The sequence below is a fragment of the Eurosta solidaginis genome, chromosome 2 (assembly GCF_040869045.1).
Source record: "Eurosta solidaginis isolate ZX-2024a chromosome 2, ASM4086904v1, whole genome shotgun sequence".
NCBI classification, from domain to species: Eukaryota; Metazoa; Arthropoda; class Insecta; order Diptera; family Tephritidae; genus Eurosta; species Eurosta solidaginis.
Window position 1 is genome coordinate 167,803,169 of NC_090320.1, and position 288,358 is coordinate 168,091,526.

General features: G+C 39.5%; 1 protein-coding gene and 1 pseudogene across 2 annotated transcripts; both read right to left on the minus strand.

Moving 5' to 3' along the window:
* Positions 1-1,803: 1,803 nt before the first annotated feature.
* Ncoa6 (Nuclear receptor coactivator 6) lies at positions 1,804-228,230 on the minus strand. Of its 2 annotated transcripts, none has more exons than XM_067766382.1 (6): positions 227,301-228,230; positions 137,163-137,343; positions 130,568-137,101; positions 106,016-106,144; positions 105,577-105,948; positions 1,804-3,091 (listed from the first exon to the last, which is right to left on the minus strand). In XM_067766382.1, exons 1-6 carry the CDS (start codon positions 227,313-227,315, stop codon positions 3,030-3,032), a joined length of 7,293 nt encoding a protein of 2,430 aa, XP_067622483.1. In that variant the 5' UTR covers positions 227,316-228,230; the 3' UTR covers positions 1,804-3,029. The 2 variants fall into 2 exon arrangements, with proteins under 2 accessions (XP_067622483.1, XP_067622482.1); XM_067766381.1 differs by having other exon boundaries at positions 137,163-137,346.
* A 27,406-nt stretch (positions 228,231-255,636) lies between these two features.
* Positions 255,637-256,922, minus strand: LOC137241748 (kelch-like protein diablo; annotated as a pseudogene).
* Between the last annotated feature and the right edge of the window lie 31,436 nt (positions 256,923-288,358).

Genomic DNA, 288,358 nt, shown 5'->3' on the forward strand with positions numbered 1-288,358 from the left:
AGTGATGTATAGAACTGCTAATATTCGCCACAACATTGAATTGAATCATAAAAGCAGTATATCGGTTCATTTAAAATACAAATCAACACAAAAAAAGAATATGGATGTGGTAATGCTATCAATATTTACCTACCGCCAGTGATTTTTTCTAGTTTTCGAGGTAAGGGCCGAATCTGAATCCTTAACGACAATCATGATATTTGAATGCGAATAGCCTATATACTTTACTTTCTCCTTGTGAACGGGGCCGCGGGTAAAGGCTAGTTAAAAATATTGCTGGAAAGACTGATTTACCGCTTAACCAATGGGGACATTTTTAAATCTCAAAATCCAAGTTGGTTTTGCCCTAGTTGACAACACTTTTCGGAGATTTAAACATAATAGGAACATTTGAATGACTCCGATTTCCAGAACCGATAGAAAACCCGATTTTCAAAACTGTAAACCCGAAAATATCAACCAAAAAGAATTTTCTGCAAGTCTGATAATGTCGATAATACATTTATTTCAGCCGAATGAATCGTCCGACTTCACTATTCAAATATGAGAAAATCGTTTCAAATTAATTTAAAAAATTACAATTCTACACAGTTCTAAATATACTCCCAATTTTTCTGTTCAGGTTAAACCAAACTCTGCGAGATTAAACTATAGTTGAAGTCGTCTTAAGTGTTCCCCTGTAATTGTATGCTTAGGACCGGTTTTCAGTGTGAGTCTGCAGCAAACACTGTTGGGCTCAGTTTAGCCTTGCCATTTCGACCGTTTACATAAAACTTTACTGCACATCTCCTTATAAACTCACACTGAAAACCCAGGACATTCAATCTTGAATATTTTCTTCTCGAAAAATAAAACAAATTATGGGGTTGGTGTCGAAATTCTGTGTGTACAAAATTCTAAAAACAAAATTTTGCTTTTTTAAAATTCTGCTTTCAAAATTCTGTATTACAAAATTCTTTATTAAAATATAATGTTAGCAATGTTAAAGAGGCCATGTAATTATTTTGAAAAAGTGCGCCATGCACAGTAATTCTGCGTAGAACACCTTTCTGCATAGGCGGCCTTCGGCCGCGCTTATAAAAAATAACCCTGTACGCCATGCCAAGTCCGGGTGTGTGGTATAACCGTGGCTACCGCCACGGTGATGTCCTTCTGCGTAGGCGGCCTTTGGCCGCACTTTAAAAAAATAACCCTTAGCCGATCCAACACCGGCTACGCCAAGCCATGATTCCGGAATTTTGACTTCCAGAGTTAAACATGCAGAATTTTAGACAGCAGAATTTTAAAAAGCAGAATTTTAAAAAAGCAGAATTTTGTTCAAGCAGAATTTTTTTGCAATTTACAGAATTTTGTCACCCAGAATTTTGTAATACAGAATAATGACACGCTCCCCAAATTATGCTATCATGACTGTACCTTAAAATGCCTATACATCACTGCTAGGCTCTTTTTTAAACATGAAATATGAAGCATTTTAAGCTTTAATAAGCATTTTTTTATGCCGTGTTTTACTATTGGTTAGTCAGAATATAGTGTGTGATGAACAAATGTATCGAAAATTGTATTCATAGCTGTGTTCCAATCTTAAGGACTATTGGTTGAAGCCAATCAGCCACCAAAAAATTTTCAAGAAATTATTTATTCTTGATTAACCGTTAACTAATTAGGCCAATGATTGACATCTATTCAATTGTTGTAAGCAAAACTTTACTGTTTTGCTCTTGGTTGACGTTGTTTCGTAATTACCTAATAAAATGAGAAGCATTTACAATTTCTAGATATGTACATTTACAAAAATAAAGGTACTAATGAAAACCCTCTTCGTTTATTACGTTATAGTTATATTACATTAAACCTCTTGACTAGAAATATAGATAAGGCCTAAAAGGGGCTTAAATCTTCCCATTTTAAATATTTAGAAATGAAACCACTTTTAAAATTAATCGACATTAATGAAATTCATCACGCACATATTATATGCAGCTCGGCTCTTTTTTCTTGCCCTATTTGTTCTTAAATTGATAAAAAAAAGTTATACATTTTTCATTACCTTAGTAAATTTAATAAATTTACAAATAAGCATTTTTGCTTCAAAAATGATTAAAAGGTAAAAAAAATAATACATATTTTAAAACATTACTAATATTTACATGAATCATTACAATAAATACGAACTTATTGCCACTATGATGTATTTTAAATAACTATAAACATTTCCTTTAAGGCTAATAAAATACTCCTTTTGATGCTGGATAAATACTCGTACAAGACATCATGTTATTTGTCTTTCTTGAGTTCCACTTATTTCATAATTTATCAATCCTGATGTTGGCACCATGTGCGTTTCACTCTCATTAGTTATGCTTTCATTTGTGCGCTCGTTGGAAAAGACTGAACATCTATGCCTTCACTTAAGAGAACGATGTCAAACATTTTGTGAAGCTAATTATCACTTTTTGGCATGAGGTCATTGATCCAATTACCCATACGATCTTGTACGAATGCATCTTGTTTGTTTCTCAATATCTTTTTGCTATTTAACTTTGGCCGTCTACGTAGACATTATTATCAGTAGAAATTATACTATTAGGTGATAAAGCCTCAACAATAGTGTCCTTTTCATCATAACTGAGTATGCTATTCAAGCACAAATTTAATTCATTGATTTCTGCATTTGCAAAATTTGTATGTGAGATCTCTGGAAGTAAAACGCTTTCGCTGTCCGATTCTATAGTGATGTTGTAACCTAATAATGGTTCATCTGACTTCCATGCCTTATGCGAACTAGAAGTTGCAGTACTACTAGTACTTTTATTTAGTGTGACCACTGATGTTTTGCGTGCAACTCCATCATCGCAATCGAAACTGTTCATACTGGCACTCAATCTATCAACAAAACCAACCATTGAGAGCTCATCCTGCGTCTCGGCCAATAAAAAGATATTTTTGCCATTGATAACTTCAAATGCGCCTAAATCTCTTCCATTATCGCATACACTTGAACTAACAGCCGAGGCGCAATATAATGGTCACTTGCAATCGCGTGAACTTCTTCTTCTACGTCCTTCAGTCAACTGTGCTTCGCCTATAACTATAAAGCATACATAAATTACAATCAGATATAAACATCTCAAATATATTTAAGAATTCATGAGCTTAGCACAGGTTTATATTAATATTCAATTATTATATTTTTTTATTAGGAGAACTGAAAAGCACAGAAACATTTACCGCCACTTAGTCATCGTCAGACACTTTCGTATTGTTATCAAAGGTTTTAATGAGATTCGAGCCACGGTTGCTTAAATATCTGTCCTGCCTGTAGTTATTTTATTGTTTAAATCAGTTTAACCAAATATTTAAGTTAACAACAAAATTTGAGACATTCTGTCTCTTATAATTTGTGTGAGACATACTAGATTTGTATGCTCAGTTTTATATATTTATGTTTTTATGTTTAATGGTGTGTTTATTTCGACTTATTATTTAAGAATTCAACAGTTTAACGCCCGTTTATAATAATTGAATATTCTGTTATTATGTTTGGTACTTAGAAAAACTGAAAAGTAAATAAACATGAAAGCTTATGAATTCTTAGATATTAAGTAAAAATTGAGCACACCATTACACATTCTAACATTAATATGCAAAACTGAACACGAGTATGCAAAAAACCCTCTTCTACAATTATGTCTAAATGTCTCAAATTCTGTTGCTGGCGTAAATATGTTTAAACTAAATTAAGCAAGAAAACAACTACAACTAGTGGTTTAGACAAGTGCAGTTTCACCCGAGGTTCGAATATCGGTGAATGATTTGATAACATGACGAAATCGCCTGACGATGATAACGTAGTCGTTTGCGAAGCAGAACCATCGCAATATGCTAGTCAATGTTTTTTTACTAACATGAGCAGAGCTCACAGAGTATATTAATTTTGTTCGCATAACGGTACCCCGTAACGGCATAAACTAATCGAGATAGATATAGATTTCTATATATCAAAATGATCTGGGCAAAAAAAAGAAATTCATTTAGCCATGTCCGTCCGTTTATCCGTAAACACGATTACTTGAGTAAATTTTGAGGTATCTTAATGAAATTTGGCATGTATGTAAGTCCCTCGCTATTTAAAATGAACGAAATCAAACTATAACCCTGCCCACTTTTTCGATATCGAAAATTTCGAAAAACCCAAAAAGTGCGATAATTCATTACCAAAGACGGATAAAGCGATGAAACTTGGTAGGTGGGTTGAACTTATGACGCAGAATAGGAAATTAGTAAAATTTTGGACAATGGGGGCGGCACCGCCCACTTTTAAAAGAAGGCAATTTAAAAGTTTTGCAAGCTGTAATTTAGCAGTAATGTTCGTTTACACCCGAACTTATCCTTCCTTACTTGTTTTGGAATAACTTTTTAACAAAAGTTGGACAAACCAAAAATTTTCCTGGATAAACGTTTCTTAATTAACCGCACATGTAGGGGCCAACTACACAGAGGTGATCACTTTACTAATAAACTTCTGGAAAGATTGTGCTGAGTTCCTCAGCCATACTCAAAAACTCAATTATAGCAATAGCTGTGGTTATTGCCGTTTTGTAAATATCTTCATCGGTCATCAACTGTTCTTGTTTTATCTGCCTATTGATAAAGGATTCCAGGCTCGATTCAAGCTCAAGGCCAGAACAATAATTCTTATAATTTTTTTTTTGTTATATTTTTTCTATCGTTGAAAAATACTTTGTATTTCTTTTTTATAATCTTATAATTTTTTTTTTTTGTTATATTTTTTCTATCGTTGAAAAATACTTTGTATTTCTTTTTTATTCTTGGAATAGTAGATAGAAAAATTTTCAGACACCTGTCATAACTGAACAAATAGATCCATTTCGAAGGTTGCTTAGCCTTCATCATCAGTACGCTTTTGGGCACGCTGCGCTAATCATTTAGCTAAAAAGCGGCGTTGGTTTGCTCATAAATTGCTTCTTCTATTCTCTTTACTTTCAATTATTTTTTGACATTTTCCATGTGGTTTTGGTTTATTAACAATTGTTTCTGTTTTATCGGCCTCTTGATAAATAATTCCAAGATTCCAGATTCGAGCTCAAGGCCAAAACAGAAACTCTAAGATAATTGTTTTTTTTTTTCTATAATTGGGGGTATGATCTTACTAAATAAATTTTGGAATATATATTTTTGTTTCGAAGATTCAATTGAAATTGTGGATGTGAGGTAAAGGGTAAGATCGGGTATTGTTAAAATATATAGCCTTCGGAAATGACCACAAGGACGCCAATCGTTCACGTAATTTTTTGATAATAAATATAGTGGAGATGCCACAAAGGAATTCAAAGGTCTAAGAATTCCAGTTTTTTACAAAAAAGCAAACTTGATTTTGGCCACTTTGAACCTAAGCACATGGGCTGGAGGGTTTCTTCCAGTAACAAGTCTGTAAAAGACTTGTCAGTCAACGGATCAACTAAACGTTTGTTTTAAATATCGATAATTAGGCTATATTTACGCAACACCTCAGAACCCATAATTGGCTTAGCTATATCAGCTATTGAAAAAGTCAACGGATCAACTAAACGTTTGTTTTAAATATCGATAACTAGGCTATATTTACGCAACACCTGAGAACCTATAATTGGCTTAGCTATATCAGCTATTGAAAAAGTAAATGAAAACTCGCGCCTCAATTCTAAATTTATATTCAAAAGTATGCAGAATACATACATTTGTCACACAAATGAAAGTTGCTTTGCTGCGACAAGTAGACTTTTGCCAATATTCATTTGAAATTTTTTCATATTCACTTACTTGAAATTTTGCGCTCCTGATATGTACATACCTACTCTGCCACAGTATGCAGTATATTGTATTTCCCTTTTTGGCATAGTTGAATTTTTTTTCTAGAAATTTAACTTGTTATGTACAATATTACATTTATGTATATGTATGTATCAGGAGCACAAAATTTCTAGTAAGTGAATATGAAAATTGGTTTAAAGCATATTTGGTTACTGTTAACATTTGGATTTTCCTTCATCATAAATGGTTAAATATAAATATTTTTTTCAACGAATCAAAAAATATAAAGAAAAACGAAACATCGATTGAGCATTTGCAAGTAGCACAATAGTTATATACATTTCGGTTTCAGGAAGCTGTTGAAAGATATATGCCTTCTTACGCTTCTCTCAGTGAGACAAAAAATTGTCAAATGCATTTTGAAATACTTTTCTTTTGTGGTTTATTACGTGTAGATAAAAATTAAATATGTCCCATAAGATCTGGAGCAGAAGCTCGACCTTCGAGAAATATTCGAATAAACGTAATTCGAGTAAACGAATAAAATTATTCATATCAAATAATTCGAATAATGTTGTAACGAATTTGCTGCAAATCCTCTTATTTGCAATCCTCTGCTAAGTTCGAATCACTAAACTGTTGAATAAATAACTCCAATATTGAATAATGGAAAAATGGCCTTTATTAAAGTACTTTACAATAACACTTATACTTTCCTACTCGCTGGCTTAATAACCAAACTGATTGATAACTCAAATGAAACTCTACTATTGGCCGCCAGATCTCGTGCTTAATCAAACTGATTGATAGCTCAACTCAAACTGAATTACATTTTACTCGCTTGTGCCGCTTTTATAGTTTACGCTGCATACATCTAGGCTCTTCTATTTCCAGAACTTACCAACTATTTGGAGTGTTTATAGTACTCATATAGTTTCTACTTGTTTACAATTTTCTACTTTTCAGCGTCTCTCAGATGTATGTGAGTTTGTAGTTTACAGTCTCTCGCACACACATAGGCGTATAAGTAAATGCATCTGTGTGTGATATCTGTCGGCTGCCTTATATATGCGTATACATGATTTGATTATTGACGTAAACATCGCTTAGCATCGCCTTAGTGATGGTATAGCTTAGTGATGCTAATATCCGTGACACTGCCCTCCACCTAAGTCTGATCGTCCCGATCAGACAAATCTCTCGATCTAAACGCCGCTAGCATCGCCAAATGTACCACTCTTCTACTCCGTGGTTTCTCAATGCTTTGTATGGGGTAGATGGTATCACTGATCTTCTTCACAACCTTGTACGGGCCTTCCCAACTGCACCGAAATTTGGATGGAACACCTTTCCGCCGGTGAGGGTTGTATAACAGTACCAAATCTCCCGCCAAGAAACCTTTCGAATTATTTTCCTTGTCGTACCTGTGTTTCATCTTACTACTCATTATCGCACTCTGTTGCTTGACCAATGAAGAACTACTTCGCAGAGCTTGCGCTGAACGGATTTCCTTTGCATAATCAGTATCGTTCCGACGCTTCACAACAGTAGTGTGCCTTGGCTTGAAACCACCCTTGCATTCTTTCTTCGTTTCAGTACGTCCGTTAGGGCTTTTCAATGCCAGTGTTTCTCTCACAGGTACCTTCGATTTTGATTTGTTTGGCCCATTTGTTCCATCAACCTTTACGTTTGAATTTCGTGGCCTTCGTCGAGTCTTCTCCACCAGTACCCGATTACTGCTGAACTCTTTTTCCAAACTAAAGTTAAGTGGCACATCTTGGTTCTCATAACGCATCACCCTTCTCTGCATATCGATCCTGATGTCATGGTCAACCAAGAAATCCACTCCCAATATAACTTCATCAACAATCTCCGCCACAACAAATTTGTGTAGAACCATGACCTTCCCAATCAATACTTCACATATCACTTCTCCCTGAAATTGGTTATACTCGCCAGTGACCGTACGCAACTTTGCTCCAGGTAACGGTTTTACTCTCCTGTTGACCAAGTCAGATCGGATCAAGGAATGAGATGCGCCCGTATCTACAGTCAGTACTCGTTCTTTGCCATCCACATTCCCTCTGACGGTAACACTGCTTGATTTCCTTCCAATTTGCGACACAGATATCACAGGGCATTCAATAGCTGGGTCTAGCTCTCTACCTCTTACTCGCTCTTGCTCATCTCCTCCAGCTTTGCGTTTACGGCCACCCACATTGTTGGAACTATTAAGACCAAGATCGCAATGACGTGCTATGTGACCGGAATTCCCGCATTTGAAGCATTTGATAACTTTTTCACTTCGCTTTTGCGATCCTTTCAGTGCCTCCAATATTGCGTCTACCCACTCTGGCCTTTCTACTTTCACACGGCGTGCTTTGAAAACTGGCTTACACAGAAGCGACGCTGTTTCCTGAATCAGAGCTTGTGACACCGTTCCTGCGAATGTTGGCTTTGGGTTTGCGTATGTAGCTCGCTTTGTTTCGACGTCCCGTATGCCATTTATAAAGCTCTGAATCTTTACCCTTTCAGTGTATTCCACGGGTGCATCCGCATTTGCAGGATGAGCCAATCTTTCAATGTCCGAAGCAAACTCCTGCAAAGTCTCGTTAGCTTTTTGGTAGCGGTTTTGCAATTCTATTTGAAATATCTGTTTCCTGTGCTCGCTTCCGTATCGCCGTTCTACAGCAGCCATCAATGCGTCATAACTGTTCCGTTCGTACTCTGGAATAGTCTGTAAGATTTCGGCAGCTGGTCCTTTCAATGCCACGAAGAGTGCGGCAACTTTATCTTCCACATTCCAGTTGTTCACTGCTGCGGTCTTCTCAAACTGTAGCTTAAAGACCTGGAAAGGAACAGAACCGTCAAAGGATGGTGTTTTTACCTTTGGATTACTCGCTGAAACTGCTGGACGATTTAATTGTAACTGCTCCATACGACCCTTCAAATCATCGACTTCTGCCTGAAATTGAGCGATTTTTGCATCCTGCGCTTCCAGCTTTGATTTTACCCTTGCTTCCTGTGCTTCTAACTGTGAAGACATTTGTGCCACCTGCAATGATAAGCGCTCCTTTTGTTCTTCCATCTTTGATGTTATCTGTGTCGACTGCGATTCCAGCTGAGATGACATTTGAGATGTTATTTCTGTCTTTTGCGATTCCAGTTGGGATGCCAATTGTGACGACATGTTGTTAGATATTTGTGATGACATTTCGGACATTTGTGCCGATATTGCAGCCAACATCATGTTCAGGTCTGTGTTCGCCATTGTCTGCGGTGTTTCATTTTTCTCTTCAATTTTTGCTGTTGTCTCGTCCTCATCAGGATAAAAGACATAGTCGCCCACATCAATTCCTTCTGCTTCCATTGCCTCTCGTAGCCGTGCCTGAAGTTCGAGTTTAATGCCGCTTGTATTCAATCCACGGCTCTCCAACTCCTTCTTTAGTTGTTGGATCTTCAATTCACTGAACTTTGCCATGTCCTTGTTGTCCTCTGGAATTTATTCAACAATTCCTCTTCTGACACCAATTGTAACGAATTTGCTGCAAATCCTCTTATTTGCTATCCTCTGCTAAGTTCGAATCACTAAACTGTTGAATAAATAACTCCAATATTGAATAATGGAAAAATGGCCTTTATTAAAGTACTTCACAATAACACTTATACTTTGCTACTCGCTGGCTTAATAACCAAACTGATTGATAACTCAAATGAAACTCCACTATTGGCCGCCAGATCGCGTGCTTAATCAAACTGATTGATAGCTCAACTCAAACTGAATTACATTTTACTCGCTTGTGCCGCTTTTATAGTTTACGCTGCATACATCTAGGCTCTTCTATTTCCAGAACTTACCAACTATTTCGAGTGTTTATAGTTCTCATATAGTTTCTACTTGTTTACAATTTTCTACTTTTCAGCGTCTCTCAGATGTATGTGAGTTTGTAGTTTACAGTCTCTCCCACACACATAGGCGTATAAGTAAATGCATCTGTGTGTGACATCTCTCGGCTGCCTTATATATGTGTATACATGATTTGATTATTGACGTAAACATCGCTTAGCATCGCCTTAGTGATGGTATAGCTTAGTGATGCTAATATCCGTGACAATATTTATATTAATTTTTTATTCGTTTATTCGTGTTTAGTATGAATATCGGGATCGAAAATCACTATACTGTTCAGAGAATATTGTTTATTACCCTGCAGTCACAAGCCGTATTTAGTGTTCAGTTAAATCTAAAAAGATTAAAGAAGCCATTAAAAAGGCCAAGCCTTCCATATCAATAGGCATAGACGGAATACCTATGCCGATACCAAAACATCTTGTCCATAAAGGCATCAGTAGACTAACACATGTTTTCTATTTGCTTTTGTCATTCCCGAATAACGGAGGATTGCAAGGATAATCCCACTACCAAAGCCCGGGAACTCAGTCAGCGATGGTGAGTCGTTGGAAACTGTTCTGCTTCCCGCATTTAAACGCAACTCTTCGGTAATCCAGCCATCGGCATGACTTCCGTAAAGTGCATATCACTATCAGCGTGCTAAACTCCATTGACACTCATCATAGGACGGTGTTTATGCAGTTTGGCCTGTTAAAAGCTTCTTATGACCCCTGAACACCACCTACATAGTGAGGCGAAAGAGGAGTTTTGCTGAATTGTTATAAGGCAAATAAATGCTTGATCTAGCAACGCCGCCCAGAGGAATAAGGAAACATCTCCGTTAGCACTACGATGTGTTTCGCCACCTACCAACACAGCCGGTTGACCCAGATAAACATAAGGAGGCGGTAAATACCTTCGCTTGGCCGCACCCGGTGAACGCTGTATATCATCATACACCCAGAGAAATACGCCGTTCTCAAATCCAGCACCACCGCACTCAATTCAAGCTTTTCATGTTCTTACTTTTTTGTTCTAGAAAAACGAACGACCTGTTCTTAAAATAACAACCTTGTTCTTGAACTGACACCATTTTCTTGAAAAGAGAATGACTGGTCTTAAAATATGAACAAATGTTCTATTAATGAGAACGATGTTCTTAAATTAAGAGCAATGTTCTTAAATAAAGTTCAAGAAAAAAGAAAAGGTACAATTCGTGTGCACTACAATGTTAAATACAACATTTGGCACAAGCTATCAAGCAGTTGTAGTGGCCCAGCAGCTATGATGTTGCGGTTGCGATCGTGTGGTGCGAGTTCGATCAACTTCACACCGAAGTTTTTTAAAACAATTTTTTTATGTTCTATTTTTTTTTTTTAATCTTATTTTACATTATTTTACAAGCCATCCATTGACACCATTATTTTATATAATGAGTGTAATAATGCACATGTATATATACTTACCGGAGAATATGTTTAGATCAACGCTCATATACCATTCGCCCTATATGTTGCACGTATATATTTGCCTCGATAAGCGGTTACGATTTAATATTGCATCCTAAAATGTACTTGTGTGTAGAAATTATTCCGTGCATGCAACAAACAAGAACTTTTCTTTCAACAAGGTGGAAAATGGTCAAAAGTAATTAAAAAATCAAAAATAATCGAAAAAATCATTGATTACTTTTGATCATTATTTTTATTTTTTTCAATAATCGGAAAAAATCATGATGTATATTGGAACGATTTTCCGTCATCCCTTGTCAAATTTGATTTTGAGACAAACCGGTTTCGGCGTTGTGCCATCATCAGTGTCGATTTTCGTTCTGATCTGCTGTTGTCGTTTGTCCCGTATTTATAGTTCGTAGGTATATAAGCAGGTATTGTCAAATTGATGCTTGTGTATATTTAGTTATATGTATGTGCTGTCTGTTCATTCAGAACCGAGGGTGGTTTACTAATCGATTTGTGTGGCTGACTGGGGTAGGTAAAAATCTGTGATTTTAGTCGATTGACCTTGTTTGTCGGTTTTTTGTTTTGGTGTGTTAATTCTTTTGTGTTTATTTGTCTGTTGTACCTGTGTGATTACTTTGTTTTCTGTAAACAAGATTTAAAGGCTCGAATATTGTGTCAGAAATTGTGTTTATCTGTTCGTTTATTATTCTACCGTCGAATGTTTTCTGTTTGTAGATTTCTATGTTTTCGAGTACGTTGAGACGTCGGCCCTTTTCTTGTATGTGAACAACTCTAACTGTTTTATTGATGTTTGCTGGGGAACATTCATTCTCGACCATGTGATTCGCGAAGTTAGATTCGGGTATAATGTTTGGATTCCCTATTTTTTTGTTGTAATCTCTAATATGTTCTCTGAACCTCGTTCTTATTTGCCGTCGTGTTTGTCCTATGTAACTATGATGGCATCCGCAGGTAAGCTTGTATACGCCGTGGCTGCTAAACGGATCCTCTGAGTTAGTGTTAGTTCTTAGTTTTCGCCCTAGATTGTTCGATGTTTTGAATGCTGTGTTAATGTTGTATTTTGTAAAGAAGTTTGCCAATTTATATGTTGCTTTTCCAGTATATGTAATAGTCGTCCAGCTATTATCTTCCTTTTCATTATTTCTTTTTGGTTCTCCATTTGTCCTTCTGAGCTTATCTACTAGTGCTTTTTTATATCCGTTGTTTGCAGCGATATTATATATGACCTCAAGTTCTCTCTTATATGCCTCTTGTGTAAGAGGTGTTCTTTCAAGTCTATGTAGCAAGTGCCTTAATGCTGCATTTTTATGCTGTTGGGGGTGATATGAGGTATTGTGTATTATTGTGTCGGTGGCCGTTGACTTTCTATATATGTCATAGTTAAATCTAGAGGTCTAGATAGTTGATTCCTCCGTCTTTTTCGGTTTCCATTGTAAATTTTATATTTCCGTGTTGCTTGTTGAGGTACTCCAGTACAAGCTCTTCGTTATTAGTAGTTAAAACGCATATTATGTCATCCACGTATCTAGCATAAAATGACACGCCTAATTTGGACTTCAGCTCCTGTATGTACTTTTCTTCCAGATTTTGCATGAACACTTCCATAAGAATTGCTGATGTGGGGATTCCCATTCCAAGACCGTTTGTTTGTCTATATATTTTATTGTTGAATTGAAAATAGTTTTGACGTAAAGTGGTTCTTAGCGTATTTGTGATTTGCATACTTTTCACTTTGTTTTTTGTGTTATGAACTATTGTTGAGCTAACTATGTCCAAAGTCTCCGATAGTGGTATAGATGGTTATAAATCTTTTATTTATTTATTTATTTATTTATTTATTTAAAGTCGACACAAACACAAAGCGGTCGACTAATTATTGTAATAGACAGATATATATGTAAAATACAGAGCCATTCTTAAAATTAAAAAATTCAAAAAAGGTACATAGAAAATTTGTATGTTATAAACATTTGACATCGCATTGTATAAGAAAAAATAAAATTAAAATATCAGGCTAAACATAAGAGTATAGCAGTATGTAAAGCAGCAAACGAACATTCAAAGCCAATGCAGTTATACAAATCATTGTACCGCGAGCACCAATGGCGCAGGGGACTGTTTCTAGCAAAATTTTGCCGGCATAGAGGTAAATGAAAAGGCACAAAATGCCTGGACGCCCTAGCAGGAACCGCAAAATTTAGTTGACTGATTAGGTCAGGGGAGTCAATCACACCAATGATGAGCTTGTGAATGAACATAACGCCAAGTAATACTCTACGATTCTCTAGAGATGGCAAATTAATTAGAAGAAGTCTATTCCTGTATGGTGGAAGATGAGTACTTGATTCCCAGTTGAGACCTCGTAATGCAAAAATTAAAAACCGTCTCTGGACCGACTCAATCCGATCAACATGGATTTGATAGATCGGAGACCAGACACATGAACAGTACTCGAGAATAGGACGTACCAGCGAGGTATAAAGGATCTTTGTGAAATAAGGGTCATCAAACTCTTTAGCCCAACGTTTGATAAAACCTAATACACCAGTTGCTTTGTTTATAGCGGTTGAAATATGTGTGGTAAAACTTAATTTCGGATCAAAAATAACTCCTAGATCAGTAACAATAGATATCCGCTCCAAGGGGTCGCCGTTAAGTGTATAAGATGATAGGACCGGCTTCACACGGTGAAAAGTCATTTGCTTACATTTAGAGTAATTCAAAAAAAGTAAATTTGCAGTACACCAGCTTTGAAATGAGTCCAGATCGGCCTGAAGCTGATTAAAACAGAACAAGTTCGAAGGCAGATATGTGTAACAAAGTTTTACATCATCTGCATACATAAAAACTCTAGAATGTAATATAACCTTTGGTAAGTCGTTAATGAACAGGTTAAAGAGTAATGGACCCAAATGGCTACCCTAGGGCACGCCAGAAGTTACATCAAACGACTTTGAAAGATTGTTGTTAAAGAAAACTCGCTGAGTCCTATTTTCAAGATAACTTGAAATCCAACTTAATAAAGGCGCTGGAAAACCCAGAAGATCAAGTTTGGTAACTAAGAGCTCGTGATTAACAGAGTCAAATGCTTTACTAAAGTCGGTGTAAATTACATCTGTTTGTTTGCAAACTAAAAAACCATTCATAACAAAAGACGTAAATTCAAGCAAGTTGGTAGTAGTTGATCTCCGATGAACAAAACCATGTTGACAAGGTGATATTAAAGAGCTACACAAGTATTGAAGCTGGTATGTAATTATCTGCTCAAAAGTTTTAGGGATAGCTGAGAGCTTAGCTATGCCTCTGTAGTTCTCAATATTAGACCTACTACCTTTTTTATGCAAAGGTATAATAAACGATTGTTTCCAAATAGATGGGAATGATGCGGATTCCAGAGACAGTTTAAATAATTTAAAGATAGGCTCTGATAAGCTGACAGCACAGTACTTAAGTACACAACTAGGAACACCATCCGGACCCGGCGAAGATATCGGTTTCAATGGAAGAAGTTTATTAAGAACAGTATCTTTATCAATAAATGGGTTTAAAATATTATTAGAACTTTCCAAGCAATATGGGTAAGGATTAGACTGGACACATTGGGATGAATAGGTTGATTTAAAGAATTCAGCAAATAAATCAGCGATTTCGTGATCAGAATTTGCGTTTTTGCACCCATAAATAAAAGTAGATGGGAAACCAGAAATTTTCCTTTTGGAATTAACAAATCTGTACAACATATATCTGAAGGGGGACACAGCTTTCAAACAAAGCATCAAGAGAACTATAAAACAAGGAAGTCGCTGTTTCAACGTCTGTACACGCATAAAGACTCGACCAGTCATGGGCAGAGATCAAATTATTGAGCTCACTAAAATTCGTCTTTGAAAAACATCTCGACCGGGGTCGGGAATTGGGCTTAGAAACATCGAGCATCACAGGTTGAACAACATCCAGTACTATCTCAAGCGTAGGATGAAGAGGGTCTTCAGGAAGGGATAATGGGGGAGTTCGGGTTAGAGTAATACCCGCAGAGTCATCTGTAAAAACTAAGTCTAAGATTTTCCTTTTGGAATTTAAAACATTATTAATTTGGAGAAGAGATGTATCTAGCAGGCTGTTTAAAAACTCGTGCTGAGTAGTGGGAGTCATGAAATTTGAGTCGATGGTATTGATCCAATTTACTGATGATAAATTGAAATCACCAAGAACTACTAGGCGGTCTTTGTCTCGCAATTGCGAGTACAAACTGCAAATAACAGTGCTATGACATGTATAAACGTGTATATCCGATCGTGGCGGTATATACGAGCAGCAGATAAACAAACTAAAATTGTGCAAGGCAAGCTTTACTGCTATAAATTCAATGTCATTTGTGGTGTCCAATAGCAGCAACTCAGATGGAAGCGTCGAGTCAACAGCAATAAGGACACCACCTGCTCTAGATTCACGATCACGCCGATAAACTACATATTTACGTGAAAAGAGTTCAGAGTTAAAATTGTCAGCTTTTAACCAGGTTTCAGTAAAAGCTATAACTTGAGAAGTAAAAATAAAAATATTCAGATAAAAGGTACTTAATTTCGATCTTAGGCCACGAACATTTTGGTACGTGATGGTTATTTTTTCACTGTTTCCGCAGGGATTTTTGAGTTTTTTGAAGCTCCTGCGGCGTTAGGTTTTTTTGTAAACAAATGCACAACTGAATGTTCCGGCCAGAATGTATGTTCAAGAACTCTATCAAAATAAGCGTCTGGCACTGATATTTTAAATGATGAAATATCCCTATCATATCTAAAATTAAATTTATAAACGCCTATTTTAATAGGTTGTGAAAGGTCTAGCTTATCTTCTATATACTTAATAATATCATTTTCCATAAGCGAAGAATGAAGTCAAAAGATACCAATTTGCTGTTCCTTGTTAGCTCTACGGTCTCAAGTCTCTCTATTAGTTCTGTTGTGTTAGCTATTGCATATTCGTTCCTTAGCTCCAAAGTATTTTCAATATCGTTTTTAAATATTTGGACAGTTTGTAACATGGTGCCGATTTAAAATTAATGACGGGCCTCATTGGCGTGTCCGGCTTGTGGATTTTTGGTAGCGCAATCAGTGGAGGAGGGTTCATTCGGATCAATCTATGTGCTAGAATCTACTATATTTGTTGCATTTTTTATAGAAACTTTGATTTGTTTTTGGTATTCATTTGTGGGATCCTCTCTCATTCTACGACATTTCATTTCCTCTATGAGATCCTCGGTTTTGGATATATATTGCTCTTTTTCGATTAGTACAGTGGTGTTTCCTTTGTCCGCTTTCGTTGTGACAATATTGTTTTTCCTTAGTTTATGCCGTAGATTCTTTATTGTTTTCTCCTCTGTATTCGATTTTTGTCCTTCCTGTACTTTCACCTCCTTTTTTATGATTTCCCTGCACATGTGTCTTGCGTGCTCCTGTTCTTCCTGTGTTATCAATGATATTGCGATCCCCGCATCCACAATCGCTTGCTCCGTTTTTCTTACTGTCTTCTGGTCCATCATATTGTGCTTCAGGCCCTTTTCGACAAGTTGTGCCTCTTCCTTGGTAATGGCCACTGTTGTGAGGTTAACGGACTTGTCATGAAACTGGTGAGTGTTTTGGTTTTGGTTACCCTCTCGTCGTCCTGCCAGCTTGTCCAATTTTCGGTTCAGCGACCTGTATTTTTGTTGTAGTTCCTGATCGACCTCTGTCTCAATGCGGTCGAAACATTCCATTAATGCTGTCGAAGTAGTTGTTCTGCCAATCTTAAATGGATAGATAATAACTCGGCATTTATCTCATCCTTCTTCGGGTATAAGCTTTCCAACTCATATTTTAAAAAATCCTTTTCCGCTTTTCTAACTGTTTTCATGCTAGATTTGGTATTTGCCTTTATTGTTATTTTAGCGAATTTCGGAGTAACATTCAACTCCAGGCATTGTTTGTTGAACCAAATGCTCGCCTTTGTTTTATATATTTTCAGTAGGCGTCGCTTGTAAATTGTTAGTAGTCCGTTCGCGTTCAAGTTAAAAGCCTGACAAGCAATAACTGACTTATCTTGTTTGGTTGATTTTCCGACAGGGTGGATAAATGATGTATATTGGAACGATTTTCCGTCATCCCTTGTCAAATTTGGTTTTGAGACAAACCGGTTTCGGCGTTGTGCCATCATCAGTGTCGATTTTCGTTCTGATCTGTTGTTGTCGTTTTTCCTGTATATATAGTTCGTAGGTATATGAGCGGGTATTGTCAAATTGATGCTTGTGTATATTTAGTTATGTGTATGTGCTGTGTGTTCATTCAGAACCTAGTTTGGTTTACTAATCGATTTGTGTGGCTGACTGGGGTAGGTAAAAATCTGTGATTTTAGTCGTTTGATCTTCTTTGTCGGTTTTTTGTTTTGGTGTGTTAATTGTTTTGTGTTTATTTTTTGTTGTGTGTTTGTCAGTTGTACCTGTGTGATTACTTTGTTTCCTGTAAACAAGATTTAAAGGCTCGAATATTGTGTCAGAAATTGTGTTTATCTGTTCGTTTATTATTCTACCGTCGAATGTTTTCTGTTTGTAGATTTCCATGTTTTCGAGTACGTTGAGACGTCGGCCATTTTCTTGTATGTGAAGAACTCTAACTGTTTTATTGATGTTTGCTGGGGAACATTCATTCTCGACCATGTGATTCGCGAAGTTAAACTCGGGTATAATGTTTGGATTCCGTATTTTTTTGTTGTAATCTCTAATATGTTCTCTGAACCTAGTTCTTATTTGCCGTCCTGTTTGTCCTATGTAACTATGCTGGCATCTGCAGGTAAGCTTGTATACGCCGTGGCTGCTAAATGGATCCTCTGTGTTAGTGTTAGTTCTTAGTTTTCGCCCTAGATTGTTCGATGTTTTGAATGCTGTGTTAATGTTGTATTTTTTAAAGAAGTTTGCCAATTTATATGTTCCTTTTCCAGTATATGTCATAGTCGTTCAGCTATTATTTTCCTTTTCATTATTTCTTTTTGGTTCTCCATTTGTCTTTCTGAGCTTATCTACTAGTGCTTTTTTATATCCGTTGTTTGCATCGATATTATATATGACCTCAAGTTCTCTCTTATATGCCTCTTGTGTAAGAGGTGTTCTTTCAAGTCTATGTACCAAGTGCCTTAATGCTGCATTTTTATGCTGTTGGGGCTGATTTGAGGTATTGTGTATTATTGTGTCGGTTGCGGTTGACTTTCTATATATGTCATAGTTAAATCTTTTGGCTTCTTTATCAATATATATCGTGAGGTCTAGATAGTTGATTCCTCCGTCTTTTTCGGTTTCCATTGTAAATTTTATATTTCCGTGCTGCTTGTTGAGGTACTCCAGTACAAGCTCTTCGTTATTAGTAGTTAAAACGCATATTATGTCATCCACGTATCTAGCATAAAATGACACGCCTAATTTGGACTTCAGCTCCTGTATGTACTTTTCTTCCAGATTTTGCATGAACACTTCCATAAGAATTGCTGATGTGGGGCTTCCCATTCCAAGACCGTTTGTTTGTCTATATATTTTATTGTTGAATTGAAAATAGTTTTGACGTAAAGTGGTTCTAAAGGTGAAAAGTCAGAAATCAGAGTCTGACTGTATTCAGAAGTCAGAGTCTGACTTTTCACCTCGTATAACAGCTGTTGTACTAAATGTCTCAAAAAAAGAATCCAGCTCTTCTAATAAGGAAAAAGGGCGGACCACGCCCACATTTTTACTTCTTCAATTTGCGGAACGCGTTAACAAAAAATAAAATAAAATTTCGAAATGTAGAATTTCGAACATCAAACAAAACAAAAACGAACATCGTAAGTCGATATCTATTTTTTGGAGGCTAAATTCGAAAAACGGAGATAGTACTTTGTTTACTTAAGCGTCAATCTCTACGAAAAAGTGGATTTGTCCAATACTCAGAAAAAAAGTTGATTTTGTCCCATAGTGTTATTATTATAAATACGAAACAACAGGTTTGACTCACTTATTTACTTTGACTTCCCCTATTCATGATATTTGGCATATCTTTATTAACTTTTCAATTTAAACCCTGCAATTTTTCCTCCAAAAATATCATGACTTTCAGGTCTAGGTATAATAAGAATCAGGTAAAATAAGAGTTGCAATAAATACTGAAAGTGCTATAACTTCTTTGTTTATTATTTTAGTAATATGGTTTCAAAGCAACATTTTCTTGAATTTTCAAGTACTTTCGTTTGGTAAGGAAAAGAACATACACTAGAGAGGGGTAAAATTTTGTTAGCTGACCTAATCATAAACGACTTCATAGCTTAAAAGGGCATTAAGCGGAAATGTGAAGCTTCTCAAGGCCAAAATAAAAATCGGACGTCAAATAACCAAGTTACAACGAAAAAACCTTTTTGGCTGTATTTCGAAGGATCAAAAAAATTAAAAAAAAAAATTTTCCGAAACCCTCTCAACATAATCTTCAAATTTAGGGGCGGACATTAGCAACATTTTTTTTTGTATGGGGACCAACCCAGTCTACCTAACACCACTAAGAAATAAAATAATAAAAAAAAAATTTTTAAGTTAAACGGTTTTATTGAAAACAATACTTACATGAAGTAATAATAATACGAAAAGCTAGAAAATAATTAGGTAGGTCCTAGGTACTAGTCATCACACTCCTTATCAATCTAGGGCGTTGATCAGACAATTAAATAAAAGCGTTGGGCGCGTGAAATTTCTAAATATGTGAGGCGTAGCATAACCTGATTAAGGTTCAGTTGGTTTTACTTATGACTATCAACAGAAATTTACGCGTCCAACGCTTTTATTTAATTGTATGATCAACGCCCTAGATTGATAGGAGTGTGATGACTAGTACCTAGGACCTACCTAATTATTTTCTAGCTTTTCGTATTTTTATTACTTCATGTAAGTATTGTTTTCAATAAAACCGTTTAACTTAAACATTTTTTTTAATTATTTTATTTTCAAGTTTTTAGTCTTTATTTAATTGCCTATTATTTCTCATTCTATTTAGTTAATTTAGTGACTCATTATTACAAGGAGTCTTTCCTGACAATTTGTTACAACCTAAGTCCTCAATACATAATCCTTCCAAAGACTTTACTCGACTCTGCGCCACGTATGCTTGTCCCTCCTCCAACTCCAAAATATTTTGATGTCACTTCTACCGGACTGTATATAACATTTGTTCCAAATATGAGCCAAATCGGGCATCATAGGTCGCTTTCTATTAATGTATGTATTATGTGTTCCAAATATGGACCAAATCAAATCGGACCACAAATACGATTTTTGTGAATATCTCGATCCTTGCGCCACCTAGCGGCTATTTTTTTGATAGGTCGCTTTCTATTCTTGTATGTATAATGTGTTCCAAATATGAGCCAAATCGGACCACAAATGCGAATTTTGCGAATATCTCGATCCTTGCGCCACCTAGTGGCGATTTTTGTTCTTATTATTGCATTGTCATCGGGTTCTGAACTATATTCCAAGTTTCAAGCTTGTAGCTTATCGGGAAGTTACTTAAATTTCAATTACAAGATTCGTTCACAACGGCCGTGCGGCCTGCCTGTTAACTCAAGCTAAATAAAACCGTTTAAAAAGGGGTGAGTGAGAAGGGGCGTGGCACCTCCCATACAAATGGAATATTTCATACTGCATATCTCTGGATTTAGTAATGATAGGATAATGAAAACTAGTATGGAGCTATATGACGTTAAGTCCTAACAGCACCAGGATATATGGAATTGAGAAAATGATAAATGGGATTTTTCAAAACTATGGCCGCCTCTTGAGGGGTTGGTATTTTTGAATGCGCCTGGAGGAACATTAATTGAAGTAAGAGCAAAAAGAGAAATCACTATGGCAGTTGTTTCCCAGGTGCCGCGGATACCCTTTTTGTCGTGCACGTACAGCTCACTCCGCATTTAAATTACCACTGTCTACAAACATCTGATACACCGATGTGCAACATAAGCAAACGGTCAGGCCAAAGTGAGTGTGTGGAATGAGTGCACCATGACTCATAAACAATCGCTGCAAGTTTTAGACCGAACCCTTAAGGTGCAATGATCATCCCACGGGTGGTGCTTTCCTCTTACTTGCTGGAACAGCTGCAGATGAAGTAAATGCGTGCTTCTTCTTATATTTAAGAATTCATGAGTTTAACACCGGCTTATAATAATTGAATTTCAATTATTATGTTTTCTAAGAGACACTGAAAAGAAAGAAACATTTACTGGCATATTGCGATGGACCCATTTCTAAAACCGCCAACGTGATCATCATCAGGCAATTTTGTAATGTTGTCAAAGGTTTCACCGGGATTCGAACCATGAATCACATGGTGAAACTGCAGTGGCCTTTAACCACTAGGCCATCCTGCTGGTATTTGTTTTCATGCTTAATTCAGTTTTTCACATTTCTACACTAACAACACAATTGAGACATTTTGTCTCTATACTGATTTGTGTGCCATGTAGATTTGTTACAAAAACAACCAATTGTCTCAATTGTGTTGTTAGTGTAGAAATGAGAAAAACTGAATTAAGCATGAAAACAAATACCAGCAGGGTGGCCTAGTGGTTAAAGGCTACTGCAGTTTCACCATGTGATTCATGGTTCGAATGCCGGTGAAACCTTTGACAACATTACAAAATTGCCTGATGATGATTACGTTGGCGGTTTTCGAAATGGGTCCATCGCAATATACCAGTAAATGTTTCTTTCTTTTCAGTTTCTCTTAGAAAACATAATAATTGAAATTCAATTATTATAAGCCGGTGTTAAGCTCATGAATTCTTAAATATAAGTATAAACTGAACACACCATTAAACAAACATACGTGCTTTTTCGTCTATCGATGGCTTTACGTACAAAAATTTACTCTCTTTAGAAATATGAGAGCGCATTTTGGCGGAAACACTTCAACAGCAGCTTTTGTTAAACTACTTCTTGAAATTGATTATGGCAAAATTCTTATTTCTTTACTTTCAGATTTGATTTCTTTTCCTGGAAGTTTTTGCGAAATTATGAAATCATCTGAAGCTTTAATAGCTAATGTTTTTTCCAAATATTGAATCTATCTTTTCCAAAATTTCCACCGCCTAGGACATCGCCACGTTAAATTCGCAAGCTGAAAGCATGTAAAAGAGATAGATGGCGAGCTAGTAGTGGCTCAAAATGCACTAGAAGCGCACTAGTTTTGAAGGTTTGATTTCAGATATTTTCCCTACAGGTTAGATATGGGAATAAGGTAAATACCCAAATTGTTAATACTCGGTAAATTGGTTCAATATGTTAAAAATGGGTTAATACTAAAATGTTTACCCAAAAGATGGATATAAATTATTTTTTAGAAAATATGGCAAATAAACACACAAAACAAATCGAAAATAAATCCAATGTATACTATACCGCTTGCATTCAAAAGTAGTTATCCATTGCGCCATCGGTTGACTTAGATTTAAATTGTAATCCAGTGTTTTTCAGAAATATTCACTCTGAAATGCATACCGATCTAAAAATTGCAATTTACCCAGCAAAGATTTGAAGTCAAAAATTAGTCAGAAAAAGTATCTAACTCGGAGGGTTAACACTCGTTATGAGCACATTTTGAAATCCGGAATAAATGTATTTCACTTGTTACGATGATCGTCCTATATGAGCATATTTTCATCTATCTTATGAGCCTAAATAAGAGTCTGATATAACTTCTAAAACACTCATACGCAGAAGATATTTCGATCTCATTAGGTCGTAATTTATGACTAATGAGCAGTTATTGTATGACACCTATTTTGCCTATTTATTTTCATTTTGAATGCATGTAGGAGAATTATTAGGGAAATGTCAAAAAGTAATGGTAAAAAACACATTTTTTGCACTGGAGTTGAGAAAGTATACCTTGAAGGCATGTTTAGAAAATGGATGGTTAGGACGAAACCCTTAAAATTAGGGTACACCGACGTCAGCGATTATTGGAGGCATATACAGGAACAAAGCGCGATAGTTTTGGGGTACATTAAAAAATGTTCAAAAAACTTACATTGTTAAAATGTAGTCGACTAAAGAGAAGCGTCCATGAGCGAAAAAACGCCGATGTCAATACAAACAAGTAAGGAAGGCCATGTTCGGGTGTAACCGAACATTACATACTCAGCTGAGAGCTTTGGAGACAAAATAAGGGAAATTACCATGTAGGAAAATGAACCTAGAATAACGCTGAAATGTGTTTGTATGACATGGGTATCAAATGGAAGGTATTAAAGAGTATTTTAAAAGTGAGTGGGCCATAGATCTATAGGTGGACGCCATTTCGGGTTGTCGCCATAAAGGTGGACCAGGGTTGCCTCTAGAATGTGTTTGTACGATATGGGTGTCAAATGAAAGGTGTTAATGAGTATTTTAAAAGGGAGTGGGCCTTAGTTCTATAGGTGGACGCCTTTTCGAGATATCGATAAAGGTGGACCAGGGGTGACTCTAGAATTTGTTTGATGATATGGGTATCAAATGAAAGGTGTTAATGAGTATTTTAAAAGGGAATAGGCCTTAGTTCTATAGGTGGACGCCTTTTCGAGATATCACCATAAAGGTGGACCAGGAGTGACTCCAGAATGTGTTTGTACGATATGGGTATCAAATGAAAGGTGTTAATAAGTATTTTAAAAGGGAGTGTGCCTTAAGTCTATAGGTGGACGCCTTTTCGAGATATCGCAATAAAGTTGGACCAGGGGTGACTATAATGTGTTTGTACGATATGGGTATCAAATTAAAGGTATTAATGAGGGTTTTAGAAGGGAGTCGTGGTAGTTGTATATGTGAAGGCGTTTTCGAGATATCGACCAAAATGTGGACCAAGGTGTCCCAGAACATCATCTGTCGGGTACCGCTAATTTATTTATATATGTAATACCACAAACAGTATTCCTGCAAAGCTTCCAAGGGCTTTTGATTTCGCCCTGCAGAACTTTTTCATTTTCTTCTACTTAATATGGTGGCTGTCACACACATTTTACAAAGTTTTTTCTAAATTTATATTTTGCGTCAATAAACCAATCCAATTACCATGTTTCATTCCTTTTTTCGTATTTGGTATAGAATTATGGCATTTTTTTTCAATTTTCGTAATTTTCGATATCGAAAAAGTGGTCGCATTTCGGCCATTATTTATACCAATACAAAGTGAGATCAGATAAGTACGTGAACTGAGTTTAGTAAAGATATATCGATTTTTGCTCAAGTTATCGTGTTAACGGCCGAGTGGAAGGACAGACGGTCGACTGTGTTTAAAAACTGGGCGTGGCTTTAACCGATTTCGCCCTTTTTCACAGAAAACAGTTATCGTTCTAGAATCTAAGCCCCTACTAAATTTCACAAGGACTGGTAAATTTTTGTTCGACCTATGGCATTAAAAGTATCCTAGACAAATTAAATGAAAAAGGGCGGAGCCACGCCCATTTTGAAATTTTCTTTTATTTTTGTATTTTGTTGCACCATATCATTACTGGAATTGAATGTTGAAATAATTTACTTATTTACCGTAAAGATATTACATTTTTTGTTAAAATTTGACTTAAAAAAATTTTTTTTTTAAAAATGGGCGTCGTCGTTCTCCTATTTTGCTTATTTTTATTAAGCATACATATACTAATAGGAGTAACGTTCCTGCCAAATTTCATCATGATATCTTCAACGACTGCCAAATTACAGATGCAAAACTTTTAAATTACCTTCTTTTAAAAGTGGGCGGTGCCACGCCCATTGTCCAAAGTTTTACTAATTTTCTATTCTGCGTCATAAGTTCAACTCACCTACCAAGTTTCATCGCTTTGTCCGTCCTTGGTAATGAATTATCGCACATTTTCGGTTTTTCGAAATTTTCGATATCGAAAAAGTGGGCGTGGTTATAGTCCGACATCGTTCATTTTAAATAGCGATCTGAGATGAGTGCCCAGGAACCTACATACCAAATTTCATCAAGATACCTCAAAATTTACTTAAGTTATCGTGTTAACGGACGGACGGACGGCTCAATCAAATTTTTTTCGATACTGATGATTTTGATATATGGAAGTCTATATCTATCTCGATTCCTTTATACCTGTACAACCAACCGTTATGCAATCAAAGTTATTATACTCTGTGAGCTCTGCTCAACTGAGTATAAAAAAAATAACAAGGGCAGCAAAAATGTGTTTAATCTAATATATAAAATTCTTCTGTCACGGCTTTAGAGGCTGAACTCCTCCGAAATGGCTGATCCAATTCTCATGCAATTTTGTGAGCATATTGGGTAGATCTGAGAATCGGCCAACGTCTACCTTCTTTTGCGCTACGTGCGTAGGGTTTTGAGATCAAAACGTGGACCCGGGTACCCCTAGAATGTGTTTATACAATATGGATATCAAATTAAATCTGTTGATGAGTGCTATAGTACAGAATAGTTTTCATACCCATGGGTGACTATGGTCTCGAGATATAGGCCAAAACGTGGACCCGGGTACCCCTAGAATGTGTTTATACAATATGGATATCAAATGAAAGCTGTTGATGAGTGCTATAGTACAGGATAATTTTCATACAACTGGGAGGCTAAGGTCTCGAGATATAGCCCAAAACGTGGACCCGGGTACCCCTAGAATGTGTTTATACAAAATGGATATCAAATGAAAACTGTTGATGAGTGCTATAGTACAGGATAATTTTCATACAATTGGGAGGCTAGGGTCTCGAGATATAGCCCAAAACGTGGACCCGGGTACCCCTAGAATGTGTTTATACAATATGGATATCAAATGAAAGCTGTTGATGAGTGCTATAGTACAGGATAATTTTTTTACAACTGGGAGGCTAGGGTCTCGAGATTTAGCCCAAAACGTGGACCCGGGTACCCCTAGAATGTGTTTATACAATATGGATATCAAATGAAAACTGTTGATGAGTGCTATAGTACAGGATAATTTTCATACAATTGGGAGGCTAGGGTTTCGAGATATAGCCCAAAACGTGGACCCGGGTACCCCTAGAATGTGTTTATACAATATGGATATCAAATGAAAACTGTTGATGAGTGCTATAGTACAGGATAATTTTCATACAACTGGGAGGCTAGGGTCCCGAGATATTGTCCAAAACGTAGACCCGGGTACCCTTAGAATGTGTTTATACAATATGGATATCAAATAAAAGCTGTTGATGAGTGCTATAGTATAGGATATTTTTCATACAACTGGGAGGCTAGGGTCTCGACATATAGCCCAAAACGTGGAAAAGGGTACCCCTAGAATGTGTTTATACAATATGGATATCAAATGAAAGCTGTTGATGAGTGCTATAGTACAGGATAATTTTCTTACAACTGGGAGGCTAGGGGCTCGAGATATAGCCCAAAACGTGGACCCGGATACACCTAGCATGTGTTTTTACATTATGGGTATCAAATTGAAGCTGTTGATGTATGTATGCTTTAGTACAGAGTAATTTTTACACCGCTGGGTGACTATGGTCTCGAGATATAGGCCAAAACATGGACCCGGATACACCTAGAATATGTTTTTATATTATGGGTATCAAATTGAAGCTGCTGATGTGTGCTATAATACAGAGTAAGTTTTACACCGCTGAGTGACTAGGGTCTCGAGATATAGGCCAAAACATGGACCCGGATACCCCTAGAGTGTGTGTGTATTATGGATATCAAATGAAAGATGTTGCTGAGAGCTCTAAAGTTCATTGTGATATTCGATTTAATCGCATCAGCCTGGCAAAACTGATAAATATGCATGCGAAGCCGAAATAAAGACAATAATTAATAATACCCACATACCTATTTACATACGTCTTATTCGATTTGCCTGAAATTTCGTATATAAATTTGCCTATATTAGTATTTACGATGCTTGTTTCCGGGAAGTATACCAGAGACGGGCTGGGACTGGGATTAGGACTAGGACTGGGACTGAGACTGAGACTCGGAGTGGGACTGGGACTGAGACTCGGAATGGGACTGGAACAAAATACATACCACCCTCTGTGACTGGCAATAAGAGATCAATAAGAAGGAGAAAAACTTGAGAGAAGAGAAAAGAGAGAAGGAGACTGAGAACGAGATAGAATGAGACGAAGATGGAGATGAAGCGAAAAAGACGGAGGGAGGAGTGAATAAAAAGATTAGGAAAATTGTATTTTGTTTTTGGAATAGTAAGTAGAAAATTTTTCAGACAACCTGCCATAGCTGCGCAGATAGATCCATTTCGAAGGGTGCTAAGCCTTCATCATCAGTACGCTTTAGGCATGCTGTGCTAACCATTTAGCTATACAGCGGTGGTTTGTTTGACTGGCAAATTTGCTACTTCTATTCCTTTTTACCAACTATATTTATTCAGTGTTGCGCCATCTGGTGCAAATCACTGATAATGCTGGATTTTTGTTTATTGTCAATTACTTTGTTTGACATTCCCAAGTGCTCATGGTTTATTAACAATTGTTTTTGTTTTTATCGGCCTATTGATAAATCATTCAAGGTTCGAATCGAGCTCAAGGCCAGAACAATAATTTTTCTCTAATGATAATTATTGTTATTTTTTAATTTTTCTAAATTTGAAAAATTTTAATTTGTTTTTGGAATAGTAGGTAGAAAATTTTTCAGACAACCTGCCATAGCTGCGCAGATAGATCCATTTCGAAGGGTGCTAAGCCTTCATCATCAGTACGCTTTAGGCATGCTGTGCTAACCATTTAGCTATACAGCGGTGGTTTGTTTGACTGGCAAATTTGCTACTTCTATTCCTTTTTACCAACTATATTTATTCAGTGTTGCGCCATCTGGTGCAAATCACTGATAATGCTGGATTTTTGTTTATTGTCAATTACTTTGTTTGACATTCCCAAGTGCTCATGGTTTATTAACAATTGTTTTTGTTTTTATCGGCCTATTGATAAATCATTCAAAGTTCGAATCGAGCTCAAGGCCAGAACAATAATTTTTCTCTAATGATAATTATTGTTATTTTTTAATTTTTCTAAATTTGAAAACTTGTATTTTGTTTTTGGAATAGTAAGTAGAAAATTTTTCAGACAACCTGCCATAGCTGCGCAGATAGATCCATTTCGAAGGGTGCTAAGCCTTCATCATCAGTACGCTTTAGGCATGCTGTGCTAACCATTTAGCTATACAGCGGTGGTTTGTTTGACTGGCAAATTTGCTACTTCTATTCCTTTTTACCAACTATATTTATTCAGTGTTGCGCCATCTGGTGCAAATCACTGATAATGCTGGATTTTTGTTTATTGTCAATTACTTTGTTTGACATTCCCAAGTGCTCATGGTTTATTAACAATTGTTTTTGTTTTTATCGGCCTATTGATAAATCATTCAAGGTTCGAATCGAGCTCAAGGCCAGAACAATAATTTTTCCCTAATGATAATTATTGTTATTTTTTAATTTTTCTAAATTTGAAAAATTGTATTTTGTTTTTGGAATAGTAAGTATAAAAATTTTCAGACAACCTGCCAGCAAATTAACCAGTCAAACAAACCACCGCTGTATAGCTAAATGGTTAGCACAGCATGCCTAAAGCGTACTGATGATGAAGCCTTAGCACCCTTCGAAATGGATCTATCTGCGCAGCTATGGCAGGTTGTCTGAAAAATTTTCTACTTACTATTCCAAAAACAAAATACAATTTTTCAAATTTAGAAAAATTAAAAATAACATTAATTATCATTAGAGAAAAATTATTGTTCTGGCCTTGAGCTCGATTCGAACCTTGAATGATTTATCAATAGGCCGATAAAAACAAAAACAATTGTTAAAAAGATTAGGAAAAAGTGTAGAGGGATAGGGCAGAATTCGACAGAAAAAGCTTATTAAAATGTATGCAGATAGGCCAAATTTAGGGCAGAACAACGTCTATATTAATAATTTTTCTGATTCTTACATATCCCACTTATTTCGGACTCATTTCGGATTCTTAAATTATGAGCGCCCTTAGAATGTTGGAGAGGCGACTTTATTTGCGTAAATATGTGTACTACACAAATATTCCCGAAACGCTTACAGTTCTTAGATCCGATATGAGTCCGAATTGAGTGATAAATATGAACCACAGAAATGTGATGTGACCTATAAGACTTTCATGGCTCGTAATTTGATAAAATAATACAGTAGTCGCTCACAAATTAGAACCTTCAGTAATTAGAATGTCCAGAAATTAGAATCAACTTTTTCAATACATTACACTTTCTGAAATTAGAATCGAAAATTGTAATATCTGAGCGTATGTTTTTTTTTTGTTACAAAATAGATATAAAAAAGGAATCCCCAATTTATTCATACTTCGCTCGGTAGTGGTTGGATTGTCGTCGCGGTTCTGTACAGTTTTGGTAAGTTTTGTGTGAAATTCTATGTGTGCACGTGTTTTGGCATTGTTTGTTTACAAGTAAAAGTAATTCGCTGAAATGACAAATAAGTGTAAGAAAAATACTTTGACCTTGGAAACCAAAGTTCAGATCTTGGAAAAGCTTGACAAAGGTGTTCAAGGGAAGCGGTTAGCCCTAGAATTTGATGTGGCGCTCGCTTTCTGCAATCAGCTAGATCAAATCGAATAAATCCCCAGTTTTAAACGTTGATTCTAATACCTATCATCATTGCACATCGCTGAATATTAGTTATGAAGTTTTTGATTCATTTTTGGCCTTTTGATGTATTTCTATCGGTCTTTTATGTATTTTTAATTTTAAAAAAATATATATATGTAGATTAAACGTTGTTTTAATTTAAAATAAGATATAATTTATTGAATTAAATTAGTAGGTTATATAAACATTCAAATATTTTAATATTAAAGTATTTTAATATTTTAATATTAAAGTATTTTAAAATTTATTTATAATTATTTTGTAAATGTGATCATTTCTCTCGATGTATGTACGATCAGTTTTTTAATATTCGTTACAACTGAACAAATTCTACAAGTATTCCAAAAACTAACGTGACGATTTTATAAAATCAAACACATAGATATAACAGTAGTTTTAAAGTAAAGTAAAGAGTATGAATAAATCCGCAGCCCTTCAGAACCATTCCTACATTCGGCCATCCTGCGTTCATTCGGCCTCGAATGATGGCGGCCATGATTTAAGATATTCAGAAACAGTTGTAGTTTTTCTCGGACCCTCAGTATCTCCAACTCGTTCTACCTCGTATCTCCCATAATTAAAGCATTTTGTAACTTTATAAGGACGTACAAATTTTGGTCTTAACTTCATTCCCACTCCATATTGGGTTCTCAATATCGCTACTAAATCATTTACTTTAAAATTAGAATCTGGTTTTCTTTTCTTATCAAAATGTCTACGATTTTTATTGAATTAATTGAATTACATACTTAGATTGAATTTTCTTTATAATATAATTGAAAATTTTCAAATAAAATATTTTAAAATCAAAATGAATAGAGGCGCAGAATCGGAACGTTTTTAAAAGCTTGTGGGATCAGAGAATTGGCTGACATGGAGTTTTGCGATCTAATCGCAATTACGTCTTGAAGGTTTGTGGGAGTTCATTGTTGGATCTGATCCGGCCGCTGATGCAGCAAAGGAAGATAAAGCAAGATGTCGGTTGGTACTTTCAGTAGACAAAACATTGTATGTCTACATAAGAAATTGTACGACGGCAAAAGCAGTTTGGAAGGCGTTAAAGGACCTTTTTGAAGATTCAGGGTTAGACAGAAAAGTTGGTTTACTGCAAAAGCTTTGTTCTGTTCAACTAGAGGATTGCAGCTCAATTGAGGATTATGTGTCACAGATTGTGACGACTTCGCACAAGTTGGGGTCAATTGGTTTTGAGGTAAATGATGAATGGCTAGGTTGTTTGCTATTGAAGGGATTACCTGAGATATATCGTCCAATGATAATGTCGCTTGTGAGCTGTGGGAAGAAATTGAGTGCAGATTAAATAAAAATGAAATTATTGCAAGATGTTAGAATGGAGTCTTCACAACAAGCATTGGTTAGCAAGAAGTCTTTCGTAAAAAAGGGTGTGAAAAATACAAATAAAAAGTGTTATGGCTGCGATGGCGTTGGCCATTTTATAGCTGATTGCCCAAGTCGGAAAAAGGTTGGTAATAAGAAATTGGGGTCACAAAAATCCTCACTATATGCTGCTTATTCTGTTCAAGATACTTCAAAAAATATTTGGTATGTAGACAGTGGAGCTTCAGCTCATTTGACGAAGGATGAATCTTGGATTATGAATCCAAAATCATACGCTGGAAGTGTAAAGGTGGCTGATGACAGTGTTTTGAATGTCAAGTCGAAAGGTGACGTTTATCTCAATTTAACGGTTGGCAAGGATAATCCATTCATAACAGTGAGAGATGTTTTATATGTTCCTGGAGTTGCAGAAAATTTGCTGTCGGTTAGTCAGATGGTAAGAAAAGGAAATCGAGTAATTTTTGAAGAAAAATGCTGTAAAATTTGGAACTGTGATAACAATATTATTGCTACAGCAACTTTGGTTGACAGTATGTATGTTTTGGATACTTCGGTAAGAGATATATTTTTTGCGAACAAGTTTGCAGAATCATTAGAGATGTGGCACAAGCGATTTGGTCACTTGAATATTAATTCTCTAAAAGTACTAAAACATGGTTTGGTGTCAGGTGTCAAATTTAATGAGGGAAAATTGCCAGACAATTTTTGTGAGGGTTGTGCGCAAGGAAGACATACTCGATGTAGTTTCCCATCTGACGGTTATCGTGCTAGAAAGAAATTGGAAATTGTGCATTCTGATCTGTGTGGACCCATGGAAGTAAAATCTATGGGTGGTAGTAAATACTACGTTGTTTTTATAGATGACTTAACACGTAAAGTATTTGTATATTTTATTAAAAGCAAAAGTGAAGTCAAAGATAAGTTTCTAGAGTTCAAATAAATGGCTGAGACTCAATCTGGTGAAAAGATCAAAATCTTGCGAAGCGATAATGGCACAGAATATTGTAACAATACCTTTAGTAAGTGTTTGAGAGAATCCGGAATAGTTCACCAGAAGTCTGTTCCATATAATCCGGAACAAAATGGTATGGCAGAACGCGTAAATAGAACTATAACTGAAAAAGCCAGGTGTTTATTGTACGACTCAAAACTCCCAAAGCGTTTTTGGGCTGAAGCAGTCAATACTTCTGTATATGTTACAAATAGAAGTTCCCACAATTCATTAGATTTGACACCAGAGGAAATGTGGAGTCAGCGTAAACCAGATGTCAGAAACATGCGAATTTTTGGATGCGCTGCAATGACTTTTATACCTAAACAGAAACGATTAAAATGGGATGCAAAATCTCAGCATGGAATTTTTGTCGGTTATGGTATAAATTGTAAAGGGTATCGTGTATATGATGTAAAGAAGAGACAAGTTTTTACATATAGGGATGTTCAGTTCAATGAGAATATTATTGGATATTCATGGTTGAAAGAAAAAGATGATAATTTTTATTTCTTTAAATATTCTGAAAGTAATGACAAAAATCAAAATTATACCGACGAAATTGATTGTAGTTCGAATTCATCGTCATTTGATTCTTTGCCAGAAAATGACGATGAAGTGGGGGAAATTCTAACTGATGAAGAAAATGATACGAAGGAGGCAGTTGGGATAGTAGAAATTCCAGGACAAAGTGAAAGAATCGCAAAGAGGCAAGAGCTTAACTATTGTAGTCTTACAACAATTGATGATCCAAACACAATTGAAGAAGCTCTATCCAGTGAAGATGCTGATCAATGGAATCTTGCTGTGGAGAGTGAACTTAATTCTTTAAAGGAGAACCAGACATGGGAAGTAGTCCCGAAACCTGAAAATCACAATTTAATAAAAACAAAGTGGATTTTCAAGAAGAAGAAGGAACCTGATGAAAGCATCCGATACAAAGCTCGACTTGTTGTGAAGGGTTTTACTCAGCGAAAGGGTATAGACTATGAAGAAGTTTTTTCTCCAGTCGTTCGTCATACATCCATTCGTTATTTGTTGGCGTTATCAGTACGGCATGGTTTGAAAATAGAGCAAATGGATGCAGTAACTGCTTTTCTGCAAAGTGAGTTGTCAGGAGATATCTACGTAGAATCGCCATCGGTAATAGAAGTTCCAAAAGGACATGTACTTAAGCTTAAAAAGGCTTTTTATGGCCTGAAGCAGGCTAGTCATGTTTGGAATCTCAAACTTGATACAGCTTTAAAAAAATATGGCCTAAATCAGTCTCAGTATGACCCTTGTATTTATTTTAACACATCTAATGATAAAATGACATTTCTTGCATTATATGTTGATGACATGTTGTTATTTAGTAATGATTTTTTTTACTTAAATGAGTTGAAAGAGAGGTTAATGAAAAACTTGAAGATGAAATTTTTAGGAGAAGCAAAACAATGTTTGGGTATGAGAATTACGCAGAGAGATAACAAAATATATATTGATCAAGAGGAGTATATAAATTCCATGCTTCGAAGATATAACATGGACAATTGCAACCCTATTTCTACTCCATTCGATATGAACCAGAAACTAATGAAGTCAGATGCAATTGATGAAACAATGAGGGAGGTTCCTTATCAGCAAGCTATTGGCAGTCTTTTGCTTGCTGCCCAATGTACAAGACCGGATATTTGTCAAGCAGTGAATTTTCTAAGCCGCTTCAACAATAATCCAAATCGTGTTCATTGGAATGCTGTGAAACGTATTTTTAGATATCTAAAGGGTACTCTTCAAATGAAATTAGTTTATTCTGCATCGGGAAATCAAGAGATAGTTGCTTATTCGGATGCAGATTGGGCCAATGATAAAAGTGAACGACGTTCTGTCACAGGATATGTCAACATTTTACAAAATGGAGCAATATCATGGAACAGTAAGCGGCAACCAACCGTAGCTTTATCCACTAGTGAAGCTGAATATATGGCGCTGTCAGCTACCACACAAGAGGTCATATGGTTAAGAGGTCTTGAAAAGGAACTTAATTCAAAGTTCGAATCGAAATCTCCAACAAAAATATTTTGTGATAATCAAAGCGCTATTCATATTGCTAATAACGATGCATATCATCCAAGAACTAAACATATAGACATACGACATCATTTTATTAGAGAAAAAAAGAACATGAACGAAGTTTTCTTTTGCAGTATTTCAACAGATAAAATGATAGCAGATTTTTTGACTAAACCAGTTTGTATTGATAAACATAAATTATTTTGTAAACAAATAGGACTGCAAATTATATAAGTATATTTCGAGTGGGGGTATTGAATTAATTGAATCACATACTTAGATTTAATACACTTTACGAAATTGTACTTCATATAATTAAGTATTCTTTGTTTGTAGTTTATCAATTGTCATGAAATAAAATTTATTCTGCCAACAATTCTATTAATTTTCTGCTTGTATTTTTGCTGTATTTTCCTTAGCCAATTCTCTAGTTTCCACCGGCCACCGTGGTGTGATGGTAGCGTGCTCCGCCTACCACGCCGCATGCCCTGGGTCCACACCCCGGACAAAGCAACATCTAAATTTTAGAAATAAGGTTTTTCAATTAGAAGAAAATTTTTCTAAGCGGGGTCGCCCCTCGGAAGTGTTTGGAAAGCGCTCCGAGTGTATTTCTGCTATGAAAAGCTCTCAGTGAAAACTCATCTGCATTGCAGATGCCGTTCGGAGTCGGCATAAAACATGTAGGTCCCGTCCGGCCAATTTGTAGGGAAAAACAAGAGGAGCACGACGCAAATTGGAAGATAAGCTCGGTATTAGATCTCTCGGAGGTTATCGCGCCTTACATTTATTTTATTTATAATTCTTTAGTTTCATCCCTTTCAAAATTAAAATCTGCTAAATCCGATTCCTCAACTAAACCCCCCTGTGAGTAATTTAAATGGAGATATTTTTGTACTGCGAGGTGGCGTGCTATTCATAAATTGTTGAACTTTATCTGTATATTTGTACCACATTGAAGGATTTTTATAACTAAGCTTAGCTAGCATTGGAACTACTATTCGATGCACCCTTTCCACTTGCCCATTACCACACCCGTTGCAATTAACAAGTGCTGAATATCAGATTCTACACAGTATTTTTTAAACGCATCACTAGTGAATGCTGTTCCTCTGTCGGTTATAATCCGCTTTGGATTACCAAACACAGCTGATTGTTTTTTTATCCTATCGCTAACAGTCTCAGAACCACAGTTCGTCGTTGGATAGAGCCAAGTAAACTTCGTGAATCCATCAACAATTACTAAAATATATGCATAATTTGTCGTCTGCATTGAACCTACGTGATCAAAATGAAATGTTACCAGAGGCCTATCATCTTTATCTATCGGGTTTACATAACCTTCCTTACGCCCCGTTTTAGCATTTGCCACTATACATTCAATGCAACTTTGTACAACTGTATGCACTTTTCTATTGAATTTTGGTATATAAAACGTCTTTTCAATATCATCCTGTGTCTTTTTCACAGAAAAATGTCCTTTCTGATGTGCATCTCTTATTATTTCCTCCTCCATTGCTTCTGGTACTACCACCAACTCCTTATTTGGGTCTTTAAATAAAATATCATGTTTCAAATAATAATCTTCATAATTCTCCTTTTCAACTATCTGCCGTACTGCTTTAACCCATTTATGAATTTTTTGTGCTTGTTTCAATTTATGCTTTAGTGAATCTTCTATAAACGAACAATACATACGACTGAGAGCATCTACATGCCTCATTTTAGATCCAGAACGATGCTCCAACACGTAATCAAAACCCTGCAAAAATAAAGCCCATCTAGAAACCTGAACTGGTACATCCTTCTTTTTCACAGTCATGGTAAATGCATTTCAATCAGTGACTATTTTAAAATTTCTACCCATAACATATATTTTCCATTTCTTCAGTAGGTTAATAATAGCCAAAACCTCCAATTCATAAGAATGATAATTCTCTTCCACCGGTGTAGTTTTGCGACTCATAAATTGTACTGGATGTAAAATCTGGTCATCAATATCTTTTTGTAGAAGCACGGCTCCATACCCATACTTACAAGCGTCTGTATGAATTTCGCAATATGCCGTAGGATCGTACAATTTTAAAACAGGCGCTTTCCCAAGAGCATCATTCAATTGTTTAAATGCTGTTATCCCTTTTTCTCTAATTTAAATTGTACATTCTTCTTTAAGAGATCTGTCAGCGGCTTAGCAATAATAGCATAGTTTTCTATGAATCTCCGAAAGTAAGAAGTAAGACCTATGAATCGCTGTAATGCCTTCCTATCTTTCGGGAAAGGAAAATCTGATACTGCTTTCGTTTTATTCTCCGATGGAGTAATTGTACTATTTTCAATTACATATCCTAAAAATTCTACTCTCCTTTTCAGAAATTGACACTTTGACCATTTCATCTTTAACCCATTTTCAGCTGCCACCTTAAGAACCGTGCGTAACTTATTTAATCATTCAAGCTCATCTTTAGCTGGTATAATAACATCGTCCATGTAGACAATCACATGTCCACTTTGGATTAACGGTCTAAGGACAACGTTAACGTATCTACAAAACACTGATGGAGCATTTGAAAGACCAAACGGTACACAGTTAAATTCAAACTGACCATTGTGTGTTATGAAAGCTGTGTACTTCTTCGACTCCTCGTGAATGGGCACATGGAAATATCCATTTTTAAATCAAGAGTAGTATAAACTTTAGCTTCTTGTAATCTATCAACAATATCATCAATTAATGCCATTGGAAAATTCTCTCTAATAATTTTTTGGTTTATAAGATCGCGAGTTTGAATCGAGCTCAAGGCCTAACAATAATTATTTTATCATTATTATTGTTATAATATATTTTTTCTTAATTGAAAAAATTTTAAATTAGAATAGAAGAAAGAAAAAATTTAGACAACTGCCAAAGCTCGTTGTATAGATCCATTTCGGGAACTGCTAAATTCCTTCATCGGCAACGTTTAGGAATCACGTTTGGGAATCACTTCCACATTTGAAACATCTTTTATCTTTACTACTCATTGTTCCATTTGAAAATAGTCTGCTTTGTCGAACTTGACTACCACGAATTCTTTCATACACACGCATTTGAAGTTTTAATTCTGCAATATCCTTTGCCTGATATAAATAATACAGCCTTGTTTGCTCGTGAATCAGCTATACCTTCAATAAAATATTCAATTATACTTAGCTCTTCTAGATTAATTCGGCCACCTATTTCCATCAAAGAGTAAAGATATTCTAAAAAACTTTCATTAGAATGTTTTTTACGATTTCTCAATAATCTATGGATATCAGCCGAAGATTCCGTGCTCTCCACACTCATTTATTAAGGCACTTTTCAAAGCTGACCATGTTTGAATATCAAACTGACTTCGAATAAAAAGCTTTGCAGCCCCTGACAGCAATTGTTTTGCATAAATGAATTTCTGAAGATCACTCCATCCTACAATTTGAGCATTTTGTTCAAACTCCTTTAAAAATTGATGAACATCTGGTCTACCTACTCCCTTAAACTGCGTAAGAATATCAATTAAATCCTTTGGATTGAACTGAGGTTGATGAACTACAACATTTGGCAACACTCGTTCATTAGCAATTTCTTCATACACCAATTGAACCGATTCATCATCATTATCATCATTCGCAGAATGGCCAAAATGTTGGAACAATCTTTCTTGAAGTTCTTTTTTACGACCCGTGGTCAAAAAATTCTCCTCTCTTAATTTCTCTTTCAACTGTTCAATTGTCATACATTCTATCTGTGCCTTATCCATTCTCAAAATTGTAAAAACTTCACAACACCAATCTGAAAATCTATGCTTTATGTAAAAAAAAAAAAATTCACAAAATAACGTTCGTGCCTTTTTTTTAGTGTTCAAATTCAACAGCTTAGTTTCATTCAATATTTCGTCTTCTTTTTTTTTACCAGAAATCTTCATAAAATCATAATTCCAAAATTTCTTCGTTGTTTTCATTCTCTACTTAGCCTATTATGCGGACTTGAACAAATAACTTACTTAATTGTCTGGACCTCTCACCCGATGATGCAGGTTTCGATAGCTTTGAATGATTTCTTCGCTTCAATATTATAAACTCCCTTATTTTCTCTTTATTCGCCCAATGATTCGTTCCTATATGATTTCATTGCTTTCTGACCTTTTCTGTTTTCATCCAATCAATCATTCCTTCTATGATTTCATTGCTTTCTGACCTTTTCCCGTCTTCATCCAACCAATGATTCGTTCCTCTATGATTGCATTGCTGTCTGACCTTTTTCTGCCTTTACCCGACGATTCACGATTATAACTTCTTTCTTCTTTAATTATATTTCTTCATATAAGTATTAAGTAATATTCTTTCTAATTAGTTTTTTTAAATTAATCTTATTCACATAAATAGTTCATTTTAATGACTCATTCACGACTGACTCTACGACTGAGATCCCAATTTGTAGATTAAACGTTGTTTTAATTTAAAATGAGATATAATTTATTGAATTAAATTAGTAGGTTATATAAACATTCAAATATTTTATTAGTATATAAGTACAGTGGACCCTCGGTTAATGAACGCCCCGCATAACGAACATTTCGCATAACGAATACATTTTTTTGGGAAAAAAGTTTCGCTTTACGAACGAAGTCTCGCATAACAACCTAAACAGGGGAAACCCCGAATTCACATTATTGGGCTGTCTGCGTTTAGCTTTTGCTTCATAGTTCAGAATTTTGTTTTATTTTAGTGCAGAATTGTTCGTAAAATTAACAAGACGTGTTGAAACATACAAATTTTTTATTTTTAATTTTGCTTTTATAAAAATTGCAAAATAACTAACATAAAATGCCCTCAAAAAAAAAATTCGGAAAAGGAGAAAAATACAAGGACCAAAATAACTATTGAAATGAAACTCAAGATCATTCAAAAACATAAAGGAGGTTTGGGTGTGGCTGATTTAGGACGTGCGTTCAACTTGTCGAAATCAACGATTTCTACTATCCTCAAGAATCAGGACAAGCTTGAGGTGCTAAACGCTTCAAAGGGAGTATCAAGAGTTTCTTCGCAACGACCACAAATTCTCGATGATGTTGAAAGATTGCTTTTGATATGGATTAACGAAAAGCAAATGCAAGCTGACACAATTTCGTAGAATATAATTTGTGAGAAGGCTAAAACGATATTCACTACTCTGATTGAAAAGTCGCCAGGAACATCAACAGCAAGAAGGGAAGACTTCAAAGCAAGTAAGGGGTGGTTCGAGAATTTCAAAAAACGTACTGGTATTCATAGCGTTATAAGGCATGGTGAAGCAGCAAGCTCAGACGCTAAGGCTGCCGAGAGTTATGTAGGCGAATTCAAGAAGCTTGTGGATACTGAGGGTTACTTGCCCCAGCAGGTGTTTAATTGCGACGAAACGGGTCTTTTTTGGAAAAAGATGCCCAAGCGAACTTACATAACAGTAGAGGAGAAAGCAATGCCCGGCCATAAGCCAATGAAAGACCGCCTTACTCTGCTTTTTTGTTCCAATGCAAGTGGCGACTTGAAAATAAAACCGCTACTTGTCTATCATTCAGAGAATCCACGTGCCTTCAAAAAGCATAATGTTGACAAGAGTAAGCTAAATGTCATGTGGAAGTCGAACAGTAAAGCTTGGGTGACACGTGTTCTTTTTACTGAGTGGATCAATAATGTTTTTGGCCCCTCTGTGCTGAAATATTTGATTGAGATGGATTTGCCTCTTCGTGTCCTGCTTATTATGGATAACGCTCCTTCACATCCACCAAGTTTACAAGATGAACTCATTGAAGAGTTTAAATTCATCAAAATTCACTTTTTGCCACCTAATACAACCCCATTGCTTCAGCCCATGGATCAGCAAGTGATTTCTAACTTCAAGAAGCTTTACACAAAAGAACTTTTCCAGCATTGCTTTGACGTGACTGAAAAAACAAATCTTACTCTAAAAGAGTTTTGGAAAGATCACTTCCACATTGTTGCCTGTCTCAAAATTATTGATAAGGCATGGAAAGGCGTTACTAAGAGAACACTCGAATCTTCCTGGAAAAATCTTTGGCCCGACCGCTTTGCCGAATGCACATTTGAAGGACTCGACGCAGTATCTACGGATCCAATAACCAACGAAATAATATTTTTGGCTGACCGTATTGGGCTAGAGGTGGATGGAAATGACATCGCTGAACTTGTGGCAGAGCACAGTGAAGATCTGACTACCGACGAGCTTATAGAATTGCAATGTGATTTACAACAAGATGTTAAGAAGCAAACTTTATCAGACGAGGAGATAACCGAAGAACAGCAACCGTCTAGTGCAATCAGAGAAATGCTCAAAGCATGGGAGTTTGTGGCATCATACGTTAAAAAGCATCACCCCAGTCAGACAGCGGCAGTACGTGCAACAGAATTATTCAACGATAATGCTGTGTCCCATTTTGAACAAATTTTGAAGGGACGTCAGAAACAAACGACTCTAGACAGTTTTTTGCTTAATGTAGATTAATAATGCTAGGTACTAGGTTTCTTTCAATAAAAATTCAAATTGAAACATATAAGACTGTATTTTTTTTCGACCTGGAACGCATTATTTTAGTTTACATTGATTCTTATAGGAATAATGGTTTTGCTTAACGAACGTTTTGCATAACGAGCAAGATGCTAGAACCAATTGTGTACGTTAACCGAGGGTCCACTGTATTTTAAAATTTATTTAAAATTATTTTGTAAATGTGATAATTTCTCTCGATGTACATACTATCAGTTTTTTAATATTCGTTACAACTGAAAAAATTCTACAAGTATTCCAAAAACTAACGTTACGATTTTATAAAATCAAACACATAGATACAACAGTAGTTTTAAAGTAAAGTAAAGAGTATGAATAAATCCGCAGCCCTTCAGAACCATTCCTACATATATATATTGGGCTGGGTCGATTTGTGGGGAGGCAGAAAAATCGCCCATTGCTCTGTGAAAATCATATTCTAGGGATCAAAATAAGAAACTTTGCCGAAGGAACCATACCTCTAAAACGAATTCTGATGTCCCCCCTTTGGGTAGTAGGGGCAAATTTTGAAAAATCCCACTTTGAAATGCCTATGTTTTTTCTTTTTGGTGTTTATTTTTCTCTTTAGAAATTTATTTAGTCAAAACATATGTAAATGAAAAAATGAATTTAACTTAGTAATAGAAAAGAAATTAAAAAAAATTATTAGAAATTAGCGTTTTTACAACCCCCTTTTAAAACCAAGGCACCACTGTGATGCATTTGCTTGTCGTAAACATAGTTGTGTGGGTTTTTTATTCAAACGTTTTAAAAAATGAAGGTATCACTGTGACACAATTGCAGATCGTAAAATTGCTTGTGTTGTTTTTTTTAAGCCACCACAAGACACAGCAGGTAGAATTGAAATTGCCCCTACCCAAAAGTTCGACCCGAACGGGGGGACATCAGAATTCGTTTTAGAGGTATGGTTCCTTCGGCAAAGTTTTTTACTTTGATCCCTAGAATACGATTTTCATAGAGCAATGAGCGATTTTTAAATCGATCCGCCCTAATATATATATATATATATATATATATATATATATATATATATATATATATATATATATATATATATATTGTAATTGGAGTTTTTATTTTTTAGATCTTTTTTGATTTAACGTATGTATATATTAGGGCTGGGACTATCCGCATATTCGAATATCCGGATATCCATACGGATATCCGTTGACACGGATAAAATCCGGACGGCATTGATATCCGGTATATATTCGTTTGTGAAACTATCCGGATATATGAAGATCCGATTAATAACCGTATTTTTGGATATCCAGTGAAAGCAACAAATTGATGTTCCATATATGTTTATTTAACATTAACAACAAACAATTCGTGGGGCATTTAAATCAATTAACAGTGAATATAAAAAAGGCTTGTATTGAGAAATATGTAATATGAGGTTAAAATATTTTTATAAGCTTTTATTTAGTTTCACTTGGCTGTTGTCTGTAATCAAATCTTGCAAGTTAAATTTGATACACTTCCCGGTGTCCGATTGAGCTGAAATTTTACACGCATGTATAACTCCGATGACAATTCAATATTACCTTGCGATAATTCGATAAATTAATCGATAACAGTGCTCACAAGCAATAAAAGCCTAAGTCCCAGGCAAACCCGGCCTAGCTCGGTACTTATCCGTGGAGTCTGAGACTTAGGCGATTGTTGCTTGTAACCATAGATATTTATATTGCATATTAACGAACTGCGAGAACCACGGACACGAACCGCTGTAGCAATTCCATGCCATTACTACGTGGGTATGGGATTCACCATGCCATTTTATATGACACAATTTTCTTACCACGTGGTGAATCCCACGCTTCCATGTTCTTTGTTTAGAGGGATGGTGAATAACCTACAGCGGCTCAAGAACGCAGGTAACTTAGCTTTGTTTGTGTATACAACGAACGTAGAAGTTATGCTGTAATCGCCAAATGTTGCATACTTTTCTGCGCACTTGATTTTGTTTTAACAGATTTTTGGCGATGGAATTTTAGCTAAGTGTAAGATCATAAATGCAACCATGTCAACTAATTAATAGAATAAGCAAAAATACATCACTGTAAAGGAAATAAATGGAAGAAAGAGAAGATGGTGGACTTCCGGTTCATTATTGGATTGAAGACTGAAAAATAAAGTATTAAGTTAATTAATCCGGACGTTTCTGCTGTTTTATTAACCATCGAAGGTAGAAATTACATCTCAGGTGTGTTAACGAACCTCGCGCACTATTATAAACAACAATTTTGTAAAATGGATGCTCGAGAAGGCATTATCAAAGTTTTAACTGAAAATAATGCGGATTTCCCTCTTACTGCCAACATTATACAATTACGCAGATTACTGCAAAATGTGGTTGGCGTGGGAGATAATAGCTCCGCAAGTGCGATGAATGCCGCTCCGAACACGGATACATTGGAGAATATTCCATACGAAATGATTGAGATAAACGCTGCCGTTTCTATTGATTCCTATGCCGCCACTGCCGTTACCGCCGTTCATACTGCCGCCACTGTCGTCTATTCTACTGCCGCTTTCACCTGTTCTGCCGCCACTTCCATCACCGCCGTTCATACTGCCATTCCAAATGCGTCTACTACCGATGTTTTGGTTGAATTCAATTCAACACCTGCCGTTCACGATGTTTTTGCTGCCGCCACTGCCGTCTATTCTACTGCCGCTACTGCCCTCACCGCCGTTCATGCTGCCGCCACTGCCGTTCCAACTGCCTGAACTACCGATGTTTTGGTTGAATTCTATTCAACACCTGCCGTTCACGATGTTTTTGCTGCTGCCACTGCCGTCTATTCTGCCGCCGCTACTGTCTGCTCTGCCGCCACTGCCGTTCCAACTGCCTCTACTACCGATGTTTTGGTTGAATTCAATTCAACACCTGCCGTTCACGATGTTTTTGCTGCTGCCCCATCAAACTCTGTCCCAATTGACGTAAGAGCTACGACCATAAGTGTGGATGACGAACTGGTGGCGCTACGAAAACGTATGGAGATGTTAAAATTAATGAAGGAAATCGACGAGCTAAGAGCTAGTACTGAGGTACAACAGCAACGTAGACTGAATTTTGCCGATATAGAGCATGCTATCTTCAAGTTCAGTGGTGATGATATATCAGTGACGGTGGGACATTTTCTTCAAGACTTCGAAGAAGTAATGGAGTCGTCAAGAGTAGACGAACGATTTAAATTGCTGGCTCTTCGTCGCTGCCTGGTGGGAACAGCCAAAGTTTTCCTTACCACCACCAAAGCGTTAAGCTATGCAGAGTTAAAAAGGGCCCTTACGATGGAATTTGATGTACCGATACAGAGGAACGAAGTTTATAAAATGTTGGCAAGACGCAAGTGGGATAAAAAGAGGAGTCATTACATTGCTACGTTCTATTGATGCAGGCAACAGGAAAACGGGCAAACATATGCGAAACAGAAATCATCGATTTCATTATAGACGGCATAAGCAATGTAGAGCCAAATGCATATCTACTGTTACCGGCCAAAAAACTTGATGAGTTGAAGGCATTAGTGAGCCGTTTTCAAAGAAAATATTTCACAGAAGAAACAGACTAATATTTGTTAGAAATTAAGTTATACTGTATCGAGGTCGATTACAGTGTCAGATTGGCCAAGCTGTAACTCTGAACACAAAGAGCGAATTGTATTAAATTAGGTATTAGATTTAGATTAGGTATTAGATTAAGAAATGTACGATAGTGAAGATAGAAATTAAGTTATAATGTATCAAGGTCAATACAGTGCGACTGTAACTCTTTTTAACACAAATAGCGAATTGTATCAGATTAAGAAATGTACGACAGTGAAAATAGAAATTAAGATAATGTATCGAGGTCGATACAGTTTCAGGTTGGCCGAGTTGTAAGATCATAAATGCAACCATGTCAACTAATTAATAGAATAAGCAAAAATACATCACTGTAAAGGAAAGAAATGGAAGAAAGAGAAGATGGTGGACTTCCGGTTCATTATTGGATTGAAGACTGAAAAATAAAGTATTAAGTTAATTAATCCGGACCTTTCTGCTGTTTTATTAACCCTCGAAGGTAGAAATTGCATAAGCGAAAGTTGGAATTTTATTTTAAAACAGATTTAACCCACAGAGCAGAGATCTGCAATGAGTACTTGTAAACTGAACGCGCCATAGGCAAAGTCACAATAAAATATGATTTTAAGTAAGTTAACACTGTTTGCCACAATTTTATATGTGCTCTCTGTCAAAAACGCTTCAACTAACTTAGTCACATTTTATTTGGATCATGAATACGCCCCAATGTATTCGGATCATGATATAAAAAATCGTGTACTCATACTCAGTCAGGGGTATTTAAACGTAGCGATTCGTATCAGTAATTTGGTTGAGAGTCTTTTTCATCCTGACACCGCGTTAGCGTTGAACGCGAAAGATCTGACAACCGGAGATGCTGATATCCGAAGTGAAGCCACTTTTGGCAAACACATACGATATGTTTTCTCGAAAATCTGTATATTCATATGTATGTATGTAGGGCTGGGACTATCCGTATATTCAAATATCCGGATAACCAAACGGATATCCGTTGACACGGATAAAATCCGGACGGCATGGATATCCGGTTAATATTCGTTTGTGAAACTATCCGGATATCCGGATTTATTAAGATCCGGTTAACAACGGTATTTTTGGATATCCAGTGAAAGCAACAAATGATGTACCATATATGTTTATTTAAAATTCATAACAATAAATTCGTGGGACATTTAAATCAATTAACTATGAATACAAAAAAGGCTCGTATTGAGAAATATGTAATATGATGTTAAACTATTTTCTTCTTGTTCTGGTGTAAGAAAACAAGTGCCGATATCATTTCCCGACTCAAACAATTTCGTGTGGGACGAACTACATTTCCAGCAATTAAAAATACCCTTTCAGAAGCTGTTGAAGTGGCAGGTACCGCATGATATCTTTTGGCGATTTTCGACAGATTGGGATATATTTTTTCATGGTCTTGCAACCAATTGCTGGCACTGAGACTGTGGTTTATTTGTTTTTCGAATAAGTAGCGCTGAAACTCGTCATCCTCCCTTGTGTCACTGCCATTATCATTTAGGAGTATATCCTCGTATCAATGTTTTTAAATTTCAGATGCTTATTAATAATTTTATGAATGACGGGTTTCACTTTAGAAATTGTTATCTCTCTGTCACTGCTAAGCACGTTTGTCGCAATTTCGGAAGGGGTGAGTAACAGCCCTATTCTGTGCACTTGACAAATTCACCATCTTGCTTATTTGTCAAGTTTGACAATTTATCAAGTAATTGCTATTCTATGTAAAAAATAAAAAGCTTTTTCGCTGACAAATTGTCAATAAGTCAAACGCTCTTGATAATTTAATTTATACGGATAAATTTAAATTAGAATTCTGTTATTGTGCGATCGAGGGAAAATGGAAGAACATTTATTACTTTTGCTATTATTGTGGGAAGATCCTCCTGGTTTTGTTGGGGGTAATTTCGGGATGGTGTTTGAGACTCCCTCGGGGTCCTCCCGAGGTTATTTAGGGGTCGTTCTTGGATCTTTTTGAGGACTCTCTCGGGGTCATTTGGTGGACATTCCGGGATGGTTTTGGGGACTCCATCGGGTCCTCCCGGAGTCATTTGGAGGACATTCTGGGATGGTTTTGGGTACTTTCTCGGGGTCATTTGGGGGTCGTTCTTGGATATTTTTGGGGACTCTCTCGGGGGATATTCCGGGATGGTTTTGTGGACTACATCGGGTCCTCCCGGGGTCATTTGGGGGACATTCTGGTATGGTTTTGCGGACTCCCTCTGGGTCATTTTAAGGGTCATTGGGAGATGGTTTTGGGGACTCCCTCGGGGTAATTTGAGGTATATTCCGGATCCAACCATCCAATGACCGCCAAAATACCCCGAGGTAGTCCCCAAAACCATCCCAGAATGTCCCCCAAATTATCCCGAGGGAGTCCCCAAAACCATCCCGGAATATCCCCCAAATTACCTCGAGGGAGTCCCAAAAAGATCCAAGAGCTACCCCCAAATGACCCCGAGGGAGTCCCCAAAATCATCCCAGAATGACCCCAATGGAGTCCCCAAAACCATCCCAGAATGACCCCGGGAGGTCCCGAGGGAGTCCCCAAAGACATCCCGGAATGACCCCGATGGAGTCCCCAAAACCATCCCACAATGTCCCCCAAATGACCCCGAGGGAGCCCTCAAAACATCCCGGAACGACCACTAAATGACGCTGGGACGACCCGATAGAGTCCCCAAAACCATCCCAGAATGTCCCCCAAATTATCACGAGGGAGTCCCCAAAATCACCAAGAGGAAGTCCCAAAAACCATCCTAGAATGTCCCCCAAAGGGAGTCTCCAAAGCCATGCCGAAATGATCCTGAAAAAACCCCGCGGATTATTTTTTCCTATTCCCATTTCGGGGTTAGCAGCATAAAATGAGACATATCGCTCCAATTGCTCATGAGTAGCACGTTCCACTCTTGATTTCCTTGAAAAAACCATGATTTGATTTGTTACAAAAATAATGAACAATATTTAATTCTTCCGTTTATTCCATTTCGCGATTGTTGCACTAAACAGCTGATTTCGGTTTACTTTATTTAGGTCACCACAGTATGGTGAAAAGCACAGGTCGTAGAGCTTTTTAGAGTTGTCAAGTCATGCACAGAATAAAAATATTTGTCAACTTGATAAAAATCTTGATTACCTGTCAACTTATTGACAATTTGTCAAGTGCACAGAATCGGGCCATAAATCTATTAGAACATCAACTGCATTCCAGTCACTGTCCGAAATTGCGATATTTTGAGCGGCCTTGTTGTTGAAAATTGAACGATCAGCAATTACTGCAACAATAGAAGATCTAAGCTCTTTAACTCTTTCGAACATAAAAAAGAACTGAATTCCATCTATATGGACAACTTTGGATTAGTTTTTTAACTGTCTTTTCAGTTTGTATTAAATGTTTCTCGGGATCATATGTTCGTTTATTCGAATGATTGAAACTCGTCACCAGTTTCGAAACCTTTTGGATGACTCCCAACATTCCGGTAGTTTCATTACTAAATTAACACTCAGTTGAAGTGTATGCGCACTGCACTGATGACTGGTTATGTGAGGAACAGCATGTTATTTTTTCGCGTGTCGTGTACAATAGTTGTGACTTTTTCTTTGATATCCCATTCTTCCATGCCATCTCGAAGCGAGTCTTCTAAATTCTCAGCTGTGGCTTGAATTCTACCGGAAATTGTTTTGCAACAAGGAAAATTACATACTCTGGTTCGAGGACATTAACAAACTTCTTGAATCCATCACATTTCACCAATGAAATAGGCAATAAGTCAACAGCAATCATATTAGCCAAGGCTTGTGTTATTATCTCTTGACGTTATTTGTACAGTTTGAGCTACGCGTGATGTTCGAACTTTCTTCATTGGGGGTTCTGAACATTCCGAATTGTGATCAAAATTACTTTGTGATGAACTGCTACTTGGCTTATATTCTGGCGCAGATTCAGAGAGAAAAGCTGCGTCCATACCGTTCCCTTGAAGATGGAAAACCGATAGTGGCTCCATAGACTTGATGTCGATCCTTTGTTTTGTAGCGCTTTTTCACAATATAAACAAATGGCACTGTTCTTATTTTCACTTTTTCGTAAATGATCCCAAATTTTGCTGACCATTTTAGCACTCATTATTAGTTTAAATTGACGCTTTGTGAAATTGTTGATGTTTGTAAAATTGTAGTTCTTTAATTTTTGACGTTAATTTAATAATCTACAAACATATTTTGTGAATAATTTTTCGATACTTGCTTCGCTCAATTCTCATATCGTTAGTTTAATGTGAAAATGTGCAAAGTCACTTTTTACGAATTTTACATGAGACGAAAAAAATGAATAATTTTTGAAATAACCTTTTTTTCAAAACTGTGAATCAGGATACCTTAGTTGCAATACTTTTGAGTGTAGGAGCTTTGAAAAAGATAAATAAAAATCATGTATGCTAACCCAGCAGCGATTTTATGACTTAGCACAATTTCCTCAAAACAAATTTTTTCTCCTGATTTAGCACTTTTTACTCAATCAGCCCAATTCTAAACGAAAATTCCGTGCGAGCTTTTTCCCTTCTCCCATTCCTCGTATTCTAAATAAAAATTCCTTGTGAGTTTTTTCACTTCTCCCTTTCCTCCTATTCTAAACAATGTTCGAAAAAGCGGAAACCGGTTATGGGAGAAAAGTAGGTATTATGAATGTGAGGGAGAGGGAGATTTCTCTGCCAGGATTTTTTTCACTTGTTAAATTAAAGGGAATGTATAAAAATAGTTAAAGGAAATTGGTTCTTTTAAGAAAGAACACTTATTTGTACAAATTTGTGCTAAAATATGTATTTACATTCTACCACAATATTCTCACTCTTAATACAACAACAACAACAACCGCAATATTCTTTATTTTAAGTCGAAAAGTATATCATAAGCAACGGAAGAGCTCTTCGTATATTTGATGCAGCCATCCAGAAATTGCGCAAGGATTTTTAAGAAGGATTAAATAGATTTTGGCATATGATGAAAGACTAATTCAACTCGACTTGGCCGCCAGAAAATAGTTTTGCTGAATGAAAGCAGGCAACTCCGGCGGATTTGTGTTATCCCGCCGTCTTCTTTCAGTGAATACCACATGAAATGCAATAATGTGCATTGTTTATACCTTATTTCTTAATTTCAAACAAATTCGCAACAATAATTAAACTATTCAAATTTTTAAACAAAATAAGAAATGCGCAATGAAATTGACAAAACAGCTGACTTCGAAAATTCGAAATTCCTATTCCCCAATTATTCTTCTCATTGGGAGAAAAGAATTGGAGGAATTTTTCCGCGGGAATAAAAAATCCGCGAGAACAAAATTCCGCGAGAATATTTAGAATTGGTCTGAATATGTTTCCCCATCTCTCCTCCCCTTTAATGATTGAAATATAACACTAAAACTATATACATATTTCACAAAAAATACTGTTTATTTGTCAAACAATTTCTAACTACTGGCGATCACCGTGGTGTGATAGTAGCGTGCTCCGCCTACCACATCGAATGCCCTGGGTTCACACCACGGGCAAAGCAACATCAAAATTTTAGAAATAAGGTTTTTCAATTAGAAGACAATTTTTCTAAGCGGGGTCGCCCCTCGGCAGTGTTTGGCAAACACTCCGAGTATATTTCTGCCATGAAAAGCTCTCAGTCAAAACTCATCTGCCTTGCAGACGCCGTTCGGAGTCGGCATAAAACAAGTGGGTCTCGTCCCGCCAATTTGTAGGAAAAATTAAAAAAAAAGGAGCACGACGTAAATTGGAAGAGAAGCTAGGCCTAAAATCTATTCGGAGGTTATCGCGCCTTACATTTATTTATTTACTTTATTTCTAACGGTTCTGACCTGGACTCTTTTGCCGGATGGTGCGAAGACAATAACTTATTTTTAAATTCAAACAAATGCTTTGTTGTGTCTTATTCCATAAAGACAACTGCCACATACTTTATCTACAAACTAAATGCTAAATCTTTAATCGTTGTCAAGAGAGTAGAGACTTGGTTGTAATTTTTGACTCCAAACTCTCTTTTTCTAGTCACATTGATTTCGTTGTTTCAAAAATTGTTGCAATGGTTGGGTTCAGTAGATGTAATACCAGTGACTTTAAAGACCCTATGACGTTGAAGGCACTTTATATATCTTTGGTCAGAAGTGGTATTGAATATTGCTCTATAATATGTAATCCTTACTATGAATCTAACTCCTATAAAATTGAGAAAGTTCTAAAATTTTTTACAAAATTGCTTTATGTATGCTTCACTGGCCAGACGGCCTCCCATCATATACCAGCAGTCACAAATTGGTTGGTCTTCAGGCTTTGCATGACAGAAGAACTTTTATCTCATTCATGCTTGCCTATAATGTAATAAACTTGAGCTTAAATTGCCCTGATTTATCTACTTTGTTCATTCCATATATTCCACTGCGTGAAGATCGGTATACATTTATCGAAATAACTCATAAAACGAATTATGCTATAAATGAACCTATATATAGGACTATACATCTAGCAACTCAAGTCAGTAGTGTTATTAATTTTAATAACAGCTTATATAAGTTTAAGCTTGAATTGTTTTCTATTTTTACTAGTCTGTAAGAAAGCATGTACTTATCGACATGTAATAATTGAAGTAGATTATAGTCAGCGCAAAGCATTTATCATACACCAAAGGCATGTCTCAATTGGGTAAATCCAATTTCAAGGGTTTGCCAGCACAATATATAGCTTCTCCAACCCAATTGTCAACTCACCTAACCGTGGCGAATGCTGTTTCATTGACTGTCGAGGCTCTGGCGACCCCAAGCTCCTCATGGAACTAGGGGGTGGGGAGGGCGGTATGGCCTAGAAGGTTTAATGTGGTCATATAAATCGTTCCCGAGATGGTCGAGCTAGTAGTACCTTAATAGTGCTTTGTTACCGGAACGTACGGGATCCATATCCGGCAAAGGGCCATCAAAGGGCCAAAGCCTTCGGGGAGTGTCTTTATAGTTAATACAACACCAACAACAAAGCATGTACTTTTAGACTGAATGAATTGAAAAATAAATAAAATGCGCGCACCAAGAAATGACTAGTAATTCAGATTGATATTATTGACAGGTTGACTTAGCACATTTTTTTAACAGCTGACGACTTAGCACATTTACACATCATTGCCCACAGCACGTAAAAATGAAAAATTTAAATATTTTTTTTTTTGTGATCGATGTGTTTTAAATTCAGTTTTAAAACTGCATTAAAATGTAATTTTTCAAAAAAAGTGACTAAGCACATTTTCACATTAAGCTAACGATATGCATATGTACATACGGATATCCGGATTTTCCATTTACGAATTCGGATATCCGGATAGCCAGATTTTTTGCAGAAAAATCCGGATGCAGTTCACAGCCCTAGTATGTATATATTTAACGTTTTGTTGTTACAAGAACACGTGAACATGTGTATGCACATATGTACAAATTCATTTGAATGAGTTGAAAAAAGCATGGGGCGCATTCCAAAAGCACACCTGCTGGCGAAGTTGATTAGTGATAACTTCTTGGAACGCACAGTGGCAACTTTACGACAAATTAGTGAGCATAAAAATGTTCCGCTCCATTCACTCAACGTTTTTATCGATTGGTTGTTGTCAGTTGGCTCAACGCAGGCATGCTTAACCAACGAACCGATATCATTTCGTTACGATAATTAACGTTAATAAACGAAACAAAGTCATTTCGTTTCGTTTATTAACGTTAAGAACGTCAAATTAACGAAATAATTTTGTTTCGTTTTCTGCCATATCAAAACGAAATCAAATCGTTTATGTTGATTATTAATTTCAAACTATGCTGGCAAAGCTGATTGATTGCGGAGTCATTAAACGTGAAAGCATTAGCCAAGCTGATTGCAACTTTTCTCATGAATTTTGACAGTACGAATATTTCTCAGAGTATTTTTGACATTACCACCAACGAATTACACAAACAAATTACATGGAGTTTTTGTGTGTCTGTGTGCGCTCGCTTTTCCCACCTTACGGCTTGACCATGGCTATAATATTGCCAGCACAATTCAAACATAAAGTATCACGTTTTTGTTAACGTTTTTAACGATAACGAAAGCTTTTCGTTTCGGTTAAAAACGAGATACAATTTATCTTGATAATTTCTTTATCGATAATATTTCGAAGTGTTTCAACCAACGGAAACGGTGGAAATTTTTTGATAAACGATTAGCTTAACGTTAAGGTGCATCCCTGGCTCAACGTATCGTTTCAAAAGCACAATTTCTTTCACTCAGCTGATAACTGATTAGCTGAGCTAGCAGTTGCGCTTTGAAATTCACCCTACGAAGCAAACTTTTGCCTCGTATTTCAATAAAATTTCATACGAAAGCAGACCAAACACGAGAATAGTTCGTGAGAGACCGTTGTCGCTTTTATCCATATGCATCATAGCTTATACTTACACATCAATTTTTGTATGTAAACGAATAGATGGCTATCTGCGCTTGGTTACCTTATACGTACTCATACTCAAATTGCTGCTCTGCCACATAGAAAATTGTTTGGTTATGAATGTGGATTTTTTCTGATTTATTATTAGTACTAGCAGGGTACCCGACGTTGTTCGGGATGCGTATTTATATTAAAGTGGCCCTTATTTTTTTTTAAATATCGATATCTTGGGTCTTTAACTTAACAAATTTTAAAACATTTCTGCTAACCTAAATCACGAAACCATGTGCAGGCTCCGTTTATATGAAACAATTTTTATTTTCCCACATTATCCCTCCTCCCCTTTTATTGCTTGGTCCATCCCACTTACTTTACTCTGTGCCTTTTTCTGGCGATCCCATTCTTCTTATCTCGCGCTCAGCCTCGTTTGGGTATTTTCTTCACTCTTCCCCCACATTCCTATTACCATATCTTATTTTCAGTTCTTTTGTCTAGGCTTACCGCTAAAGCATGCAATAAAATCAGTAAATATTGCTTCAATCGGTTAAAAGTTATAAGCCGTAACTTAAATACATATATGGATATATGTACATACACATTCAAAATATAAAACAGAAAATACTTACAGATCCTGTTGATATACCAGAGAATAAAAGAAAGTTTTTTTTTTATATATGGGTACATACATGTTTATTTCGCTTGCAAAATCGTTGAGTTTGACAAAAAAAACTACGTACACATTTTTAAAATTGTTAGTTTTTACAAATTAGGTTGGAAAAAATAATACTTTTTTGTTGAGTGAATAATTTTAAAAGAATTCATTTTGATAGCTTTTACGACTTTCTAATTTTTAATTGTTGCATACATTAAGGCGAATTATATAAAACTGTTATAGAATAACGTATGCGCATACATAGACATATATAGCATTATGATTGTTATAAAAGTGAATGCTTTTACATACTTAGCACAGATAAAACAAAATTATTCCAAGCTCTTCAGTGTGAATGTATGTGTATGTGTGGAGAGTTAACTTGTAATACAAAATTTAACATTTTTAATGCGTATTTAAAAAAAAGAATTGTTGTTTTATAATGCTTCCTTATAAACAATGTTTGATGTGGAAGTGTTAGGAACATAGACGATTAATTTGTCTGCTTCACTAACACGTGAGAGCGCCACGTAAAGCTGGCCATGAGAAAAGCAACTCACAGTCAGATCAACGCCCACAACACTCATCGTCTAGACTTGTGCTTTGTTGATTGTCATAGCATAGCAAAGGCTCACCGGGAATTGAATACGTTTAAATCTAAAGGGAAAGTTGTTTGGTATAAGGGGGATACGTGGTATAAACTCTCTCTCCTCTGCCACTGCCTGCCAAAATTTCTGCTTCAATTATATTTTGTTTTAGAGAAACAACTTTGAGCCTCGTTCCATTGCACAATTTTGGTGGGCTTAGGTTACGCAACAGAATAATTGGTGCGCCGATTTTCAAAATAATTTTATGGGATGGAAGTCCAGGTGCACTACGGCTATTTAAAAACTCCACAGGGAAATTTGTTGAGTCATCTTGCTCCAAAACTCTGTTGATTGAAAAGTATTCGATCTCCTCTCCCTGAATATCGTTGAGTATATACGAATTGATTTTCAAAACCTGGTCATTTCGTGGCGTCAAGATAGCCCTCTCGCAAAGCCAAAAGTTATCATGACAGACTCCTAGATCATTATAAACAGTAGAAATTAGTTCTTGCAAAGAATGTACGGTACGGCACAAATTATCGGGCAGTGTAATTTTGCCCTCTTCTTCGGGGTATGTACCATTTCCAATTTTTAGCAAAGTTTCGGAGAAGTTCTGCGCATTTATGTTGCCTCCGATTCGAGCGCGCATATTTTCTGTTAAATGCATTCTTTTAATGTTACACCATAAATATGAGCTCTTCAAACACGCTCGTATTTCATCTGCTCTTGTACCGCGTGGTATGACCGGTAGTATCTGCCGAAAATTTCCACAAAAGAGAACAGTAACACCACCCATAACTTGGTCATTTTGGCGTATATCCCTCAGCGTTCTGTCCACAGCTTCTACGGCTGTCCGGTTCGGCATGGTGCATTCATCCCATATTACCAACACACAGTCACGAATAACGCTGGCTTTTTCGCAATTTCTTGCTATGTTGTACATTGGATATTCATTGATATCTAAGTGTATGGGGATTTTGAACATGGAATGGGCAGTTTTACCTTACCACCAGGTAATAAAGTTGCAGCTATACCAGATGAAGCCACTGCCAGAGCTATTTTGCCTTGAGCTCGCACCTTTGGCAAAACAATTTTAGTTAGGAAAGTTTTTCCTGTCCCACCAGGGGCATCTAAAAACAAAATCTCACCTACTTCATTATCGACACTATGACAAACGCGTTCGAATACTCCTCTTTGCTCATCCGTTAAACGTTGAATGCCATTATGTAGAGTGTCCGCAAGTTCTGTAGGATTATACGAAATTTCGCTTGCGTATTCCCCGTTCACGCGTTCACCGTCTATAGATGGTTCGGGTAAGCCGTATTGGGATAGTAATAGCATCATCCCAATGCTTGCCATCGTTAAGCAAGTGGCGTTCTCGGCAAGCATCGCGGAAAGTGGGATATTCAACTCCCAAAAAAGTGCGAAGGTCCGAAAAGGAAGTAGGTCCTCGTACTGTATGCAACAACAACCGCAAGTAAAAACACTCGGCATTGCTCGGATGAACCGTATATACTCCTTAAAAATGCCGGGCTCCCCATCTACAGATCTGCCCCGTTTCCCGCGTTTAAAAACACCTCTTTGCTTATCATACGTGAAATAAGAGGGAACCTCCTAATACATTAATGTCCTCGCAAACCTGTCTCTTTCGCAAAGCCGAAAGTATGCCAGTAAAGTGCTTTGCCTCGGGTTTTCTACTCGATTTGTCACGTTTTCGCAATTGAAGTATATCCTTTGCCCTCCTTCTAGATGAACCTCCAAATGCCCAACAGGGGGATATCGCTCATGAATGGGAAATCTTAATTTTCTCCAAACGGCCTCTGAACAGCTTATATAACGCCCTGATTGAAATCTAGTTATTTCGTCTTTCTCATTCCTTAACGCAATCGTTGCCTGGTCACTGCCCTTATTTATATACTTGCATATATATGTAATGGATGATACACTACTGCACACTTCCACGTTGATGTGGGCCTGAAACGGTTTGGAGAGTACAGGTGAATATGGTACGACCCATCTATTGTCCAAAATTATATCTTCACCACGTAATCTTAAAGTGACAGTAAACCCACCGTTTTCTGGGGATCGTCGCCGCTAAGAGGGATATCCATCCTCTCCCGTTATGGTGTGTTCTATAAGTGCCCGTGGATAATCTTTCGAGCATCGGCCATCCTGCATGCATGGAGAGTTGCTATTTAATATCCCGCAAGGACCATCACCATGTGTGTTCTTACTATGTCAAATAGTGTGGCATATGTGTTGCTGTCTGGAAATTCGGCACTTATCACATTAGCAATATCGTTAGGGCGTATTTTGTCTTCCAACCAGAGAAGTACATGTGCATGTGGTAGACCTCGTTTTTGCCACTCACGCTGTACATAAAGCACAAAGCTGACCCAAACAGATTCCCATGTAATTCAAAGTTATATCCATCTTCCCCGTGACAAAAAATTAATGGGTATTGAAGCGCATCGTATGATCGATGTGTCTCGTATATACGATGAAGACGATCGTCATGAGTGCGCAAAACAATATCGCGCCTTTCACACTCTTGGTCAACTAAAACAACTGCAACTTCATTTGTAGTAGGAGGATTGTACCTTCTTGGATGTTCTGTTGCGGCCCTTTTAGTTTGCTCTTCGGGAACGAGATCAAGGGCATTTTTAAAATCGCGAACGTATGGATTTACATCATGTAGCATATTTTGCAGAATAGATATCAGACTACGATTAAGTTGTGGAAAGTTTTCGTTTCTAATAGCCGCCTTATCTTCATAATTCGCTACGAAATATATTTGCAGGAACTTTGGCTCATTCTCGGGTAACAATGAACCAATAAGGTGATAAACCTACCCTTGGACTTTGAAGGTAGGCATAAAAGGTCCTTCCGTCACTTGTTTTGCTCCAAAAGATGTCATTTGAAATGCACTGTTATACGCACGAATGTTTTCTAAAAAGTGCTTTGACTGCGAGTGATCACCGTTGAGCAGAGCTTTCAAAACTTCAGGCGGATTTAGGAAAATTTCGTAACTGACCTTTCATTGGACCAACACATTCCAACCGTTTCTTTTTGGAATTTAAGGGCTTCACAAAATCTGCATTTCAAATTCATTTCGCCAATTAATGAGTATTTAGCATAATCTACTAAGGGTTATATGCAAAAGCACTTTTTGTCTTAGTAATCCAGGAGAGTAAGCCGTTACCTACATCAATATTTTGGGGAAGCTCTTCAGTCATTTTGTTCCCTATTTAGCGTATGTCGCACGCGGTCAACATGCAGGCGAACTTGGCGATTTTCCTCTGCCTCCAACTGCCGTATTCTGCGTATTCTTTCCCTCTCGTTGGCCCTGTATGTTTCTTGATCTTCACGTAGGCGTTCGTAATTTTCTGCAGTCATAACTATACTGCTGCGTTGTTGGTTGCTACTTTCCAGCATTCTAGTAATGTTATGGCGATGTCGATCATTTATCAAACGTTCCTCACGATGCGAAAACGTTTCGGATGTCCTATGCTCACAATCGGCGTTCAACATATCGACCCTTTCATTACTTGTTTGGCATAACCTTGGACATGCTGAGCGGATGAGCTGCTCATTTAACCGGGACTCCCTTTCGACAACAGGTTCAGAACCTCGAGACAATATGTGGCGCTCTCGGTCATTGCTGAGTCGTATATGTTCTTCATTTTCACAGAAGCGATTTAAATTTGTCCTAATTTGCTGCGTACTTAAACGAATTTCTCTCTCAGGGGAGGTTTCTAATTCGCGCGACAGCGCGTGACGTTCACGATCAGCCAATTGCCTATTGGCGCTTTGGTCACTTGTTCCCTGTGACCTTAAGTTTGCTGAGCGGATGCGTTGATCATTTAAATGGCATTCTCTTTCGACAACAGGTTCAGAACCTTGAGACAATATGTGGCGCTCTCGGTCATTGCTGAGTCGTATAAGTTGTTCTTCATTTTCAAAGAAGCGATTTAAATTTGTCCTAACTTGCTGCGTACTTAAACGAATTTTTCTCTCAGGGGAGGTTTCTAATTCGCGAGACATGGGGTGACTTTCGCGATCAGCCATCTGCCTATTGGCTCTTTGGTCACTTGTTTCCTGTGACCTTAAGTTTGCTGAGCGGATGCGTTGATCATTTAAACGGCATTCCTTTTCGACAACAGGTTCAGAACCTCGAGACAATCACCCTTATCGCGAAGTTCACGCGGAAAAGTGTTCGCCTTCACATTTTTTTGTTCGGGTGAACTTTTTCCGCCTATCGGCAATTTCGGGCGAACAAAAGTTTACTTCGAAACAGCTGATGCTGTATTGCGAATTGGCAGTGAACAAATAATTTACTTACAATTGTATACATTTTGTAACCAAACATATATTTCCTTAAAATACAACAACAATATAAATAAAAAATTAAGAAAATAATGTTTAGTCTTGCACTTAGGTTGGTATTGATTGAGCGCGAGGCGAATATATATGTGAAAGCGATTCGGAGGCAATTAAGGGACAGTTCTAACCCTTTGGAGCTAAATGATTCACTGTAAGCTAAAAATTACTATTTTCAGCACTTTTGAATAACAAGTTAATTTTTTTCAATTAGCTTTCGCCAATATTACAGGCTAAACAAGCTGGTATTCTAATAATTGCTAGTTATTCTTACAAACTCGTTGCCACCATTGAAGCAAAAATTTGGAGTTCCACCAATTGTAAAGTTGAATAAATGTCTTTGTTTTTTTCGCATAGGGAAAAAGCGTTGGAAAGGACCATGGGTTGTGGTTGTTGTTGTAGCGATAAGGTTGCTCCCCGAAGGCTTTGGGGAGTGTTATCGATGTAATGGTCCTTTGCCGGATACAGATCCGGTACTCTCCGGTACCACAGCACCATTAAGGTGCTCGCCCGACCATTTCGGAAACGATTTATGTGGCCACATTAAACCTTCAGGCCATTCCCTCCCTCCCCACCCCCAAGTTCCATGAGGAGCTTGGGGTCGCCAGAGCCTCGTCTGTTAGTGAAACAGGATTCGACGCGGATAGGTGAGGTTGACAATTGGGTTTGGAGAAGCGTATATGTATTGCGTATGTATTGCGCTGGCAACCTGAAAGGTTGCGCTACACATCCCCTTGAATCTGGTATTTTAGTCGCCTCTTACGACAGGCATACCTAACGCGGGAATATTCTGACCCCCTAACCCGCTGGGGTACCATGAAGTGGGTGTTAGGTAATCTTGTTTCAGTGAGGTGATCAACATTTTGCTTTGTCCACAATGGATAACTTGGCCGACTGATACGTTGTCATAAAAAATAGAATATACATACTTAGCAATACGGGAATTTCACTTTTTTCCACTCAGCTTCCGATTGTGCATTATTTATTGATTTATTTCTAATAATAAAAGTACATATAATTATAAGAGTATCAAATTTCAAAACAAAAAATTATTTACATTTTGTTTTCTTTTCGTTTGCCTGTAAAATATAAGTGAACAAATTCGGGTTCCCCGCTGTTTATTTCGCCCGAACAAAGAGTTGCCGATAAGGTGAAATCTTTTTCGAACACGAAAAATTGTTTCGCCACCCTCTGCGATAGGGTGAACGAAAACTGTGAATATTTTCGGGTGAAAATAAAACTCGCGATAAGGGTGAATATGTGGCGCTCTCGGTCATTGCTGAGTCGTATAAGTTGTTCTTCTTCATTTTCAAAGAAGCGATTTAAATTTGTCCTCACTTGCTGCGTACTTAAACGAATTTCTCTCTCAGGGGAGGTTTCTAATTCGCGAGACAGCGCGTGACTTTCACGATCAGCCATCTACCTATTGTCCCTTTGGTCACTTGTTTCCTGTGACCTTAAGTTTGCGGAGCGGATACGCTGATCATTTAGCCGGGACTCTCTCTCGACAACAGGTTCAGAATTTCGAGGCAATACATGGTGCTTTCGGTCAGTGCTGAGTCTTGTATGTCGACCTTCACTGCTTTCAAAAAATTGATTTAAATTAGTCCTAACTTGCTGCAAACTAAGACGAATTTCTCTTTCGTGCGGTGCTTCCAATTCGCGCGACAAAGCATGGCGTTCCCTATCAATATGTCGGCGCGCATCACTTTCGGAAGGAGTTTCCATAGACCTGATAAATGCTATACGTTCTCTATTTGCCGAAAGCCTCTTTTCATAATTTTCACTCGATTCTTGTGATCGCATTAGCCTTAACCTCTTAGCAGCTTTAGTGCGTTTAGATAAATTTGAACGCTTTTTGGGCCTAGTGTTTCTAAAAATAACGCAATGAAAATTAAATGGGCACATAACAATTAACCTTTCCGACATTTGGCATTACAGCATTTACGAAAATTTTATTTAGTGTATGTGTACGGCAACCAATCGCACACCTACCAAAGCATCGCAGTACACACGAAAACTTTGCGCCACCTATCAGCGAATAGATAAATCGAATTGCACCAAAAGGTAATTGCCTGGTTGTTTTGTTTAAAAGATATAAGCAAAATACAGGGTGCAATTTTTTGCTAACAGATGTTCACACATCAAACCTCATGAGTACTTGCTACTCACGTCTGTTTTTTCAGTTTGCTGAGCTCTCACTAAAACAAAGTAAAAAAAAAAAATAACTGGCAAAACCTAAAAGAAATTTTGGGCAATTTTTTACGACAGAACGTCACTGGAAATACCCGTTCATATATAACGGGAGAATTATCAAAAGACGCGTTTAGACCTCGGTATCAGATCTTAAAAAAGCAAGCCGATTTATATATCGCTACCTTAATTCACAAAGGCCCTATCTACAATGCAATTCCTATGTAGAGAGGTCCTTGTGAATTAAGTTTCTCTTTAGTAAACACTCAAATTTAATTTTATGAAAAACAATTTTTCGATTTTACTGTAATGCTGTTATGTCGGAAAGCATTGGCAAACTCGCCCGAATACCAGCTGATAATGTCAATACCTTACAGCCCAATTACATAAAACTTTGAGAACTTTGACAGAAGTTGCGTTCCCACGGCTATCACACGGTCCTGTCAAAAAAAGTTTGTGGAACGTAAGGTTGAGAAAAATTTTGAGCCATGAGCAAAAAACGAAGCGCTCAACTGTCAAAGTTGCACAAAGTTGTATGTATTTCGGCCATAACACGTAAAACTTCGAAGGATCCACTTTCATACAAAGTTGCTTTACGTTTCACGAACTTTGTATGGAAATGACAACTCCAAAGTTTTATGTAATTGAGCCATTAGTTACTGGTAAAATTGCTTGGGGTTCAAAAATACGTTTCTTCAGATGAGGCTACCAAAATTGAACTACATCATCCGAATGCACCTCCCAAATAGCAATAGGTTGAGTTTACCAATATGTAATTAAAAATATTCAGGGTATTCGTTTAAAGTCGTATATGCTTCGAAAAGCTCGTATAATAGTGTAAACCTCGCATTTATTTCTGTGGCGACAAATCATAACAACTTAAGTCGAGTTAAGAAATTATACCAGTTGAAATTTCCTCCAGCGATTTTTTAAAAGAAAACTGCTTCATAACTTAGCCAAACGTATTAGATTTAATGGTCTAGAAACCAAATAATATAAAACCGATAAAAGTTCTACAAAACTAAACTTTTTTTTAAAAACCGGCAGAAGAAATTCTGATTGGTCTAATTTCTTAACTCGACTTAAGTTGTTATGATTTGTTGCCACAGATTTATTTATTTAAACGAATACATTAATTGATTAACAATAAAAATTAAAGGAAAAACAATTTGTACTCACCAGTTTAAAATTCACTTACAACAATACAACTGCACAACACAAAATACAACTGCACAACTGAACTTCTTCAAACAACTAAAATTTACGTCCAGCTAAAATTTATAAAACCTCAAAAAATCAAAGAAGAAAATCACAGCTACTTTGATGAAATTTGTTTCATGAAAACTGGTAATAACGCTTGTCAACAGAGCTTTGCGCCACCTGTCAGCGAATAGATAAATCGAATTGCACCAAAAGGTTTGAGTCCCTGATTAACGCGTGTAAAAGGTTTAAAATCTTAGCTAAAAGTATTTCATATTGTAGGTAAATTTATAGATTTTGGAGCAAATACATTTTGACCGAAAACTCAGTTATCGATTAATTTTTCGAAATATCACAAAATTCAAATGAAATCTGTGTCCTTCCTCTATTGTTTGATGCCCATATTGTACGCATATTTAGAGGTTTTAGGTAACCTCATTTTAACCGATTATCGTAATATGGCAGCGTGAAATAATTTTTTTTGGTACGCCACTGTATCTATTCATGAATTTGATTTTTAATTTATATGAAATTGAAAAAAACTTTGCAAAGGCATTCTTTGATATTTGTTTGGAAACTAAGTGCATTTTCCTTCGTTTTTCAAAACAAAAAAAAATCCTTAAAAGTAGCTTAATTATAGCTGAAACAACTATATCTTTTTTGTTTCTCACGCGATTTTAATGAAATAAGTTCTAGATTCCCTTCTGGATTACAGGCTATTCATCTGTGAAAGTCTCATTAAAATCCATTCGTTAGTTTCCGAGATTACCGATATCATACAGACAAACCGACAAACAGACAAACAGAAAAAAGTCATGCCGATGGATTCTACGACATTCAAAACGTCAAGTACACTCATTTTTTTTTGGAAACCTTTGATGTACAGACACGATTTTCTAGAGATTTATTATAGTATAGATTTATGACCCAATACCAAGGTGAGCACGTACCGAGGGTTGAATGATATGAGGGTTATAAAAATTTATTATCGCTAACGTTGCGCCTCAGGGTACAAGGGCGAACCCTGTTGTACTGAAGCACTTATCGCACTACTATGGACCTCTGGGGGATGGACCGTTTTTGTCCTATTCTCGTGGGAACCAAATGAACAAAAATAAAATTAAAGAAAAAAAAACTTTTTTAAAAATGAGCTTTTATTATTGGTTAATAAAATTAACTAAAAAGTAAAAAATAAAATAAAAAAAAAACTTTTTTAAAAATAAGCTTTTATTATTGGTTAATAAAATTAACTAAAAAGTAAAAAATAAATTGACTGTAAAGAAATATAACACTTTATAAGTTCATTGTAACTTTTAAAGTTAATTAGGCTTCTTCGTCTGTGACAAAAAAATTCCATATTGTACATAATTATATATTTTTAACATTAAAACTTTACACCTAAATTATTAAATCTTACAGTTTATATCACAGTCCTAATGATTCTAATAAACGCGTGTTACATTGTGATAGCAAGAAAAGGAGGCCCTAAATGTTCTTAATTATACTATCAAAATTTAACACGCTTTTATTAGAACAATTAGGACTGTGATATAAACTGTAAGATTTAATAATTTAGGTGTAAAGTTTTAATGTTAAAAATATATAATTATGTACAATATGGAATTTTTTTGTCACAGACGAAGAAGCCTAATTAACTTTAAAAGTTACAATGAACTTATAAAGTGTTATATTTCTTTAAAGTCAATTTATTTTTTACTTTTTAGTTAATTTTATTAACCAATAATAAAAGCTTATTTTTAGAAAAGTTATTTTTTCTTCTTGTTCTGGTGTAAGAAAACAAGTGCCGATATAATTTCACGACTCAACCAATTTCGGTTTGGACGAACTACATTTAATTTTTTTTTGTGAATAATTTTTCGATGTTTGGTTCTTTCAATTCTGATATGCAGATATTCAACTTTTATATTCCAGTATTCCGTTTACGTATCCGGATATCCGAACACCGAGGGAATACCTACCCAAGATAGGGAGGCAACTACGCGGCGAGGCATACACATTAAGGAAGGAAAAAAGCTCAATTCTTAAAAAGCTTATATTTGATAGTATATTAAAACTGAGCCCAGTAAGGTCTTAATTGAAGTACTAGTATCGCCTGTGGTCGAAATTCGACCAACGTGTATTTTTTTCAACTCAGTATATGCATCAAGTGTTGGAAATATAGCAAACTGGTCTAACTTACTTAACTTTTTCCTTAAAATTTTGAATTTGATCTAAGACCTTGTACTTTTTGATTGTATTTTCTTAAATTTTCTACAAACTTTTCGCGTGTAATTATAACGTTTTGGTATGGAGTTCCTTAATCAAAAATATAAAAATTATGTAAAATCAAATGAAATTGACATAGAATTATGGTGAAATTACTTGAAATTGAATTGAAAAATAGGTTTTTCCACACCACCCGGAAGTTCCCCGTTGGCGCGCTACCGAAGTTAGTTTTGGGAGCTCGGTTCCCCAGTAGGCCTATATAACCCATATACATATATCGCCCATTTACTTCAATTGTGTCATAATTCAAAAAAAAAACAAACTTTTAGTTAAAAACGAAGAAATTTTCTAAAGGAATTTAGCCTATTTCACGCCACCCGTTTAATTTTGTATAAATACAAATATAATATGTAAGTGTGACACAAAAAAAAATTTCGAGTAGAATAGCGGATACCTTCATAAAAAATAAAATTAAAATATAAAAAAATTATGAAATGAGAAAGAAAGCAGAGTTTACTAAAAAATGTTTAATCAAAGAAAAAAATAAAGTACTTAAATTGCGAAAAAATTAAGTGAAGTGAACAAACAGTTCCATATAAAAACGCAATAAGTACACTTAGACTTTTTCCGGGGTTTAATGTGATCATTGTGGAAATATGAAGATTCTAATGTTCGGATATTTAATGTTGGGATTCCCGATGAGATCTATGTACGTAATTAATTTGTATTAAATTTGTAAACACTCCATTTCATGAACATATATCACCATATCTACGATAAAATATCGTCTGTGAACAATACAATATTAAGATATAACAAAGCAGAATAAATTAGAAAGAAAAGAAAAACAAACAAAAACATTAAAGTTATTCACGCAAACATATTTACTAAAATAAAATTGATTTCATAACTTTAAGCGACATAAAAAAATTAGGGTTATGGGATCTAAGCATCCGATTAATGGATATATAATCCAACAAAATTAGCCTAATAATAAATATAGTGGGTAATATACTGACTATGCACGCTATGATGCCGGTTGCCGTACGCTAAAAATAATTTGGAACAATTTTTTAGGATTTTGGTAGAGACTTTTATAGGTAAGCGGCAATAATGGGGAACCATATTTGAATGTAGGTGAAACATTTGTGCTTTCGAATTTAGCGAGCATACATAAAATTTGAAATTCACATTAGAAAACTTAGACAATTGTTCCCAAAGACGGCGCGCTTGTGCATAAAGGTTTAGGTCTTTGAAATTCGCATTAGAACACTTAGATCCTTGTTCCCAAAGATGGCGCGCTTGTGCACGAAAATGACTTACGATATTTGTATGAATTGTTCGAATTTACAAAAAAACTTTTTCTATTAATTATAAACAAATAGAGTAATATTTGTTACCAAAAATAGGCCTATGCACTGCGGCTGATCAAAACGAATCGATTCATATAACTTTTATATGATTTTACGTATGCTAAGTATGCGAAACAGCCTGTCAATTGATTGTATGGAAATTTTGTTAGCGTATTAATATATTGATAGTGGGTAATATACTGACTATGCACGCTATGATGCCGGTTGCCGTTTTGACCTAAAATCAAAGACGTTTTTGGGACGTTTTTTTGTTTCGTTTAATATACAATGTGAAATTTTCCGATTCAGTCAAGTTGCATTTAAATAATAATAAACCAATTTTAAAAAAGAGAATATAAAATAAAATAAAATAAGAAGTAAAATAAATTAGCATAAAAGGCAATATAAAAAATTTAATGTTATATTTTTGTAACTTTTTTTTTCGTTCAGTATAAGACGTACTTTATCTAAAATTAGGATTAAATCTGCAAATGCAAAAACATTTTCGGGCAAATTTGCCATTAATTGTTATAAATAAATTAGTTAGTTTCAACTAAAGTTAACTCATTATTTGCGATTTCATGTTTTTTTGAAAACAACTAAAATAAAAACAAAGAATCTGTTAAATAAAGACTTATGTATTTACGTGTAAGTGAAATTTGCCACAAAAAATGGGCCGGTCAAAAATAAATTCTATTTAAGCTTTTTAGTACGCTACAAATTAATTTGGAACAATTTTTTAGGATTTTGGTAGAGGCTATTATAGGTAAGTGGCAACAATGGGAAACCATATTTTAATCTTTCACCGAGTAGCGCGTACGCTTATGTAGGTTTGTGTCTTAGAGCACTTACATAATTTGTCCAAAGATGGCGCGCTTTTGTGCAAGAAAGTAAATATCCATATTTGGAGAGATTGTTGGATTTACGAAAAAGTTTTTCTATTAATTATAAACAAATAGAGTAATATTTGTTAACAAAAATAGGCCTATGCACTGCGGCTGACCTATACGAATCGATTCATATCACCTTTATATGATTTTACGTATGCTAACTATGCGAAACCGCCTGTCAATTGTTTATATGAAAATTTTGTTAGCGAATTAATATATAGATAGTGGGTAATATACTGCCTATGCAATAAGGCCGCTATGATGCCGGTTGCCGTTTTGGCCTAAAATCAAAGACGTTTTTGAGACGTTTTTTTGTTTCGTTTAATATACAATGTGAAATTTTCCGATTCAGTCAAGTTGCAGTTAAATAATAATAAACCAATTTGAAAAAATAGAATATATAATAAAATAAAATAAGAAGTAAAATAAATTAGCATAAAAGGCAATATAAAAAATTTTATGTTATATTTTTGTAACTTTTTTTTTCGTTCAGTATAAGACGTACTTTATCTAAAATGAGGATTAAATCTGCAAATGCAAAAACATTTTCGGGCAAATTTGCCATTAATTGTTATAAATAAATAAGTTAGTTTCAACTAAAGTTAACTCATTATTTGCGATTTCATGTTTTTTTGAAAACAACTAAAATAAAAACAAAGAATCTGTTAAATAAAGACTTATGTATTTACGTGTAAGTGAAATTTGCCACAAAAAATGGGCCGGTCAAAAATAAATTCTATTTAAGCTTTTTAGTACGCTACAAATTAATTTGGAACAATTTTTTAGGATTTTGGTAGAGGCTATTATAGGTAAGTGGCAACAATGGGAAACCATATTTTAATCTTTCACCGTGTAGCGCGTACGCTTATGTAGGTTTGTGTCTTAGAGCACTTACATAATTTGTTCAAAGATGGCGCGCTTTTGTGCAAGAAAGTAAATATCCATATTTGGAGAGATTGTTGGAATTACGAAAAAGTTTTTCTATTAATTATAAACAAATAGAGTAATATTTGTTAACAAAAATAGGCCTATGCACTGCGGCTGATCTATACGAATCGATTCATATCACTTTTATGTGATTTTACGTATGCTAACTATGCGAAACCGCCTGTCAATTGTTTTTTGTTTCGTTTAATATACAACGTGAAATTTTCCGATTCAGTCAAGTTGCATTTAAATAATAACAAACCAATTTGAAATAAGAGAATATATAATAAAATAAAATAAGAACTAAAATAAATTAGCATAAAAGGCAATATAAAAAATGTAATGTTATATTTTTGTAACTTTTTTTTTTGTTCAGTATACGACGTACTTTATCTAAAATAAGGATTAAATCTGCAAATGCAAAATGGGCCGGTCAAAAATTAATTCTATTTAAAATTTTTTGGTACGCTAAAAATAATTTGGAACAATTTTTTAGGATTTTGGTAGAGACTATTATAGAAAAGCGGCAACAATGGGGAACCATATTTGAATGTAGGTGAAACATTTGTGCTTTCGAATTTAGCAAGTATACATAAAATTTGAAATTCACATTAGAAAACTTAGATAATTGTTCCCAAAGACGGCGCGCTTGTGCATAAAGGTGTAGGCCTTTGAAATTCGCATTAGAACACTTAGATACTTGTTCCCAAAGATGGCGCGCTTGTGCACGAAAATGACTTACGATATTTGTATGAATTGTTCGAATTTACAAACAACTTTTTCTATTAATTATACACAAATAGAGTAATATTTGTTAACAAAAATAGGCCTATGCACTGCGGCTGATCAATACGAATCGATTCATATAACTTTTATATGATATTACGTATGCTAAGTATGCGAAACAGCCTGTCAATGATTGTATGGAAATTTTGTTAGCGTATTAATATATAGATACTGAAATAACGATTTGGATATGTTTGCTAAGGGCTGGCGAGTATGAAATTCGGAAATCGGCTTGAAACCCCGCCAAAACGACTTTCCGGCTAATGTGACATTCGTCTCCGTCCCGTTAAAACCTGTGCAGGCCTTGGGGTACGTTCGAAGTCCGTCACCATTAAGTTGGTGGTGCAGGTTAGGTTGAGATTCTCCATATTAACGCTGTTCTGGCTCTGAACGCAGTTTTCATAAGGGACTGCGTCAACCTTCACGTGGCCTCCCTGTCTTCGTATAGATAACCACGGGATCATTCAAGGTAGTCACCGGACATCCGGACTAAGATAGCGGCCCTAAGTGGGGACCCAATCACATAAATGAGTAACAAAAATAAAAATCAGGATAGGGAAGGTACGTTCAAAACATTTATGGGACGAAAGCTACCTCATTCTCCAGAAGGACCTGGTCTATCGTATGTCAAAATGTTTCGTCGCCCACGGGGACAAAACCAAAACGTGCGGAAGCCAACGGCAGGCAAGAAGCTTCTCCGGCTGTTACTCCAAGGGCAAGACAGGAGAAGGCTAAAATAGAAACTACTTCATTAAGTGACCTCATTAAGAAGGCTGCAGAAGATCTTCAAAATCCTCAGGCCTCAGGAGGGATCGAAAACAAGATGACCAAGCTAGGGAGATCAATTGATATGTTTGAGTTTTTTAAAGAGCGTAATAATATACACGCTGAAATCAAGCGCTTAGCCTCCATAATCAAGGCATTGTACATAGAATCCGCGCTGGACGTAAAAGACCCAAAGAAGAAAATAACTTTCAATGATACGGCCGAGGATGGAAGCTCGTCACCCCCAGCAAAGAGACTGAGGAAGAATTCGACAAGGGAAAATCAAGTAGCCAATACCACGACATTACGCCAAGACATTAATAGAGTCACAATCGAGTTAAATCGCAAGCGTCACTGAACCAGAAAAAGGTCGAAAGGAAAGAAGACGCCACAGGTCAAAAGACGGGAGAGTGGGTAGCCAAACCCAAAAAGGCGAATAGGAAGAAAATGATTAAAGCCGGCCTGGCATGGATGCAATTATAAATTCCTGGAGATGCTACGTATGCGGATATACTGCGAAAAGTGAGGAGTTGCCCTAGGGGGTGACGTCGAAACTATTAGAAGAACGGCAAAAGATTTGTTTTTGCAGCTTAAAAGAGCTCAAGAGGGGAAAAAACACGTACCAAGCAGAGATTGAAGCAGTGCTAAAGGAGTCAGTGAAGGTCACAGCAAAGTCTCAAATGATCACGCTACAGCTCAGAGACCTCGATGAGATTACTACACCCGATGAGATTTGTGATGCGACCATCAGCAATGTAGGATAGAACGACCTGATTCAACTGCCATAAAAAGTATACGTACAGGGTACAGCGGTACAAAATTGGCACTTGTAAGCTTTACAAGGGATGATACCAAAGTTGTTCTGAAGGTTCAAATAGAGTAGGATGGGTATTTTGTCGAATTAGAGAGGTAAAACAGGAGATATACTGTTATAGGTGTTGGGCCTATGGGCATATAGCCCAGAAAAGTAATGAGACTACAGATAGGTCAAAACTTTGCAGGAAATGCGGTCAGGAGGGACATTAGGCCGTGAACTGCTCCAACGTACCGAAATGTGCGTTCAAGAGAGTGTGCTTCAAGAAACTGATGGATAGTGACGATCTTGATCTTTGGGTATTGGCTTACAGGACGGTGATTGCGAAAATTAAAGGGCGGAAATTAGAGCAGCCTACATACCCGATACTAATGAGAAGAATCGTAGAAACTCTTTCCGACACAAGATTACTGGACCTATCAAAGTGAGGACCTCGAAGGTATGGAAATCCCAGAAATAACAGAGCAGGAGGTACTAGATGCAACACAAAGAGTTGCGTACAGTAAGTCTCTAGGACCGGATAGGGGGCCAAATATAAAGTCTAGAACATCGGTATTTACGGATCTCTTCAACGCCTGTTTCCAAGAAGGCATCTTCCCCCGCTCATGGAAACGTCAAAGACTGGTTCTTTTGCTGAAACCTGGTAAGATGCCCGACCAGCCATCTTCATACAGGCAACTTTGTATGTTGGATTCAATAGGAAAGATTCTCGAACGTATTATCAGTGAGCGTCTGCAGCAGACCCCTGAAAGCCCAGGTGACTTGTCAAATAGTCAGTTTGGATTTCGAAAATCGAGATCCACGATAGATGCAATACAAACAGTTGTCAATATAGCCCGCGGAGCCACAACCGGAGGCTAAAGTAAAAAGAAGCTCTGTGCACTGATAACTCTGGATATTAGAAATGCTTTTAACACCGCGAACTGGATGCAGATAATGACAGCGCTACGAAATTTTGGCTCACCTGTTTACCTGCTCCGAATAATTGGTAGCTATCTAAGCGACAGAGTACTCCTTTTTGAAGGACCAAGAAAGCACCACATTACGGGCGGTGTCCCTCAGGGATCTGTTCTAGGTCCAACTCTTTGGAATGCTATGTATGACGGTGTACTACAAATCGACCTTCCCGGAGACGCGGAAATTGTCGGCTATGCAGATGATATGATGTTGTAGTAGCAGTGGCCAAGAAACTTCATCTGCTCCAAGCATTATGTAATGACGAGTGGGAAGAATAAAGGATTGGACGAACATGGTCCGGAGATGGCTATAATAAGAAGTTTTGGTAAGCTCAAAGCGGACTGTGGATGAGTTAGTCAAAGCCTTTCTCGAAATATCTAGGAGTAATCATTGACTCAAAACTAACTGCTCCTTAAGCACTTCAGGGCGGTGGGGAGAAAATTTCTTGGGCTAATGGAGCCCTAACGCGAATAATGCCCAACATTGGCGGCCCAGGCGAAGCTACCCGTCAACTATTATCCAACGTAACCAGCTCTATACTATTATATGCAGCACCAGTATGTCTTTACGATCACCATACAAATTAGCATAAAAAATATATTGGAGAATTAAGTATTCGTACTGCACAGACATAAGCATATACATACAAATCTAATATATATTATAAACTAGGGTCTACCCTTCCCCATGTCTTAAAAGGTGGACCGCAAATTATCTGGGTGGTCGGCAGGCATCGGTGCAATTTAGAAACGAAACATCAAAACCAAGGAGAATTAAACAAGGGGTGCCACAGGGTGGTGTCCTATCCCCACTTTTGTTTAATTTCTACATATCTAAGCTACCTTCACCACCGGAAGGAGTCACAATCGTTTCCTACGCCGATGACTGCACAATAATGGCCACAGGCCCAGGCCCAAAAATCGATGAGCTATGCAATAAAATAAACGGCTACCTCCCTGATCTCTCCAGTTTTTTCGCCTCGCGAAACTTAGCATTATCACCGACTAAATCTTCCGCGACCTTATTTACAACATGGACGTCCCAAATGTCGACCATTCTGGACATCCACGTCGATGGCACTGATCTACCGACTGTCCTAAACCCCAAAATCTTGGGTGTGACGTTTGATCAGGATCTACATTTTGGTGAGCACGCAGCCGCAATTGTTCCGAGAATTCAGAGCCGTAACAAAATCCTCAATCAGTACCTGGGGAAAAGATAAAGAAACGCTCATGACTACATACAAAGCAATTAGCCAGCCGATTACGTGCTACGCGTCACCCATATGGTCGCCAAGCCTAAAAATTACCCACTGGAAGAAGCTACAGGCCTGCCAAAATACTGCTCTCAGAATTGCCACGGGCTGTCTTCTTATGTCCCCAGAACACCATCTGCATAATGAGGCGAGAATACTCCCCATCAGGGAGAGAAATGAGATGCGGACCAAACAGTTCCTGTTGAATACCCAGAAACCTGAGCATCCCAACAGACATCTGATTGATGAACCAGCACCGCCTAGGGGCTTAAGGAGTCATCTCCGTAAGCATTTTGAGGAAATACGGCACCTGAGAACCCAGCCGTATGAAGCGAAAAAACACAAGCAGGTCCTTGGTGAACTCCATAAACAGGCGTCGGACCTTTATGCCGGGAATTGCCCGGTGAATCCAGTACTCAAAGAAAAGTATCCAAAACTCGCGCAAGAGGAACGCATTCTCCCCAGGGAAACGCGAGTCACTCTTGCTCAACTTCGTTCTGGATACTGTAGCAGGTTAAACTCTTACCTATTCAGAATCAACCCCGACATACAAAATGTATGCCCCGCTTGCAATGTGTCCCCACATGACACCAACCATCTCTTTAATTGTAATGTGGAACCAACGCCTCTAACACCCTTTTCCTTATGGTCCACCCCTGTTGAAACAGCAAGTTTCCTTGGACTCTCGTTAGAGGATATTGATGACAATTTGTGATCGGTCGCGGCTGTTAGGTGGGGCGAAGCATTGCTACAACAACAACAACAACAACAACAGCAGACCCGGCAGACGTTGTTCTGCCCTAAATTTGGCCTACCTGCATACATTTTAAAAAGCTTTTTCCGTCTAACTCTACCCTCCCCCTCTTCAGTTTTTCCTAATCCTTTTATTCACTCCTCCCTCCGTCTTTTTCGCTTTATCTATCTCCATCTTCGTCTCATTCTATCTCTCTCTCAGTCTATCTCTTTTGTTCCAGTCCCAGTCCAGTCCCGCTCCGAGTCTCAGTCCCAGTCCTAGTCCTAATCCCAGTCCCAGTCCGTCTCTGGTCGGAAAAAAGGATCGTAAACACTAATATAGGCAAATCTAACCAAATTTCAGGCAAATCGAATAGGATGTATGTAAATAGGTATGTGGGTATTATTAATTCATGTCTCTATTTCGGCTACGCATGCATATTTATCAGTTTTACCAGGTTGATGCGACTTAATCGAATATCACAATAAAAATTACTTTAGAGCTCTCAGCAGCGGCTTTCATTTGATATCCGTATTATCCACACATTCTAGGGGTATCGGGGTCCACGTTTTGGCCTATATCTCGAGACCCTAGTCACCCAGCGGTATATATATTACTCTGTACTAAAGCACTCATCAACAGCTTTCTTTTGATATCCATATTGTATAAACACTGTCTAGGCATTCACGGGTCCACGTTTTGGCCTATATTTCAAGACCCTAGTCACCAAGGGGTATGGAAATTACCCTCTACTAAGGCACTCATCAACAGCTTTCATTTGTTATCCATATTCTATAAACACATTCTAGGGGTACCCTGGTCCACGTTTGAACAAAATCGACTGACGCATCTCTTCAAACACCGGCGACCAACTAACACACATTTTAGCCTTTCCTTTTATATACATATATGTATATAGATTTTTATTTTTCACACTTCACTATAATATTAAAACGAAATGCAGATTTTCGTTGCTTTTGAAATTCGGCTTAAAAATTGCACATGGAACTAAAGACTCTCCTGAATTAAAAAAAAAATGTCATAGTACCTCTAAATCGCGTGCCCCCTCAGAACCCCGGGGGCCCGGGGCACGCTTTTATTAGCTTTACCTATATGTTTCTTTGTAACTCTTCATTCGCTCCAACGCGCCTGCTGCCTTATTAACATGGTTTTATAATTAGCTTCACGTTATTTGTAATCCCGTTAGGGTCATGTCGAGACCTTCCGGGATCATTTCTGGATGGTTTTCGGGATCCGTCCGGGATCCCGTCGGGGTATATTTTGGAACAATTTCGGGACTATCTCGCGATCATTTGGGGACCCTTCCGGCATCATTTCTGGATGGTTTTCGGGATCCGTCCGGGATCCCGTCGGGGTAATTTCGGGACTTTTTCGCGACTAATACGGGATCATTTGGGGACCATTTCGCCATCATTTCTGGATGGTTTTCGGGATTCGTTCGGGATCCCGTCGGGGTCATTTCAGGACTTTTTCGGGATCATTTGGGGTCCATTCCGGCATTATTTCTGGATGGTTTTCGGTGTCCGTCCGGGATCCCGTCAGGGTCATTTCGGGACTATTGGGGGTCATTTGAAGACCTTTCCGGCACCATACCTGGATGGTTTTCGGTATCCGTCCGAGATCCCGTCGGGATCATTTCGGGACTATTAGGGGATAATTTGAGGACCTTTCCGGCATCATATCTGGATGGATTTCGGTATCTGTCCGAGATCCCGTCGGAATCATTTCGGGACTTTTGGGGTCCCTTCCGGCATCATTTCTAGATGGCTTTCGGGATCCGTCCGGGATTCCGTCGGGGTCATTTCGGGACTATTAGGGGATCATTTGGGGACCTTTCCGGCATCATTTCTGGATAGTTTTCAGGATCCGTCCGGGATCCCGACGGGGTAATTTCGGGAATATTTCCGGATTATTGGGTTATTTTCCGGCATCATTTCTAGATGGTTTTTGGGATCCGTCCGGGATCCCGTCGGAGTCATTTCAGGACTTTTCTCGACTAATACGGGATTATTTCAGGACCCCTTTCGGCATCATTTATGGATGGTTTTCGGGATCCGTCCGGGATCCCATCAGGGTCATTTCGGGACTATGAGGGGATCATTTCCGGCATCATTTCTGGATAGTTTTCGGGATACGTCCGGGATCCCGTCGGGGTCATTTCGGGATCATTTGGGGTACCTTCCAGCATCATTTCTAGATGGTTTTCGGGATCCGTCCGCGATCCCGTCAGGGTCATTTCGGGACTATTAGGGTATCATTTGGGGACCTTTCCGGCATCATTTCTGGATAGTTTTCAGGATCCGTCCGGGATTCCGACGGGGTAATTTCGGGACTATTTCGGGATCATTTGGGGTATTTTCCGGCATCATTTCTAGATGGTTTTCGGGATCCGTCCGGGATCCCGTCGTGGTCACTTCAGGACTTTTCTCGACTAATACGGGATCATTTCAGGACCCCTCGGCATCGTTTATGGATGGTTTTCGGGATCCGTCCGGGATCCCATCAGGGTCATTTCGGGACTATGAGGGGATCATTTCCGGCATCATTTCTGGATAGTTTTCGGGATACGTCCGGGATCCCGTCGGGGTCATTTCGGGATCATTTGGGGTACCTTCCAGCATCATTTCTAGATGGTTTTCGGGATCCGTCCGCGATCCCGTCAGGGTCATTTCGGGACTATTAGGGTATCATTTGGGGACCTTTCCGGCATCATTTCTGGATAGTTTTCAGGATCCGTCCGGGATTCCGACGGGGTAATTTCGGGACTATTTCGGGATCATTTGGGGTATTTTCCGGCATCATTTCTAGATGGTTTTCGGGATCCGTCCGGGATCCCGTCGTGGTCACTTCAGGACTTTTCTCGACTAATACGGGATCATTTCAGGACCCCTCGGCATCGTTTATGATGGTCATTTATAAATGGTTTTCGGGATCCGTCCGGGATCCCATCAGGGTCATTTCGGGACTATGAGGGGATCATTTCCGGCATCATTTCTGGATAGTTTTCGGGATACGTCCGGGATCCCGTCGGGGTCATTTCGGGACTATGTCGGGATAATTTAGGAACCCTTCCTGGATATTTTCTGGATGGTTTCTAAGATCCATCCAGGAATCCATCAGGATCAATTCGGAACTTTTTCGGGACTATTTCGGGATCATTTTGGTCCCCTTAGGGATCATTTCTGTGTGGTTCTCTGGATAAGTCTAGAATCGTGTCGTTGTCATATCGGTTTTTTTTGGGACTATTCCGGGAACTTTTTGAGCCCTTCCGGGGCATTTCTGGATGGTTTTCGGGATCATTTCGTGGCTTTTTCTAGATAGTTTCGGGATCATTTGGGGATCCTGTCAGGTTATTAGCTCATTTAGATCTTTTTTACTCAATTACAAAAATAAAATGCATTAGACAGAAAAAAATGTTAGACAGATAACTTGATAAGCAGGCTAACGTGAATAGCCCATATATTTCATTTTCTCCTTGCGGACGGGGCCGCGGTAAAGGCTAGTATACCAATAAATAAAACTTTTGTTTAGAATTTGTAAAGAAAGAGTATTTTTCAATAGATTTATGGATCTTAACCGTTTATGTTGCATTAAATTGGCAACACGCATAAATATGTGCATACAAATGTATGTCAAGCTAATATGAAACGAAATTACATACATATGTATATCCATACATACCTATAAACCAGGGATGCACCTTAACGTTAAGCTAATCGTTTATCAAATAATTTCCACCGTTTCCGCTGAAACACTTCGAAATATTATCGATAAAGGAATTATCAAGATAAATTGTATCTCGTTTTTAACCGAAACGAAAAGCTTTCGTTAACGTTAAAAACGTTAACAAAAACGTGATACTTTATGTTTGAATTGTGCTGGCAATGCCATAGCCATGGCGAAGCCGTAAGGTGGTAACAGCGAGCGGACATACACACACAAACTCCATGTAATTTGTTTGTGTAATTCGTTGGCGGTAATGTCAAAAATACTCTGAGAAATGTTCGTACTGTCAAAATTCATGAGAAAAGTTGCAATCAGCTTGGCTAATGCTTTCACCTTTAGTGACTCCGCCATCAATCAGCTTTGCCAGCATAGTTTGAAATTAATAATCAACATAAACGATTTGATTTCGTTTTGATATGGCAGAAAACGAAACAAATCATTTCGTTAATTTCACGTTCTTAACGTTAATAAACGAAACAAAGTCATCGTAACGAAATGATATCGGTTCGTTGGTTAAGCATGTCTGCTATAAACCTACGCCCGAAGTTAAATACACCAAAATTAATCGAAAAAGGACCAAATCTCCAAAAAAAGGACCAAATTTTAGTTTTATTTTATTGGTATACAAAGAATTCGGCAATTTACTAGAGTGTCCTATTTGTTGTCAAAGGTTAAAATTTTAGGATGCTTGCATTGTTTCCTATATAAAGTCTTAATAAACAGAGCGAAAGGTGTGGGACATTTGGCAGTAATTCAAACTACACAAACAAGAATTATGTGTACCATTAGGTGTTACACTTTCACGTTTCTAGGATAACTCTATGTCTTTCACCAACCAAAAATAAGAACTTAGTTTTGCTTGATTGCAATGAGATAAATTGTATAGCGCTGTAAGGTTTTAGGGACGGTTAAAAAATTTGCGTTGTGGCAAATTCAGTAAATCGTACGAAATAATTTTAATGCTATTTTTTAGATACTAACTTTTTCTCTTAACTTTTAAACTTCATAACAGAGCCTAGATTCAGTAAGTGTTAGTTTTGAACTCACATTTGCTGAATCTAGCCCGAGGCCTCAAATTTAAAATCAAGCGTCTTAAAAGTTCCAACTGTACAACAACGTACAACTCAGCAAACATTGGGCGGACACCACCTCTTGCAGGGTAGCAAGAACTTTCTGACCAAAAGAGGATTGCAGGAGGTCTGTCGTAGTAATTGGATTCACTAAGGCTCACCTATCGATGGTCATAGGGGTTTTGACAGGGCACTGTCTCATGGGTATCCATGCGGTACGTCCCAATATACTGGAAACTCCATCCTGCTGCAGCTGTATGGAGGATGATGAGGTGTTATGTATGTATAACTATATATTCACGTTTTGGCAATACATATTTTTACTTATCCATGTATACGACTGCTAGTCGCTCTAATTCGAACAAGCTAAAAGAAGCGTGTACTACGCAGAAGGACAACGCCGTGGCGGTAGCCACGGTTATACCACACAACCGGACTTGGCATGGCGTAGCCCAGGGTTATTTTTTATAAGCGCGGCCGAAGGCCGCCTATGCAGAAAGTTGGTATGGATTATTAGCCTTTTTTGGTCGCGGCGATTTTAAATTTGAATTTATTTCACACATAAAATGGGGATTTTGTGTTGGGGATTATGAGTTTGGGGATTTTGATTTGGGGATTTTGTTTTGCGGATTTTGATTTTGGGGATAATGTGGTAGACCCTTTCATAGAAATACATCCAGCCTTAACTGCTTAAACTTCACCCGAGTCAAATTTTAGAAATATATACGAAAGTAAAAAAAAAAGAAACACATAACAGCAACAAAATTCACCAAATAGACCACTTACTCATACATTGAACAAATAATATAACATTGCATTATGACAACGTAAAGTTGTGTGGTGTTGTGGCTATGGCGCCACTCCCGTTTCTGCATAGAGAAGCCCAAAATGCGTAGGTTCCAATCTCATCGGCCCCACATTGAGTTCGATTTTTTTCAAAGGCGTAGAGCCTTGCGGCTGCAAGTGACTAACGAGGTTCCTTTTCTCACTAAAATTATGGGTATTTTGACTGGTGCCTCATAGCAGAGGAAGACAGTATTGCGAGAGAGAACGATCGAGTACGTTCTATGCTTGAAAATTTGGAATAAAAAACCGCAGCGCTTTTTTATTAAATATAGTTATTTTCCAGAAATATTTTAGTTTTCAAAAGGGATAAGACGAGAAAAGGAAATAACCTCCTATGTTGCTACTACAGGCTAGGTACACTCACAAACATCAGAGTGTCGACATATTCCTGTTTAAATGTTTTTCTTTTTGTATGCAATAATCGAATGTACCTAAATTTAATTTTTTTCTTGTCACACTTGTGCTGCTACAATCACAAAAATTTTGTAGGCTGTCTTGTTTTGATTTCGAATCCAAAACTGATTGCGAGCTTGTTGTATGGCATATATATGTATGTATACATATGTAGCATCTTGCGAAATTTCAAGCTTCAAGCCTATTAAAATGGGGGAAAATGGCGAAAATCCTTTTCTCTGAATAATCGGCTGCCGGTTAGCGTACGCAGAATATGATGCAGTTGCCATAAGTTAATAGTGCCTTCCAACAATTAGCGCATCTAATGCCTGGAGAGCGCCATACCGAGAAGACGCATATGGTGAGGTGTACGTTCTCTCTCTCATTTGATATTTACAGCGATAGTAACGTCCATCCTATACTTTGGTGTTCTTGTTAGATGGACGGCCACTAAAAAATCAACGTACCTCAAAAAACTTGAGGAGATATGTAGGCTGCCATTACCCAGCATAATGGGAGCCCCGAAAACAACCCCGACGCACAGTGGCGCCTTTTGAGTTTTTTCTTAAAAATTTAAAATGCAAATGAAATCTAATTATTTGAAGTTTTATTGTGTGAAAGCTCAGAATGTCACAGATACAGGGTGCTTCACAAAAATTCGTTAAATTCGAAAATTTTTAGAAAAATGCAAAAACAAAATGTTTTTAGTAAAACATAAAAAAAAAAATGAGATTTGTCTTATAATGACGTATTTAAGCATTAAATACTATAAACTAATGATTTTGATAACGTAGCGTGGCACTGCCCACTTATGATAAAAAGTTGTATCTAACTAATCACGTAATCAATAACTACCAAAATCGATAGACGTATTGTTTCTTTTAAATGGCAATACTCTTATAAAACTCAAATGTCCGTTTTTGGTGCCACAATAACAAGGTGCTTCAAAATTCATTATAAAATTTTACATGTTTTTTTTTTTTAATTTACAAGCCAAATATGTATTTTATTAATAACTAAAAGTTATTGAAAGTTATTTTTTTTTTTTATTGAAAGTGGTTCAATGAAGTTTTATTTGAGCTAAAGATTAAACAGCCAACGAATTTTGGAAAAAGGGAGTGAAAAAACAGTTGTATATTCTTGATCCCTGGAAAATTCTCTATTAGAAACATGTATTAGATTTGGCGAACGCTTTCATGATTTGCCATGCTTTAACGGCAGAGGCGTCACTGTGCGACGGTTGAACTGTCAGAACACTTCACCTGTGGTTTCCAAGAACACAGAATTAACAGTTGCCAACGGGACTCTATGTCTAGGGGCAGCTTGAGCGCAGACCATACGATTATAGTAATATAGCGTCATCAAATATTGGCCAGATTACCTAAGGAATGTTCCGAAAAGAAAGTGCATTTTTTTATTAATTATTTCTCGCAGTATGTGTGCCGGATCATTATGGGTAAAACACTATTCGCGAGTGTGGTCTATTCTTTTTTTTTATTATCTTCTTCACCAATAAAGCTTTCATGATTTTCGGTGTATCGCGGATTGAAGAACAAGAGCATGAAAACAAGGTGTCCAGTTACCTAAGAAAAATAGATATTTGTGTATAAAAGCCGCTAAAATTGCGCAAGATAATTGTAGAAGTGGTCCGGAAGACTTGTCAACGCAAAGTTTATCAAAACAAGGAAAAATGTGTTTCGAGGATGACGGACGTAACGAAGATAGGAACCTAAATGCATATAAATTAATCCACATCAGTACGAGATTTAGCGAAAAGGTCGAGAACCATTGGCACCATAATAAAATTAGCTAATCAATAATGGCGGCCGCCGTGGTGTGATGGTAGCGGAGGTTATCGTGCCTAATATTTAATCAATAAAATCGTTTGGAATCCTTAAAAAGCAAAGAGTATCAAAGAAAAGAAAAAAGCATTTGATATTAGCAACACAGGGATCACTAAAAGTTCCAGTGTCATCAGTTTGAATTACAAAGTTTGGCTAAAATCTACATTTATGGTAAACTATTTGTACCAGAGGCTTAGGGCAAATCTGTAATTCTCATATAAGGGCAAAATATCCAAGAAAAAAATAAGAGTAGGGTTTTTGACCCAATTTGGTTCAAAAACGCTTGAAAAGAGGAGAATCTACCACTTAAGTTTTCCATACCTATAAAGAACTTGAACAAAATACACGAAACTTGTTGCGAAAGATGTGCTACGACCTTTTGTGGTCAATCAAAAGAAAACTTTTGATCTATGGTGCAACCCTGCGGCAGTTGTCAAATTTAGAGCAAATGGCTGCCGCGACCAACTTGACTCGTTTCCTTCCGGTCTTTTTAACACCAACCACCGAGCACCAAGCACACGTCCTGAAATAAAACTTGGTAAGTTTCGCAAACATAATAGGTAATGGGAAATAAATTCTCATAAAGTGTTTCATCCATTAGAATCATTTCATCATCCTATTCAAATAGCAGTTTGAAGGGAGTGCATCAAGCGGCTAGTAATACGCAGCGAGAAACCAAAACGCCAACACATAATACGTCAGCAGCAGCGCCGACAGAGATAATCCTCCAAAGAAGAGGGAAGCTTCAATTTCAAACGAACAGAGCATCGCTGGCGCTATAACGTACGGAGTATTCCACAGCAAGGTTTATTAACATCAGTTTCGCCAACGCAAAGGGGAAATCGCCGAACAACTCCAAACAATATAACGACGTCATGCAGATACTGCGCACTGTCTTAGCAGCTCAGTTGGTTTTCACAGCCGTTCGGCGATAAATATACACGTATAAGGCATATTTCGGTAGGATTGTTCATAAGAATTAGACACACAAGTACAAGGTACATATTTCATATTTAAATTCTATTTGAGAGACGAGCGTGTTGGGCAGCGCGAACACGCATCTGCCATAAGCAGCAAACGCTAGCGCAGGCAAAGGCATATAGCTGAGCGCGCAACACGGGTGCTCGCAAATGGGCGCTGCTCGCTGCTCGAATAAATGTTAGCAATAGACATACAATAATACATACAGTAATAATAGTAATAATGTGTGTGGCTGTGCATTGGAAATAGCGAGGGTGTGTATTATTAAAGCGAGCCGACGTAAATCTCTTCAGCAAGCAGCACAACCTTTTGGCAAGTTAGAATGCTTATTACCAGCGCACGGAAACTGGACATCCAAATCGAGGGATAAACACTAAGAATTGAGAGCCAACGAATAGCTTTAAGAGCGTAGACACAATAGGGAGAATGTTATCATCTGCTGTAGTTATTGTTAGTGCACTCATTCAAGAGATATCGTTATTGCGCGTGTAGGACAGAAAGGGAATGGTGCGTTTGTGTAAAGTATAGTAGCCAAGCGCAATAAGCGCTATATACCCCTTTGCTGCTTTCCAAGGCGCCTTAGAAAAATCAGCTTGTGAGGTTTGTTTTGGTTGTCAATACAAAGAGATTGTGTCTCGCAATTGTCGCTCCATTCCATCCCTGTCTGTTGCCCTTGTTCATGTTGAGACTGCTGTTTTTAGACATTTGCAGTCTATTATAATTTACATTTGTATATTTCACACTTTCAGTTTTTTTGTAGGAAAGTGCGTGGGTCAACGCGCATTCATTTAGTTTGTTTAGAGGTATGCAAATCGGACGGTCGCAATTTCCGTTTGCTCACAATAAAAGGCCAAGTGCAGGGCGTTCGAGGATGGAGTTGTAAAAGCATTTCATCGTATGTAAATATGTATGCACATTTGTGTTGATAGTTCTTTTGAGATGCCAATCGACGTGATGAATGCTAATAAACGATTCCGTGCTCAAACGCTTTCACTTAGGACCTGATTTAGATCAAATTAAGTTTGACTCAATTTTATAATTTTGATTATTGATATTACACTACACACATATACATATATGAATTCATACACTTTTGAGTTGATACAGGGTGAAAAATCATCGTGGGCATAATTGTAATTGAACAAGTCGAAGCATTCAATACCTATGTGTAGTTTAGCTAGGTGATAATAAGGCTGGTATAAGCCACTAGATATTCGTAAGAAATTGAACGATTAGGTGCGATGACACCTGTAAATATAGATGTGATCTTGTTACATATATAAGCATTATTACTAATTAAATGATGAATTGCTAAATAGAAAAGCGTAGTGTGTGGTGAATGGGGGTTATTGGAGTGATCTGTTGGTGATGGACGGACGGATGTGAGGACGGGTATCGTTGATGGGGCCAGCCAACAAGGGCCATGGCGGGCAATGGTAGGGGGGTGTTTTGAAAGCAGATAGGCCAGCCTTGGTTTCATGGAGGCGAACTGCGTGGACGATGGCGACGAGGTATCATGGCTGAGGTCAGGTGAGTAAGGGGGTTGTGTTTCTGGCAGCAAAGGGGTACGATTTTTTTTATTGTTTCTGCGGTTTACCTAAGCGGTTTTTGACACCTATGATGATTGTAACACCCACCCCATCCGGCGAGCTAAGTCGATAACGCAAGCGTACCCAGCTGACCATCGTGCCCTATTTTCCTTTCGGGGGAACTTGATTGCGGCAACCGGGGGTAACAATAGAAAATGGCGCCCAACGTGGGGCCACGTGAAGTGCCTTCCACATATTTCGAAGTTAGATGAGTTGACCAATACTGTGATACATCGCTCGTCTAGACAGTGACGTAAATAGACAGGGGGGAGCAACGTTGACAGCTTACTAGGCTGTGGTTGGTGCCTTATAAATGTGTGAACGCTGTTACATAATTTTTCTTATTATTTTTCTTGAGGGAGGATCGGCTACTAACTATCGGGTCATTGTTCGATTTTTATGAGGTAGATCCTCTGGCAGAGTGGGTGTTTAGATGGAGAGGTGGCTTCTACCTACGGGCTTAGTAAGAGCGCGTTCGTATGAGGGAGCTTCCCATGGACACGCACTAAGGGGACCTCGTGTCCAGCCCATTAGGATGAGGCTCAAGTCCTTTTGGTTGTGGACACTGGTTCTGGGGAGACGATGTTTATAAAATTGGGGGGGGGGGGGGGGGGGGGGTAACGCGACGGGACAGGACTGAGTGGTAGAGACAGGTCACCCTAAGCTAAGTTCATCACACACACACTATTAAGCGTAAATACATACTATTCAGTGGATATACATATCAGGGAATTAACAGAATTCAAAATTTTTATATAACACTACTGCGCTAAAGCGTACATAAACACAAACAAACGTTTAATTTGCATTTAACAAAATTTAATTATGCCTAAAAAGGGTAGAAAGAAAAGGGCCGTCACGAGAAGCCAGGTTGATGCTTCGAAGTCGGCGGTGGAGATTGAGTCAGAAGAGGAGGAGCACTTATCCTCGAACGAGATCGGTTCAGGGGCATCGGGCTCAGGGCATTCAAGACAACGAGTGATTACCGTGGGGGATGTTGCTACTCCAGAAGCGACTGTGCTAGATAAAATGGGGGGCGAACTTTTACAAAAGTTCGAATCATTATTTTCCCAATACCAAACGGAACTAAATCGCACAACGGCGGAAGCTATAGGCGAAGCTGTGAGTGGGATGCGAAAGAGCTCAGATATCTGTGGTAGCGAGTCTCGAAAGTCGAAAAAACCTCGCGAGGGCCCTCGGGCAGACGCGAATTGTGATCTAAGGGATCCCGCATCGGCGGAATGCGAAGGTACAACGAGAGAAGAAGAGAGAGACAGTGGATCAGGATGAGCTCACCGGCCATCGGCTCTTCACTCCATCTCCACAGAAAAGACATTCTTACTCGGCTAGTAACAAAAACAAATTCAAAACTATTAGAGACTGGGGGTTGAAGTACGACGGTAGCGCCAAGTCAATCCCTATGGAGCGGTTTCTGTTTAGAGTGGAGACTCTAAAAAGACAACACGCAGTCTCGTCTGAGGGTTTACATGCCAACTTTCACCTGCTGTTGAGCGGAGCAGCCCAGGAGTGGTTCTGGCTGTATATGGAGGAACACGCTGGTCTGGAAGGGGATGCCTTTGCCCACCTGCGTGAGGCGCTCGTTGAACAGTTCCGAAAGTCGGACTGTGACGAGGAAATTCGTCAAGCGATGAATGAAAGGAAGCAGGATCATCGCGAATCGTTTGACGAGTTTTATGCGTGCGTGAGGGGCATGGCGTTAACCATGAAAACCCAGATGCCAGAACGGAGTTTGGTAAATCTTATGCGCAAAAACCTGAAGGCGAAGATAAAGAATATCGTGTTTGGTTGTCACATAACAACGCTGGCGGAGTTGAGATCGGAGTGCAGACGTGCAGAGAAACATTTCGCTGACCATGAGCGTAGGTTTGAAAAGAGAAGGGACGTCGACGAGATTGACTTACTCCGGGAAGAGGACTACAAGGACGAGGAGCTACCAGTAGTAGAGGCATTGGAAAACCGAGGACGCGCGATGAATGTAAGGCAGAGCTCGGGAAGACCATCAGACGGGACGAGGCGGAAGTACGGTGAGCAGAAATGTGACTCGCAGTTCCATGAACTGCGGTGTTACAAATGCGACAATACGGGTGCGAGACTAGTACTGTGCGAGAAGTGCGGGGAGGAAAACCGTCGTCCTGGCGGAAACACCGGGGAGCCTCGCCAGGAAAAGGAAATCCCGGACACCCAGCATCAGACAAGACAATTTTGAAGGCAGTTACATCAACATCAAAGGCGGAACGCAAACCGGAGGTGATACCATTCAAGACACTGTAGGAAAGAGAGAAACAGTACCGAGAAGCAAGGAAGAGAATATTTGGGACTGTGGGACATAGCGAGAACACGTGGAGTGCCGGAGCCGTAGGGAGGAATGCCGAGAAGATCAAGGCATTGCGCAAGAAGAACGAAGGCGGCTGAGAAGAGCGATGACAGCGACCATAATCAAAGACGAGGTGGACCGAAGACCATATGCAGAAGTCGTAATAGGAGATACTCGGATACGCGGACTGTTAGACAGCGGGGCTTCAGTCAGTTGTCTGGGAGGACCTGCTATCGGAAGATTGGACATAGATGGCGTCGTTGCCATGGATGAGCAGCTAAGGACAGCGGACGGAAAGGGAGAGGCAGTTGTGGGAAAAGTAAGGCTTGAGATAAGGTGGCGTGGCAAGACAAAGTGTCTGGATGTGTACTTGGTGCCCAGCTTGAAACAGGAATTATACCTAGGGATAGATTTTTGGGAGGCTTTTGGATTATGGACGTCGGAAATAGCAGAAATTGACATTGATAGTTCAGGTATGGTGGAATTGACCCCAAAACAGAAGGTGGAATTAGAGCGGGTAAAATTATTGTTTCCGTCATCGGCCGAACTAGGGTTGGGGAAAACCCACTTAATGGAACACTCTATCGAGGTATATGACGAGACCACACCAGTCAAGCAACGCTATTACCCGATGTCTCCGGTAAGGCAAAAGCTGGCCTATCAGGAGATAGACCGAATGCTGGAGCTCGGAGTAATAGAGGAGAGCAATAGTGCTTGGAGTTCGCCAATAGTACTTGTCCAAAAACCCGGGAAAAACCGACTCTGTGTAGATATGCGTAAGTTGAATGAATGCACGAAGAAGGACGCTTACCCGACCCAGCATGTTGAGGGCATCCTTAGTCGGCTGCAGGACACGTATTTCATAACGGGGATCGATCTGAAAGATGCCTTTTGGCAAATCCCGTTAGCGAAGGAGGCGCGTGAGAAGACGGCGTTCACAGTCCCCGGGCGTCCATTATATCACTTTAAGGTGATGCCATTCGGGCTGTGTAACGCCAGTCAGCGACTTTGCCGACTAATGGATCGCGACATTCCCTCAAGGTTACGAGAAAACGTCTTTGTATAAAATAATAATTTTATTAAAAAAATTTTATGGAGATCTTTTGTTGTTCAGTAACAATTTTATTCTACCAGGAAATTTCAAAAATTTTCATTTTACATTTTCAAACTCATCAAAAATCTCAAAGAAAACTCTTTCACACCAAAGCCATACAGTTGAATACCTTAACTACTCCCCCTTTTTAATATGAAACGTCCTCGTTTTAGTTAATAGGATTAATTCTACTATATGACTACAGCGTTTGAAATATCATAAGATATAATAACTTAAAATTCACAATTTAACAGCAAACATCCATTAAACAACATAATTAAATACATGTAAATATTCAAAATTGATATTACAATCAAAAATAATATGAAAATTTAATAAAAAAAAAAAAAAAAAAATTTAATATGTTTTTTCTCATCTTAGATTGCTTTTATGAATCTTTTTTCCTTCGATTAAAACTGATGTACCAAGGTCCCTTTCAATTACTTTTTCCACAAATATTTTATCAAATTTATTTCCTAGTCGCCTATTTCTCCTTACGAAAACTTTTTCCCCAGGTTCATATGATTTCATTGTTTTATCTTTATTGCATCTTTCTAAAGTCTCTTCCTGAACCTTAAATAATCTCTCCCGAACTTTACTTAATTCACTAGCCGAACTATTTTGAAAAATTTCAATTGGTTTAGAGTTTATTGTTGAATGAATGCTATTATTATATTTATTTGTTGCCAACAAAACAAGGTCCACTGTCTCATTTAACTGCTGTTGCTCTTTAATACAGCGAGATATTTCCATTAATGTTGAGTGAAACCTCTCCACCTGACCATTGGTTTCACTGTGTAGTGTGGGAATGAAAAATTGCTCTATTGAAAAATTATCCCTTAACAAAGTTTTTATAACATTTGACTGAAAAGCCCTTTCATTGTCTGAAACAATTATTTTCGTGTTTTTGAAAACTAATAAAATTTCAAGTAAAGCATCTTTTATATCCAAAGTAGATCGAGACGCAATTGGTTTAACAACAGCAAATTTTGAAAATTTATCTACGCAAGTTAAGAAAAACTGTTTATCTGTTATGAAAATATCAAGATGTAGGATTTCGCCAGGGTAATTTGGTATTGGAGTCCTCCCAATTACTAGGTTAGAGGGCTTTCGCTGATATTTATTCTCCAAACATATTTTACAGTTTGTAATAATTGATTTTAAAGTTTTTTTAATATCAGGAAAATAATACTCACTAATAATTTGCTTAAAATTCTCAAGTAAACAACGGTGGGCTCGATTATATTCAGCAGTTATAACTTCAAGCTGATCATTTTTATTTGTCAAATCTATTACAAGCAATTCAGTATGTCTAAATTTTATACCTGGAAATGAAGAAACTATACGATTTTGAACTTCCGCCAAAGTCTGTAGATCGCAGTGAATAGCATTAGTCCTACTAGGATTAACGACTTCTTTTAAACACAATAACAAATTTTCAATAGAATCAAAAACAATAGTATGGCGTATAAATTTGTTAAAAACAACCTTAGAAGTTTTAATAAAAGATGGTCCTTTTGTTAAGACAATTTGATTTCTAAATTGGTTAACAGGGCACTTAACAGTTTCAATTACATCTGTTGAAGATTCTTCACTATGCACTGTTTCCAAAGTAATAGTATGGTTATTAATATACTGTCTTGAAAGAGCATCAGCTACTTTGTTCTCTTTTCCAGGCTTATAATGAAATGTTGGAGAAAATTCTTCGATAAATGCACGCCATCTTTTCATTTTTGTATTTGGGTTTTTTTCCGAAATAGAGAATATAAGTGGCTGATGGTCAGTAAATATCCTTACATTTTTTGTACCATACAAATAATGTCTCAACGCTTTCAATGCCCAAACAATAGCTAACATCTCACGTTCGTTTGTTGCATAGTTTTGCTCAGTGGAAGAAAGCGTTCGAGAAATCATTGTGATTGGTTTACTATTTTGAGATAATACCGCTCCTAATGCATTTGACGAAGCATCAGTTGTTAGCTCAAATGGACAATTAAAATCTGGATACTGTAAAAGTACATCTTCCGAAGCAAGTATGTTCTTAATTTTTGTAAATGCCAACTCTGCTTCACGATCAAAATTAATTTTCACATGTTTCGATTTATTTGCGTCAATATGGCCATTCTCACCACGCAAAAATTTTGTTAGTGGTTTCACTATTGAAGCATAATTTTTAACAAACCTGCGATAATAGCCAGCTAGCCCAAGAAAAGATCGCAACCCCCGTAATGTCTCCGGCATTTTATAGTTAACTATATCCCGAACTTTATCAGGACAGGTTCGAATACCATTTTGTGAAACCATGAATCCTAAAAACTCAACATATGTCTTAAAAAATTTCGACTTATCTAACGATACCCTCATTCCTGATTGCTCCAACATTTTTAAAATTTTATCTACATCTCTTATGTGTGTATCTTCGTCGCGTGAAAAAATAATAATGTCATCGATGTAAACGTGACATGTCTTACCTATTTCGTCGCGTAGAACATCATCAATTGCACGCTGAAAAATGCTTGGGGCGTTTTTCAATCCAAACGGCAAACGACAAAACTCGTATTTTCCATTATTAATGCTGAAAGCAGTTTTTTGCCTGTCCTTTTCGTATAAATTTATCTGGTGGAAACCAGATTTCAAATCAAGAGTAGTGAAAAACCGTGATTTTCCTAAATTTGACAAAATTACAGAAATATCGGGTATTGGGTATTTATCTGATATAGTTTTTTCATTGATTTTTCGGAAATCAATTACCATTCGCAACTTTTGCTTTCCATTTTCATCCAACCCCTTTTTTGTTACAACGTGTATTGGAGAATTATATGGAGAACACGATTTTCTAATTATGCCATCTTTCAGAAGACTTAGTATTTCATTATTAATGAAATCTGCAGCAGACATAGGATAAGGATAACCTCTACTATAAATAGGATCATCTGTTACTGTACGTATTTTAGCTACTACATTTGTATTAAAAGGCAAGGCTCGGTTTGGATTCGCGAACGCATTAATATTATTATTTATCATTTCTCTGAAATGATCACGTACATGTTCCGGAACTGAATCTTCTGTTATCGTAATCAGGTTAACTTGATTACAATTAAGCTGTTCAATTGCAACTCTACCATTTCGATAACACAAATATCCACTTTCTGTATACATTTTCGCATCAATTTCTCTTAAAAAGTCATATCCTATAATACCGTCAAACGTGTTTAATGTTTCAAGCAAGTAAAACGTTGAAGTATGATCAAGTAAATTAACTAGACACTTTTGATTTATTAAATTGACTCAATTTATTGATTTTAATCTAAACGGATGTTTTATTAATTTAACTCCACGAAGAAATGAAAAATTTTTAATATAGTTTTTCGATGTACCAGTATCAATTAAGAAACGAAGCTCCTGTCCATTCACCATTTTTTTAGTAATGTATGGCAGGTGCGAATTTAGTTTAAAAAAATTTATCTCATCACTAAAATCTGAAACTTGAATTTGGGACTCATTATCATCTAATTCAATCCCACCAATATTATTTTCATTATAATTTATACGTTGAGTTTTTTCCAAAGGCCTCTCAAAAGAGCCAGATAGTTCCCTAGGGCGTTTAAATGGTACTAATCGATTCGGCAATTGCTCAGGATGAGCGGTATTTGACGGGTGAGCAGAATTAACATTCCGACTTGGAGTTAGAAAACCATTTCCTGGTGTCCTTTGCTTATAAAATGATGACCCTGGGTCCACTTCCATTTGCTGCGGTTGATTTTTAAAATTTGAGCCTGATAACGGACTACGTTTACTCAGAGTTACAGATGGACGGAAATTGTTAGGTTTTATCATATTACCTATAGCAAAAGTGTTTGCAAAGTCGTACCGTTTATGATTCGATTCTAATTCCTTAGCAATGGCTAATGCAGTAGGGAGGTCCTTTGGCCTTGTTGAAAAAAGGATATCACATAAAGGACGACGGAGCCCAGAGATGAAAACACGTAGAGCATTTTCTCTGGCTTTCTCATTTAGCGCATCTATTACTTCATTATTGTTACTGTAAGTCATTATATGCTTGTTAATTATCAAAATTAAATGCTCCTCAACCTTACCATAATACTCTGCAATAGATAGACTACCCTGCCTAAGGATACTCAGCTCATTTTCAAGAACATATATGTGTCCTTTATCTGCGTACGTCTGATCCAGCCTTTCAATGATCGCTTCAAAATTTAAAACAGTATTGAAAGATGACAACGTCATGTTGGCGGAACCGGTAATTTTATTTCTAAGTATACCTAGAGCTACGTAATATTTTTCTGATCCCTTAGGGTAATATTTGATTCCGAAATTCGCAGCAGAACGCCATGCTGGATAACATGAAGCATCACCAGCAAACTCCGGTAAAGATTTAACTAAATCTAAACTACAGTTCCCTGAATCAATTGTAGAAATTATTTCCACTGGCTTGTAAGCCTCTACATTTGGTACCTCTAATCGCCCAAGAGCCAAAGTAAGCGAATCTAGTTTAGCCGCTAATTCTCGCCTAGCATTTTCACTTGCCTCTATTTTATTATCTAACTCCTGTCTAGTATTATCACTTGCTACCTTAATTATTTCCAATACCTGTTCCCGTGTTATACTCATTTTATTAACCCAAACTATCCTAAATTATTACACAAATAATTTAAATTACAAATTGTATGTAATTTAAGTATTCTATTTTTTTTATAAGTAAAGTCGAAAAGGATCCTTTGTAAAAAAAAAATTTATAAAAACAATCTTAATATTTGCGCAGTACCCTAGAATGGTTTTCACAAAAAAAAAACATTCAAAATCGCATATAAATCAAATGATAATATTTTCTTTTAACAATAGGACTTTTTATGCCCTCATAATAAATTTAAATATTTAAACCAAATAGCCACATCAATTTTGATATCTACTTACAGTTTATATTTTATTTTTAGATATAGGTACTTGATCGATTAAAAGATTATTTGATTGAAGAATATAAATTGATTAAATGATGTTAGTTGATTGTATTATTTTCTTATCCTTCCGTTAAAGACTAACCCGTCTGGAATATATTTTCCTTTGCCTATAAGAATCGGCAATTGTGTTTCAGGATATGCTTACTTTTGCCTATAGGAATTGGCAATTGTTTTTCAGGATTCGAGCGCTGCCTTACTTTTTTTCTCCGTTAAAAATTGCTTGTTCTTTAGGGATTATGAATTTATGCGGCGTATAGGATTTTATGAACCTTTTTTGCACGTTCAAAATTTATGGAGTTACTTTATTTTACTTTTTAAAAAAAGTTTCAATAGAAATATTTAGGATTTTATGATCCTTTTAATAGTCACTATTTTATTTTTCACAAAGCGAATTCAACGGAGCTTCATATCTAGGATTTTATAATCCTTTGAAAAGAAAACTTTAAGACAGCCCCACGTTGGGCGCCAAATAATAATTTTATTAAAAAAATTTTATGGAGATCTTTTGTTGTTCAGTAACAATTTTATTCTACCAGGAAATTTCAAAAATTTTCATTTTACATTTTCAAACTCATCAAAAATCTCAAAGAAAACTCTTTCACACCAAAGCCATACAGTAGAATACCTTAACTTATATATTGACGATTTGCTGATTTGCTCGCCGGATTTCGCGACGCATCTGCAACATCTCGCGGAAGTTGCAGAGTGTCTTTCGAAGGCAGGGCTCACCATCAATCTGCTAAAATCGCATTTCTGCCAAAAGGAAGTAAGGTACCTAGATTTCATAGTAGGGCAAGAGAAGGTAAAGACGGAAAAAGAAGAAGGAGTTCGTGATGACATCCGAGGCCGTGGACGCTTTCGAACAGCTCAAGTTGGAGTTGACTTCGCCAAAGGTGCTCGTCAATCCAGACTTCGGGAAATGGCTCATGGGCCAAAAGGATCTTGCGGGTCGTCTGGCGCGCTGGAGCCTCAAGCTGCAGGCATACGATTTTGACATCGTGCATCGCAAAGGGCGCCAAGAATGTGGTGCCGGACGTGCTAAGCAGAATGCACATGGATGAAATCGACTGCGGAAGCAGTCAGACAGCTACCAGAATTTGATAAGAGTCACGAATGCCAATGCGGACAGATTGCCGGACGTGAAGGTTGTACGTGGGATCATCTACAAGAGAGACGGGTTCAGGAGAGAAGAGGATGATGAGGAGGCCCTCTGGAAGATATGGGTACCGGAAGGTCTTCGGGAGACATTGCTGAAGAAGATGCATGATGGACCAGCGGCTGGCCATGGAGGCATAGCCAAGACGCTCAGGCGCTTGAGGGCCAGATACTATTGGCCAGGAATGGTGACCTCGGTCAAAAACTTAGTGGGAAACTGCGACGTGTGTAAACGCTGTAAGGCCTCGAATACCACAAGCCGACCTCTCATGGGCGGACGGACAGTGACGGAGAGAGCGTTCCAGCGTTTGTACGTGGATTTTTGCGGATCATATCCTCGGTCTCGAGACGGAAACAGCTGCGTTTTTGTGGTGCTGGATCACTTCTCCAAGTTTCTGTTCCTGAAGCCCATGAGGAGTGCCACGGCGAAGGAGATGGTTCGATACCTTGAGGCGGATGTCTTTCAAATATTCGGAGTGCCAGAGGTTATCCATTCCAACAACGGGCGTCAATTCGTGTCGGAAGTGTTTTCAAACTTCCTGAATAGCTATGGCGTGAGACATGTGAAGATGGGAGTGTACTCCCCACAGGCGAATGCCTCAGAGAGGGTGAACCGGTCGCTTTTGGCGATCATCCGATCGTACATCGAGGAGGATGATCAGAGGTCTTGGGACAGGCAGGTATCAAGGGCAGCTTTTGCGCTGCGCAGCGCGGTGCATGAGGCGATTGGAGCGGAGCCATACAGGGTTGTTTTCGGGCAGACTATGGTCCAACATGCGGAAACCTATCCGATACTGCGAGCTTTGGGCGAGCCCACCGACTCGGAGACGGTGATACATCCGAGGGATGTGAGGCTCAAGCTACTAAGAGAAAAGGTGACCAGAAACCTGAGGCTGGCATACGAGAAGGGTCAAAGAGCCTACAACACACGAGCCAAGCCGAGATCGTTCCAAGTGGGTCAACTGGTCTACCGAAGGAGCTTCCGCCAAAGTGACGCAGCGCAGGGGTTCAACGCCAAACTAGCATCGAAGTTCACCAGAGCGGTGGTGACAAAGCGTGTGGGCCAATGTCTGTACCAGCTGGCTGACTTGCAGGGAAGATCCATAGGGGTCTTCCATGCCAAGGACCTCAAGATCTGACATAGGGACGTGGGTTCGGGCCCCACACTTGCGGGCATGCAGCAAAACATCTTCCAGCCTTTCGAGCTCATCGAATCCCCGTAGTTTCTCCAATGAACTCGTCCTGTTGCGAAAGATGTGCTACGACCTTTAGTGGTCAATCAAAAGAAAACTTTTGATCTATGGTGCAACCCTGCGGCAGTTGTCAAATTTAGAGCAAATGGCTGCCGCGACCAACTTGACTCGTTTCCTTCCGGTATTTTTAACACCAACCACCGAGCACCAAGCACACGTCCTGAAATAAAACTTGGTAAGTTTCGCAAACATAATAGGTAATGGGAAATAAATTCTCATAAACAGTGTTTCATCCATTAGAATCATTTCATCACCCTATTCAAATAGCAGTTTGAAGGGAGTGCATCAAGCGGCTAGTAATACGCAGCGAGAAACCAAAACGCCAACACATAATACGTCAGCAGCAGCGCCGACAGAGAGAATCCTCCAAAGAAGAGGGAAGCTTCAATTTCAAACGAACAGAGCATCGCTGGCGCTATAACGTACGGAGTATTCCACAGCAAGGTTTATTCACATCAGTTTCGCCAACGCAAAGGGGAAATCGCCGAACATCTCCAAACAATATAACGACGTCATGCAGATACTGCGCACTGTCATAGCAGCTCAGTTGGTTGTCACAGCCGTTCGGCGATAAATATACACGTATAAGGCATATTTCGGTAGGATTGTTCATAAGAATTAGACACACAAGTACAAGGTACATATTTCATATTTAAATTCTATTTGAGAGACGAGCGTGTTGGGCAGCGCGAACACGCATCTGCCATAAGCAGCAAACGCTAGCGCAGGCAAAGGCATATAGCTGAGCGCGCAACACGGGTGCTCGCAAATGGGCGCTGCTCGAATAAATGTTAGCAATAGACATACAATAATACATACAGTAATAATAGTAATGATGTGTGTGGCTGTGCATTGGAAATAGCGAGGGTGTGTATTATTAAAGCGAGCCGACGTAAATCTCTTCAGCAAGCAGCACAACCTTTTGGCAAGTTAGAATGCTTATTACCAGCGCACGGAAACTGGACATCCAAATCGAGGGATAAACACTAAGAATTGAGAGCCAACGAATAGCTTTAAGGGCGTAGACACAATAGGGAGAATGTTATCATCTGCTGTAGTTATTGTTAGTGCACTCATTCAAGATATATCGTTATTGCGCGTGTAGGACAGAAAGGGAATGGTGTGTTTGTGTAAAGTATAGTAGCCAAGCGCAATAAGCGCTATATACCCCTTTGCTGCTTTCCAAGGCGCCCTAGAAAAATCAGCTGGTGAGGTTTGGTTATTAGTTTTGTTTTGGTTGTCAATACAAAGAGATTGTGTCTCGCAATTGTCGCTCCATTCCATCCCTGTCTGTTGCCCTTGTTCATGTTGAGACTGCTGTTTTTAGACATTTGCAGTTTATTATAATTTACATTTGTATATTTCACACTTTCAGTTTTTTTGTAGGAAAGTGCGTGGGTCAACGCGCAATCATTTAGTTTGTTTAGAGGTATGCAAATCGGACGGTCGCAATTTTCGTTTGCTCACAATAAAAGGCCAAGTGCAGGGCGTTCGAGGATGGAGTTGTAAAAGCATTTCATCGTATGTAAATATGTATGCACATTTGTGTTGATAGTTCTTTTGAGATGCCAATCGACGTGATGAATGATAATAAACGATTCCGTGCTCAAACGCTTTCACTTAGGACCTGATTTAGATCAAATTAAGTTTGACTCAATTTTATAATTTTGATTATTGATATTACACTACACACATATACATATATGAATTCATACACTTTTGAGTTGATACACGGTGAAAAATCATCGTGGGCATAATTGTAATTGAACAAGTCGAAGCATTCAATACCTATGTGTAGTTTAGCTAGGTGATAATAAGGCTGGTATAAGCCACTAGATATTCGTAAGAAATTGAACGATTAGGTGCGATGACACCTGTAAATATAGATGTGATCTTGTTACATATATAAGCATTATTACTAATTAAATGATGAATTGCTAAATAGAAAAGTGTAGTGTGTGGTGAATGGGGGTTATTGGAGTGATCTGTTGGTGATGGACAGACGGATGTGAGGACGGGTATCCTTGATGGGGCCAGCCAACAAGGGCCATGGCGGGCAATGGTAGGGGGGTGTTTTGAAAGCAGATAGGCCAGCCTTGGTTTCATGGAGGCGAACTGCGAGGACGATGGCGACGAGGTATCATGGCTGAGGTCAGGTGAGTAAGGGGGTTGTGTTTGTGGCAGCAAAGGGGTACGATTTTTTTTTATTGTTTCTGCGGTTTACCTAAGCGGTTTTTGACACCTATGATGATTGTAACACCCACCCCATCCGGCGAGCTAAGACGATAACGCAAGCGTACCCAGCTGATCATCGTGCCCTATTTTCCTTTCGGGGGAACTTGATTGTGGCAACCGGGGGTAACAAACTATTACTTCTCTCGAAAAAGGTGTTCAAAATTGAATCAAGGGTGGTAAAAATAAAGCTTTGTGAAACCTAAGAGATCATCAACTAGCTAAATTTGCGTGTTTACGTTAGAAGAAAATTGAAGGACAAATTGTCATCAATATCCTCTATCGGTAGTCAAAGGAAACTTGTAGTTTCAACATGGACCATAGTGAGAGAGGTGTTAGAGAGGTTGGTTCCACATTGCAATTGAAGAGATGGTTGGTGCCATGCGGGGACACATTACAAGCAGGACATATATTCTGGAGAAGTAAGAGTTTAACCAGTTACAATACCCAGATCGAAGTTGAGCTAGAGTGACGCCCGTCTCCCAAGGGAGAGTGCGTTCCTCTTCTGCGAGTTCTGGGTATTTTTCCTTAAGAACTTGATTCGCCGGGAAATTCCTGGCATAAAGGTCCGACGCCTATTTGTGGATATCACTGAGGACCTATTTGTGTTTTTTTGCTTCATACGGCTGTGTTCTCCGGTGCCGTATTTCCTCATAATGCTTACGGAGATGACCTCTTAAGCCCCTAGAAGGTGTGGCCTCTTCAATCAGATGTCTATTGGGATGTCAAGGTTTCTTGGTATTCAACAAACTATTTGTTCATCATTCCATTTCTCTCCCTAATGGGGACTACTCTCGCCTCATTGTGTAGGTGGTTCTGGGGACATAAAAACACAGTCCGTACCGGTACTGAGAGCAGTGTTTTCGCAGGCCTGAATTTTCTTCCAGTGCGTAACTGGACGGTAACGGTGGAAGTGCTATGTAGTTTTCGAAAATCAAGCTGGTGATTGGCAAGACGCAAATTTGCAGTGAAATAGCGGTTCGATGAGTCCCTTGAAAAGAAACTGAAGGCTTACGATGGGTATTCTTACTGGGCCATCATGCTTTTAAATTAGGCTTTGTCAGTGATACCAGATGTAGGAAGTGCGGGTTGGGGGAGGAAACAATCGAGAACGTTTTGTGCTCGTTCCCTGCGCTCGCAAGACTAAGAGTGAGGCAGCTTTCATATCTAGAAGCTGCAAGTAGCATAGGCTCCAGAAAACTTCTAGTATTTGCCAAGAGGACGAAGTTATTTTATAACATAGGTCCTGGTTTCTGATAGGGTTTTTTAGTTTAGTCGGTAAATAAACTTCTGATAACGCTATGGACTCAGGTCGTTACGGACAGGCAGTTCAAGCTAACCTTGCCATGAGAGTGACCATGGATATTGCATGAAATTCGTCGGTAGCAATAGCAAAAGCGACAAGGTAGCCATGGTATTTTCCTCAGTATGAAAAAGTTGAAAGTTACTTTGTTTTATAAAACTTTTCTAGCAGTACGTTACTGGTTCGTACTAAAAATATATGTAAATGTTCTTATGGAATCATGGCCAAGTTATTTTTATACTCAGTTGAGCAGAGCTCACAGTGTATAATAACTTTGGTTGGATAACGGTTGGTTGTACAGGTATAAAGGAATCGAGATAGATATAGACTTCCATATATCAAAATCATCAGTATCGAAAAAAAATTTGATTGAGCCATATCCGTCCGTCCGTTCGTCCGTTAACACGATAACTTGAGTAAATTTTGAGGTATCTTGATGAAATTTGGTACGTAGTTCCTGGGAACTCATCTCAGATCGCTATTTAAAATAAACGAAATCGGACTATAACCACGCTCACTTTTACCAATTCGAAAATTTCGAAAAACACAAAAAGTGCGATAATTCATTACCAAAGACGGACAAAGCGATGAAACTTGGTAGGTGAGTTGAACTTATGACGCAGAATAGAAAATTAGTAAAATTTTGAACAATGGGCAAGGCACCGCACACTTTTAAAAGAAGGTAATTTAAAAGTTTTGCAAGCTGTAATTTGGCAGTCGTTTAAGATAAAAATAAAAAAAAAAAAGTCGTTTAAGATATCATGATGAAATTTGGTAGGAACGTTACTCCTATTACTGTATGTATGCTTAATAAAAATTAGCAAAATCGGAGAACGACCACGCCCACTTAAAAATTTTTTTTTTTTAAAAGTCGAGTTTTAACAAAAAATTTAATACCTTTACAGTATATAAGGAAATTATGTCAACATTCAACTCCAGTAATGATATGGTGCAACAAAATACAAAAATAAAAGAAAATTTCAAAATGGGCGTGGTTCCGCCCTTTTTCATTTAATTTGTCTAGGATACCATGCCATAAGTCGAACAAAAATTTACCATTCCTTGTGAAATTTGGTAGGGGCTTAGATTCTAGGACGACAACCGTTTTCTGTGAAAAAGGGCGGAATCGGTTGAAGCCACGCCTAGTTTTTATACAAGTCGGCCGTCTGTCCTTCCGCTCGGCCGTTAACACGATAACTTGAGCAAAAATCAATCACCCTTATCGCGAGTTTAATTTTCACCCGAAAATATTCACAGTTTTTGTTCACCCTATCGCATAGGGTGGCGAAACAATTTTTCATGTTCGAAAAAGATTTCACCTTATCGGCAACTCTTTGTTCGGGCGAAATGAACAGCGGGGAAACCAAAATTTGTTCACTTATATTTTACAGGCGAACGAGAGGAAAACAAAATGTAAATAATTTTTTGTTTTGAAATTTGATACTCTTATAATTATATGTACTTCTATTATTAGAAATAAATCAATAAATAATGCAGAATCGTAAGCTGAGCGGAAAAAAGTGAAATTCCTGTATTGCTAAGTATGTAAATTCTATTTTTTCACAATGAATCAGTCGGCCAAGTTATCCATTGTGGACAAAGCAACGGTTCCAAAATGTTAATCACCTCACAGAAACAAGATTACCTAAGACCCACTTCATGGTACCCCAGCGGGTTAGGGGGTCATAGTATTCCCGCGGTAGGTATGCCTGTCGTAAGAGGCGACCAAAATACCAGATTCAAGGGGCTGTGTAGCGCAGCCTTTCAGGTTGCCAGCGCAATATATAGCTTCTACAAACCCAATTGTCAACCTCACCTATCCGCGGCGAATATGTTTCACTAACAGACTAGGCTCTGGCGACCCCAAGCTCCTCATGGAATTTGGGGGTGGGGAGGGAGGGAATGGCCTGAAGGTTTAATGTGGCCACATAAATCGTTCCCGAAATGGTCGGGCTAGCACCTTAATGGTGCTGTGGTACCGGAGCGTGCCGGATCTGTATCCGGCAAAGGACCATTACATCGATAACACTCCCCAAAGCCTTCGGGGAGCAACCTTATCGCTACAACAACAATCACAACCCACTTCATGGTTCTTTCCAACGCTTTTTCCCTATGCGAAAAAAACGAAGTCATTTACTCAACTTTACAATTGGTAGAACTCCAAATTTTTGTTTCAATGGTGGCAACTAGTTGGTAAGAATAACTAGCAAATATTAGAATGCCAGCTTGTTTAGCCTGTAATATTGGCGAAAGCTAATTGCAAAAATTAACTTGTTATTCAAAAGTGCTGAAAATAGTAATTTTTAGCTTACAGTGAATCATTTAGCTCCAAAGGGTTAGAACTGTCCCTTAATTGCCTCCGAATCGCTTTCACATATATATTCGCCTCGCGCTCAATCAATACCAACCTAAGTGCAAGACTAAACATTATTTTCTTAATTTTTTATTTATATTTTTGTTGTATTTTAAGGAAATATATGCTTGGTTACAAAATTTACACAATTGTAAGTAAATCATTTGTTCACTGCCAATTCGCAATACAGCATCAGCTGTTTCGAATTGAACTTTTGTTCGCCCGAAATTGCCGATAGGCGGAAAAAGTTCACCCGAACAAAAGAAGTGAAGGCGAACACTTTTCCGCGTGAACTTCGCGTTAAGGGTGAATATATCTTTACTAAACTCAGTTCACGTACATATCTGAGCTCACTTTGTATTGGTATAAAAAATGCCCGAAATCCGACTACGACCACGCCCACTTTTTCGATTTCGAAAATTACGAAAAATGCCATAATTCTATACCAAATGCGAAAAAGCGATGAAACATGGTAATTGGTTTAGCTTATTGACGCAAAATATAACTTTAGAAAAAAACTTTGTAAAATGGGTGTGACACCTACCATATTAAGTAGAAGAATGAAAAAGTTCTGCAGGGCGAAATCAAAAGCCCTTGGAATCATGGCAGGAATACTGTTCGTGGTATTACATATATAAATTAGCGGTACCCGACAGATGATGTTCTGGGTCACCCTGGTCCACATTTTTGTCGATATCTTTAAAACGCCATACACAACTACCACTACACATATACAACTACCACGACTCCCGTTTAAAACCCTCATTATACCTTTAATTTGATACCCATATCGTACAAACACATTATAGTCACCCCTGGTCCACCCTTATGGCGATATCTGGAAAAGGCGTCCACCTATAGAACTAAGGCCCACTCCCTTTTAAAATACTCATTATCACATTTCGTTTGATTCCCATATTGTACACACGCATTCTAGAGTCAACCCTCGTCCACCTTTATAACGATATCTCGAAAAGGCGTCCACCTATGGAACTAAGGCCCACTCTCTTTTAAAATACTCATTAACACCTTTCATTTGATACCAATATCGTACAAACAAATTCTAGAGTCACCCCTGGTCCACCTTTATGGCGATATCTCGAAAAGGCGTCCACCCATAGAACTAAGGCCCACTCCCTTTTAAAATACTCATTATCACCTTTCGTTTGATACCCATATCGTACAAACGCATTCTAGAGTCACCCCTGGTCCACCTTTATGGCGATATCTCGAAAAGGCGTCCACCTATGGAACTAAGGCCCAATCCCTTTTAAAATACTCATTAACACCTTTCATTTGATACTCATATCGTACAAACAAATTCTATAGTCACCCCTGGTCCACCTTTATGGCGATATCTCGAAAATGCGTCCACCCATAGAACTAAGGCCCACTCCCTTTTAAAATACTCATTATCACCTTTTGTTTGATATCCATATTGTACAAACGCATTCTAAAGTCACCCCTGGTCCACCTTTATGGCGATATCTCGAAAATGCGTCCACCTATGGAACTAAGGCCCATTTCCTTTTAAAATACTCATTAACACCTTTTATTTGATACCCATATCGTACAAACAAATTCTATAGTTAGCCCTGGTCCACCTTTATGGCGATATATCGAAAAGGCGTCCACCCATAGAACTAAGGCCCACTCCCTTTTAAAATACTCATTATCACCTTTCATTTGATACACATATTGTACAAACGCATTCTAGAGTCACCCCTGGTCCACCTTTATGGCGATATCTCGAAAAGGCGTCCGCCCATAGAACTAAGGCCCACTCCCTTTTAAAATACTCATTATCACCTTTCATTTGATACACATATTGTACAAACGCATTCAAGAGTCACCCCTGGTCCACCTTTATGGCGATATCTCGAAAAGGCGTCCACCCATAGAACTAAGGCTCACTCCCTTTTAAAATACTCATTAGCACCTTTCATTTGATACCCATATTTTACAAACGCATTCTAGAGTCACCCCTGGTCCACCTTTATGGAGATATCTCGAAAAGGCGTCCAACTATAGAAATAAGGCCCTTTTAAAATACTCATTAACATCTTTCATATGATACCCATATCGTACAAACAAATTCTAGAGTCAGCCCTGGTTCACCTTTATGGCGATATCACTAAATGGCGGCCACCTATAGAACTATGGCCCACTCCCTCTTAAAATACTCTTTAATATCATTTTATTGCATCCTCAGGAGTACCCCAAGGCAGCATTTTGGGGCCACTGCTTTTTGTAATTTTTATTAATGACATTTCAGCCTGCATTCAGCATTCCCATTTTTTGCTGTACGCTGATGATCTGAAGGTGTTTACAACTGTTTTTACTCCTTCTGATTCAGAAAATATTCAGTCTGATCTGAACAACGTTGCTGATTGGTGCCGTAATAATAATCTGCCTTTAAATATTGGTGAGTGCTTTCCGTAACCTTCTCTAAGTCTCGTGGCACAATTCCCACTTCATATTATATTGACGGCACTCGTCCGTCCACGCGTACTGAGATTTCAGACTTAGGCGTAGTTTTCGACTCGCAGTTTTCGTTTACCACTCACATAACCTCATTAATTGCTAAATCCTACTCGGTTTTGGCTTTTATTCGGCGATTTAGCTCTGACTTAACAGATCCTTATACTCTTAAGTTGCTGTTTACGTCTCTCGTACACTCTAAGTTGGAATATGCTTGCTTTATCTGGAGGCCTTATCATGACTGCCATATCAAAAGGCTGGAGCGAGTCCAAAAAGTCTTTTTATGGTTTGGCCTGCGGTCTCTGAACTTTTCTGAGCCGATTGCCTCTTATAATGCCAGATGTGCACTCATTAGCCTTCAATAACTTCAAAGTAGGAGGACCATTCTTTCTCTTACTTTTGTCTATGATATTATTAATGCTGTGATTGATTCACCACGTTTACTCGAGAGTATTTGTCTCCATATACCCCCTAGATCACTTCGAAATTGGGATATGTTTTATATTGATTGCGCCCGGACCCTCTATGCCTCTAACGCTCCCATTTTTGGAGCACTGAGGGAGTTCAATACTATCTCAAATTCTTTGGCCATTGACTTTTCTTTGCCAAAGACCACCTTCAAATCTTTGTTGAGTGTAATAATTTTTTGATTGTATTGCTAAGGTCTGTATTTTTAAGTACAAACTCAAGTAGTCTGTAAGAACATTAGACTATTTTTGAAATTAAATTAAATAAATAAATAAATAAATAATACCTTCCATTTGATACACATGTCATACAAACACATTCCAGGGTTACCCTAGGTTCATTTTCCTACATGGTGATTTTCCCTTATTTTGTCTCCATAGCTCTCAGCTGAGTATGTAATGTTCGGTTACACCCGAATTTATCCTTCCTTACTTGTATCAATTGAAAAATAGTGTGTCATGGTCCATAGGTGGGATATGATATTTTCCAGAAGCAAAATATCTTTCGTGGAAAAAATAATGTATATTATAATTACAATGAAATCATTGCAAATTGGTTCCGAAATAATCTGGAACAATTCAACAAATAATCTCGAATAGGATAGGTAAGCGTTTAATTGTTACAGTATCCAGATCGAAGCTGAGCTAGAGTGACGCGCGCCTCCCTAGGGAGAATGCTTTCCTCTTCTGTTAGTTCGGGGTATTTATCTTTAAGAACTGGGTTTGCCGAGCAACTCCTGCCATAGAAATCCTACTCTTTTTTGTGGATGTCACAGAGAACATGTTCGTGTTTGTTTCTACATACGGCAGTGTTCTCATTTGCCGTGGGGGCTACACCCCCGTATTTCCTCATGGTGCTTTTGGATATGACTTCTTGAGTATCTTGAAGGTGGGCCCTCTTCACTCACATGTCTGTTGGGACACCCAGGCTTATGGGTATGCAAAATAACTGTTGTTCAGCATTTCATTTCTCTCCCTAACGGAGAGTACTCTCGCCACACTGTGTAGGTGGTGTTCCGGGGACATAGGAAGACAGCCCGTGGGAGAGCAATTTCACACCCAGGGAAAGCAAAACGTCACACCCAGTATTTTTGGGTGTAAGACCATCGGCAGCGTAATGCCATCGACGTGGATGTGCAATACGGTCATTTGCCATGTCCATGTTGTAAACAAGGTCGCCGCTGATTGGTCGGTAACAGTGTCAGGTTTTGCGAGGCGAAAAATCTGCGTGGGTCGGGACCTGTAGCCCTTATCGAGCAGTCATCGACATAGGATGCAATGGTGACTCCTTCTGCTGGCGAAGGGATAGGACCCTACCCTGTGGTACCCCTTGTTTAACTCTTCTGGGTTTAGATGTTACGTTGCTGAATTGCATCGATGCCTCCCGACCAGACAGATAATTTGCGGTCCACCTTTTGAGACTTGGGAGGAATGGTTGAATGTTTAACTCTTCTGGGTTTAGATGTTACGTTGCTGAATTGCATCGATGCCTCCCGACCAGACAGATAATTTGCGGTCCACCTTTTGAGACTTGGGAGGAATGGTTGAAGTCTTTGACTGCATTAAAAGCTTTAAATAAATTTGTTGAAGTTGTTCCAAAGTGATACCTAAAATAATAAATTGACCCCGAAATTGTTCCAAATCGGACCTGAAATAGTTTCGAAAATAATCCAGAAGTAAACCAGGTGGCCGCCGTGGTGTGATGGTAGCGTGCTCCGCACACCGAAGATACTGGGTTCACGCTCCGGCCAAGCAACATCCAAATTAAAAAAATAAAAGTGTTTTCCATTAGAACAAAATGTTTCTAACGGGGTCGCCCCTCGGCAGTGTTTGACAAGCACTCTGAAAAGCTCTCAGTGAAAACTCATCTGCAGATGCCGGTCTAAGTCGACATAAAAGAAGTAGGTCCCGTTGTTGTTGTTGTAGCGATAAGGACACTCCCCGAAGGCTTTGGGGAGTGTTATCGAGTTGATGGTCCTTTGCCGGATGCAGATCCGGTACCAAGCCCGACCATCTCGGGAACGATATGTTATGACCACATGCGACCTTCTAGGCCATCCCGCCCTCCCACCCCTAGATCCATGAGGAGTTTGGGGTCGCCAGAGCCTCGGCTGTTAATGAAACAGGATTCGCCACGGATAGGTGAGGTTGGCAATTGGGTTTGGAGAAGCTATATATTGCGCTGGCAACCTGAAAAGGTTGCACTGGTCCTGTCCCGTCAATTTGTAAGAAAAATTTAAAGGAGCATGACGCAAATGGGAAGAGAAGCTCGGCCTAAAATATCTGCGGAGGTTATCGCGCCTTACATTTATTTTTTTTTTAACCTGGCATTGCTCCTAAATAGTTTCGAAATGATTATAAATCATCCCGAAGTGTTCACGAAATAGTCGCAAAGTGGTCTTAGAATATACGATACATCCCCTTTAATATTTGATCGAAGTCCGTCAATTCGTTACAGATGGGCAATTGTGACACCTAGCTCCATATTAGTTGATATGCACACGAACGCCCCCTATACTGAATGTCAAGATGTGTCCAACTTTTAATTGAATGATTTTGTGTCCTCTTCTTATGGAAAAAAATATTGTCGATGCATCATACTTTGAATGGGAAAAAACTATAGCTCTCGCCTTTACTGCCTTTTTTCTTTTACCGCACTTTTAGGGGTATCACTTTTATTCACTTAGCATAAATGTCCTTTTTCCTGCCGACCGCACAAAAAAAATTGATATACAAAATTTTGCCCGAAACACTTTATAAATTTTTACTTAAGGTAGATTGAAGGATATCTGAATATAATAACTGACATGACAAGTATTTTTGATCTATAAATCTTACCTGCACTTCTGGTTTTTCGTCGAGCTTCAACCACTGCAATGTGTTCACTTCCATGTAAACCAACGGATTTTGTCACTAGGGCTGATTTCGTTGCATCTACATTGTTATTTCCAGCCGATAGAAGTGTGATTGTAGCAGGAGTAATTGAACGCCCATATACATTTTTGTGCATACCTGCATTTGACCGTACGCTTCGGCGCGTGCCAATCTTTTCGTCACTTATGGTACTGTTATTTATTCCTAGACAACCCGTTAATCCTGAAACAACATTTGGGTTCCCCCGTGTAGAGTGCGCGTGTGTAGAAGTAGTGATCGAGGAAATATTGTGATCATTTGTATTTTGATCCACCACTACGCTGCTATTAGACATTCCTAGAAATGCAACAAGTCGTTACTATTGTAGTGATTACATTAATATTACCATATTGTTAATATTTACCACAACTAGATTCCGTAGTAACAATTTTTAACATCGCTATAGTAGAGCTAGGTACAGCTGTATTCATTGGATTTGCCGAGGATGTGGCAGTTGATACATTAGCAGTGGCATTGCCAATTTTAGATGATTCTGATAAAAAAAAAACATTAGGGGTATTCTCTCTGTCTAGAAAACATATAAAACGTAAACAGTTTTCGTGAATTTTTTGTTGTTGGGCCAATACTTTAAATCAGGCATGCTTAACCAACAAAATTAAATTTTATTTGTAGCTATTTGTTAAGCTTTACGGCTGGTTTCAAACTTAAGGCAAACACAAATTTTTCCTTATTCTCCTATGCATTTCGGTGCTATTCTGCACCTTCTTCAGGGAGTCTAATATATTTCAAAAAAAAACAAAACAAATACAATAATAAGTAACAATTTCAGCAATAAAACGTCACTTACATCTAACACATTTCAATATTACATGAGAAACAACATTGAAAACAATTTAAATTTAATGAATGTAAACATCCGACTTTTTACGTCCGCATACATGTTTTTCGTTTGACATCGCTGTTGATTAGGCTCAATTTATTTTATCCACGTCTTCTTTAAATCTGACATCTTTTATTTTTTGTTGTATCTTCAGTCCTTCCAGTGTTAGTCGGGTTTTTGTTCTTTCTATACCTAGTATTCGTACATAAATAAAGTCCGCTGTATGTTTGTTGTTGGTAAGGTGGTCTGCTAAAGCTTTATTCCTTTTTTCATTTCTCGCATCTGCTTTGTATTCATTGGCTCCAATTCCCAATGCTCGCTTTGTTGTGTCAATGTATATTTTCTTGCAATTTTCGCCAACTTTACCACTGCACTTTATCTCGTATATAACAGTGTTGTTGTTCTTTGTCTATTTTGTCTTTTTTTGTGTAAATATTTTGTTCATGGTACAATGTAGTTAGTGTTCAAAGCTTGTGTTGTTGTTGTTCATAATTTTGTTTAATGTTTTGTTGCCCGTTAAGCCGGGTATATACATATGTGATTCCTCTGTACATTTTAATTCCCCGTACTATGGAAAAAAAACACGAACGAATTGTTGATATTCATCCCTATTCTGCATTTCGATTACGTTCCCGTTCTACGCTCCGCTTTAATCGAAGTTGGGAATTCTGCATTACGACGGAATCGTAACGAGAAGAGGAAGAGCAAATGATTTTTCGAAATCAGCTGTTTGTACGGAAGGTGTGAACATTGGAACAAAATAAATTAAAGAAAATTTGTAAAAAACACTGAAAAACGTTTATATTTTATTATCCACGACATTTTGTAAAAAAAAAGCAATAGAATATATTGCTGCAGTGTTATATTTTTTTCAGTGAAGTGCTTTCATAATTGTATGTGTGTTTTTGTCGTTCTTTTGGCCAATTCCCTGCCGTGGTCACCAAGTTTTGTTAAAACGGATTTTTGCACGAATATAGATGACATTTTCTGAATTTTATGGATGCTAATTTCATTGTACTGGCCTAAAATACTTTATGAAGGTTTATTTATTCTTTCCACAAGGACTGTTTACGTTTTCGCTTCACCTTCCTTTACTCCGGCAGCTTGCTTTGGCATATAACTGGACCCAATGAACAGACACAAAATATAGCTGTCTATTATACTGGAATCAATAGCCGCGGCATTATTTGTGGCAAATATTGCGAGATTTGTGTAATCCATTTGAGATGAGTGACGAATTGTAAGAAATTGAACTTAAAAGTGGTAAAGTTTAATGACTTATTTTCTTATTTAGGTTCAAAAAAAACTTTTAAAATTCTGTTATAAATTAATAAAAAAATAAAAAAAAATATTTTTCCGCCAACAAATTTGCAACTTAGAAAAACGGAACTACGATCGAAATGCAGAATACACAAAATCGAACGATTCGAAGTTGTATCGAAAGAGATTGGAACACAGAATACCAAAATTGCCAAATCGAAAAAATTCCAATCCAAGTCGAAATGCAGAATAGGGCTGATTGTTAATTATTATTGTAACTGTTTTATCAATTTTTGTTTATATCAGCCTACTGCTTTGTAAGATCACGGGTTCGAATCGAGCTCAAGGCCTAACATAATTATTTTATCATTATTGTTGTTATGATACATTGAAAAATTTTTAAATTAGAATAGAAGAAAAAATTTAGACAGTTGTCAAAGCTCTTTGTGTACATAGACCTATTTCGGGAACTACTAAATTCCTTCATTGAAGAAGGTGCAAAATAGCACCGAAATGCATAGGAGAATAAGGAAAAATCTGTGTTTGCCTTAAGTTTTATATTATACTGTAAATAGTTTTCTACGCGCAGCAACATATTACATTCGTGGAAATCTTTGTACGGTTTCTAAATGTTTTATGCACAAACCCATGTATGTATATTTTAATAGAAAATTTATAAATGTGACACGAATTTTAAACTGAAATTTTAATTTAAAAAAACAAAAAATTTCGGTGAGCGTTGGTTTTGTAAACTTTTTTAATTCGTAAAAGACACAATTTACATTAAATTTTTGGCGATAGATGCATAATCAGATAAAAAGGATGCCACTAGTGTAAGTGGTGCATTCTATGACTGTTGTATATTTGGCCTAGAACACGTGGAATATTTTCTACGTTTCCTAGTCTGGGAGAATTGCCCTATTATTGCATACTAAAAGTATACGCCACTGATTTTTAGTCGTTTTCTCGTCGCCGACGCCGAATGTCATAAATATCGGCCAGTCGGCGGCATTCAGTTCGTTTCTACATTTTGTACGTGTTAAAGAAAGCCTAGGCCGTTTATCAAGTAAGTTCCATCTAAACCTATTATATACCCAACGTCGCTCGCTTATGTATATATTTTAACTATTTCGGCAAATCTGTTTTGCTAGTTACTTTAAAATTACATTGTAACGAATTTTATGAATTCTTAATAATTGTGCACCTATAACAAAGAGTTTTTATTTGTTAAAAGCCGTCACTCGATACTTTGGCAATTTACTCGATGTTATCTCAAGGTAGTCGCTGTTTTTTTTGTCAGATATGTTTATAAAAATGCCTTCTACATATTTTTGTGGCGTATTTGTGTTCATTTTAATGACGCATTGAATTAATTAATTAATTCTCTTTCCAAAAATCGCAATTATGCAAGGTCACTTCACCGCATAAATATATAGCATGCAGTTAAAGACAACTAACCAAAACTTCCTTGAGAAAACATTCGGCATGAATTCGGAGGGTGGAGCCGTGTGTAGAAGTCCACGAAGGTGGGGAAAGCTTCTGACCGCCATTCATCTGCGGGCGTCTGTCTTGGATCAAGCGGCTCGCTATATAAACGTGCAAGTAATATTTTCACCCCCGCTGAGCGGGTTGCGCGCTGGGCTAGGGACCCGCCACGTCAAACCACACTCCAATGAAAAGCAACAACAAGCCTCGGATAAAAGGATCACTCTCTATTGATAATGACCATGGCAAACGTTTGAAAGACAATGAATTGAGGGCATGCACCTGGAACATCCGCTCCCTGAATGGGATTGGTGCAGATGGCAGCCAGGTTGATGTCCTCGTAAAGCAAAATCTGACATCACCGCCATTCAAGAAATGCTTTGGACGAAGCAACCAAGAAAGAAGATTAAAAATTGTGATATGTGGGAGAGAGACTTTGTCGCGAAGTATTGGCGTTCACGCCTGTGGACGAACGTCTCGCCGCTATCAATAGATCATCCATCTGCGCCCATGCACCGACAGAGCAGAAAGACGATGAGGTGAAAGATGCTTTTTATGAATTAGAACGCGCATACGAGCGCTGCCCCCGCCATGATATACAAGTTGTGATTGGCGACTTTAACGCCAGGGTGGGCAAAGAAGGTGTTTTTGGCTCTACAGTCGGAAAGTTCAGCCTACACAATGAAACTTCTCATAATGGACTGAGGCTGATTGACTTTGCCGGTGCTCCAAACATGGTCATATCCAGCACGACGTTCATGCAAAAAAGATACATCAAGCTACATGGCTGTCCCCTGATCGAAATACTCGCAATCAGATCGATCACGTTGTGATAGACGGACGGCGTGCCTCTAGTGTTTTAGATGTGCGCACGCTCCGAGGACCTAACATCTACTCGGACCATTATCTCGTCGCAGCCAAAATACGCACCTGCCTCAGCGCGGCTAAAACCAGGGAACAGAAAACACAAGGAAAGGTAGACGTCGAAAGGCTGCAATCGAAACAGACTGCCAATTATTTCGCAACTCGACTCTCACACCTGCTCCGTACTGCCGCCGAGAAAAAAATTGGTTACCGGCGGCCACGGAAAAACAACTGGTACGATGAAGAATGCCGCGTTGCAACCGAAAGAAAAGACGCTCCTACAGGGCACGTTAAAAGCGAGCGCAACAAGAGGAGTGTGTGAACGCTACCGCGAGTTAATAAGGGAAGCGAGACGCCTTTTCAGGAAGAAAAAAGCAGAGGCAGAAAGGCGTGAATGCGGAGAGCTTGAGCTGCTAGCCATAAGGAATAACGCCCGAAAATTCGGCGACAAACGGAAGGTTTTAGGTCCGGGAAAACTACTGTAAGAACGAAAACGGCGACCTTGTAACTGATGTCCTTAGATTATGGAGGGCACACTTCTCTGCTCTCCTAAATGGAGACAACGATTTACAGCACACAGATGACGAACCCGATCCCGCAATCGATGATGATGGAATAAATGTCCCCCACCCGATTATGACGAAGTCAGAATAGCAATAACCAGATTGAAAATCAACAAAGCCGCGGGTGCTGATGGATTGCCTGCGGAGCTATTCAAATACGGCGGCGAGGAGCTGGTAAGGCTTCTTCGCAAAATATGGGCGGACAAGTGCATGCCCGACGATTGGTATCTAAGTGTTATTTGCTCAGTCCACAAGAAATATTGCGGAATCCGCCTTCTTAATATCGTAATATCGCATATAAGGTCCTGTCAAGTGTATTGTGTGAAAGATTGAAGACCACCGTGAATCGGCTGATTTGACCTTATCAAAGCGGCTTCAGACCTGGTAAATCTACCATCGAGCAGATTTTCACAATACGCCACATCTTGGAAAAAACCGGTGGAAAAAGAATCGAAACATCACCTCTTCGTCGATTTTAAAGCCGCCTTCGACAGCACGAAAAAGAGCTGCATATATGCCGCTATTCTGAATTTGGTTTCCCCGCAAAACTTATACGGCTGTGCAAAATGACGTTGAGCAACACCATCAGCTCAGTCAGAATTGGGAAGGACCTCTCCGAGCCGTTCGAAACTAAACGAGGTTTCGGACAGGGTGACCCCCTATCGTGCGATTTCTTCAATTTGATGCTGCAGAAAATTATACTAGCTGCAGAACTTAACGGTTGTGGAACAATATTCTATAGGAGAGTGCAATTACTGGCATATGCTGATGAAAAAGAAGAGGTAAAGATGGGTTTGATGGTGAATGAGGACAACCGGAAGTACCTGCTGTCATAGAGCAAAGAGTCAACGCATATGCGCTGTAACGAGACTTTTCCTTGCCCCGGTGCTTCTACAATAGTTGCTGGGGTATACTCGCCGTGTCCAAGGTTCGTTTACAATAAATTTGTATTTCGGGGCACCTTGCAAATCGTTTTCATGTAATAATTCACTTTATTAATTAACTCCTTGAACTATAACATAAAATGTAGAAAAAATTTATACGTATTCTTCACTTAATTTGCTGCTTGCTATATATTAGTGGTGGGCTAATACTAGGTTCAAACAGACACCAAATTGGCAATTTATACTATTTGGGCAATTTATTACGCAATTTGTCATATAATAAATTGTAATAATAAATTGCCAATTTAAAAAAAATTGCTTAATAAATTGTTTCAAACTGCAAATGCAACATTGTAAAGTGTGTTTATTGAGTATATTTTAACGTCAGTTACGCATGGTTGAACTATGTGGTTGGCTCATCTTATCAGCTGATTTTATGTCTTTCATTTCACTGGAGTAGGGATTGTCAAAAGAAGATGGCAAACTCAAAATGAAACCAAAACATTGAAAACATTTTCTTACAACACACAAAAATTTCAAAGTTTTGTGTTTTCATACCATTTCATTCGCCTAATAATGTGCGTGTTAATTTTGACAGTCTGAACAAAGGTATGTTCTTGCTGTAGAGATGAGCCAACCAGCTATCAAATTACTACTGTGTAAGCTAAATCGAGTTGTATGAACAGCACTCAATTCAAATCGAAATTTCCTCAATTTGTTTTTCTGTTTGAACATAGTATAACGGTCCCTCGTGTCCCGTTAGGGCGCCTTACTGACGCCTGCCTAGGTATGCGTGAATGTATCTCAGTAACGCCTTGCGTCGGCGTGTTTCTACTACGGTTAACGACTGCGCTGTCTCTGCTGGTGCTTATGTCGGTGCATCTGCGTAAGTGTAACTCTGATATGGTTGACGTCGTATGTTTGCGTAACTCTGCTGTGGCCAATGTCGTGTGTTTGCGTAACTTTGCTGCAGTCAATGTCGTATGCTTGCGTAATTCTGCTGTGACCAACGTCGTATGCTTGCGTAACTCTGTTGCGGCCAACGTCGTATGCTTGTGTGACTCTGCTGTGGCCAACGTCGTACGTTTGCGTGATTCTGCTGCGGCCAATGGTAGCGGCGTATATTATTTCTGCCGAGGCTTACGGCGGTTATGCGCGGATTCGTGACGCTATGGGTCCAAAGCGTTGTAGAGCGGTTAAAACCAGCTTACCAACAATCGTCAGCCCACGCTCTCTCCTATGAAACGCACTGTCTGGCGATGGTTAAAACCGATACGCCTTTCAGATGCCCTTCAATTGCTGCTCAGGTGACGATCGCACTTCGCGTCCCGTTAGGTGAGATCCGTTAGCCTCGGTACAGACACGTTTGACGTTTCACTTCTACTGCGGATGCCGACGTACTTCTGCCGCGGTTGGCGTTTGGCTGAGCGCGGGATCACGATGCGGTGGAGGACGTGTGCTTACGAGGGAGCGAGCGTTGTCTAAAGCTTAAACCCAGCTTACCCACCATTCTCAGCCCACGACTTTCTCCTATGAAACGCACTGGCTTGCAATGGTTAAAACCGATAACCATAACCGCGTGCTGACTGCCTGCTGTCTTGTTGTGTTGCCCTTTTCATAGCCAATGCTCTTGATGTTGCTAGCTTAGTTCGTTGCGTTGCCATGGTTACGGTGTTGCAGTGGAGTGTTGCGGCAACTTGTTGCGCTAGTGATATTTCAGAGACTTGTTTGTGTTTCGTGTTGTGTCGGCTATGTTGCTGATCGAGTTCGGCGATTTAACCGTCTGTGTCTGCTACTTGTATTGATGCTTTCCTTCTGATCATCGTGACCTTGTATCTGTCCGTTCGGAATTTAACCCGGGGTTGCGCTTCCCTTCGGCCATGGCGATAAACACTTCCCGTACTTTGGTTGCTATCTCTGTGAACTGGTCTAGCGCTGGGCGCTCTGCATCTTCGGCGATTATTGTTGTTCCCTGCCCGTGTTCAGGTCCCTTTGCTGGATCCGACTCAGGTTCTGCTTGCAGTGACTTACTGCTGAGCTGGGTGCGTACTGTTTTAGCGAGTGGTTGTGGTGTTGAGTATGGCTGGTCGACGGTGATGGTGGTGTTTGGCCGTTTCCTGTTAGGGATATGACTGCGGCGAATCGTGGCTAGAATTTCTGCGCGCTTCCGGGTTGCCGATCCTCCCTCTCGCCGTCCCGTATAGCGCAGTATTATTTCGATACTTTATAGCACGTATATGCTACAGTCGTTGTTGTTACTTTACTGTGGTACTCAAATATGTAATTCCTGGGCCATGAAGTCTGCGCTCCCGTACCTCTGTTCATACTCCCACCGCAGGAACTTCAGCCACGCCTCAGTCGCGTATGGGACCTTGCCCCTGACCCTGGAATCCGCTACCCATATGTAGTGCTCCTGCACTCCAAGTCGGCCACGTGATGGGTCACCTCCCGATTCCCCAACGCCAGTAGGTTCCAGTGGTTCGCTACATTGTGGGGTGCCAGTATGACGCCCTTTCCAAACAAGTCCGTATTTCTCAGCCATCGGTGTATGCGCCGGTGGTTTTCTTCCTCATTTCCCTTTTGGGTGAGCTGCCAGATTACAAATGGACTTAATGTGGTGCCTTGTCGCCCGTACTCGATCTCTAGGCCCTTCGCCCATGCGTCGATGACCGTGTCTGTAAGCCAGCGGCTCCCCTCGAGGGAACGAAGATCGGGCGCGTAGTGTGATGCCGCGTGGTCCCGGTGGGAAAATCGTACACGGCCCTTCCGTCTCCTGTACCACTGACTCATCGTCTGATGATAGTTCGATTGTATCGGGCTGCTGTATTAAGCTGTGTGGCCGGTTGATATTGGCTACGTTTGCCGCAGCTTTGCATTGCCTTGGGGTCGTTGGCGGCGTCCTGAGCGGTTGCGCGTGCGGTGGGGCCCTTGCCGTCTGCGGTGGCTTGCCGTGCGGCTGCGTGGGCACGCATACCGTCGGCACTGGAGTTGGCAGCGATTGCTGCGCGTTGTCGCATGTCGTTGGCGTCAGCGATTGCGACGAGGGCGCGTGTGTAGTTAGCGTCAGCGTTCGCAACTGCATCCGTCTCCAGCAGCAGAGAATGGGGCGTTTTGCTTCCTCCTCCTCATAGCGTAGGCGCAACCGTTTGGCGCTTTTGGCGAACTTTTCATCAAAATTTTCAATTTTGTTCATGTTGAGTTTGTTTAAACGTGGTTTTGACTTGGCTGGAATATTCTTTGCACTTGCCGTGTTATCACCTCGGTGGTTTGCGATCGAATGGCTGGTGTCAGTCCGGTGTCCTCTGATCTCTGCATGTTTGTTTTTTTTTTCTTTTCTCGAGTTTATTTCATTTTGATTATTTTTATTATTTCCTGATTTCGTGGTTTCGCCGGCTTCCGATGAGTGGTATGCCTTCAGCTTGGCGATGCTTTCCGGCTTCTCCTTCCCGCCATCGATTTTCCTTAATTTGACAATTACTGGGGAGACTTATCCCAGGATTTGGTAGGGGCTGTCATAGTTGGGGCCAATTTCGCTCCAATACCCCCCGGTTCCTTGGACAAGTGGTGCTCCTTGCCAAGGATTAATTCGCCGACTACGGGGATCCATTTTCTCCGCCGTAGGTTATAATGACGTGCTTGATCTACTGCAGCTCGCTCCATATCCTGCCTCACTATTCTAAAGGCTTCCTGCATTCTGTTGGACTTCTCTCCGGCCGTGGAGAGAGTTGCACCTGTCCCAACGTTGACTTCATCGAATAGGGCTCCTGGCAGTCCTGGCTCCCGTCCTTGCACGAGGAAAGCTGGGATGTAGCCTGTAGAGGCGTTGACACTTGTATTTATCGCTAGCTCAATTTCCGGAAGAAGGTCCTCCATCGCTTATGTTTTGAGTTGGTAAGCTGCGCAATGATCCGCTTAATGGTTCTGTTTGCTCGTTCGGGTAAGTTTCTTGGGGAGTATAGGGTGCGGTGTATTGTTGTCGTACCCCGACTTCCTTGAAGTAGCGCTGCCAGAGCGTGCTACAGAACTGCGCCGTTGTCGGATATGAGTACTTTGAGTACGCCAAACTTTGCGAGGATCCGTTCCCTGAAAGCCCGGCGAAGGACGTCTGCGGAAGCACGCCTCATGGGGATCAATTCCATCCACTTGCTGAATCGGTCGAAGAATACCAGTAACATAGTATTTCCGTGTGTAGACCGCGGTAGGGGTCCAACGAAGTCGACGCATACCGTCGCAAATGGTTCCTGGGCTACCTGTGAAAGCATCTTTCCGGCTGGCTTTTGTTGTGTTTCTTTGTATTTCTGGCAGGATTCGCATTGACGTACATACCGGCTGATATCACGGAACATACCGGGCCAATAATATCGGTTGGCGATTCGTGTTACTGTCCGGCGGATACCCATGTGTCCCACGCTTGGTATGCCATGATTTTCCTCTAATACTCGCTGTCTGAGTGGTGTGGGCACACACAATTTCCATGGTGTCGCCTCTTCGTCGTGTGACCGGCAGGGAATATGGCGGTATAACTGTCCATCCTGTATTTCATAGTCGGCGTATTTCTCCGGGTTGGTGCGTACTTCGCCGACACGCTTGTGCCACTACTTGGATTGTGGCTCCGTCGTCGTTGTAAGTCGTAGTGTCTCCAGCGGCTGTCGAGAAAGAGCGTCCGCCACCATGCTAAGCTTTCCCTTGCGATACTCATTGTCGAAGGTGTGCAGCTGTAGTTCCAAAGCCCATCGCTCTATGCGTCCAGAAGGGCTTTCAATGGTATTTAGCCGCTTCAGTGACATGTGGTCGTTTATTACTTTAAACCTGTAGCCTTACAAGTATGGCCTCATTTTACGGATTCCCCAAACGATTGCCAGACACTCCTTTTCGGTGGACGAATAGTTGGCGTCCGCCTTGTTGAGCTTCCGGCTGGCGTAAGCGATCACCCGCTTGCCCTCTTCTAATTCCTGTGTCAGCACTGCCCCCAGGCCGTAGTTACTCGCGTCCGTCTGTATGGTGAACGTTTTCGTGAAATCCCGACATGCAAGTATGGGTGCTTCGGTGAGTTTCCGTTTGATGATGTCGAAGGCTTCTTGTTGTTCGGTTCCCCATTTCCAATGCTTGCCTTTCTTTAGCAGGGCGGTGATCGGCTCGCTTATAGTGGCGAAATCGGGCACGAAACGGTGGTACCACGAGGCTATGGTATTGGCGTACCTCTTTCACGCTGGTCGGTGGCTTTAGTTCTTGGATAGCGGCAACCTGGGTCCGTGTGAATCCCTTTATTGCTGACCACGTGACCTAGATACTTGAGTTCTGACTTAAAGAAATCACACTTCTCTGGATTGATCTTGAGGTTGGCGCGCTGCAGTCGGTCAGATCACCTCTCGTAAATTTTGGATGTGTCGATGATATCATCGAGATACGCAAAAGCGTGGGGCTCCATTTCTGGCCCAATGATCTGATCGAGCGCCCTCTGAAACGTTGCGGGTGCCGAGTGCAAGCCAAAGGGCATGACACGCCACTGGAATAGACCGCGTCCTGGTACTGCGAAAGCCGTGTAGGGGCGACTGTTCGATTCCAGTGGTATTTGCCAGTAGCCACTTTTCAGGTCAAGGCTGTTTATGTATTTTGTTTGTCGTAGTTTGTCGAATATGTGTTGGATCCTCGGCAACGGGTATGCGTCGGGAACTGACCTAGCATTGAGCTGCCGATAATCCACGCACATCCTCCACTTACCATTCTTTTTCCTAGCTAACACGATCGGGGCGCTGTGTGGGCTGCAGGATGGCTCGATGCATCTCTTCGCGAGTTCGTCGATCTCGTTGTTGATTATGCTATGCATCGCTGGATTGCGTGGGAAATACTGTTGCTTGATTGGACGGTCGTCAGGAAGGATGATCTTGTGTTCAGCTACCGTCGTCACTCCGCTTATGGCCTCGAACTTTTGGAGTTCTCCTGCCAGGAATTCTCGTATGCGATCCGCCTCGCCTTCTATACCATTGTGTTCATTGCTGCGTCTCCCGTCATTAATTCGGTTAGTGATGTCGCACCTGGCGTTACTCGGTGGTGTTATACTCCGAATGGTCTCTGACGTGCCTCCAATGATATCGTACCTGTCGTTACTCGCAATCGGTGGTGTTATACTCTGAGTGGTGTCTGACGTGGCTCTAGGAGGCCGTGTATGCTGAGCCAGGGGTCTGGTTAGCACGGGGTGGCCTCCTCCACATGATATGGCTGCTCCTATGCTCCCTAGCGTGTCTAGGCCAAGTATAATGTCGTCAATTGCCCCGGGCATCACAGGTAGGACTGTGTGAAGTGACGAGTCTCCGAGGCGTACCTCTGTCCTTACGGCGTCGAAGATCGTAGTGCTAACTCCGTTGGCCATTGTTGTTTCGATAGCCACTCTTTCCCTCTCTCCGCTTCCAGAAATCACCACGTGATTCGCTAGGGTGGCTGAAACGAAACTCCTTTGAGGCCCCTGTGCCGATAACTGCCTCCGATGATACTGCTCCAAGCTGAGCTAGGGCGTAAAGGCGACCGTGTTCCTTGTACATAACTTCTGCTGAAGCGCTCTGTCGTTTCCCCGACGTCGACGGCAGCATTCAATTGTGCGTATATCGTTCCGAACGCACTCCCAACAAAAAATTTTTCGTGGGTTACGACTTCTTGCAAAGTGTCCTTCTTGGCACACCTCCAACACACGTTGTTCGGATCGGAAACCCAAGTCTCTGGTGGTGAGTGGCGCTGTACACTAGGTGGCTGCTGATGGGATGATCGTTCTTACTGCGGTGATGAACCTGTAGTTTTGTCACCAACGACGTGCCTCGATACTTCGCGACATGATCCGGCTGCTGTCCGTCGGTAACCTTCGTGAATACCTTCGTATTCCTCGGCGAGAGGAGTTTTCCCAGGGTGCTGAAATCCCTTCGGCGAATATAGAGTAAATAATAGGGATGGATATTGCGGAAGATTATTTCCAGGCGTTGCTCGTTGCTGTATCCGGCGTGTCTCATCAAGCTCTGTATCGCTAGTACATAGTCTTTATATCTTTCGCGGGCGTGCTGCCTTCGTTGCCGTATTTCATCCTCGAGACGCTCGAAGTACCTGGCTGGTAGAAAGAAGTTTAAAAAGTCGCGCTTGAAGGTCGTCCAGTTGCTCCAGTGTACGTTGTTATTGCGATACCATTGAAGGGCGGTGCCACCCATCAATTCGGGCATCGTTTTTTGGAGGAGGTCCACGTTTAGCGTGTGAACTTCGGCTAATTCTTCTAGTCGTTCGATGAAAGCTAAAGGGTCCCGTCCACCTTCATATTTCACTGACCACTTTCTTACCTGGTCGATGATGGGTGCGAATATAACGGTCGGTGCCTGACCGTTGGATGGTACCGGAACTCCTGATGATGACCACTGTTGTAGGGTGCTGTGTTCCTGGAAGGAAACGCGAACTGGGTTTGCTCTGATAGTCTATCGGCGATTTTCTTGGTTTCGCCTCCGTTCGACGGAATCGGTGTCTTAACGTCATTTACCTAACTCGTGTCTGTAGTTTCCTTATAAGCGGCTTCCAGGGATAAAAATTTTGCGTGTATTTCCGAGTCAACATTTGCTTTCGAAGCCAGCGCTGCTATGCGCTTTCGGATTTCTCGGGTGGTGCCTGTCTGCTCAATGCCAAATTCCTTTATGATGGATATTAGCTGCTCCTTTGAAATGTTGTCTACCCACGTGGTGTCAATCTGGTCGGCAATTTTACGGTTAGGTTTCTAGTCAGGAATGTTCCTTCTGACGTTGTACGATTTGCGGGGTCCCTACTCGGGCGCCAATTGTAACGAAGCTTTTCCTTGCTCCGGTGCTTCTACAATAATTGCTGGGATATACTCGCCGTGTCCAAGGTTCGTTTACAATAAATTTGTATTTCGGGGCACCTTTCAAACCGTTTTCATGTAATAATTCACTTTATTAATTAACTCCTTAAACTATAATATAAAATGTAGAAAAAATTTATACGTATTCTGCACTTAATTTATTTATTTATTTAGTCTAGAAACAAATGTTTAGTACAGACACTTATGACTAAATTACAGAACCCAGCTTAAATTAAACTATGGAACACATTAGCAAAAAGGGCTTATATTATTACAGATTAAGTAATTTTTTAGTTTAAGTTGAAACCCGTATTTTGAGTCCGAGAAATCAATATCCAAAAGATTTGAGAAGCAATTAATTTCTGATAGGGCTCTGTTAATAGGCACTTTTAGTTATAAACAGTTCTACTCAACCCTATGAAAAAGATTTCGAAGCGGCGGGGTTTCTACAGGGAGTATTTAAGCATAGTCTTTCAAGAAGCAACGCGCAGTAAATTTTGCCCGTGAAAAGATCGAATATGAACAACGAGGCCAAAAGAATTTTCCGGTTGTTTAGAGATAGTAAGGATAATAGTTGGCAATGAGACTCATAAGACGGGATCGGTTCAGACAATCGTAATGAAGTAAGCGCGAAGCGCATACAGATTTTTTTAACCCGCCCCAGGCGGTTGATGTGAACTGCGTGGTAAGGCCACCAAATGAAAGCTGCATACTTAAGTTTGGACCGCACAAAGGACGTATATAAAATTTTGAGTGTGTAGGGGTCAGAGAAATTTGCCGAATGGCGTCTGACAAATGCAAGCATGGAAAGCGCATTAGAAATTGTGAAGCTGACGTGAGTGTTAAAATTAATCTTTCGAGTCGAAGTATACACCCAAGTCTTTGACTTCAAGAGTCGTTCGAAGAAAAGTGTCTGCAATATGATAGGAGGTATGAAGTGGCCTCAGCAGTTTACCATACGTCACAGTGTGGCACTTACTTATATTAAGGAAAAGACGGTTTTTGACGCACCAGCTAGAAAACGTATTAATCTCAGATTGAAGAACAACGACATCGTTATAACAACTGATCGCAGAATAGATCTTGAGATCATCAGCATAAAGCAGAAATTTGGTAGATGAGAAGCAAGAACTTATGTCATTAATGAAAAAGATTTTGATGCTTACTATATAATTAGTGGTGGGCTAAGGGTCCCTCGTGTCCCGTTAGGAGCGTTCCGTTAGGGCGCCTTACCTACCTAGGTATGCGTGAATGTATCTCAGTAGCGCTTTACGTCGCGTGTTTCTATTACGGTTAGCGGCTGCGCTGTCTCTGCTGCGGCTTATGTCGGTGCGTCTGCGTAAGTGTAACTCTGATATGGTTGACGTCGTATGTTTGCGTAACTCTGATGTGGCCAACGTCGTGTGTTTGCGTTACTCTGCTGCGGTCAACGTCATATGCCTGCGTAATTCTGCTGTGACGAACGTCGTATGTTTGCGTAACTCTGCTGCGGCCACCTCTCTGAAGTTAGCAAGACAACTTTTACGTGGAAAAAGTTTCCTATTGGGAAAATTGCTGTGAATTTGCCGTAATTAATCCGTGAAACAAAAAAATTTGCCGCGGCCATATTTTAGAAAATATAGGGTGGCACGCCAACTTCACGTGAAGTTAGCGTGCCACCCTCAGAAAACCCCCTTAGAGACCAGCTAGGAAAATAATTCTTGCATATGAATTTGCCGTAAATTTACCGTAGATAAGTGGTATATTTTATAAATTCGAAAAAAACATTAAAATTTTTTTTAATGGTGCACCGCCATCTTCATGTGAACTTAGCGTGCCACCTTTCGAAACCACCTTAGATACCAGTTAGGAAAATAATTCTAGCACGTGAATTTGATTTCAACACGCTATAAGTGAAGTACGCGATTAAATTAGTTGTGAAGTACTACTAACAAAATAGTATTTTCAATAAAGAATATTTTGCTACACTGAATATTTGATTTATACATTCGACAGTTCAGCGATTCGAACACTATTATAATTGCAGAATTATTAAGAATTCATCAAATTCGTTAAAATATATTTTTAAAGTCATTAATAAAACAGATTTGCCGAAATAGTTGCTGAAGTTGGGTATGTAATAGGTTTATACTTGTTAAACGGCCTAGGCTTTCTAAGGCTTACTTAGGCTCTTTTGACCATTAGCGTTTGGTGCAAATAAAAACAACTTATCTCACTAATCCAACCCGACGTTTCGCTTGTCTCTCTAGCTTTTCCAAGGGTGACCTGTGTGTTTTAATAATAAAAAGCAGTACATTATATTAATGTATATTAATATTAGTATTATATTAATGTATTAGCTCTAATAGCTAGAGACTAGCGAAACGTCGGGTTGGAATGGTGAAATAAGTTGTTTTTATTTGCACCAAACGCTAATGGTCAACATAGCCTAAGTAAGCCTTAGTAAATGTTATAAATAAATTGACCGAAAAACCACAAAATCTAGGCTTTATTTAACATGTACAAAATGTAGAAACGAACCGAATGCCACCGCCGCTTCGCCGATATTTATGACATTCGACGTCGGCGACCGGAAAAAAGCAATAATAGGGCAATGCTCACAGTCTAGGAAACGTAGAAAACATTCCACGTGTTCCAGGCCACATATCCAACACTCAGAGAGAAAAAATTTGACAACTACCAAAGCTCGTTGTATAGATCCATTTCGAGAACTGCTAAATTCCTTCATCGGCAACGTTTAGGCGCCGCTGCTATAGTTTGAGAAGACCCAACAGTGAACAACTGGAATGCTTAAGATAAAGGATCGGATGCTGAAATCCTACAGACGATTCGCGAGGGAGAGCGGAACAACTACGAAACATGGATGGGCGCTCTACAGACGCGATACGGAAACGAACACAGGAAGCAGATATACCAAATAGAGTTGCAAAACCTCTACCAAAAAGGTAATGAGACTTTGCAGGAATTTGCGTCAGATGTCCAACGGCTTGCATATTTGGCGAATGTCGACGCACCCGTGGAATACACCGAAAGGTTATAAATTCACAGCTTTATTAATGGAATACGGATTGTCCAAACTAAGCGAGCTACATACGCAAACCCAAAGCCAACATTTGCGGAAACTATATCACATGCACTGATTCAGGAAACAGCATCGCTTCTGTGCAAGTCAGCTTTCAAAGCACGCCATGTGGAAGTAAAAAGACAAGATTGGTTGAACACAATATTCGAGGCACGCAAAGGAGTAATCAAATGCTTCAATGCTTGAATGTACCTGCGGGGAGAACACTGCCATTGACAAACCAAGATGGACGCACTAAAATGAAGGAAAGAATGCAAGGTAGGTTTTAAGCCAGGGCGCATTACTGCTGTGAAACGTCAAAACGATACTGATTATGCAAAGCCAATCCGTCAATTATAAGCTGTGCGAAGCAGTTCATTGGCCAAACAATAGAGTATGAGGGACGAACCAAGATAATGAGTAGTAAGATGAAGCACAGGTACGAAAGAACAACAATTCGGAAGGATTCCTGGAGGGAGATTTGGTGCTGTTATACAACCCTCACCGGCGGAAAGGTGTTCCATCAAACTTTCAGTGCAGCTGGGAAGGTCTGTACAAAGTTGTGAAGCGGATCAGTGATGTCGTCTACCACATACAAAGAATTGAGAAACCACGAAGAGAAGGCTGGTTCATTTGGAGAGGCGGTTGGATCGAGAAGTTAGGTGCAGGTCAGTGTGGCGAATATTAGCATTTCGGTTCATCACTATGCTACTACTAAATAAATGCACAACAGCAATAAAGCAAGCGGCCACAAATTTGTACATGTAAACATCAAAGCTGACAGTGAAGAGAATATTTCACACGCATATATGTAGCCAGGAGCTAAGAGCAGAAGTTGTTGTTCACACATAAACACACATACAACTACCAGAGAAACGTAAATATCAGATACATAAAGGAGGCATAAATAAGCACCTGTTCGTGAAAAGTCTGGACCTTATTATATTATTTATTTAAGTGGGCTGTATATTATATTATTTAGAGAGAGGTCGCTATGCGCCTGTTACACCTTGTATGTATTCATTGGGGCTCCAAGGTATTGGCTTCGGGTTGAGCCACCTTGTTTTGCTTTGAAAAACCCCGCTTTGGGATAAAAAATTTAAACTATGTCTTTAGAATATTTCACTAACCAGTTGAGAATTGCAAGCACACTCAATGGCTAATGAAACAAACAAACGAAAAATGTTCATAGTTTAAGTCACTTAAACACTGTGGAATAATGAATCAGTCTGATTTTAACACGCTATTAGTGAAGTACACGATAATTGTAATTGTGAAGTACTACTGCCACAGTAAAGTTGTACAAAAAGACCATTTTGCAATACTGAATATTGGAGTTATTTATTCGACAGTTCAGCGATTCGAACGTTAACAGAAGGTGCATAATAATCAGGAATTTCCACAAATTCGTTACAATATTTTACATCTCTGTTTATGAGAACTATTATTGCAATGCTAAATCCTAAGCATTTATAGCACCTTCTTACCGTTTGGCCATCGTAAACATCGATTCCACACGACACTAAATTTCTTACACTTTAAAACTTCGTCCAAATACTCGTGCCCTATTTTAATGATATTTGAAATTCTGTTGTCTTTCTTAAAGTTAATGACTTTTACACATTTAAACTTAGTATCTCATTATCATTTCAAGCAACTATCCTACCAAAGGAAGAAGCGCTTTCTTGTCTTCGCATAAAAAGGCCCTCAGAGACATCCAAAAAAATTCATCGGATTCTATGTGAACCTCGTTTAGAGGATACTCAGTACAGTTTGTGAACGCTCTCACCCAAAAGGTTAGGCGAAAATCCTTGGGCTGAACCCTCCTAGAAGGTACCGGCTGGTAATAGTCACTACAGTAACCCCGCTAGAGGAGTGCTAGCTAAGTTCAGGAATCAGTGCCATTGCTGCCTTAGCTCCTTAATATCTTTGGCATATGGTAGTGGCTCTTGAGCGTGGTCTCAAGGTGGGGGCCGGACCGGTGGTGTTGTGCTGGCTGGGGGCCCCCTCAAATAGTCTATTCGCTAATGAAGCCCTCTGGGAACCAGGTCACACCCAGTTGTAATCTTGGCCTTAACCCAGGTATAGCGGATCTCTGCCTGGGGTGGATGACCCCGTTCTCCGCAAATCATGGGATTCTACCAGCCGCGGTGCGGCTATTGCGGGTGGTGCACAAAGACTTCAGGCGACGCCGGAGTCTTTCACACCGCCCATCACTTCCCCTTGGGGAGCTTTGGGGGCGGCGACTGGACCCGCTGCCTCTGCTAGTAACCCTCTCGGTAGGTAGTTTGCTACCGAAGGAGCTGCTAGCATGGGCAGAGGGAACCCTTGAGGTCTTAACGACCTTCAACCCAGACCTGCCTTGCTCTGGTTGGGGAGTCTTGAAGCTGGCGCATATCACCAGGGCGACGCGTCTGGCGATACTGCTTCTCAAAAAGGAGTCACTCCCTTTTTTGGAGCGTGCGGATGGCGCTATTAAATTCGTTTTTCACACCGTGAAGTAAGGTGTATTCCAACGATTTGAAGGCGGCCTATGATCCGGAGCTGGTGATAGAGCCTGAGAAAGCGGAGAGCGAGGAGGAAGAGGACGCAGAACCTAACAGGGTCAGTCCGACGAATGACACGCTGGGCGGGGACGCGTCTTCGATCTCCTCGCTAACGCTGGGAAGTGCTTACACTGGAGAGGAGCCAATGTCTGATGAAGACGGCGATTCGACAGTGGTGGAGGTGGTCGGTGCTGGGCTTAGTGCGAGTCCTACAAATAAACCTCCACCATTGTAAAGAAGCATCTGCTGCTCTGCTATTCCAGTTTTCTAGTGGGCGGCTGACATAGCCCTTATCCAGGAGCCTTGGGTAGTAGGGCTTAAGATATGCAAACTGAATACGGCAGGATTGACCTTGGTGAGTGGTGCCACACATGGGAAACCGAGGTCCCTTAAGCTAGCCCAACCTTTCCAGCCCAATCAAAAAAGGAGACCGTACTAAATTGCACAATATTTAATGCTAATTTAACCTAACCTAATACGGGTTAATTAAATTTATTACATTTGTTTTTTAAAAAATAATAATAAAAGTTAAGCTTAAACTTAAGCTAGCCCAACCCATATGCCCAACCAAAAACTGAAAACGTATTTAATTACAGAATATTTAATGCTAATTTAATACGGGTTAATTAAATTTATTACACTTGTTTTTTTTTAAATATCGAGGGTTGGGCTAGCTTAAGTTTAAGCTTAAACTTTTATTATTATTTTTTAAAAAAACAAGTGTAATAAATTTAATTAACCCGTATTAAATAAGCATTAAATATGGTCTAATTAAATACGTTTTCGTTTTTTGATTGGGCATACGATATTTTTTAAAAAACAAGTGTAATAAATTTAATTCACCCGTATTAAATTGGCATTAAATATTCTGTAATTAAATACGTTTTCAGTTTTTGGTTGGGCATATGGGTTGGGCTAGCTTAAGTTTAAGTCGATATTTTTTAAAAAACATATATGCTGTAATTAAAAAGGTTTTCAGTTTTTGGTTGGGCATATGGGTTGGGCTACCTTAAGCTTAAGCTAGCCCAACCCTCGATATTTTTTAAAAAACAAGTGTAATAAATTTAAATAACCCGTATTAAATTAGCATTAAATATGCTCTAATTAAAAACGTTTTCAGTTTTTGATTGGGCATATAGGTTGGGCTAGCTTAAGCTATTTTTTAAAAAACAAGTGTAATCAATTTAATTAACCCGTCTTAAATTAGCATTAAATATGCTCTAATTAAATACGTTTTCCTTTTTTGATTGGGCATATGGGTTGGGCTAGCTTAAGTTAAAGTCGATATTTTTTAAAAAGCAAGTGTAATAAGTTTAAATAACCCGTATTAAATCAGCTTTAAATATGCTGTAATTAATACGTTTTCAGTTTTTGGTTGGGCATATTTTTTAAAAAAACAAGTGTAATAAATTTAATTAGCCCGTATTAAATTAGCATTAAACATTGTGCAATTTAGTACGGTCTCGTTTTTTGATTGGGCGGGAAAGGTTGGGCTAGCTTAAGGGACCTGGGAAGCCGAGAGCTTGTATCTTGGTAAGATCTGATATAAACTTTCTTTATCCCCCCCATTTTAGCGAGGAGGATGCTACAACTTTGATGTTGACGGTCGGTGGTACGAATGTTACACTGACGTCCTTTTACTTCCGGAGCCCACGTTTGTTACTAGGAACAGACAGGAGGTTCTGGACGTCACCCTGATCTCGGGCAGCGGGGAATCCATGATAAAAAATTGGATGGTGCTTGAAGACCATTCTTTTTCGGATCATAGATTTGTCCGCTTCGACCTTGGCGGGGTTGCGCTCAGAACTGTCTGGCATATCAACCTAAAAAACGCCAATTGGCGTTTCTATAGTGAGGAGTTTCAAAAGAGGCTCTCAGGATCTAGTGTTCATATTCCCCAGAACTCTGCAGAGCTGGAAAAGATGGTTCACTTCTATACGAAGGCATGCGGGGAGGCTCTTGATAAGGCCTGCCCTAGGAAGAAATCTAGTAGTAAGACCAAACCACCATGGTGGAACGCGGACCTAGACAATCTACGCAGGGCTTGTCGGAAAGCATTCAATCTTGCTAAAGCCTCCAGGGTGGCTGAAAAATGGGATGCATACAAAATGATGCTCGAGGATTATAAGAAATTGCTAAGGTCGTCGAAGAGGACCTCCTGGCGGAATGTACCGAAATGGAGGGGGTGTCTGAGGGTTCTAGGCTCAGATAGGTGCTCCAAAAAGTGTTCCTGGATGCCTGCTAGGAACTGATGGGACATGGATGGATTCGGCAGAGAGCACCCTTCGCATGCTCCTGAGTACGCACTTTCCGGGCGCTAGTGGTGAAAAAATGAACTGGAGGAAACTCATACTGGCGAACCGTTTGAGGGGAAGTTCATTACTGTGAGTAAAGTTAAATGTGCTATAATGTCGTTCAAGCCCTTCAAAGCACCAGGGTCGGATGGATTGGCTTCTGCACAACTCCAGCAAACAATCGACCTGAGTTCTTTGTGGTTGTATAACATCTTCAAAGGAGTTTGTGCTCTTAACCATATTCCACGGGGTTGGAACGATTCAAGGGTCACCTTTTATACCAAGAGCTGCAAGGACTGGTCATGTGACCCATAAAAACTTCAGACCCATTTGTCTTACATCCTTCCAGCTAAAGACACTCGTTGTACTTTCTCCACTTCTATGGGTTGCCACACTTAATGAGCTTTTGGTTCTTCTTGAGAAGGATAGATGCAGCAAGGTAATCGCATATGCAGATGACCTCGCGCTGCTAGTTAGCGGGAAGTTTCCGCAGATACTATGCGATCTAATGCAAACTAAGCTGAGACTGGTGGAGAATTGGGCCAGGAGTAAAGGTCTATCGGTCAATTCAGCCAAAACTGAACTGGTTCTGTTTACTAAGAAATATAAAATACCTGTGTTGCAGCTGCCGGTGCTAGCGGGCACGACCCTGACGTTGAGGGACTCTGCCAAATAAGGAGTAATTTTGGATAAAAAAATAACCTGCAGGAAAAACGTTCAGGAGCGTGTGATGAAATCAACAGTGGCACTGTACAGCTGAAGGGGAGTTGTTGCGCGAAGATGGGACTATCGCCGGATATTACCGTGTGGTACTACACTGCCGTCTTTAGACCAATTCTTCTATACGGGCATTGGTCTGGTGGATGAGCTTGGATACTAATCGAACCTACGAGTTTTTCAAAAGATACAAAGAAGTGCTCTAGTCTGCGTGGAGGTGCTCCGCGCACCACCCCGCGGAGACGCGGGATACTCTTTTTAATGTATTGCCAATAGATTTAATGGCCAAGCAATGTGCGGCCTTTTCTGCTCTACGGCTGTGAGAGTTATTCGGCTGGAGTGACAACGTGGTTGGCCATGCAACCATCCTTAAGAATCTTGCGCTTTGTTACCGGAGCGTACCGGATCTATATCCGATAACGCTCCCCAAAGCCTACGGGGAGTAACCTTATCGCTACGACAACAACAACCTCAACTAGGATGGAATCTATCCCTTAGCCTACCCGATCATTGCAGCGTCTTTCAGGCGGCAGTGGCTGCTATAAATGAGGCCGTTGATCATTTGAGAAATGCTGTTCACAGCTATAATAAAATTTGTATTTACTGACAGCCAGGCTGCAGTAAATGTACTTGGGTCGGTCACATGAAAGTCCAGGACAGTAGAGAAGTGCCGTAAATCTCTTAACGAGATCGCTGAGCAAACTTTCCTCAGCCTGGTATAGACGCCTGGACACTCGGATATTCCTGGCAATGGATGGCTGACGAACTTGCAAGAGGCGGCACATCCGTTCCGCTTTCGTCGTCCTTGAAAGGATTGAACATGCCGCTCGCTACCTGTAAGGTCACTTTGAAAGGAATTTTCCTTAGGGAAGCGGGTGTGAGATGGAGCAATATCGAATCCTGCTACCACACTAAGCTCGTGTGGCCTGAATGGGACGCGATACGTACAAGAAGTCTCCTTCTTGCAAGGGAGGACATATCTCTTCTACGACAGCAACAGTAGTTGTATATTTCAGCTTTCATATAATTTAATATTCGCGATATTGCTCTTGAAATATATCACTAATATACTATATGTATATGAGAGCACACAGGTGGGTTTATAATTATTATTATTTATTTACCTCAAAGTACACTAAAAGTTGGAGTCTTTTCATTGCACATATTCAAGAGGATAATTACAATAATTTCTCAAATTTAAGCTTAAGCTAAGATTAGTTTTAGACAATACGACACAGGCGTGGTAGGTAGGTAGGTTGTACAGGAGGAATTAGTTAGCGTTTGAAGAGATCTGTTACTGCCGTTTTGAAGTATCCATACGACTTAAAGCATTTTATTGGAATAGGTAGAGAACTCCACAATTTTACAGCACTAACCTAGAATAATCTAGAAGCCGATGTTGTGAGTTTGCGAAGATTGTACAAACTTTAGTTTACCATACAGATATCTAGGTTGTTGAAAATTAATTGTTTTATATAAACACAAAACATTTCGGACATTGAGAAAATACTTTTATGCTAAACCCAAGTATATTTTTTGAGTGTGGCGACATGTGGTCAAACTTTCTTTTACAATAAATGAATCTTGCCAAGTTGTTGCTAGTCAAACTTAGTTTATTTTTATAATATTCGGATTCGACCGAACTTAGACTTTCTAAAATATAAAATTTTAATGCATTACCATTATGCGTATCTTTGAGTTCCCCTTCCTCTCCCCATTTAATAAATTTTAAGCAAACAACGTTTCGTTTTAAGAATGTGTGTATAATTTTAAACAGGGTGGGCAGGCTATACCGTCCCGTGACACTGAGCTTCGAGAGATGTCTTGGAGCCACAAAGTAGGGAATGGTAGCCGTGACGAAAGCAGCAGAAATACTGGAGGAAGCGTACAAAACATGCAGTCGCGCAAATATATACATTTATAACCAGGCTGTCATTGTGGCAATAATCGTACACATCTTCAAGTCGTGCATGTATGGTAGACGCCCAAATCCGTTTAGAAGAAATAAATATGAGACATAAGTTGCATATAATCATAGAGGCAGGAAATGCATGCAATCAAGCGAGAGTCTGAAACACCTTTAAGGCAATATTAGCTAAAACCTGCCTTTGCGGGATCAAGCCTCCAACTATGAATTGCGACAAGGGTACGATCAGCAATTAAACTGGGCCCTAGAAAGGTTTTAGTCATATATGTAATACTTCTACATTGCTACTATAGGCTAGGTACACTCACAAACATCAGAGTGATATTGCTGTTTAAATGTTTTTGATTTTGTATTCAATAATAGAATGTATCTAAATTTAAAATTTTTCTTGTCACATTTATGCTGCTAAAATTACAAAAATTTGTAGGCTGTCTTGTTTTGATTTCGAATTCAAAACTCATTGCCAGCATTTTTTATTAGCAACATAGGAGTATTACATATATGGCTTTAGTATTTGCTAAGATAACAGAGGTATTTTTTAAGGTAAGTCTTGGTACATCCTCTCAACTTAACTCAATTTTATTCAAGATTCCAATTCCATATCCGTTAAGAACACAATTTTAGTACTCACTATTTTGGTGTACTATTGTCCGACTGTTTCGAGTATTCTTTTCCAGACTGGATACCTGACAGAACTCGCTCTTTGCCGTTGGTGTATTGGACAATGTTGCATGAGCAGCAGGTTCGCTATTGTTAACAGTTGCATTAACAACTTTGGAATTACGAACTTTTTCGGCCACCTCAATTAAGGGCTCATCAGAATCAGAAGATTCATCACATTTTTTTACATCGCTACACATTGCAGTATTTTGCGATTCGCTTTCCTTTTCGGTGTCATTTAGTACGGTTTCACTACTACGTAATCTTTTTTCCTCTACGCAATCATTGCTACTGCTATTTGCTGCTGTATCACATTCATGACGTTTACGCTTATTGCCTGCTATATGTGGAGACCAATGCCCCGTATATGTGCCAGTGTCATTTTCTCCGGTGTTTAATATGTGTTGATGAATATTAACGCGATCATGGACAGACGTTCGTGTTGCAATGCTAGGTTTATTATTAGTCACTTGCATATCGGAGTTCGCATTTAGTTCGGCTGAGGCCATCAACATCATTGGACTTAATTTATTTATATCCAGGGGACTACCCAATCGATTACTAGCACGTGTTCTAATACGATTAATTTCCGATTCGCTGTGAACTGGAATATCAATAGATATAAGCGGGAAAACAGAATCTGAATCCTGCGATTGAGGGTATTCGTGCTGCTTTTTGTTGGCTTCCTCCAACTCTATTTTAATGTTTTTATTCTTCGGTACAAAGCACTTGTCTTCAATAGCTTGAGTCTCATCTAGACTTAATATTCTCTCAACATTATTATCGCCGTCAAATCTGTTTCCTTCTTCTAAATTGTTTTTATTTTTGTCCTCAGTCCCAGTACTTATAGCTTCAACTGTCTTGTCATTCTTCGGTAGATCAATTTTTCCTTGTATTTTTTTAACAGCGTCGCTTTCTGTTATTGGTTTAACAAAACTCTGTGATTGTGGACTATCAATGGCTTTTTCCGTGTAAGGAAGTATCGCCCTATTTCCTGTTTTCTCCATTACTAAGGAATCTTCATGTGAGTCTTTTTTAACAGTTGTTAATGCTTCTGATGTTGCATCCATACAGTTTTCAATAAAGCCTTCCATTTTGGCTAAAGCCTTTCCAATTTCATCATCTGCATAATCGATTAATGTACTTTTTCCTTTCTTTGTTACCGTGACATCCTTTATATCAGAAGATTGTGATGGTACCTTAGTATTCGCATTAACAATATTTAGATTCTTTACAATTACTTCACATGTTAAATCTTTCTTTACAACTAATGCTGAAGTTGATTTTTCAATACTACTACTTCCACTTCGACTAATAATCTGCTGTTGAGTTGGACTGCTGGATGATTGCTGATTGGGACTTTTTTCAGATAATGCATCCATTGAATCAATACCGCTATCTTCACCAGTACCATTTCCATTATTATGCCCAGGGGTTCCGCTTCCGTTGCTTGCTGGGGAGTTGCGCAAAATTACATTTGATACAGCAGTTGAACAGGTACCAACAGTTATTCCTTGGCTACTAGAAACAACATTCGTATTTATACTTGGACAGCCATTTGTTACAGGTATGGAAACAGTGGATGCAGGTTCACTTGCCATAATTTCATGAGCATGTTTTATGTATACAGGGATTGGCATGCTAACAGCCAAAGTTTTTGCATTTATAGGTACATTAACGCCAGCCTGTGAAGTCATTTTTTCCGCATTGGCAGTAAGATCAACATGGCCTGTTGCTGTGTTTGGCACGGTAACACGTTTCAGTGTTGTCGCACTTGGCAGCATAGTGGTTACTGAAACTACCGTATGCTGAGTTGAATTTTCAAAGTGTTGTTTTTGCTTTTGCTTTTGAAGTTGAAGCTGTTGTACAGCTGTTAAATAGGATGGGGGTTTTAGGTTTTTTGTCAATGGTTTACCTCCTCCGGTGCCAACAGATGTCAACATCGAACCTGCTTTCACATTTAAACTATTGATAACGCGATTTGTTATATTTAATGAGCTATCACTGGAACATGTAACTATACTATTGTGCGGTATTGAATTAAGAGTTGCGCAGTTAGATAAACTTGTCAAAACTTTAGACGATTGCGCTTTCTGTTGAGATAGTGATACGGATTGCTCATTTGTTTGGTATTGGGACTGCGCTATCACTTGCGATGACAACGTTCCCACATTTGTTGAGCCAATTATACTTTTATTGTCATATGAATTAATATCGTTTTGGGAATCAATAGATTTAATTGCACTTATTGTTAGTCCATTTTTGCTACCCACGAATGCAGACGAAGTGGATACAGGCGTGGTAGTTATCGATGGTGATACTAATATATTCGGTAGTGTTGGCACACAAATTGACCCCAAAACTGGAACCGAATTATTGCAGTTTTCAGCAATGGTGGTAAAAACTGTTGGTGTGGAGATTGTAGAAACGCTGCAGGAAAATGGTAATATTTTTTCTTGCGTAATAGTTTCTGTATTAACATCTGGCACTTGCAATGTCTGCATTTTTGACTTCTGTTTCGAATCACCTTCACCTTCACAACTAGATCCAACCACTGAGCTTAATATACTTTGCGCCTTTTTCCGATCTTTGCGGCTACTTTTAATGACAATTGAGTTTTTTCCTCCACGCAGACTAATGTGTAAGGGTGGTACGCGTGGTTCATCATTTGACGAAGAAGTCGCAATATTTAATATTTCCGCCGGTGCAAAGCTACTGAAAGTAATTGGTTGTTGTTGTACAAGTTTGGCTTGTTCGATTTGTTTTTGTTGTTGATTTAAGGAGTTTGATGGAAGAGGTGTATTATGATTTATGTTTGCCTTTTGCTGTGGTATTATACTTAAATTACTCGATGTCGATTCGGATGTAGTGAGTTTTGGTGCAGGAACAAATGAAACATCTACTTTATAAGCCGGATAAACTGGCTCTTTCTTTTCTAACTTTAAGCGTAACTTTATTTTTTCATTCGAATTACCCACCTCCGTCGGATGAGATTTCAAAGTGCCAATTGCTGGTATGGACTCCATTGTAGAAACTGAATTTGTACATAAGGGGGCAGCAACTACTTTCGCTTTTCCGTTACCTTTTGTTCTTTTAGACTTAGTAGAACCGGGATTAGAGTTCACATCTTGCATTTTATCTCTAACGTTGTTTTGTGGTTTTTCGCGAATTGAATTGCACTTAGATTTTTTTTGTGAAACATTTGTTTTGGTCATAAATGTAGTTGTTATTGAAGTCGATTCTGCTGTAACAAGATTCGAACCATGTGATTTAGTAGTAGCCATTTCGCCACTGCTTTTAATCAAAGTAAAAGATTTATTAGATACTTGAAAACAATCTAGTTTACAATGCTTAGCACTACGATTTGATTTATTTGAAATTAAGGAATCGCGTGAACGTTCGGTGTCGCTTCCGGGTCCTGGTGTGATGGCGTTATTTCGTTCGTTTGATGAAGGTCTTGACATTGGATTACTACTAGCATTTGAGTCTTCTTCTAAGAAAAATGATTGGGGGAGCTTGTCATTAAAACTCTCAATGAGGGACGACATTGAACGGGATTTTGGTGATATTGAGCTCGATTTATGAGATACTTGTACATCTGTTTCTGTTTCACTATCATCACTCTCTATTGGTTCCATATCACCGGTTAAGGGATTTATAAGAAATTGTTTCTGGTTATTTGAAGAATACACCGATGTCGTTTCTTTTAAATTTATTTGATTTTCATTCACTATAGAAGAATCTTCCTTTTCAAGCAGATACGTATGTTGTTGCAAGTTATGATTCGACTGATGCTGAAGGGCTTGTACTGAATGAGATGAGAATGAGTTATTTTCTGTAAATAAAATATCATTTTCCTTATATTCATGTTGAACTCTACCGTGTTGGGGCAAGTGATTCTTTTCATTTGGTAGTACGATACTGTTTACCATGAAGGCAGATTTTTGTGGAATATTTTGTGGCATTTGAGAGTTTTGTTCACCGAATTGTATTGGATTCAGACCTAAAGCAATGTTTGGGGGCACTTGTGTGGATTCTGCATTTAATAGGGACGATGCTGCAGCTGCTGTTTCGTCAATATCAACACCTACAGCAGATAGATTTTCCTCAATTAGGTCTAAGTCCAAATCTTTCGCATCCTGCAAAAGCGATTCCAACTCATTTTTATCATCAAAAGTTAGAGTAGAGTCTAAATCACAGTTCAATGTTGGCAACAAAGCATCAAGATCATTTGTTGTTAAAGATTCAAAATCAGATAGTGTTATTAAAGGATCTGTAGTAACACCATCTAACGAGGACACTTCCATCGCCTGGATTGTATTTGCTTGGGGACTTACTATATGCTCATTTAATTGCTGTTGATGAAGATCTTGTTTTTGCGGCTGTGTCTGATGATTATTATCCATCCGCTGCTGCTGCAAATTGTACTGCATTTGATAGCGAGCAAACTCTTGGAAACTGCTTTTTGTAACTGAATCCATTGGTTTGTTTAATGAAGGCCATCGCATTGCCGGTGCTGTGTTTAAGGCGGGATCATAACTAGACAGTGGTACTAAAACATTGGTGACTGACCTATTACCACCATTATTTGATCCTGTTGCAGATAACTGGGCTGCCAAAGGTACTTGTAAGTTATGAAGAATGGTAGTACCATGAGATGATGGTGATGTTGTTGGCGGTGCAGTATTGGATGTTTGCTGTTGTTGTAATTGACGATGCTGTTGACGTAACTTCACCTGTTGTTGCTGGCCAAGATGTTTTTGTGCATGACCCGAATGAGAGTGTGGGGATTGAACTGGAGTGGTAGAAGGAGACATTAATTGTTGCTGGTGAGATCCCATTAATGGACTATGTAGAGAATGATGGCTAGACGTAGGCGAATGTGAAGCAGTAGGTGACATGCCACCTGAAGAAAGAAATTTATGTGCTTGTTGTTGCTGTTGATTCTGCTGCGGCTCCCCCTGTCCTTGCATTCCACTACCCTGCTGAAGTTGTCTGACTTGAGCTTGTTGCTGTTGATGTATGTTAGATAACATAATTCCTCCAACGGCACCTTGTGGAAGCTGTTGTGTTTGCATTATCTGGGATTGTTGGGAGAGTTGTTGTTGCAGCTGCTTTTGTTGTTGTTGAATAAAATGCTGCGAGGGAGAACTTCCGCCCGAAACAATAGATGTCTGCATCTCTTGTTGGCGTTGTTGCCGGAGAAAATGGCTTTGCTGAGACGTCACATTAGGTTGAAAGTTCGACTGAACATGTTGATGGCCATATAGATTATTTCTAGGAATTGTCAAAGGTTGTTGTTGCTGCAAGTTTCTTATGCTTGCATTAGCAGCACTGGGAGATACAGATAAACCTATCGACGACGATGATCCAACCATAGTGTGTTCAGATACTGAATGTAACAGTTGTGTCGCCGGTTGCGTTTGCTGTTGTTGTTGTTCAGATTGTTTTTTATCAATAAAATTATCATCAGATAGAGCTTGCACGCGTATGGGTGAGCTCATTAACTGTTGATGCTGGTTTTGAGATTGGTGCGACGTGTGCTGCTGATTTAATGTTTGTGGGGACAATTTCACTTGACTCGCAAGTAAATTTCCATCATTTTGCAACAAATTTACAAGTAATGGGGAGGAAATAGCAATATTATTATTGCTTGGGGGTGTGGATGTAGTAGACTGAAGTGCACCAACCGGTAGTCCGCTAACTTCCTTTTGTATGTAATTTTGCACAGGCTTATTTATCTGGGAGGCATGTTTATTTATAACGTTTGACGAGGTGCTTCCCATGCCTGGATATGGAGGAGGTGGAGGTGGCAAGAATTTATTAGCAGCTAAAACTGAAGTACTCGACAAAAGCTCGACATTAGGCGAGTTTTTTACAACTTTAAGCGAAACATTAGGAGACAAAATGAAACCGGAGGCCCTTGAAATATCCTGTTGCCCATTTTGCGACGCTGATAATATTTGTGAACCGCTTGAAGGGATCTCTTTATTGTTGTTTAAAAAATTATTATTCAATGCGTTTTCGCGACCCTGTAGAACGCGAGCTTGTCTCATACTAACAAATGGGAAGTCCCGAGTATTCGGTCCGCTATTTAAGTTGGAAATTGGTGGAACTGGAACTTTTCCATCCATAGGGCATACAGTATTCGGCGGCTTAAAAAGTGGTTGAACAGATTGGCCTTGTGGAATTTGATGGCGTAGAGCTTGGTCTTGCTGTTGCTGTTGTTTTTGAAAAAGGACTTGAGCTGCGCTGCTTGTACTGGGACCGCCCAATAACATGTTACGCTTATCTTGTATAAGTTGATGTTGCTGCATATGTGATGGTGATACTAGATTGCTATTGGGCATACCTATGGTTTTGCTGGGGGTACGATAAAGTATTTGTGAATGTAATAATGAACCAGTTGTAGATTGATCCATCGAATCTCCTCTAGTTTCCAATAACTGCGCAAAATGTCCCAAATCTTCACTTGTTTTTGCTGCCAAAACATCGGAATCATTTTCTACACGAAAAAGGTATGTATCATTATTGAAAGTATATAGAAATATATTTGTCAGGCATACCTGAAGTTTTAAGATTGATTTCTTGTCCAGGTAATTTTATGGATATCACAGAATCGCCATCCAACTGCACAGATATAATGCCGATGGCGCGTAGGGCTGGATTGCCCTCCACTGCCATCTGGCGTAACCGTTGGGCCGCATCCTTGGGAATTTGGACTGTTATCCGCACACACGAGTCAATCTGCTACAAATAAATAATATATATATTAAACAATGCGTTTAAATATTGAAATTTGTATGACAAAATCCTCCAAAATATGATAGACGACTTTCAATGATAATCTTGCAACAGGAAGGAAAAACCTCTGAACTTGTTTCTATAACCAGAATCGATTTAGAAAGGTCCACTTGTATATTTAAACTTTTTGTTTTTGTTTATTTTTGAGCGTTTCTTTAGTATCGTTTGTCGTGGAGCTGTGAAACTTTACAATATTTTGGTAACTTGTGATTACGACTACTGTAACTGTAATCCTCAAAATTCCACGATAACAATTGGGTAAGGCTTTTTCAACTGATCCCCGTTTTCACCAAAGTCAATATTTTGCGATATTTGGTCAGCGCCGAGTTTTGTGGTCGAGAAGAACACTGTGAAAATTTAGTTGCAAAATTCTGCATAGTTTTATTTTAATTAGCAATTGTTTTGGGAAATGAATTGTTTATCCGAAAGTAAACGGCCGAACGGGAACATTTTTTAGATATAGATTCAAAAGACATTCAAGTACAAAGTAAAATTATTTTTTTGCAAAAATTGTTTTTGTTGTTGGTTTGCAATAAATTTTCTGCTAACAATTGAATAGTTAAACAATGTAAAAACCATTTCTGGGATAATCTGCGAAAAAAAATGCTTGAGATCTGACATAGCTTGAAAAATTGCTTTGTTTTACGAAACCTTGAGTACTAAAAAATTTGTTTTCAATAAGGAAAAAAATAAAAATAGTTATTAATAATTTTTTTGTTTGCATTGATATTAAATACGACCATACTGGTAAATAAAATGCCGAATCCAAATCACTGCTGAACCCTTTTCACAAAAATAACCATAATAAAATGTACACAAATTTAGTTCGAATAAGTGATGATAATGTTAAATTTAGCGAACTTGTCGGACAATACTTGTGTCCAACGTGTATAAAATATTTATACAACGGAAAATTACATTCGTCTAATAATGTAAATACTGGTCATACCCTGTGCAAAGGTTATAATTATTTTTTATGTCACGTAAATAAATTCCACGGTTCGCAAAATATTGTGGAAAATCCTACTGACGACAGTGAAAAAAGCGATCCTTATTTTATATGCAGGGCAGCTGATAGTGCCATTAAAATTGGAAACGTCAGTTATTTTCGTCGAAAATGCGGCGTAAGCCCGTTGAAAATTCGGCGGATCTCCACACCATCGAGAGCAGATCCAGAAAAAAATGCATCAAGTGTCAATAACATTAAGAGGTCCGAGCCTTGATGCAGGACTGGAGATCCGCAAACATTGCTTTAAAGGCAGCACATTCCAAAGTTCCGGTGAAAGGGCGATAGGATGCCTCCTTAAAATACATGGGGTATCCACAGGATCGAGACCAGTAAGATCCTGTTGACCAGAACTGGAAATATGATTTTGAAATGTTTGCTACGGGCCGGAAGAACCGAGTCGCCTCACCTCGGTCCAACACAGAGGGGCGCTGCGAATAGCTTTGGCTTACCGCACGGTCTCGGCTGAAGCTGTCCTGGTGGTCGGGAGCCATACCAATATATCTTCTCGCTGAGGAAAGAAAAGCAATATACGACAATGGATCGCAAGCGAGTAGAGGTGCTGTTGCCACACAGGCGCGAAAAGAATCGATTCTATGCTGACAAGAACAGTGGAGCAACATCATTGTAGGAAATCCTAATCTAATCCCTGAAATGAATCCATGGTTGCAGCGACCACACGGTACATGGTATATCTACTAAGTGCTGTACAAACTGGATAAATCAGCGATTAAATAATAAAAGAAGTTTACGTCACCAAAAGAGTTATTTATATTATCGGCTAAGGTGTTGGAACCCAAGTTGATGGCGTTGTTCGTAACTGTATATAAGAAAAACATTTATTAATATGCAGTTCTTTGGTGACTGAAAACAACTGTATGACCAGTTTACTGTTGGTCGATTTACGTTCTGATTTATTTTACTTTTTAGTGTATACAAAGTACCTATCTTACTCTCTCTAAGGTTAATTGGTATGCGTTGAACATTTGCGCTAATATGTATCTATATACATATCATAGAAAGAGAAACTTGCTCTTTAGTTGGTTACGCAGAGATCTGTAGCTGTGAACGCAGCCTTTTCGTGATGTGATGTAGCCAAGTTCTTCACCTTAGAAACTGTCAAATGCGAAAGCGGTGGTGACACCGGTAGACGTAATCAAAGCAAACTAGAGCAATTAAAAATTGGAAGTTCATCAGGAATTGAGTGGTTGCAAATTCGTCCATGCTCCTCCCAATACTGCGTTTGTGCTGTGTTGTATTCATTGTGATTGTTGTAAATTCTTGTATTGTGGCTACTTTCGGTAAATTAAATGCGAAATCGTGTGTTGATTCAAATGCTTTCTGCGGTGGTGTTGTGCTGCCGGATTGGCAGAAGGCACAGTTTGCTTACCGGTCGTTTCAATGTGCCACCCTTAGTTTTCAATGTAACAACGCGAACTAGTGCATCCGACCCGGGATGAACTTCGATTACTCTACCTCTTGCTCAGTCATTTGGTGCTAAGCGATCATCTTTTATGAGCACCAAGTCGTTCACTTCTAGGTTATGTTGCTCTTCCTGCCATTTCGGACGATTTTGTAGATGCGACAGTCAGTCAGATGACCAACGTGACCAAAACTGTTGAATCATTCGTTGCAAGGCAATATAACTGCTGCCAAGCGATAGTGTGGATATTGCTCTCTCTGGAGGTGGGCTAGTAGCGCATCGCCGCAAGTTTAGGTACTATGTTCCTCTCGATGGAGTCTTGGTACGCCCTTGTGTTTAAAATATTGTCGGGGCCTATGAAATTTGTGCCGTTGTCGCTGAAAATATCACGACATAAGCCACGACGGCCGATGAATCTATGCAATGCCATGAGAAAAAGTTCAGTTGGCATTCCGGTAACGACCTCCAAATGAACAGCTTTAGTTGCCAGGCAGATAAAGATGACAATATACCCTTTGTACGCAGTGTTACCTCGGAATTTTGAGGATTTTAGATCAAATGCGCCAGTATAATCCGTGCCAGTAGCTTCAAATGGTTTTGTTGGTTGGTTGATTCGGTGAAAACGTAAGTTTCCCATCATTTGATTGGATATTTCAGGTTTGTTTAGAAAGCATGTTATGCACTTTCGAATTCTTGCAGCTACACGTTGTCGACCTCGAACAATACAATATTCTTGTCGTAGATTCGTCAGAGTTAGTTGCACTCCTCCATGCAACGTGTTGTTATGTGCATTGTCAATCACTAAATTGATGAAGTGATGATGACTTGGAACGATTATATAGGGTGCTTCTGACGGTAGGGTAAAGTTGATCGGTGTAGTCTTCCTCCTAACCGAAGCAATCCGGTTGAAGTCTCGACGAAAGGTGCTAAACCCCTTATTGTCGATTTTGCTGGCAACGGATCATTGGAATTAATACAGGACAGATCACTGGCAAAAGAGTCCTGTTGCACTAACTTAATTAGCTTAATTAAACTATTGTGTAACTCGTTCACTTGAAGCGGCCCATTTTTGCGCTGTGCTCTGTTGTCTTTAAGTGAGATGTAAAAAATCAATAAATCCAGGCGGATATGCGAGTTAGTTTGGTTAGCGATGAATAATGATACAGAATTGAATATCCTTGTATGCAGACGTGAACACGGACCTTAGCAGACTTGGCTTCCAATTCCTCTTCATTAACTTTGTGAACGTGTTTATGAAACTTTGCCCAGGTATCACTAGGTTGCAGGAGCCAGGTTGGCCCGTTCCACCATAAATCGAATGTTGATAACTGTTTTGGCATTAAACCGCGAGTTGTACAATCAGCCGGATTGTTCTTTGTATCAACGTGGCTCCAATTTTCTATGGCTGACTTTGACTGTATTTTGCTGACGCGATTCGATACAAATACTTTCCATCGTGTTGTGTCGCCATGAATCCAGTGCAATACAAACATTGCGTCACTCCAAAAATACATTGGAATCTCATCGACGTGCTCCTTCAAGATTTTCTTCGCCCATGAAGCTATGCGTGTGGCTAATTCTGCGGCACACAATTCTACTCGAGGAATTGTTAATGTTGGCTTCGTTGGTGTTGTATTCGATTTGGCAGTCGTGTGTACACGTTACCATTTTCTTCTGTGATGCGAATGTACAAGCAGCGAATGCAACGCTGGAGCTATCGCAAAACGTATGCAATTCTGCAGACTGTATTCTTGGTGAGTATTTGATCCATCGTGGAACGGATATTTCGTTTATAGATGTCAGTTCGGTAGTGAATTCGGCCCAAGCCTCGTTCAGCTTTCCGGAAACCTTATCGTCCCACCCCAAGGGAATATGCTCTCGGCCATGGTTGCATGCCCAAACTTCTTTTAAAATAATTTTTGCGATCACGATGATTGGCGCGATGAGTCCCAATGGGTCGAATAAACGAACCGTGGTTGACAAAATAGTACGTCTTGTAGCAATAGTTGGCACGTCGAATCTTAATTGAAACTTCAACAGATCTTCGATTGGCTGCCAATTCATGCCCAACGTCTTAACTCTATCCTCGCTTTCCAGTTGACGTGACGAGCTCGTGTATCGGTGTTCAAGTGGAATTGATTCCACTAGTGGGGGATGATTGGAAGACCATTTTCTCAACTCCATGCCGGCTGACTGTAGTGCCGATTTCACTTGCTTTAGTTTATTTAAAGCAGATTCAACAGAATGGTCTCCTGATTGTACGTCCTCTACGTATATTTCTCTCTTCAATATATTTTCTGCCAGTGGGTGGCATTCCTTTTCGTCGTCCGCGATTCTGTTTATGACACTGATAGCAGTACATGGTGCCGAAGCAGTACCAAATGTGACAGTTGTAAGGCAATATTCCTCTATGTGACCTTGATTGTTGCGCCATATCATCTTTTGATATGGTTGTCATCCGGGTGCATTTCGATGCACCTATACACTTTTTGCACATCGGCGTTGAAAGCGAACTCATATAATCTCCAATTGAACAATACTGCTGGGAGCTCGGTTTGGAGTGCTGGCCCGATGCACAAATGTCATTCTCCATGCGCCACCTAGCGGCGATTTTTTTCATAGGTCGCTTTCTATTCTTTATGTATTATGTGTTTCAGATATGAGCCAAATCGGACCACAAATACGATTTTTGTGAATATCTCGATCCTTGCGCCACCTAGCGACGATTTTCAAGCTTGTAGCTTATCGGGAAGTTACTTAAATTTTAATTAAAAAATTCGTTCACAACGGCCGGGCGTGCAGCCTTGACGGACTAACCGTAAAACTAGCAACCAAATCTGCTGTTAAAGCAATGTGTAAGAATTGCAAAAGTTAGAACAATTATGCAAGCCGTAACGTTCACATCTATGAACGATCTAATTTCTAAATAGTTGTACCGAAAAAGTGAGCAGCCAAATTCAATTTTGAGCATACGGCAACAAAGCAAAAACCTCGATAGTTTCTTAATTTACACCTTAATTTCAATTTCAATTTATTCGAAACAATGCATTTGTGCAATAAGATCGCCAGATGATCTTTTATAGCACACCAATTTTTTATAATAAGAAATATATCAATTATTCAAGCTTAAGATTAACTTGTGTCATATAATAGTACGGAAATTAAAATTTAACATAATAAGACCAAATGAATAAATGACTGAACGTTTATATAAAGACGTACATATATTGTAAATATCAGTGTTTGTACATACAAAGTAGTTGGTTGGAACAGAGTTCCCAATTCGAACAACATTGACAAAAAATAGTATTGCAGAGAAGAGAGAATAGTTAGGAACGCATAAACAAATGAGTCCATATCACGCCATCCGGAATTGTTGTATTTGTAATCGAATTTGAAAAAAGTTTGATGACGTAGGGCTTTTGAAAATTTTCGATTTATTACATATCTCTCATATTTCGCTAGCTACCAGTGTTCGGAGTATTTAAAATTTTTACCTAAGTAAACGACTACGTCGAAGTTGAGCTATATTTTCAGAGTATATTTTTTCTTCCTTTTTAGAAAGCGGGCCAACAACTAACATCAAATTGATTTGGTGGCTTGGCAAACCCACCCATTGTGTTTCTGCCATGAAATGTTTCTCAGCAAAAAAGTTATCTGCCTTATCAGATGCACTTGTAGTCTACCAAAACCTGTGGGCTGACCAATTCTAGAAGAAAGGTGTGCTCTATCTCACCGGTTATTTATCGAACCATGGACGGTGTCGAGAGAAGATGAGATGACTATTAGCTTAACTCACCTCGCTTGGTGCTCCCAGTTGGCGACTGTAATCGCGAAACAGGGATAGATGCCCTCGCTTGTTACGAAACGGCCAAAATCGCTAAGACGGTTAAGCTCCAATTAATAATGATGAAAATGTAAATTTGTATGTGATTTAAGGGCTGGATTAAGTTTTTCCTTTGAGAAAAATCAAGCATTTTTGTTTTATTAAAAATCGTTTAGTTTTATAAAAACAAAAACCACCACGACTGACTCAACGTACTTAATTTTTATATAAAACTTCTAGAAGTGCTGTATGTTGAATTTGGGAAGGTCCTACAGATCGCGTCCGGACACATTTTTTGCTTACATTTTACTCCTATTCTCATTCCGTACGCAAAAACTGTAATATAAACAAACATGTCTTAAGACACGAACAATGAATTCACGTCAAAAAAATGTCATCCAATCGTCGCTTTTCATACATATGCAATGAAAATTTCAAGCAAAAGATATTTTCACTGGCCTTTAGGCGTGTTTATTGCTTGAATAATATAAACTGAATTCGTGAATACACAAAACAAAGATATTCTATTCTGATGCGTTACATTGAATAAGGGTGTGAAATTGAGTCATGTACATATACAGACTAAAATAATAGACAATTAGTAATAAATAAAATTGAAGAGTGACAGCTTGGCCTCTCCTGCAGATCAAGCTCGTCCCGAGTTGGTAATGTTTCAATGTCATCTTCGGAGTCATCGCAATCATCGTCAACCTCATGGAATAAGGCACACCATGGCTTCATATTATAGGTTGTTGCAACTGTCGAATACTTGCGATGTGTCAGCTGATGACCTTCGATATCTTCGACAACGTAGCGATCGAAACGCAGTTCCTTGGTTATGATATATGGACCTTTGTACTGTGGTTGGAGTTTTCGTCATTAGCCGGTGGCAGGAAGACGGACTGCTAACAAGATTAAATCGCCTATCTCGTATTGTTCAGGCTTAGCATGTTTAGCATCAAACTTAGCTTTCCCTTTAGATGTAGCAGCTTCGATGTTGTGAACTGCGCCGCTTCGCCGACCGTTCATGACAAGATGTGCTTCGTCGTCATGCATTGCAGCCAATACTTTATTACCGCTTATGTCGCGTAGAGGGAAAGCGTATAGTAAACCTAACGCAGCATACTTCGTTGTGGCATTCACTTTCGTATTGAGTGTCCACTGCAATGAACGCAAATGTACGTCCCAATCTTTTGGACCACCGGTGGACGGTTTCAAATATGCCAACACTGCCTGGTTAACTCGCTCGGCCAACCCATTTGACCTCGGTGTGCGCACTGCCACCTTGATATGTTGAACACTGTTTTATTTGCAAAACGATGTGAAAGTTTATGAGGTATAGGCCGTACCTCGATCTGTCAACACTTTCTGTGTCAAGCCGAAGGATAACGTGAGTTGATTCAGTGCATCAATCACTGGCTTCGATTTTGTCGACCTGGTCGGAACAACTACTACGTACCTGGTCGGGGCATCGACTATAACCAACACGTACTCGTATACGCGTTTGCTCTTAACTAATGGGTTCAGTTGGTCCAAGTGTAAGATCTGGAATGACAATTTCGGAATATCCACTCCGTAAAGTTGACATTGTGTACGATGTGGGTTGCGGTGGTAACAGCACTCTATGCACGATTTAATGTACCCCTTTAAAAAATTTCGCAGACGGGAAAACCAAAAATTCTTCAACACTTTGCCAACTGTTCCATCTAGCCCTGGATGACCGCAATCGTCGTGGTACAACTTTACTATTCGCCACCCAGTGGCGTAGTGAGGTTTTCTTGCGCCCGCGGCGAAATATTTAAAATATTTTGTTTTCATCTTTTCATCTTGTTGTTGCATCACCGACTCCCAATCTTCAACATCGACGTGTCCCATGGATGTACCAGCCCGATGCACAATATCATAGTCGTATTCGAGAAGCTTGAGCAGCCACCGTGCAACTCGCGGCAACATCGGCTTGGTAATTTTAGCACTAGATATCGCTTTACAATCGGTCATGATAACGAAATGCTTCCCAACCAAAAACATTCGGAATCGCTGGCATGCCTCAACGACTGCCAAAACTTCTAGCTCTTATGCATGGTAATTCGGTTCAATTCGGTACGCAGGCCTTGCTAAAATATGTTCTCATATTACCATCATCATCACGCTGCAAAAGGATTGCTGCGAGACCCAAACTCGAAGCATCTGTGTGCAAGTATTGTAAGTACCGGTGAACTTGCGATTAGCCCAATACGTTTCCGAAACGCATTTTCGCACAGGAAACTCCATTCAAAATTGATATTTTGTCTTGTCAATTCAGTTAGAAGTTTCGCAATAATTGCATCCCCGCTGACAAACTAACGAAAGAAGCCAGTAAGCCCCAAGAACATACGGACCTATAACAGAGTGCTAGGTACAGGAAAATTAATGTCGGCCTCTGTCTTCTTTACGCCTGGTCCAACGCCGTCTTTGTCTACTTCGTGACCCAGGAATGACACTTCTTGAACGAACACTTTGATAATCGAAGAGTTAGTCCTTCTGTTCAATAATTTCGAGAAATTATTTTAAATACAGTAAGTTCTCTTCTTCGGTTTGGCTGGCGATGATCACTTCGTCGACGTAACTTATCACCCTTTGGCCAAGTGGGAACACCAAGTTTGCCATCATCCGTTGAAACGAACATGGTGCGTTCCGCAGCCCAAACAGCATCCTCGTAAACTCATAGTGGCCATTGTGAGTTACGAATGCTGTGAAGTGTCTCGACATTTCCTCAACTCTATCTGATAAGAACCTGACATTAAGTCGAGTGTAGTGAAAAACCTTTTATTAGCTAGTGATGCGAGTACCCCATCTACAGCTGGCATGTTCCTCAGTGACAGCATTCAATTCACGGAAATCGATGCAAAACCTATCCTCTCCGTTTGACGTTCGCACCAAAACAATAGGAGATGCATACAGCGGTTTCGAATCACGAACTATTCCTATGCTAGTTAATTCCTGTACTATCTTTTTGACAACCCTCTGCTTTGGAATAGGTATACTATACACCTTCTTTGAAATTGACTTAGGTGTTGCTAGCTTAATTTTCATTTTGAAATTTCGAGATTTTCCTAACTCACATAGCTTCTCACCAAAACAATGCCCAAAGTAATTTAATAAATTTATTAATTGCTGTTCAGTGCCCGCTTGCAAGGCGGATAAGGATAAGATATCGATTCCTACAAGTGCATCGTATTTCATTATCGAATCGTCGATTACCAATAACTCGACCGCGTACACCACTTCATTTTCGTTAGCATTTTCTCTTTGCAAATTAATTCGCCGCCGGTAAAACCGTTAATTTTTCTTCGTACGGTATGAAGCATTCGTTACATTTCTTAGCAATCGATTTCTTAACAAGCGACTTTACACTCCCTGAATCGGTTAGTGCATTGCAAGAAATTTTCTTCTTGCCCCAGATACTCACATTCTTACACAGTTCTTTCAACGGCTTTGCAATTTCAATTTTGTTACCGACTACTTCCTCTTCTATGCTTGTATCTATCTCCTTACTATCTTGAACTTCTACATTGTTCACGCGCTTACTCTCTTTTTTCGTTGCTCTTTTTTTTCTTTACACAATTCTTTGCAATGTGTCCCAAGTAGGACCTAACTCACTAACACCAATACCAGACGACTCGTTGGAACGTGCAGAACGCTGCGGCGAAACTTTTTTTCTACACTAGCTGTGGTCCTTTTTTACATCTATAGACGTTTAAGCGTCAAAATTTATCTTCTCTTCTAGAATTGCCGCGCATAAAATTAGTACTACTAAATTTCAATACGCATTTCAGATTCAACTGAAATATGTGTCTATGTTTCACCTCTACCCTAATTCACCTCAACTGATTCAGCTATATGTTATACACTATGGCCATCAGAGGGTTGTGTCTCCGCTTTTCGGTACATCCTGTGATGTAGCTAGTTGTTTAACCACTGCCGCTAGATGGGTCTCCTAAGCATTATCTAAGCGAGGATAAGCGTTATTTTACGCTCAAACGTAAACATATACGCGTGTAAAAAAAAACACGGCTACTATTTACTCTCTTTTTAAAATGATTTTAATGATTGCAGTAGGTCTGCGCTTCGTGTTAAGCAGGAGTCCACAAAATTCAAACTGTGGCTGTGTGACTAAAACCAAAATCATCTTATTGGTATTAGTTTAGTTGTTGATGAAAAATCAATGAGGTAGGACGTATGCACGCATGTTTGTTAACACACAAAAAGTAATTCGTAAATATGCCATATAAATACTGCTTTATTGCTTGAGCCTAAGGAAAAATGTTAACAAAATAAATTGATAACATGAAACCATTAAAGCATTCTGCGCATGAGCAATAGCCTCACCCGATGTTACTACTATGCTTGTTCAGGGACAACTAAATACGAATAGAGACGAAGGAGAATAATAATACGTGTGAAGTGACTCCAATAATTATTGAACTAATGCTTGAAACACATTGCCGAGCGACGACGATATACGCCGCGTCGGGCGATGACATTTTTCAAATTACGCCCAGACATTTCGTCTATTTAAAACACAATGACGGGAGAAATTGACACTGTTTATTCAGAGTGGCCATTATTTAGAAATAAAGATGAAAAAAATTAAAACTTATTTAATTCTCTGCTTTAGCACTTGACTGCTAAAACACGCCCAAAATGTTGAGAAAAAACAAAACAAAACAAAAATGTTAAGAAATTAAATTAAAAATTATATGTAAAGAAAAACAAATATGTTTTTGGATATTATGTTTTTTTTTTTTTATACTTAAAAAATTGAACAGCAGCAACCCTTGGGATGTTTGTCGCCATTGCCCGGCGACGACGATAGAAATAAATCTATCGCCGCAAAATGACGTCGCGAAAAATTTCGCTCTTTGCGTTCATTGTGTTCACCTTCATGTAATTACGGGGATTCTATTTTTGACGAGGCGATGTTCGTCGCGTTTATTTCGCGGCGTCATGGCATTTTGTTTCAAGCTTAAATGGTGACCGCTGGTGTAAAGCTCATTGCGCTTAACGTGCGTTTCAAATTATCATCAAAGATACCATTTATTATGTATCTATTAATTGAAACGTAGTCAGGTTCCTCACGACGACCTAATGCAAGCATTCTATATATATTGCTTCGTTTTTAGCAATTTTCGTATTCATCATACGCATGTATGCATCAGCAGCATTATGCACATATGGAAAATCTATTAAAAACCTATTCACAAACTCACCCCATTCCCTAAAAACTGCCTGTGCATCTGCCCATCTCTTGGCATCACCTTTAAGCAATACAGCGAATATAAGCAGAGCGTCGCACTATGGAAAATAAAGGCCAGTTTCTGATTAAAAATCAATAACTTTTTTATTTCTGAATATTATGTTCTAAAATTTTGCACATATACAGAATAGGGTATATGGCTTGAAATGGAATGTAATTTATTATGCCTTAATATAAAACCATACCTTAAAAAATAAAAGAAATTCAAAATTATTCAAAATATCCAATATTTATTTTTTAACAATGAATACTATTATTTTATGCCTACCAAAACCAAATATCAAATATCACATCAAAATACAAGTCAATTTAAATAACAAAAACATAAAAAAATGGTGATTGAAATTGAACACAGGTTAATTAATTAGTTGTAATAGCTGTGTTTTTTTCACGTCTATATACGTTTACGCTTAAGCTTTATATGCACTACTAAGCGACAAACTTTAAATACACCTCTGAAATTGCTACGCATTAAATTTGTACTACTAAATTTCAATACGCATTATACTCAGGTGTAACTGAAATATGTGTCTATGTTTCACCCTCTGCACTAATTCCATGTATTCTATGCGCGTCCACTATCTATCACAACTGATTCAGCTATATGTTATACACAGAAATACAACAGAGGGTTGTGTCTCCACTTTTCGGTACACTCTGTAGCTGTAGCTAGTTGTTTAACCACTGCCGCTAGATGGGTCTCCTAAGCATTATCTAAGCGAGGATAAACGTTTTTTTCACGCGCAAACGAAACGTATACGCGTGTAAAAAAAACACGGCTAATGTTTACTATTGTTATTGTAAATATACATATGCTTATTATGTTATTTATATTTGTTGAACTTCGGGATCTAAAATTAATTTGTTCACTTTCAAAAGATCTAAGGTGTCTTCAAGTTCCTTCTTGTTTTTAGTATACAGTTTTCTAATGCTGGTTATGTAAGGATCTGAAGTATAAAGAAGAGTATGAAATACGTCCTCGTTTGTAGCGGATTTTGATCATTTTCTAGCATGATGTAAATGAAAATTTTTATAATCCTTATAACGGGATTCTTGTGCATCTTCCGAAAGTTGAGCAATAGGAAGTACTGCAAAATGCTTTATGACACTTTCTCCATGAATCAAAATTTTGTGATCTGAAGATTGCATGTAGTGTTATTCATAATTGCTCACATAGATCCTGGCAGTCTACATAGCATAACTGCCAAATTTTTCAGCATTTATCATTGAAAGAATTATGTGAAGTCGTTTAATCAAATTTATATCCACTCCTGTAATTGCAGCAGTGCAGCATGCATGGTGAAAAATTCTTCTGGAAGTATTACCGTCATTAGTATTAACCACTTGCTTGTCTTGGTTTATCGATGATCAATCCTAGCTCTTCACGGAAATGCCTTTATACCAGGGTTTTCTTCTCTTGCTATAGTCGTTTCTTTTCTTCGCTTGATGCTCACCATGTTTGGAAAGATAGATTATAGGAAATATGTAAAATCATTTCCATGCAACGAATCCAGGCGTGTAAAGTAGACAGTCAATATTAATAAGAATGTTCATTTTCAGGCCTAGCAGTCACTTTAGTCAAATCGTTCATTTGTCCCGTAGTACAAATATTGTGCTTTCGTTAAACCCAATTCATTAACTACGCTCAATGCTCCTTCATCCGTAAATATTTTTGTCTGCCTTGCGTCTTCTATGAGACTCGAGAATAAGGTCTTATTTTCACTGTCAGCAAACCTTAATATTTCCACAAGTTTAGATTCTGTTCCTTCTCCTATCGAACGTAACCCTTGAAGATATGCATTATAGACGTGTTCAAATCCATATTAATTAAGTAGCATTGTATTTTTTCTTCTTTTACTGGATTCTGACAAAGCTGGATAAGATACGCACGGTATCCTACGTTTTCCAGAAGAAGTAGATGGTATGGAGTCGGTTGTAACGTCTTCAGATTTCGGTAAAGTTACTGAATATTCTGATTCTAACCAATTACTGTTTTTCATTAAAAATTTATCCTTTTTCCGTGAAGCTTCTGCCCATCGTTTATTAAAAGTATGAATAATATGTCTTTAAAAATCACTGAGGATGAAACATAAGTTGTCTTCAGATACATGATAATTTTCTTTTAAAACTGTTGATAATGCCTCCAATGATTTCCCTCCTTCGATATACGAAAGTATTATTTCACGTTTAAAACACTTGAAAGTAGACATTTTGAAGGGACAACAAAACACATAGTTATTTGTATTCGTAACAATTACACTTCTGTTAATTCACTAATATTTTATTCTGTTTATATGAAATAGGGTAGTGCTTTGAAACAAAGGGTATTTTGGAAATTCCGTTATAATCGCTTTTAACCTGGTTAATTTCCTACCTAAGGTGTACATTCATAAGTACCCCGTCAACAAAGTTTCGAATTGTAGGTATATTATGCAAAACTTTGCTTTACTTTTTTATTGTTTAAAATAGGATTCAACGCTCAATGTCACAGGGGAGAACTTGAATTTTTATTGATAAAAAATATACATAGTAATAATATATTTCCGCCCATTGAAATTTAAAAATTTAGGTAAAACTGCATTTAGTGTTTTTGTTATGATGTTTAAAAAGATAATGCTTTATTTTTTTTTTTATTTAAAGCTGTATTCAACCCTCACGGTCACTCGAGAAAACTGGGATTTTTACTGAGAAGAAAGAAGAATCATTCAGCGCTGTTCTCTGGTGTGCAACTTGTTTATTAATATTTTCACACGCAACATGAGTGCAAAAGAGATAAACTTCCTAATATCAATGAAAAATTACAAAACTTACCGCACACTATTGATGTAAACAGCAACATTTAAAAGCCCGCTGAGTGAGCGCTTTTCCGTTTTCTGACTTATCACATTTTTAATAGTTACTCCGAAAATCGCAAATTTCCGCAGCTTTTTTTATTTGATTATGTTTATGGATAGCTAGGCTATAAATCAACATAAAATGTAAAGCGTGGGTAAACGTGGGCAACTGTCAAAAGTCTCAATGAACTTTAAAAAAACTTTTTTTCACCATATTTTATTTTACAATTATTTTAAGGTAAACAAACATAATATTAAAAACATATTAGTTGTTTCGTATTCTTCAAAAAACGAGGTTTAAATAAATATATAATACATCATACCTTTTCCTGTAACGTATAATATTAAAATCAATATGAAAGTGATGAAGGGAATGGGCTTAAAATGGACGTCCGTCAAAACTTAAAGTTTGTTATATTGTAAAAAAATCATTTCATATAATATGTATAATTTTTCGATATTATAGTCTAGTTTGGTCTTTAAACTATTGATTGAAATAAAAAAAGCATGTCCGTAGCGACATCGAAAAAACCATTTTTAATCAGCAGTTGTTCTACGATTTTCCATAGGGCGTCGTCCCAATTGTATGTGTCTTTCAGCTGCTCAATTCCTTGCACGAATTGTATCGATGTATACTCATCCTCGCATTGATCGTATACGGGCAGAATTGGTGTGATTTCTTGTAACTAGTGTGTGTGACTGTCTCTCTCTCGAATTTTAAGTCGAAGACTGATGAGTTGCGTACCCATGACGCTGTTTATGTGCCACTTGCTCTGTTGGCACTTGTTGTGATTGTATATATCTAAACTCTCTCGGTATATAATTCTGCTGCATTGGTATATAATTCGGCTGCGTTATCATATAATACGGTTGTGAAGTTTCGAGAAATGGGACTGATGTACTTCGTTGAATTTCGTTTTGTTGTGGACATTGCGTTGTTGTTGTTGCGTGAACCGCTGGGATTGCTTGTGACGTCGACAAAAATGACTGCGTGCTACTGTGTAAGTGTGCGTCACTATACGGCTGTACGTTGTTATACGGCTGTGCGTTACTATATGGATTTGCATACGAATATGCAGCTTGCATAGACACCTCTTTATGTAGACTAGTTGGTGCTTGAGGATTCTTAAGCACTTTCAACTGCGCTGTGAGGGATTCCACTACCCCTTGTAGCTCCCTTACCTGCGCTTCCAGTTGTTTTCCGCTTCCAGCACCATCCGATGCCTCCTCTTCCACCGGTCCCTCTTCACCTCCACCCATAATGGGACCTAACACATCCTCTTCAGCTTCGTGTAGTCGTCGTATTAGTTCAACCTTGTTACCTGTATGTTTCATGTCTAGATTACGCAGGCCGTCTTTTAGCTGAATTACACTTAACTTATTCAGTTCCATGTTTAATTGAATTTATTTAAATTTTTTTCTTTTATTTATATTTGGTGCATCCCACTTCTGAATTTGTCACTGGCCTTTAGGCGTATTTATTGCTTGAATAATATAAGTAAACTGAATTCATGAATACAAAAACAAAGATATTCCATTCTGATGCGTTACATTGAATAAGAGTGTGAAATAGAGTCATATACATATACAGAGTAAAATAAGAGATTATTAAAAATAAATAAAATTTAAGAGTAACAATATAGGTTAGGTTGAACCGGCCGGCCCATGAGGACCTCACATAGACAGAATGAGTCCGTAGTGTTACAAGAAGTTTGTTTTAACGACCAATCTGAAAAACCCTATCAAAAACCAGAACCTATGTTATAAAATAACTCTGTCCTCATGGCAAATACTAGAAGCTTCCCAGGAATTAAGTCACTTGCTGCTTCTAGATCTGACAGCTGTATCACTCCTAATAGCTGGAGTCTTAGTCTGGCAAGCGCAGGACATGAGCACAGAACGTGCTCGATCGTTTCCTCCTCCAGCCCGCACTTCCTACATCTGCTATCACTGACCAAGCCTAATTTAAAGGCATGTGACGCCAGAAGGCAGTGTCCAGTCAGAATACCCGTCATGAGTCTACAGTACTCTCTTTTTAATGATAGAAGCAACTTTGTTAGTCTAAGGTTGTTAGATCTACACATAATCTTCGACACTTTACATCCACGTGCTTGAACCCGCGCCTTTCCTGCTTGGTCGATCATGTGTACCTCTCGTTTTCGCTTAATCTCGCCCAGTCGGGACGAGCAAGCGTCTACAGAGCAAGCTTCAAGGGATGCGCTCTTTTTAGCCAGTTCATCCTCTTTTTCATTCCCATCTATTCACATAGCCCTGGGACCCAATATAGATGTATGCTTATCCCTGTCCGGATTCTCTCCAGGGACTGCTTACACTCTAACACGCATTTAGATGCTGTGCTATGCGAGATTATTGCCTTAATTGCTGCTTGACTGTCAATATAAAAGTTAACACGGTAGCAGCTTAAGCTATACTACTATGGCCGTATGGTTGGCGCTCAAGCTGCCCCGAGGCACTGAGCCTGGTTGCAGTTGTTAACCCTAGTTCTTTTCTACCAGGTCTACAGGTGGAATGTGCAGAATGGCATACAGTGCAGCCGTCGGGGTTGTTTTCAAGGCTCCCGTAATGCTAAGCATTGATAGTCTGCATACCCCTAATTTCTGAGATAGGTTGTTTTTTGTGTGGCTTTCCACCAAACAAGAACTCCATAGTATAGAATAGGGCTTACAATCGATGTAAAACCCCACGAACACCCCAGCATGACTTTACATGCATAAAGTGCCATTGAAGCCTTCTTCACCCTCTCCTTCAGGTTGACCTTCCAATTGGGGTCCTTGTAGCTCTTTGTAAATAAGACCATATCCGTCTTCTCCGCTTTGACTTTCAACCCGACATTTGATGCCCAGGTATGAATATCCCGAACCGTCCGATCTATCAAAGAGCTAATCGTTGGAAGGCACTTTCCACTTATGACAATTGCAACGTCATCTGCGTAACCCGTAAGTTTTACGGGTCCCTCATCGAATCACCTGAGCAGTTGGTTGATGACCAGCGTCCACAGCAAAGGTGATAGCACCCCTGTGACAATATAAGGTAGTAATATTATTCGGCAGTGTTTGGCAAGCACTTCGAGTGTATTTCTGCCATGAAAAGCTCTCAGTGAAGACTCATCTGCCTAGCAGATCCCGTTCGGAGACGGCATAAAGGAAGTAGGTCCTGCCCCGTCAATTTGTAGGAAAAATTAAAAGGAGCACGACGCGAATTGGAAGAGAAGCTCGGCGTTAAATCTCTTCGGAGGTTATCGCGCCTTACATTCATTTTATTATTCAGTTTTCAACTCGACCTAAATAAACATTTGAGAAAAAAATGTAGGGGAAAATTTTAGAATAGCACCCCCCGAGTTCGGGGTAAAACTTGGTATCAAATGAAAGAGGGAGTTGTCCCGATCACAAATATATATATTTTAAAGTGCGCAAACTTATAATTTAAAAGTTATTTGTTGTTAAAGTTTGCAAATTTAGCAAATTTCTACAGCACTTTAAATTAAAATTTACATATCTTTCAAAACCTTAATCCACATAAATATCTATATAAATTGGCAACGATAAACTTAAATTGCATTTTTGTATATTTCACATTTAATTTTTGCATTGTATTTACTTATTATAAATGTTTTTATTAAATCAATCGCGCTTTTGTAGCAACATGCACATTCATATATATATATATATTTTATTGATGACATTACAAAGCTGTGCTGCCACATAAACAAAAAAAAAAAAATATATAAATATTACCTTACCACTTTTCAGTTAATAAAGAAAAAGGAAAATATATATTTTTACTACTCATTTTGAGAAGTTGAAACACCTTTCCGCGTAGGCGGCCTTCGGCCGCGCTTATAAAAAATAACCCTGGGCTACGCCATGCCAAGTCCGGATGAGTGGTATAACCGTGGCTACCGCCACGGTGATGTCCTTATGCATAGTACAACCTTCTGCGCAGAAGGGTGTACTACGCAGAAGGACATCGCCGTGGCGGTAGCCACGGTTATACCACACACCCGAACTTGGCATGGCGTAGCCCAGTGTTATTTTTTATAAACGCGGCCGAAGGCCGCCTATGCAAAAAGGTGTTTTACGCAGAATTACTGTGCATGGCGCAGCCGGTGTTGGATCGGCTAACATAACAATAAACAAATTTTCGGTAAATAAAGACTAGAAAAGTTAAAGATATATATACATCAGATGAAAGGTATTTTTATAAGTTATTTTTAGATTCTGCACTTGTTCCGTTTTATAGATGTGGCAGCACAGATATGTAATGTTATAAAATATATATACGTATACACATATAAAAGTTGTATAGAAATTTGCAAACTTTAACAACAAATAACTTTTAAATTATAAGTTTGCGCACTTTAAAATATATATATTTGTGATCGGGAGAACTCCCTCTTTCATTTGATACCAAGTTAAACCCCGAACTCGGGGGGTGCTAAACTAAATCGCTGTCAAATGTAGTAGGAGATAAGATACTCCGATTGCAATAAAGTCTGAACACTGCGTCAGCAATGAAACGTGCTGTCAAAAACGTGACGTCACGCCGAGTACATTTATTTCGAAGCTAACTATGTTTTATAAGCTCTCTAATTTTTTAATGCGTGATCTGTTTATTAGTTTATGATTTATTTTATTTATTAATTTGTTACTGCTTGTGCAAAATAAATCTGTGGCTGATCGATTTCTATCAGCTAAAGAGCGTCATATTCTTTGCAAAGTGAAATGCAGTCTCCATGACACATTGAACTTAACGAAAGTCACCATATATGCTCGTTATCTAAACAAAGTCTCTGAAGAGGAAAATGTCAAAGATTTACGTGCACAAGTTCTGGTCTCGGCCTATAAATTCCCGAAATTCATCGAAGGTAAGCCTCACCCCAGTGGAGTAGTCCTCCTGTCTTTTGACCGCTAAATCCCCCCGAAAAACTAGATCAGTAAAAGGAAGGGTATATATTCCAAATCCCATGCGCTGCAAGAATTGCCAATTATTGGGATATATGGCGAAACGATGAAATAATGAAGCTGCTTGCGTTAACTGCAACTTAGCACCACACTCCCCAAAAGACTTTACTCGTACATACAGCAAACTGTGCTGCATCCAGCATTATCAAAAGAATGCACAAAATTTATTCAACAAAAAGAATTCTAAAAATAAAAACAACAAACAAGTGTTCAAAGCGTTAAGCAAAGGAAATTCATAAACCACAAACAGGGTTTTCGGCCCCCTTCAATCCTATGCGTCCGCCTTAGCAGGCCCAACAACAAAAATAATCAAAGGCAACCCACCTTCGGAAAGCACACAAGCCACAAACAATAATTTGACATTCGCCAACAAAGCACCACAAACGCTTCTCTCTCAAACTCCACAAATGCTCAACTATCGAACACAACCACCTACAAAGAACATAGCTTACATACAATACAACAACCATCAGAACCCAAAACTACCATCGAACACACATCTCTTACTCAGTCAAATTTCTCTTCTAGCCCTCTCTTTTCTTGGCTAAAAACAAATACTATTCCTAACAACACATCTAATTATGATTTCAACACAATCACTTCTCCAAGTGAAAACACAGATCTAAGATGAAACGACCAAGTCGAACTCCACATGTATGTCGACGACATATAAACTCTTTCGTCCCACTCTTAAATTTTTGTATTGCTCTGTTCCTTTTAACCCACCTAGTATGAAGATATTACAGTAGAATATTAAAGGTTACATCAATAACTACATCGAACTTCAACTGCTTATAAAAGAATTAAATCCCGATATAATATATCGACTTGTTCTCGATTTCTCAAAACTTAACTTCACCAGTCCTGCTTGTCGGAGACTTCAATGCATGGAGCCTTTTATGGTGCTCGGTTGCTGTAAATGAAAGAGTTAAGGCAGTCGAAAACTATATCCTAAGTGAAGATCTTATAGTCTTGAACGATGGGTCTGCGACCCATTTTTCCACACATAAATCGTTCACACACGTGGATATATCACTGTGTTCCCCTGCTCTAGTTCCAAAGCTATCCTGGAACATACTTGAAGATTTGCACGGAAGTGACCACTTCCCAATAACTATCCGCATATAAATATCTCTTAGAACTAACATAACCAAAACCAAGATCAAGTTTAAAACAGACTTAGCGAACTGGTCTTTCTTTCAGCAGAACTGCAATGTTTTCTCAAACCGATCTGACAGATCCAATAATGTGAACAAAGAAGCTGCTAACTTGCAGAAAATCATTCGATCGGGCGCCAATATTTCTATCCCGCAAACAAATCCCGGATATGTCAAATCCACATTACCGTGTATAACAAAGCAAAAGCGAAATTCAAAAAAGCTGCTCTAAACGCTCTTGCTTAGGAGAGCTGACCCAAAAAATAAACCCAAAGTCTTCCGCACAAAAAATTTGGGCAGATATCAGAACGTTTACAGGTAAGCAAAATCCAATCTATTACACTCAAAAAAAAAATGGTTCCGATAATCAGAGCTGTAAAATGATTCAATCAATACAGTTATAAATCAAGATAGATTCATTTTAGAAACATGATTGGGTGATTTCAAATATATAAGCCAAGTTTGAATGCGATTTCATTTTTTCCATTAAAAAATTCCGTTAGTGATTTCATGACTGTAAAAAAGCATTCAGCGTGATTGTGAATGCATCGAGAGCACTCCCACTCACGAGTGATTGCAAAATTTGTTGACTGCAATCACTTTTTCATCCACTTCCATTGAAATATCCGCTTTCAGGGTTGATACTTTCGTACTTTTGATGGCTAACATACCTGCGATTAGTTTGAAGGTGTCAAAATAGTTATAAATAACCGGGCTGCCATATTTCATTTAAAATATTTTGTTTGATTCTAAAAAGTTTTATTCGGGGAATTTTGCCCCAAATCAATGAAATTAAATTTTAAATGCTTCAGTTCTGATTGAAATAAATAAGAAACACGAATAAATGAGTTAATACATTTATAAAACATAATTGGAATAAAATATTATTGTCAAAAATATAATTTCCAATCATAAATCCAAAATGTGGTTCTCCCATTCAATAGCGCCGGTAACTATGACTCAATGTTTTGTCATTTTATATTGTAAAACTGTATTTTGGTATTTTCTACAAAAATAAGCATAATTTTTTTAAAAGTTAAGTAGAAATCAATTGCCACATAAATAAGAAATATAATGAAGTGCTTCTTGTAGATTATAGTGCTGTGAATGTGGAGAAAAATACGTTTAAAAACCTGAAACGGTAGACGTCAAATAGTTGTGCACAGTGTTCCTCTTTATATCAAAAACACATAAAATGTGGTTGTATTATTCAAAGGCCCGGCATTTCTTGATCTTCCCCAAATATATATATTTTCAGACTGCGAGACTATTTCACTTGCAGATTTAAGCTTGCCTTTGCAATACATTTATTTCGGCATATCTTGATATGGTTAACTATGCTAATCAGTGATTTAATATTTTGTAATTTTGGACCTCTGTCTACTTCACCATGCACAAGTATCTTGAATTCGTTTATTAGAGCATGTTAATGATATCTTTATGAAGTAAGTCACATCTCGGACAGTCTTGAATACTGTTACTAGCAAATACCTATGTATCGAAATTCAACAACATCTGTAAAGCATGTTTCAATGTACATATATAAGTATAAGTCAAAAGTAAAAGTCATTATAACAAGCTACTCTGAAATTTAAAAAAACCACGATTTGCAAAGTCTTCGGCATTGTGTGCATAACTTAAAATAAACCAAGATTTGATAGTTCCTTTCCACTAGATCTAGGGGTGTGATGTCTCTGTGCATTGACTAAGATTCCCGTTGCGTTTGGTACAAATGGCATAAAGGCATCAGGGCAGCGGTCGTCACCCCATAAGCGCTTTCACGCAATTGTTTTTGTAAAACGCGTAGGCAAGCGCATCGCGCAGGAATGTATTCTGCTGTGCCCATTAGGAACTCAACTGCGATAATTTCGTGTAAAATGACTTTTGAAGTAATATTTTTGGTTATATTTTTGGGTCACCTGCACGAAAACAATGAAGCTTTGTTTGATTTGTTTAATTGAAGGCATGTAGTATTTTTAAATGCATTCAAGAAAACAATGCGATACGTTAATTTTGAAAGCTACCAAGTCCGACTGGGTTTGTTTACATGCCAGCGCTATTTCTGCTCGCTGGTTGGTTGGCGCTATTTTTTTAGAAAACAAAATGAAGAATAGACATCCACTGACAAAAATTTATTTCTTAAATTAAAAGATAGCCGGTCAATTGTGTGAATTACGGCAGTATAAATAGGCTTTTTGACCATTATTTGTTTATTGCAAAGTTAAATTAAACTTCACTATTTCGGCTCAACGTTTCGCTAAGCACCTTAGCTTCTTCAGGAGCGAATATATATAAATGTATGTATCCCCAGATTACAATACATACATTTATATATTTCGGCTCAACGTTTCGCTAAGCACCTTAGCTTCTTCAGGAGCGAAGATATATAAATGTATGTATTGTAATCTGGGGATACGTTGAGCCGAAATATATAAATGTATGTATTGTAATCTGGGGATACATACATTTATATATCTTCGAAGATACAGATTACAATACATACATTTATATATTTTCGCTCCTGAAGAAGCTAAGGTGCTTAGCGAAACGTTGAGCCGAAATATTGGAGTTTAATTTAACTTTGCACTAAGCAAATAATGGTCAAAAAGCCTATTTATACTGCCGTAAAAATTTATTTTGTCTCACTTGAACTTAAAAATTGAATATGGAATATACATATTAGTGAAAAGTTTGAAGTAAAAAAATAATTTAAGATTATCACTCATTTATCTAATAGAATATAATAAATAATAGCTGTTATTTTTAAAGGGTTTTATTTAGCTTAACTCTGTGTAGCGAACAGAATTTTGTAATCGAAATTTAAGTAACTTCCCGATAAGCTACAAGCTTGAAACTTGGAATATGGTTCAGAACTCGATGAAAATGCAATAAAAAGACGAAAAATTTCAGATAAGTGGCGCATGGATCGAAATATTTCAAAAAATTGTGTTTGTGCTCCGATTAGGTTAATATTTGGAACATATATTACATACATGAATAGAAAGCATATGAAAAAAATCGCCGCCAGGTGGCGCAAGGATCGAGATTTTAAAAACTGTTATTTCATGAATTTTCGAAGTTTTTACAGTGTACTAGCTTTGTCGCCATTTTTATTTTTTTTTATCTTTGGATTTCAAAGTAGGTGTGGTCATGCTTCCATATGAAGCTTTTGGCGATCCCTGCATCAAGGGGATCAAAACCAAGGAGAAAGGGGGATTTTATACAGATTATTATTTATAAAAACGTTTTTTTTTTTTTTTGTTTTCTTGGAGCCCCTGCAATACTTTGGAAATTTAGAAAGCTTTGGCAGCGAATGGTATCGAAATTGACCACTTTTTTTAATGAAAAATAGGACCTCTTTCGTTTCAAGACTAGAAAGTTTGTTCATATAAAAAGATGAAATGACATCAACTTAATTTTTTATTAATATTCAATAGTGTAGCTATATTACTATTAATTACGTTAGCTGGCTATAAGCTTTTTTCTTTATATCTCATGTTTGTTGAAAATGCTACACTCTTTCTGGATGCGATGTTTTTTCTCATTTTTGTCATTAGCAAAAAAATACATAAAAATAAAAAAAATTCATTAAATTACATAAGTACAATATTGGACTACCTACCCAATTGAAAACTTTATTGCTCATACAACATATATCGCCGTGTCTTTTCCAAGAATATGTTAGCAAGAAAATTTTGGATTTCGCCCAAATAAATAAATTAATAATAACAATTAGTTTTTCTCTCGCAAACGAAGATGTAAATTTTTTGTATCCTATGCGTCAAGCGAAGAAAGGTCTATTTTACAATCAGATTTGGACACATTGCTCAATTGGTGCACCATCAACTATATGCCACTTAATCTTAAAAAATGCAAATTTATGTAGAATACTTCAGCCAGCTTCCTACACTCTTAACAATTAAAATCTTGAACAGGTGTGTATACAGTTTTATAGTCCTTGGGGTTGATATTGACAGTAAACTTAACTTCAACCTTCATATTAATACAACTGTTAATAAGGCTAGAGGTATTCTGGCGTTTGTAAGGCGATGGTATAAAGAATTCAGCGACACGTATGTTACTAAAGCTCATTTTACAACATTAGTAAGGCCGATATTACAATATGGTGCAATAATTTGGAACCCGAGCTACAAGGTTCATATTGATCGGCTAGAATCAGTCCAAAAACAATTCTTACCTTTATCCTTAAGGGATTTCCTTGCTAGTCGTAGGGAAATGCTTGGAATTGTATTTGTGATTAAACTGCTAAATGGTTCGGTCTCTAACTCATTCCTGTTGAGCGAAGTAAACAACTTTAATGTCCCTTGCCGGCCTTCAAGATATCTTAAACCTCTCTACCTAAAATATTGTACATCAAATTTTGAACTAAATGAGCCCTTCCGCTGTTCGTGTCAGAATTACATCTCCCACTCTAGCACTTTTTTTTTCAAAAGAAAATTTTTCTAAAATACTCCATTTACTTGATGGGATGATTTAAAAAGAAGTAATAAAAAACTTACACTAAGAATCATAACTTTCTACTTTGGTTTATATCATGAAAGCAATTTCTTAGTACTGAGAATAAGTACGTATATTTTTCTGCAAAAAAAAAAACTGTTGTGGAAACGGTTGAGCAGAATTAATGTGTACGGTGGGGGCCGTCAGTATGCAAAAATATTGTAAAAGTAATACTGCGGAAGTGCCTAGACTTCAATTGTTCGATTTAAGGGTGAAGTTTGTGAAACAAACAAAAATTATTTGAATACATTTTTTATTTTTATTTGACAATTGCCTAAACATACATGCTAACGATGTAAATTTAGAGACTTCACCTTTAATACAAATTCTAGGAATTCGGGACTCCAAATTTCTTAAGAAACATTATTTGCCGTCAGAAAAGCGCTAAGGCTTACCTAATTCAATATTAATTTCGCATTTGCACATACATATACATACAAATACATACCAACCTATTTGAATGTAGGAATGATTTTTGAAGTTTTTGAATGTTGCTTAGTATTAAAAGCGGAACATACACATAAGTAGGATGTTATGAAATTTCTTTGACTCATCAGATCACTATAGATTAAATGGTTCTCAAGAAATTATGGTCTTAATATACAATGTATATTATTATTTTTTTAATATGTGATTGTTAGTTTGAATTGAAAATATTATGCAACGATGTTTGCAACTTATTTATTTCTGAATTAATTTTAACCCTTATGATTTGATGCATAAAAGGTTATCCCAAATAATATTGTGCACTTTCGTAGGTTAGGTTTTTGACATCTAAAGAGTATCTAATCCCGGTATTAATTACAATACAAGATCCTGAAATTCCCGGGGTTCCGAAATTATAAAATATTGACATCCCTAATATAAGGTGGAGTTTTAGAATTTGTTGGCATATTCATTAACCCATTTGGGGGCACATGTTGCTATTATTCGGAAACTAAAAAAAATTTAAAACGCAGTTTTCGAGACCTCAGAAACTTGTACGGTGAGTACGTATATATATATTTTTACTAATAACATAAAAAACATTAAAAGTGCAAGACATTTTTTTTTATGAAAAAAGCACAAAAAAACTACGTAAATAAAGCGAGTAGGTACAGTTTAGAAATTTTGCAGTAAAATAGTTTACACCCACTTAAAGAGATTGTTCGATATCACGCCGATTTTCACAGATTTTTATATAAATGTGCCATATGTTGTTATATGGTGCGCAAGTGATGTGAAATTTTGGATATATCCATTTTACTTTATTCTACCCAAGATAATAAGGTTATTGGTTTCATCTGTCACTCTGCATCGTAATGGCACAAACTAATCGAGATATATAAAGATTTACATCTATCAAAATGATCACGGGGAAAAAAGAAATTGATTGAAACCGATGATGCAAACTTTACAGTTAGGTAGAAAACTTAGTGTAGACAACTTTTTCTCTTCCAATTTTTACCATGAGAAGGTAAGTAATCATTTTTCTAAATTAAAAAATGTTTCTGCTTACTGAAAGAGTCTATTGCATTTTATTCAACCGTTATTTTGCAAAATTAAGGTTCAAATAAAAAATTTATGATTTTTATGTATAGAGTGTCTGGGGTTCAGAGCTGTAAAATCATACGTTTGCGATTTGTGTTATTTGGGTGGTTTTGCGCTTTGTCTATGACAATTTCCAAAAAAAAAATTTGATAAGCATTTATTTTCCGTTTAGCTTTATTTTTTTAAAGCTGTGAGAGCGAATTTCAAGGGCTCCTTCGAAAAAAGCGAGCAAAATTTGTTTTTTAACAACAAAATGAATCACCAAATATGCTCCGAGGGTTAATTAAATATGCCCAAGTAAAATAATCACTATATCAGCAGCTCCAAAAAAAATTAAATATGTGAATGAAATGCTTATTTCTTTGCATGATTGCAGAATTAAAAAAATGAAAGCACAATTTTCGTATGAAGAAAAAATTGTGAAATACTGATAGAAAAGCTCTAATTTCAAAAAGCAAATGATTTCATTCTTCATCAGCTCTGCCGATAATATTCTACTGCCCCTAGAAATAGCAAATCATTTCGGTACTATTTGGTCCAGTCTATCCGAAGACTGCAATTTCCACCGTGACTTCTTTACAGGAAACATCATTTCAGCAGTTATGTCTACATCCCAAACAATATTTCATACGCCGCAATTCAAATAGATTCAAAGATAACAAGTCTGGAGCTAGATAACTCGCTACATGGGCTCAAGGGTAAATCCCCAGCTAACGATCGCATAAACTACCACATGCTTTGCAATTTGCCTCCAACCGTAAAAGAGAGATTACTCGCTCTATACATTTTTAACAAAGGAGTATACCCCCAAAGCTGGCGTACAGCAATGGTACTACCCATCCCCAAGCCCAATAACCTATCAACCGACATATCGGGATATAGACCAATCTCCCTTTTGCCCTGTATAGAAAACTTTCTAAAAAAAACATAGCAAGTAGGCTATGTCGCGAAAGATAAACTTATTAGCGCTAACCAAGTGGCATTCCAAAAAATTTAAGCACAACTGATATCCTGCTGCACCTTCAACACTATGTATCAAACGCTCTTTCGTCCCGAAATCACATTACCATCTTGGCAACTGATTTCGAAAGAGCCTTTGGCCGCATCCGTGCACATGTGGTTTTGGAACAACTCGCAACTTGGGGAGTAGGTCAAAAGACTTTTAACATGGTAAAAGCCTTTTTGATTTCTCGCAAGTTTCGAGTCACAGTAAACTCAGAACGCTCTAACGCCTTTCCTTTACACAACGGTATACCCCAGGGATCTACTCTCTTGGTGATGTTTTTCATCTTTTCAATTGAACAACTAAGCAAAACACTATCCATGTATAGTAGCATAGAGCATTCCATCTTTGCTGACGATGCCATAAACGTATTAAACGACGTAAAAAACTGGGGAAAATCCTCGGGAGAAAAATGTAAATTGTTGCATATATGTAGAAAGAAAAATTGTAAAATGTTTACATTGTACCCAATGTGCCCAATGTAAATACAAATAATAAAAAGGAGGGAGGGAAACGAAGCCTTCTGGGAACGCTCTCTGAAGACGATCTTCGGGCGACGCCAACAAACTCCTGGGGGAACTCAACCTGGCGGAGCTGGGTGAGGATGGGTCGTCAATCCTTGGAAGGCGAGCAGGCGAGTCACAACCCAATGCTCAGGGTGGCTGAAGTTAACCTGCAGCACTCAAAAGTCGCCTCGGATAACCTGCTGGTCCTTCTCAGGGAGGAGGACATTGATGTTTGCCTAGTGCAGGCACCATGGGTCTGGCGGTCACAGGTTATGGGCTTAAAGACCCGAAACTAACCTCTTTTACACACATGGAGAAGGCAAACCGAGGGCTTGTATCCTCGTTAGAAATACTATTAATGCTTTCTTTTTACCTAATTTCAGTAGTTACGACGTTGCTGTGGTCAGGGTCGAGTAAAGAAGCGGCCGAAGCATGACGGTCGCCTCGACTTATATGGCCCACGATCGACCCGCTCCTCCAGAGGAGGTCGCGCAAATGATAGCACAAACAACCAAGAAGGAGACGGTCGTGATGGGTTGCGACGCCAACGCAAGGCACGCGGTTTGGGGGAGCAGCGAGATTAACGAACGGGGTGAGTCTCTGTTTGAAATTATATTAGATAACAATCTTTACGTATGTAACAAGGGCAGCCCTCCCACCTTTAGTTTTCCGAGTACGGCGAACTACCCCGGGTTGGAGGAAGTCCTTGATATAACACTAACACCTGACTCCCGGGAGCTTACGGTAAGAAACTGGGAGGTGTCGAAAAAACTTTCCCTGTCGGATCACCGGTTGATCCTTTTCAACATAGACTGGGAAAAAGAAATAAGTCAGCCGCACAGAAACCCTAAACGGACGTCCTTGAGCCTATTTGACAAAATAGTCAGCGATAGATTCCATAGAAGTAGGACGCCTATACAATCTACAGACAGTCTTGACGACCGAGTTCGGTCTCTGGAGAAAAGGTGGCCTTTAAAGTTGCCTGTCCAATTTCGAGGAGAAAAAAGACTTTCCCACCGTGGTGGGACAAAAATCTCAGCGACCTGAGGTCAAAGCTGAGGAGGGTCTTCAACGACTGTCACTTCAGGAACGATTTCCAGGAGTGCCGGACGGCTCTGAGGGAATATAAGAAAAACATATGGACAGCAAAATCAAGCTCCTGGCGAGAACACTGCGAGTCCATTGAGTCCACGAAGGACTCAGCCAGGCTGGGAAAGATTCTTGCCAAGAGTAATTCAAACAAGACATTTGTCAAGCGCGCTAATGGAACATGGGCAGGATCGGCGGCTTAGACTCTAAACATCCTTGTAGATGCTCACTTCCCGGATGGATCGGGGGAGGGAGTACGCGATACAAAGACGGCACGTCAGGAAGTACCTGTTGGCCTCATAAATAACCTTTTAGAGGAGAAGAAAACTGCCTGGGCCATAGATAGATTCTCTCCATATAAACCACCGGGCGTGGATGGTATTCTACCTATTATGCTGCAGAAGACTCAGAAATCTTTGGTTAGGGAACTAAAGGAGATCTTCGAGGCATGCATTCGTCTCAACCACATTCCGGTCTCGTGGACGAAAACAAGGGTGGTTTTCATCCCTAAGGCCGGTAGAAGGGGGCATGAAGTAGCCAAAGACTTTCGGCCAATAAGTCTCGCGTCCTTTGTTCTGAAAACGTTCGAAAGGCTACTAGATATACATATACGGGAGTTTCTAGGCGAGGCTCTACTTTCCACGGCACAGCACGCGTACCTGAGAGGGAAATCCACAGAAACCGCGCTATATGAGGTAGTTCGAACGGTGGAGCAAGCAGTTCACTCTGGCTGCGTTTGTTGATGTGGAAGGCGCGTTTAACAATGTAAGAGCTGAAGCGATTCAGGCTGCCCTCGGTAGGGCAGGGGTTGAAGAACCACTACGATTTTGGATTTCAACCCTGCTTCGCAACCGCGAAATAACAGCAGAGCTAGGCGGAGCTAGTGTTGGCAAGCAGGTATGCAGATGCAAACCACAGGGTGGGGTGCTTTCACCTCTGCTTTGGTTGATCACCATAAATGAAATCCTAGGAAAACTTAACGCATGGAGGGTTAAGATCGTGGCGTATGCCGACGACGTGGCGATCTTGGTTTCTGGTCCTTTCCCCTCCGTAATGAGCGAAATCATGGAAAGGGCCTTGGCTGAACTTAGCAGGTGGGCACAGGGATGTGGCCTTAGGTTAAATCCCGACAAGACGGACGCTTCTCTTCACGAGGAAGTACAAGCCACCTGCCTTCAGACTAACATTCTTAAACGGCCAGCAACTAACCCTGTCATCGAGTACCATGTATCTGGGACTAACAATTGACTGCAAGTTGAACTGGAAAGTATGCATCGAAGAGCAGGTACGGAAGGCCTGCATCGCCTTCTATGCCTGCAAATCAATGTTTGGTAAGAAATGGGGACTCAAGCCAAGCATGGTACTTTGGATGTACGAGGCGGTGGTGCGACCGATGCTTACCCATGGTTTCATAGTCTGGTGGGAAGCCCTAAGTAAGAGGAACGAGTGGAAGAGAAACCCGGGCATAAGGGTCGACGACATCCAAATCAACACTGACGGCTCCAAGATGGAATCGGGAGTGGGGCCGGAGTCTCCTCTGAGTCCCTAGATTTGTCTGCATCATTCAGACTCCCATCGCACTGCAGTGTGTTTCAAGCAGAAGTCCTCGCGATTTGGCAAGCCTGCAATTCACTGGAGGGCTTGAATGTAGCTGGTAAAGTTTGCATCCTGTCGGATAGCCAAGCAGCGATAAAAGCGCTTTCCTCGCCACACATTAACTCAAAATTAGTGTGGGCTTGTAAGCGACTCATATCCCAGTTATCAACCAATCTAGAACTACGCGTTATCTGGGTCCCGGGTCATAGGGGGATAGAGGGTAGCAAACAAATCAACACCGAACATACTTGTAGGAAAACCCTGGCTATGACAAAACAGGATGGACGTATTCCGGTAAGAGTACTCAATGAGTTCAAGTCACCACTCAAATTGACAAAAGAAGCTATATTGGGAAGATGCCAAGAGGCTGAAATACTACCGCAAGTTGAACGAAGTTACGAAAAAAGATAGCTACCCATTGGCAAGAATTAACGATACTCTGGACTCGCTATTTGGTACGAAATGGTTTTCCACACTGGACATGAAAAGCGGCTACTGGCAAGTTGAGGTGAAGGAGGAAGATAAAGAGAAAACAGCCTTCAGTGTCGGTGATGGTCTTTGGCAATTTACAGTGATGCCTTTTGGACTTTGTAATGCACCAGCTACTTTTGAGAGACTCATGGACCAGGTACTGAAAGGACTACATTGGAAAACATGCTTGGTGTACCTGCACGACAACATCGTATTGGGCAAGAACTTTGATGAACATCTTAAGAACTTGGAGGAAGTTTTCCAGAGAATAGCTGGAGCTGGTCTGATAATAAATCCTAAAAAGTGTTCGCTGTTTAAAAAGGAAGTAAATTATTTGGGTCACAAGGTAATAGAAGGAATCTGTACAGCGAATGAAAAGATAGAGGCAGTAAAGGATTGGCCAAGACCACAGAACTTGCATGAATTAGGAAGTTTCCTTGGGCTGTGCACATATTACCGAAGATTTGTATCAAACTTTTCCAGCGTAGCCCATAGCCTCCATGAGCTTATAAGAAAAAATAAAGCTTTTGAATGGAAGAAGGAGCAAGAAGTGGCTTTCCAAACATTGAATGAGCGTTTGTGCACTGCCCCAATGTTGGCATATCCGATTCCAGGAGCAACATTTATTCTAGATACAGATGCGAGTGAATATGCTATAGGTGGCGTTTTATCACAACTTGTCGATGGACAGGAGAAGGTAGTTGCATATTACAGCCGTTCGATTGGAAAAGCAGAGAGGACCTATTGCGTTACACGGAGATAGCTGTTAGCATTGGTAAAATGCATTTAACATTTTCACAAATACCTCTACGGCCAGCGATTCGACGTCAGGACAGACCGCGCAGCGTTGAAATGGCTTCTGCACTTCCGTAATCCTGAAGGACAATTGGCACGATGGATCGAGCGACTACAAAGCTATGACTTTTCCATTGAGCATCGAAAAGCTGTTGTTGTTGTTGTTGTTGTAGCAGTGCTTCGCCCCACCTAACAGACGCGACCGATCACAAACTGTCATCAATATCCTCTAACGGGAGTCCAAGGAAACTTGCTAGTACCCTGTAGTTTGGAATGCAAGCACTGTTCAAAGGCCGAGGCTAAAGAAGACATTATAGATGTCCGGGTAATGACTATAACGTGTACGGATGAATGGGACAAGGAACAACTAAGGAAGTGTCAGCTAGAAGATACTGGTCTGTCACATGTTATGCAAGGGCTCGAACGAAACGAAAGACCCAATAGACAGGATATGTCAGCAGAGAGTACCATTGCGAAGTCATATTGGGCTCAGTGGAACAGTTTAGAATTGATATCCGGTTGCTTGCATCGAGTATGGGAGAGTGAGGATGGTCAATGCAAGAAAAAACTGAGTTTTTCCCAGAAAGAGGATTCCCGGCGTGCTCAGTGAGCTGCACAATGGTCCAAGCTGAGGTCATCTTGGAATCACGAATACGCTCGAGATGATTAAACAGAGATTCTATTGGGTTGGTTGCCGTCAGTCGGTCACTGAGTGGATTGCCATCTGCGAGGTTTGCAGCAGAGCCAAAGGGCCCAAAACACGAAGTCATGGCCAGATGAAGCAGCATATTTCAGGTGCACCATTTGAAAGGATCGCCATGGATGTCGCAGGCCCATTTCCTACTAGTAACCGCGGAAACAAATACGTATTGGTGATTATTGATGATTTCGGTAAATGGCCAGAGGTATATCCAATCCCAAACCAAGAAGCGGAAACAGTAGCAGAAGTGGTTACAAACGATTTGGTTGCAAGGTATGGTGTACCAATGGAGTTACATTCTGACCAAGGCAGGAATTTTGAATCAGCTGTGTTCCAAGAAATGTGTAAGAAGTTGGGCATTCGAAAACACGGACAACTGCATTGCATCCTCAGTCCGATGGTATGGTGGAACGTTTCAATATAACCTTGGAGGAGCTTTTAAGGAAAGTAGTAGACAAGTACCATAAGGAGTGGGATACACACATATCATTATTCTTGATGGCTCACCGATCGGTAGTGCATGAGACAACGGGCCAAACTCCCGCAAAGGTAATTTTTGGCAATGACCTTCGACTGCCAGCTGATCTGAAGTTTGGGATAGATGCCGATGCGGAGAGAAATGTCAAGAAATACACTGATGTCTTGGAAGAAGAGCTGAGAGAGATACACGATCTTGTAAGGCAACGAGCAAAGATTATGAGTGACAATATGAAAGCAAGATACGGTAAAGCAATTAATTCGGAAGGAGATTTGGTGCTGTTATACAACCCACAACGAAAAAAAGGTTTGTCCCCGAAATTGCAGTGTAATTGGGAAGGCCCATACAAACCACGAACCAAAATGAAAGTGGTTCATTTGGAAAGGCTGGCAGCGTTTAGATCGAGAGCCTTGTCTGATCGGGACGATCAGACTTAGGTGGAGGGCAGTATGACGAATATCAGCAACACTAAGGGATACTATCATCTCTAAGCCGATACTGAGCAGTGGCTTGTATGCATATCAACAAATCAATCATTATGTCTACCCATATGTCCAGAGGAGCAGCGGAGAGTAACGCACAAACACATGCATATATCTGAGATACTCCCAAAAGTATGCAATCAATTGTGCAATTACCACTCACATATACATGCGCATGGGCTATGAGAGAAGCTATAAAATCGTGCATCTGTAGTTATAGCTGAGAAATTTATGCCTGCTAACTAACTAGTAAATTCTAGAAATAGATGCACCTAGAAATATGTCAAGGAGGAAACCAAACAGTATAAAAGGTAGCAACAGTTGAGGCACGACAATCAGTTTGATTTAAGCAAGCTATCAGTTGCGCAGTATAAGTGTTATTGTGAAGTACTTTAATAAAGGCCATTTTGCATTATTGAATAGTGGAGTTATTTATTCAACAGTTTAGTGATTCGAACGTTAGTAGAAGGTTGCAAATAAGCGGAATTTCAGTAAATTCGTTACAATATGTTGGTTGAAGTTGTCTAGTCTTACAAATTTTTGTGGCATTACCGTTTACAACATTGTGTTGATGTAGTTGTCAAAGACATCAAAATCTGAAATGATTACTAGTAGTTGTCTCATACAATTTTGCAGTTGTTTGGAAAAAAGGTAACGTTTTGCAAGATGGTTCAAAACCTAATTTACAACAAAAATTTTCAAAGTTGGTATCAAAAGACACGTGTCGACCTCCGTTTTTAGAGTCCGAAAGCAAAAATTAAAAATTTCATTTCTGTCATATCATTTCGTTTCAAATTTTCATGTGGTTGTTGTATTTTGCCAGATTTTTTGTACACACCAATGCAGAAATGGCGGCCACCGTGGTGTGATGGTAGCGTGCTCCGCCTATCACACCGTATGCCCTGGGTTCAACTCCCGGGCAAAGCAACATCAAAATTTTAGAAATAAGATTTTTCAATTAGAAGAAAATTTTTCTATGCGGGGTCGCCCCTCGGCAGTGTCTGGCAAGCGCTCCGATTGTATTTCTGCCATGAAAAGCTCTCAGTGAAAACTCATCTGCCTTGCAGATGCCGTTCGGAGTCGGCATAAAACATGTAGGTCCCGTCCGGCCAATTTGTAGGGAAAAATCAAGAGGAGCACGACGCAAATTGGAAGAGAAGCTCGGCCTTAGATCTCTTCGGAGGTTATCGCGCCTTACATTTATTCAATGCAAAAAGGTGTTGGACCTAACCAGGATTATTTTTACAATCGCGCCAACGCAGAAAGGTGTCCTGTGCAAAAAAAAATATGGATCCGGCCCCATATTTCGGACCTTATCGGGGCCATTTTATGGGTTTTTGTAAATTTCTTTCGATAGAAATAAAAAGTTTAATTTCCGCTTTCGGATTCTTAAAACGGATGCCGAAACGTGTCTTTTGATACCACCGTTGATACTTTTTGAAAAAAAATTAGATGAGGCACCTTCTTGTAAAACGTGAATTCATTAAACAATCTTTATAATCAGTTATTTTGTACACATTTATAGAAAAAACAAGTTTTCAACCAAAGATTACATTGAGCATCTTTTTGATCTTCTGGAGCGACATCCCGAAGTTGGACGAGGCAAGGCGTAGTTCGGATGCAGCCAAAATAGGTGAAACTATGCGAACGTGAGTCCCATCGATACTACCCACTACTCCTGGGAATCCTGTTTTAGAGTAAAATGCGGTTTTTGTAGCGCTTTGCTCTGGAGTCATATGGGTTTCATTCCACTTAGCACAAATATGCTCCTCAATATCTAAAACCTCTTTATTAACCGTAGATGTTGTCCAGTCCAACACAAAAATCATTTCCACAGCATTTTTGATAGCTGCCGTCAGCAAGGAGTGTAGTTTTAAATTAGAGGTACAGCCGCCCCTCCAGCAATATTCTTCCTTACTTAACAGAAAATAACTTACAAATCTGCAAAATCTGTATTAGAAGCTCATCATTTGTCACTTAAACGTTTTCTTACTTGGTGCTTGGTAGTTCCAAGGCATTGGAGTGATCATGCGAATTATTTCCGTTTTCGCGACATGTCATTTTGTCACCAAAATTTTCGTCGTTATAAAAAAATTTAATATTATTTAATTGATATCCATTTTGCTATTAATAAAAAAAATCACTTTTGCAAAGGCTTGAATTTCCGCCACAAATTGATCAGCTGTTCATTTATCTGTCAAATAATCCTTTTTTTAAGTTGGAAACATCAATTCAACTTCAACTGAAATAAGTTGTAATTCGTAATACCAAACAGGAGTTGAGTTGCCTTAAAGTTTAGTTGTTGTTAGTTGTTTTAAGTTGAGTTGTAAACGGTAATAGGGGCTTTAGTTTCAATACTTAACATTATTAAGTACTTAAGTTGGAGGCACAGCCTCATTCATTGTAATACTCTAGTTCAAGTTACCAGAGCTTTAATTATATCTAAAATTGAATACCCGTTACCGATCTATGGATGCTGTGCTGCTAGCAACATGAAACTTCTGAATAAACCATATCATAATGCCATCAGAAGGAGTATATATGCATTTCCAACTTCACCTACCGACTTCATCCTCACCGAAGCAGGCCCACCATCGATAGCTGTCTTAGTTACATCAGCAAAATACAAACTAATTCTAAACTATTTAACACAAGCAACGCGAATTTCCACAAAGAAGTTATTTCCACCTTGAAACATGGAAGAAGTATAATCTAGAATCCACAATATGCCGATGAGTATGATTTTCTAAAACCTTGGATATCGACCTTCGACCCCGTCTTGTCAAACCTGGAAACGTGCCACCTTGGTCAATTAAAAAGTCGACATTTATCTTGGATCTACAATCCTTTTCCAAAAGTACCACAAATAACATGGTATATCAGCAAGCATTTCAACACATTGAGGAGCCTATGATAAGAAATGGTTGAACCTTTCTTTACACATCTTTCGCTGTGGTTCATCATGATGGAACTATAATAGCCCAAGGTACCTTTCAACAACACTGTTCCATATTAACTGCTAAAGCTTTAGCTATAAAGCTAGCTTCTGATTATGAAATAAATAACAAAGGCAATTTTGTAATCTGCTCCGACAGTAAATCAACTTTAAACGCAGTCCACAATATAAATAACTCCAGCAGTATTATTTCGTATATTAGGATTTTTATGCATACAAAAATGCAACAAAATTAAGTTTATGTGGGTCCCCGGACACCGACGTATAAAAGGGAATGAACTTGCTGACAGCACCGCTTTTGACATCCACTCAACACCTGTTATAACTTATCACACGGCAAACAATAAAGACATCCTTAGGGAAGTGAAAATACATTTAAATACCCAAAGAGAAATAGCCTGACATAATCACAATCATAGATATTCGCTGTTAAATCAACAAGGTAGAAAATCAGTCTATCCAACCACGTTAACACGCCAACAAATAACATTATTCACCCGCGCGGCTTAAGACCACCGAGCTGTCCTTTTTGCAACAACATACACACTGTCCATAGATCATATACTAGATAGTTGTAGCGAATTAGATAATTTAAAAAAAAAAAATGTTTTGGCAGCACTGCACCTAGCTCCCTCTTAAATATATATAGCTATGAGAATATCTCAAATTTTGTAAATTACTTTAAGTCTTGTAACAAACTTCACAGCATTATATACTAAGTCGCAATGTAATCATAATATTATAATCTTACTTACTTACTTAATTGGCGCTTAACCGTCTAAACGGTTATGGCCGTCCAACAAGGCGCGCCAGTCGCTCCTTCGCTCCGCCAACCGGCGCCAATTGGTCACACCAAGGGAGTTTAAATCGTTTTCCACCTGGTCCTTCCAACGGAGTGGGGGCCGCCCTCTACCTCTGCTTCCATAGGCGGGTTCCGATAGAAACACTTTCTTGGCCGGAGCATCATCTTTCATTCGCATAACATGGCCTAGCCAGCGCAGCCGCTGCGTTTTAATTCGCTGGACTATGTTGATGTCTGCGTATAGCTCGTACAGCTCATCATTAAATCTTCTTCGGTACTCGCCATCGCCAACGCGTAGAGGTCCATAAATCTTTCGAAGAACTTTTCTCTCGAACACTCCCAAAGCCGCTTCATCTGCTGTTGTCATGGTCCATGCTTCTGCCCCATATAGCAGGACGGGTACGATAAGTGACTTGTAGAGTATGATTTTCGTTCGCCGAGAGAGGACTTTACTTTTCAATTGCCTACCTAGTCCAAAGTAGCATTTATTGGCAAGATTGATTCTTCGCTGGATTTCAGTGCTGATGTTGTTGCTAGTGTTGATGCTGGTTCCCAAATAAACGAAGTCTTTTACTATTTCGAAATTATGGCTGCCAACAGTAGCGTGGTTGCCAAGGCGCATATGCGCTGACTCTTTGCTCGATGACAGCAGGTACTTCGTTTTGTCCTCATTCACCATCAAACCCATCTTTACCGCTTCTTTTTCCAGCTTGGAGTAAGCAGAACTAACAGCGCGGGTGTTTAGACCGATGATATCAATGTCATCAGCATATGCCAGTAATTGCACGCTTTTATAGTATATTGTTCCAGTGCGGTTAAGTTCTGCAGCTAGTATAATTTTCTCCAGCATCAAATTAAAGAAATCGCACGATAGGGGGTCACCCTGTCTGAAACCTCGTTTAGTTTCGAACGGCTCGGAGAGGTCCTTCCCAATTCTGACTGAGCTGATGGTGTTGCTCAACGTCATTTTGCACAGCCGTATAAGTTTTGCGGGGAAACCAAATTCAGACATAGCGGCATATAGGCAGCTCCTTTTCGTGCTGTCGAAGGCGGCTTTAAAGTCGACGAAGAGGTGATGTGTGTCGATTCTCTTTTCACGGGTTTTTTCCAAGATTTGGCGCATTGTGAAAATCTGGTCGATGGTAGATTTACCAGGTCTGAAGCCGCACTGATAAGGTCCAATCAGCCGGTTCACGGTGGGCTTCAATCTTTCGCACAATACACTTGAAAGGACCTTATATGCGATATTAAGAAGGCTGATTCCACGATAGTTGGTGCATTTTGCAGTATCCCCCTTCTTGTGGACTGGGCAAAGAACACTTAGATTCCAACCGTCGGGCATGCTTTCGTCCGCCCATATTTTGCTCAGAAGCTGCTGCATGCGCCTTACCAACTCCTCGCCGCCGAACTTGAATAGCTCCGCAGGCAATCCATCAGCGCCCACGGCCTTGTTGTTTTTCAATCTGGTTATTGCTATTCTAACTTCGTCATAATCGGGCGGGGGGACATATATTCCATCATCATCGATTGCGGGATCGGGTTCTTCATCTCTGCGCGGTGAATTGCTGCCTCCATGTAGGAGAGCAGAGAAGTGTTCCCTCCATAATCTAAGCACTCTCTGGACATCAGTTACAAGGTCGCCGTTTTCATTCCTACAGGAGTTTGCCCCGGTCTTGAAACCTTCCGTCTGTCGCCGTATTTTTTGGTAGAATTTTCGGGCGTTATTCCTGGTGGCTAGCAGCTCAAGCTCCTCGCACTCACGCCTTTCTGCTTCTGCTTTTTTCTTCCTGAAAAGGCGTCTCGCTTCCCTTTTCAACTCACGATAGCGTTCACACACTCCTCTTGTCGCGCTCGCTTTTAACGTAGCCCTGTAGGCAGCGTCTTTTCTTTCGGTTGCAACGCGGCATTCTTCATCATACCAGTTGTTTTTTCGTGGCCGCCGGTAACCAATTTTTTCCTCGGCGGCAGTATGAAGTGCTTTGGAGATATGCTCCCACTGCTCCTGTATTCCTTCAGGATGAGTTGTGCCCTCAGAGAGCAGGTGTGAGAGTCGAGTTGCGAAATCATTGGCAGTCTGTTGTGATTGAAGCTTTTCGACGTCTAGCTTTCCTTGTGTTTTTTGTTTCTTGTTTTTAGCCGCGTTGAGGCGGGTCCGTATTTTGGCTGCAACGAGATAATGGTCCGAATCGATGTTAGGTCCTCGGATCGTTCGCACATCTAAAACACTGGAGGCATGCCGTCCGTCTATCACAACGTGATCGATCTGATTGCGAGTATTTCGATCAGGAGACAGCCATGTAGCTTGATGTATCTTTTTATGCATGAACCTCGTGCTTGATATGACCATGTTTCGAGCACCGGCAAAGTCAATCAGCCTCAGTCCGTTAGGAGAAGTTTCATTGTGTAGGCTGAACTTTCCGACTGTAGGGCCAAAAACACCTTCTTTGCCCACCCTGGCGTTAAAGTCACCAAGCACGACTTTTATATCATGACGGGGGCAGCGCTCGTATGTGCGTTCTAATTGTTCATAAAAAGTGTCTTTCACCTCATCGTCTTTCTCCTCTGTCGGCGCATGGGCGCAGATGAATGATATATTAAAAAATTTTGCTTTTATTCGAATAGCGGCGAGACGCTCGTCCACAGGCGTGAACGCCAACACTTGGCGACAAAGTCTCTCTCCCACCACGAATCCGACGCCGAAACTGCGCTTATTCGCATGGCCACTCCAATATATGTCACAATTTTTTATCTTCTTTCTTCCTTGCTTCGTCCAACGCATTTCTTGGATGGCGGTGATGTCAGATTTTGCTTTGACGAGGACATCAACCAGCCGGGCATCTGCACCAATCCCATTCAGGGAGCGGACGTTCCAGGTGCATGCCCTCAATTCATTGTCCTTCAAACGTTTGCCATGGTCGTCATCAATAGAGAGTGTATTTATCCGAGGCTTGTTGTTATATTTCATTGGAGTACGGTTTTACGTGGCGGGTCCCAAGCCCAGCGCACAACCCGCTCAGCGGGGGTGAAAATGTTACTTGGCACGTTTATATAGCGAGCCGCTTGCTCCAAGACAGACGCCCGCTTGCAGCCGCACCTAGAGGTGTACAGACGCTGCCGATGAGATCTCCCCCGGCTAGCCCTTAAACCGATTATGTCAGAGTGGCCTAGCCAGGTTGTCGCCTTCTCACCGACATTATAATCGCATATAACTAAAATACTGTTACGAATATTAGCAAAACTAAGGGGTGCTGCCATCTCTAAGCCGATGCTAAGCAGCGCCTTGCATGCACATCCATAGATCAATCATTATGTATCTACATAAACGAATCAATCATTATGTCTACACATATGTAGGTACACGCAGCTAAGAGCTACTGACAAGCACATGCAGACATCTTATCTGAAATGCTCCTAAAGGTATGCAATTGTGATTGTGGAAGTGTCGCTCACACATACAAGCGCATGGGGTATGAGAGAAGCTATAAAAATTATACATCTGTAGTTGTAGCTGAGAAATTTATAACTAAGTAAAATTCTGGAAGCGCCTAGAAGATTCCACGAGGAAATCACAGAGTATAAAAGCATCAGCGGTAGAGGCGCAATAGATGAGTTTCAGTTAAGCACGCTATCTGTCGGGTAATAGATCAGTTTCATCAGTCAGTTTGGTTATTAAGCCAGCTAGATGCAAAGTATAAGTGTTATTGTGAAGTACTTTAATAAAGGCCATTTTTCCATTTTTCAATATTGGAGTTATTTATTCAACAGTTTAGTGATACGAACTTAGCAAAAGGGCAAATAAGAGGATTTGCAGTAAATTCGTTACAATACTATCAATTAATCTACAAGCGAGTCTAAGGCCCTGGCAGCGAGCACTCCTTTTAACATTTAAGTGTAATAATTGTATTATTAGGCCTAAATATATTAAATAAATAAATAAAAATTAGGGCAGACCTTGAAAATATCAATTTTTCAAATAGATAATCAAGTCTCCTCTCCGCCGAGACGAGAGAGAAATATACAATTTCTTGATTTTAGATACTGTGAATATTTCACAGCCTAGAAGCCTAGATTTCCATTCAGAGATATGCTCGTATCGTGTTAGGCCGTATACACTTGTGTGCTTTATTGAGTCTAGCTTAGAACTAATTAATCTACCCTAACTTATTTCTACCCTGGGCTATAGCCATCACCGTAGTCAACGTCGCTCCTGTTGCGCTTGCAGCTTATGATGTTGTCCGCTGCCGCCGCAATTTCCTGATATCGGTGGTATTGGTATTTGCCTGCGGGTATGCTGGCTCAGCGATTCCCATGGTTTGAATTGTTTATTATGAATTGATTCCACAGGTGGAAGCATCGGGTATCGTTTTTCATTAATATTTGGCTAAATTGCGAAAATGAATGCAACAATGTAGTATAAACAATTTACAGAGCATTCGACTGTGTTAACTTGCTGGCTCAGCCATTCCCATGGTTCGAATTGTTTATTATGAATTGATTCCGCAGGTGAAAGTATCGGGTATCGCTTTTTATTAATATTTGGCTAAATTGCGAAAATTAATGCAACAATGTAGTCTAAACAATTTACAGAGCATTCGACTATGTTAACTCCTGCCCTCCTAAGTGAGGGTCATCCGCGATCCTCTCATTAATTTTCCGTATAGCAAGATCTATCATCTTTTTTGCGGAACGTTTTCCTTGGATTTTTAGGATCAGCCAGATCACTTGGAAGGCAGTAATGGTTGTCACTGCAACAACGAAAACCACTGTCTTTAAACTGATCTCTTGTCGCAAAGCGTCTATGTGTGGTTGATGTTTTCAACATTCATTTCCTGGAGGTGATTAAGACTCAAAGACCCCAAGTGCCCCACCAGGTTGATATTTTGGGCAGTCGATTTTCCGGGAGTGCGTGTGATGGCATTGTTTCGATTTCGGAATCCAGTACCGTTTATTGTCACCTGCTGTTCGAAGGTTAGCAGATAGGTCCCTTTAACGATTCTTAAGAAACCGGTCTCGCCCTTTATTACGGCCGTATCATTATTGATAATAATTATTCCATAGTCGATCTCATTGATGCCCCTCTCGTGGTTTGCTGTAGTTGAGCAATTTGCCGCTTCCCCCGAGATGAGCTGTTGCCCGCAAGTAATGATTTTCAGCATTTTACAAAAGGTGGCAAAGGTTAATTTTTCGCATTTTACGGCGTGTGCTTCGGCGAAATATTTCAGGACTGAAACGTTGTCCTGTCGGAGCGTAGACGGTTCCTGTTCAATGAGATATATTGGACGAATAGGTAAAATCTAGTCTAGCAAAGCTCGCCTCAGAATTCAGCACATTATTAAAAGATAACGGCCACCGTGGTGTGATGGTAGCGTGCTTCGCCTACCACACCGAATGCTCTGGGTTCACACCCCGGGCAAAGCAACATCAAAATTTTAGAAATAAGGTTTTTCAATTAGAAGAAAATTTTTCTAAGCTGGGTCGCCCCTCGGCAGTGTTTGGCGAGCACTCCGAGTGTATTTCTGCCATGAAAAGCTCTCAGTGAAAACTCATCTGCCTCGCAGATGCCGTTCGGAGTCGGCATAAAACAAGTAGGTTCCGTGCCGCCAATTTGTAGGAAAAATTAAAAAAAAGGAGCACGACGTAAATTGGAAGAGAAGCTCGGCCTAAAACCTGTTCGGAGGTTATCGCGCCTTACATTTATTATTTTATTTATTAAAAGATGGTAAAACGGCATCAGCGGAGCCCTTCAACTTATTTCTAATTATGCCTACGGCCTGATAGTGCCTAGAACTGCCCTGATGGTTTCGAAATACCTCATAAGCTGTATGCGCGGCCAGACGCCAGGAAACATAGGTGCTGACTTGACCGTCAAACTCTGGTAGTGACTTCACCAGGTCTAGAGGTTCTTCGCATTTAATGCCTGACATGATTTTCACAGGCTCGTACGTATGTGGCTTTTTCACTGTGGTTAAGGTGGTAATTTGCTCTGTCAGTCGGGTAAGTTTGCGTTAAAAGGACTCCTGTTGCTGTTGCAGTGTGCCAGTTACGACAGCCTGTACTAAAGCAGTTATTTGGTTTGCGTCCATTACACTTGTATTCCTATCCTCGAAATCTGCTAGCTACTAATCCTTTCTAATAAATCCTCCAGGTTACCCTCACTATCGCTCATCAAAGCGTTGCAAAACACGAGACTGCAAATAAGCTTGAAATATTTCAGTTATTAATCTTTTCTTGAAGCTCTTTTAGGACACCTTCACTATCACTATTACTACTAGCAAAACTCAATATGTTACTCTATTTTTCAGAGTGCAATACTACCATTATTTATTAATTTTTCACGAATCACTTTAAAAAAAAATTTTTGACCACTCTACTTACGCAATAACTAGGGCTCCTGCGAAGACAGTCACCTTGTAGCGGTGCAGGGGCTTACGCCGATCGCATTCGATACTAATTGGTCAGATGGGAGCGGGGCAACCGCGCTCACCTGACAGATGTGGTCGAATGCGATCGGTAACCAGGAACTGTCACCTCCTAATCCAGGGTGTCATGCGTCACCGTGCCCATTGGACTGGTTTGCAGCCAGGAGGTCCACAACACCGGCTGTATTATAACGGCGCCTCCCCAACACCGGGCCACCTTGGGGAGTAACCATGGCCTTACCGCGTCAAGGGGCTCTACCGCGGCGGACCAACCCAGATCCCCAAACTAAAGCAGAGACAACAACGCTTGCCATGTCAAGCAAGTTGTCGTAAGAAAACGATGATGAACAACAACAACAAAAAAACCAACAACAACAATAACAAAAAAAGCACAACAAAGAAAACGGGCTCCAGGAAGAGCAGCGGGCAGAGAAGCAGCAGGCCACGCACGTACTCCAGGCAATTCCTGGAAAGCCTCACGAGAGAGGAGGCAATGCTCTTCTTAGAGCATCAGAGGGACGAATCTCCTCCACTAGCACTGGAGTATACAGGGAACCGGCTCTCAAAACCGCGAACCCCAAGGGCGGCACCAAAACCCAAGGAGAGCAGCGCGGGCCCGAAGAGCACTCCAACCAGGAAGCAGAGAAACCCGCGATCCCCAGTGGACCCCTATCCACTGGTGAGCAGCGCGGGCAAGTCAAACAAGGTGAGCAGAAGGCGGCGGCAGGAAACAAACCCGCGATCCATGGAGGGCCCAGTAGCTCCATTGCGCAGCGCGGGCCGAAAGAGAAAACAAAAGAGTTAACTGCAAGAGAGCGAGAAAAGCTGACAAAGAGAGGCTACGACGGTGCATCCAAGCACGAAAACCACCACCCTAGCAGTCCCTCTAGAGGGACGAGTAAGTCTAGGCGTTCACCGTCGGAGCAGGACTCCAGTAGCAGCTCACAGAGCACCTATGAAAGGTCCCAGGAAGCGGCCTAACAGAAGGCACAACAGAGGCCGGCAACCTGCACTTCCACCACGGGGCAGTCCAGGAGCGCTGGATGACAAGAGACGCTTTGGACTAAGTGGGGCTGGGGTAAAAGCCAATGCTCAAAGTGGAAGCAAAGAAGGAAGGAGAGCACAGCCAGCGGCAGCTGACCAGCATGCGCCCGCTCCCGCTGAAAAGCGCAGGATGGGGCAAATTACGCCGGAGGAAACTCCGAGCTCAAAAAGGCAACGGGCCCACGCTCCCAGGAACACTGCACCCACGGGCAGGGAGATTCAAGCCAGGGCGACTGGGGTACCTGCTGGGATGGCACCAAGGCAGCAGAGCTATTCGGAAGCCCTTAGGGGTATCCGAATAGCTGTTCTGCCCAGTAACTACCCGGCGGAGGCCCTAAGTCAAGAAGACCTGACGAATCTCCAAGAGCTCATAATGGACGGAGTGTTCAGGGGATGTGGGCATGCCATAGTTTTTTGCGGGATATACTTCCGAGCAGGGCTGCTCCTCGTGGACTTCGAGGACGAAAAAACAGTTAAGTGGCTCGTTGAAGTAATACCGACGCTTGAGGGGTGGACAGGGCCACAATTATGCACGAGACGCGGGGATGAAATACCGCCAACGCATAATGTGACTATGTTCCTCCCCAGAAGTGCGGAACGCCCAAAAGAGTTTGCGTTACGGCTCCTCGCCAACCAAATTGAGGGCCTCAGGACGCAGAGATGGCGCGTCATTAATTGTAGCGCAGAGGAAACAGGCCTACGTCTCGACGTAGGCATAGACGAGGAATCGTATCAAATCATACGCAGGAACGGGCTTAAGCTGCACTATAGATACGGCCTGGTCCTAGTGAGACCCTGGAGGCAGAGGCAACCAGGGAATAGTGAGCAGCCGGAAGACAAGGCGGAGGCAGAGGGCACCGACAGAGGCGAGCTGTCGGACGAGAACATGACGGACGCGAGCATCGATACCATCAGAGCTCGCGAGACCACCAACCCTCCCACCGCAGCAAGCAAGGACAAAATCGTGCAGCCTGGGGATGAAAAAGAAATCCCCACCACACAAGAGCTCATCGAGGGCCTCGACCTCCAGGAGCTGGAGCTGAATAGGCGGGACGAAAGCGAGAGCGGATTGTCGGATGAAGATGATCCGACGAGGCCGGCCGGGCCAAAATGACCGGCACAAGCATAAAAATAGCCCAGATCAACCTCCATCACGCCATTGCAGCCTCGGCTGTACTGGTGAGGAGGTTCGCCTCGGATGATCTGGGCATCGCCCTCATACAAGAACCTTGGGCTTACAAGGGATAGGTGAGGGGCCTTAATGTAAGTAATAACAAAGTTATTTGGGATCTCTCACAGCAGAGACCAAGAGCATGTGTAATGCTTAAGTCAAACATTAACTATTTTTGCATTACAGAATTTTTAAGTCGGGATCTGGTGGCGGTGCAGATCGAGGCAAAGGTGAATGGAGACAACACCAGCATTGTGCTGGCCGCAGCCTACTTCCCGGGGGACGACAGCACAGTCCCTCCAGTTAACGTGCAGAAGCTAGTGGAACACTGCAGAAGAGCGAAACTTCCGTTGATCATAGGAAGCGATGCTAACTCTCACAACACGGAGTGGGGCAGCAATGATACCAACCAAAGGGGTGAGTGTTTACTAGAATATATAGTCAGCAACGATTTGAATATATATAACGTCGGGAGCAAACCGACGTTTGTCACGAGAGTCAGGGCAGAGGTCCTAGATATAACACTTGGCAACAACCTGACTGAGAATATAATCTCGAAATGGAGAGTCTCAGAAGAACCCTCCCTATCGGATCATAGGATCATAAGGTTTGAGCTGGGTGCTGTATCGGGGCAATACAGCCCTAAAAGAAATCCCAGGAAAACAGACTGGGGCAGCTACAAAAGTATTATAGAGGCTAACGCGGATAATCTCAGAAATAAGAGCAGAAGCACTAACTGTACTGAGATGGAGGGCAGGGTAGATAGGGCAAATCAGATAATGATAAGATGCCTACAACTCCAGTTGCCGAGTCTCCTTAGTTAAGGGTAAGAAGGCAACCCCCTGGTGGTCGCATGACCTGACACTACTAAGGAAGAAAGTCAGGAAACTCTTTAACGGGGCAAGAAGAACCGGCAACTGGGAGGAATACACTCAAAATCTAACAAAGTACAATAAAGAGATAAGGAAAGCTAAGAGGGAAAGTTTCAGAAATTTCTGTGAGGGAATTTCTAGCACACCTGCAGGGCTCCACAAGGCCCTAGCCAAAGAGCAGAGGGAGATTAACTTAGCGATTAGGCTTCCAGACGGTACCTATACCGGAACGGTGGAGGAGCGAGCGAGGGCCCTGCTACACACGCATTTTCCGGGTGCCTCTCCGCAAGTACCGGAACCTGTGTTCCCCAGAGTGAAAACAACCCCATCAGACTGGCAACTGGCCAACTCCCTCTTCAGTGAGGCCAGAGTCAGATGGGCAGTGGAATCCTTTGAGAAATACAAATCTCCGGGGGTGGATGGCATCTACCCGGTGCTAATGCAGCAAGGGACACAGATCATCCCACATCTGGCCAGGATCATGAGAGATAGTCTGGCACTGGAATACATACCCATGATGTGGAGAAGAGCAAAAGTGGTTTTCATACCAAAAGTAGGAAAAAAGGACTATTCGCAGGCAAAGTCCTTCAGACCAATAAGTCTAACTTCCTTTATCTTGAAGGCAATGGAAAAGATATTGGACCAAGAAATCAGGTCGAACGCCCTCAAGAGCTGGCCCTTACATCATAGCCAGCATGCGTACAGAGCGGGTAGGTCCACGAACACAGCTCTGTACCAATTAACATCTGAAATACAGAGGGCGTTCGAAACAGAGGAAACAGTGATTTGCGCTTTCCTTGACATTGAGGGTGCCTTTGACAACACATCTCATGAAAGCGTAAACATAGCACTGCAGAGAAGAGGAATTCAGATGCCTATCCAGAGATGGATTGACAATCTACTCCGCACAAGAATCGCTGAAGTCCATGTAGGCAACAGCGCAGTTAAGGTTAATACCACGAGGGGGTGCCCTCAAGGAGGTGTTCTATCACCCCTTCTGTGGAGCCTAGTAGTGGACGAACTCCTGCAAAAGCTATCTGACAGTGGCATAAGATGCCAGGGATACGCTGACGACATCGTCATAATTGCAAGGGGTAAGTTCGAGAGTACGCTCTGTGACATAATACAGAGAGCACTGAATATTACGAAGGGATGGTGTGCCAGTGTGGGGCTTAACATCAACCCATCTAAAACGACCATCATCCCTTTCACCAGAAGAAGGGCCCTACCGGCCCTGAGAGCAATTACAATAAATGGCGTGGCACTAGAAAAGGGAACCGCGGTGAAATACTTGGGGGTCACTTTTGACACCAAGCTCCTATGGAAACAGCACTTCGACTTCATGAGAGCTAAGGCCACGAGGTCCATCATGATATGCAAACGTCTAGCAGGCAAATCATGGGGCTGTAGCCCGCATGTGCTAAGATGGATGTATACCATGATAGTAAAACCTATGATAACATACGGTTCGATAGCCTGGGCATCGAAAACAACTCGGGCGACGACGAGGCAAGCGCTGTCAAAACTTCAGCGATTGGCATCTGTATGCATCACGGGAGCTATGCGCACATGCCCTACAGCAGCGCTGGAGGTTATCCTTGATCTGACCCCGCTGCATATATCAATAGAGCAGTCAGCCAAGAGAACCCTCCTGAATATTGCTAAGGAGGGCTCGGGCATAGGTAAAGTTATATCGTCCCGAAGCATGGAGGAATTGAGAGAGAAGATCCCAATCTCTCAACTCCCGAGGGATGATATCCTCAGGCAGATAGTCTATGAGAGAAGGTACAAAGTAGAATTGGGAGACAAGGGTACGTGGGAGGAAAGCAGAATTGTGTACATTCATCAGCTAAATAAAATAGTATGGTACACAGATGGCTCGAAGACGCCAGAGGGGATTGGATCTGGAGTCATTGGACCCAGAGCCAAGATATCAACGCCTCTGGGAGCACACCCGAGCATTTTTCAAGCGGAAGTGTTCGCTATAAGCCAGTGTGCTGACCTGAACCTTCAGCGCGAATACTCCAACGAGACAATTGCCATACTCAGTGACAGTCAGGCCGCCCTCAAGGCGATCTCGGCGTCTGAAATAAAATCAGCACTAGTACTTGAGTGCGTTGAAAAGCTAAATCGACTAGGAGCACACAACAAACTGTTGTTGGCCTGGGTTCCTGGCCACCGGGGAGTGGAGGGCAATGAGCAAGCGGACAGCCTGGCAAAGGAGGCAGCAATGACACGACCTATTGGTCCTGAGCCGTTACTGCCAGTAGGCCCGCAGGAAATCAGAGGGCATCTACTATTAGAAGAAAGGGATAAGAGGGAAGAACACTGGCGCAATATGCCAGGCTTGAGGCAATCTAAGTTACTGCTGGGGGGCTACAACACAACTCGATATAGAGCATTAATGGGTCTGTCGAAAGATAACCTGAGGATCCTAACAGCTATTCTTACAGGGCACTGCAGACTGAACAGCCACATGCAGAAGCTGGGCATCCTATCGAACAACACATGCCGATTTTGTGATCGATCAGCGGAGACGGCGGAACATATACTCCTGGAATGTGACGCAATCTCAAGACGTAGGGCTAAGTTTTTGGGCTCACCATGGCCAGAGCACTCTCACATCAAATCCCTCAAGCCAGGTGAACTGCTAGGGTTCATCAGAGAAGTCGGCTTGGATGAGGTGCTGTGAAGCAGTTGAGGGCACAATAGACCAATGGTCGCAGTGCGATCCTCAATTAATTATCTATCTATCTATCTACGCAATAACTATCATAATTAAACTATCCAAAATTGCGTATGATAACACCTCCAAATTATTGAATTGATCCAGTTATCTCTCCAGTTGATAACTCCTCCAAATTATTGAATTGATTCAGTTGACTTAACCTCCTCCAAGTGATTGAGATTCGACGGTCGTAGGTTCAAACCACGGTTGGGCGCCAATTATTTTAATGCACTTGTGTGCTTTATTGAGACTAATTTAGAACTAATTAATCTACCCTAACTTATTTCTACCTTGAGCTATAGCCATCACCGTCGTCGTCGTCGTCGCTGTTGTTGCGCTTGCAGCTTATGATGTTGTCCGCTGCCCGCCGCAATTTCCTGATGTCGGTGGTATTGGTATTTGCCTGCGGGTATGGTGGCTCAGCGATTCCCATGGTTTAAACTGTTTATTATGAATTGATTCCACAGGTGGAAGCATCGGGTATCGTTTTTCATTAATATTTGGCTAAATTGCGAAAATGAATGCAACAATGTAGTCTAAACAATTTACAGAGCATTAGACTGTGTTAACTTGCTTGCTCAGCGAGTCCCATGGTTCGAATTGTTTATTATGAACTGAATCCGCAGGTGGAAGTATCGGGTATGGTTTTTTATTAATATTTGGCTAAATTGCGGATATGAATGCAACGATGTAGTCTAAACAATTTACAGAGCATTAGACTGTGTTAACTTACATATCTAGTGACGTTATTGGACACCACTTAATTTTATGAGCAGATTGAGTGTCCAGCTTGCTATAGATAAGTTCAGGATATCAAATTATTGGAAGTAACTAAATATTTTCTAATGGTAACTAGGGTGTATGAAGCTGAAAATCGTAGGTTACGTAAAACATAATACACTTTACTTATGGTGCTACATGTTAGACCAGAATTGATGATAAAACCAATATTAGTAACATTTGATACAAGTTGTATACTTTTATCTGCTATAAATAGCGGTAAAATGGGTGAGAAATCTACCCGTCTCTAAGAACAGGAAGCACATAGAACTTATTGCACATCAGACGAAGGCCATTATACGAAGCCCAAGTTGCGACAGAAGATAGGTCTTTTGTTGAAATCAGCACACAATTAATTTGTTACCGCAAGTCATCACTTACGAACATACTATACAGAATGGCGCCCAATATAGAACATTGTGGAACACCAGATAGAGACACTTCACAGCCTACTTTTACGTGCTGGGATCGACCTAAATAACTTTTAAAAAGCGGACAGCAGATCCACTAAAGCCACAGAACCGCGCCAGTTTAGAGCACAGTAGTTCATGGTTGACGGATTCAAAGGCTTTAGAAAGGTATAGCAAGCATACGAGTAGATAGTTCCTGTCAAATGGTATGCGGATGTCGTTAGGAATTTTCATCATAGCGGTGGTACAACTGTGTTTGGCTCTAAAAACCAGAATGGAACGGAGATAACAAGTTATAACTACTGATTTGCGCTTTCCTTGATATCGAGGGTACCTTTGACAACACATCTCACGAAAGCGTAAACATAGCACTGCAGAGAAGAGGAGTTCAGATGCCTATTCAGAGATGGATTGATAATCTACTCCGTACAAGAATCGCTGAAGCCCAAGTAGGCAACAGCGCAGTTAAGGTTATTACCACGAGGGGGTGTCCCCAGGGAGGTGTCCTGTCACCCCTTCTGTGGAGCCTAGTAGTGGATGAACTCCTGCTAAACCTATCAGACAGTGGCATAAGATGCCAAGGATATGCTGACGACATCGTCATAATTGCAATGGGTAAATTCGAGAGTAGGCTCTGTGACATAATACAAAGAGCATTGAACATTACAAGGGAATGGTGCGCCAATGTGGGGCTTAATATCAACCCATCTAAGACAACCATCATCCCCTTCACCAGAAGAAGGGTCCAACCAGCCCTGAGAGCAATAACAATAGATGGCGTGGCATAAGAATATGGAACCGCAGTGAAATACTTGGAGATCATTTTTGACACCAAGCTCTTATGGAAACAACACTTCGACTCCATGAAGACTAGAGCCACAAGGTCCATCATGGTATGCAAACGTCTAGCAGGAAAATCATAGGGCTGTAGCCCACATGTGCTAAGATGGATGTATACCATGATAGTAAAACCTATGATAACAAATGGCTCAATAGCCTGGGCATCGAGAACAAGTCGGGCGACGACGAGGCAAGCACTGTCAAAACTTCAACGACTGGCATGTGTGTGCATCACGGGAGCTATGCGCACATGCCCTACAACAGCGCTGGAAGCTATCCTCGATCTAACCCCGCTGCATATATCGATAGAGCAGTCAGCCAAGCGAGCCCTCCTGAATATCGTCAAGGAGGGCTCGGGCAAAGGTAAAGTCATATCGTCCCGGAACATGGAGGAATTGAGAGAGAAGATCCCAATCTCTCAACTCCCGAGAGATGATATCCTAAAGTAGAACTGGGAGACAAGGGTACGTGGGAGGAAAAAAGAATTCAGCAGCTAAACAGTATAGTATGGTATACCGATGGCTCGAAGACTCCAGAGGGGATTGGATCTGGAGTCGTTGGACCCAGAGTCAAGATATCAATACCCATGGGAGCATACCCGAGCATTTTTCAAGCGGAGGTATTCGCCATAAGCCAGTGCGCGGACCTGAACCTTCAGGGAAAATACTCCAATGAGAAAATTGCCATACTCAGTGACAGTCAGGCCGCCCTCAAGGCGATTTCGGCATTTGAAATAAAATCAGCACTAGTCCTTCGAGTGCGTGGAAAACCTGAATCAACTAGGAGCACACAACGAACTACTGTTGGCCTGGGTTCCTGGCCACAGGGGAGTTGAGGGTAATGAGCAGGCGGACGGCCTGGCCAGAGAGGCAGCAACGATACGACCTATTGGTCCTGAACCATTCCTGCCAGTAAGCTCGCAGGAAATTAGGGGGCATCTATTATTAGAAGAAAGGGAAAAGAGGGAAGAACACTGGCGTAATATGCCAGGCCTGAGACAATCTAAGCTACTGTTAGGGGGTTACTGCACAACTCGATACATCCACATGCAAAAGCTGGGTATAATATCGAACAACACATGCCGATTTTGTGATCGATCAGCGGAGACGGCGGACCATATCCTCCTGGAGTATGATGCAATCTCAGGACGTAGGGCTAAGTTTATGGGCTCACCATGGCCAGAGCATTCTCACATCAAATCCTTCAATCCAAGAGAACTGCTAGGGTTCATCAGAGATATCGGCTTAGATGAGGTGTTGTGAAGCAGATGAGGGCACAATATACCAATGGTCGCAGTGCGATCCTCAATTAATTATCTATCTAATTATCTATCTATCTATAACTACTGGCATGTAGATAGATTTGTTCAGGCATAAGAGACTCAAATACTTTAGACAGTGCAGGTAAAATACTAATAGGGCGAAAATCACCAATGCCTACATGCAGATTTACTTTTAGCTACAAGAAGCACAGCAGTAACCTTCCATACATCTGGGAAGCAAGATGTTGTAAAGCAATGGTTTATGATATGCGTTAGCGTAGGATTAGACTGTACTTTAAGAACAGATTTAGCAACATCTATCTCAGAAACAGCATAGTCAGTAGGAAGCGAATAACTCCAATGAGGAGAGGGTGAACTTAAGGAACAGGAACGGTTGACAAAAGCGTCATTGAGAGTATCTGGCTGCACCAAGCATTCCGAAGTTTTCCCAAATTTCGCCACAACACGTTGCACTGTAGTGAAGGATTCTACTTTTTATGGAAGTACTTTCGTTTTTCCCGCCTAATGATGCTGATGATGTGAAACTACTTATGCCTACCCGCTCACCTATGGATAGATCAAATCTACAATCGGATCTGAATAGCCTAGTCGAATGGTGTAGTGTATATATAATGTCACTAAACCTACCGAAGTGCAAGTTCAACCAACCGCAAGAAAACTTTTACGTGGGAAAAAATTACCCATTGGAAAAATTGCCGTGAATTTGCCGTAATTTATACGTGAAACAAAAAAATTGCCGTGGCCATATTTTAGAAAATACAGGGTGCCACCCTCAGAAAACCACCATAGAGACCAGCTTGAAAAAATTCTTGCACATGAATTTGCCGTAGATAAGTGGCATATTTTATAATTTCGAAAAAAAATTTAACTTTTTTTATGGTGCACCGCCAACTTCACGTGAAGTTAGCGTGCCACCCTCAGAAAACCACCGTAGAGACCAGCTAGGAAAATAATTCTTGCACACGAATTTGCCGTAGATAAGTGCCATATTTTATAAATTCGAGAAAAAAATTCAAATTTTTTTTATGGTGCACCGCCAACTTCACGTGAAGTTAGTGTGCCACCCTGTATTTTATAAAACATGGCCGCGGTAAATTTCTTTGTTTCACAGATAATTCACGGGCAAATTCACGTGCGCGAAGTTAGCTTGCCACCATGTATTTTGTCACGTGTACGCTTTTCTGTTTAAACAAAAATCAACTTTAATGCTACGATTGCGGCAAGCTAATCCCACCCGTATCGCGGTGGTGGTCTCGTGATTCTACCTGCTCGAGTTCGTCTGAGGTTCGGTTCGATTGCGTTTGGTGGTACCCTATCACTATGGTTGTTTAGCTCCATTTCCGACCCCGAACTCTCAGCCGTTTCATAATCATCTGATGAATTGTTATTGTCGACTTCCACCAGCTCTGATTCCTCCACAGCATTTGGCTGCTTGCCAACATCACTGCTTGTTGCCACAACCGGTGCATTTGTCACTCTATTCCTTTCCTCACTCGGACGCGCCTTAACACCCCCCTTGTCAATTTCCTCAAGTAAAGCTTCACCTCCGTTTATTTCATTATTTTTTACCCTAGCAATCAATCGTCTATTACGCCTGAAGTGGTTGTCGAAATTGTCCTTGATTATGTAGGACCGATCGTTTACATTTCCTACGATGCATCCGTAGCACCACTCATTCGCATTTTTTTTAAATATAACAAGATCGCCTAATTTTAGCACTGGTAAAGTTTTTGCATTTCTGTTATAATAATACTTTTGCTTCCCGCGTTTTTCTTGAATCGCTTGTTGTACGGTGCTCTCATCCACGTTGCTGCGGTGAAGCGACGAACTTGACACTGGCATACCCGTTTTAACTAATCTACCAAAGAAGAGTTGAGCTGGCGTCAGTTTCATGCTTGCCACCGGAGTTGAGTTATACTCGAGTATTCTGTATAAGTAGTTGGACGAGTCATGGGCTTCGTAGCATCGCTTTAAGATGTTTTTCGCTATCGCGACACCTTTTTCCGCTAAGCCATTACTTTGTGGGTAACGGGGACTGGAGAATTTCATTTGAATATTATATTCGTTGGAGAATTTCAGAAATTCACGGGAACCGAATGGCGAGTTATCTGACTTTATAACAGTTGGATACCCCAGCTTGTTAAAGTTGTGTTTCAATTTTTCAAGAATGTGTTGTGAAGTTTTGTTTTGTAGTGGTTCCACAATCAGGTAACCTGAGTAAAAATCAATAGCGGACAAAAAGTCTCGACCCGCATATTCAAAAAAGCCTATGGCAACAACTTGAAAAGGATATTGTGGTGGGTCTTCCTGAACTAACTCTTCCTTTTGATTATTCCTCCTAAACTTCTCGCATATATTACAAGACTCAACTAGAGCTTTTATGTGTTCATTCATTTTCGGCCAGTAGTAGTGCATCCTAGCCCTAGCCAGAGTTTTCTCTATACCGAGGTGATTTGCGTGCAGCCAGGTTTTAATCGTGTCTTGTAATTCCGTTGGCACAACCAATCGATGGTCTCGAAAAAGAAGACCATTTGAAAATGAAGCTCATTTTTAAATTTATGAAATAACCTACTCAAATCATCCAAAAGATTGAAGTTTGGCCAGCCGTTTTCAACCCACCGACATATTTTCAAATATTGCTGATCCCTCTCTATAACCCGCCGATATAAATCATAGTTGGCTTGTGATAGACAAGCTGATTTAATAACTGAATGTATTATCCCCGATAGATCTGCGTTTTCCAGCGCTTCTGGTAATTGCGCCCGTGACAAGCAGTCGGCAACCAGCATTTGCTTTCCAGGTTTATAAACCACGACCATTTTTGGGTGTTTTAGAAGGAACATGAACATCCTTTGCAGTCTTGCACTCACGTCATCAATATCACGCTTCACCAAAGTTTCACGTGGCTTATGATCACTTTCGATAGTAAACTCCCGCCCATATAAGAAGAAGTGAAATCTCTGACATGCAAAAACTATGGTTAACAATTCCTTTTCAATCTGCGCCCATTTCTGCTCACTGTTGCTCAGGGTACGAGAGGCAAACGCTACCGGATGCCCATTTTGTATTAATACACATCCAAGACCATTGTTGGATGCATCTGTCTGCACTATCACCGGCTTGTCAGCATCGTATACTGTTAGGACAGGGTCAGATGTTATAGTTTGCAACAAACTTTTCATTTCTTGCTCATGTTCATCCGTCCAATCAAATTCAACGTCGTTGCGTGTCAAGCTCCGTAGTGCAGCTGAGCGTTGTGACAAATTTGGTATGAATTTAGCTAGATACTTAAATAAACCCAAGAGACGCATTACGTCTTGCTTGTTTCTTGGTTTCTGCATGTTTAAAATTGCTTCTCTATATTTACTATCTGGCCTAACAGTACCATCAGACAAAATATGACCCATAAATTTTACTTCAGATTTCCGGTATTGAATTATAGTGGCATTGAGCTTGATTCCGTTTTTCCTTGCTCGATCCATCACAGTCGCCAAAATCCGATCGTGCTCCATTTCGGTTTCCGCCACTATTGCTAGGTCATCAAAATAAATGATTACTCCTGATATGTCTCCAAATATTTCCACCATCTTACGCTGGAACATCTCAGGGGCACAGTTGAGACCAAACGGAACACGACTGAACTTTAATCGACCAAACGAGGTCATAAAAGTAGTGAGCTTAGAGCTCGAAGCATCCAACTCCATGTGCCAGAACTCACTACTTAAGTCAAGAACTGTGAAAACTAGTTTCGTTGCTAATCGTGAGGTAAAATCATCAATTGTAGGAATGAGAAAATTTTCGCGTTCGATACACGCATTCAAAGGCTTCGGATCGAGACAAATTCGCAGTTTGCCATTAGGTTTCTCTACTATCTGTAAATTATTTACCCACTGTGTTGGATAGTCAACCTCAGAAATTATCCCATCCTTCACTAACACGTTTAGTTCTTCTCTTAATTTATCAATCAACCTTGCTGGCAGTACTTGGGGAAAATACAAAGAAACGCTCATTACCACATACAAAGCAATTGGCCAGCCGATTGCATGCTACGCGTCCCCTATATGGTCGGCAAGCCTAAAAATTACCCAGTAAAATAAGCTAAAGACCAGCCAAAATACTGCTCTCAAAACCGCCACGGGCTGTCTTCTTATGTCCCCAGAACACCATCTACATAATGAGGCGAGAATACTCCCCACCAGGGAGAGAAATGAGATGCTAACCAAACAGTTCCTGTTGAATACCCAGAAACCTAGGCATCCCAACAGACATCTGATTGATGAGCCAACACCGCCTACGGCCTTAAGGAGTCCTCTCCGTAAGCATTTTGATGAAATACGGCACCTGAGAACTCAGCCGCATGAAGCAAAAAAACACAAGCAGGTACAGGAATTGCCCGGTGTATCCAGTACTCAAAAAACAGTACCCAAAACTTGCGGAAGAGGAACGCGTACTCCCCAGGGAAACGCGAGTCACTCTGGCTCAACGTCGTTCTGGATACTGTAACAGGTTAAACTCTTACATATCCAGAATCAATCCCAACATACAAAATGTATGCCCCGCTTACAATGTGTCCCCACATGACACCAACCATCTCTTTAATTGTAATGTGGAACCAACGCCTCTAACACCCCTTTCTTTATGGTCCACCCCTGTTGAAACAGTAAGTTTCCTTGGACTCCCGTTAGAGGATATTGATGACAATTTGTCATCGGTCGCAGCTATTAGGTGGAGCGAAGCATTGCTACAACAACAAAAACAACCACCACCTTTTGCACCGTTTGCCAGCACAGAATATATGTTTGCGACATCCGCCCAATGCAGCTCCTGCCTTGGACGGTGCCGCTTTCCTAGATGTTCTGGTCTCCGCGACGGTAACCCTTCGCCGGGCTTCATTGCGCCATGTTGCCAGGCCGCAAACCCAAATACACCGGGTACCCCAATGCTTACCCAGGGACGTCCAGTCCCAGTGCCACAACAGCAATTGCGTCCTAGCTTTTCACAACTCAGGCGTAGTCACCTGTCACTTACCCTTAGAGCAGGGGAGACCGCTGCACTTCAGAATTCTGCAGTTAAACTGTAATGGATTAACTGGGAAGATCACGGAGATAGTCGATTTCATTAAGCAGCACAACATCCGCATTGCTGCGGACTAAACTCACAGCAAGATCTGCTCTGCAGACCTGTTCTGGGTATAATGCCCACAGAAGAGATCGCGAGAGCGGAAATTATTATTATTATTATTATTTTATTTATTACGGCCAAAAAAGCGTAATTCATTGTATAGTACAATTTATAAATTTATAATTGTTTCTTAAAATTATTTCATTAAAAAGAAATGAGTAAATTCATTGTTTAACTAGTATTACATATTTAAATTTTTACAATATAGAAATAGTTTTTCTTTAAACTTAACAACGTTTTCACAGTCTTTTATCTCTGCTTGTAGTTCATTATACATTTTATAGCCTACGTATTCTAAGGTCTTTTTTGCGAATTCGGCGCTTACTTTGGGCAATCTTAAATTTCTGCTACTCCTAGTTCCATAGTTATGGATCTCATGATTGTACTGTATCCTATCACTCAGATAATTTGGTAACATTCCCTGTGTTATGTAATGTATAAACTTCAAAGAGTAATAACAGATTAATTGTTTAATACTAATCCAATTTAACATAGGAAGCATAATACTTTTGTTTCACACTTAACCAGTCTAAAGTCTTCAACATGTCAGCCGTTCGTGTATCTCTAGGTTTCTGGAGAATAAATGTCATGCATCTATTTTGAACATCTTTATCCGATATTATGAATAGAATGGACGGGCAGTACACGAAGTGCGGTTCTATAATTGATTTATATAAAATTATTTTGTACTTTTTTTGAATGAATTTAGTTGTTCTCTGCATGACTCCTATTTTATTATCATATATTTAGTTTTAGTAATATTTAGTTTCAGTCTATTACCACACAACCATTTATACAAGTTATTTAATTCATGTTGCATTTTGGCCAGTGCAGTATTAATATTATTTTCACTTATCATAATTAATGCATCATCCGCAAAAAGTCTAATTTCACAACCTTCGATAGCATTGACTATGTCATTTATGTATATAAGAAATAATATAGGTGCCAATACCGAGCTTTGAGGTAACCCTATGGGTACCTCTAATTCATCCGACGTCACAGCATTTATAACTGTTTTCAGCTTTCTCTGCTTCAAATAGTTGCGGAACCATTTAAGTTCAATATCAGTTATGCCAATCCGCTGCATTTTTTTTTATTAATATCTCTCTATCCACCGTTTCAAAAGCTCTTTTGAGGTCAAGGAAAACTAAAACCACTACTTTTTTGTTGTTTAGCTCTTCTTTCCAATCAGATATCACCAAGTTCAGCGCTGTCTCACAGGAATGTTTTTCCAAAATCCTGACTGTTGGTAGACTAGTATATTATTTACTTCAAGATGATTCACCAACCGATTTTATGAGTCTAAGTTCTTCATTATTTTATTTATGAGTCTAAGTTCTTCAGGTTGCGTTGTCTTTTTAACTTTTTCCACAGATATTGTTGTTGACGTTTTCCACATTTCAGGTACCACACCATCTTCTAAGCTGTTATTGATTATTTGAGCATAGAAATATCCGGTATACGATATACAATCTTTTAGTACACCTTCGGATAGAAGTTTTCTTCCACCTATTTTATATTTAAAGTCTTTTAGGATATTAATAACATCATCGGTGGTAATTTTAGCAAACTTTAATTTTGAATGGACTTGTGTATCCTCTACTGCTACTTGACAGGTTTCTATGTTATTATTAATTTCAATCACACTGTTTACAAAAAATCTATTTAGACCATTTGCCAGATCGGTTTCGTTTTCAACCAGTATGCCATCCAGTATCACCTTTTTTATTCCTTCGTTATCTTTAGTTAGGTTAACGGTTTGTTTGAGATATTTCCACATTTCTTTAACATTATTTTCATTCAAAATGATTTTATTCTCCATGTACTTAATTTTTTTTAATTTGACTAATTTTTTGTATGAACTATTTATATTTTTATATTCATCCCATTCTCCAGTTTGTAACGCACGCGTGTACATATTGCATTTGTATTTATTCATTTGTGCAAATTCTTTGTTATACCATTTATTCATTAACTTGATACGCACTTCTCTCTCGTAGGTTAAACTTTCCATAGCCTGAATCATTATATTATTAATTAATTCAACTTTTACATCAATTGATAAGTTTATAGTAAAGTTGAAGTTAAATGGTCTAAGGATGCTTATTAATATATAACAATTATATTTGTCCCAAGCTATGATTTTCTTGGTCAGTCTCATCTTGTATACATTTGACGTTTTAATATTAAATTTTATAGTTTCATGATCAGATATTTTGTATTCCTGCAAACTATTACAGTGAATTTCATCCGAGTTTGAAAATAATAAATCAATTTTCGATTCACTTGTATCTGTGATTCGCGTATTAAATTCTATTTTTTGGCTCATACCCATCACAGCAAATATCTCATTTAATTTAGTACTATATGTTGAAATGCAGTTCATGCTAATATTAAAATCACCGACTACTATATTATGGTTACTTTTTTCATATTTATCAATTAGAATTTTATTTAGGTATTCTACAAAAGCTGCAAGCTGGCGAGTGGTACAGAACTTCAATCTGACACTTTTTATCAACCTTTTTCAGCTTTATTACAATGCACCATGCGTTTTCATTTATGTTATCATTACAAATTACTTGAACATCAATTGTACTATGTACATAAACTAATACACCTCCTGTGTGCCTGCTATGGGAATCACATCTTATCATTTTATAGGTTGCTATTTCTAATTCATTGTCTAGAATGTCTTTGGTTGTACATGTTTCAGAGCACAGTATGATGCCTGGTCTATGAACTTCCGCCAACACTCACAACACTGATTTGTTAGCTACTAGGCTATTTATGTTTAAATAGATGCATTTAAAGTCAGTGTTGGTGTCCTTTGTGGATCTTTTTTGGTACGTTGATACCCTAAGTTGCATAACATTAGCATGGTCCAGGTGAGCCAGTGGTCTGATTGTTAGTTGCTAATACCCTAGCCTGTTTTTTTACATTTAAGTGTTTTAAGTAGACAGGGCAATGTCTGCTATTGCACGGGTGATTGGTATCAAACCCTAGATTTAATTTCTCATTAGCTCTAATACAATTTATGCACATGTTTATAGGTGGTTCATTGCATTCCATGGGTTTATGTTTAGCCAAGCATTTGCTACAAACCACTTCATTTTTGCATTCACTAGCTTTGTGGTTGTATCCTTTACATTTAAAACACATTGCTATATCAACACCATCGTATACTTTGCACCTTTCCCATCCTATGTTCAATTTATCTAATTTTAACGCTTCAGTAAATACTATCCCTATCCCGACTGATGCTCGCCTAAGGGAACGTGCTTTCCGCAAGGTCATTGAATCCGCTTCGGCTCGCTTTATTCTCGCCGGAAGAATTCCCGAAATGTGGCCTCATTTTCCGGCAGAGGCTGCAAATATAGCGAGACCTTATAAGACAGCTTGATCCCGGCGACCCCCAAATAAGGGATATGAACCAACGCATCAGATTGCTTGTGGATGAACACAAGCGGGCGAAATGGGAGGAGCATCTAAGTAGTTGTAACCTCTCTGACGGAGTGGATAAGCTTTGGTCCACCGTAAAATTCCTATCGAATCCGTCCAAGCACAATGAAAAAATTTCCATCGCTTTTGGCGATAAGGTGCTGTCGGATGCGAAAAAATGTACGAGCGCCTTCTGCCGACAATATTTATTATTTTATTTATTTATATTGTAACGAATTTTGGGAAATTCTGCTTATTTCACACCTCCTACTAACGTTCGTATCGCTAAACTGTTGAATAGATAACTCCAATATTCAATAATGCAAAATGGTTTTTATTAAAGTACTTCACAATAACACTTATACTTCGCAACCAATAGTGCGCTTAAATCAAACTGATTCTGCTTACTCAGCTTTAACTCCTTTTATACTCTGTAATGTCTCGTTTGCATACTTCTAGGCGTTTCTTCTTCTAGAATTTACTACTTGTTTAGCAGCTATAAACTACAGATGCACGTTTATAGCTTCTCATATGCGCGTGTATATGTGAGTGATACTTGCACAAATGATTGCCTACTTTTGGGAGCATCTCAGATATATGTGTATGTGTGAGAAATACTTTGCTGATGATTTGTAGCGGCAGCCTGTTGGTTAATGCAGGGTTAATCATATTCGAACATCTACGTAGGTATCTGTGTGCTTACGCCAACAGAGCTATGTATACATGTGTTGATAACTGGTAGAAAGCAAACACATGTATAGAGATGTACGAATATGTATTTGTTAGTATATGTGGAGATAGTTCGTGTAAATTTGTAGATACCGTATCCCGCCAATTTGAGATTGTGTGTATTGCATCCTTCGTCTTTGAGTGAAAAAGGAAAAACGGCAAACTTTCCGCTTATGGGTTATGGGGATCGATTACCAAACGGCTTCTTTCAATGTTAAAAACGACTTGAACAATTACGGGAGTGCCTGCGGAAGTTTTTTTAAGTCTCGATTTTTTTGTTAGCCGTGCTAACGGACCTGCATACACCGGTCCACGACAAAGAACCAGCATTGAATACCCTGCCCAGGAAAATATTAGGTGAGTCCAGTGAAGCCCCTTTGTCTGAACCCCTGTGCATGTGAATAAATTAAATTAGATTAAAATAAAATAATCATATAAAAAAATTATAAAATAAAATAAGACTGTCAATATATGTGGGAATGCAACTCTGACCTAAGCGACCCTGATAAAAAGCGACTCTGAGACTCAACGAAAGCTTGACCAACGCTTAATAACTAACGGACGAATGGACGATCAAAAAATACCGAAAGGACAGTTGAATTAAAGCACTCGAAACGGACGGACGCGTTTAACATGCGCACGGCTACTTAGCCTTGAAAATAACTATTGTTTAATAACTAAAGTTGATTAAAATATTGAACGTTTGTGTAAAAATAAAACCTAAGCAAAACATACAACTATGTTTGAACTTACATGCGAAATTAAAATCTAAGCAACAATTACAACTAAAACTATGTTTGAACTTACATGCTATTCTAAAATCTAAGCAACAATTACAACTATTACTATTCTAAAACTACACTTAATCTACAACTGTGTAAAAACTAAACCTAATTAACAATTAATAAACGTTCTTAATAAACACAATAAATATTGAACTACAAATTGGGGGCTCAACCAAAGTCAGATGCTCCGCTAGTTTGTGAAAAGGCTGGAAAAATTCGCCATCATGCGAAAATTGTGAAACAGCAATTTTTTATGTCAACTGTACGCAGAGCAGAGACGCTAGCAATTTCAAGGCAAGTGCGCCAGCAGATCAAAGGAAGAATCCAACAACAACAACAAATTCGCCAAAATTCTTAAGTGGAAGAAGCATATCAAAGTAGAGCGGAGTACAAGAAGTTGCAGCTAAGTGAACGTTGTATTTTAGTAGAAATAGTAGTAGTAGAAATGAAATTTTTATAAATAAACGTTAAGATGAAATTGTTAAGTTTAAAAGATTTGAGTTGTGAGAAAAGAAGCTCATTAAAGCAGCGAATTAAAGTAGCGAGTTTCTAAATCAAAATTAAAAAGTTGAAAAGGGAAATATACAGGTATCAATTTGAGTAGAGAAACCTAGAAAAGTATATTGATGTAAAGAAGCGAGAAAACAAGAATGTACAAACTAGCGAGAATATGCACAGGTATGTGAAAATATAGAAGAAATTTGTGAATGTAATGAAGACGTAGATCAAAAGGCGTAGTTAGAAAGAGAAGTTAAAGTGTCATAATAAAATATAGCTCAGCTATAGGGCGAATAAAGTTTTGTGCTGAAGAAAGCAAATAATAACAAAAGTTAGAGTAAATAAGAAGTATCAATAATTTTCAACAAGAAAAATGGCTAAGAAAGAAGAAAGTAAAAACAAAATTCTTATTAGAATTCAAACAGATATTTAACATTGCCTTAAATTTCGCTTAACCAAACACTGTAGTTTAGTAAGATCGATAAGATAATAAAAAATAACAATAATTTAAGTATTTTTTAAAAAATAATTTTTTTTCTCCATTCACATCAATCTTGGGCGCAACTGACACTATGGACGTACAAACGATTACATCATTAACAGTGGACGGACTGAAGGAAAAGTTGACAGAGTTAGGGTTGAGTACAACGGGACGAAAGGTTGAATTACAAACCAGGTTGCTCCAGCATTTCAATTTGTATAACGATGGGGCATCCGGCTCTGATAATGGTTCTTTATATGAAGATGCAACCGGTGTTCCCCAACAACTATCGACTGTTCAGCCATCACACTTTACATTGCATGATATAGAGGACTCGATGGGTCATTTTACGGGGGTAGGTTATCCGAGTATAGGTCAATGGGTGAGGGATTTTGAAGATAATGCGTTCACTCTTGGTTGGAACGAACTGCAAAAATTTGTTTATGCAAGGCAGTTGTTAAAGGGAGATGCCAGAGCTTTTGTTAGAAGCCAATCTAACATCGGCCACTGGAAATCGTTGGAAGAAGCACTAAATCTAGAATTCGGTAAAAAATTGTCAGCTGTCGAAGTCCATAAGATGTTAAAAAATCGGAGGAAGAAACCAACGGAAACCTTGCGAGAGTATTTGTACTGTCTAATGGAGATAGGGAATGATATTAGCCTTGATGAGGAGAGTTTAGTCGAATATTTTGTTGAGGGTATCCCGGATTCTTGGCAGAGCAAGTCAATCCTGTGTCAGGCACAGACAGTCGAAGAACTTAAGGTTAATTTAAAAGTGTACGAAAAAATGAAAAATTCTAAGGCGCAGACTTATTCGAAGGCAGGTCATCAAACCTCTGTAGTGGGTGGTAAAGCACAGGAAACCAAGCAAACAAGCGACTCTTCATGTTTTAAATGTGGTGCAAAAGGGCATTTGGCTAAGACCTGCTAGTTGAAGGGTTTTAAGTGTTTTAAATGTAATCAGGTTGGTCATCGCGCAGTCGAGTGTAAGAATAAAAAACCAGAAGATACTAAAAAGGAAGCTTCAAAGAAAGATAAGGATAGTTTGCACATAACTTCTGAATATGAAGTATTGACATTAACTCCATCGGGTAACCGAGTTTTCAAGGAATTGACCATTAACAATGTTACCATATCTGCTATAATCGATACAGGAAGTGACATCAGTGCTATACGTTATGATACGCTATTGATGTTAGATGGTATCGAACTGACCAACGAAGTCAAAAAGTTTACAGGAATCGGTGGCGCAACAATAACCACAATAGGTAGCTTCGAAAGAAAAGTCAAAATCGACGGAATTGACCTTAAAATTAAGTTTCACGTCGCGAGAGAGAGATATTTTATATAGTGCAGTTCTCGGAAATGACATTTTAAAACGGGTTAATGTGTTTATAGGGGATAAGGAGCTAAATTCCAGCTGAAAGAGAATTTGAAACGCCAGTCTGGAGAACAAAAAACCACTTGCGAAAGCGGTGAAGATAGAAAAGGCACGTCAGTTAGGAATTCCGCAGATACAAAGTGTCAGGGCATCGGGGAACTAGTACAAGAGTTTGGTGAAATCTGTTTATCTAACATTATCGAAGAGGTGAATAAGAAGGACCATGACTTAGACCATTTGAATGTTGAATGCAAGTCAGAATTGAATAACCTCATCGAAGGATATAGGTCGAAGATAACTCAGACTTCTCCCGTGGTAATGAAGATTGTTCTAAAGGATGAAGTTCCTGTATACAGTCGTCCCAGACGACTACCTATTTCTGATCAGGCAATAGTAGATAGGCAGGTGAAAGACTGGCTAGATGAGGGGGTTATCCGTCCAAGCACTTCCGAATACGCGTCACCTATAGTATTAGCAGCGAAGAAAGACGGTTCGAAGAGACTATGCTGCGACTATAGGAGATTAAATGAAAAAGTGGTAAGAGACAATTTTCCAATGATACTGATAGACGATGTCCTACAGAGGTTAGAAAAGGCTAAGGTTTTCACAGCCCTGGACCTAAAAGATGGCTTTTTCCACGTACCATTGGAATCGGAGTCCAAGAAATTTACGGCATTTGCCACTCATAACGGCCAATATGAATTCAATTTTGTTCCATTCGGCATCTCAAATTCACCCGCAGTTTTCTGCAGATTCATTTCCGCCATTTTTCATGAGCTAGTACGAGAGGGTACTGTAGTTATCTACATGGATGACCTCATAGTCCCATCCAAAGACGAACGTGAAGGAATTGAAAAATTGAAAAGGGTCTTAACTGTAGCCGAATCATACGGTCTCAGAATAAAGTAGAACAAATGTCAATTTCTGAAAAGGGAAGTGAGTTTCTTAGGTTACATCATCGAAGACTCAACCATAAAAGTGTCCAAGGAAAAGACGAAAGCGGTTAGGGATTTCCCGGTGCCAAATGACAAGAAGTCACTTCAGCAATATCTGGGGCTCACTTTTTACTTCCGCCGTTTCATCCCTAATTACGCAACAGTTGCAAGGCCATTGACGGATCTGCTGAAGAAAAATTCAAAGTTCGCAATGGGAAATGAGCAAGTAGCTGCGGTACAACAGCTAAAGAAGGATTTGACGAGTGCTCCCGTACTTAAAATTTATGATCCCACAGCATTAACTGAGGTTCATACGGACGCCAGTAAGTACGGTTATGGAGCAGTTCTTTTACAGAAAGACAGTGATGATGGACAACTACATCCTGTCCAGTACATGAGTAGGAAAACGACACCAGCAGAACAAAAGTACCATTCATACGAACTAGAAGTGCTCGCCATCATCGAAGCCTTAAAAAAGTGGCGAGTTTATATTTTGGGAACCAAATTCAGAATAGTGACAGACTGCAACGCTTTCGCAATGACGATGCGAAAAGATGATGTTCCCTTAAGGGTGTCGAGGTGGGCAATGTTTATGCAGGAATTTGATTATACCATAGAGCACCGTTCAGGGCCTAAGATGAAGCACGTTGACGCGTTAAGTCGAGTAATTTGCTTAACAGTTGGAGATACTTTACGGCATCGTATCAAAGAAGCGCAGTTGAAAGATGATTGGACTCGTGCTGTTAGGGTTGCCTTAGGGGAAAATAGCTACGAAGATTATTATTTAAAGTATGACCTTTTATATAAAGATTCGTCGAAAGAGTTACTAGTGGTACCAGCGATTATGGAGCAGGAAATAATAAAAATCGCGCATCAACAAGGTCACTTTGGCGCGAAAAAGACGCAAGATATAGTAGAAAAAGATTTTTATATCCTTGATTTAAGTGCAAAAGTAAAAAGTGTAGTAAAAGGGTGCATTGAATGCATCATTATAGACGCAAAGGCAGGGAAAAAAGGCCTGCTTAACCCCATAGATAAGGCGGATATACCACTCAAAACCCTCCACATTGACCATGTAGGACCAATGGAGCAAACACAAAAGCGGTAATATCATATACTCGTTATAGTAGACGCATTCTCGAAATTCGTCTGGCTTTATCCAACGAAGAGTACAGGTGCAGCAGAAGTAGTGGGTAGGTTGCAGAAACTCGCGTCTATTTTCGGGAACCCAGAGCGAATCATTACAGATAGGGGTACGGCATTTACGGCGAAAGTGTTCGAGGAGTATTGTAAACAAGAGATGATTCAACATCTTCTTATTGCTACTGGTATACCGCGCGGTAACGGACAGGTCGAACGAATTCATAAAATTGTTGTCCCAATGCTAGCCAAGTTATGTGCAGGGGATCCAAAGGTATGGTACAAGCACGTCGAACGGGTACAGCAAACGATAAATAACACACCCCCACGCAGCACAAAACACTTTCGTTTAGGATATTAACAGGCGTAGAAATGTGAACAAACGATAATGCAGATATCCGAGCACTTCTTGAAGAGGAAAATTTCCGCGTTTTAGATGAAGAACGGGATGAAATTCGAGAAGAGGCAATACAAAATATAAAAAGGATTCAGGAGGAAAATAGGAAATCTTTCAACAAAAAGAGAGTACCTGAAACAGAATACGCTCCAGGGGAACTAGTGGCCATTAAAGGGACACAATTCGGGTCGGGATTAAAACTCAAGCCTAAGTTCTTGGGGCCGTATAAGGTAGTCGAGAAACTCAATCACGGACGGTATTCAGTCGAGAAAGTAGGGAACTCGGAGGGGCCAGCCAAAAGCTATTCTGTGGTGGAGAATATGAAGAAATGGGACCCAGCATCCGAATCGAATGCCCTGTCAGGATAGCCGAATGTGGAATGCAACTCTCACCTAAGCGACCCTGATAAAAAACGAGTCTGAGACTCAACGAAAACTTGACCAACGCTTAATAACTAACGGACGAATGGACGATCAAAAAATATCGAAAGGACAGTTGAATTAAAGCACTCGAAACGGACGGACGCGTTTAACATGCGCACGGCTACTTAGCCTTGAAAATAACTATTGTTTAATAACTAAAGTTGATTAAAATATTGAACGTTTGTGTAAAAATAAAACCTAAGCAAAACATACAACTATGTTTGAACTTACATGCGAAATTAAAATCTAAGCAACAATTACAACTAAAACTATGTTTGAACTTACGTGCTATTCTAAAATCTAAGCAACAATTACAACTATTACTATTCTAAAACTACACTTAATCTACAACTATGTGTAAAAACGAAACCTAATTAACAATTAATAAACATTCTTAATAAACACAATAAATATTGAACTGCATATATATCTTTAATAATAAATAAAAATAAATTTTCCTAAGATAAAACTAAAATATAAATTTTTCCTAAAATAAAATTAAAATAAAGATAAAACTTCCCTAAAAATTAATTAAAATTAAATAAAATTAAAATTAAATTAAATTTAAATTAAAATAAAATTAAATCAAAATTAAAATTAAATTAAATTTAAATAAAAGGAAACTTAAACTAATATAAAAAAGGTAAAAATACATATAAAAATTTAAATAAACTGAAGATAAAATTGAAGTTAAATAAATGGAAACATAAATTAACAAATAAAATAGTATTTAAATAAAATAATAAATAAATGCACGTATATGACCCCTTGAGTTCTTTGTCGTGGTTCCTAAATCATTTTTATCTCCCTGTATAGGAATAGGCACAGAGCAGGCCAGGCTCAAAGACCTAAACACACACACACAAAACCGTAACGGCTAGATATTATTTAAGAAGCAGAAGAGGAAGCATAAGTACGGTGCCGGACCCCACACAAATACGCTCCTGCCCCGGCACCGAAGGATTTTTGGAGGATATATGTGCAGCATCGACGAAACGGAGAGAGCAGGGATCAAAAATAAATCGATTTTTTTTAAATAAGTGCATTTTGTTTTTTTGTTTTTATATATTTTTATTAGACGATTTGGGTTTTTTTGGGTTCACCGCATTAAAATTAATTTTTAATTTGTTCATTTTTTATTCAAGTCGATCTCGAGAATTTTTTTTGTAAATAATTTTTGTATCACCATAATGTTGTTAGGTAGCTTTTAGTTTGTTCGACATATCACCTTTTTTAGTTTTTTTTTCATATACCAACCTATGTACATATACATATACGTACATAGATACACATATGTATGGTACCTGGCCCTAAGCCCTATTGGCCCGCATTTTATCTTTTTGGTTTCCTTTTTTTGTTTTGCCAAAATCACCGCTCTAAAATTATCTTTCTATATATTTTTTTTCGTTCGCCTTTCGCAGTTACTTCTATATTTTTTGTTTTCTTTTGCTCTTTCGTTTGTGCTAGGCGAATGAACTTTTTTCCTTTTTTTCTGCGCAATCGCCACCTCTTTATTTAGTTTTTTTCTATTCATTTGGTTCTTTCCATTTAAGTATTTTTTTATAAGATATCACAAATTGCTTTATTTTTTTTTTTTTTTGTTTTCACAGTCTTAATAACTAATAAATAAATAATAAGGTAAAAGAAAAATAAATAGGGAGGAAGTTTTTTTATTGTGATTCGGACCGCGACCGCGTGTCCAGCCAAGTTGGAACTACCAGGACCGGTGCTGCAATAACGAGCAATGTGACCTGGGTTACCGCACTTGAAACACTCCATAACTTCGTCATTTTTCTGTTGTGATCCCTTCAGCGCATCCAATATTGTGTTGTTGTTGTTGTTGTTGTTGTAGCGATAAGATTACTCCCCGAAGACTTTGGGGAGTGTTATCGATGTGATGGTCCTTTTCCGGATACAGATCCGGTACGCTCCGGTAACACAGCACCATTAAGATGCTAGCCCGACCATCTCCGGAACGACTTATGTGGCCACATTAAACCTTCAGGCCATCCCTCCATTCCCCACCCCCAAGTTCCATGAGGAGCTTGGGGTCGCCAGAGCCTCGGGTGTTAGTGAAACAGGATTCGCCGCAGATAGGTGAGGTTGACAATTGGGTTTGGAGAAGCTATATATTGCGCTGGCAACCTGAAGGGTTGCGGTACACAGCCCCTCGAATCTGGTATTTTAGTCGCCTCTTACGACAGGCATACCTACCGCGGGTATATTCTGACTCCCTAACCCGCTGGGGGTCAATATTGTGTTCACACAGTCTGGCCTTTCGACTTCCACACGGCGTGCTTTGAAAACTGGCTTACACAGAAGCGACGCTGTTTCCTGAATCAGAGCATGTGATACCGTTTCTGCGAATGTAGGTTTTGGGTTTGCGTATGTTGTTGTTGTTGTTGTAGCAGTGCTTCGCCCCACCTAACAGCCGCGACCGATCACAAATTGTCATCAATATCCTCTAACGGGAGTCCAAGGAAACTGTTTCAACAGGGGTGGACCATAATGAAAGGGGTGTTAGATGGTTGGTGTCATGTGGGGACACATTGCAAGCGGGGCATACATTTTGTATGTCGGGGTTGATTCTGGATAGGTAAGAGTTTAACCTGTTACAGTATCCAGAACGAAGTTGAGCAAGAGTGACACGCGTTTCCCTGGGGAGTATGCGTTCCTCCGCCACAAGTTTTGGGTACTTTTTTTGAGTACTGGATTCACCGGTAAATCCCTGACATAAAGGTCCGACGCCTGTTTGTGGAGTTCGCCAAGGACCTGCTTGTTTTTTTGCTTCATACGGCTGGGTTCTCAGGTGCCGTATTTCCTCATAATGCTTACGGAGATGACTCCTTAAGTCCCTAGGCGGTGTTGGCTCATCAATCAGATGTCTGTTTGGATGCCCAGGTTTCTGGGTATTCAACAGGAACTGTTTAGTTAGCATTTCATCTCTCTCCCTGATGGGGAGTATTCTCGCCTCATTATGTAGATGGTGTTCTGGGGACATAAGAAGGCAGCCTGTAGCAATTCTGAGAGCAGTATTTGGGCAGGCCTGTAGCTTCTTCCAGTGGGTAATTTCTAGGCTTTGCAACCATATGGGTGACGCGTAGAACGTAAACGGCTGTCCAATTGCTTTGTATGTAGTAATGAGCGTTTCTTTATCTTTTGCCCAGGTACTGCCAGCAAAGGATTTGAGGATTTTATTACGGCTCTGGATTTTCGGAACAATTGCCGTGCTCGCCAAAATGTAGATCCTGATCAAACGTCACACCCAAGATTTTGGGGTGTAAGACAGTCGGTAGCGTAGTGCCATCGACGTGGATGTTCAAAATGGTCCACATTTGGGACGTCCATGTTGTAAATAAGGTCGCGGAAGATTTAGTCGGTGATAATTCCAGGTTTCGCGAGGCGAAAAAACTGAAGAGATCAGGGAGGTAGCCGTTTATTCTGTTGCAGAGCTCATCGATCTGTGGGCCTGGGCCTGTGGCCATTATTGTGCAGTCATCGGCGTATGAAACAATAGTGACTCCTTCTGGTGGTGAAGGTAGCTTAGATATGTAGAAATTAAACAAAAGTGGGGATAGGACACCACCCTGTGGCACCCCTTGTTTAATTCCTCTTGGTTTTGATGTTTCGTTTCTAAATTGCACCGATGCCTGCCGACCACCCAGATAATTTGCGGTCCACCTTTTAAGACATGGGGGAAGGGTAGACCCATCCAGGTCTTGCAGTAACGTGCCATGGTTGACCGTATCAAAAGCTTTTGATAGGTCTAGCGCTACGAGTACTGTTCTATGGTGGGGGTTTTGATTTAAACCGCAATTTATCTGGGTGCTGATGGAGTTTAGCGCGGTGGTGGTGCTATGGAGTTTTCTGAAGCCATACTGATGACAGGCTAGCTGCAAATTTGCCACGCTGTTTCCTGAATCAGAGCATGTGATACCGTTTCTGCGAATGTAGGTTTTGGGTTTGCGTATGTTGTTGTTGTTGTTGTAGCAGTGCTTTGCCCCACCTAACAGCCGCGACCGATCACAAATTGTCATCAATATCCTCTAACGGGAGTCCAAGGAAACTGTTTCAACAGGGGTGGACCATAATGAAAGGGGTGTTAGAGGCGTTGGTTCCACATTACAATTAAAGAGATGGTTGGGGTCATGTGGGGACACATTGCAAGCGGGGCATACATTTTGTATGTCGAGGTTGATTCTGGATAGGTAAGAGTTTAACCTGTTACAGTATCCAGAACGAAGTTGAGCAAGAGTGACACGCGTTTCCCTGGGGAGTATGCGTTCCTCCTGCACAAGTTTTGGGTACTTTTCTTTGAGTACTGGATTCACCGGTCAATTCCTGACATAAAGGTCCGACGCCTGTTTGTGGAGTTCGCCAAAGACCTGCTTGTTTTTTTGCTTCATACGGCTGGGTTCTCAGGTGCCGTATTTCCTCATAATGCTTACGGAGATGACTCCTTAAGCCCCGCTTCCCAAGGCAGTCGGTTCTATGTACCGGAGCGACTCGGGATTTTTCCCGACCAAGGACTGTCATTTCAGTGTGACCCCATTTAATTTGTTTCGTCCCTCCCACAAATTGTCATCCTCCCAGCAGCTCCTTGCAGCAGGACTGCTACATATTCTCTTACTCCGGGAAGGTATCGAACCCAATCCGGGTCCGTCTCCTCACCCCGGTCCTGAGAAATGGTTTTGCTGCATTTGCCAGAAAAGAATCTTTTTAGGACGGTCATACTCTGTTCAGTGTGTCTCGTGCAAGGGATGGTTGCATCGGACAGGTTGTTCTGGGCTTGATCCCAAAACCCGACGTCCACGTAACTTTTATAAATCTTTTGTGGCTCCTTGCTGCTCACGCCCAAGGGCGTCCCGTAGTCTACGCCTAAGCGTATCCCCACTACCTTACAGCAGCTTCGCTGCTCAGCAAGCCACAACAAGTACCCGCTGCTGCTCGCGCCCCACGACGCCAACAACTCAAACAGCTGATACCACTCATAACTACTACCTTCGTAGTAGAGCTGGTAGCAATGCTGAGCATCAGCCCCTGCCCCCGTCTTCTTCTCCTCCCCTCTTTTCTGGCAGCAATCGTGCAGGTCAGGGAAACAGACTCTTAGTCCCTGCCTCCGTTTGCACCGTCTGCCAGCACAGAATATATAGGTTTGCGACATCCGCTCAATGCAGCTCCTGCCTTGGGTGGTGCCACTTTCCTAGATGTTCTGGTCTCCGCGACGGCAACCCCTCGACGGGTTTCATCGCGCCATGTTGCCAGGTCGCAAACCCAAATCATCCGGGTACCCCAATGCTTGCCCAAGGGCGCCCAGTCCCAATGCCACAACAGCAATTGCGTCCTGGCCTTCCACAACCTAGGCGTAGTCACCCCTCACTTACCCCTAGAGTAGCGGCGTCACCCCTCATGCACTTCAGAATTCTGCAGTTCAACTGTAATGGACTAACTGGGAAGATTACGGAGATAGTCGATTTCATGAAGCGGCACAACATCCGCATTGCTGCGATTCAAGAGACTAAACTCACAGCAAGATCTGCATTGCAGACCTGCTCTGGTTATAATGTCCACAGGAAAGACCGCGAGAGCGGAAATGGAGGCGGCCTCGCGTTTATTATACACCACTCTGTGCAATATCATATATTTGATCCTGGCATCGACCGCAGTGACAATGTCTTAGAACGTCAAGGCCTATCTGTCCGGTCAGGCGATGCAAATCTAAAAATCATCAACATCTACATCCCTCCTGTCACCTGTTGCCCCAGTGGATACCGCCCTAATATCGAGGCCTTACTCACTGGCAACAATCGCATTATCTTAGGCGATTTCAATGCCCATCACGACCTATGGCATTCAAACTTGCGGGCGGACAGTAGGGGTGAGATGTTGGCGGATCAAATAGACGAAACGACGTTCTGCACAATTAACGGAGACGCCCCCACACGTATGGTAGGAAGCTGTCATAGCTCGCCAGATATCTCAATCGTGAGCGCAGAACTTTTAAACTGCGTCAACTGGCAGCCGATGGTAACATTGGCATCCGACCACCTGCCCATACTTATTTCGTTCGAGCGTACCGCCGACTTCATCGTCACCGAAAAACGCACTTTCATAAACTTCAAAAAAGGAAAGTGGGAAGAATATAAATCTGCAACAGACAGCAGCTTTGCTGCCCTCCCTATCCCGACTGATGCCCGCCAAGGGGAGCGTGCCTTCCGTAAGGTCATTGAATCCGCCTCGGCACATTTCATTCCCGCCGGGAGAATTCCCGAAATCCGGCCCCACTTCCGGGCGGAGGCCGCGAGCTTAGCGAGGGAACGCGACCTTATAAGACAGCTTGATCCAGGCGACCCCCAAATAAGGGATATAAACCAACGCATCAGATTGCTTGTGGACGAACACAAGCGGGCGAATTGGGAAGAGCACCTAAGAGGTTGTAACCTCTCTACCGGTGTAGGTAAACTTTGGTCCACCGTAAAGTCCCTATCGAATCCGACTAAGCACAAAGACAAAGTTTCCATCGCCTTTGGCGATAAGGTGCTGTCGGATGCGAAAAAATGCGCGAGCGCTTTCTGCCGACAATATATAATGCATCCTACGGTCGACAAAGATAGACGGAGAGCCAATAGACGTGCACATAAACACAAACTCAGCGCGTCACCAATTACCATCACCGCTAGAGAGGTTGAGGACGCCATTGGTCGCGCTAAACCATCCAAAGCAGTGGGCCCAGACGGCATAGCCATGCCGATGCTTAAAAACCTAGGGAAAGAGGGTTTCAAATATTTAGCGCATGTCTTCAACCTGTATCTCTCCACCTTTGTCATACCCGAGAAATGGAAAATGGCCAAGGTGGTCCCGCTACTAAAGCCTGGGAAACCAGCTAACGTAGGTGAGTCATATCGTCCGATATCTCTCCTATCGCCAGTGGCAAAGACGCTTGAAGCCATTTTGCTCCCTCATTTCCAAGCACATTTGCAGCTAGCCCCTCATCAGCATGGCTTCAGAAAACTCCATAGCACTACCTCCGCGCTAAATTTCATTAGCAGCCAGATAAATTGCGGTTTGAATCAATATCCCCACCATAGAACAGTACTCGTAGCGCTAGACCTATCAAAAGCTTTTGATACGGTCAACCATGGCTCGTTACTGGAAGACCTGGAAGGGTCTACCCTTCCCCCATGTCTTGAAAGGTGGACCGCAAATTATCTGGGTGGTCGGCAGGCATCGGTGCAATTCAGAAACGAAACATCAAAACAAAGGAGAATTAAACAAGGGGTGCCACAGGGTGGTGTCCTATCCCCGCTTTTGTTTAATTTCTACATATCTAAGCTACCTTCACCACCGGAAGGAGTCACAATCGTTTCCTACGCCGATGACTGCACAATAATGGCCACTGGCCCAGGCCCAAAGATCGATGAGCTATGCAATAAAATAAACGGCTATCTCCCTGATCTCTCCAGTTTTTTCGCCTCGCGAAACCTGTCATTGTCACCGACTAAATCTTCCGCGACCTTCTTTACAACATGGACGCCCCAAATGTCGACCATATTGAACATCCACGTCGATGGCACTACGCTACCGACTGTCCTACACCCCAAAATCTTGGGTGTGACGTCTGATCAGGATCTACATTTTGGTGCGCACGCAACCGCAATTGTTCCAAGAATTCAGAGCCGTAATAAAATCCTCAAATCCCTTGCTGGCAGTACCTGGGGAAAAGATAAAGAAACGCTCTTGACCACATACAAAGCAATTAGCCAGCCGATTACGTGCTACGCGTCACCCATATGGTCGCCAAGCCTAAAAACCACCCACTGGAAGAAACTACAGGCCTGCCAAAATACTGCTCTCAGAATCGCCACGGGCTGTCTTCTTATGTCCCCAGAACACCATCTGCATAATGAGGCGAGAATACTCCCCATCAGGGAGAGAAATGAGATGCTGACCAAACAGTTTCTGTTGAATACCCAGAAACCTGGGCATCCCAACAGACATCTGATCGACGAACCAGCACCGCCTAGGGGCCTAAGGAGTCATCTCCGTAAGCATTTTGAGGAAATACGGCACCTGAGAACCCAGCCGTATGAAGCGGAAAAACACAAGCAGGTCCTTGGTGAACTCCATAGACAGGCGTCGGACCTTTATGTCGGGAATTGCCCGGTGAATCCAGTACTTGAAGAAAAATATCCAGAACTCGCAGAAGAGGAACGCATACTCCCCAGGGAAACGCGTGTCACTCTTGCTCAACTTCGTTCTGGATACTGTAACAGGTTAAACTCTTACCTATCCAGAATCAACCCCGACATACAAAATGTATGCCCTGCTTGCAATGTGTCCCCACATGACACCAACTATCTCTTTAATTGTAATGTGGAACCAACGCCTCTAACACCCCTTTCCTTATGGTCCACCCCTGTTGAAACGGCAAGTTTCCTTGGACTCCCGTTAGAGGATATTGATGACAATTTGTGATCGGTCGCGGCTATTAGGTGGGGCGAGCATTGCTACAACAACAACAACAACAACTCCTTAAGCCCCTAGGCGGTGTTGGCTCATCAATCAGATGTCTGTTTGGATGCCCAGGTTTCTGGGTATTCAACAGGAACTGTTTGGTTAGCATCTCATTTCTCTCCCTGATGGGGAGTATTCTCGTCTCATTATGTAGATGGTGTTCTGGGGACATAAAAAGGCAGCCCGTAGCAATTCTGAGAGCAGTATTTTGGCAGGCCTGTAGCTTCTTCCAGTGGGTAATTTTTAAGCTTTGCGACCATATGGGTGACGCGTAGAACGTAAACGGCTGGCCAATTGATTTGTATGTAGTAATGAGCGTTTCTTTATCTTTTCCCCAGGTACTGCCAGCAAGGGATTTGAGGATTTTATTACGGCTCTGGATTTTCGGAACAATTGCGGCTACGTTCTCACAAAAATGTAGCTCCTGATCAAACGTCACACCCAAGATTTTGGGGTGTAGGACAGTCGGTAGCGTAGTGCCATCGACGGGGATGTTCAAAATGGTCGACATTTGGGACGCCCATGTTGTAAATAAGGTCGCGGAAGATTTAGTCGGTGATAATGCCAGGTTTCGCGAGGCGAAAAAACTGAAGAGATCAGGGAGGTAGCCGTTTATTCTGTTGCAGAGCTCATCGATCTGTGGGCCTGGGCCTGTGGCCATTATTGTGCAGTCATCGGCGTATGAAACAATAGTGACTCCTTCTGGTGGTGAAGGTAGCTTAGATATGTAGAAATTAAACAAAAGTGGGGATAGGACACCACCCTGTGGCACCCCTTGTTTAATTCCTCTTGGTTTTGATGTTACGCTTCTAAATTGCACCGATGCCTTCCGACCACCCAGATAATTGGTCCACCTTTTAAGACATGGGGGAAGGGTAGACCCATCCAGGTCTTGCAGTAACGTGCCATGGTTGACCGTATCAAAAGCTTTTGATAGGTCTAGCGCTACGAGTACTGTTCTATGGTGGGGGTATTGATATAAACCGCAATTTATCTGGATGCTAATGGCATTTAGCGCGGTGGTAGTGCTATGGAGTTTTCTGAAGACATGCTGATGAGGGGCTAGCTGCAAATTTGCTTGGAAATAAGGGCATAAGCAAAATGGCTTCAAGCGTCTTTGCCATTGGCGATAGGAGAGATATCGGACAATACAACTCACCTATGTTTGCTGGTTTCCCAGGCTTTATTAGCGGGACCACCTTGGCCATTTTCCATTTCTCAGGTATGACAAAGTTGGGAAAGAGACAGATTGAAGACATGCGCTAAATATTTGAACCCCTCTTTCCCTAGGTTTTTAAGCATCGGCGTGGCTATGCCGTCTGGGCCCCTGCTTTGGATGGTTTAGCACGACCAATGGCGTCCTCAACCTCTTTAGCGGTGATGGTGATTGGTGACGCGCTGAATTTGTGTTTATGTGCGCATCTATTGGCTCTCCGTCTATCTTTGTCGTGCGTAGGATGCATTATATATTGTCGGCAGAAAGCGCTCGCGCATTGTTCGCGTCCGACAGCACATTGTCGCCAAAGGCGATGGAAACTTTGTCTTTGTGCTTAGTCGGATTCGATAGGGACTTTACGGTGGACCAAAGTTTACCCAAACCGGTAGAGAGGTTACAACCTCTTAGGTGCTCCTCTCATTTCGCCCGCTTGTGTTCCTCCACAAGCAATCTGATGCGTTGGTTTATATCCCTTATTTGGGGGTCGCCTGGGTCAAGCTGTCTTATAAGGTCACGTTCTCTCGCTAAGTTTGGGCCTCCGCCGGGAAGTGGGACCGGATTTCGGGAATTCTCCCGGCGGGAATGAAATGTGCCGAGGCGGATTTAATGACCTTACGGAAGGCACGCTCCCCTTGGCGGGCATCAGTCGGGATAGGGAGGGCAGCTAGGCGGCTGTCTGTAAAGGATTTATATTCTTCCCACTTTCCTTTTTTGAAGTTTATGAAAGTGCTTTTTTCAGTGACGATGAAGTCGGCGTTACGCTCAAGCGAAATAAGTATGTGTAGCGCAACCCTGCAGGTTGCCAGCGCAACATATAGCTTCTCCAAACCCAATTGTCAACCTCACCTATCCGCGGCGAATCCTGTTTCACTAACAGACGAGGCTCTGGCGACCCTAAGCTCCTTATGGAACTTGGGTTGGGGAGGGAGGGGATGGCCTGAAGGTTTAATGTGGCCACATAAATCGTTCCCGAGATGGTCGGGCCAGCACCTTAATGGTGCTGTGGTACCGGAGCGTACCGGATCTGTATCCGGCAAAGGACCATCACATCGATAACACTCTCCAAAGCCTTCGGGGAGCAACCTTATCGCTACAACAACAACAACAACAACAAGTATGGGCAGGTGGTCGGATGCCAATTTTACCATCGGCTGCCAGTTGACGCAGTTTACGAGTTCTGCGCTCACGATTGAGATATCTGGCGAGCTGTGACAGCTTCCTACCATACGTGTGGGGGCGTCTCCGTTTATTGTGCAGAACGTCGTTTCTTCTATTTGATCCGCCAACATCTCACCTGTCCGCCCGCAAGTTTGAATGCCATAGATCATGATGGGCATTGAAATCGCCTAAGATAATGCGATTGTTGCCAGTGAGTAAGGCCCTGATATTAGGGCGGTATCCACTGGGGCAACAGGTGGCAGGAGGGATGTAGATGTTGATGATTTCTAGGTTTGCATCGCCTGACCGGAGAGATAGGCCTTGACGTTCTAAGACATTGTCCCTGCGGTCGATGCCAGGATCAAATATACAATATTGCACAGAGTGGTGTATGATAAACGCGAGACCGCCTCCATTTCCGCTCTCGCGGTCTTTCCTGTGGACGTTATACCCAGAGCAGGTCTGCAATGCAGATCTTGCTGTGAGTTTAGTCTCTTGAATCGCAGCAATGCGGATGTTGTGCCGCTTCATGAAATCGACTATCTCCGTAATCTTCCCAGTTAGTCCATTACAGTTTAACTGCAGATTTCTGAAGTGCATAAGGGGAGACGTCGCCACTCTGGGGGTAAGTGACGGGTGACTACGCCTGGGTTGGGGAAGGCAGGACGCAATTGCTGATGTGGCCCTAGGACTGGGCGTCCTTGGGCAAGCAATGGGGTACCCGGATGATTTGGGTTTGCGACCTGGCAACATGGCGCGATGAAACCCGTCGGGGGGTTGCCGTCGCGGAGACCAGAACATCTAGGGAAGTGGCACCACCCAAGGTAGGAGCTGCATTGGGCGGATGTCGCAAACATATATATTGTGCTGGTAAACGGTGCAAACGGAGGTAGGGACTAAGAGTCTGTTTCCCTGACCTACACGATTGCTGCCGGATTGCTTCCGACTCTACTACGAAGATTGTAGTATGAGTGGTTGCAGCTGGTTGAGTTGTTGGCGCCGTGGGGCGCGAGCAGCAGCGGGTACTTGTTGTGGCTTGCTGAGCAGCGAGACTGCTGGAAGGTAGTGTGGGGGGGGGGGGGGGGGGGGCGCTTAGACGTAGACTACGGGACGCCCTTGGGCGTGAACAGCAAGGAGCCACCAAAGATTTATAAAAGTTACGTGGCGTCGGGTTTTGGGATCAAGCCCAGAACAACCTGTCCGATGCAACAATCCCTTGCACGAGACACACTGAACAGAGTATGACCGTCCTAAAAAGATTCTTTTCCGGCAGATGCAGCAAAACCATTTCTCAGGACCGGGGTCAGGAGACGGACCCGGATTGGATTCGATGCCTTCCCGGAGTAAGATAATATGGAGCAGTCCTGCTGCAAGGAGCTGCTAGGAGGATGACAATTTGTGGGAGGGACGAAACAAATTAGATGGGGTCACATTGAAATGACAGTCCTTGGTCGGGAAAAATCCCGAGTCGTTCCGGTACATAGAACCGACTGCCTTGGGAGGCGTCATGGATTCCATGATGGACAGTGGTAACTTTTACAAAGACATAATAAATGAGTCCCTCAATAATGGCATTGTTCCAAACTGCTGGAAAGTTTCAATAGTACCTGTTGAAAAAGTAAAAAATACAGTGAAACCGGAGGAGCTACGGCCAATCAATACGTTACCCTCAGATGAGAAAATTATGGAAATAGTGGTGAATAATCAATTGGTGGCATACCTAGAAAAGCACAAAGTTATTATACCAGAACAGTCTGGATTCAGGAAGAGGCATTCTTGTGAAACAGCACTTAACATGGTTATTGCAGAATGAAAAGAGGATATATCAGATAACTAACTAACTAACTTGCACCGATACTATTTACATTGTACATAAATGATATAAAAAATGCTTAAAATATTGCAATATACGTCTATTTGCGGATGATGCACTGCTCACCATCAGTGAGAAATATGCCGACTGTGCAATGCAGAAAGCACAAGAAGATCTTGACTGTCTATACAACTGGTTGTGCCTTAAAAAATTGAAGTTAAATATAGATAAGACTAAGTTCATGGTATTTTGCAAAAACCAGAACATTATACGTAATAACGATTTAAACAATATAACCCTGAAGATAAAAAACAACTTAATTCAAAGAGTAAATGAAATGAAGTACTTAGGAGTTTTAATTGATGAAAACCTGAGTTTTGGAGAACATATAAATTATCTTGAAAGAAAAATTGCGCAGAAAATAGGATTCATGTACAGAACGTGTAAATATATTAATTAGTCCACGTCATAAAATAATGGTGTATCGTTCAATTATTGAGCCGCACTTTATATACTGTCCTACAATTCTTCTAATAGCGAGTGATTTGCAAATTAAAAGACTACAAATACAACAAAACAAGGCAATGCGATTTATATTAAAATGTCTTCCAAGAACATCAAAAACTATAATGCTGAATCGGTTAAACTGGCTTAGTATAAAACAGTCAATAAGTTACTTCACTTTGAAATTTATACATCATGTAAGATTAGGAATGCTACCGAGTTACCTGAGCAATAAAATATTATATAATCACGAGATCCATAGTTATGGAACTAGATACTGCAATAATATAAGACTGCATAGAGTAAGAACAGAGTTCGCAAAGAAGACTTTAGAATACACAGGGTACAAAATGTACAATGAACTACCTACTGAGATAAAAGATTGTGAAAATATTAATAAGTTTAAAGTAAAATTATTTTTATATTGTAACACTTAATATTTAATGAATGTTTACTTAACATCAACTAGGTCTTAAAGACCGTAATAAATAAATATAATAATAATAATAAATATTTGAAACCCTCTTTTCCTAGGCTTTTAACCATCTTTACCAGAAGAAGGGTCATACCAGCCCTGAGAGCAATAACAATAGATGGCGTGACACTATAATATGGAACCGCTGTAAAATAATTGGGGGTCACCTTGGACACCAAGGTCCTATGGAAACAACACTTCGACTCCATGAAAAGTAGGGCAACCAGGTCCATCATTGTATGCAAACGTCTAGCAGGCAAATCATGGGGCTGTAGCCCACATGTGCTAAGATGGATGTACACCATGATAGTAAAACCTATGGTAACGTATGGCTCGATAGCCTGGGCATCGAGAACAACTCGGGCGACGACGAGGTAAGCACTGTCAAAACTTCAGCGACTGGCATGTGTGTGCATCAAGGGAGCTTTGCGCACATGCCCAACAAGAGCGCTGGAAGCTATCCTCGATCTAACACCGCTGCATATATCGATAGAGCAGTCAGTCAAGCGAACCCTCCTGAATATCGTCGAGGGCTCGGACAAAGGTAAAGTCATATCGTCCCGGAACAAAGAGGAATTGAGACAGAAGATCACACTCCCTCAACTCATGAGGTATAATATCCTCAGGCAGATAGTGTATGAAAAAAGATATAAAGTGGAACTGGGAGACAAGGGTACATGGGAGGAAAGCAGAATTGAGAGCATTCATCAGCTAAATAGGATAGTATGGTATACCGAATGTTCGAAGACGCCAAAGGGGATTGGATCAGAAGTCGTGGGACCCAGAACCAAGATTCAATACACCTGGGAGCATACCCGAGCATTTTTCAAGCGGAAGTATTCGCCATAAGGTGCGCTGACCTGAACCTTCAGCGCAAATACTCCAATGAAACAATTGCCATACTCAGTGACGGTCAGGCCGCACTCAATGCAATCGCGGCCTTTGAAATAAAATCAGCACTGGTCCATGAGTGCGCTGAAAAGCTAAATCAACTAGGAGCACACAACGAACTAAAGCTGACCTGGGTTCCCGGCCTCAGGGGAGTTGAGGGTAATGAGCAGGTGGACAGCCTTGCCAAGGGCAGCAACGACACGACCTATTGGTCCCGAGCCGTTCCTGTCAGTAGGTACGCAGGAAATTAGGGGGCATCTATTAGTAGAAGAAAGGGAAAAGAGGGAAGAGCACTGGCGCAATATGCCAGTCCTGAGAGAATATACATATGTTACTATTAGGGAGTTACAGCCAACTCGATATAGGGCATTAATAGGCAAAGATAACCTAAGAATCCTAACAGCTATTCTTACAGGACACTGTACGCTGAACAGTCACATGCAACGCAATCTCAGGACGGTTTATGGGCTCACCATAGCCAGAGCATTCTCACATCAAAGCTATCTAGCCAGGTGAACTGTTGGGTTCATCAGGATGTCTGCCTGAATGAGGTGCTGTGAAGCAGCTGAGGGCACAATAGACCAATGGACGCAGTGCGATCCTCAATTAATTATCTGTCTATCTATCTATCAGCATGTCTACGCCGTCTGGGCCCACTGCTTTGGATGGTTTAGCATGACCGATGGCATCCTCAACCTCTTTGGCGGTGATGGTAATTGGGGACGCGCTGAATTTATGTTTATGTACGCATCTGTTGGCCCTCCGTCTAACTTTGTCAACCGTAGAATGCATTATATATTGTTGGCAGAAGGCGCTCGCTCATTTTTTTGGCATCCAACAGCACTTTATATCCAAAGGCGATGGAAATTTTTCATTGTGCTTAGACGGATTGGATAGGGACTTTACGGTGGACCAAAGCTTACCTTCACCGGCAGAGCGGTTACAACGAATTTCGGGAATTCTACCGCTGATATTAGATCGGTAATGTGGTCAAATAAATCGTTCGCGATATGTTCGGGCTACCCAGAGTTAAACCAACCCCATCAGACTGGCAACTAGCCAACTCCCTCTTTTGTGAGGCCAGAGTCAGATGGGCAGTGGAATCTTTTGAGAAATACAAATCTCCGGGGGTGGATGGCATCTACCCGGCGCTAATGCAGCAAGGGACACAGATCATCCCACATCTCGCCAGAATCATGAGAGATAGCCTGGCACTGGGATATATACCCATGATGTGGAGAAGAGCAAGAGTGGTATTTATACCAAAAGTAGGTAAAAAGGACTATTCACAAGCAAAGTCCTTCAGACCAATAAGTCTAACCTCCTTTGTCTTGAAGGCAATGGAAAAGATAATAGACCAAGAAATCAGGTCGACCGCCCTCAAGAGCTGGCCCTTACATTATAGCCAGCATGCCTACAGAGCGGGTAGGTCCACGGACACAGCTCTCGTTAGAGTGCCACTACATAAAGATCAGCATGCATACAGAACAGGCAGGTCGACAGAAACTGCACTGTATCAGCTGTCCACAGAAATCCAAAGTGCGCTCGAGTGCGGGGAGATAACTCTATGCGCATTTTTGGACATAGAGGGGGCTTTCGACAACACGACACACGAAAGTGTGAATCGGGTACTCGAGAGAAGAGAGATACAGCGTCCAATCCGTATGTGGATAAACGCCTTATTGCGCACGAGGATTGCCGAAACCTCAAGTGGAGACGGTACAGTAGAGATGAAACTTCTACAGAGGCTCTCAGACAACGGAATCCGATGTCAGGGGTACGCGGATGATATTGTTATCATTGTAAGGGGCAAATTTGAGAGCACCCTTTGCGACATAATGCAAAGGGCATTGAGGTTAACGAAAGAATGGTGTACTGAGGTAGGGCTAAGCATCAACCCTAACAAGACATCCATTGTGCCCTTTACCAGGAAAAGGAAACTGGAAGGGATTAGGCAAATCACAATGAATGGAGTACAGATGGAGTACACGTCTGAGGTGAAATACTTGGGAGTCACGTTTGACTCTAAGCTCTTATGGAAGAAACACGTCGACAACACCATATCAAAGGCTACAAGAGCAATAATGGTGTGCAGACGTATTGCAGGAAGATCCTGGGGATGCAGCCCAAAGATCCTAAGATGGATGTACACTATGATAGTGAGACCTATCATAGTGTACGGAGCAGTTGCGTGGGCATCAAGAACAACCATGGTGACCGTACAAAAATCGCTCACGAAGCTTCAACGCTTAGCGTGTGTCTGCATTACGGGAGCCATGCGAACATGCCCGACGGCAGCAATAGAAGTGCTGCTTGAGTTAACGCCTCTACATATAATAATTGAGCAGGCAGCCAGGAGTACTTTAGTAAACATAGCTAAAGAGGGATGTGGAAGAGGCAAAGTGATACAGTCATGGAGCATGGCGAAGCTGCAGGAGCAGATTCCACTTATCCAACTTCCCAGAGATACGAGGAAGATAATTAAGTTTGAGAAGCGCTTCAAAATAGAGATGGGGAACAAATGTACGTGGGACACCTCCAGGATTGAAGCGCTTCACCAGGAACACACTATAATATGGTACACCGATGGCTCGAAGACACCGTAGGGCATAGGAGCGGGGATCTTCGGGCCCCGAACCAAAATATCCCTACCACTCGGAAAATATCCGAGCATCTTCCAGGCCGAAGTTGTTGCCATAAGCCGGTGTGCAGAGATAAATTTACAGCGGGGATATACCAACGAGAAAATCGTTATACTCAGCGACAGTCAGGCTGCACTCAAGGCATTAGCTTCGGTTGAGATCAAATCATCAACAGTCCTTGAGTGCGTGGAGAGGTTAAACAATCTAGGAGTCAACAACACCATCCGTCTGGCATGGGTACCTGGACACAGAGGAGTGGATGGTAACGAGCGAGCCGACGAGCTTGCCTAGTTGGCAGCGGCCGGAAAGCCAATAGGACCCGAGCCTATGGTGCCAATAGGGTCACATACAATAAGGGAGGACTTTATACAAAAGGAGGCGTGCCTCAGAGAACAACACTGGCGCGAGAGTCCAGGACTTCGGCAGGCAAAGGCACTAATAGGAGGGTACAACTCGAAGCGATATAAGGCTATGATTAACCTCCCAAAAAGTAGCCTTAGGATTGTAACAGGTATACTCACAGGTCACTGTAGGCTAAAGAGCATATCAGCTAGTAGCCTCTGTCGCTTCTGTGATGTCGAAGATGAGTCTGCAGAACACATCCTGAAGGAATGTGAAGCAGTCGCGAGACGAAGACTTAGAATCCTAGGATCATCCAAACTAGGAAATAGTCACATACACTCTCTGAAGCCGGGAACCATTCTGGATTTTCTCAGAGAACTCGGCTTGGATGAAGTGTTGTAAAGAGAATTGAGGGCACAATAGACCAATAGGTCGCAGTGCTTAACCTCACAACATCTATCTATCTACCAGTTAACATCTGAAATACAGAGGGCGTTCGAAACAGGGGAAACAGTGCTTTGCGCTTTCCTTGATATCGAGGGTGCCTTTGACAACACATCTCACGAAAGCGTAAACATAGCACTGCAGAGAAGAGGAGTTCAGTTGCCTATCCAGAGATGGATTGACAGTCTACTCCGTACAAGAATCGCTGAAGCTCAAGTAGGCAGCAGCGCAGTTAAGGTTATTACCACGAGAGGGTGCCCCCAGGGAGGTGTCCTGTCACCCCTTTTGTGGAGCCTAGTAGTGGATGAACTCCTGCAAAGCCTATCAGACAGTGGCATAAGATGCCAAGGATATGCTGACGACATCGTCATAATTGCGAGGGGTAAATTCGAGAGTACGCTCTGTGACATAATACAAAGAGCATTGAACATTACAAGGGAGTGGTGCGCCAATGTGGGTCTTAACATCAACCCATCTAAGACAACCATCATCCCCTTCACCAGAAGAAGGGTCCTACCAGCCCTGAGAGCAATAACATAAGATGGCGTGGAACTAGAATATGGAACCGCAGTGAAATACTTGAGGATCATTTTTGACACCAAGCTCTTATGGAAACAACACTTCGACTCCATGAAGACTAGGGCCATGAGGTCCATCATGGTATGCAAACGTCTAGCAGGCAAATCATGGGGCTGTAGCCCACACGTGCTAAGATGGATGTTTACCATGATAGTAAAACCTATGATAACATATGGCTCAATAGCCTGGGCATCGAGAACAACTCGGGCGACGACGAGGCAAGCACTGTCAAAACTTCAGCGATTGGCATGTGTGTGCATCACGGGAGCTATGCGCACATACCCCACAACAGCGCTGGAGGCTATCCTCGATCTGACCCCGCTGCATATATCGATAGAGCAATCAGCCAAGCGAGCCCTCCTTAATATCGTTAAGGAGGGCTCGGGCAAAGGTAAAGTCATATCGTCCCGGAACATAGAGGAATTGAGAGAGAAGATCCCAATCTCTCAACTCCCGAGGGATGATATCCTCAGGCACATAGTATATGAGAAAAGATATACAAGGGTACGTGGGAAGAAAGCAGAATTGAGAGCATTCAGCAGCTAAACAGTATAGTATGGTATACCGATGGCTCGAAGACTCCAGAGGGGATTGGATCTGGAGTCTTTGGACCCAGAGCCAAAATATCAATACCCCTGGGAGCATACCCGAGCATTTTTCAAGCGGAGGTATTTGCCATAAGCCAGTGCGCGGACCTGAACCTTCAGCGAAAATACTCCAATGAGAAAATTGCCATACTCAGTGACAGCCAGGCCGCCCTCAAGGCCATCTCAGCATTTGAAATAAAATCAGCGCTAGTCCTTGAGTGTGTGGAAAAGCTGAACCAACTAGGAGCACACAATGAATTACTGTTGGCCTGGGTTCCAGGCCACAGGGGTCGAGGGAAACGAGCAGGCGGACAGCCTGGCCAGAGAGGCAGCAACGATACGACCTATTGGTCCTGAGCCGTTCCTGCCAGTAGGCCCGCAGGAAATTAGGGGGCATCTATTGGCAGAAGAAAAGGAAAAGAGGGAAGAACACTGGCGTAATATGCCAGGCCTAAGACAATCTAAGCTACTGTTAGGGGGTTATTGCACAACTCGATACAGGGCATTTATAGGCCTCTCGAAAAATATCAAAAGAACTCTAACAGCAATTCTTACAGGACACTGTAGACTGAACAGCCAGATGCAAAAGCTGGGTATAATATCAAACAACACTTGCCGATTTTGTGACAGATCAGCGAAGACGGCGGACCATATCCTCCTGGAGTGCGATGCAATCTCAAGACGTAGAGCTAAGTTTATGGGCTCACCATGGCCAGAGCATACTCACATCAAATCCCTCAAGCCAGGTGAACTGCTAGGGTTCATCAGAGATGTCGGCTTGGATGAGGTGTTGTGAAGCAGATGAGGGCACAATAGACCAATGGTCGCAGTGCGATCCTCAATTAATTATCTATCTATCTATCTATCTATCTATGTTCGGGCTAGTATCTTAATGGTGCTTTGTCACCGGACCATCAACATCGATAACACTTCCCAAAGCTACGGGGTGGTTTATCTTTAATAAAACAACACCAACAACAACCAATACAGGAAGGTATTCTACTATGTATGTATGTATATGTTTATTAAGTCTATGAACGAAAAGAATCTTACAGACTAGATACAAATGAATAGAAAGATATAAAAACTATATAGTCAAACTTATATATTAATTACCGTGTAAATAATAAAAAAGAAAAAAGATAACAATGAGATGAATAAATAATAAAAATAAATTACAGCCACAAATCCAGAGAAGACTTGAACGTACTTCTCGACAAAGAGAAATCAAGAAGGAAACTCCCTGAGAGTCTATTAAATACGGTAAGTGCGCGGAAAATCGGGTCAAACATGCAATAGTTAGCTCTACCGACACGCAAGTAAAAGGGCAAGAAAGTACGAAGACACCTATTAGGTACATTAAAATTAACTTTAGCTAGAAGAGCTGAACAATCCAAAGAGCCAGTGATGAGATCATAAACAAACATTTCAAGAGACTGGAGATTGATAAGCATGCATCGCGAGTAATAGGATGGGGTTGGATCGTCAAAGTTAACAGAATTTAAGCAAAATCTAATGAATTTTCTTTGAACCCTCTCTATTCTGGCAGAGTAGCCACTATAGATGGGATTCCAGACAACTGAGGCGTATTCTAATTTTGAGCGAACTAAAGAGATAAAAAGTGCCTTCCTGGTATAGGGTTCCTTGAAGTCTTTTGCATTTCTGCGAAGGAAGGCAAGGTTTCTGCAAGCCTTCGGAAGGACATAACAGATATGACTAACGAAGGAGAACGAGGTGTCGAAGACAACACCTAGATCAATAACTTCTCTGACAGAAGCCAGTGGAACACCTGAAATACCGTAGGGCGTGGTATGCAGGGTAGACGACTTGGAAAAAGACATTTGAAAACATTTTTTGACATTTAAGTAGAGACTATTGGCATTACACCAAGCAACAAGATTATTTAGATCATTTTGTAGGAGCACTGCATCTGGCGGGCCATTAATTCTACGAAAAATCTTAAGATCGTCTGCATATAAAAGGAAATCAGACGAATTAAAGTAGGAACCAATGTCATTAATAAAGAGCACAAATAAAAGAGGACCAAGAATGCTACCCTGAGGTACCCCGGATGTTGCCAAGAAGGGTTGGGACTTACAGTCTTCAATTTCGACGCACAAGGACCTATTCGACAAATAAGATTTTAACCATGATAGGAAAACAGAGTGAAATACAATGGATTCCAGTTTAAATAATAAGATTTTATGCGATACTTTATCGATCCCAACTTATTTCGGTTCGTCCAGCAAATTTTTCGGTTTTTGACAGAACTTCTCCCGATGGTTTTGAACTTGTTCTAGAAGTTTTGAGCTAAAGTAAAAAGTTACCAAAAGTAAACAAACTCACCTGTTTAAGTTGCATGTCATTACACGACAATTACACTTGACTGGGATTTAAATATTAGACTTGAGAAGTGTTAATGAGTACTATTATTTTTATATCATTCAAATATATTTTGCTCGAACCAGTTCAAGAAAAAGCAAAAAAGTAGTCTACTTGTCGATACCCTTTTGTTTTATGCACTTTAATTTAATTTTCCGCTTTTAATTGTCTTATATGGGAAATATTATGATATTCAAATTGGAATTTAAGGTATTGTTATTTAGAACAGCACTAAGCAGAAGTTACTTTCCAACTTCCTGCTTATTTTCACATTTACATCAGCTTAATTGCAAGCACGTAGGTATGTCATTTCGAAATTGTTTGCAAAAAGTATATATAAACTATATTGATTGTTAAAACAAGGTATTTGTTTGATGTTTTTACATAGACAACGTTTAGTTTATGTTTCCACTTTTTCCGTCAGATGTAAACGAATACCTATCCACCACTTATTTACGACTGGCTTTCGTAGGGAGTTTTCTATACTAAATTCATGAATTTTCCCTATTCAGTTAGTTCATTGTTGAAATGGATAACAAATATGTTCGTTTTTCTTATTTTCCGCTCCATTTTGTCGAAAAAAAATCATATATACAAATTAACAGAAGATACTTTAGAGTACTACAAAAAGTGCCATATACTCGAAATCCACATGAATTTACTTCTATCACATATGCACGACAGAGTTAAAAAGCGAGGAAATGACCGAGTACATTTTTTGGTCGGCGATTTGTATTATATGCGATTTAGGTTGCTCAAAAATCGTACTGTAATGACGCAAATAACTTCTACAAACTGATTTATATATAATCAAAGTATTGAAGATTTAACACAATATTTTGCAAGATATTCGTCTACATAAAATTCGATCACAATAACAACCGCCATTTGCATTTTACTTCCACTCGTATTTGGAAAAAGAAAATTGCATTGGAAGAGATTCCAATGGAAGTTGTCCAATGGAAGGAATATATATTGTTGCCAACGCTCTTTAATTAAGTAATTTAATTTCCCGTCTACTTGGCTCCACATATAAATTAACATTTTGATTCTCTAGTTTAATAGGAGAATTTTTGGACAGAAGTCAAATTGAGGGCCCTCGAGTTGGATTTTATATAAGGTGCCACGATTTTCAAACTTTTGTTGATATGTAGGGGTAGAGGGGTCCTAAAAATCACCAAAATGAAATCTGAAGCTCCAGGAGACTCTTAGTTTATGAAATATAAGCTTTTAAATATCCAAATTTAGTAACTTTGCAACTTAAGTGCTGCACTAAAATTCGGGTCGCACATCTCGATAGCGGTACCAAAAGAGGTGTATTTTCGTCAAAATTCAGAATCCAAAAGCAAAAATTATATTTTTTAACTCGCAATTAAACAAACGAAAACATAGGAAGGTGGTGAATAATGATGCCAGTTCCGCAACAATAACCCTACAAGAGAGGTACTCGTTACCTAATCGATTACTTAATTGTCACCGATAAAGCTGGAGTCATTGGTGCCGTATGTCGTATCGCTGTATCCGTATCCTTAACGTAATCAGCTGTTTATCGTTACGACGGTAAACCAAAACCCAATTGGTTGGCTACGATACGGTTACGACTTTAGCGGCACCAATAATCGATTGCATTGATTCTCATAAGGTTGGTCGAATCAGCTGTTAAAAGGTTACCGATAAAGCACCAAAGTCTCCAGCTTAACTTGGTCACTAATTATCCCCTTAATTACTTCTACATTGTGTAAAATTACTAGCCCGGATCGGAATAAAATACCACAGATGCGGTTATAATGGCATTTAATAGTGAACTGAACTCTTAAGACTAATTACAATTATGTTTGTTTAGTAAAGCAATGTTTAAGTTGTGTTAGGAGAGAGTAAAAAGTAAATGTAAATGAAATGCAATTGTGTTAGTGTTAATCACATATCTCATTCTCTATGATTTTCTACATACATTGATGTTGTGAAAAAAGTGAGTGTACGTGTGACTCGCTTTCACGCTCTTACCTATTGTGTTTTCTACATTCCTTCTCGCTCGATGTTATTTACATTTTGAAATTACTTCTTTAGGTATGTTTTCGTTATCGCTAACCAAAATTGATCTGGTAACCTTGCCGTGCGCGGACGTGTTTTTGATCGCTCTTCGAATTGTTATTTTTTTACTTTGTAAACAAGTTTTATCTTTTATAAATATTCATTAATATAATAGAAACCAGTTTATAAATTTAATTTCGTATTAAATCTTTACACAGTGCAATAAACATAGTGGTTTTTTTGTGCAATTTAAACATTCAGTCTGTGTGTTCATATATCATAGATTTTCACAAAAATTTGTGATAACTGCATACCTTTTTGTTGGTAGCTGCTATTAGCAAGTCATTGTGTGCCCTTTTTGCTTTCTGTTGTGTTCGCTGCTAGGTATACGCTGTCTTGCGATTTGCATCCAGTGCTCCAAAATAACTCTCGCCCATATTTTTTGAACAGCTGGTATACTTATTGTTTCTTTTGCCTATTTTTCTTTTGGGTTTGTTTAACTTTGCAATTATGCTGGATTGCTGTGTCAAGAAGTGCACCAATCAAAGGAAAATTTCCCGTGGTGATACTTATGTTTGTTGTTGGCTCTGTGATAATATGGCTCATGTTTTCTGTGCCGGTTTCTCTCACATAGGTGGTTGGGTGGTTGATCTAATATCCAGCAAAATTGGACTGAACTGGACATGTCATGATTGTCATTCCGTAGAAAATGACATGCGAGCTTTTATGAGGCAAACTCAGAAAGAGTTCAACAACATTTTTATTGGGTTTCGTGACCTTAACGAAAGATTCAAAACGATGGAGGCTCACTTTAAAAAATTGAAAGTGATATCTGAATCCCCAAAACGTAAGAAATGTATGCCCAACAATGACTCCAACTTGTCTTCGAGTCAGGGGCATAGCTGTCGTCCTACGAATGTCCCTTCAACCGCGTTGACTGATACGAACAGGCTTACCAAAGACGTTATGAACAATGCAGCTCAGGAATCTCCACAAGGCTGTGTCGAGACTTCCAGTGAGACGATCTCTGGCAAATTAAACGATGCACGAACCAATAGTGGTACCTTTGCGGCTGTTTGTTCTACGTCACCAATGTTGATTTCGCTGGACTCCCCAATTCATCCTACACCTCCACCGGTATCTTTAGCTCCAACAATAACAGTTACCGATACTGGGGTTGTTGCTGGCGATACAATTGTACCTGAAAAAAATAGTACTCCTTTGACGGGCTCGATAACCAACGCTAGGTCAAGCAATGCGTTTTCTGTCAACTGTTCTATAACGGCCGCACCTTCCCAGCTCTCTGGTGCGCTATCCGCTACTCCTTTGCAGGTGACTGCCGTGCCACCTCGTAGGGCTGTATTTGTGTCCCGATTACACGCCTCGTTTACCGAAAATGACATTGCTTATTACGTTTGCTCTAAACTTGGTGTTGCACCCACTAGTAACATCAATGTGTATAAATTTAACTTTAAATATGAGAGAGACATCTCCTCATTTAAAATATCCCTTTCAGATGAATATTTCGATAAGGTACTTGATTCCTCTTTTTGGCCTAAGCATACTGTGGTTCACTTGTTCACAAGAAAGGCGAGGGCAACCTGTTTTATTACAGCCAAAAAACGGTATGACGAACACAGTAATAACAACACAAAGGTAATTGCTGATCTGTCCCGTCTTCTCATTAATTACCAAAATGTTCGTGTTTTACGATCAAAACTTGTTCCATTCTTCCTTAATTCTTTCAACTTTTCTGCACAAGTTGTTGCTTTTACGGAGACCTGGCTAAAGCCTGATAATTACAATTCTGAGGTTTTTTCAAATAAATATGCTGTTTATCGGCGTGATCGCATCTCTAGAGCGGGAGGTGTCCTTATTGCTGTTGAATCTAACCTATCATCTGAGTTGATTTCGCTGGACAATATCTCTCATATCGAATTCATAGCAGTTAGGCTTTCATTCGGTAGCTATAGCGTAATTGTTTGCTGTTGGTATATACCACCTCGTTCGGATATGCATGTTTATGCTAGTCATAGCTCGGCCATCTGCGATTTGTATTCGCAGTTGTGGATGGCTCGGTGGGTACTGCCCTTACGCAAATACCACCTTTATCCCTTCCAGAAGACCCTCTTCACCCTACGCTAGAGATATCACTTGATATCAGCCTACCCCGTAGGATTCAAGTACAGTCTCGTCCCCGATCTAGATGCTTCTACAAATCGAATTTCATTATGCTCAATGATCTGTCGGCTTCCCATGATTGGTCGGATCTCTATGCTTGCACTGATGTCGATTCGGCTATCTCTATATTTTACAGTACACTTGATGGCTTCTTTGATACCTGCATTCCTACTCGCTATACCCTATGTTCGAATAAGCCCCCTTGGTTTTCAAGGCAACTTATCAGACTTAATAACATTAAATCTAGGCTTTATAAGAGATTCAAGAAATCTGGAGCATCTGCAGACCTCTCTAAATATCTGATAGCTCGTTCTAAATTTCACCGTCTTAATCAGCTTTGTTATAAAAATTACTTGAGTTGTTGTAAAGCCCAATTTTTTATAAATCCAAAAAAGTTTTACAGTTTCGTAAATTCAAAGCGGAAAACTTCTGGGTATCCTTCCTCATTAACCTTTGGAGGTAAAAAAGCTTGCACTGATGACGACGTTGCTGAACTATTTTCTGAGTTCTTTAAGTCCACGTATTCATCCAGTGGTTTTCATTCCGGTCAATATCCCTATCGCTTAGATAGCTCGAGTTACATTAGGAATCCTGCTATTGATGCTAATATTGTTCTTCAGAGTCTTCAATCTTTGAAGCCCACCTTTTCTCCGGGACCGGACGGTGTTCATAGTTGCGTGCTTAGGTACTGCGCCGAAAACATGTATGAACCTATTTTAAAATTATTTGAGCTATCTCTGGGATCTGCGTCATTCCCGGCACTTTGGAAACAGTCTTTTATTATACCCCTGCATAAAAAAGGTAGTAGGTCAAAAGTTGAAAACTGCAGGGGTATTGCTAAACTTTCAGTCATTCCTAAAGTCTATATGTTGATTGGACCAAATTCTTTATGAAAATGTTTGCTGGGTTGGAGCTGTTTTGGTCGATATGTATAAAGAAAAAACCCAAGAGTTTTTACTTTTCTCTTCTATGCATTTCGACGCATCCGCGTCATCATCAGGAAGTCTATTTATTTTCAAACAAACAACATGAAAATACAAAAGTAATCATTATTTTCAATAAACATTACAAATTCAACATTAAAACAATAACTCACAATAATTTGATTAGTTGTACAAACACAATAATATCACAGGACAATCGACACATTCATTTTTCTTATTTTCTATTTTTGTTCTTATCATTTTTTATTATTGCTGTATAAGCGCTATTTGTATTGTCAATGTCTTCTTTAAAATTCATGACATTCGTCATATGTTGTTGGATGCGGAGACTTTCCAGTGTCATCCTCCTTTTGCATCTTCTCTCAACATCTAAAATTTTTGCGTTCCCAAAATCAGCTGTATGGCCATTGTCAGTCAGGTGTTGAGACAGCGCGGTATTTGTTTTTCTGTTTTTTGCGTCCATTTCATGTTCGTGTATTCTCGTTCTCAATGCTCTTTTCGTTGTGCCAATGTAACATTTATTGCAGGCATTGTTGTTGTTACCGTTGCATTGAATTTTATACACTACATTGCATTGTTGTCCCTTGTCTATTTTGTCTTTTGTTTTTGTAAAGAAACGATTAAGTGTATTGTGTGGTTTGTGAGCAAATGTTATGTTGTCTTTTTTCATAATTCTCCTGAGCGATTGATTACTTGTTAGTCCGGGTATATAGGTAACTCCAATATAAGTTTTGTTTGTGTTTGCTTCTGTTTGTCCATTTGATGAATTAGGGTGGTCCATTTCTTGTGTCGTATTAATTATAAAGTCTTTGAACAGATTGTTACCAGTCACCTCCAATATCAATATTCTAGTCTTTTGTCTCCATGCCAACACGGTTTTATTCGTCAAAGGTCAACCACTACAAATTTGCTTGTATTCACCTCTATAGTAATGGAAGGATTTTTAGCGTACAAGCAAACGGATGTCATCTACACGGACTTCAGCAAAGCATTTGATACCGTCAACCATGAGTTGCTTACTCATAAGCTTGATTTACTGGGCTTTCCGTTTCACCTATTAATGTGGCTGAAAAGCTATATTTCTAACCGGACCCAAAAAGTCCTGTTCAAGTGCAATCTGTCGGAATCGTTCGGGGTTTCCTCCGGCGTACCCCAGGGAAGTCATCTCATTAATGACTTGCAATAGACAATATTATATTCCCATACTATAATGTATGCGGATGATGTAAAACTTCGCTCCACTTACTGTCCTACCGATTTGAGTTCCTTGGATCTTCTTCAGGCCGACTTGGACTCGTTCCAATGTTGGTGCACAACAAATTTACTAGTTTTAAATTGTTCTAAATGTAAGCATATGACATTTCACCGAGTGAAGCCAGCATTGAAATCTTATGTAATAGATGGTACGCCTTTGGAGCGTATATCTATTGCAAATGATCTAGGTGTCATTTTTGATCCGAAATTGAATTTTAACATGCACATTTCATCCATAGCCAACAAAGCGTTGGGTTTACATGGATTTGTTAAAAGATGGGCTAAAGAGTTCGATGAATCGTACCTCACTAAGGTTCTTTACACATCGCTGGTTCGTCCAATACTCGAGTATTGCTCATGCGTTTGGTCCCCTGTTTCTCAAAAGCATATAAAGCGTCTTGAGTCAGTTCAAAAGCAATTTTTGATATTTGCATTGCGCGTTCTTAATTGGGACTCAAGTCTCCACCTTCCTCCATACAGAAGTAGACTTCTTCTTATTAACTTACCCACTCTGGAAAATCGGAGAATATTACTGGGGGTATTGTTGATGGCGTATCCTCATTACACTACTCTTAGCACTGCCGGATTCCCATGACATGCTGATTGGAATCTTGTTGCATTCCAACAGGAAGATTGGAATCCACTGCATTCCGAAATCATGTGTTAGGGTCTGCTGCTACGGTCTACGGTTACGGTCCATTTGGGAGCGTATTTGCGCGAACACACCTAGTGATGGGGCGAAAGTTGCGATAAAAAGTATCGAAAAACAAGGAAAAAAACAGACCGGCCATCACTAGCGAAAATTGCCATGAGTTTCCGGCAAAAAGAAAAAGAGGAAAGGTGGAAAATTGCGTGAGCGAAATTTTGGCGACCCTACAATTATACAAACGGGATATATAACATCTAGGGACATAACTTCAGCAGCAAAGGCGTAAAGTTCCGCTAATATACTGCTTTAGTAACCTTATTGCTCACTTCGCATCCCCAACGATACTCAACTATACGGCTTTGGTAACCTTATTGCTCACTGCGCATCCCCAACGATACTCAACTAATCACAAAACATCCTCGCCGGCTGTGCGCGTAAGCAAGTGATTGTCCAGAAACTAGGAAAGAGTCGATAGCGGAAAGCACCGAAACCGTTCTTTCCGACAAATCTCGTTTCTACGCGTCTATTTTGGGTGGTAATAAACCTTTGCACCGGTTGTGTTGCGTGGACACAAGATCCAGTTGAAGTAGGTCGGCGTTCGCAGTCAACCCTAGTGAGATAAACCCCTTCCTCTACGTTTAGGAAGAACCCTACCATCTGCGGAAAAGCGTCCGACACCACCTCTGCCTCCTGGGCCAGCAGTACGCTGCCGCGTAATACAATCAACGTCAAAGAGCCAAGTCATCCGGCTCGTAAAGGGTAGCACGAAGCTTATCGCCACACAGTTCACTCGGTTACCTCGACCCAAAGCGCCAACCACCACCAACGGCGCCTACTATTATCACGGGCACCACCGACAACAATATTAGCCGCAACCTTATCAGCTACGACCATAACGGCTACAGCAATACTAGCCGCATCCTTATCAGCTACAACTATACCGGCTACGACAATGCTAGCGCAACCCTATCAGCTACGACCATAACGGCTACAACAATACTAGCCGCATCCTTATCAGCTACGACTATACCGGCTATAACAATGCTAGCGCAACCGTATCAGCTGCGACCGTACTGGCTACAACAATACCAGCTACAATAACAACCACAGGGCAGCGAACATAGGCCTGCGGCCATCCCAATTGCGACAACGAATATCAGCGGTTAAAGCGGTGAGTTCTTTCCAATACTGAACTAAATATACGTATTTGTAGTCTCAACCTTGTTCTTTTATTTTTTTTTGACTCTGCAACAACATATATTGTTAATATACAGACATATTCAAATTCAAGGCTATCACCCTAGTATAGAATCTTAACACGTAATACATACATACATGCATATACCTAAGTTAAAGAGAGCAAGCTGCATCCACTTGTAGTAAAGTTAACTTATTATACCATGCAAAAAAAAAAAGTAGACGTAACGTAAAGTTAAGTAGATAGGTTTAATTAACTTAGAAGCAAGAGAAAAAAAAAAAACAATACCAGCACTGACTGGTAAATGCAAAACAGTTTACGTTTTACCTGAACATGTAAAACGATGTCATTAATTTTACTATAAATTTAAAAGTTCACATTTTGCCTGAACAGGTAAAACGATGTCGTTAGTCTTACTATAAATTTAAAAGTTCACGTTTTACTTGAACATGTAAAACGATTTCGTTAATTTTACCATAAATTTAAAAGTTCACGTTTTACCTGAACACGTAAACGATTTCGTTAATTTTTCTATGAATTTAAAAGTACCCGTTTCACCTGAACATGTAAAACGATTCCGTTAATTTTCCTATAAATTTAAAAGTTATGTTTTACTTGAATATGTGAAACAATTTCTTCGAGGAGTATGATTTACCCCAAATTTAATCTTAATTGCGTTTATAACAAATTTTCTTAGTACATATTACATATTAGTGTCATTATACTATGCGTTATACCGAATTGACATTTTGTTAAACTCAAAAATAATTTCTACTACAACAACATATTAATTTTGTAAGGGGGTCCCAATTATCGGAATTTGTATCCAAACTGTATAGCCCTAGAATAGGTTTGTGAATGAAACGAAAACGGGCATTTAACCAAATTTTTACTTTGTATGTAATATATCTACTATTCATAAGCAAATTTATTTACAATTTTTTTTTTCACACCAAGCGCTTATAACCCTTGTCAAGAAAAAAGGGGGTGACATAAATATAGGTATAGCTTTAAATATTTCTTTTATAGCATACATACGTTAGTAAAAATGAAATTTGAATAAACTTTATTTTATTTTATTTAGAAGGCACGTAGGGTTACCAGGCAAGGGGCCACCGAAAAATAGGTGCGTCGGTGGCCATGGATTTTGAGGGTGGGCATAGCACCGGGCGTCGCAACACCACCGCGGCGCCCCTCTATATATTCGGCCCTTTTCCTTTTCTTTTACTTTTCAGCTTTTTTTTTGTTCTTTTGAATTTCAACGTTGGTAACCGGCCATGTCCGGTTCGGTAATTTTTTTTGCGCTTAGTTTTTTTTGAAGTTTCTTTTTTTTTTTAATATTAAATTTTTGAATGTTTAACGGTCTGTCCGTGACATCCGGTTCGACCGGATGTTGTTTTAGTTTGAATTTGTAAGCGTTTTGAGTCGGTCTCTGCGCTTCTGTCAGGGTTTTTTGATTTTGACAGCTTTCAGTTTTGATAGGCATGATAGGAACGTTTTTCTGTTTATGGCGCAGGAACAGTAAGGTTGGCAAGGACCCGCCCCAGCCGACAATGACTAGCAACTGTGCACCACCACATCATGCCGACCGCCTTCCTTACTGCTTCCATCGTAAATGCGATTCCATAACACATGCTGAGCGGAATCTGATGCATTCCGCCAGTATAAGATTTCGGCATAAGATTTTATTTCTGCTCATATTTCTTATTATTATTATATTCTGAAATTAAAGAGTAATGTTCATTAATATTTCTTTGTTTGTAATATAACATTGTTGAAATCTCGATATATCTTAAATTTTATCTTTTGAGTTGTATATTTATATATCTTTTATATTATGCAGTCGACCATAACTTGTCGTCGACTTTAAATAATAAATAAATAAATAAATAAATATGCAACAACAACAATAAGGGTAACTGGCCTGCCGGTTACCTGTACCGGTTACCTTCTGTCAATTCGCTTTTTATATGAATGAAACGCGTCCTTTTTGTTTAAATAATATTTAATTAATAAATAATGCATGTTTAAAATGTTGAAATCATTTCCTATTATTCTAGTAATTTTTAGATATGTGCATTTTTATATTTATAAACTATATAAATATATTAACGTTTATTCATAGTGTAGCGAATTTACTGAAAATCCTCTTATTTGCAACCTTCTGCTAAGTTCGAATCACTAAACACTCTTCAATAATGCAAAATGGCTTTTATTAAAGTACTTCAAAATAACACTTATATTTCGCTTACTGATAACTTGCTTAACTCAAACTGATTGATAGCTTAAACGAAACTGACTTTTTGCGTCTCTACTGTCGCGCCTTTTATACTTTGCATACTTCTAGGCTTTTCCATTCCATAACTTACTTGTTAGTTATCAGCTACAAAATCACCAGCCACAACTACGTTTATAACTTCTCATGTGAGTAATACTTGCACAAATTATTACCCTCTTTATATGCATGAGTTTGTGCGTTGCTTCTCCGCTGCTCGTATGGACATGTGTGTAGATACAATGATTGAATTATTGATGTGCATACAAATCACTGTTTAGCATCGGCTTAGAGATGGCCCCTTAGTGTTGCTAATATTCGTAACACTGCCCTCCACCTAAGTCTGATCGTCCCGATTAGACAAATCTATCGATCTAAACGCTGCCAGCCTTTCCAAATGGACCACTTTTATTTTGGCTCGTGGTTTACCAATGGTTTGTATGCGGTACACTACATCGTTGATCCGTTTTACAACATTGTATGGGCCTTCCCAATTGCACTGCAATTTCGGGGACAAACCTTTTTTTCGTTGTGGGTTGTATAACAGCACCAAATCTCCTTCGTGAAACCCTTCCGAATTAATTGCTTTATCGTATCTGGCTTTCATCTTGTCACTCATAATCTTTGATCGTTGCCTTACCAGATCGTGTATCTCTCTCAGCTCTTCTTCCAAGACACCAGTGGATTTCTTGACATTCTCTCCGCATCGGCATCTATCCTAACTTCAAATCAGCTGACAGTCGAAGGTCATTGCCAGAAATTACTTTTGCAGGGGTTTGGCCCGTTGTCTCATTGTTATGGTTACGCATTTTCTATGGAGCAGTAAGGAAGGCGGTCGGCATGATGTGGTGGTGCACAGTGGCTAGTCATTGTCGGCTGGGGCGGGTCCTTGCCAACCTTACTGTTCCTGCGCCATAAACAGAAAAACGTTCCTATCATGCCTATCAAAACTGAAAACTGTCAAAATCAAAAAACCCTGCCAGAAGCGCAGAGACGACTCAAAACGCTTATAATTCAAAATAAAACAACATCCGGCCGAACCGGATGTCACGGACAGACCGTTAATCATTCAAAATTTAAAATTTAAAACAAAATCTTACCGAAAAAAAAAATCGAACCGGAAACGACCGGTTATATCGCTGAAAAATAAAAATAGTAAACAAAAAAGCTGGAAAAAAATAAAGGGGGAAAACCAAAAAGGGCCGAATATACATAGGGGCGCCGCGGGTGTTGTTGCGACGCCCGGTGCTGATCCCACCCTCAAAAACCATGGCCACCGATGCACCTATATTTCGGTGGCCCCTTACCTGGTAACCCTACGTGCCTTCTAAATAAATGGCGACGCCAGCATTCCAATATTGTTAACAAATTTATTCAAGTTTCATTATTACTAAGATAGCATTTCTTTCTATAAACTCCTTTTGATCTTACTGCAAGGGTCTTTTTTTTTTTTATATATATATTTATGCTTATAAATATTCTTATTTAAAAAAAAGTATCAATCAAAAATGCGTGCCTAATTGGAGAGGAACTCTATTTTTTTTTAAGTTTTTAGAAAAATTATTGTGAGCTGCGTTTTGTGACGGTTCATTGAATGTAATAATAATTGGTTTGTTTTTATAATCTAATATATTATACATATATATATTTTTTTTTTTTTTGGTAGAAATTTGGTTAAATGCCCTTTTCTTTTTTCATTCACAAACCTATCTTAGGGCTGTACAGTTTGGATACAACTTCCGATAATTGGGGCCCCCTTACAAAATTAATATGTTGTTGTATTAGACTTACTTTGAGTTTAACAAAACATCAATTTGGTATAACACATAGTATAATGACACTAATATGTACTATGTACTAAGAAATTTGTTATAAACGCAACTAAGACTAAATTGGGGGTAAATCATACTCCTCAAAAAAAATTTTTTCACATGTTCAAGTAAAACGTAAGCTTTTAAATTCATAGAAAAATTACCGGAGTCACTTACCTGTTCAGGTAGAACGTGAACTTTTAAATTTATGGTAAAATTATCGAAATCGTTTTACAGGTTCAGGTAAAACGTGAACTTTTTAAACTTATAGTAAAATTAATGAAATCGTTTTACTTGTTCAGGTGAAACGTAAACTGTTTTGCATGTATCAGTCAGTGCTGGTATTGTTTTGGGTTTAGTTCAACTCAGTCAAAAAAAATGTATACAAATTTTTTTTTGTTGATAATGTAAGCTAATCCGCATTACTCGTTATTTGCGTCCCTTAATATAAATTTAATGCGTTTTAACTGATAATGCAATTGAACTTGAATTACCAATAAAACTTTATTCCTTACCGAAACAATATCAATACTTTTTGCTCATTCCAAAATCATATCCGCAACAATTGCATTAATTAAAAAAGTAATAGTAAAATTTTACCGTAACGCAAAGCAAATTTTAATACCTGAAACACTTTTTTTTGTTTCACAGGCAGTACAAATTGCCTACCTTTGACCATTAAGACATGCTTTGTTTTATTTTTTGTTAATTTTTCGGGATGCAACAATTTCGAACGTATAACAAGAATTGCTTTCTTAACTTTTCATTTTCTTCGCTTATTATGCATATTGCATTCGTATTCATATTCGTTTTAATTCTATACTAGGGTGATAGCGTTAAATTTGAATATGTTTGTATATTAACATTATATAATGTTGCAGTCAAAAAAAAATTTAAAAGACAAGGTTGAGGCTACAAATACGTATATTTGGTTCAGTAATGGAACGATCTCACCGCTTTACCCGCTGATATTCGTTGTCGCAATTGGCCTGGCCGCAGGCCTATGTTCGCTGCCCTGTGGTTGTCATTGTAGCTGGTTTATTGTAGCCCGTATGGTCGTAGCTAATAAAGATGTGCTAGTATTATTATCGCCGGTATCGACGCAGCTGATAAAGATGCAGCTAGTATTGGTGTCGGTGGTACCGCCTGTTGTAGGTGTTAACATTAGTGGCCTCGGACCTATGTTCGCGGCCCCGTTATTTGCGTTGCAACTGGTGGTGGCGGTACGTCTGGTGGTTGTTGCGCTCGTGGTTGGCGCTAATAAAAGGGTTGGGGAAGGTACTACCGATGGTGATGCTCGTGATAATAGTGGGCGCCGTTGGCGGTGGTTGGCGCTTTATCATATGCTACTGCGTATGGAGTTTGTGGTGGTTTGGGGGTACCATGCAGTCAGCGCAGACCACGTCACAATAATAGGTGGCCGTTGTATGTTGCCATAACGAAAAAGTGAAATTGCGGCTAGTAGTAAAACAGTCGGAATGGCAAATGTAGGTAAATTAACCACTTTGAAATGCAGGTAAGATTTGGTGTACGATGAACAAATGTTGGTTATTAGTGGAGGATTATTTACACTGCCTTTGATAAGTCTATTGAGTCCATGGTGCCTTTAACTCGTTTTCTTTGTAGCTGCGGAGCTGACTGTCGCTGCATTTCTTCCAGACGCGTCATGATTGCGATTTTAATAATATCAAATGTTGCTTGCAGAAAATTAATTCAGTTTTATGTTCGAAAAGTAGTATAGGATTGTTTTCATATGTACAATGCTTATCGGCTTAAAAACAATTCAATTTAAAGTACGCTTAGCCCTTAATTGGAAAATTTAAGAGCACAAAATCACCACGTTTTACCAACTCAGCTCGAAAAAAGGAAGAGATCTTTTTTCTTCCTCCGGAACTCGTGGTTTTTTTTTCTTCCTTTAGGGATCGCCCGTCTGTCTTTTTTTTTCGATACTTTTTATCGCAACTTTCGCCACATCACTAGGTGTGTTCGCGTGAACACGCTCCCAAGTGGATCGTAGCCGTAGACCGTAGCAGCAGACCGTAACATCATGCACTGCTGATCGGTAAGCCAACAAGAATAATGGTATGGGGTTATCCCACTCCTTATGTTACTTATCTACTACTTTCCTTAAAAGCTCCTCCAACGTTCTACCATACTTATATCTACCATACTTATATCTACCATACTACATATCTACTACTTGCTGCTCTCAGTTTTTGTATTGCGTTTATTTAGCCCCCGTGTCCCTACTTAGGAATATTGCTTAATAAAACAGATGTCAAAAACATATGATTTTGAACAGACTTATCGACCCATCTTGGCAGCATGCGGGTCTAAATCTACTTCCGAAAAGAATTTTCTTTCTTTTCCTATGGAGTTTCCGCATCATCAACATCGTCAGTGGTCCGGGTAAAAGTTGCAAGCGTTAAGTAATCTCGTTAAAATTGTGAAGTTCTGTCTATATTACCAAAGTTCAAGTGTAGTGGTTTAATAAATAACGCACTCAAAAAGATTTACTGATAAATATAATTCCCTATCAGAATACAGCATGATAGTGCTACATAGTTAAATGTAAATAAATGAGAACACAATAAACTGTTTTGTGATTTAACTACAAATTCCCTCGTATAATCCTTCATATACGCGCCGATTTAATATAATTTCTAAATAAACAATTTGCATCCATTTGACATACATATTTTGGGCAAAATTCTCTAAGCAGGCGTAAATCTACATGCATGATTCTTTCAAGAAAGAAACACCACAATTTTCCGCAAATTCACATGCAAGCATTTTTTTACTTCACCCCGAATACCGCTTCCACGGCGAAAATCTCTTTAAAATCCAAAAATATTCACCAGTTGCTGATGATCCAATAGACGCATTTTCAACTAGCCAGAACAACGAAGTTGCATATTTGACCAGTTTTCCTCATCGTTGGAATGTTCAAAAACCTAACTTCTTAATTATCGTACGAAGTCGCTAATACCAGAAACAGAAAAAATGACGTTATATACAAAATACCATGCAGAGGTAATGATAAAGAATTATGTAACAAGATATATGTGGGTACTACGAAATCAAAATTGAAAACACGTCTCGCACAACACAAAACTGATTTTAAAAGTTGTAATCATACAAATAACCACAAAACAGCAATCATGGCGCACTGTGCAAGGGAGGCGCATACTCCGAACTTTGACGACGCTGCAGTTATCCAAAAAGAGAAACAATGGAAAAAGAGATATACATTGGAAATGTTACATACAGTGAATACACCGACGGACATACGTATGAACTACAAAACAGACATTGATAATACAGCGCAAGCATACAGACACTTGTTAACAAAAAAGAAACAGTTTAATACTCCTCGTTATACAGTACGAATGTGAAATAATGTAGGTCTCAAGTGTTTTGATTAAAATATAAAATTATTGTTTGTTACATTAAATGTTTTTATGTTTGTTGTTAGTTCGCCCTTGAAGACGATTACCGATGTGTAATCGAAATATATTGGCACAAAATATAAACACCGTGTTTTTATTTATATGACATCGAGCCAGCAAGTAAAAAGGCTAACTTCTTAACTATATTGAAATTTATATTGAAATTTAAAAATTTAAAATAGGGATAATATACTAACTACCGCGTTTGACTATCGCTTTCACCGAAACTTCCTATTGCCGTGGCTAAAGAACAATTCTTCTTGCCCACTTTGTAGAGCTCCTTGCCGCAGTAGGGAGTTTTATCAGAATACATATAACACTAGATTATTGAAGACGATGTCGCAGGGTAACGCAGGTAATACCAGTGGAAGCGGGAACCTATAAAAATCCGATAGGGAACAACAACAAGAGCTGCAACAAGGAGCAGCAAATGGCAGTAGCTTGTCAGCTGAAGGAGCGTATGGAGGTGACGTACCACCAGCAAATGACGATGAAGCCTGCATCAGAAACATGGTTTCAACAATTGTGTCTGAGAGGTCAGCAACGGTTTTTGAGGGTTTAGAAAATCGAGTAGCCCAAATGGTAGAACAGCGGATAGAAAATACTTTATCCAGTTTTTTAGAACGGTTAAATATTAACCCTACACAAGCAGTCCCTGTAGGCAATGACATAAGCCCACCAACTAATTTGTCCACAACTCAACACCCACCAAATAGGTCTACTCCAGTGTGGCCTAGAGAAGTACCTCCAATGCCAAATAATACCAATACCAATTTTCATAACCAGATTGACCAAATACGGCTAAGTGATATGTCGACCGTGCCGTACATGGGTAGAATAGCCCAATTAATTTCAAGTTGGAACGTAAAGTTTGACGTTACGCCTCGTTTATCTGTAGATAGTTTCTTATCGAGAATAGAATTGTTAGTTATCGATACGCTTAACGGCAATTTTAACCTTTTGTGTGAACACATACAAAGCCTTTTTATTAATGAAGCCAAAGACTGGTACTGGCGATACCGTAGATCTGTGGAACGTGTCACCTGGCAAGCTCTTTGCCAAGCGTTAAGAACAAATTTTCAACAACATAAAAGTGACTTCGAAATTAAAGAATCGATTCGTGCTCGAAAGCAGGGTCAAAATGAATGTTTTAATGAATTCCGTAACGCCATATTGAAAATCGCGGAACCTTTGCGGACAATTGCTGGAACTGCAATAAAGAGGGGCATAGATATTACGATTGCCTTGAGGAGCGTACGGTGTTTTGCTACGGCTGTGGCGCACCAAACACGTATCGGCCAAAATGCCCAAAGTATAGTCCGGGAAACTGCAGAGCGAGCGAGGAATCTCCACAGATCCCTCGCTACGACAGCAAACGCTAGACAGCAATAAAACAAACATATATACACAACATCAAACCAGCCTCACGTCAACTACACGCAGTGGTGACTCTAAGATTTTTACAACTCCGCTAAGAAAAGAATTATTCCATACGAGGAATGATTGAAAAGATATACGGAAGCTAGAAATAGAATATTTAGTACCGATGATGTTACATCCGAAAGTTCAAAGCGTTCTACTATTCGAATGAGAGACAAAAGTAAGAGCAAACAAAAGAAATTTAAAGAAAGTGATATGTTCGTTGCAGCAGAAAGAAAATGATTTAAGGCCATATGCGACTGTTAGGCTTTTGGAAAGCGACCACCTAGGGTTATTAGACAGCGGAGCGCAAGTGTTTTGCTTAGGAGGTTTGCTTGCAAAGGAGGTTTCCAAACAGCCATTGCCAAAGCATAAGATTTTCATTTGCACAGCTGATGGCAAGAATCAAATAGCTTTTGGTACTATAGACCTTACTGTAAAATATAAAAATAAAACAGAAATAATAACCTTCTTTGTTGTGCCTAGCATATCGCAAGAGTTAATTTTAGGAATTGACTTTTGGCATAAGTTCCTAATTGCGCCGAATACTATTTCGGAAATTTCACATGATCAAAGTTATAATGACGGAAACTCGCTTTCGTCGAACGTTGAGCAACAGCATCAGTTAAGTTTAGTTAAAAATAGATTTCCAAGCTTCGAAAAAGAAGGCTTAAGAAAAACTACTTTATTGGAGTACGAGATACAGCTCGAACCCAATGTCCGTCCGATAAAGCAGCGTTACTTTCCAATTTCACCAGCTGTCGAGAAACTCGTACATGCCGAAATTGAAGAAATGATAAAGTTAGGTGTAATCGAGGAAGCTCCAAATAGTCCATGGTCCAGTCCGGTTGTGTTAGTGAAAAAGCCAGGTAAAGTCCGTCTGTGTCTTGATTCAAGAAAAGTAAATAGCGTTACCGTGAAGGACGCTTACCCCCTTCCTCATATTGATGGGATTCTTAGCAGAATACCCAAGGCAAAATTTATAAGTTCACTCGACTTAAGGCGTGCCTTTTGGCAAATTCCCCTAGCCGAACAGTCCCGAGAATACACCTGTTTTACCGTCCCTAATCGTCCGCTTTACCGATACCGTGTCATGCCTTTCGGCCTTTGCAATGCCCCACAAGCACATACCGCTTGATGGATCGCGTAATTGCACCCTATTTAAGAGATCAAGTTTTCGTCTATTTAGACGATTTATTAATTGTGTCAGAAGATTTTGACACACATATGTCCGTCCTTGATGAAGTTGCTATACATTTAAGGAAAGCCGGGTTGACCATAACCGTCAACAAAAGTAAATTTTGCATAAAGGAAGTGAAATATCTGGGGTATATCGTGGGCAACGGAACTATACGTACCGACCCCGAAAAAATTTTGGCTGTTACGCAATATCCGGTTCCAACAAACGTCAAGCAAGTTAGACGGTTTTTTGGAATGACGGGCTGGTATCGCCAATTCGTTGACAATTTCGTTGCCTTGACAAGTCCTCTAACTAACTTATTAAAAAATGTAGTTATTGAAACTACGTTTTTATTTTATAACAAAACTTTTTTTAATACGCCTAAATGTATGCGTCAATATTTTTTTATTTTTCACAATAAAGAAAATTTTTGAAAATTGAAAATCAATATTGAAACTTAAAATATTGATAACACATTTAAAAATTACAAGGTTCAAAGTAACTAAAATACAAAGTTAAATAAAAATAATAAGAACCCTACATTACTCCCCCTTCAAGAAAATTTATCATTAAACAAATTGAATGTAACTCTCTTTTTATGTAAATTCTTCGTGTTGTTTGTGTCCGTTGTTTCAATTATTGCAGGTTTTAATCTATCAATAGGAATAGTTTTAATATTATTATCTATTTCAAGTTTAAACCATTTTTGGTCTTTTTCCACAATTTTGTAAGGTCCTTCATATGGTTGTTGTAATGAATGTTTATTAATGACTCGAACAAATGCAAATTTACAAGTTTGAAGATCTTTTGGAACATAAATTCCAGTATCAGCATCTTTATGATGACTTAAATTTGATCTAACATTTCGAAAATGTTCACGTAAATTACTTAAAATTTCAGTTGATGAGAAATTTTTAGCTGATGGCACAACAAGTTCCCCTGGCAAACGTAAATTCTGACCGAAAACCATTTCCGCTGGTGTAGCAGAAATATCTTCTTTGTAAATAGATCGCAAACCAAGTAATATGACAGGTAACTCGTCATACCAATTATTTGTGTCCTCTCTAGCTATTATAGTAGTCTTTAATTGTCTATGAAACCTTTCAACCATACCATTGCCTTGAGGGTTACATGCGGATGTTGTAATTTGGTGACTACCAAGTAATTTAGTTTACTGTGAAAACAATTCCGATGTAAATTTACTACCTTGATCAGTTGTTATCTTTAACGGAACTCCAAACCGAGAAATATATTCTCTAAAAACCTTATTTGCAATTGTAGTTGCTGAAATATCTTTTAATGCGTATGCCTCAGGCCAACGGGTAAATCTTTCAATAATCGTTAAAATATAGCGATGTCCTTTTGAAATAGGTAATGGTCCAACTATATCTAAATGAATGTGTTCAAATCTATTCTTAGGAGTTTGAATTTTGACAATAGGGGATTTTGTATGACGATAAACTTTAGACTTTTGACAATTAAGACACTCTTTTGACCAAATATTAATATCCTTATTCATATTAGGCCAATAATATTTTTTAACTATGAGCCGTCGTGTAGCTCTTGTACCCGGATGTGCTATTCCATGTAAAATATCAAATACTGTCTTTCGCAAATTACTCGGTACAAATGGCCTAGGAGTTTCTCCTCAAATTTCACACCAAATATTAAAATTTAAAATGGGAATATTAATTAACTTTAAATTTAGATATTGAGAATCAGATACAAGTTGATTTAAGTCATCATCTTTTTGTTGTTCAGTTTGTAAAATTTTAAAATTCAGTTCTGTATTATATATTACATTAACCTCAAAAGCTCTAGATGGCGTATCTGCTACAACATTGGATTCTCCTTTAATGTATTGTATGTCATCAGTAAATTGTGCTATAAATTCCAAGTGTCTCGTTTGTCTAGGACTTCGTTCTGTTTTTGAATTTAAAACAGTAGTCAAAGGTTTATGGTCCGTATAAACTGTAAATTGTCGTCCTTCCAAAAGATATCTAAAATGTTTTATATTCAAATAAATCGCCAATAATTCCCTATCAAAAGCACTATACTCAATTTCAGTTGGAGAAATTTTTTTAGAAAAGAATGCAATGGGCTCAATTTTATTATTGTAATTTTGTTGTATAACGCCCCCAATCGCTGTGTTAGATGCATCTACTGTTAAAGATAATTTAGCATCTTTGTTAAAATGATTTAAAAATATCGTAGATGCAAATTTATCTTTAATGCATTCAAAAGCTTCATTCGAATTCTCATCCCATACCAAAGTTTTGTCACGTTTCTTATTTACTTTGTTAATTAGATCATAAATTTTGTTTGTAAATTCTGCTAGTTTTGGAATGTATCTATGATAATAATTTACCATACCAATAAATTTCTGTGCCTGCTTAACTTATTTTGGGCGTTCGAAATTGCGAATAGCTGATACCTTTTCATCGCAAGGTCGAATACCTGTTCCAGAAATGTTATGTCCTAAAAAATCGATACTAGGTACACCAAAAGTACATTTACTTGGTTTAATGTTTAAACCGTACTCTGTAAGGCGTTGAAAAAGGATACGTAAATCTTTTAAATGTTGTTCTTCGTCTGTACTTGCAATAAGTAAGTCGTCGATGTAAGCATATACAAAATCTAAGTCACCTACTACCTCATTTATGAATCGTTGAAAGGTTTGTGCAGAATTTCTAAGTCCGAAAGACATTCTCATGAATTCAAACATACCGAAAGGAGTTGTAATAACAGTTTTGTAAATATCTTCTTCAGCCATAGGAATTTGGTGATATGCCCTAACTAAATCTAATTTTGAAAATATATTTTTATTATGAAGGTTCATATTAAAATCTTGAATGTGAGGTAAGGGATAACGATCGGGAACAGTGACAATATTCAATCTTCTAAAATCACCACATGGACGCCAATCATTCAACTCTTTTTTAGGTACAAGGTGAAGTGGTGATGCTACTGAAGAATTTGAAGGTCGACAAATGCCTGTTTTAACTAAGAAATCAAACTCCGTTTTCGCGACTTTGTATTTTACCGGATCTAAGCGCCTGGGCTTAGAAAATGGAAGACTACCTTCTGTTACAAGTCGATGTACTGTTGTATGTTTAACAGGTTTAGTATAATCTGGCTCTGAAATAAGTGACGGAAACTCTTTTAATAATTTTGTAAATTTATTTTCAATCACAAATAATTTGGGTAATGGAATATCACAAAAGTAAGATACTGTATTAACTGAGAGATTGGTTAATGGATCTACTAAACGTTTATGTTTAATGTCTATAAGAAGACCATATTTACAAAGAAAATCAGCACCAATTATTGGCTTGGCTATACCCGCAATCAAAAATGTAAAGGGAAATTCACGTCTTAAACCCAAATTTACGTTTAAAAGCCTTTTCCCGAAAGTGGCAATTGTTGAGCCATTAGCTGCAGTGAGAATTATGTCTGAACGTTTCGTATGAGGAAATTTAGACGCGGGTAATACCGAAATTTCTGCTCCACTATCAATTAAAAAATTTTGTTTGTTTTCTCTGTCAAAAATAAATAAGCGACGCGTCGAAAATTCTAAATTTCCATTGTTCGTCGCTGCAACCATTGTACAGGTTTACAAGTATGATATGTATGAGAGGGAAACAATTTCTTTCCCTTTCTAACACACGGCAGTTTTACACTTCGGTCAGTGTCAAACTAGCGTGGAACCCAGTGGAACCTGCGTGGAACATGAGTTTTGACACTGAACGAAGTGTTAAAATTACCGGGGTTGCTTCGTCGAAAGCGACACAGCAAAAAAGGGATCGGAATATCAGATATGGATTGCTGTGATGGTAAATTTTTTTGGACGAATTTAGTAGGAAATTTAAAGTGCACCCATATGGGTCCTTCAGAAAATTGTAAAAAAGTCTTCAATTGGCATATCTGAGGACGCGTAGTTATTTCAGTATTAAGAATACAAACACGGGAGTTAAGTTTTTCTACCCGTTCAAAAGTTCTCCGCGAAAAACAGTTTGAAACCGAGGTCGACTGCAATAACCCGTCCAAAAAAGGGGAAAGAAAAATGAAAAGAAGCGTTTTGTCCTGTTATCAATAGTCCAAAGGCGGAAAAGTATTCGAATTATTGGAAGCGAGGCAAAAACGCGTCTATTAATACCTCCCCCGACGGTTTTGGTCGTGTTTTGGCAATCGTTATACCGGTAATAAAGTAATAAAGTATCACAATTTGTTAATTAAAATTGTCCAAAACATATGTATTTTAAAGAGAGATGTAATTAACTGCTCCTTTGAAAATAAATAAGGATATTTCTTTGTAATATTAAAATTGAGGAATGAGGGCTCCTTTTGAATTTTTGCTGAGAATGATACTTTTTGCAATCATCCCTGTACGCAAATATATGTATGTTTTATGTGCAAAACAGTTATTTTAAAACAAAATTTCTGTGGATATCGTAAGTTTTTAACCAATTATTTTGATTTATAACAATTATACTGCCTTCTACGCAATAAAGTTTATATAATTCTCTATTTCAGACATTGCTGTACAAGAAGACTGAAGAAACCAACTTGGTAAGTAACATTTCAGTATAATTTACAAGTTATATATATGTGCATACATTTAACTAATCCATTTGATTATTTCCAGAAATGCCGGATCACTGCTGTATTTTGGGATGCGGATTAGGAGTCCCCCGGTACCCTTTTCCGGCGGAGGATGAAATGCCCAGGTGAGTAGAAAAAACTTTGGTAACGTTTTACAAGTCGGTGCACCACCTTATTTTTTATCAAAAATGGTAATTCTATACGGCAGCATGACACTGCTAATACGCGTCCAAAAATATCGAAAGAGGTGTCAAAAGACGCGTATTAATCGGCAACAATAATCCAAAACCGGAAAATAAAATTTGTATCCCTGTCCGGAGATATTTGGAGTTGAATTGACGATTTTCATGTGGTTGTAATTGTACCCACAAAAAAAATGTGAACGCAGAAGGATATTACCGTGGCGGTAGCCACGGTTATACCACACACCCGGACGTGGCATGGCGTAGCCCAGGGTTATTTTTTATAAGCGCGGCAGAAGGCCGCCAACGCAAAAGGTGTTCTGCGCGAAAATACTATGGATTTCACCCCCGGTTTCGGAGGGACCCGCGGGTCTTTTTTCGGTTTTTCGTTAATATCTTTTGAACGAGTTAAATTTTTTATCTTCTGGTTTCGGATTATTAATACTGATGTCAAGGCGCGTCGTTTGACACCTCTCTCGATATTTTTGGACACGTATTAGCAGTGTCATGCTGTCGTATAGAATTACCTCAAAAATTATCAAAGGTGATATCAAAAAACGCGTCTTGACCTCTGTTTTTAGAACCCGAAAGCGAAAATGTAAATTTTTAAAAATATAAGCAAAAAATCGGTTCAAAATTTCATGTGGTATTTGTAATTTTGATGATTTCGTGGTACCCACAAAAAAAAAAACACTGTGGGTAAAAGCTAGGCTAAGCTCTATAAATTTATAATGTCTTAGTTTACAAATTATTTATTGTTTATATGTTATTGTAAATTATTGAATTTTTCGCTCTTGTTCTGTTACTGTTCTGACTAGCACTATAAAATAATTTTGCCAAATTGTTGTGCTAGGAAAAACTTAATAAAATATCAAATACAAAAGTGTTTTGCGCAGATATGGATTTGGTTTAAGCAAAATTTGTGGGTTTGTAGGTAATGGTATCTCCATTGTACCTACCATACCTTCGTTACAATATATATGTATATCATATGCTGGTGTGTCCTGTAAAGGAATTTTTTTAGGACGGTCATACTCTTGTCAGTGTGTCACGTATAAGAGATGGTTGCACCTGACAGGATGTTCTGGGCTAGATCCCAAAACGCGACTTCCCGTTAAAAAAAAAAAATAAAACTACTAATACGCATCCAAAAATACCTGAAGTGGTGTCAAAATACACGTATTGACCTTGACAACAATAATCCGATGGCGGAATAGAAAAATTTTATCTCTGTCCCGAGATTAAATAATTTTAACATCTAAGTTTGTTTTTTAATAACGTTTGTTGTTTTTTTTTCCAGAACAGATGTTATTCCAAGCGGAGAAAAATGGGTATTATAACAATTCCTTTTTTTGCTTAATATTCCCACACTGTTTTCCTGTTTTATTTAAAATTTCACTTTGTTTTCTACTTCAATTTTTCATTTCATTCATATATTAACATGTTTCATGAGCTCAGGTTGATATAAGCAACACAATACTTTTTTAACTAACCGCTTAACTTAAAACGGCTTAAATCTTGAATTATATTATGAGTACGCCTGTAATTAATCTTACTAATTCCAGCTTTTTTTTCGACAGGCGGCTTGAATGGCTTCGTTTGTTGGGTGTGGTTGGCCCTACAGCTAAGAATATTTTTGCATGCCAGAGGCATTTCTCCGAACGCATGCGACTGGGACGATTCCTAAGGAAAAACGCGGTTCCAGATATAAATTTAAGTTTATGTTTACCCATAGCGATAGTTAATAGGCCATTTGAGCTTAGTGATAGTTTCATTGAAATCGGTAGTGATGATTTCGCCCCGGTACTTTCTTCTACAGTACTAATAGCAAGCCCCTTGGCTTCAAATAGTAACGAATTTGAATCTGAGGGATCCTTGGAGGAGGCTCATCAACCAATTGACCATGTAGAGCACTCCTAGAAAACGAAAGTATCGGGAAGAGATAAAAAGATTAGTTGAGGAAAATGTTCGACTCCACAATAAGGTGCAATTTTTAGAAGAGAAGGTTGAAGCTTTAGAAGGGAGTAGAAGTGTTGATGTCCTTGATCGGGATACACAAATAACAGAGCTAATTGGCAATTTGCCCAAACATCTTCAGGCATGTGTGAAGAATTGCCTGATAAACACACCCCGCAGTCCGAAAGGTTATAGATTTGATAGGGAATTAAAAACCTTAGCTCTGGTCGTAAAGTTTTTAGCACCTATCGTATATAGATATTTAAGGCCCATTCTAAACTTTCCTTCGAGGAAAACTCTTGAACTATTTGTTCAAGGATGGCCTCGAAATCCTCGCTGCAACTCTAGCAGTATTAAAGCCCTGGAGCTTAAAAGCCGTGGCTTCACGGACGCGCAGAGATATGTTTCAATATGCATTGATGAAATGTCTCTGAAAACCCATGTCCAGTATGAGAGAAGTAGAGATGTAATTATAGGTCTGGAAGATTATGGTGACGAAAATCGCACCTCCAGAGTTGCTTCAAGTGTTTTGACGATATTGGTCCAAGGTATCGGTGGGGAGACTTGGACTCACCCCCTAGCTTATTTTTTTGTCCACAAAGCGTGCAAAGGAGATATTGTGAAAAAATATATATTCGAAGCCATTGGACAGCTCCAGTGTATTGATCTGCGTCCGTGCCAAATTGTTTCCGATCAAGGAGCAAATTTCGTAGGGTTTTCTAGGTTAGTTGGTGTGACCAAGGATAGGCCTTTCTTCGAAGTAAATGGTCAAGAGATCGTTTACTTTTTTGACGCTCCCCATCTTCTTAAAAATACCCGAAACTGTTTAGAGAACAAAAAAAACCACGTCAGTTTTCAAGGACGTCCTGTAAATTGGAAGGACATCATCCATTTGTACAATCAGGGGAAAAATAGCGATTTCTCATGCACACATAAGTTGACATCGGTACATATTAGACCAAAAAATCAAAATAAAATGAGTGTGAAATTAGCTTCACAGGTTTTCAGCAACTCAGTTGCAAGTGCAATGTTCGCCCTTTATAGCTCCGGGCTTTTAAATTCCGCAGAATCTTCTTCATTTTTTAATACAGCCGAATTTGTACTTTTTTTTGATAAATTATTTAATATTTTTAACAGTCTTGTTTTTGGAGCAACTGGAAATTTCAGAAAACCTTTCACTGCGTCTGCGGAGCAACTAAGATTCCTTGACGAAGCTGAACTTTTTTTAAAATCCATGAGAGTCTATGAAACCGATAATAGTAATGTAGATCATGATATCACAAATAGCTTTCAATTCATTAAGGGGTGGCTCCTCAATATAAGTAGCTTGCGATATTTTTGGCGATTTTGGTCATGTGAGGGATTTACCCATTTAATGACACGGAAATTAAATCAGGACAAACTAGAGAATTTTTTCGGACACATCCGTAGAGGTGGGTCTTTTAATCCAAAAATAACTCCACAGCGTTTTACATACCTTTTTAGACAAGCCTGGGGCGTAGGATACATAAGATGTGTTGATAAAGGAAATTGCGAACTGCTTCCAGATCTGGGGGCATCACTTTCGACTAGCACCCTTGAGCAAGCATGTAATGACGATTTGGTCCTCGACACCTTGCAGACTTTTCAAGGTCTTCCTAGGCCCACCCCAAGCTCTTTTCAAAATGTTCAAGTTGACGTATATGTTGATATAGATGAAAGCAGTTTTCTTCATCGAAGTGCCTTTATATATTTTTGCGGTTATTTATGATTCAAATATTTCAAAATGCATAACTGTTTAATGCCTTTACCCAGATTCGATGGTGATATAAGTGAAAAAGACTTCCTCTTCACGATGGGTAAGCAGTTTAGCAACTGTAAACTTTTTGAGCCTCCCTCCGAGTTTATTGACTTTATCAAAAAGATAGAGCAAATTTTTTCAGAGAATTTCGATTCCACCTGCCATAGAGTCGGATTTTCCCAAATACTATTTGAGAAGATTGTGGATGTTGAGCCTTATTTTTGTTGCGAAAATTGCAACCCAGACGTAATTAAAATAGTTTTTATTAGAATTAGAACATACTTTTTAGTAAACTATTTTAATAAAAAGGCTAATGAGCCAAATTTAAAAAATAGAGAATTTGATGTTTTAAAACGCAATTAATTCCAGCTTTCAGTCTGGGGTCTGTCTGCTTTAGTCAGAAGTTTTGTGAGAAATAATTTAATAGAATCGTATTTTTTTATATATTTATTTAAACATTTGAAAAGAGCTTGAATTTTTTACTTTTAATTCTAAACAATTGTTTTTGTCGAATCGAACCTTGAATCTTTAATTCTAAACCTTAACCTTAAATTTTTCTTAAGCAGATTTCGGGTATTTTTTTTAGCAATAGCCCCCACCCTTCTCCCCACCTTTCTGATATTTCCGGGAAAAGTTTATAGAGTTTCGCTGTGGGTGATTTTGTATATATTGTAAATATTCATTTTTGGACTATGTACCTGATTTGTTTTTATTAAGTAGTTTTATATGCTTGAAATGTGCAATTTTTGTTAAACAAGTAGTTTGTTTTGTTTTGTTTTTTTTATGTATTAATGTAAATATTATGTATATTATTTATACGGGTGAAAATATGCCTACAGGGGAACCGAACACCCAAAAAAAATCGGTAACGCGCCTAAATTGCAACCTCCTGGGTGGTGTGGAAAAGCAATTATAATAAATAAAGCGATAATTGATAAAATCTGAGTTCTTTATTTAATATAGTAGTATGGTATTACATACATATATGTTAAACTTTTTTTTAACTACTGTGGATTTATCAAGTTTTATTCATAGTATTTTTATGTTTTTGCCAATTTTGTTCGTTTACAAATATGTAAGTAAGTTTTCGTCTAGTCCCGTGCATTGCAATAGCAACTAAATGTTCAATAATTCTTGTTTGACTTGATATAACACTACACAGGATATATAGCTCTTCACAACAACTCATACTATGTGGAAGTGTTTTATTAAGAATTTAATAACATGATATATCACTGCGCTTTTTGTAGTTGAATCTTGGGATGTGATACAATCCACATCATCATCATCACAGATTAAACAGTGCATCTCGTTCAGATTCGATTTTTTCAGTTTCAGCTTGCTTATGACATGGTTATGGCTTTAATAACGTTTCTCTGCGGCATCTAATCAAACCACAGAATCTTTGCGTATCCTAAAATGATTTATTAATTTATTTATTCATTTGTGTAAACATTAAGAAATGCTATTAAAATTACCACATATAATTTTCGGTCTGTGGTGCCCTCATAACACCAACTCCTAACCTAAACGTCTATAATTCATACCGCACAAACGCCATTGATTTGTTTCAGGATCATATACAACAATTGCGGAGCCATCAAAGCCGCCAACTGCATACAACTGACCATTAACTACGGCTAATGCAACCTAAAAAAAGGTCAATTAAGTAAATGCTAATTTTCTTACTTTTTCCTAGATTTTAGTCAAACTTACGCCACTGCGACGCGAAGTCATAGCTACTATTGGTATCCAAGTATTTGTATGGGGATTGTAGCGTTCTGCTGAAGATAATTCCATGCAATCATCACGTCCACCCACTGCATAAATGTAGTTATTGAAAACAGCACAACCCAAATGTTTGCGACGGGTGGACATTGGCTTGACGGCACACCACTTATTTTGTCTAAAAAATTTGAAGTTTAAATATGAGATAATATTCACGCAAAATATAAGCAAACATAGTAGCATAAGACAGAATACCATCGTTCCCGAGATGGTCGGGCTAGTACTTTTATGGTGCTTTGTTACCGGAACGTACCGGATCTGTATCCGGCACCTTCGGGGAGTGTCTTTATCGTTAATACAACAACATAATACCATGACATGTATAACATGGCATTGCACGATTAACTTTTCTATTTAACTTACCTGGGATCATAACGCTCTACGGTGTTAAGGGGACACTGGCCGTCAGAGCCACCGATTGCATACAGATAGCCGCCCAATACAGCTACGGCCACGCCCAAATGGCGCGTAGTCATCGGAGCAACCTGTTTCAAAGAAAAAATTTGATTAAGATCATACATTTAAAATTTTCGTGCACATATACTATGCACCTTCGACCATTTATTCTCTTTAGGATCGTAACGTTCAACATGATTCAAACATTGTACTCCATCTTGTCCGCCAACTGCATATAAAAATCCATCAAGCACCGCCACGCCCACAATGGTACGGCAGGATGTGGTTGGCGCAACATCACAAGACCATTGATTTGTTTGTGGATCATAACGTTCAATACTATTCAAATAACTTTGACCATCATGTCCGCCAACATCATATAGTAGATCATTTAATACAGCAACACCAACACCACAGCGACGCTTACTCATTAGATTCTTCAACAATGATATGAGCAGTATAACAGAAATCAATAAGTAATTCCATAGCATTCTCATCAAAATCTCGTATGGTTACTTCGGTTTGTTGGACTCTTCTAATTCGCCAGTAAACATGGCGCGAAAGTATGGACTGCATGCCGAAAGGATGACACGATGTGCAAATATTTTATGACCGCCAACATTTAGTACAACATCACATAGTTCACGATGACGACGTAACATATTCAATTCGGATAATGTTACCTTGGGATGTTTTTCGGAGGTGTGCGATAGTCGTGCCGGTGATGGTGGACGGTCAATGGCACCAGTTGAGGCACCTGGGCTGCCACCTGTGCCGGGCAACATAGGATCGCCCATCCTGTTCGCCGCTAAACGCAGCGGGGCAGAAGCCCAACCCCACACCGCGTTTATCTGTAATACAAAAAAGTTATTGATTAACTTCGACCTAGAATAATCATAACAAAATTAGAATATATATTTGAAATTGTTTTAACGGTATGCATGTTGTTGTTGTTGTATTAACGATAAAGACACTCCCAGAAGGTTTTGGAGAGTGTTATCGATGTTGGTGGTCCTTTGCAGTATCTAGAACAGGAAAGTTTCGGTAACAAAGCCTGACCATCTCTGGAACTATTAATATGAAAACATTAAACATTCTAGGCCATAACGTCCCCCATCCCCTAGTTCCATGAGGAACTTGGGCCCACCAGAGCCTCGCCTGCTAAATATGTGTATGACACATTCATATTTGTAACAGGATTCTCCTCGAGTAGGTGAGGTTCACAATTGTGGAAGCTTAGAAGCTATAAAGTTTTGTATTGCGCTTATGAACCCCTTGAACCCCTCACCATATGCCTATTTTTTATGAGCACCCGTTTCATGCTTACACTTTGACGGATAATGGGAATGTCATATTACACCTGAGAATCCGATTTTTATCGCGAACAAGAGATACCTCATGGTGTGTTCTTTTCTAGAAAACCCAATTGTCAACCTCACCTACCCGTGGCGTATCCTGTTTAATAAACATAATGGATATAGGGTGTCGGTGGGCGGTATGGCCTAGGTTTCATGCGGGCATACCAAATAAATCCCTAGATGGTCGGACTAGTACCGTTATGGTGCTTGTTACCAGAACGTACCGATCTGCATCCGGCAAAGGACCATCAACATCGATAACACTCCCCAATGCCAGAGTGTGTCCTTATCGCTACAACAACAACTCTTAAATTTGAACTGGGTTACCTGCAAGTTGGCAAAATATCTCTGTTTGTAAGTAATGAGACCCCTTTTCTTATTCAGTAGAACATATTTTGTGAAAGGAGCACACAAACTCACAAGAGGGCTTAGAAGAAGCAATATGCCGACATTATGTTCAGAAAAGAAAACGCCATAAGAGTTTTCGAGAATTAAGAGTATGATAACGACACGTGTTTTCAACTCTTTTAAAAGAAGGATAGTCGCCGCGAAACATATTCATATCCCACAATATGCTTGTTATTTTGCAGTGAAACTCACAATCGTCGAGATTCCTTGCAATTTTTTTGAAAATTTAACCACTGAAGAAGGTTCAACATCGTTCTCATCATCAATTCTTCATCTCCAGTTTTAATCCAATGATCCCGAATCGCACCATTTCCACATGCATGATCGTACAAAATACTCAAGTACATAAAACTGTACACAAAACTATAAAGTACGGCATCCAAAATAAACTAAAACAAACACCTTGCCTCGCCCACCATGGCTGCTGCTGCAGTGTTAATATGCCCACAACAGCTGTGAATAGACATTGCCGCCCTACCTACATTAAACCTATCTACTTACTATTCAAAAACAATAAAAAAATGAGCAATAGCAAACCTATCTGTGCCACTGGCATTGTATGACGGCCGACTGTACAAACGTGCATAAATGGTCTACCTATTCTGAGCCAATTAAGATTTAAAATAATTACTTAATTGATAAATACGTCTACTTGCAGTTAATAAGGTTTATACATAAAGATATATGGTAATTGTGCAGTTTAGGGGCCCCACCCTAAAACTGGGCCTTTTTTTTTTTGAGTGAGGTATCAAAAGATGCGTATTCACATCTAGATCAAGAATTCGGAAGCGGAAGTGAACTTTTTTTACCCGTTCAAAAGATATTAACGAAAAACCGAAAAAAGACCCGCGGGTACTTCCGAAACCGGGGGTGGGATCCATAGTATTTTTGCGCAGAACTCCTTTCTGCGTTGGCGGCCTTCGGCCGCGCTTATAAAAAATAATCCTGGGCTACGCCATGCCAAGTCCGGGTGTGTGGTATAACCGTGGCTACCGCCACGGTGATGCACAATTTTTTTGTGGGTATAAACACAACAACAACCACATTAAAATCGCCAACTTCAAATATCTCCGGACAGAGATACAATTTTTCTTTTCCGCCTTCGTAGTATTATTCTCGAGATTAATACGCGTCTTTTGATACCTCACTCGAAAATCTAGGCCCAACTTTAGGGTGGGTACCGTAAACTGCACTACTACCCAAAATAATCAAAATTACACCAACCACATGAAAATTGCAATTTTGTTTGCAAATATCTCCGGAAAGTTATACAATTTTTAATTTCCGCTTTCGGATTCCTGTTCCTAGGTCTTTTGACACCCCTTCCGATATAGACGAGTTTTATATTGGACGCAGTTATATCGGAAAGTAATCTTGTCGCTGATTCAATAGCTCTGCTATCTATACTTGCTGCATAAGTGAGTGTCTCGTGAACTTTAACAATCACATATACCTCCATTTTTTTCAAGCTCCTTCAAGACTGCATCTTTTTTTGGAAATTTGTCGGTAGACTATAAAAATTTTAATGAAATAAAGGTCTGCCAATATATATTGTTTACTTACATTAAAAGCTAACTTCTCTAAAAAGTACGAAGCACCGGTTGGATATGTAACTTCATAACAAGGGCCTGAGTCAATTACCAGCCGGACAGTGCAAAATTCCCGAATTTCGGTGCATTTCTTGGTGCAACTCGCAAAATGCATTTATTTTAATTTACAATCCACAACAATCAATATCTTTAAGACATTTTATTGTAAACAAGCAAGAACAAGAGAAATTGTTTTTCTTCGTACATGGTTGCTTTTTCCGTACTTCGCCAACTTAAAACAAATTTTATATAATTATCAAAAAAATTTAAGAAAACATGGAAATTTTTGACACAAACTATATCTCTTGTAAGAATTTACTATAATTTATAGTTTTTAAAAACTTTATTCCAATATTTCAACATTTTTTACGCAGTTTTCTTTGGCAGCTAATACGCTTTTTTTGCACCTATGAAGTACAACAGTGCCAAATCATGCCAAATAGCATCCACAAAAAAACGAACAAGAACAAGCATTTTCATCAGGTGAGCGTGGCTGTGTATGTGCTTTCTGCTACATATCCTACTTGTAGACCTGTACAATGGCTGCAACATCGGAAGAATTTTGTTTGCTGAATCTTTGTTTTTTGTTATAAGAACAAGGTTGTTCACAACTTCTAGCATAATCTCCAAATTTGTAGTGAAATCTACATGACCAATTTGGATTATTACGCGAGCTAGAACGACGCCTAAAAGAATTTCTAAAATAGTTCCTAGAATTGGAACGCGACCTAGATTGATTCCGATATATTTCTGTTTTAATTTCAGCTAACTCCAGAGAAAGTTTCTGAAAATTTTCACACATTAAAGAAGTGGTTTTAACCAAGTTTTCAACAACAGAATTTTGTGCTTTTGTATCCGAAAAATTATTAACCGAAAATACTTCATTTTTGTTTATCACTTCCCAAATATTATCTGCTAATTTTGTTAATTCGGTAATATTATTAGAACTCGAACTAGCCAAAATCATACTCAAATTTTTAGGAAGTTTACGCATCCAAATTTTCTTTAAAATATTTTCACTAAAATTTGATCCGGCTAATATAATTAATGAACGATAAAATTCTGATGGCTTACGATCACCCATCTCAGAATCGTTTAAAATTTTATCAAGTTTCGAATTTTCGCTAAGTGAGTGTCTTTCTATCAACACTTTTTTAAGTTCAGTAAATTTGTTATTAATTGGGGGATTTTGAATAAAATCAAAAATAGTTATTACCTCTTCCTGCGGAAGTTGTGTAATGATGTGTTCGTATTTAGTGTTTTCTTGTGTAATTTTTTTAGTACTAAATTGTGTTTCTGCATGAATAAACCATGCTTCCGGGCAATTAGTCCAAAATTGTGGAAGTTTTACGGAAACTGACAAGATTTCATTTTAAGTAATATTTGCAGACGGATTTGTAATTTGTTGTGGGGAAGTGTCATTTGATAAATCTATCAAAGAGTCATTTAAATTATTAGTAAGTGTAGATGTTTGTGTATTATGTTGTGCTGAACGAAACAGTTTGAATTAAATAAAAAGAGAGTTCACTAACTAAAGAGTAAAATAAATTAGTAATTCTATAAAAAAGGAGTTTACAATAATAATGAGAATAATATTTTTATATTTTAATATGCATACATAAAAGATGATATTATTATTCATTATTTATGCAATGGCTTCTGATGACGTTGAGTTTGTAGTTGATACTGTTGCTGCTGCTTCCAGCTCTTTTTGGTTGATATTTGTTCAATGATTGCTGTTTTTGTATACGCTCTGATAAGTGTTTTTGTTTATTTGTTCCAATTTCCTCACGCTGCGTTTCTACACACCAAGAGACTTCAAAATAATACGTCGTAGAGTTGCATCACAAATAGCACCGATAATAGACAGCGTTGGGTAGCACACCTCGTATTTGATTTGATGTTTGATTGTCTATTATTGTCTAGTCTATTGACTATTTAGTCTATATATGAACCGATATTGTGATCTGTGAGATCACAATTCCTTTGGTCAGTTGATGAAGATGTCAAACAAGTACTTCTCTCACTACTATATAATATGTAGCTTCACACAATACTAAACAAGTATTTCCAAACTGATAAATACAGGAAAACCCAGCAGACGCCATTCTGTTTATATATCAATAACCAATAGTTCCAGCAACTTGATTTGCATTACAATCTGATTGAATTGATTATGTCAGATTTTATTTATCGTTGTTGTTATTGGATTCACTTGCATATTTATTTACTTCTTCACTTTTTACTTCTGTGAAATTGCAATTAGGTTAGAATTTATCACAAATCGTCACATCGTTCTATATTTAATTTTTTTTTAAATTAGCCACATTTTCGACGTTTGATTTGGATTTCATCACGTTGTTTCTGTGTTGTAAGCTCTTTATGTGGACTTTGGTTGGTTTTACATTAAAACACTTTTCTTTTTATTGAGTTCTTCCAACAGCATACTGCACTGATTCAAGTTTTTCTTTTGTGAATTTTCTACTTTCACTTTTCTATGTTTCTATTTTTCACTTGTCTCCGTCTAACTTCCAAAGTCGCGTTGGTTTTTGCTATTTTGTAAACAACTTTTGTTGCGAATTTTTGAACTTTTTTTTTTTAAATTTGCACACAACACAGTTTTTAAAATAAGCAGAGATCGCCAATGTAGTTACTGAAACTACGCTTTTATTTTATAACAAAACTTTTTTTAATACGCCTAAATGTATGCGTCAATATTTTTTTATTTTTCACAATAAAGAAAATTTTTGAAAATTGAAAATCAATATTGAAACTTAAAATATTGATAACACATTTAAAAATTACAAGGTTCAAAGTAACTAAAATACAAAGTTAAATAAAAATAATAAGAACCCAACAAAGAAGTCCAAAAGTTTTGAATGGGACGACGACGCCCAACTAGCTTTCGAAACGCTGAAAGAAAAGCTCTGTACAGCACCAGTACCGGCTAGTCCAGACTACACAAAACCTTTCATCATCCAGTGTGATGCCAGTAAGCAAGGAGTTGGTGCGGTGTTGGTCCAAAAGAACGCATGTTGAAGTTCCTATAGCATATTTTTTGCAGAAGTTAAACAAAGCGCAAAGTAACTATAGCGTAACAGAGCTCGAGTGTTTAGCAGCTCTGCTAAGTTTAAAGGAATTTAGAGCTTACGTTGAGGGGCAGGAGTTCACTATAATTACTGACCACGCTACCTTGCAGGACTTATGCGACAAACTAACTTATCCAGCCGACTAGCGCGTTGGTCTCTCAAATTGCAAGGTTTTAAATTTAATATAGAACATAGGAAAGGCTCCCTTAATGTAGTGCCTGATTGTCTATCACGACAAAAATTTTGAGGAAGTAGCTGAAGTCCGTGAGATTTAGTTCCGTGCGTTAGTTGATTTACAGTCGTCCGAATTTTTGTCCGATGATTATTAAACGTTGATAAGTAATGTCCGTCAAAATGAGAACCGCTTGCTTGATCTTCAGGTAATCGACACCCTGGTATATAAAAGAACCGAACACCCCGATGGCAATCATGAAAGGGAATCATTTAATTGGAAGCTTTGGATTTCCACATCTCTAGTTCCAGGGGTCATCGAAAACGCGCACTGTCCACCAATTAAATGTCATCGTGGGATTGCCAAAACATTGGAGCCATTGCGAAACAGTTTGTATTGGCCAAATATGACAGTTGATGTCAAGAACTACGTCAGCCGATGTGAAACATGTAAGCAAAGCAAATCGCCCAATGTTACGGTAAGACCACCAATGTCCGCACAATACACAATACACGAAGCAAGGAAACATAGGAATATTCATTGTATTAGACCATTTGACAAAGTTTCCCCTCTTAAAAACTGTTAAAAAGTTCAACACTTCAGTTGTATGCGACTTTCTCCAAGATAACGTCTTTAGTATTTTCGGAACTCCCGAAATTGTAATGAGTGATAATGGCAAGCAATTTAGATCCACGCAATTTAATACTTTATTGTCAACCCGTGGGATAAGACAGGTCTACACGGCCCTATATAGTCCCCAGGCCAATGCAAGCGAGAGTGCGAATCGCTTGATCATTGCAGGTATAAGAGCTTACCTTAAAAAGGACCAATCACACTGGGACAGGAACATCTCTGATATTGCCGAAGCACTCCGAAGTTCATATCATCAAACAATCGATGTAACACCATATTTTGCATTGTTTGGACAGCAGATGATGTCCCATGCAGGTGATTATGAACTATTAAGGAAGATCAAGACCCTGGACGAGACCGTTTTGGAATGAAGTGACAACCTGAAACTCATAAGAAAGAAAATTTCTGAAAACATCTCAACAGCCTTTGAAAATTCCTGAAAACGATACAATCTTCGAAGCTCTCATAAACTTTTTGAAATTTGTGATTTCGTTTTTCGGCGCAACTTTGTCCAAAGCGGTGCTTCAAAGAGATTTTTAGCCACCACTGTCCCTACTTAAGAATATTGCTTAATAAAACAGATGTCAAAAACATATGTTTTTGAACAGACTTATCGACCCATCTTGGCAGCATGCGGATCTAAATCTACCTCCGAAAAGAATTATCTTTCTTTTCCTATGGAGTTTCCGCATCCTCAACATCGTCAGTGGTCCGCGTAAATTTTGCAAGCGTTAAGTAGTCTCGTTAAAATTGTGAAGTTTTGTCTATATTACCAAATTTCAAGTGTAGTGGTTTAATAAATAACGCACTCTAAAAGATTTACTGATAAATATAATTCCCTATCAGAATACAGCATAATAGTGCTACATAGTTAAATCTAAATAAATGAGAACACAATAAACAGTTTTGTGATTTAACTACAAATTCCCTCGTATAATCCTTCATATACGCGCCGATTTAATATAATTTCTAAATAAACAATTTGCATCCAGTGAACATACATATTTTGTGCAAAATTCTCTAAGCAGGCGTAAATCTACATGCATGATTCTTTCAAGAAAGAAACACCACAATTTTCCGCAAATCACATGCAAGCATTTTTTTGCTTCCCCCCCCTTTTTTACTTCACCCCGAATCCCGCTTCCACGGCGAAAATCTCTTTAAAATCCAAAAATATTCAACAGTTGCTGATGATCCAATAGACCGCATTTTCAACAACGAAGTTGCATATTTGACCAGGTTTCCTTATCTTTGGAATGTTCAAAGACCTAACTTCTTAACTATATTGAAATTTATATTGAAATTTAAAAATTTTAAATTTGACCAGAAATTAAAAATGTAGGTTATTAATTGGTATATATAAAATATTAATAATGTTAATCTATTAAAGAGAGTCCCAACTCGAACCCGAAGAAGCAAGTTCTCCTTCTTCTTTAGTTTAGGTTTAGGAACATACAATTATATGTATATATAAAATCAGGGATGCACCTTAACGTTAAGCTAATCGTTTATCAAAAAATTTCCACCGTTTCCGTTGAAACACTTCGAAATATTATCGATAAAGAAATTATCAAGATAAATTTTATCTCGTTTTTAACCGAAACGAAAAGCTTTCGTTAACGTTAAAAACGTTAACAAAAACGTGATACTTTATGTTTGAATTGTGCTGGCAATGCTATAGCCATGGTGAAGCCGTAAGGTGGTAACAGCGAGCGGACATACACACACAAACTCCATGTAGTTTGTTTGTGTAATTCGTTGGTGGTAATGTCAAAAATACTCTGAGAAATGTTCGTACTGTCAAAATTCATGAGAAAAGTAGCAATCAGCTTGGCTAATGCTTTCACCTTTAATGACTCCGCTATCAATCAGCTTTGCCAGCATAGTTTGAAATTAATAATCAACATAAACGATTTGATTTCGTTTTGATATGGCAGAAAACGAAGCGAAATCATTTCGTTAATTTGACGTTCTTAACGTTAATAAACGAAACGAAATGACTTTGTTTCGTTTATTAACGTTAATTATCGTAACGAAATGATATCGGTTCGTTGGTTAAGCATGCCTGTATAAAATGATGCAAACATATAAGAAAATGTTTATGAATTGATTGTTAGAAAGGATAAATCAAATGATTAATATTGTCAATATAAGCAAATAGGCTTAAAGAAACGCTTTTTAAAACTTAGGCCCCTTTATTTTAAAGGCCACTGTAACTAGAATTGGCCAACTTAGAAAAGTTGGTCAAATTTAAGTACCTACCAAAGTATAGTTAGCCAAATCGCAACATATTGAATTTTACTTGGTTTTGTTGTACAGCGGTCTCGAACAAGTACACGATCAATCATATGTGAGGAAAATGGACATGTTCGAGAGAGCTGTATGATAAGTTGCGAGAGAGCGGTATGGCCCTTTTAGAAGTTTTGCATGATGTTCAAAGCAAACCTTCGTTATACATAATTTTTCTCATATTGTGAGTACTTAAAATATTTTTACATTTCTTCACATGGTTGTCATCAATTGCGGTTTGGCCACATAATGATGTAATTTTTCTATGGTAAAATTAATACCATTATAGTTTGTTAGTTGCCTTAGAAAATACTATGATTTTGAATTAAGAAATGAAAATCCATTTCCCGAGCAAGAAGGCCTTCTAAGCTAGGTAGGAATGCTTTATACTCATGAAATGAATTTAATTACCCATGTATATAAACAAAGTACACTCACTTATTTTACATATTAGGTTTGTTAAAAATTGTCCTATTTTTTTATATATATCAATATGTTGATATACATGTACATACATATGTATGCACATACGTACGTTGCCATACATATATATTAGATTTAGTTGTCCTTTCAATTAAATTTTTTTTTGTGTTGCAATACGTTTTTTTGTGTATATGCGTACCTAATAGTGCATCTACATATTTACATACATATGGATATCAAAGTTAATTCATGATTTAAGAAGTAAGAGTAAGTGTGTGGAGACTAAATATAGTTCGATCAATGTATTTATATTTTTTTCCCCAATAATGATTTTTTTAAACTCAAACGGAGTGTGTTATTTTGGTTTATTAGTTTAGGTTCACTAGACGCAGCAAAACCTCAGATTGTAAAAATTGTAATGGATTGAACTTCTGAAATAATAATTCAAATAATGTGTAATTGATTTGCTTTAATTTGGTTTGAGTCATGGTGAGTTAGTAGTAGTGTATCGGGGCCTCAATCACATCTAAGAGGCCAATGGTAGGGCGGGTATAGAGGCAGCCACCAAACGTTGGAACAACGAGCTGCCAGGCGTGAAGGGTAAGTATAGTGTGTCAAATTGCTGAAATGTGACAGGCAAATGCGATAATGGGTTTTATTTAATTATTTTTTTATTATCCTTTTTTTGGTTGAAATCCCAATGTGCAAAATAAATTATCCTGTGTGAACATTGACTGGGGAGAGCAGTGCTGTCCAGCGATCGCGTAAAAGAATCCACGAAGCTGAAGCTCCGGGCCTAAACGCCAGTGCACACGCCGTGGTCATTGCACCTTGCCATAAGCACTGCTGCTCTTTTGTCCGTGAATGTGCATATCGCAAACTCAGTCAATCGATATCATAACAAATGGCGCACCCCAGTTATATTGCTTCATCGGCCATGACTTCGCATTTTGGGCCCTTTCACTCTGCTGCAAACCTCGCAGTTCGCAATCCACTCAGTGACCAGCTGACGGCACCCAACCCAATAGAATCTCTGTATAATCTTCTCCAGCGTCTTCGTGATTCCAAGATGACCTCCGCTTGGACCATTATGCAGCTCGCTGAGCGCCTCAGGAATCCTCTTTCTGGGAACAACTATCAGTTTCTTCTTGCATTGGCCATCCTCACTCTCCCATACTCGATGCAAGCAACTGGATATCAATTCTAAAGTGTTCCACTGTGCCCAATATGACTTCGCAATGGGACTCTCTGCTGACATCTCCTCTCTATTTGGTCTTTCGTTTCGTTCGAGCCCTTGCATAACATGTGACAGATCTGTATCTTCTAGCTGACACTTCCTTAGTTGTTCCTTGTCCCATTTATTCACACACGTTATAGTCATTAGCCGGACATCTATAATGTCTTCTTTAGCCTCGGCTTTTGAACAGTGCTTGCATTCCAAACTACATGGTCTTCGTGATATTGCATCGTCATTCCCATATGTACTACCTTTCCGATGCTCAATGGAAAAGTCAAAGCTTTGTAGTCGCTCGATCCACCGCGCCAATTGTCCTTCTGGATTACGGAACTGCAGAAGCCATTTCAACGCTGCGTGATCTGTCCTGACGCGGAATCGCTGGCCGTAGAGGTATTTGTGAAAATGTTTAATGCACTCTACCAATACCAACAGCTCTCTCTGTGTAACGCAATAGTTCCTCTCTGGTTTTCCAATCGAACGGCTGTAGTATGCAACTATCTTTTCCTGTCCATCGACCAGTTGTGATAAAACGCCTCCTATAGCATATCCACTCGCATCTGTATCTAGAATAAAGGTTGCTCCTGGAATCGGATATGCCAACATTGGGGCAGTGCACAATCGTTCTTTCAGTGTTTGGAAAGCCATTTTTTACTCCTTCTTCCATTCAAAAACTTTATTTTTTCTAGTAAGCTCATGGATGCTATGGGCTACGCTGGAAAAGTGTGGTACAAATCGCCGGTAATATGTGCACAGTCCAAGGAAACTTCTCAATTCAGGCAGGTTCAGTGGTCTTGACCAATCATTTACTGCCTCTATCTTTTCATTCGCAATACAGATGGCTTCTGTCGTTACCTTGTGATCCAAATAATTTACTTCTTTTTTAAACAGCGAACACTTTTTGGGACTTAGTTTCAGACCAGCGCCAGCTATTCTCTGGAAAACTTCCTCTAAGTTCTTAATATGTTCATCAAAGTTCTTGCCCAATACGATGATGTCGTCCAGGTACACCAAGCATGTTTTCCAATGTAGTCCTTTCAGTACCTGGTCCATGAGTCTCTCAAAAGTAGCTGGTGCATTACAAAGTCCAAAAGGCATCACTGTAAATTGCCAAAGACCATCACCGACACTGAATTCTGTTTTCTCTTTCTCTTCCTTCACCTCAACTTGCCAGTAGCCGCTTTTCAAGTCCAGTGTGGAAAACCATTTCGTACCAGATATCGAGTCCAGAGTGTCGTCAATTCTTGGCAATGGGTAGCTATCCTTTTTCGTGACGTCGTTCAACTTGCGGTAGTCCACGAAAAACCTTATTTTCCCATCCTTCTTCTTCACAAGTACCACAGGTGAGCTCCATGGACTAGCTGATAGTTCGATGACGCCGCTGTCGCTCATTTCTTGTACAATTTGACTCACAACTTCCCGTATTGCCAGTGGAACACTACGAGGAGCTTGGCGTATCGGCCTCGCGTCTCCAGTGTCAATTTGATGTATCACAACATTGGTGCGGCCTGGTTTGGAATCATCGTGGTCAAATATGTTTGCGTACTTTGGGAGCAGTTGCTTTGCCTTACTCTGATAATCTTCCTCTAGGCCCTTCGTCCATGCCGTGATGCCATTTCAAAGATCAGTCTTGCTAGTTGAAACGTGTTCCTGGAGCTGTTCACAGTTAATAACTATTTCAGCCTCTTGGCATCTTCCCAATATAGCTCCTTTTGTCAGTTTGATTGGTGACTTGAACTCATTGAGTACTCTTGCCGGAATACGTCCATCTTGTTTTGTCATAGCCAGGGTTTTTCCTACAAGTACTTTCAGTGTTGATTTGTTTGCTGCTTCGACAATCCACAATTTGTTTGTCCCACAATCTCCATCAACATTTGGCCAGATGACTGCTTCGGATTTTGGTGGTATTTGCTGACTCTCTTCCACCAGCACTCGTTTACTGCTATAGCCTCTCTCGTAGTCGAAATTAAGTGGCACATCCATGTTCTTATATCGCATCGTCTTGCTTTGCATATCGATCTTAATGCCTTGGTCGATTAAGAAGACTCTAATTATGATTTCATCAACAATCTCTGCCACTATAAAATTGTGTAGTACCGTGACGTTCCCATTTGCTACTTCACATGCTACTTCTCCAATTACCTGGGTGTCCTCTCCCGTGGCTGTACGTAATCTTGCTCCAAGCAATGGTCTTATCTTCTTGTTGACTAAATCTGATCGAATAATGGAATGGGATGCACCTGTATCTACAGTCAGTAAACGTTCCTTTCCATCCACATGCCCTCCGACAGTAAGATTGTTTGACCTTCTTCCAATTTGTGAGATAGAGATTATGGGGCATTCAATTGAGGGAGCCAGCTGTCGCCCCTTACTGCTGACTCGCTTTAGTTTAACGATTGATTGGTTTTGGAGATCTGATCATCTCGTTCAGCTCTGCGTTTACGACCACCCACATTGTTGGAACTGTTAGGGTTGATGTTGCAATAACGCGCAATGTGCCCTGGCTTTCCACACTTAAAGCATTTCACTGCATCATTATTCTTCTGCTGCGTACCTTTCAATGCTTCCAAAATTGTGTCTACCCACTCTGGTCTTTCTACTTCCACACGATGAGCCTTATATGCTAGTTTACTCAATAGGGAGGCAGTTTCCTGAGTCAATGCATGTGATACCGTTTCAGCAAATGTCAGCTTTGGGTTTGCGTATGTAGCTCGCTTCGTTTCCACGTCCCGTATGCCGTTTATAAAACTCTGGATTTTTACCCTCTCGGTGTATTCCACGGGTGCGTCCGCATTTGCGAGATGAGCCAATCTTTCAACATCCGAGGCAAACTCCTGAAAAGTCTCATTCGCTCTTTGGTGACGGTTTTGCAACTCAATTTGGAATATCTGTTTTCTGTGCTCGCTTCCATAACGTCTCTCGACAGCGGCCATTAATGATTCATAGTTGTTCCGCTCTCCTTCGGAAATCGTCTGTAGGATTTCGGCCGCTGTCCCCTTCAATGATACGAATAGAGCTGCAACTTTATCTTCAGCATTCCAGTTGTTCACTGCTGCGGTCTTCTCAAACTGTAGCTTAAAGACCTGGAAAGGAACAGAACCGTCAAAGGATGGTGTTTTTACCTTTGGATTACTCGCTGAAACTGCTGGACGATTTAGTTGCAACTCCTGTATACGATCTTTCAAAGCATCCATCTCGGCCTCCATTTTATCTTGTCGTTCACTAAAAGCCTCCAGCTGCGATGAGACTTTTGTTTCCTGTACCTCCAGATTCGTTGAGATGCGCTCTTCCTGTGCTTCGAGTTGCAATGTTATGCGTGCCTCTTGCTTTTTTAATTGTTCTGCAATTTGTGACGCCATGTGTTTTCTGTTCATCGAATTGTGCTTCAATCTGCAATGTGATGCGTGTCTCCTGCGATTCCAGTTGGGATGACATTTGTGACGACATTTCTGAAATGCGTGCCTCCTGTACTTCCAATTTTGATGCCATATATGTCGTCTGTTCTGACAGTTGAGATGTTATATCTGTCTTTTGCGATTCCAGTTGGGATTACACTGTCGATGTTTGAGCAGATATTGCAGCCAAAATCGAGTTCAAGTCTGTGCTGGTAACTGTCTGTGATGTTTCGTTTTTCACTTCAATTTTTGTTGTTCTCTCGTCTACATCGAGATGAAAGACATACTCTTCCACGTTAATTCCTTCTGCTTCCATTGCCTCTCGTAGCCGTGCCTGAAGTTCGAGTTTAACGCCGCTTGTATTCAATCCACGACTCTCCAACTCCTTCTTCAGTTGCTGGATCTTCAATTCACTTAACTTTTCCATGTCCTTGTTGTATTCGAAATCTTCGAAATTTATTCAACAATTCCTCTTTTGACACCAATTGTAACGAATTTACTGCAAATCCTCTTATTTGCAACCTTCTGCTAAGTTCGAATCACTAAACTGTTGAATAAATAAATCCACTCTTCAATAATGCAAAATGGTCTTTATTAAAGTACTTCACAATAACACTTATATTTCGCTTACTGATAACTTGCTTAATTCAAACTGATTGATAGCTTAAACCAACTTGACTTTTTGCGCCTCTACTCTCGCGCCTTTTATACTTTTTGATTTCTCGTCGCATACTTCTAGGCTTTTCCATTCCAGAACTTACTATTTAGTTATCAGCTACAAAATCACCAGCCACAACTACGTTTATAACTTCTCATGTGAGTAATACTTGCACAAATTATTGCCCTCTCTTGGGAGCACCTTAAATAATATATATGCATGTGTTTGTGCGTTGCTTCTCCGCTGCTCGTATGGACATGTGTGTAGACATAATGATTGAATTATTGATGTGCATACAAATCACCGTTTAGCATCGGCTTAGAGATGGCAATACCCCTTAGTGTTGCTAATATTCGTAACAATAGTATATATGTAATACTCCTATATTGCTAACAGAAAATACTCGCAATGTGTTTTGAATTCGAAATCAAAACAAGACAGCCTATAAAATTCTTGTGATTGTAGCAGCGTAAGTGTGACAAGAAAAAATGTAAATTTGGGTACATTCGATTACTGAATACAAAAACAAAAACGTTTAAACAGCAATATATCGGCACTCTGATGTTTGGGAACGTACCTAGCCTTTTGTAAGAATATAGGAGTATAACGTGTATGATTCATAGTCTGTGCCCTTTCCGAAACCTTGTTTTGAAGTTCTTATTTTTCCTGCGTTGGTGGTGTTGCTCATCATCAGTTTGCAGAGTCATATTAGTGTGGTAGGTAAAGTAAGATCAGACGCAGCGAAATTAGGCAGCATATCAGGAGTATCACCCGAATCCAAAGAAGCATTGTGATTCATTTCGTCACCTCCGTTTTCTTCCATATCAGGATTCATAAAATACTAGTCATTATAAAAAGCTTGTAGATGCCACATAGCTGTAACAATATCCTCAGGATTTTGCCGTTCAAATATTGTGGTGTATAATGAGAAAACTTTTCATAAACATGCTCACATAAACTTGTACTTATTCTAAATTCTTCACCTCATTCTAAACATAGAAAAGATGTTCTTTCATCCAATGTTTTCTTATGTTCCTTTATTAAGTGTTTGCGTAAATACCAATGTGATGCAAATTCTTGATTACAATACGGACAAACAGTTAATTCTAGACTTTTCGTTGTTACATCAATTGTTTCACCGTGTTGTGCACGTAAATGAAAATTCATATTTGAATGTGTTTTATTTTAGTCATTCAATCGCATAATTTACATTTTAGATAATGACTGTTGGGCATATGAGAAATGTCATGGTCCAAAAATTTGTTGAAGCTTGGTGTAGCTGTTTTAAAATCACACAATTTACATTTTGTACCACGTCGGTTTTATTCAAATTATAAATGTTTTGGTTTCTCTAGGCATTGCCTCATTATAAATTTTCCATAAATATACTGAGCACTCTTTATGTATGCTCTTTTCTTAACATCTAATTCTGGTCGTACCGGATATGACAGTTTTGCTTCAGGTTAATAATCCACACTCATACTATTTTCAGATTCTGTTTCATAATTTTCATCATTTTCAACAGTGGACTTGGCATCAACATCATTATCATCATCGTCATTTTTAAGTTTCATATTTATCAAAGGTTCATCTTCTTCAGTATTAGAATTAGAAACATCGTCACCTCCCGTTAAGTTTTTATCAAGTTTAGCTTTTTTCACACCTGTATTAAATCGTGTGAATTGCTATGTCAGCAACAATTAGCAGATGCCTTTTTTGTGTTGATGAAAATTAGACTCTTTTTGTTACAGGGTAGCATATTAACTGATTTACTTATTTGGCATTGAAATTTTTGGTTGCTTACACTTCAGCTCGACACGCGGCTGTTGATACCACCTTTGTTTAGGTTGTGCACTGTCTTGTAAAACGTTACCTTTTTTTGGTTTTGGAAATCGAATCTTCCAATTCCAATTGGTGGCAAGAGGACTTGGTTGCCTCTAGTTAAAGCGCCAGGTTAATTAAAAGTGCCTAAACAGCTAACATATGTCACTATTTAAAAGCCCGTAGCACAAGAATTTTTTCTTTGTGCTTAGCAGGCTAAGCGAAATCTTGTAAAAGTTTTATTTCCACAATTATATTTGTTCTCCGTTTCAATGTTTTCCCGGAATAATTAATAAATTGTCATTAAAGATGAGCCTGTCATTTCGATGACAGCATGAAACGTCATGTGTTAGTGGAGATCCAAAAAAGCTTTGAATGTGTGGGTGAACTAGTCACCTACGTCTTGAAGGGAAGTTTACTTATGTTTTTCTGTGGGTAGACATTATTAGGTGGTGGCAGGTCGGTATAAATGCAAATAAACATACACTATCAATGTATATTGTTTTTGTAATTCTCTGATTGGTTTGTGGTCTAATAATATTTGGGGTGTAGATATTGCTCGGGTTTATAATCAGATTCAGTTGCATGCGTAAAATTGCTTTCAAATAATTGATTCACTCTCTGTTTTGACCAATAAAATGTCAATAAAAATTAACTTTTCTTCTCTTATCTTCTCTCTTGTTGTTCCTTCTCTTCTCAGGCCTTTTCTTCCCTTCTCTTATTTCCTTTTTTCCTATCCTCTCTTCCCTCCTCTTATTTTATTTCACCTCTCTTTCGCCCGTGGAGCTGTTTAAAGCTGCAGTTACCCACCAACGTGTGCAACGTATGTACGTATACGTTTGCTGTACGTACACACATTTGAGCGAAATTTATGCCGGTAGTGGCAACGAAAAAATGTTGGCATTGACCTATTTGAATGCATGCTTATGGAAACATGAACTTTTTCCATTTTAATTTTTTTGTTGTAAACACTGGAATTAATATTAAATAAATATAAATAGATTACATATTTATAATCTGCACTTTTACATAATTATTTCGAATTATTTCCAAAATTTTTCAAACTCTAATTAGGTGTTTTTGCATAAAACTGCAAAAGGTCAAAAATTTGCGCACAAAAGTTTATTAGGCAACTCTTTCTAGTGGAAGATTGATCAGCTGACACGTTCTTACGGAAAAATCAAAATTGTTCTGATTCCTACGTTCCGGCCTACGTACGTACGTGCGTTAAACGTTGGTGAGTTTTTGTTTACATTGCACATTGATAAGATAGGTCGTGTCAGCTGACACGTTTTTTGTACGTACGTTCGTGGGTAACTGCAGCTTAAGTCGCCTCAAACAATAAACGCAGCCGTGTGCGGCGTGGAAAGGCGCCAACACGCATTCATTACCATCGTCCCTGACACGAGCGCACTCAAGACAGTCTTGCACTATCAATCGGCAACCGCGGACGCGCTCGCTGTTTGTATATATTTATACTCAGCTGAGCAGAGCTCACAGAGTATATTAACTTTGTTCGCATAACGGTAATCCGTAACGGCATAAACTAATTGAGACAGATATAGACTTCTATATATCAAAATGATCTGAGCGAAAAAAAAAATTGATTTAGCTACGTCCGACCGTCCGTCTGTCCGTCCGTCCGTAAACACGATAACTTGAGTAAATTTTGAGGTATCTTGATGAAATTTGGTATGTAGGTTCCTGGGCACTCATCTCAGATCGTTATTTAAAATGAATGAAATCGGACTATAACCACGCCCACTTTTTCGATATCGAAAATTTCGAAAAACCGAAAAAGTACGATAATTCATTACCAAGGACGGATAAGGCGATGAAACTTGGTGGATGGGTTGACCTTATGACATAGAATAGAAGGTTGGTAAAATTTTGGACAATGGGCGTGGCACCGCCCACTTTTGAAGAAGGTAATTTGAAAGTTTTGCAATCCGTAATTTGGGAGTCGTTGGAGATATCATAATGAAATTTGGTAAGAGCATTACTCCTATTCCTATATGTGTGCTAAATAAAAATTAGCAAAATAGAATGACGACCACGCCCACTTAAAAAAAAAACAAATTGTTTAAGTCAAATTATAACAAAAGATGGAATATCTTTGCAGTATATAAGTAAATTATGTCAACATTCAACTCCAGTAATGATATGGTGCAACAAAATACAAAAATAAAAGAAAATTTCGAAATGATCGTGGCTCCGCCCTTTTTTATTTAATTTGTCTAGAATACTTTTAATGCCATAAGTCGAACAAAAATTTACCAATCCTTTTGAAATTTGGTAGAGGCATAGATTCTATGACGATAATTGTTTTCTATGAAAATGGGCGAAATCGGTTGAAGCCACGCCCAGTTTTTATACACAGTCGACCGCTGTCCTTCCGCCCGGCCCTTAACACGATAACTTGAGCAAAAAACGATATATCTTTACTAAACTTAGTTCACTTACTTTTCTGAACTCACTTTATCTTGGTATAAAAAATGGCCGAAATCCGACTATGACCACACTCACTTTTTCGATATCGAAAATTACGAAAAATGAAAAAAATGCCATAACTATATACCAAATATGAAAAGAGGGATGAAACATTGTAATTGGATTGGTTTATTGACGGAAAACATAACTTTAGAAAAAACTTTGTAAAATGGGTGTGACACCTTCCATATTAAGTAGAATAAAATGAAAAAGTTCTGCAGGGCGAAATCAAAAGCCCTTGGAATCTTGGCAGGAATACTGTTCGTTGTATTACATATATAAATAAATTAGCGGTACCCGACATATGATGTTCTGGATCACCCTGGTCCACATTTTGGTCGATATCTCGAAAACGCCTTCACATGTACAACTAAGGGCTACTCCTTTTTAAAACCCTCGTTAATACCTTTAATTTGATACCCATATCATACAAACACATTCTAGAGTCACCCCTGATCCACCTTTATGGCGATATCTCGAAAAGGCGTCCACCTATAGAACTAAGGCCCACTCCCATTTAAAATACTCATTAACACCTTTCGTCTGATACCCATATCGTACAAACACATTCTAGGGTCACCCCTGGTCCACCTTTATGACGATATCTCGAAAAGGCGTCCACCTATAGAACTAAGGCCCACTCCCTTTAAAAATACTAATTAGCACCTTTCGTTTGATACCCATATCGTACAAACAAATTCTAGACTCACCCCTGGTCCACCTTTATGGCGATATCTCGAAAAGGCGTCCATCTATAGAACTAAGGCCCACTCCCTTTTAAAATACTCATTAACGCCTTTCATTTGATTCCCATTTCGTACAAGCCCCTTCCAGAGTCACCCCTGGTCCACCTTTATGGCGATATCCCGAAATGGCGTCCACCTATAGAACTATGGCCCACTCCTTTTTAAAATACTCTTTAATACCTTCCATTTGATACCCATGTCATACAAACACATTCCAGGGTTACCCTAGGTTCATTTTCCTACATGGTGATTTTCCCTTATTTATTCAGCTCTCAGCTGAGTATGTAATGTTCGGTTAGCCTTCCTTACTTGTTAGATATAAATTGACTTAGAGTTTGTGAACAAGTGAATTATGACAAGTTCATTAATAATTAAACATTATAAAGAAAGACCACAAATTATTCATGGTCCTTCGAGCCGAATATATATTATTTTTGTAAACTGCAAAACACATATATATATATATATATATATCCACATATATTTATGAATATTGAGGAAATTTTCTCAACGTTTGTTTTACTGCAACTTTTTTGCAACAAAAAATTGGTAGAAAGCATTCCGCTATACCAATAGACAAAATCCGTCAATTATATAGCTATATATATGTATGTACAAATTTCAAGTGGTATTTAACCAACAAGCATTGCAGTTTACTTGCCTATTCAAACCCACTGTGCAAGAACATCTGCAAAATTTCTTCTACACCTGAATTTACCCCATTGTTTGCACAGATCGTTGAGCTTTGTGGTACAGTTCAACCTTACTTCCAAACCATTTTTTCTTGCTTGGCAGCATATGAAAAGTTATAATATTCATAGGTACATACTTACATTGTAACGTGCACGTACCAGTGCATCCACCCTTTTGCCGCCATCAACACGAAATGCCCCAGCTATCTCCGGACATAAGGCGTGGTTCTCAACGTTGACAGGGGGCGGATGTTACAATCATCCTCGTTCATCTACCTACATCCACCGGAAGCCCGCCCATCCTTGGACCGCTCGATTTCTTTGCTATTTCAGCGGGTCCCCTTTCTTACCTTTACTTCGAATGATTCCACAGTACCTACCCTTTCGTCATCCTTCACTCCCCTCCCAATCAAATTTAGCCGACCATATTTATAGAGTTTTAACTCAACTTAACATTTTTTTAACAAAAGTATTTTATGGTATATAAAAAAACAGAATTTCAAAAAAAAAAAAAAAAACAGAAATGCCACTTGGGCTAATATAATATACTGATTTTTGTAAGTAAGAAAAAGGTTACGTAAATACATAAGACATACATAAAATATACGATTGTTCCCTATTATTTTTTGAACTTTCTGTCACACAAAGGACCAAACATAATTCTATTAGGTAATAATACGGATTTCTTGGGAACCGAGCCTCTATGGCCTCTATGTTAAAAAAAAACGAAGGTAAATTTTTAAGTTTTTTAGTTTGGTGTATTCATGTCACCGTAGCCACAAACTGTACATCGAAATTAATTTTACGACAAAAAGAAAACCAACAAAAAAAATACTTATACAAAAATCTTAAAAATTATAGTATTTGATATATAACTAGTTGCTCGCAGTCAACTTGGAATAACCCCTTCTTAAAATGTCTCGGTTTTGTTGCCACTGTAATTTTCGGGCATGGATGTGAACTTTGCTCTAATTTGTGTTGGTGACTTTTAGAAATTTCCCTGGCGCGCTGCGCCGTAAGTTCCTAGGTAATTTGGGTTCCCACTAACAGGAAAAAGGTGTAATTTAATGAAAGGTTACTATGGCACTTCCACACTGATTTGGTGTTCACGCACCTAGGCACACAAGCACAATGAAGGTTCTTAACACAAATGGATTGCTTAGCAGATTAATATCACCGACGTGATATTTAAATGACGGAAAAAATCGAGTTATGAGAAAATATTGATTGTAGACAACCACTGGAGGAAATCTGTACCCACATACCCATTATGCTGGGCCAGATTTCTCCTTGGAGTTTGTGACCGAAGTCGAAAGGCAAGGTCGCGTGAACCTCAAAAAGCGCAGAAAAACTAACACTTCATAAAAAAAAAAACCTACATGGTATACGGAAAACTCACCGGACAAAATCTTCTCCATGTACATTGTTAAGTTATCCGTGGTATCGATGGATGTCACGTGTATCGTCCTCTTCCCTCAGAAATTCGTCGTGGCCCTTAACCAGGGTGTTGAGCACGGCAACCAGCCACAATATAAATTTAGGAGCCTTCAGCACCCAGCAGCCCCAAATACTTTTAAAATTTAGATACAAATATTTGAAATATTTCTTGTAGCGTACTGTCCTTTGTGGACTTCGCGCACAGAGAACTTCACTTAAGGAAAAACACAAAGTTTGGCGCATATTAAAACGTAGTGCTTCAACTCTAATACAGTTTTACCTCATTGCCTATCAGTACCTCCTATATATAGACAAAATCCATCACCGATACCGCTTATTTTGCTGTTTCCCTATTTCCATCATGGCCGACCAATTATTGCTATGTCTATCCTATATCTGCCCCTTTTTTCTACAGACCATTTCAACCCACCGTACTTTTACTCAACATCTGGCAACCCGTCCATCTGAAAGCTCTTGAAGTATCCCAATACTGCCTCCGCTATGGCAGGCACCTTGTCGCGGTGCGGGGGCTTACGCCGCTTCCACGAGGCGCTAAAATACAAAAGGAGATGCTCCGGCATCCTCCGCCCGTATGGTTCGAACTTCGTGGAGAGGTAACCAAGAACGGCTACTTTTGCCTTAACGGCTACGAGTGTGCGACTGTTTTCCCATGTTAGGGAGGGCACCTCTTATCCTCCAGATGCGTCTGTTTCCACATGTTAGGGGCGGCATATGGTTCATACAGCCCCTAACGGGTCAATAAGTCGTCAGATGCGTCTGTTTCCCCAGGCCAGGGGCGGCTCCTGGCACACATAGCCTTAACGGCACGTGTGCGTCTGTTCCCCATGTCAGGGGCGGCACACAACGACGTCTGTCGAGTCCGAGTCTTTTTGGAAGGAGTGGTAGACTTAAAAGAAACTCCAAGGGTAATGGCGAATTCGGTTCGTCGGGTATGAGTGTAAACGAAGGGAGAAAAGTTAAGGTGCATAAAGTCGGATCCCCAGTACCGGCGGTAGATGGTGGGCGAGAAGGCCATCTGGCGTCGAGATCCAGCGACTTCTCAGGCTGTGAAGCGGAACCCTCCGCTACACAGTCTACGAGTGCTACTGGGGGAACAAGAGCTCTGTCCCTGTCCGAGCACGTTCTGTGGAGCACGGCAAAGGCAGGATCTGAGTCTGGTGATGAGGGAAGCTTTAGGTCTCAATTTGAGGAGTCTAACCATCGTCAGCGCCACCGAGGATGAACTGTTATCACTGGTGAGCCACGACGATGAAATAGACTCCGAGGCTGAGAGCGCTCTGCTGAAGGACCAAGCCCAGATGTCAGGAACTACACAGGACAAAGGGTCAGAGTCGGAGAAGGTAAAAAGGGAGCAGAAAGCCCTGAAGGGCTACAAAAACTCTTCCTAATACCTTCGGAAGATGCAGAAGAAAGATCCTACCACTCTCACTGTGAGAGAAAAGGCTCTTATTAAGAAACACAGAAAGGTAGTAGCAAAGTACAAAGCAACTAACGCTGCTAAAGCTGACGGCCAGAAAGCGTCAAACGATCAATGCAGGGACGCTAACCAAGCGTCCTCGTCCGGATCGATGGGCGCACAAAGCCGGAAGAGGATCAGATCCGATAAGGGACCTGAAAAGACCTCGAAAAAGCGGAAACCTCACGCTACCTTCGACTGCCCCTCAGGTGTACAAGTAGGCATCATCGACAAAATCAACCCTGACGGGAAGATAACGCCGGAAAGGTGGCTGCTTGTATAAGGCAAGCTAATGGAGAAGATGCTCGAGGCTGAAAGCGATGAGATATCCTTCGACGGCGCGGGCTGGCAGAAGGGCGTCAAGATCATCGGCTGCTGCAACAAGAAATCTGTGGATTTCTTAACGAAGTAAGTCCACGGCTTGGGCGCTCTTTGGCCGGGAGCACAGTTGGAGGTGATCCCTCGCTCCAGTTTACCGCTTCGTCCGGTGGTCTCAGTATGGGTGCCACTTCCAGTAATGGCAACGGAGTCCATACGGAAACTACTGGGCAAGCAGAATAAAGAGCAGAAGGTAGACCAATGGCAGGTGGTCTAGATGACCCCTTCCAAGACAAGGGCGGGCAGCGACCTACTGATCGCAATCGATAAAACGTCGCTGGAAGCCATAAAGAGGCTCAGCGGGGTCGTTAGGTTGGGGCTGGGCTCCCTTAAGGTCTTTGTGCCTGTTGACAGGGCAGATGCCACAAAGGGAGAAGATCGCGGTGGTGCAGATTAATTTGCACCACTCAGCTTCCGCTTCGCTAGACCTAACGAAATACATTGCAGAGAACGGAATGGACATAGCTCTAATCCAAGAACCCTGTCTGGGTAGGGGCAGGGTTTGCGGATTAGGGCTAGACGGCTACCGCCTACTTGCACCACAAGAGGGTAAAATTAGAGCATGCATTATAGCTAAGATAAATATTAATCTATTTGTCTCTACACAGCACTGCAACGGAGACCTCGTCACTGTAGTATGCGAACAAAAGCAGGGGCGCAAGCTGCTGCTATCGTCCGCATACTTTCCGAACGAGGGAGACACGCCACCACCGACACCTGTCCGCGCACTTGTGAAGTTCGCGGAAACGCATAGAACCGGCCTTGTCATCGGCTGCGACGCCAACGGACATCATGAACTATGGGGGAGCAGCGACACAAACGCAAGAGGTGAGTCCATTCTTTACTTCTATCTATTACTTACTACTAACCTAATTGTATGCAAGAAAGGCAACCAGCCAACGTTTAGGAATAGAATTCGAGAGGAAGTCATAGATATCACCCTTGCCACAGACTCTCCCACTGTAAGAATCTAGGACTGGAGAGTGTCAGACACATGCTCCTTCTCGGACCACAGTAGGATACCCTTCAACATCGCTCTTGAAGTGGAAGTTCCCCGGCCATATAGAAATCCAAGAAAAACAGACTGGAACAAATATTCTGAAGTAGTATCTCACAAACTGGCATCCACGGAAATGGAAGTCAGACGAGGAGCTAACAATATATACAGAGCGGTAAACCAACTGACAACGATATTGACAAGCACTTTTTAACTCTATTGTCCCCTTACAGACCACAGACCTAGAACTACGTGGTGGAACACACAGCTAAGCCAACTCAGGTCAACAACAAGAAAACTCTTCAACAAAGCCAAACATAGCCGGCTGGAAGAGGACTGGGATGCCTACAGATGTAGCTTTAACAAATAAAAAAGCTGCATCAAGAAGGCAAAAAGGATATCATGGGAGCAATACTGTGAGAACTTGGCGACGACAAATGAGCCATCAATACTTCGCAAAATACTATCAGGATCTAGTTCAGCCCCTAGTAGCATAAGGAAGTCTGATGGCTAATGGACCGTCTCCAGTCAGGAAACTCTAGAGGTCTTGATGGAGACACACTTTCCTGGATGCACGGATACGACAGGCACGACGATGCCAGAAAACCGCGCATACGCTCCGGAAACCGACGTCACGGACATCGTTGACCGGGATAAAATATCATGGGTTATAAAATCATTCGAACCCTACAAATCGGAGGGTAAAATTGGTAAATTTCTTACAAAACTTTGCATTAACATTTTATTTGAAATCGTTAAGCACAAAGTTGCGCTTATACACTTCCTGCCCAGGGATAAAACGTGTTACCCTAATTCTTGTATTATAGCGCGCCGCATTAGTTTTGTATGCTTCATGCAAATTATCTTTAATTTTCTCGCGCGTCACTCTCATTCTGTCACTATGGTCTAGTATGAATAATTCATTGTGGGGTAGACATCCTAACTTTCGTGCCAATGCATAATCACCCCCATTAGTGAACATGTTAAAACCGAAAAGTGCGTAATATGGCGAAACCCCTGTGGCAGAGTGAATGGCACTACGTAGTGAACAATCGATTTCGGTCAGGAACAAGTCCCAGTCGCGATGATCGTTGTCAAGGTACGATCTTATAGCTGCCAATACTTATTGATTAACCCTTTCTGCCGCATTGGATTGCGGTGAGTAAAAGGCGGTCTTAAAATGTTTCACCCCATAGGCCTCCAATTGCTCCGAGAACTTTTTGGAAATGAATTGTTTCCCGTTATCTGAATGTACTATTTCAGGTACTCCAAATTTGTGAAAAATTTCATTCGTGATGAACTTGACCACATTTCCCGCGGTAGCTTCTCGCATTGCTTTCGAAAAAATTAACTTGGAGAAATGATCTACCACAATAAAAATGAAGCAATTTCCCCGTTTGTATTTGCCTAGAAAATCTATGTATATCTTTTGAAATGGTCGCACTGTAACTACCTCATTCCCCATCCCCAATAATACAGCCAACGCAGACGATGTAGCATTTTTGCCATACCTCCGTGTGCAGCTATCTCTGGACAGTGCGCGTTCTCGATGAGAGTTGAAGTCAAAACTTCCGGAACCCATAGTTTCCACTCGTTCGATGTTTTTCGGCAACAGCTTCTTAAAAACCATTCCATCCTCTACTTTCATGTCGGGACGGCGATCTTTATTGTTTTCTATGGTTTTCACTAACTCCTGGTACTTTTCGGATTCAAACTCAGTTGTGTCTAAATTGGCGACTTCCTCTATACAGCGCGACAAAGTGTCGGCCACTATATTTTCTGAGCCTTTGCAATGCCCTATTTCAAAATCGAAAACTTTTAGTTTGAGTGACCACCTCGCCAATCTACCATTTAAATCTTTTAAAGACATCAACCATTTTAAACTCGCGTGATCGGTTACAACGGTGAATGGCATCAGCTCGATATATGGCCGAAATTTCTTAACCACCATCACCGCTGTGAGACATTCCTTCTCGGTGGTGCTGTACTTTCTCTGGCATTCATTAAATTTTTGAGACAAATAAGCTATGGGATTCTCACCACCATATTTCTCTCTTTGGTACAGCATCGCACCCAGGCCATAGTCCGACGCATCGCACTGCACCCAAACCCGTTTCGAGATGTCAGGATGTTTCAACACCAGGGCACTCGTAAGTGCCCGTTTTAATCTGTCGAATGCTTCTAAAGCCTCCGGAGACATCTCAAATTTTCTACCCTTTTTAAGCGAGTCGGTTAGAGGCGCTGCTATTGTGGCGAAGTCCTTAATGAAGCGTCTATACCACCCAGCGGTGCCCAGAAAACTCCGTACCTGTTTAACTGTTGTAGGAGCAGGGATAGTTAGTATAGCTTTTATGTTCTCAGGGTCTGTTTTTAGCGTTCCACCCCCTACAATGAAACCTATATAAGGCAATTCCTTAAAAAAAAATTTATATTTCTTAATCCTATCGTTAAGTTTGCGTCTTTTAGACAGACCACCACTTCCCGCAGGATTCGAAGGTGTGACTTGAAATCCGGTGCTATGATTAATAAGTCATCCAAATATATAAAAACGTTCGATTACAATCCTTGTGGAATTACCATGTCCATTTACAAACATAATCTTTGAGCTGCATTACGCAGCCCGAATTTCATGGTTACGGATTGGTAGAGAGGACGTCCTGGCACAGTGAAGGCGGTATATGGCTTGCTACTTTCATCGAGTTCTATTTGCCAAAATGCAAATTTTAAGTCGACACTACTTATGAAATGCGTGTCGTCCAGGCGACTTATTATTCCTTCAATATTTTGTAGTGGATACGCATCCTTCACTGTGACGGCGTTTAGTTCGCGCGCGTCTAAGCAGAACCGGTTCTTTCCTGGTTTGCGAACGACCCTCGTCCGGTTGCTCCAAAGGCTCTCACTCTCTTCTATCACACCTAGCTCCAGCATTTTATCGACCTCTTCGTAGACGATTGCCTGCATAGCCGGGGACAGATGGTAATGCCGCTCCTTGACTGGTACTGCTTCGTCGACAAGCTTATGGTATGCTTTTCAAACTTAGTGCGCCCTAACCCGTGTTTCTCATAGGTTCTGAAACCATTAACCACTAAATCTAAACGCCGTTTTTGATCAGGTTTGATATCGTGTAACACGCGCCGTTCATTCTTGTCCTCCTCGGATACCAGGTCATGTTCTACCTTTGATAAATCGATTTTATCTGTTGCTATTATCTCTGATGCCAACTCAAAGATACGCCAAAAGTCGATCCCTAAGTAAACTTTTTGTTCCAAGTATGGGCATAAAAAAATGTAATTGTTTCTTCTGATTTGTTGAATTTTAGGGGGAGGGAAATTTTTCCTAACATATTATGTCTACTGCCACCTGTGGTTTTGACGGAGGACACGTATCGCTCAATTGGCACTCCTATTTCGTCTACAAATTCTCGACAGCCTCGGCCTAAAATGCTTACTGACGCGCCAGTATCTAACAGACCCCATGTTTGTATTCCCATTATCTCGATGTCGGCGTACACTCGCGGATGACTTTTGCTAACTGTTTGCACCGCGGCCACTACCTTTTGTCGGAGTATTTTTCGTTGGCGAAATCGTTGTCGTGCCTTCTGAACTCTTCACGACACTCTTCTACGTCCCATTACTACACTTTCTGCGAAAATCCTTTCTCGAGTTTCAAGATACTTTCTTAACCTCTCATCATACGATAGAGAACTTTGCCTTGCGAACTTTGGTTGTTGGACTGTTTTTGCGTTATTTTTAAAAATTTTAATTCCCTTTTTTATTTTTTGGTTGGTCTATTGTTGGTATGTTGGTGGCGGCATCTACTTTGACGAGGTTTGCGTTGAGTATTCCCATTATCTCGATGTCTGCCTATACGCGCGGATCACTTTTGCTAACTGTTTGCACCGAGGCCAGTACCATTTTCCGGAGTATTTTTCGTTGGCGTGCCTCTTGAACTCTTCGCGACACTCCTCTACGTCCAATTACTACTCTTTCTGCAAAAAATCAGTCAGCATCCGTTGCGTGCGGGCGTGTTTTTGATCGCTCCGTGTATCTAAATATTTTGCAATGCTTGAGTGTATAAGCTGTCATATAGAATTCGTGAGAGAAGATTTTATCTCATGTGATATCTGTGGTCATAAAGTACATTTAAAATGTGTTAAATTAAATAATTCTGCAGCAAACCTTTTAAAATCAAACGCGAATCTAAGGTTTAAATGTGACAATTGCGTGAATAGCACAATAAAAATATGCCTCTCAGAGTTTAATAAAGTATGCTCATTATTTCAGAAATCCAACAAATATTTGTTAGTGCCAATAACAATCATATTTCTATAGCAAAAAGAATCAGTGACAACAACAGCAATGTAATGAAAACGCGTTCCCGCGGTAAGTTCGTTGACTACACAACCAACACAAGGTGCTGCTACTTTCAGTAAACCAAATGGTGATGCTGCTGAGCTATCATCGTGTTTATCTTCTTCTGTTTCGCACACAGAAACAACAGCTAAGTGTTCCGTCACTGATGCTCAGCTTTCGCCTGCTAAGTCGGCTAAACGTTTGCCTTCTTATGCTTCGGTTTGTAATCAATCAAATAATAACATCGATTCAAATGATAATTGTGATCGCCCTCTTGTACAAAATTCTGCTGTCATTGGCAACAACAATTTTACGTCGCCTTCGAAAATTGATGAACCCACTGATGCAAGTGTTGTTATTGTAAACGATAATAACAATTTTAGTGATGTTGAAAATATCAAAACTGCTGATACTAGTACCGAGAACACTGCCAACGAAAATGAGGGGCAACCTGCTCGTCAGAAGGTAGCTGCTGCAAAAAATAAATCATACGATACACATGTTCGCATTGTTGGCTCAAATGCAAACTCAGAACTTTGTGTTGCCGCCAAAACTAATACGGCCCATACATGACACAAAAACCATGCGCAAATATAAAACGACGAAATTTGTGCAAATGAAAATTTTGACATACAAGGCTCAAAAATACTGCACAATATTCATTTTTAAAGTAGCGCAACAAATGAAACATGTATTTTAATTGTATAAAAAAGGCACTAAATGTATTGTAACGGCAGCCCTTGTGATTTTCCTAAAATAATTTCCAATCACGTGCAAGCGGGTATATGCACAGATAGCTATACAACGGCAGTAACGATCTTTCCCCTTTCAGCACTTCACACACTAAAGTAAATGCATGCATGTTGTAGTTAGATAACTAGAGGGATGCGTATACGTACATACACGCCCGCTATGACATTCAGCTAAACAGGGGCAGAAGGGCTTTGCTGTACGGTGACAAAGATAAGTGCCGCAAGATACATTTTGGTATATAAGGGGGTCCGCTTAGTATTCGGTTTCACAAAAATCGCAAGTCGCGGTCTTAACGTTTGCTTTGTCAAAGGCAGTAAAACAAATTTAAGTTATTTTCAAAGTGTACAGTGCTGAAAAATAAAGTTTGAAATATAAAGTTTTATTTTAGCAAGTGCGGGTTCCACGAAAAGTGTCGCGCGTTAAGTGAAGTGTGAGTGAACGCTTAAGTCCCTGGGAATTTTCCCAAGGACCATCAAAATCCTGGAACCAGGAAGAAACACATCCCGGTTGGAGATCAGTTTCCTTTTGCCTTCATATTGCTGATTTTTTTTCGGTAAGTAAAATGCAATTTTTTTAGGGATTTTTTTTTTTCTGTGAAGTGAGAAATTCTTTCTCGTGAAATGTGAATTGTAAGGCTGCACAACAATTTTAATAAGTTATCAATTTTCATTCCTATTTGTTTTGCATTAATTTTAATAGTTGTAATTTTTAGTTTTTATGATAGAATTTTTTTTGTTTGTGAATAAAAAAATTTTTTTATTAAAGTCTTCAACTTCGGAAATTTAAGGAAAACCAAAATTCCTTCGATTTAGTTGAAATAAAAATTCCGTTTTGATTCCTTTTTTTGTAAATTTTTTTTTTTATAATGTTGTGCAGGCTTGATAATTTTAACGCAGTGAAATAAATGCAAGAATTACAAAAAAATAAAATTTCTAGTGCGTGGTTACTTTTGAATAAAAAGTGAATTAAAAATCAAAACTTTTTATAAAAAAAAAAAAAAATGTATGTGAAATCGTATGTTTTGTTTTTTTTTGTGTTGCATTGTCTTATTTGCATATTCTTGCAGTTATGAACCGACTATGTGTTTGTGTGCTTATGATTTTTAGCGTTAACGTTGTGTGTGTTCTTCCATTTTTTCCAGGAACGAGAAGCAGTCGTAGGCCGCGACTTGGACGAATTTTAAGAAAGATTAAAACTGCCCAGGAGGTTTAAAGCAGAAGGAGAAGATAGTGGGTAGAGGACGTCATCCACCAGACCGGAGAAAAGCCCATAAAACGTTTTTAAGGGGGTAGCAATAAAGCGGCAAATTCACAGAGGTACACGAAACACAACACAACGATCTTTTCCAACAGATTGCGCCAACCCAGAATCACACCTACACAAACGGAATTCATCATTCGCATGCACAAACACTAATTTGGTAAGACAAAATTACACCAATACACGCCCACGTACCCATTTCCACAACACACGTGAGGCAACATTGTTGACTAAACACGTCAACATTAACTCAACTTTCCACGAACACGCAACACC

Excerpts from the sequence above, each read along its gene's own strand:
- Ncoa6 (XM_067766381.1), bottom strand. Across the intron at positions 137,102-137,162 it reads AATCAATCTTAAAACTTCAG|AAAATGATTCCGATGTTTTG; the intron begins GTATGCCTGACA and ends TTTTTCGTGTAG. Across the intron at positions 105,949-106,015 it reads TACTACGGAATCTAGTTGTG|GAATGTCTAATAGCAGCGTA; the intron begins GTAAATATTAAC and ends TTGCATTTCTAG.